This window comes from Hypomesus transpacificus, unplaced genomic scaffold (assembly GCF_021917145.1).
Source record: "Hypomesus transpacificus isolate Combined female unplaced genomic scaffold, fHypTra1 scaffold_105, whole genome shotgun sequence".
Taxonomy (NCBI): Eukaryota; Metazoa; Chordata; class Actinopteri; order Osmeriformes; family Osmeridae; genus Hypomesus; species Hypomesus transpacificus.
Window position 1 is genome coordinate 282,961 of NW_025813697.1, and position 256,846 is coordinate 539,806.

The window sequence follows — 256,846 nt, forward strand, 5'->3', positions numbered from 1 at the left end:
TCACCTCGTGAGGCCATTTACCACTTTCAAAAAGTATACATTTGTATCTTATTCTACATTGAAAGTTTTGGTTTGCAATACAAAATTATGTTTTCTGACCCAAACCATCTGTGGCATGTCTGTCAATGATCAACTATGCCAGTCAGTTTTCCCTCTGCCTCAGGAACGTCACACCAGACTGCCTACCGCTCCTCTGTTGTCCAACCACGCCACAGCCTCGACAGTTCCACGTCTGCCATCTTCGCCTTTCCCTCATCAGCTGTCAGCAGTGCCTCCACAACCTTTAAAGGGGCAATTGACAGTTTTTTGGGGGTATTTCACACTGTTCCTTAAGGTCTCCGGGTACATAGGGTATGTAACATTGGTTGGGTTGAAAATGGCCCGGGTGCTGTTCTATGCCCTCTGACAGATCCTCTGAAATGTTCCCGGGAAAAAACACTAGCTTTTCTCGTTTTATGGTATGCTCATTAATATTTAGATAAGCTGCACGCTGATTGGTTGGTTATCAACGAGTGAAGCTGGGAGCAAAAACGCAACACGGCCAACTGCAGCACTCGCTGATAGACCGAAGTTGGAGACTTGAAATAAAAACGCGCAAATAAATCTATTGTGTCTACACAACATTGTTTTCAACAGATTGACTATATATCGTTTGAAATGATAACATTACTTGTTTCCACTTCTGTTGTTGAAGCCAAACCATAACGTGATTCTACTCGGCTTCAGTTAGCTAGCTAGGCTAGCTCTAGATATCTTGTTGTAAAATAACATGACAAAGATCTGGACAAACATGCATCGTGATATGTAGATTTTCATTACACAGGTTATTTATTTGAATGAAACACAGTCAGGAACATGAATCAACGTTAGCCCCGTTGCCAATAAACTAGGCTAAATTATCACACATTCTACCTATGCTCTTGCGTTAACTAGCAAGCTAAACTTGTTTACATGCCTACAGTCTAGGTGTTACTAGTAACAGTTACTAGCAATGCTAACGTATCTTGTATCTAGAACCTGCCTTTTTCCAGTTCTTTCAAATAGATTATTTAGACAGGGTTAGCACTAAGCCAGACTGCAGTTCGTTTTCTGGCTATTTTTCGGAAGCTTCCCTTCTAATGCCGACTACAGCTAGTCTAGCTAGAGTCATTTGATGTGTGTAGAAACGTATTTAGCATTCTACCTGGTATGCTATATACAGGAAACGTTAGCATTGCTAATAACTGTTAGCACAACATCATACTGTCCTTATAGCTTGCGGTTGCAATGAGCATACGATCGGAACAGCACCTCTTTCCAGGGTCAGCTTCCTAGCAAATCCTGCTTGAAATTGTCCAAGGTTGTCAAAATTGTCTTGGGTGAAATGTTCAGAGCAAATGAATGATTGAGTGTCGAACTTCGCAGGGATCTTCTCATAGACAACAGCAGCCATGCCTGTTGAATGTTTGGCTCCTTGGGAAGACTATGAGTGTTAGCCTTCCCTGTACAGCCTGGAACACAGCATTTACGACCGTGGTCCATTTTCAATATCCTTGTTATAATTCAAAACGTTCTTCTTTGTAATTCCTTATAAGTAGCCTACACAGAGCAGCGGGCAGCTAAACTAGTATCGGAGATAGACGCTACCTCGGGCTGGTCTGGATGTAAATTCTGGGGCGTGACAAAGATACAGACCAGAGCCAATAAGAGGGCGATCACCGGTCCTACGTAGGACCGGTAGCTTTGTTGAAAAGCTAGCGTTTTACAGCCAAATTTTTTCTTTTTGAGATTTGAATAGGAAAAAGGTGTCAATGGACTTTGATATTCACGGTATGTTGAGTTTACCCACCGAACTGTCGTTATTCAACTATGACAAGGTAAAATCGGTTTTGGAGTCAATTGCCCCTTTAATACATTTACTTTTGCCAGTCCACTGATTGTAGCCAGAATACTGATAGTAGCCGAACATAGTGTAGTTGGGTTTTGTATGAACAAAAATACTGCTTCATCATTACTATAATGTTCCTCCAGATTTATTGACACACAAGGACTCAGACATATTGATAATTGAGCTTCCAGCTTTAAGTTACTGTCTGAATATAAATAGAATAATCATACTCAATAAATGTAATTCTCAGAATAATAATACTATAATGCGCCATAGTAAAACAATAAAACTGATGACAGTTTTTAATCTGTGACTTGATAGGTAATATGGTTATGTTCTTACCCTTGATGCCACCAATGTTTTAGATGGTGGGCTATTCCACAGTTATTTAAAGGTAATAATGCAGGCTATTATTCATTTAAGCTATAGTGTGCTTGTATGGTGTGTGCTAGGCCTACTTATTGAAATCATACAACTGTTTTAAACTTTGATCATTTTATTAATCTTCATTCTCCATACAAAATATCTCAGAGGAATTGCAATTCTTATATGTGTGTAATGTTGGTCACAAAGGTTTGGTCATCAAATTACGTCCTAGTTACGTATGGGCAACGTAACTGTATTAGCTATAGTTGCCAGGTGGTGACTTGTGACCAATTATTCGTTGGTCACAAAGTTACCATTGGGAGACGTAACCACAACGTCATGTATTTGTAAGATCTGGTTTAAAACTCCTGGTAATGAAATGACAGTCAAATGACGTAACCACAACGTCTCTAGCTGGTAAATCAGAAACCGACCAAAAAGTACGAACATACAACGTTGCCGTTACGTTGTGTGTTAGCTGGGATGGCGCAGCTGTAATTGCTAACGAGCTGGGCAGAGAATAACACATTTAGCTGGAATCCACACCTCAAACAAGTTAATCTAGACTCAAAACTATACATCCAATCCAACAAATAAGGATATTTTCCGAGACCCAAGACTCTGCCGAAACTAGAGATGTCCTTTTAATATGGAGGACCAAACCTGCCAAAATTAAAAATAAATGAATAAATAAATGTATAAATAAATGTACTTATACATAAAAATAAATGTATGAAAAAATATTAATCACGTATTTATTTATTTACATGGCCATTTATTTCTGTATTTATTTATTTTTGTATTTATTTATTTCTGTGTACATTTATTTCTGTATTTATTTATTTACGTGTACATTTATTTCTGTATTTCCTTGTCCTTAAGCTAATGAGGTAAGCTGTCAATCGATGTATGTCACGGTGTCACCTTAACCCCATTGGTTGATTGGTATCAGAGTGCGAAGATGGACTTTCCATGCCTGGGGTTGCTATGAATACCTTAGTAAACAAAAGACTGCATACACGCAACAGATAGCCAGAGATTTGAGAGTTTTGGCTAGCTAACCTTGCTAAAAAAGTGCTAGTCAAGATGTTTTACTTTTTTGCGTTGAGGCTCTGGATACCAATTTGTACCATTTAGCTGCATGCCGAGTCATAAAAAGAAAGAGTTGCATCAATTGATTGGCTTTACGTTCATGGTACTGCACTGTAGGATAGTTAGAACTAGAGCGAGCTAGCATCAGTTTCAAACACAGCAGCATCGTCGTTGTGGAACAGTTGTACTGCATTGTATGAAGGAGCTGTGCCAAGGTAAGAATGTGTAAGTTCTTGGCTCATTTTCTGGCATCTAGTACATTTAATATTTCAGTATCTTAAAGTGCCGAGATTTTTTGATGCTAGCTAGAAATGTAGAAGCCAGAACGTAGCAAAAACAATGTGCTACGAAGTGAGTGATGACCTGTTTATGTAATGTTAAGTGTAGCTTGCTAATTTAGTGCACTATTTATGTTTATTGAGAAACTAATGCCTACAAACAAGTTTGTGTGAGAGGAAAGCTGTATTTAATAATTAATTCATAAAGGTGGTTGCTTATTTGCACCAAAGTCTGGGAGTTAGTACGGTAAGAAATTGGATGATATTATACAGTATCAAGGAACCATCAAAGAACAGAGTACAACATGGTTAATCTGTTCATAAAGTAAATGTTTACTAAGCAAACTATGAGTTAGAGACCATTGTAACATTCAGTCCATCATGAGTTAGAGACCATTGTAACATTCAGTCCATCATATGATTATCATTACAGCTTACTGTCTGTTTGTGTGTGTGTGTGTTGTGGTTATGGCCCTTGCAGTCTGGCATTGCTACTGAGGTTGATGTGAGCTGAAAAGGAGGCCCAGTGCCTTGGAGGTGGATGTCAGACCACTGGACGAACGAGCGCTGTATGGGAGACCACTAGTTGAAGGAGCGCTGGATGGGAGAACACTGGATGAGAGAGAGCTGGAAGGGGGACCACTGGATGAGGGAAAATGTGATGGAGTGGGCTGTCTTATATTTGAACCACAGTATTTTTGTCATTACTATGCTTTTAATTGTGGTCGTTATTGAGTTATATTGAGTTTGCTCCTGTTGACTTTAGCAAACCACCTCTTTCTCTCACTATCAGCTGGGAAGCTGTAGCCTACATCACGACTCCCTATTTGGAGCATGCAATACATCCAAGATGCTTGGTGCAAGACCAAGACAGCGCAGTGTAGACAAAAGTGTTACCTTTACACTCTTTTCATAGCAGAGACTAAAATAACGTGTACATATTTGAATAGTCATGTTGACTATCATGTAGTTGTACTGTAGCCTTTCACAACCAAGTCCTTGAGGTTTAATCATTGTGCACTACACATGCTTAAAATTTTATTAAACTGTTTCCTATTTCTATCATTACATGGTCATAATCACCTTGTGTGCTGTCAGTTATTGATGATTCAATAAAGGAATAAGTAGAGCAAGATTAAATAAAGATGCAGAACATACTACTTGTTTGTAAGTTACATGTTGACAACACATGAAGGGTATGAAAAGATTCTTAAATTGGAGTACAGCTCTGGTTGCATCTATGTGGCGGTTGATTTGCCTGATGGACTTGCTGTTGATAATGACAAAAATGCAGAACACGCCACTACAAATGCACTCCATAAACTATGACTAAATTGTGTCGGTCAAACTGCAGAGTATTACAGTACAACCATGCTAACCTGCTAGGGAAGTTTACCGGCTACCTGCCTAATGTTACAACATTGGATTAAAATTATTAGAGCTACGTTTTACTCATTTACACGAGTTCCTTAGTTTAACCCGTATGACAGATCGTTGCTAGCTAGAGCCAAATTCATCTGAATTTGTGGTTGCCGTGTACGCGATAAGTAGGCTACACTTCAAAATATTCACATATAATCTGACCAGATATCAATAGTTTGATCAGCTGCCTCTAGTAGCTCCAATATCCACATGTTTACTGTGACTTTACGTCTCTAATCTCTGGTCTTGCTATGGCATGATGCTTGGCTGAACGTCCTGCCCTGATCCCGCCCCGATCCCGCCCCCTAATTAGCTTAAGGATGAAGAAATACAGAAATAAATGTACACAGAAATAAATAAATACAGAAATAAATAGACAGAAATAAATTATGTAGAAAACAAAAGATTATAGTAAAATAATTGTAAATATATTTATTGATAGATTTATTTCTGTCTGTATTTATTTCTGTATTTATTTATTTCTGTGTACATTTATTTATCTATTTCTTCATCCTTAAGCTAATTATAGCTAATTCTAGTTTTGTTCTAGTTTAAGATGACATCAAAATAATAATTCATAGTGCAGGGTTGCCGATATTGTCGTTGTCCCTGGTGAGTTTTTTGTACGTAAATAACAAGATCATGCTACATCTAACCAGAAGATCATTTCTTGCAAGTGTGTCAAAGTGGTGTGTATTAACACCGTAGGCTTGAATAATAACCGAAGGCGTGAAGCTAGAGAGGATGCAATGGAAGATTTCCTACATAAGCTAGATGTACAACTTCAAATTGAAAACGGAGAAGATATTTAAAGTAAAGACAAGTTCTTTTACATCTGTGTTCAATATCGTCAATTAAAAGTAAAAGCTTTCCAGTTACGAAGCATTTGTTCGTAGGATTAACGCCAGCTGCAGCAAACACTTAGCGTTACCCCAGCCCTGGCTGTTCGTAACGGTCAGCTAAGACAGTCCAGCCTCGTTGTTTGCATATTTCTGTTAAACTTGCTAAAATAAATTGCTGATCTAGCTAGATTATGTATACTTTAAGCTCAATGTACATACCTTGTTTGGACAATTTGGTTGATTGTGGAAAAAAAGTCTAACCGTTATTAGTTATGGAGAGCCATCACGCTAGCTCGATTATGAGAAATGTAGCTAGAATCCACACCTCAAGTTAACCTAAAAGCAAAACTATACGTCCAATCCAAAAAATAACGATATTTTCCGAGACCCAAGACTCTGCCGAAACCATTGATATCCTTTATGTGTCTGTGCCGTAGGAAATACAACCCTTTTGGTAGTTTCCAAAACGTCACCCAATTCTGCTTTCATGGTGCGTGTCTGTTTGGTTGCCACGGTGATAGCGCAGCTGTGATTGCTAACGAGCTGGGCAAAGAATAACACATTTAGCTGAAATCCACACCTCAAACAAGTTAATCTAGACGAAAACTATACATCCAATCCAAAAAATTAGGATATTTTCCGAGACCCAAGACTGCCGAAACTAGAGATGTCCTTTATATGTCTGTGTGGTTAGAAACACGACTCTGCCGGCAGTTTATAAATCTGGTTGTTTTTGCCTTTTCTGGCGAATTTGTCCCCAGATTTGCATTGGAGAGTTGGACTTTGTCTCGCTTTCGTGGGGCTCTCAACAAATGTGTAAGTCTTTTGGATTTCACAAACAACTGGTTACGACCAGCACAACATTTGCTATCTATTGATCCAAAAACGAAGCATGAACAGCGAAAATTGTGGCAATGCTGGCAAACTAGAAATATCCTTTCAAAGACATCCGAAGCTCCCCTCCGCTCTAAGCGATTCAGTCTGAACTCTAGGCTTTCTCGTAAACACCCATGTAAATCTCAGAAACGGTTTGAAAAAGTCATGAAACATAATCAGTGATATTGAAAAAAGTTGAATAGATATCAAAAAGCTGAATTATGTAAAAATAGTTTAGGGTTTTGTCATTGTTTTAAAGTTTAAATGGTGGCTCCAGCTGAAAGATCGAGGAAGAAGAAGGATTTGGAAGTTGAAGAAGTTTTAAGAAGTTTGAAAGGATTTGAAAGAAAACTCCATTGGAAAACCATGTTAAAAATATTATGAATATTTATTTATATTAATTCAAGCATAAGAGGTACAAAGCTGAAAAGTCATAGCCCCCATGGCCTGAAACCGCTGAATTTTTTGATAATCAAACGGTTTTAATAGCTGAAGATTTGAAGGCGCCGAAAGGTGCCACGGAAGAAATAGAAGAATAATAAGTTGATTAAAGATTCAAAGAACAATACTTGGAATGCTGAAGCAGCATTCCAACAATAAAGATTCAAAGAACAATACTTGGTTGAACGAATTTGAAGGTAAGAGGACAACACTGGAATGACTTGAACTTGCTGGAAAAACGTAGCAACCGTTGGTCATTGGCAACAGACTGGCAACATTTCTAATGTCCTGTTCAGACACGTAATGACATCAAGATGACATCAAAATAATAATTCATAGTGCAAGGTTGCCGATGTTGTCGTTTTCCTTGGTGAGTTTTTTATACGTAAATAACAAGATCATGCTACATCTAACCAGCGGATCATTTCTTGCAAGTATGTCAAAGTGGTATGTATTAACACCGTAGGCTTGAATAATAACCGAAGGCGTGAAGCTAGAGAGGATGCAATGGAAGATTTCCTACATAAAGTGGCGACTGGTCATTAGGGGCAGGTGGGGCAGTGCCCCACCTGTTATCAACAGAAAGAACTGCAACAAAATTGTTATTTTTAATTTCTCGAAAATTTTTATTTTCATTTACTTCGAATAATTACTATCTATGAATATAGCGTCTTCCTAAATTGTTTCGTTTCATTCGTTTGTGTTAAGATTTTATTTCATGTTTATTGGTCCCTGCCTTGTTGCTTCAGACTGCGTTCTGCCAATTTGAGTTAGCATAGGCTAATCGTGAAGGTGGGGCTCTGGTGGGGCTAGCCCCTCTCTCACAATGCAATGTACATTGGACGTGGGAAAGTATTAATATGCATGCTCAGAATATAATGTAATGTAAAGTAGATCACACAAATTTGATGCTAGTGGGGCTGAGAGCCAGTTGCCCCACCACAGCGTCATTTCTATTTCAGACCTAATTGGCTATCTGTCTTTCTGGTGCCAACATTAGTCGGCAAAAAGGAGAGCGTGGTGGGGCTAGCCCCTCTCTCACAATGCAATGTACATTGGAGGTGGGAAAGTATTAATACGCATGCTCAGAATGTAATGTAATGTGGATCACACTAATTTTATGCCAAGTGGGGCTTAGAGCCGGTTGCCCCAATACAGCTTCATTTTGTATTTCAGCCCTGATTGGCTGCTTGTCGCCAACATTAGTAGGCAAGAAGAGCGAGGAGAAGAGCGAGGAGATGTAGCTAGATTGTCTTAGCCAGCTTGTTAGCTTCACAAACGCCAGATAACTTGAGAAAATGAATAAAGTGGATTTCATACTTGAGCACCGGTTATATACCCTTATATACCCTATAAACCTTTAATTTGGAGGAGAAAGTTGAAGTAAAGCAGCTTAAGTGGTGCCCTTAAAACAATTGCATAATTCGTGTAATATTTGTATTTTATATTGTATTTTATACTGTAAATTGGCAACTTATATTTTATTTTATTATGGCAACTTATATTTTACTTCATTGTATATTTTATTTTAAATTGTATTCCATTTAGTATTGCTAGTTTATGTATCCTTAGTATAGTTTGACCATATATCTAAATTTAAGATTCCTATATGTTTATTGTATGCACCTTCCTGCCAAAGCAAATTTCTTGTCTGTGCAAACTTTCATAGCGAATAAATCCCTTTCTGATTCTGATTCTGATCAGCCACGATATTGTCATCGCTCAAACTGCTGGTAAAAGTAACCGCAGGTTTAACGTGGAGTGGTTTTTGAAGAAAAAGAAAAACGGTTGGTCTAGTCAGCATATGAAGAAGGCACCTTTCCCTTCAAGTGAGCTCTCAGCCTTGGTGAGTGAAAGCATATTTTATCATCCTGCCTTTGTGGTGCTGGTCCGTGCATTGGTCATATTATGGGGCTGGATCGATAGATAAAGATGGTGACATGTCAGTGTGTCCATGCTTATCTGGTTGTTGTCATAGAATGGATTTGTATCCCTAAAAAGTTGTATTTCTGCTTCGTCGTGGCCTTCCTGTTGTGTCGAGCTCATTGCTGTTTGCGCATGGCCCTGTAGGCACATTGGTTCTGAGCTTGGTTGCACAATTTTTTCACATTGTGGAAAAAGTCGAACCGTTATTAGTTATGGAGGGCCATCACGCTAGCTCGATTATGAGAAATGTAACTAGAATCCCACCTCACACACGTTAACCTAGACGCAAAACTATACCTCCAATCCAAAAAATGAGGATATTTTCCGAGACCCAAGACTCTGCCGAAACCAGAGATGTCCTTTATGTGTCTGTGCGGTCAGAAATACGACTCTACCGGTAGTTTAAAAACACGTCTACTTTCGAAATTCTCCGATGAATTTTACCCACCTCTCCATTGAAGTCAGTGAGAGAATTTGAAAGGCTGCTCTCGCTTCAAGGCTCAAAGCTGAAAATCTGTAAATGTGAGCTCTTTAGTAGTTAAATTGGCTGAAAGAGGACAAGTTTTCCTACATTTTAAGGTAAAACTTGTTTATGTAAGTTAAACTATATGAACGTCAGAGGAAATTGTTTGACAATTTAGTTGAATATCAGAAAAGAGCTGCTGGCTGCTCAATCATAAAAATCAAGAAGGAGCTACATTTTTCATGTATTTCAAACTGTCCCCATTCAAAATTGGCTGAATATTTGAAAAAGCTAAATCATTTGGGAATAGCTGAATGTCTTGTGAACATTTTAAAGGTTGAATGGTGTCTCTAGCTGAAAGTATGCTGAAGCAGCTAAGTTTGAAAGAGGAGGAATCTTTTTAATGATTTGAAAGGATTTACCATTACTTTTAATGGGACAATAATTTGCACAAAAACCTTAATTCTTTAAAAAGTATAAAAGTGAGAAATACCAGAAGTCATAGCCATCATCTCCTGAAGGAGCTGAACGTTTTGATACCAAAATTGTAGGAATCGGTGAAAGTATGCAGGACTAGTTAAAGGGTAAAAAAACGGCGGAAGAAATAAGAAGTTGATATAATAATAAGAGAAACAGGAAAACAATAGTGAGAATGCTTAACAGCATTCTCACAATAAAGAAAAACAGGAAAACAATATGCTTAACAGCATCCTCACAATAATAATAAAGAGAAACAGAAAAACAATATGCTTAACAGCATTCTCACAATAATAATAAAGAGAAACAGAAAAACAATACTCACAAATATATATGTGAGATATCAATGGTTTGTGCTCTTGCCGAAGGCAAACACACCCCAAATAATGGAGAACAAATATATAAGCAAATGTCCGGAGAAAAACTCCAGTCAGACTCCGGGGTCTACTCACGTTTGTTGGAATCAATCCTTTGTGTTGGATTCGAATAAACACTTTGCATCATACTTTGCTGCCGTTTCCGTGCTATTTTACATTTTGATATTGGTTAAAAACGTAGACTATAATTTCAACAACAATTGGCGAGCTGGCATCCAGGAGATTGATGAGACCAGCTTGGATCCGTGGGGGACAAGCAGTCGGACTCCGCTTTGGCCACAAAACGTATAAGGTACAGCAGAACCTTTTTCATCTGCTAATTCTATGCGCTTTCCGAGTGCATGTCCATCCACGGGCCAGGTTCCGGTCTGTTAGTCTCTCCTTCAAAAGAACCTATTTATTTTATTAAAATAAATAAACTAGAGCACTGAAACCAAAGTTTGATGCAAACATATTTGTATGTTTGTCATTTTGTATGTCTGTCCATGTATTATGTAGCCTATGTCTCGTCCGTGTGTAGAAAAATAGTTTAGAATATAGCCACTATCATTTTCTTCGCTTCCAAAATAATATGTTAATAAAGACAAGAGGTCTTTAGGGCTTGGGCTCAAAACATTAATTCTCACTTATATATTCGCTTAGGTCCTTAGAGCTTGGGCTCGAGGCATAATAACTCTTGCATATTTTCTTTACTGTCTAAAATAATATGTTGAAGACAAGAGGTCTTTAGGGCTTGGGCTCAAAACATATTAATTCTCGCTTATATATTCGCTTAAGTCCTTAGGGTGCTTTCACACCTGACATTTTTGATCCGTTTTAATCGGATCATGGTCCGTTTTCTCTGAAAGTCCGGTTCGTTTGGATAGGTGAGAACACGCTTTCGAACTCTGGTACGGACTGAACAACCGAACCATGGTCCCCCTAAAAAGACAGGACTCGGTCCGGTTCCAAGTGAACCATGGTTCGGTTCGCTTTAAGTGTGAACGTAATCGGACATATTATTGACCCATTCCAGGAAGCGAACCAAAATGTAGTGCATTGTGGGTTGAAAAAGGATGTTGACACTTGACAGAGACAGCCATGCCACTCATTAGCAGCAAAATTAGTTGAGGGAAAACATGGGGAACTGATTAAGTGAAAGCTCTTCTGCAAATATGATCATATTGCAGAGATACTTGTGGAGATACATAAAAATAGCGAGGTATTTAAATTATTTAGTGATATACTGAAATAAAGGGTTATTATTGCACAGTGGACCAACGTTGTTTGAAAGTTAAAAAAACGTAGGCAGCAATACATAAAAGTGTGTGATATTCTATGGAAAAGTGGTAGCTTGTCGGACGAAAAAAAATGTTTTCCCACGGTTTGATGACCTGGATATAATCCTGAGCTAAAGACCAACGAGCAAGCCAAAAAACGTGGTCATAACAATTAAAGATAGATTGCAATCTCAATTCGCTGCTGTTGCTCCATTGTTGTTCGTGACAAGGAAGTGATTTTCCCTTAATCATTTTCTGTCCAATAGATTAACAACCTTTACGACCGCGTGTCATTGTTTTTTACTAACGTCATTGTATTTTTACAAACGTTGGTTCGCTTAAAACAGGACCGTGTGAACACAAACCGGACCTAATGCAACAAAGTAGCAAATCATCCACTGATTCGGACCAAGCAAACGGACTAATAGGTGTGGGAGAACCAAGCCCCCACCCCTCGCCCCTCGGCTTGAAGCAGTGGATGTAGGTGGTATTGCATGTACGGTTAGGTTTCCGACTCTTCCGGTCGTTTTTATTCTATTAACTCCATTCAACATTTGCAAAACTATCTACCCCAAATTATTTTTGTTTGATTCTCGAACCTGGCTCATACTACTAGCTTTTTCATCCGATTTTTGCTAAGTTTGAAACCAATCCAAAATGGGTAAACTAGCAACCCATTTATTTGCTTAGTCAATGAAAGTTGCCTGCAAACTAACAGGGGACGAGCACAAAAGTTCACATTGGCCGATAGCCGATTTACATGAGCTCTCGGAGCTAGGGAAAAAAAGAGCCACTGTTTAAAGCTAGACAGGAAGACACGGAAGTGGAAAGATGGCCGCGTCCAGTCTCGCGCTCTCGCTTGCCTCACTGTGCCACTAAGCACTTTTCATAGAAATGAATGGAGACGCCATCTTGGAAGACAAAAGTAGCTTACTCTAGTTATATTAACTCTATGGGGAGAACTTCCACAGAGCCTGAAGAGCCACTGCACTCGCCCGTTAGCGCCCTCATATGGATCTAGAGTGGAATTGCAACTAGTTCAGAACCCGGAAGTTTCCCGAAAGTGGCAGTTCTCCCAGAGAATGTCTAATAAAGAGAGAACTCCCACTCTCGGAAAACTTCCGGGTTCTGAACTGGTTGCAGTTCCACTCAAGTTCCATATGAGGGTGCCAACGGTCTAGTGCAGAATGAATGGAGGTCTATGGAGCTATACCCCTCAAAATCCACTTTTCTCAGGATATAATTTTTTTTTGTAATTTTTTGTCTAGTAATTTGAATTCTGAAATCGAAAGGGGAGGCAAAAAAAAGACACCACAGGGTGTTAGATCTTTTTAAAGTTGCCTTTCCGTTCTGAAAAGACTTTGAAAATGTCATTGACGTCATACACATCGTACGACCAGAGCTACTGCTTGACGGCAAGCTCTGGTTACTGGTTTCTCTTGAGGCATTGACAACGTAGCTGAAAGGTTAGGCTCTCCCTGTCAATACACATGCTAGAAAGAGTTTTGGCTTGTTAATGTTGTTGCTATTGTTGCTAATGCTCTGACATTCTGGTTCTGCTTCGGATGCCATCAAGCGGGATCTCTGGTCGTAGTCAGTCCTTCACTAACCAATCAACATTCGTTAGCAGAATGCTAGCGTGTTATGGGCAACAACGACTTACCCTGTAAGAAATAGAAAGGACATAGGTACTCGTTCATTCAACTTTTGACCCGTAATCAAATAATCAATAATCAAATCTGAGATTTATCAACAACAATCAGGCGAAAGAGGCAAATTTAGCCGTTTAGCTCCATAGACTCCCATTCATCATGCACTCGACCGCGATCACTCCCAGTGGAACTCTGGTGGAACTGCAACACAATTCGGTACAACGGGGATTAATAGGGAGTGGGCAGGCTCTCCTTAAACAGGCCCTGGTTCTCCCCTGTTAAACATTCTCTGGGCCGAGTGCTAACATTAGGCCTCCTATCATAGGCACTCTTGCATTAAATCCGTTTGTTATTACGTCGTGCTAGAGTTCCAAGAAGAATATTGGTTGTCAGTGTGGCCCAAAGTTGTTACATTTTGGGATTAGGTCTAGGAAGGTAGTGGGGCGACGGAGTTTGTTGTTTTTTGCTAGTTTAAGAAGTTTGCGTGGAGACATTTGGCTAGTTAACTGATGACGTTTGACTGATCTACAGGAATGAAATTAAGGTTGCTTTATCCAAGTGGCCTTTCACTGACAATGATTGTAATGTCAATCAGCCAAGGTAACGTTACAGATCTTACAGTTTTAGCTGGCTAGTTCTGGACATCTAGTACTGTACGGCTGGAGCTACTACACTGAGCACAAAATGTTGCTAGCTGTGGCTAACGTCCAGTCACAAAGCTACTGATTTAGCCAGGATGGCTAAAGTTATCCTCGCGGTTTTTTACGTATTTTTCTCCGACTTTAGGTAGTAAATTAACAAACTGGTAAATGTTAAAGCTAAACATCTAGTCTGCCATTTGAATCTAGTAGGCTAGTCTATGACGCTGAAGTTGGTTCCATAGTAAGAAGGGTTGTCCACCGTGGCTTTAATTTCAACACTGCCACTGGAACTAGTTCGAACCTGACCCAAGAAGATTAAGCAGATTTTTGTTAAAATACATGTAAGGGTAGCTAGTTTACTCAATCTTGTCTAATTCTGCCGTAGCTAGACTTAATATTCAGCAGAACTGTGTTTTGTTTTGGGAGTTACAGGTGCAGTTTGAAGGGTGGACACCATTGCGATAGCTATGAATTGTGTTGCCTTTTCGGTCATACGACCGAATATAAGTCTTATATTAATTCAAGCGTTAAATTTAGCTGCTAATCTGAAGTCAGAATTTCTCTCGCCAGTTTCTCACATAGCTTGACTTTTGGGGAAGTCCATTTTTACCAAGTTTCACTGTGTTAATGTCACCTTGTAAACGAGACTACTAGATATGAGGCAATGTGGGTACCCGTCAATGTTTTGTTGAATCTGATTTAATGTGTTTCGCAATGAAATGTGTCCTCAACCTCAGACATGCAATAATTCCACTATTTCTTCATATCGCAGAGGTTCAGTTAATTCTTTTTGGAATTACTCATTATAGTTTGAGCTATTCAAATGACACCTGATGTAAGATGCATGGGACATGTACAACTAAGGGTGGGAAACTTTTGGTACCTCACGATTTGATAAAGAATCGATTAACAATTTTTCCAGATTTTTGGTAAAAAATCCACACAAAAATAATATATAAAAAATATACATAAAATCAAAATAACAAATCGATTCTCATAAATGTGTGAATCTATCTGAATCGCTAGCATACAATCCCAATTCAAATGTTAATCGAATTTCCCCCCACGCCTATGTATAACGCAGTCTTTTTGCCCGAAAGGTGGTGTTTCCACCTCACACATGCTATAACATTTACTTAATGCATTTAAAAGTTTAAAAACATTACATGAGACCTAGTACACAAAGGGGGGAGTAGAAATATGAATACCATCAGGCCGTAATTCCACCTATATCCAACACTGACTCTCTTCAACTGTGGCTCACTTGTTTGTTTGTTTTTGCATATTTTTTTACACCCATTGGGCCTGACTAAAACACATTGACATGGCATAGGTCTATCATTTACATTTATTCTTTAGCAGACGCTTTTATCCAAAGCGACTTCCAAGAGAAAGCTTTACAAAGTGCATAGGTCACTGATAATAACAACAAGATAGCCCCAAAACATTGCGGGTAGCCAAAACATGAAGCACATATTGTGAACAACCAAAAATAAGTGCCAAAGGGAAGAAGTTGTGGAATTGCAACTAGTTCAGAACCCGGAAGTTTCCCGAAAGTGGCAGTTCTCCCAGAGAATGTCTAATAAAGAGAGAACTCCCACTCTCTGAAAACTTCTGGGTTCTGAACTGGTTGCAGTTCCACTCAAGTTCCATATGAGGCAGATGGCTGAGCGGTTAGGGAATCGGGCTAGTAATCTGAAGGTCGCCAGTTCGATTCTTGGCAGAACCAAAATGGGCAAGGCACTTCACCCTACTTGCCTCGGGGGGAATGTCCCTGTACTTACTGTAAGTCGCTCTGGATAAGAGTGTCTGCTAAATGACTAAATGTAAATGTAATGTAAATGTAAGAACCATAAGAGCATGTAGTTAAGCAAGTTACAATTAAACAACATGAATAAGTGCAAGTGTACCTGAAGAAAAGCAAGCAACAGTAAAAATAAAACATTCTGATAAAATAAAACATTTTGCAGCGAGTACAACAGTTTAAATTAGTTAGCACTAACCAACAAGAGCAAGAAGTCTCTAAGCAAGAGTGATTGTGATCCTTGAGGAAACTAGCATTGGGTCCATCAAACCATTCCTAAGTACCGTTGTACTTAGGAATGGTCACCCAGTGGTAGAGTATTTGACTTCAGATCAAGAAGTCTGTTGCTTATGCTGGGGACACACCACAGGATAATCGGGCCGATTTCGGCCCTTCTGACAATCCTAGGTAATGTCCCGATTATCTTGATGGTTCCGCAGATTATTTAACCGATTAACTGATATTGCCTACGGCAGTGGTAGGTGGTGGGCCGAAGCCCCGTATCTGTTCAACTTTATAATTTAAATTGGAACTAGCTGGAATTTTCAAGTTGAGATGATTATATTATTTCTAACGAGAAACCAGTTGTTGCCACCAAAATTAGTTGCACATTTTGTCAAAACCATCGTATAAAGTTTGTTAAACTCACCGGCAAACACAGTTGCCTACTAAATCAGTCCAACCAATAACACGATGTAATACTGGCGTAAGAACATTATTAACCAATCAGATGGAGTCACATTGACACCCGTTTCACCCATTACTCAGCTCATAGCTAATATTGACATATTTCACTGCTGCCGCGACAGCTCCATCCCATTGAAACAGAGACTTGAAAGTAATAATTTGATCAGTATAAGTCCGTTTTAAAACATGTTTGTTTTCAACAGTCTTTTTCATATGTGAGTGATGATGTAAATAGTTTTAGTTCGCTACGAGCCGTAGTTTGTACTATATAGTCTTGCCTACTGTTAGCTATGCTATTTGTTAATTACACCTAATTTCTGTCAAGTTTAATCGACGTTATTCACCTTGTATGGAGTCAGTGGTACACTCATAAACCACGCAACACAAAACATTATAGTCTAAGAGATATTTAATCATCAAGGGGGAAAAGGAAAGGAGAATGGAAAATGTGGATAGGGATATATCTCCTGAACACTTGGACCAGAGCCACAAGGCAAAGGTCGGTTAGTACACAAAGAGAATAAATGAGTCCTCCCTAGTCCTCTTCTACGGTCCTATTGTCACAGTTTGTGCACTTGCAAAGGTTTGTACATGGCAGCTCATACACTTGGCATGTACATTTTCCCCTGACACAATTCGTTTTCTTAAAGGAGCAGTGAACAAGCTCAAGGATTGCCTCTGGAGCTGGTGGAAGTGACATCCAGTCGACCTCATAGAGCTCCCCAGTCATCTTCCAGCCATGGTTGATTGGAGGAGGAATGTCTGGTTAACACTCCAGGCTCCTACTGTGCACTGCAGCCTGGTAACTTGCCCGCTGTATATGTTTCTTCTGTGAGTCCTGGTTTGTAGGCAAGTCCTGCTCAGAACATCTGCCCGACCTCAACATTGTAGCCCATACAGAGCACTGACTGTATAACACCCGTAAAATGGATGGAGACCTACAAGGGCATCACACTTCTCCTGTCCAAGATGGCTGTGTAGTTTTGTGAGATCTGTTATTTGGGACTCTAACCAAGAAGATGCCGATCATGCTTCAAAAACCTGGACCAACATTGTTATAAAGAGCCCAGACACATGTCTTTGTTCTGGCACTGTCTTTTTGTAGCCGCATCAATAATGCAAACCTGTGCTTCCTGTGCTTTGCGAAGGGGAAAAAGAAATCAAATAACGGATGTCACAAAGCTGCACAGTCATCTTGGACAGGAGAAGTGTGAGGCCCTTGTAGGTCTCCATCCATTTACAGGGTTTGATACAGTCAGTGCTCTGCAAGGTGTTGGGAAAATTAAGGCATACCGAAAACTAAGTTCCAAAGAAGGATACATCGACCTATTTCGGCAATTAGGAGAGAGTTTCACAATAGGCACTGGAGGCATTCACATGTGACCTGTATGGAGTGACCTCTCAGGACATTAATAAGGCCAGGGCTGCAGTGTTTAAGTCGGGCAGATGCTCTGAGCAGGACTTGCCTCCAAATCAAGACTGTCTGCAAAAACACATACAGCGGGCAAGTTATCAGGCTGCAGTGCACAGGAGGAGCCTGGAGTGTTACCCAGACACTCCTCCTCCAATCAATCATGGCTGGGAGATGACTGGGGAGCTCTATGAGGTCGACTGGATGTCACTTCCACCAGCTCCCGAGGCAATCCTTGAGCTTGCCAAGTGTATGAGCTGCCATGTACAAACCTTTGCAAGTGCACAAACTGACAATAAGACCGTAGAAGAGGACTAGGGAGGACTCAGTTATTCTCTTTGTGTACTAACCGACCTTTGCCTTGTGGCTTTGGTCCAAGTGTTCAGGAGATATATCCCTATCCACATTTTCCATTCTCCTTTCCTTTTCCCCCTTGATGATTAAATATCTCATAGACTATAATGTTTTGTGTTGCGTGGTTTATGAGTGTACCATCGACTCCATACTGTACAAGGTGAATAACGTTGATTAAACTTGACAGAAATTAGGTGTAATTAACAAATAGCATAGCTAACAGTAGGCAAGACTATATAGTACAAACTACGGCTCGTTAGCAAACTAAAACTATTTACATCATCACTCACGTATGAAAAAGACGGTTTAGAAAACGAACATTATTTAAAACTGACTTATACTGATCAAACTATTACTTACAAGTCTCCGTTTCAATGGGTTGGAGCTGTCGCGGCAGCAGTGAAATATGTCAATATTAACTATGAGCTGAGTAATGGGTGAAACGGGTGTCAATGTGACTCCATCTGATTGGTTAATAATGTTCTTACGCCAGTATTACATCGTGTTATTGGTTGGACTGATTTAGTAGGCAACTGTGTTTGCCGGTGAGTTTAACAAACTTTATACGATGGTTTTGACAAAATGTGCAACTAATTTTGGTGGCAACAACTGGTTTCTCGTTAGAAATAATATGATTAACTCAACTTGAAAATTCCAGCTAGTCCCAATTTAAATTATAGAACAGATACGGGGCTTCGGCCCACCACCTATGGTTCTCAACCCTGGTTCTCAAGTACCCCCCGTCCTAGATGTTTTAGATGTTTTTCTACCATTTATTTGAATCAGGTGTGTTGGAGCAGGGAAACATCGAAAACATGCAGGACAGGGGGTACTTGAAGACTGTTCCATAAAGGCAGCTCCAAAAAGTTGGACTTAAAGTCCCAAGCCGGGCTAAAGCGGTTCCATAAAGGCCACTTTCAGCTCACGCAGCCTTACTAATTGAAGTCAGATTTAAGTAGTCAAGCTGATTGCGCGTGAACCCTATTCTTAAGCACCCCGAGAGGTAAAACATGGATCATACAATCCACCACGGCAAAAGCAATGCACACGGCCACGTGACTTCTTCCAGAAAAAACGTTCCCTTTAAATCGTGTACAATGACAGCTCCCTCATCCCCCGCTTCATCAAAATGAAACGACACGCCATGATTGACGTGAACGATAGGCTACGTAGGTCGAGGACCTTTTTAAGACCTTTACTTCGTTGATTAAAAAACAGACATCCTCTAAACACAACTAAATTGACTTTTTTGACATCCTTTAAAATACATTGCCTACTATTAATCAATACATTATCCAGTAGCCTAACTTTTTTACATGGTTTTTGTGTCGAGGAAATGGAGGTTATGGATTTAGGTTCCTTTTGCAATTGTAGGCTACTGTTAACAATTATATTGCTATGATAATTATACTCTGATAATTTAGATTGAGATATAGGCCTATGCCTGATGCCTAAATATTTGAAATCACAAACTACCATAGTCCAGTACATTTAACGGCTATTGTGTGTTGCCTATATCAAGCAATGTTCATCATTGTTTAATGCATTAGGCTAAATGTTGTACCCTATGTCGGCTATTTAAGTTGATTTACTATAATGTAGCCTAGATATTGAACTGATTCGAATAAGAAAATGAGAATGTCTGGGGTAAATCATCGTTTTCCCGTTGGTTCAGTGTTACAGGATCGTCTGGTTAAGCAAGAACACGGTCTAAGCCTGAATTAGCCTGACCCGGACCAGGCTAGTTTCTAAACATAAGTTACCATAGTAACCAAGTAGGGCTGCAACTAACGATTATTTTAGTAATCGATTAATCTGTCGATTATTTTTTCGATTAATCAATGAATCGGATAAAAAAAACAAAAAAACATTTATTTCCAACCCTTTATTCAAAAACAGAACTGACAGTGCAAATTCACAGTGCAAAACATCTTCAGAATGTGCACAAACAGGCACACAATTTTGAAAAAGTTATTAATATTAGGGTGGATTTAATGCTATTTTCAGAGATGAGCAATTTATTTGAGTTTTGTTTAAAACATTTTTGAAAATTGAAAGGTTGTGGAAGTAGGCCAGACATTATAAAAATAATCTGGTGTATATGTATGATTTTTTGACACAGTTAAAAAAAAAGTTAAAGGTCACATGACATGCTGTTTTTGGATGCTTTTATATAGGAATTAGTGGTCCTCTAATACTGTATTTGAAGTCTCTTTCCCGAAATTCAGCCTTGATGCAGAATTATAGCCACCACGAGTAGTCCCACAATGAGCTTTCCTCAGAACGCGCCGTTTCTGTGTCTGTAGCTTTAAATGCAAAATGAGGAGGAGAGCTAATGCGCTAATGTTCACAGTGGATGTATCGCAATGGCTCGTAGACCCGTTGCTGTAAGATACCTCGAATTTGCCCATTCTCATCTGCTAACCCTGGTTTGCAGAGCTGCACACTCAGTCATTTCAATGTGGGGAAAGGCGGATATCGCGCTCGCCATAACACCAACAGCAGAACGTTAGCCACATAACAACGAAGCGTACAACACTGCGTTACAGAATGTGTATTCACACACATACTTGATGCTATCTACCTTTACATTAGTGACAGTACCTCAGCTGATGGCTGCAGAGCTAATATTACAGCCAGATTCTAAGGGTAGCAAGCTAGGTAACCATATCGCAAGCAACAAAATTATATAGCGTTAGTTGACTTACTTGTCCGAGGTTTGTAGCTGGACCAAGGAGTAGGCTACTGATCCAGAATTTAATTTCAGACGGTCAGCAAGCCCAACTTTGTATTGGCTCAAGTTAAGGAAACAGTGGTGGCTGAAATGTTTGGCGCAGACATGCAAAACTTTTAGAGGTTGTGTCGGCGCATTTCCAGCGAAAATATGTGTAGAGGCTCCTTGTGACATTACTACAGATTTTCAAACGGAGCGTTTGAGCCTTCATTTTCTCCAAGGCGGAGAAGAACACCCAGGGCTTAGTTTACACCTATCGAAAATTCTAGCCACTGGGGGACCAAAGGCAGGCTAGGGGAACTCATATTAATGTTAAATTTACATTTACATTTATTCATTTAGCAGACGCTTTTATCCAAAGCGACTTCCAAGAGAGAGCTTTACAAAGTGCATAGGTCACTGATAATAACAACAAGATAGCCCCACAGCATTGCGGGTAGTCAAAAACAAGAAGTACATATTGTGAACAACCAAAAAAATAGTGCTAAAGGGAAGAAACCATAAGAGCATGTAGTTAAACAAGTTAAATTTAAATAAGTTAAATAACCTCCTAAATTGAAGTTCATGTCATGTGACCTTTAAGTTTTGCGAGGATTAAACTATTTTCAAAGATCAGTGATTTTCTATAATTTTATTTGAAACTTAATTGAAAAAGTAAAGGTTGTGGAAGTATACCAGACATTGTTAAGATACTCTGGTGTCTGTCTGAGGTTTTATATTCATAAAAATATTATAAAAGTCTACATTTTTCAAAATGGTATGGGTAGTTTTCACCTGGTCCCTAGCGCGACGCTGCAAAGTAACGTCTTCCAAATGTGAGATGAATGTCGAATATGAAACTAACTTCACCCTGGTCAATTAACACACCTTTTCGACGTATTTAGTGTCAAATGCTCCCACACCTTGGATGACTTAGGTCGTACTGATTTCTCCGCCATGTATTTCAGAACAAGGTTACTCAACAACGTCTCTCCGATGGTCTTTCCTCTACCTCCGCTTTGCGCCGCGCTCTTTTTTTTTTATACCCAAACATCTCTGCGACTTAATGAGTGGTGTAATAATCGCGCAACACAACGAATCGATAATGAAATTCGTTGCCAACGCTTTTAATAATCGATTTTAATCAATTTAATTGATTCGTTGTTGCAGCCCTATAACCAAAGTCAAACTACGTTGAGCTAGCTTAATGGAACCGAAGGAACTAGAAATGAGTTAGACTAACTGACATAAGTCTGGCTTATTCGGTAAACTCGCTTTATAGAACAGGCCTCAGGGTTGAGAACCACTGTCCTAGGTCTGTAGGGCCCACTTACCCAAATGTTACTGCCGTCTTAGATATAGATCAACGCCGCATTATGTAGAGTCAGACTAGGCATGTGTTGAGCTTTTAAAAAAACATTCCAAAGTATACATTTTTTCTTTGTCCTCAGTAATGTCAGATGAACTTGTACCACCACAAGATGTTCATGTGGATTCAGCGCTACGTTGGAGACGAGGCAATGAGCACCTACATCATGTCAAGTACACAGCTATGTACCTTATGTGAGTTGTCTTCTACTATGTAGCTGTCTGCTACAGTATCATACCTGGGCTGATTTGAGTCTGTTGAGTTCAGTGGAATTGCAGTGAAATAATGACCCTCACTGAAAAATTATTTTCGTTTTTAGAAACAAATTTCAAATGTCGAAGGCATAGCCTTAATCTAAGTTTGTGAAACTAAACTCTTGACTAGAATATACTTTTTTTCTGTAATTTTTCAAGATGTAAACTTTTGGGGAAATAACTGACATTTCCTTAAATTATTATATCGTTTTTTTAAAGATACATCTCAGGAATTAATTCTGTCTTTTTTCAAACATAAATATTTATTATAGTTTGATAAAACAGGGCTTTTGCATTTTGAACACCTCCTCAAAGAGCATGCTAAACTGCAACCTGGTATTTCAGGAATTCTGGTATTGTACTGTTGATTTTTTTATTTCTGAAAAGTGCTTGAAGTACTTGAATTTGACTTTTTGAAATTTAAGTCCTGGAAAACCCTTAAAGTCATATTATGGACGAGGTACTTGAAAAGTAATCGAATTATCGCATTATTTCATGTAACTAACAAAACTTAGGTAACTAAACAAAATTATTCAATCTTTTTAATCTGTTAAAATGTTACCCCAATAAATGTTTTTTTTGTGGAAATAACATTAAAAGGGTGTACTTAAAAAACTTCAGATAGGCCTAACTGGATAATAATGTCAATAAAACAAGTTCAGATGGAACACAACTCAAATAGTGAGGGAGTTTTATTCACTCTCAAACTATACTGCTGTATAAAAAACATCAACAAAATTTGACTTGTTCTGGAATATAAAATACTTTTCAGACATGTTGTCTTAAACTCTCTCCGTCTTTTGATGGCGTAAACATGTATTCTTTACTTCTACATTGTGCAGCATTTGTTTGCTGTGCTCTTTGTTTTTCAAATTTTCTTTTCCTTTCCATTTCTTTGCTAAAGAAACAACGATGTTAGCTAAAATAGCTCCAACGAATTGGCTGTACCCGGAAAACGATAGATTTTTGACCAATGGTCATCTGTAAAATGGACGAACAAGTGCACCGTTTAAGTTTACACGGGGGAAGTGCCCTCCCCGACCCTTTAGATTTTGGATCGCTCCAGTTAAACAGTTAAATGGTATTAAGGCCGTCCTCAAGTGAGCGTAAACTATTAGGATTTTTTTTCTTGAATAGTGTCGTGGCCGTAGCGGCCGTTTGTTTGACCGGCCGTTCGGGAAATCTCCCGATTCTCCCGATAGCCAGTCCGACCCTGGCTATGAGTGTGTATTGGATGAAATAAAGAAAATACAGTTTTGCAATTGAAACTTTTCCAGCCATTTGCAACCCTACTGTTGACACATTTATCCCTCCCCCCTCCACATTTGTACTCTACCCCACACATAGCGAGGACTGGCAAGAAGTACCAGGCTGTGTGCAGACAGAGCTCACGTTCTGCAATATCTCCTCAGTTTTGAAGTTGAATGACTGTGTGATGCTGCGTGTCTATGCATTGGATGGATGGAGAAAGTCTGCTGCAGTCCAGGCCTACAGCTATGGTAATGTAACTAAAATATCTTTAGTTAACCCTTTTACGCATAGTGGTCACTACACTGGACTATTAAAAACACATTTTCTTGTATATGCATGGGTTTTGGTGGTGTAGTTGCACATAAGCAGGCCCAAACGGAATACGCAGATTTTTTTCACATTTTCTGCGGTTATTCAGACTGAAAATCTGCGGAAATCTGCGGAGTTCCGCTAGGCTTCCTGTTCTTATGTCGGAGCGACCGAAGATGTTCCACAACAGATTGACGGCAAATATGGTCAATCAATCAATCAGATTTCCAAGCTATCCACTATGGCCAAGACCAAACAGCTGTCCAAGGATGTCAGGGATAAGATTGTAGACCTACACAAGGCTGGAATGGGCTACAAGACCATCGCCAAGCAGCTTGGTGAGGGTGTGACAACAGTCTATCTCTGTCTGGGGCTCCATGCAAGATATCACCTTGTGGAGTTGCAATGATAATGAGAACGGTGAGGAATCAGCCCAGAACTACACGGGAGGATCTTGTCAATGATCTCAAGGCGGCTGGGACCATGGTCACCAAGAAAACAATTGGTAACACACTACGCTGTGAAGGACTGAAATCTTGCAGCGCCCGCAACGTCCCCCTGCTCAAGAAAGCACATGTACAGGCCCGTCTTAAGTTTGCCGATGAACATCTGAATGATTCAGAGGAGAACTGGGTGAAAGTGTTATGGTCAGATAAGACCGAAATCAAGCTCTTTGGCATCAACTCAACTTGCCGTGTTTGGAGGAGGAGGAGGAATGCTGCCTATGACCCCGAGAACACCATCCCCACCGTCAAATACTGATGGTTCGAGTTGCCAAACGTCAGCCTCAAAACCTTAATAACTTGGAGAAGATCTGCAAAGAGGTGTGGGACAAAATCCCCCTTAAGATGTGTGCAAACCTGGTGGTCAACTACAAAAAACGTCTGACCTCTGTGATTGCCAACAAGGGTTTTGCCACAAAGTACCTTAGTACTCATGTTTTGCAGAGGGGTCAAATCATCATTTCAGTCATTAAAATGCAAATCAATTTATAACAATTTGGGGTGGAAGGATTGGTGCTGCTGGTGTTTCTGCTTTTTCTTGTTGGCTGAGAGGTGGCATTTAACTGCACCTCGTTCATTAAGTGTATATAGTAGTGTTGCACGGTATACCGGTACTGGTATACTACCGAGGTTCTGGCTTTTTAGGAACGGTACGATACTGGCATGAAGAAAAAAGTCATTTTATACGCCGAAACAGGCAGTTGAACCACAGTGATACATGTGGCCGATGTTTCAGATAATTCAGTTCCCCTTATCCCCCTTTGGCGCGAGTGCTTGAAACAATTAAGTTTTCTCTTGTTGCTAAGTTGAGCTGTATGTGATTTGTGTATCATTGCGTGTGTAAGCAATCACATACAGGCTTTAAGGTGGAACTGAACTGCGATTAGACACAGTGATATTATAATGCTATATACATTTAATGGCATAAAAAAATATATAACATAAAACTGTATGCCATATTCTATAAAAAATTGAAATCTCTAGTGTGTAATTGATGTACTTAAAAAGAACTGGGCGCCGCCATGTTTAAATAACGTATACATCTGACGTCATTGGGCTCAATTTCAACCCGCCAAACTGCAATAAAAATGGAAGAAAATCGACCCATCATACCTATCCCTGTTCATCCTATGGCGTATGCTTTCAAACCAATACGTAATTATGTACCCACAGGACCGCAGTTGTTCCATATGATGCAGAATATGTGGTTTTGTCGGGAGATTTTAATATAGTTAACACTGACAGGTTGAACAACACCGAGAGGTGTGCTTGTAGCTAGCTACTTGTCGTAACTGCACGACAATGCCAACCCAGCTAACACATTTACGTTGCCCTTACGTTGTCGCAACGTCACGCGATGACCAAACATACGTTGCCGCAACGTCTTTGCGGGACCGTGCATCTGTGGGGCGCCAGTAGGTTGCCGCATCGTCATCTTGTTACTTTGCCAGTCCGTAACCGCGACGTCGTGGCAACGTTATTGTCCGACGTTGCCAGTCCGTAACCGCGACGTCGTGGCAACGTTATTTTCCGACGTTGCCAGTCCGTAACCGCAACCTCCTACCAACGTAATTTTCTGACGTTGCCAGTCCGTAACCGCAACGTCGTCGCAACGTTATTTTCCGACGTTGCCAGTCGGTAACTGCGACCTCCTAGCAACGTTGTTTTGTGACGTTGCCAGTCCGTAACCGCGACATCCTAGCAACTTAATTTTGTGACGTTGCTAGTCCGTAACTGCGACGTTAATAATTTACTTAATTATGAAGTAACCTATATTTCATATGCAGACCTCATTAGCCCAGAAGGCTACTTGTTTTGGTATAATAGATAGCCAACGTTAGGAGGAATATGTTTGTGTGATGTGTAGCCTGACTCAAGCTAAATCATAAACGAGGCAGCATTTCAGAATCAGAAAGTGTTTTAATCGCCATGAAAGTTTGCACAGACAAGGAATTTACTTTGGCATGAAGGTATATACATTCAATATATAGGAATCCTAAATATGTGGTCTACCTATACTAAAGGGGAGTCAGATGGCTGAGCGGTTAGGGAATCAGGCTATTAAATCAGAAGGTTGCCAAATGATGTGTCTTTGGGTAAGGCACTTCACCTTACTTTCCTCCAGGGAATGTTCCTGTACTTACTGTAAGTTGCTCTGGATAAGAGTGTCTACTAAAATGACAATGCACAAAGTATGCATGTAACATTTAAAATAAAAACTAAAATGGCCAAAATATATACATACGTGATCAAAAGTGCCACTGCAAAACAAACATTGCAAAACAAACACTGCAAAGAAAAAACACTGCAAAACAAAGTGCAAAAAATGAATTAAATTTTTTTCCAGTCCCCGCTACGAGTCCTGTCTGTTGGCCCTGACAAGGAAGCACAAAATAAGTTGGTGTTCGATTAACATAATCGCACGTGTGAAAAGGGGCTATACAAGTCTTAAAAAATCAAATCTAAAATAATATACATCATCAATTAAAATATTATGTGATTCTAGATTTGTGTCATAGCCATGTGAAAGATTGGATATGGAAGCTGCAATCATGATTCATTCACCTTGCTTGTTTTGAATGGGCTGCCGGGGTGTGTTTGAGTGTTTCCTCTATGCGGAGCTCCACAGCTTTCTCTCCCAGTCCCGTCTTCCACTTCATCACAGCGTCTGGAATTAGAAGTCATGAACTTATTGTCAGCACCAATGTGAACGTTGAATGCGTGTAAGCCATAGTTTATGGGATCTCCAAACACTTACCACTCTCTTTCGCAACTCCAGCACATTAAGGCGCTCCTCAAGGTCTTGAAGTTCAGCCTGTGTTTGGGCCACCTGTAGGTCCATCACTGGCACCTCTTCAGTGTGTCTGCCCTGTGGTCGCCTGAACAGGAGAGCCTCTCGCTGGTTCTCTTCCAATGTCTCCATCTTCCGGAGCATAACCTGTAATGTGTCTGTAATTAAAGACAAGTAAAACAAGTTTACAAGAGTTTGCATGATTGGCATACACTGTGGTTCTTCTAGATTAGCTGTAACATTGATGTACATAACAAATGTTACCTTGATTGGTCTTTGCCCAAGATGGTACAGCTGAATGGGGTATACAAAGCATTAGTAAGACAACATTTGTTGTTTTGACAAATATGTTTCCCCCCACGATCAGAACAACTTAAGTATACCTTACAATTAGGTATGCCTTACAATGGCAATGGTTTGAGTAATTTTTTGGGTGTCTTATATTTGCACTTGCCTGGCTGCCAGCTGTTTTCCGGGGGCCCCTATGGGTTCTCCTCCACCAGACCAGAGTTGACACCTAGAGGTATGGCATCTGGTGATGCAAACGTTTTAAGTCATACTTTTGCTTCAAAGCATAGCCTTTAGGGTTGCCATGGCTCATACCATTATTGTCACTGTTATAAACGGTCATTCATAACTTTACCATAATTTCCAAGGGACACAGTGCTTGTGATGGTGGTCGGATCACCTGTACAGAAATGAAAGTGGAATGTAGTTTACGTACATAGTATTAGTATATTGATATTGGAGTAGCATCGCACATATGTGATCGTTCGAAAGCAGGGCCCCACAGCGTAGCGTCGCACATGTGTGATTCTGAACATTCCAACCAACTATTTTCCGATGGGCAAAAACTATATGATAAACACTGCAGTATGGCTTCAAAATGTACAATTAGTAGGCTAACAAGTAACACTAGCAAGTAGTAGCATCGGTACGAGTATTATCTTAGGTTGCTAGGTAACAGAAGCTAATTAAGGCTACATAGCTTCCGTTTTGGAAAAATAACTCACGTACTCTGGTGAAAGTGTCTGAAATATTTAGAACTCACGCATCTAAAGGTTAAAACGAATAAACTTAACCAAAAACAGATGTCATGTATAAATTGGAAGAATTAGTGACATGATACTTTTACAGACGCCATAGCTGTGCATGCCATGACCGACTGTGAACGTGTTCAGCCACGCGCTAGCGTCTTTGAAAATTCAGGGCTAGCTAAATAAACTATTTTGGGACAAGGTTTTCTAACAGTTCTGAACGTGTATTTTCACTGATTCTTTTGAGGATGATTTGTGATACGCTAAACTTTGATAATATGCATGCATTTTCAGTATTTCAACATAACTTTCTGGAGGGTTTAACCTAGCTAGCGGAATCCTAACGTAAACAATGTGAATATGATATAACGCTAGCACATAAACAACTCAATTTCAAACCTATATGCCCCATCCAATTTCTGAAAATATGTTTATATATTTAAAACTATTTCTGTAAAGGAACTCACCTTTGAAGTAACTTATTTCCAGGTAAAATCCATTGTGTGAAAGACGGTGGGACCCCTGCAAAATCTGTTTAGGAAGCCCAGTTTCAGCTATGCGTTGAAATGGGCATGCGCAAAGTTGTTGCTCAGGGGCAGACTGAGGGGCAGGTTTGCCAAGGAAGAATTGTAATATTCTGTGATGACTTGTCTTTGAAAATTAAACTCTTAAGAGTCGCTTACCTTTTGGTCACATTTAACAATTTTGTATTACAAAACTATTGGAGCACAAATTTGCATTGTGTGTCATACAGCTTTGGTGTGCTATACAAATAATGTTTGCTTAATCATGTTACTCATCACACATTGATTGCTTTTGTACATGTTTATAGTAAAGAATGAAAGACTAAATTATATTCCACATTCTTTCTTTTTTTTATTAAAGCTATGTGTCTGCATATGAGAAAATTGATGACCAATGACATGCTGGGGCTGAGCAGCACATGAATTACATGCATTGTCTACATTTATATATATAAACCACTATATTGCACTCAAGATCCGTTGTCCTGCGACAAAAATAACGTAACCAGCCGACCAAGGGACGACGTCGCGGCAACATTGTCCACGGGTCTAAAAATAAGGTAACCAGCCGACCAAGGTAGGACGTCGCGACAACGTTGTCCACGGGACCAAAATTAACGTAACCAGCCGACCAAGGTACAACGTTGCGGCAACGTTGTCCATGGGACCAAAAAATAACGTAACCAGCCGACCAAGGTACAACGTCGCAGCAACGTTGCCCACGGATCTAAAAATGACGTAACCAGCCGACCAAGGTACAACGTCGCGGCAACGTTGCCCACGGACCTAAAAGTGACGTTACCAGCCGACCAAGGTACGACGTCGCGGCAACGTTGTCCATGGGACCAAAAGATAACTTAACCAGCCGACCAAGGTACAACGTCACGGCAACGTTGCCCACGGACCTAAAGATGACGTTACCAGCCGACCAAGGTACGACGTCGTAGCAACGTTGTCCACGGGTCTAAAAATAACGTAACCAGCCGACCAAGGTACGACGTCGTGGCAACGTTGCCTATGGGACCAACTGGCAACATTCCCTTTATAACGTTGCTACGACATTGCCAGAAGGTAATGTAGTGGAAATTTTGGTCATATGCATAGATGTATGTGTATGAAATCTATAATCTTCTATGTTCATTGGTAAGAGACAGGAAGGGAAGATAATTAAGTTGAGTTCAAAGGAATGTGAGGTGCTGATGGCTCTGTGGGCAGCTTGCCCTGGGGGATGGGTGAAGCATCTTATATGGCCTTCTGTCCTCTGGTTACTGTAAGGGGTCAATGAGACAGTTGCTCTGAACTTTGGCTAGAAGGACTGTGTCCTGTTTCATTGTTTGTGTTAATTAAAAGTATTGTTTGAAGATGGTCACACAAAGGACAGTTGACCATTTGACTGGTCAACCCCTGTGGCTTTATTATCTACTGCTCTGGAGAGAGCTGTGACATCAAAGAACTTTGGGACACACCCGAGATGTATTGTTTCAAACTGTCACTAAGTTGAGTTAGCCAATCACAGAGTTTGCTACATTGATTGATTGACCTTATAGAATGCCATTTGATCTTAAGTTTATATAAGGCAGTGCATGTGTGACGGTTGGCCATCACTCCTGCGAACGACCTGTGTGGATGGCACCTCCTTCTTTGAGACTGATCAGCAAAGCTTTGTTTATGTAATTGTATAGTCTAATAAATTGTATTAAAACCATATCCCTTGACTATTCAGATCTACACAGTGCCACTCGAATTCTTCCTTAGCAGTAACGTCGCGGGTTACCAACTGAGCACTTACTGGCAACGTTGCCGCAACGTCATGTGTTAGCTGGGAACAGACATAATCGATCTGATCAACGAGGCAGACCTGCATGACCTGGATGTTGGTTGTCCACCAAAATGATCGTTCATCATTGAGCACAGGCTCTTTCCCATGCTGTGTGAGGAGAAATACCTTTTATGTTAGCTTATCATAGGTATAACCTATGAATCATAGTATGATCTGAGTAGGCTACTTATATGTCATGCTATGCCAGGTTGCGTTGTCTTGTCTGTCCTAAGAATATCAGTGCTCGGTCTGACCATGTGTTGTTCTATGCATCTGACAATAACAGGGCTGCCAACTTTTTCCAAAACCTTGGCGTGAGATTTGGTGCGCGAGCTTCACCACAACCCCCCCCCCCCCCCCCCCCCCCCCCCCCCCCCCCCCCCCCGGAGGCGAGCTTTCGCTAGCTTCAGTCCCCCCCCCCTCAATGTAACTCTCACCATGGAGTGGGGAGAGACAATGCGAGTTACCACGGCTGTTTGCGCGTCAATGTTGCTTCACTCCGTTAACCTGCGCGTCGTCCGTTACTACAACGTTAGATTGGCTACTTGTTTGGCGTTGCCTTTTCACCGTGAGATATACAAGGGGTGGCGTGAGAGCGTGAGAAATGGTTAAAATGCATGTGTCACACGGCGAAACCGTGAGAGTTGGCAGCTCTGCAATAAAAGACTTGAACTTGAAAGTTTGGAGCGCCCTAGCTGGTAAGTTTTAGTTACTAGAAGCCCCTTCAAGTTGTGTGAAAAATGCTCACTGCTTGAGTTGTTCGCTGCTAGGTTAAACAAACTACAGTGTAGGAAACGTTAAGTAACGGAGCTAGCTTTGGCTACAATCAGATGTGAATTCAGGAGCTAGAGCTAGCTAGCGTAGCTATGTCAATAAAGCCAGTGTGTGTATGTAACGTTAACGTATTCAAAAGGTTTATAAATATAATCTACTTCTGTAAAATGATCCCTGCAAACTCTGAATCCGGGGGCAACTGGCGGACTTTGGCGCTGTATAGATACAAGCCATTTTCGTAAAACCGGTTGCCGCTTGGGTAGGACATGATAGTGAATGCCTTCTGTCTTGTAAAATGTGTTTGTACAACCAGCCAATAAGATCCTACTTTGTACCTTGTTTTAGCTGGTTCGTTTAAAGCCATTTCTACCTCTTATCTCCCTGACAATCTATCAATGTCAATCTTGATGACTGCTAGCAGGCGGCAGTCACAGTACCTAACCATTCTCGTGACGTCACAGACATGACGATTCAAAGATGGCCGCGACATGTCAAATTACTCCATTTCGATTCAATCATGAGGAACGTTTCAGTATTGAGTACCGCGATACCACACTTGGTATCAGTATCAAAGTCCAAATTTAAGTATTGTGACACAGCGGGACAAGTTATCCCTTACTTCTCAGCGTTGGAAATACAAGGTGTTGTGTGCGTGAGAAATGGTTGAAATGCGTTTGCCTCATGGTGAATGCATGACACTTGAGAGCCCTGTGTTTAGTTAGCCAACTGCTAACATTAGTAACGGTAGGGTAGCTCACTCAGTTGCATACTGTCCAACATCTGATCCAACATCCAACGCAGTGGCATTTTTATATGTAAAAAATTGGTGGGGCAAAAAACATTTCAAAATATAGGTTACCAGTAAGCTACAAAAGTCCCTCTTGCTACTGATGTGTTTATTTAACACGTCAACAAACAGCGTGGCTCCACACAACACTTTTAACGACAGAGCGGCTTGCTTCTACCAGGTATTGTAGTGCACAAACTGGAGAGAGACCTTCTTGTGTAATTGCTCTCCTTGTCTCTCACACACATGTAACATTACCACTGTCATATTTACAAACCTAAATTAGGAATGCAACCAAGCTCAGAACCAATGTGCCTAGGGCCATGCGCAAACAGAAATGAGCTCAACACAACTGGACGGCCACAACGAAGCAGAAATACAACTTTTTAGGGATACAGATCCATTCTATGACAGCAACCAAATAAGCATGGACACACTGACACGTCACCATCTTTATCTATCGATCCAGCCCCATAATATGACCAATGCACAGACCAGCACCACAAAGGCAGGATGATAAAATATGCTTTCACTCACCAAGGCTGAGAGCAAATGTATTTTAGGTAGGACACTGGAAATCTCGCAGTTTGATGTTTTAGTGATTACTTAAACTGCACTTTTGACCCCTATTTTGAAGTTTCGGTAGTATACTATAGTCTATAGTAAGTGGTCATGCCAAGGCAATATACAGTAACTTCCGTTTCTTCGCTCACTTAGTTGCTTATCACGATATAAACTCTGTATATTATAAGCCAATGTAACCTACACGTGGATACCTGCCACAAGACTCACAAGACAAGTGTTTTTGATTTAATTGCCAGGGTAGGATACTTACAAACGACTCATGTTTGGGATGTTTTCTGTTGAATGCCAGCAAGTAGGCTAGACTAATGCTAGATGTGTTGCTAGTTTACGTATTAGTTAAAGTGAAACCGTAACTCCATTTGAACGTTTTTGAGTGCCGCAAAACAAAGGCAAAGAACCGTAACTGATGTAACGGCATTCTGCATTGGCTTTCTAAAGCCAAAGCAGGCTTTTGGAAGTTACGGTGAAGACAACAACCTTTTTTCTCTGAAAAACAGACGAGTTAATTTAAGATAATTGGGCACATGATAAAGCAGACCTTAACTCTTCCGAAAATGAAAAAATATAATTTTCGACAAAATTGAAGTTACGGTCTTTTGCCTTTGCACGGCAGATTAAGTCGATAGCTTTCAATTAAGCCATTGACCCCGGCTACAAATTCAGGTGCTTTGACCTTTGGATGGGGAATTCCTTCTACGGCTCTCCGTACATCATCGGCTGTCCATGGTCTAAAAACATACATAGTTCCATCGCCGTCATCCCCAGGGTTTGGATTTTGGACTTGGATCATAGGGAAGGGGTCTAAATTCTCCCCTGCTTCTTCTCTGTCTAATAGCAACAGTTTTGGCGCTACCCCATACCTATGTTTTGGACCACTTTTATTAGTAATGGTACCTGTCACAAGACATAGTGGCAAGGCTTCTATTAACATATAACCGAAAGGGCTAGTGTGTTGCAAGTCTGGGTGTACCACGTTGGGTGCTGGGGTAGTCGGTAGGGATGGGTATCGAGAACCGGTTCTGTAAGGACCCGGTTCCAAATTTCTCAAAACCCGAATATCAATAAGGTCCAAGCTTATTGATACCGCTATTGAGACTAAGTAATATAATGTAACGTTGACTTATGTCTCGAGAAATATGTTATTTCAATCAAATCACTGGTGCACAAATATACAACGTTTGACTAATAAAACGACTAAATTCAATTTAGTCAGCCTTTAAACTAAACATAGAACAATTGAATTGCCTCACACGCCACTTCGCTTCATTAATCATTTTGTAGCTAGCTATGGCAGAATGCACGAAACGGTCAAAGGCTTGGCTACATTTTATTAAAGCCAAAGATAAAGACGAAGCAAAGTGCAATATATGTTCTAAAGTAATTTATTGTAAAGGGGGGAAAACAACTGAAATGAACAAGCACCTCAACCTTGTGCATCAGATAAAGATAAAATGCAGTAGGACGTCTCTGAGTCGGAACAGTGCCAACTCCAGCTGCCTTTGCAAGATAATCCTCTGGTGAGCGCACCCCAACTTCGTAGCGAGTCTCCATCGTTGACAATAATAAGCCAATTCAGGGCTCAACAGTGCAACTATTTCACTCGCATATGCCCCTTAAATTTGATCTGTGCGCCAACTGCAAAAATTATTTACGAGCACAGTGTATCAGGAAAGACAAGCCTCCCCCCCCTCACTGCTGATCATTCAAAACATAGTCACCGCGAGCATGGCTCTGTGGGATGCTTAAGCATCGTGTTAAACAAAAACAGAGACAGAAGAAAATAGAGATAAGATAAGGATGGTTTGGGTTTGGTTAGCTGGTAATTTAGCTATATCAGGTGCCTTTTGTTGAAACGTGTTCAACTTGTCATAAAGTCGATGAGCTTGCAATGTCACTTTTCGTTCACCAACCAATCACAGTCTAGTTACTCATCCAGGTTGTGGATAGTACATCTGTAGAGGACAGATATTTAGATTTAGCCAGAGTCAGGATCCATTGTGCCTATATATGCTCCTTTTAGCCAGCTTCCTCCTGAGAGCAACACGTTCCCCTTGTTCTATCTGTTTTACTTTAGAAATAGAAACGATAGTGGTATCGATAAAGGCTTGAATCGTTAAGCAGTCTCGAAAATTGTATCGATATCGATAAAAATGTACGATACCCATCCCTTGTAGTCGGGAAGTATTCAACCCCAAGGTTATAAACTGGGGGTTGAAATGGGGGCTGCTGCGGAGGCACAAGTTCTGCTCCGAGATTCCCATCTTGTCTAGATGTTACTGCATTTATATTCTCGGAATCCTCTAAAGCAGGGGTGGCCAACCCTGGTCCTCGAGAGCCTCAGTCCTGCATGTTTTAGATGTTTCCCTGCTCCAGCACACCTGATTCAAATGAATGGTCATTCTCAGGCTTGGATAACGACCAATATGTTAGGATAATTTCTCTATCAACTAATGCACAGAGTCGTCGGATTCAAAGAAAGTACAATCGTTTTTATGCTTGCCAGCAAGGAGACAAAGTCTGATCACAATACAAAGTTTGTCTGGTTCACAAATTGTCATGGAAGACCATTTATTGATGAGAAGTCCCCTCCTCTGCATATCAGCTGTCAATATGATCGGTCCCAGAGGTACTGTAGAAACTTAGAGTTCTCAGACCCTAGTTGACCATATGATTCACTCAACACAGATACGGTTAAACACATTTATTGCACCTCTAGTATGATAATGGTCAGCCTAGGTCAGTTTGTTTACGTAAGCCTAGTGTCATCTATAGGTCATGTGAGGAGGGGGTTCTCTGCTGGCAAGGAATGTTAGCACCAGTATTTTCAGAATATAACGTTACATCCTGAATTTCTCAGACACAATACTGTAAGGCTGGGTGTCAAACCTGCTCCCACCTCTCATATTCTAAAGTCTGGAGTTTCTGGACGGTCTCAAATGGATGGCTCTCACACCCCATTCAAGATGTGGTCTGATTGGTTGTTCTTGTGTATAAAGGGAATTGTAATGCATTGTTCTTTGGATTCTTCATCTCCTGAGACCTTCTCCTCAGTTCTCCCTTGTCCTACTGTCCTACTCCTTGCTCACCTCTTGCTTTCTCTCTGATTTACAATGATCACGTTAGAGTGGGTAAGATTTAAAGCCTTCTTTTTGTAACATGTTTGCCTTGTAATTGATTTCATTAATTTGCAATGTTATTAAATGCGTATTTCATTTAACCGTACTTTGACCATTCTTGCTCTGCTTTAACCCATATTGTCAAATACCTGGAATTATATTGGTATTGGCATTATTTGGTTCATGCTAATACACTGTTCAGTTTCCCATCTTCCTTCAAACCATAGGGGAATTCGTTTTGGTTGTTTGGACAATATTTAACCCCCTACAATACCAATGGAATTACAGTTATTTGACTCTATGGGTTAAATCAGAGCAAGAATGGTCAAAGGTTAAATTAAATAAACATTTAATAACATTGCAAATGAATGAAATCAATTGCAAGGCAAACATGTTACAAAATGAAAGTTAACTCTTACCTACTCAGGGCTCTACAGTGCGAGTATTTCACCTGCATTTGTGCCTAAAAATAGGTATGTGCGAACTTGAAAATAATTTACGAGCACTGTGCGCGAGTGAACAACAGCGAGATGAAGTGAAGCATACCATTGATTTCACATGGAAAGCAAGTGACGGAGTTGCGACTGCATGATGTGAACATGGACGCGCGAGCGACGATTCGCAACCAGAGCCATATAAAAAGAGTTACGACACTCTTTGATCTCTCCGACACGTGATCACTTGGTTCAAGTAGCTCGCAAAAAACCCCACTGCTGGCAACCTGTTTGATGGTTTTCAACGGGACAAACCCCTCAGCATCTCGATTTACTGACATTTTTGGTATATTAACACATAATATCAATTGGTTACTGGTGTGTTGTATCATGTATATGTATACTTTATTAACATTTATGTATTACATTAACTTATAACACTAGGCAGCAGGGCTGGACTGGCCATCTGGCATACCGGGCATTTGCCTGGTGGGCCGACGCACTTTTGGGCCGAATCGCCGATTTATCCACCTTATTCTCAGGGGGTTTACTGTAGAAATGATTATGGGTGCAACTTCTGGTGAGTAGCGGAAGTTGCGGTTTGCTATGCGTTAGTCCCAGCCAGCATTCAACAGTGATTCTTTCTAAAGTAATTTCAACTGTAATTTAACTAAAACTGTTTTGTTTTTAAACATGTGTTGTCATTTATATTGTTATTATAAAAAAAAAAAGCTAGACTCAAAGTCCTAAACCAGACTTGAATAAGTTCAATTAGTCAAGCGGGGCTAAAGCGGTTCCATAAAGGCCAATTTCAGCTCACACCGTCCTACTAATTCAAGTCAGATTTAAGTAGTCAAGCTAATTGCGCGTGCACCCTATTCTTAAGCGGCCCCAGAGGTAAAACATGGATCATACAATCCACCATAGCAAAAGCAATGCACACGGCCACGTGACTTCTTCAAGAAAGAACGTTCCCTTTAAATCGTGTACAATGACAGCTCCCTCATCCACCGCTTCAATCAAAATAAAATGACACGCCATGATTGACGTAGTGAACGATAGGCTACGTAGGTCGAGGACCTTTTTAGACCTTTACTTCGTTGATTAAAAAACACCCTCTAAACTCATCTAAATTGGCTTTTTTGACATTGTTTAAAATACATAGCTTACTATTAATCAATACATTATCCAGTAGCCTAACTTTTTAACATGGTTTTTGTGTCGGGGAAACGGAGGGCGGATTTAGGTTTGTTTTGCAATTGTAGGCTACTGTTAACAATTATATTGCTATGATAATAATACTCGGATAATTTAGATTGAGATATAGGCCTATGCCTGATGCCTAAACATTTGAAATCACAAACCAACATCCATACATTAACGGCTATGGTGTGTAGCCTATCAAAGCATTGTTCATCATTGTTTAATGTATTAGGCTAAATGTTGTAGCCTATGTAAGCTATTTAAGTTGATTCTCTATCAATGTTGAACATATTGAACTGATGAGAATAAGAAAATGAGAATATACGTGGTAAATCATTGTTTTCCCGTTGGGTCAGTGTTACAGGAACGTTTGGTTAAACACCAAGTCATGCTAAGCCTGACAGTTAGTCTGACCCTGACCAGACTAGTTTCGCAACCTAAGTTGACATAATAACCGAGTTCGAACTACGTTGAGCTAGCTTTATGGAACCGAATGAACTAGAAATGAGTCCGACTAACTGACATAAGTCTGGCTTATTCGGTAAACTCGCTTTATGGAACAGGCCTCTGGTAGGCTACCTGTTGCGCTGTTCGCGGCTTTACTAACAACCAGACTTAGCTAGCTAAATCTGTGGCTTCAATGACAGTGTGTTGAACACACACCCACAACAAAAAGGGATTGTTCTTGTGACAAACGGTACAGTTTCCATCGCCTCCCAACAGATGAGGACTACAAAAGAATGTAGCTGAAAAACCTAGCCTTGAAGAGACCACCCAAAATACTATCGTATGTGTAATCATTTCATTTTGTGGACAAAAAGCAGACGGAGGAAATCTGCATCCTACTTTGTGTTTGGGCTACGAAAGACCTCCACAGATTTAGTTGCAGTACTGCCAGTAAAAGTGGGATGCAAATGTTCATATAGGAATTTTTGTGGGTTAGTAGTGCCCAGCAACACATGAGCACCCAGCCGTTTGTATTTCACCTGACGATGAAACAAAACCCAGGACTGGTGAAGTGGGACTTTGAGGCTCTGACTAGTCTTTATGTCTGCTTTAAGGTACACAAGGTTGTGTCCCACTTCCTTTATTAGAACATGACCAACTTTATTGCTGTGGAGGTAGCTACTGATAACACTCAGAGCTTTTCAGGTTATTCATCGCTTCACCGTCCATAGCAACAGAGTTAATAAAGTAGCTAAATATGCGTACTTTATTTGAGGCCACTTTTTTAGGTTGGCCTCCCATCCCTCGATAGTAGAAGGCAGAGGTATGATCAAATGGTCCTGTTTCAGGTGTAACAGGCTGTGTTGCCACATGTTTTATTTTGCATCAAAATTTGCTTACCGCAATGACAATGTTTGAGCGTTACCATGACAATCGCCGGCTCTGGAAGCCGCGCCCATAATTCAGGAAATGGACCATGGAGCTAGGAATATGGCCTTTTTTTTGGTGGGGCCGGCCCATAAAGAACTGACATCGGCCCATTGGTTAATTTTCTTTATTGGCACTGGCCTGACGCAATCAAATCCAGGAACCCCCTTCCCCACTCCCGGACCCAAATTTAGCGTGGCTGTAGTCGGTGAATCGAAAGGCCAGAGACACTTGGTGTTCGTCCCTGGCTTGGGAACCACAATTCACCTTAGGTTAGATTCTCAGGGAGATAATTGACTCGTTAATATCTGACTCCAATTTTAAGACACGTGCACAAGTGCGTTACCTGTAACCTTGAGCGCTAAACAGTTAATGACATGAAACTCTGACGTAGGTAAAAATCGTCTGCTTGATCAGAGCACCGACCCTAAAGTATGCGTGTTCACTAAACAGTCGTTTATCTCTACTATAATATAGATTTAACCATAGTCGACCTAGTAGGATATGTAATCGATCACTCAGAGGCCCCGGTAAATTCCTTCGGAGCGTGGAGATCCACTGTAAGTGACTCAGAGGCCTTAAGTTAAAACCTACTCAAAAGTCTATGTTTATAATCAGTTAGCCGCATCAACCAGACTAGATCTAAGTTTTCACCGCCGTAGCCTGATAGATACAGTGCCCTCCAAAAGTATTGGAACAGTGAGGCGAATTCCTTTATTTTTGCTGTAGACTGAAAACATTTGGGCTTGACATCAAATAATGAACGTGAGACCAGAGATCAACGTTTCAGCTTTTATTTCCAGGTATTTACATCAGGATCTGATGCACAACTAAGAAAATATCACATTTTGTTTGAATCCACCCATTTGTCATGTGATCAAAAGTATTGGAACAGATATACTTAAAACATATTTAAGTGAATAAGACTTAATATTTAGTTGCAAATCCTTTGCTTTCAATAACTGCAGCAAGTCTGTGACCCATTGACGTCACCAAACTTTTGCATTCTTCCTTTTTGATGCTTTCCCAGGCTTTCACTGCAGCCTCTTTCAGTTGTTGTTTGTTTTGTGGGGTTCCTCCCTTCAGTCTCCTCTTAAGCAGGTAAAATGCATGCTCTATAGGGTTTAAGTCTGGAGATTGACTTGGCCAGTCTAATACCTTCCATTTCTTGCCCCTGATGAACTCCTTTGTTGTTTTGGCAGTGTGTTTTGGGTCGTTATCTTGCTGCATGATGAAGGCTCTGCCAATCAGTTTGGTTGCATCTTTCCTTAAATTGGCAGACAAAATGTTTCTGTAGACTTCCGAGTTCATTTTGCTGCTGCCATCATGTGTTACATCCTCAATGAAGATTAATGAGCCCGTCCCAGAAGAAGCCATGCAAGCCCAAGCCATGACATTACCTCCACCGTGTTTCACAGATGAGCTTGTGTGTTTGGGATCATGAGCAGTTCCTTTCTTTCTCCAAACTTTAGCCTTTCCATCACTTTGGTAAAAGTTAATCTTTGTCTCATCAGTCCATAAAACTTTGTCCCAGAATTTTTGAGGTTCATCTCTGTACTTTTTGGCAAATTCCAGCCTGGCCTTCCTATTCTTCTTGCTAATGAGTGGTTTGCATCTTCTGGTGTAGCCCTTGTACTTTTGTTCATGAAGTCTTCTGCGAACAGTAGATAGTGATACCTTCACTCCTGCCATCTGGAGGTTGTTGCTGATCTCACTAACAGTTGTTTTAGGGTCTTTCTTTACAGCTCTCACAATGTTTCTGTCATCAACTGCTGATGTTTTCCTTGGTCTACCTGTTCGACGTCTGTTACTTAGTACACCAGTAGTTTTCTTCTTCTTCAGGACATTCCAAATGGTTGTACTGGCTATGGCCAATGTTTCTGCAATGGCTCTGATTGATTTTCCATCTTCTCTAAGACTCACAATTGCTTGTTTTTCACCCAAAGACAGCGCTCTGGTTTTCATGTTGTTTTCACCTCTGAATACAGTCTGCATAGACAAAACCTATCTTACCCAATCTGAACCTGAGTGTAGACATTCAGTGGTATTTATTGATTGAATAATGTATGTAATAGGACACACCTGGGCAACAAAACACACCTGTCAGTCACATGTTCCAATACTTTTGCTCACGTGAAAAATGGGTGGGTTCGAACAAAAAGGTGATATTTTCTAATTTGTGCATCAGATCCTGATGTAAATACCTGGAAATAAAAGCTGAAACGTTGATCTCTGGTTTCACATTCATCGTTTGATGTCAAGCCCAAATGTTTTCAGTCTACAGCAAAAATAAAGGAATTGGCCTCACTGTTCCAATACTTTTGGAGGGCACTGTACGTTTCAAAGAGAACAAGTAACGTCAAAATGCACAATAATAGTTTATTATCTAAATAGTAAGATAATCAATACAATGATAATGAAATATCATCAAATACAAAACATACCTTCAGAGCAATGGTTAACAAAGGTATGTCACAATGAAGACTAGGCGCCTAACGCACCGGAGCTGTATCGTAAACAAAACTCGAAGTGATTGGTAACACCTCTTCCTATATACACCCAAACCTGACTAAAGTGGGGACACCAGTCACATGACTGAAAAGTAGTCTAAACGCATACAAATTCATATTGGATCATTAATCAAGGCTACAGTAGACCAAGTGGTTCCCTTGCAAGACAGGGGAATATGTTAAACACATGTTGGTCTGCTGTAGGCACAAACTCTGTAAACCCTGTACATGTACATGTTACAGTATTAAGATTATTACAAGCATGTAATGCATAAAATAAGAAACAAAAGCATATCAAACATGACATTAAAAGCTGTTTAGAACCTTATTTTCAAGAACACAACTTTTAATGATAATTTCAGAGTCTTCCTCTGTCCACCTTCCTCTTCAACTGTTGAGACCACCTCTCCAGAGGTGTGTCATTAAGGTGTGATGGTCGTTTTAGCATTCATGCAAATCAACAACTGTCCCAGACGAGTGTCTGGGTGACCAGTGACAAAGGGGCTGCCAAAACAGCCCTACATGGCCATAGTAGGATTCATAATATCGCCTCCCGCCGGCCCTGAGACACGAGCTGTAGTAGGCTAATGTTGGAAGTTTAGCATCGTTAAAATGGAATAACAATCACCAAAGCGCAAGGGATGTGCAGAAAAATTACGGGAGAAAAATATAAAAAATCTACCTGTGTAGAGGAACGAGGAGAGGTGGCTGGCTCAGAGAAACAGAAACAACATACTGATAAGGGAAGAAGCCGAGAAGGAGAAGAGTAAGCATGACAGGGCCATGGGAGCCAGTGAGGAAAAGATGGACGAGATTGACGACGTGGTAAGGAGTAGGCAAATTAACATGGACTCTCAGGAAGGTAGGGAGGCTGTGTGTGCACGCATGTCTGTATGTTATGTGCGCCTCACGTCAACTGCAAACATTTTAAAAGTAGCTAAGCCAATATTTAGCAAAATAGTAATAAATATAGCTGCAAGCAGCGATGCGGGTTCCTCCGCAAAATGGCAAAATATTATAAAAATGTACATTGTAGAAGGTCAAGAGTTGGACAACAAGAGAGCAAAACGACTTCATGTTGGGCCAACTACAATAGGCTGAATGGGGATTTGAACTCATGAGCATAAGGTTACAAGGCAGCCTCTCTATCCTCTCTGCTACACACCAACTGTTGACAATGTATGAGTAAAAAGGGCACAGTATTAGCTTTGGTCAGCTTTGGGACAAAGGTTAAGAAGCGGTTGACATATCAAAGTGAAATTGCATGACATTGCACATGGTATTTCATTATGATGTCATCCTGTTTCACGAAACAGATATTCAAATTTACGACAGGCTTAAAGACTGCTGCTGGATTCAAACCTACAACCTTATACTTTGCCGGTCACTGTCCCAGTCCATTGAGCTATTCTCAGTGTTAAATATTGTCATGTTCAGTTACTGTATAAAAAAGTAAGCTTTTTCTGTGGTAAGAGTTGTTAGATTCAGCCAAAGTTTAAACTACTCAAATTCAATCATATTTTTACATACCAAGGTGAAATTGTTGATGGTACTTCAGAGTGATGTCATCTTGAACCGAATAAGGTTTGAAAACCATCAGTCAAAATGATATTTGATTTATTGACACAAAGATATTGAGGCAATGTGGACATTTACATAAATACACCCCTTTCAGACATTTTGTATTACATTTCTCATTCCATTTCACCCTATATAAAATACACGTGCCCTTGCATAGCTGTTGTAACCAAACTATTTACCACAAGTCTTGGCGTATTTTTTGCCACTGCATGCTGGGTACCTAAGAGCGCTGACGCTGATGATCTAGCTGTGCATGACGAGATGCTAATGATGCGCTAAGGTCTCGGAGTCTCCTGAAATGTAACGCGTCTTTCTGCCTTGAAGCTGCGTGCGCATCATCATCAAAACCCCATGTATATGTCAAGATAACATCCAAGCTAACAATTTCGCCATATCTGACTGCAGCTTTGTATACCATATGTACTGTGTTGTGGTTGTTAAACAACTTGCTTAATGAAGTCAATGGCTGTTAAATGTCAAATCCAACTATAAATGTATAAAAGAGAGAATTCCAATCAAATCTGAATTATTTTTAAACCTAGAGGTTTAAAAGACAACCTTTGCCTAAACTGACATGCACCAACTCAGAGAACTGAGTTTCAACATCTATTTACATCCACATTTAGTCTCTATTTTTTACTCTACTCTTAAGGCATACTGTAACTATGTTTAACTTAATGTCTGCACCTCTCTGTCACCAACTGTCTCTGGAGTGGGGGTGGGGGCTTCACAGGGTGTCTACAGGGTTAAACAAGTTAAATTTAAGACATTTTAAGACCTTTTAATACTCCTTCCAATTGAAATTAAAGACCAAATTTATGATGGAAATACAAATCAAAAGAAATATAAAAAATATATTATTATTCCCATGGAAAAAAAGGCAAATGTGTGAGATGAACTGATGTGGAGCACAAATCATCCAAGAAGCAGTACTTCTCTTGAGTGGTTTTTATTCAGATGACTAATCATTGGATTCAGGTCAAAAGTCTATAACTTGAACTGGTTTCATTACTTAAGACACTAAAAGTCAGCAGCTTGGCATGCAGGGACATGGAAAGGCTTAAACATTTAGACTTTCATCAAAGTAAAAAATGCTGGTTTGTCCTTTTTCATCAATATCCTCAAAAAAGCAGCCCGCAGAGCTACTGTGTCTGTGGGGTGACTTTCTGTCTCTGGAGGGGCAAGCAGGGCCTGCAGGCAGGGGCAAGCAGGCCCTGCAGGCAGGGGCAAGCAGGGCCTGCAGGCAGGGGCAAGTCAGGGCAGGCAGTCAGGGCAGGCCAGCTGGATGAAGCTGTCCTGGGGTCAGGGAAGCTGTCCTGATTCTGATTCTGTCCAGCTAGAGGGGGGTAGTCCAGCAAGGGATCAGTTTTTCTCTTAGCATCCTCTGTTGAGCAGGCCTCTGCATGACCCTCCAGACCTGTAAAAGTGAAGAAAGGATCCATGTCAGTTGTGAAAATTGAAGCTTTTTACATCTACACTTGACATAAACTACAGTTTTTACGGTGGAATGCAGTGGCATTACTTGAACTTGAATCCAAATGTGTTGAACTGATGGAGACCCGGCAATGCAAAGTCACTCAAAACATTTGGCAAGAGTATTTAGCTCTAAACTGGTCAATATACACATCTGACCAAACCCAGCTCGACCTTGCCTCTAAACTGTGATTCTGACTGTCAGACACCTTTAAATAGGCTGACCGAGTGAAACTAGCCTGGCTAACGTAGGTCGCTTTCTCAGGAAAATGACAAATGAAATAGGCTTGTTTTGAAAGATCCTATATACTGGCTATCTTCAGTAGACTCTTGTTTACAAAAAGCAGCCCTCCCTGACGTTTTAGGACTAGAATTGAGTGAATTCCGATATCGTTTACACACTGCCAGTGAGTGAGCGAGCCGAGTCTGTTATTGAGGCTAAGTCAAAACAATGTACCCTCGGCACGCACACTCACTCCACTTGCAAGTTTTCCAAAAATCACAAAAATAATCGGAGCATCTGGCTACAAGCACAATTCCTACATTTCCTAAAGGCTGCCCTCCTCGAGGTTTGGTAACAAACACATTTTTGGTGTCGACCGAACTGTGAAATGGTGAACTTATGAACATGACGCGACCAAAACATGGCTGCCGCCTATGCGGTCTCCCTGGCGCATAGGCTTATTACACAGACTTTCTCGACCCAAATCAAAATTCTAAGCCGACAGGTCTGTGGGGAATTGCTTGTTCTCCTAAAAGCTGCCCTCTTCTACCTTTTTGATGAATTTGCCGAGATGCTACATGATTCAGTAATTACACAGAGGGAAAAAGCTAGCTACTTTTCGAGTTCGGTTTTCCGTCACTTCAAACTCACGATCTAAAGGTCTCAAAGTGCTCAAACCTTCACCATCATTCAAGAGTAGTGTACTTTCACGAACCCAATCATTAATTCTAGCTTAAAATGTGTAAAAATAGGACTTACCGAACGTGGCTGCCTCCAACACGGCTTTCAGGTGATTCCAGTTGAAAACAACAATGGCCGCCTAAAAATAATTTATATTCGTAACGGCGAGCTGAGATTGGAAGCGAAATGAGGGTGAGGGTGGGGCTAGGTCAGCACACCATTTCCATAAAGGATGTGTGTGCGTCTCGCCAAGCTCGCGCATGTGTCAGTAGGTTGACTACCTGTTCCTCTTTGCGCTGTATAGCACAGCATTTTCAATATGCGACGTGCAGAACAAGGGGTGAAAATGCTGTGCGACACAACGCAAAGTGGGACAGGTGGTCACCCTAGTGTCAAGGGGCAGGATGAGTCTGTGAGAATTTGGAGCGCACCCACTGTGGAGCAATTCAATGGAATTCAATCATATATTGACATACCAAGGTGAAATTGTTTCTAGAGGTACTAGAGATTGATGTCGTCTTGAACCCTATTAGGTTTGAAAAACAATCAGTCAAAATTATATTTGATTTATTAACTAAACAATTATTGAGGCAATTTGTACATTTACATAAATACACTTCTTTCAGACATTTTGTATTGCATTTCTTATTCGATGTCACCCTAGGTAAAGACATGTATTCTACACATCTGTAACTAATTTCAAATCGATTGGGTTTATGGTTTATGAGTAGAAGGGTTTTGAAGGTTGTACCAAATTTGGACTGTACAGCAAAATCTATCATGGCGGACCTTATGGGTCCTTGAGGCTTTTTTGTTCCCCATGAGAAATAAGGCATGTATACCAATTTTCAGGCATTTTGGAGTAATGGGGCGCTGGGGAAATCACGTAGACTTTGGGCGTGTTTTATAGCGCCACCTATGGGCGCACATGGCCCACTAGCCGTCTGGAAGTAATGAGTGACCTGTTGAATCATTGGGCCAAATTGGAAAAAATCGGGTCCGGGACTTTTTGAGCTATTGGGCCATTTAGCGGAGAAATATAATAATAAGAATACTAACAAAAACAATAGGTTTCCTCCTACCGGAAGAACCCTAATAATAAGAATAAGAATACTAACAAAACAATAGGTTTCCTCCTACCGGAGGAACCCTAATAACAATAATGACAATACAACATTAAATAGGCCTATCAATAATAAAAAATAAAATACCATAAATATACAAATCATAATTCTAAGAATTAATTAATTATTGAAGTGTAAGATCAACAGATAAGTCTTGAAACCCCTCTTGAAGGATCAAAAACTATCACATGAAGGCGGAACACTAGGAAACATCATATAATGCATGCATATTTAAAGAGGACTCTGACCAATCACAGTGGGTGTGGGCCGCCTGGTCCAAAAATGCCAGGGCCGATTTTTGGACCCAGTCTAGCCCTGCTAGGCAGCAAGATTGTAAAGCAGAGCTAGAAATGGCAATGCTAGCTACCATATACTGTAGCTCACACCAGCTCAATTTAAGACAAGAAAGGAGTTTGGTAAATAGAACAAAATATACAAGGCAACCAATTGCATTCAATAAAACATTTCATTATACAATATGTCCAGACTGAGAGGGTCAAGTTCGTTTTTAGTGAGTGGACCTGAAATTCCTGCCTAGCGTTAACAGCTAGCTGGATGATAGGGGACCCCATCTGCAATTCATTGTTGCTAGCCCTAATCAGATAACTAGAACTAATTTGACAGACAATAAACCAACAAACTTATGATACACACGCTCTAGCTAGCTACAGTAAAAGCGTTGCTTACGTTAGATACTAGACCTACAGTCTAGTTCTAACTGCATTTAGAATCTAACAAGCTATATATTACAATAAACTTTAGGTAAAGCTGGCTATATAAAAATTGTCCGACCAGACGTCCTCTTTTAACCGGACATGTCCTCTATTCGAAACCTAAAAAATGCGTTCGGCAGGGATTCAAAAATTGTCAGGGATTTTGCCTCGTTAGATAGTTGTGTTTCTCTGGGTCTTTGTGGTAGAAGTTTTGGTCATATGCATAGATGTATGTGTATGAAATCTATAAGCTTCTATGTTCATTGGTAAGAGACAGGAAGGATAGATAATTAAGTTGAGTTCAAAGGAATGTGAGGTGCTGATGGATCTGTGGGCAGCTTTCCCTGGGGGATGGGTGAAGCATCTTATATGGACTTCTGTCCCCTAGTCAGTCTATTGACGTAGTTGCTCTGAACTTTGGCTAGAGAAGGACTGTGTCCTGTTTCATTGTTTGTGTTAATTAAAAGCATTGTTTGAAGATGACCACACCAAGGACAGTTGACCATTTGGCTGGCCAACCCCTGTGGCTTTATTATCAACTGCCCTGCAGAGAAATGCCACATCAAAGAACTTTGGGACACTTGGTGTGGAGATGTATTGTTTCAAACTGTCTCTAAGTTGAGTTAGCCAATCACAGAGTTTGCTACATTGATTGATTGACCTTATAGAATGCCATTTGATCTAAAGTTTATATAAGGCAGTGCATGTGTGATAGTTCTCTATCACTCTTACGAACGATCTGTGTGGATGGCACCTCCTTCGTTAATGACGGATCAGCAAAGCTTTGTTTAACCATATGTAATTGTATAGTCTAAATAAATTGTATTGAAACCGCCATCATCGACTATTCAAATCTACACAGTCCAGCTAGAATTTTCTTTGACAGTCTTTCACAAACTATGGTGGCTGAGCGGTTAGGGAATCGGGCTAGTAATCAGAAGGTTGCCGGATCGATTCCTGGCCGTGTCAAATGTCGTTGTGTCTTTGGGCAAGGCACTTCACCCTACTTGCCTCGGGGAATGTCTCTGTACATACTGTAAGTCGCTCTGGATAAGAGCGTCTGCTAAATGACTAAATGTAAATGTATTACGCCCTTACAAGTTTTGAAAATAGTTTTAAAATAATGCAGTAATTTGATCTATTTACCAGCTAACTTGCTTCGGAACATTGAACATGAATGGGGTTGAATGTTTGGGACTATAGGTCGCAAATGACACGCTTTACTTCCGCCTTCTTCGATTACAATGGAAGTCTATGGAAGTGTCCCAACTCTCTTTTTATATGGCTCTGGGTCTACCTAGCTTTGACTACCAAGCATTTTAATCCGTGGCGTGCTTACATAGTCTATAATGTCCCAGTATTTTAGGAAAATATTATGAACTATATATGTTTCTTAAAGTATTTGTTTTAGTTCTATCAGAGTGAAAGTCGATAGTTGTCTAACAGCATTAACTGTTTAGTCAGTAGCGTTGTTAGACATAAAACTGTACTGGGGCACAGGCCCCTATTCATATCCCTTCTTCCAAGCGTGTTGTCCACAATGCACTATTTGGCTATTGAAAATCCCCTTGCTTAACCCACCATATAACAGTTCAGGGACGCAAGTTTGATATCAGCTCTGGCAGGGACATCTATAGTTAATGCAAGCTACAATTTTTTTTGCTATATGTAATATTGTTTTTATGTTTTAGTAGAAATAAGATAATTGGTAGGCCTATCATTTAGAGAATGTTTTCTAAGCCTACCTCAATTCTAACTTCTGTAATTCTGTGTGCGTGCTGCATTGGCTATTTCGCAAGCTCAGAAGAGCGTGCTGACATGCATCGGTTTGTGTTTTCGGTTAAACTTGTTTGATTTGACTGCATTGAATTGGATACTGCGTTTATTTTTGGGGGGATTATCAACCTAAATTAATGCACTGGCTATTAAAGTAAATTGTTAAATAGGGCTCTAGAGTGCGACCAATTTGGTCGCATATGTGACCAAAATTTGTACGGGTGCGACAACATTTTTTCCTAGGTCGCACCGGTGCACCTAACCCCCTCGCATCCGCTGCCTCTCCACGAACAAAGCGTTTGTTCTTCTTTGACGGAACTCACACTCATGGTTGGATCATATTGTAGTCTAAACCAATCAGAGGCCTCTCAGCCTCTGATTGTCTGTGGTCCAGATATTCTTGTAGGCCTACAATGTTCCGTGCTGTGTGATTGAAATTACGACCTGAGCACCAGAGAATCAATAGATCGCGGGCCACAACTGGCCCAGGGCTGTCCCAATCCGGCCCGCATGAGGTAAATCAAAACATTTCAAATAAATAAATGTGTTGAGTGGTAGTAAATATGTAGTCCTGAAAGACTACAGTGATCAGGCGATTTACATATGTACGCTTGCGCAACCTCACCGACAGGATAGTTAACTTTTTGTTAGCCCTCGAAAATGAGAAACGGAAGGTTGATATAGAATGTAGAGGTTTTTTTACAAGACATGGACTTCTAAGTATCTGTTTACCGAGGTGAAAGTCAAAGCTGTGTTCTTAGTTTGTGGAGAAGAGGTCGCTGTGTTGAAGGATTACAATTTGAATCGGCACTAAGGGAGAAAAGAAAAAAAATTACGCGGACATAATAAGAACTTGACTGATTCAGTGGTCGCGGGTTGCTGATGGTTTGCTAGTTAAACTGCAGACCCTGATAATCACATGTCAGCTGTCCTTCGCATATACACCTCAGACATTCAGCCAGATATCGATGCACTTCTTCAAGCCCACTGGATTTCTCTCAGAACAAAATTAACTGAAAAAAAGTATTGCTTTTTGTATAAAGTTGATCAATTGCAATTAATCAATTTTTAACATACTGCAAAACAACTTTTCAGTGTTTGTGAAGATTAACTAGTTACAAAGAAAATGAAACACTGATGTAATGTATTGTTTTAACTGCTCATTACTTCTATAGTATTTTCCTATTTGACCTACACCAACATTTTACATAAATATTTACAAAATATCCTTATTATTCTGATAACCAGTACCAGCTAATCAAAATATATACTATACTGCTTTTTACAATAGGAGAAAATGAATAGTGAGCAGAATTACGTACACCACCTCACTTGGACCAATCATCACCTACCATAGCTTTTCCTACCACTGCTACGCTGACGACACGCAGCTGTACCTGTCGTTCCCCCCGACTGATCCGGGGATCTCAGCAAGGATTGAGGCCTGCCTCGCAGACATCTCTGCCTGGATGACCAAGCACCACCTCCAGCTGAACTTCGCCAAAACAGAACTTCTCATCATCCCGGCTAAACCCTCCATCTCCCATGATCTGTCAATCACCCTGGGATCTGCGACGGTGACCCCTTCATCCTCTGCCAGGAACCTTGGGGTTACCATGGATGACGAGCTTTTCCCCACATTGCCGCAGTCTCCCGGTCTTGTACATTCGATTCACCCTGTACAACATCCGGAAGATCAGGAGATACCTGTCTGAGCACTCCACCCAGCTGCTAGTCCAAGCAATGGTCCTCTCCAAGTTGGACTACTGCAACTCGCTGCTCGCTGGTCTCCCAGCATGTGCAACCCGCCCTCTTCAGAGGATTCAGAACGCAGCGGCCCGCCTGGTCTACAATCTACCCAGACGCTCCCATGTTACCCCGCTCCTCATCTCTCTCCACTGGCTACCCATCAACACCCGTATCAGATTCAAGACCCTGGTACTGACCTTCCGAGCAGTGAACGGGACTGCACCCGACTACATCAAGTCTCTCCTGCAACCTTACACCCCCACCCGTCACCTACGGTCTTCCTCAGAGAACCGCCTGGTGGTCCCACCGCTCAAGACTGCCAGGTCCCAACACAAGCTCTTCTCCTGCCTGGCCCCCCAATGGTGGAACCAGCTCCCCACCTCCATCAGGGACACCGACTGTCTCCCCACCTTCAAGAAAAGGCTCAAGACGCACTTGTTCCGGGAGTACAACGGTACTTAGTAATGCTTGGCTAGACCTGTTGTTAGTTTCCTCCAGGATCACAATGACTCTTATTGAGTGACTTGTTGCTCTTGTAGGTTAGTTATAACGAAGTTAAGTCTTGTACTCGCTGTGAAATATTTTACTACTGATTGTTCTTCCACAGGTACAGTCCTGCACTTTTTTGTGGTTCATGTTGTTTTAATTTGTAAACTTGTATAACTGCATGCTCTTATGGGTCTTCCCTTTTGGCACTTGTTTAGTTTTTTAACAATGTATGCTTCATGTTTTGGCTGCTTGCAATGTTTGGGACTACCTCGTTGTTATGATCAGTGACCTATGCTCTTTTGTAAAGCTTTCTCTTGGAAGTCGCTTTGGATAAAAGCATCTGCTAAATGCATAAATGTAAATGTAAATTAGGTTCAACTTATTGTTGATGCGGCCCTCCAACACATTTCAGGTTTCTCATGTGGCCCCTTGTAAAAATGTATTGCCCACCCCTATGGAGCTTACCCATTGAGCTAGAATTTTGATGCTAGGGAGAGTGTGGCAAGCTGGTTTAGCCAAGGCCAAAGGGCAAGAAGGCCAAATCACAGGTGTTGGCCATCTGAAGGGCATGCGACAGCAAGGGGGGACCCGCTATATGACTTTGAGCCATGAAATGTTAGGTCTCAGTTCAGGGAAGCACTTTTAAACAGTAGCATTTCTAGCTTGAAATGTTTTATTTTGATTAAAATGTTTTAGTTTGGCAGCTCAGTGAATCTCAGTGATATTTGTAAAAACTAATTTACAAATTAGTCGTTCCATCAATAAAATACGCACATTTTCAACAACTACACTGCCCATTTCTCATCACATTTTAATTCAGATTCTGATTTACATGTACCGTTTTGCTGAAATATGAAATATAAAAACTTAACAAGCAATGGCGGTCAAAGGATTCTGTTCGTCCTGCTATCACGGCAACCCCGCCCCTACCCCTGACGCAAGCGGTACAGACCAATCACAGCCAAGGGGGTCTCCGTAGCTCTCCGTAGCTACGACGGAGAGTTACAAAATTAAGGAGGTGCACGTCAAGCTCTCCGAGGCTCTACGAGGGCTGACGGAGAGCTTGTAGAGGGCGTTCCACGGAGACAAGGGCGTTCCCATGTGTCCGTTTTTCGAAAAACGCAGAAGCATATATCGGCCTTTACTTATCAACATTTGATTAGCAATGCTACAGTAAGTTACACAATGAGTTGTGAGAGCCATCAAGTAGAGAGTCCGTCCAGCAATTCCATATTTTAGCATATGAGAGGTGGGGGCCGGTTGACACCCAGTACAGTATGATATTATGTCGGACATATTATCCACTGCGTTGTCATTACAAAAGTTGTCAAAATTTAATAGGCTAAGCATCAACAGAATAACATCAAGTCTATAGCCTAGAATTTCCAAACAATTTGTTCTAATTTTTTCAATACTTGGACTGTGTTAGGTCAATAAATGAAGACCATTACATGTTTTGCCAGTATAACTGGATCTAATTAGACCATTGAATGTTTATGATGTCCCTGTGTGTTTAACCCCAGCCCAGTCAATCTTTCTCTATTCTCTCCAGACAACCCCTGCAGCCCAGTGTTTACACTAGCCCCCCGTCCAGGTTCCCTAACAGTCTACATGTGGAACAACAGCTTGTTCTACAAATATGCTGACAATGCCGGGTATTTGATCAGCTACAGCAGAGATGGCCATGCACCACAGGAGACAGTCACACAGTCATCCTTGATAATAGAGGATCTGGATGTAGAGGAGCGCTATTGTGTGGAGGTCCAGTACACTTTATACCTACAGCCATATGGATACCCAAGCCAGCCACAGTGTGTGGTCATCCCAACATCAGGTGAGAAACGTGCATTCAGACATACATTGGGGGGCAGGTGATGTATTCAACTGATCACAAAGTATAGTCAGGACATTACTGATGTAGTGTAAACAGCACCATCACTATTCAGTGTTTACCATACATTGATTTATTTGTGGCGGCCTGCCACAATAAAAAATAGGCCGCCACAAATTGATCAAAGTTTTTACTTTTTAACATGGCAAAAACGTTTTTTTTTGTAGATTTGCGCGCAGCGCATTGATTCTAAGCACCTTCTTGCCCCGCTAGATGCCCCGCGTTCCATCTCTTATTCACTACAACCAACCTGACTGTGAATAGTCCCCTCTCTCCATGCACACTCTGAATCAATGCACAGGACAAACAGCTTTTTCCCTCAGAAAAGACGGCCGGAGAATCAATCCAGAGTTTATGAACGGTTAGGCCCCAATCCCAATGTCCACCCTCACAGATTTACGGACTTCGAGGCCGTTGTCGCCAAGTCTTTGAGGGTTAAGGGCTGTCCCACTGTCCCCCCATTTCGTCAAGTGCACAAGAGCTATATCGCAGACATTTTGAGCCCTTTAGTTCGCATTTTTGCAGACTTTAGCCAAGGGAATTGCCACATTTCACAGCGGTGTGACGTGAAACACAAGGGTTACCAGGGGAAGCCCGGAAGCAAGAAAAAAATAAGAAAGAACAGCGGTAAACAAACAAGCATGCATAGAATGAGCAACCAACCCTGACGTAAACATAGTTTGAAATAAAAGTGAAGATGTAAGTTTAAACACTAGGCTCACTGATGGTTAATATAGCCAGAACTGTATGTAGGTTTGATGATCAATTCTTAATATGCATTCATCAGATTTGATCCAACAACCTAACTAATTTGCCAATAATGCAGCAAAGTGCTCTACCATTCCAATTTATAGCATTTCGAGCCCTTGCAGCCTCTTGCACTCAATCACAAAGTAAATCTGTGAGGGCAAAGGGATTAGGGGGGACATTGGGATCGTGCCTTAGTATCATAATTCTCTGCACACGTGTCCAAAACTGATACATTCAAGTTAAATGTAATAATATTCATAGTCAAATACATTGATCAAATTTAAAAATGAGTCCAACGTAATGTTTAAATTACATAAAGCTCAAACTATTTCTCAAATGAATGCTCAAAAGGCACTCGCATTGGTTGTTGAGATCTCTATTTACACTCACATTAAAACGATACTAGGTTTGGGCTAAGCCCCTAATGTTGACAAAGTCAGGCTCCGCCCCTGCCTACCACCACGAATGGAATCTTACTCTATGGGAAACACTGCTCTTACAATTTATTTTATTGTAAAGGCCGATATATGCTTCTGCGTTTTTCGAAAAACTGAGACATGGGAACGCCCTCGTCTCCGTGGAACGAGCTCTCCGTCAGCCCTCGGAGAGCCTCGGAGAGCTTGACGTGCACCTCCTCAATTTTCTAACTATCCGTCGTAATTTCGGAGAGCTACGGAGAGCTACGGAGACCCCCTTGGCTGTGATTGGTCAGTATTAAGAACTGCTTGCGTCAGGGGCGGGGGCGGGGTTGCCGTGATAAACAGGACAAACAGAATCCTTTGACCGCCATTGCTGTACGTTTTTACAATTCATATTTCAGCTAAACGGTACATGTAAATCAGCATCTGAATTAAAATGTGACGAGAAAGGGCAGTGTAATTGCTGAAAATTTGGATATTTTATTGATTAAATGGCTAATTTGTAAATTTGCTCTGATTTCTCGGTAACCTAGGTAAATAAACACTCGACAACGTCTTACAAAAAAACGTTGCACCACCTACTCTTCTGGCGGTGAATTGTTTTCAGCACCCACAGCCTACGGAGAACCATGAATGCAGTCTATCCGTCCGTATCCGTGCGCCCGCCTATCCGTAAACGGAGACGCAGAAGCATATTTTCGGCCTTTAGTCATTATCCTGGAGTAGCCATCTAAATTGCTAATTTGGCCCAAGAAAATCACTTCCCAAAATATGTCAAAAATGTGAAAAGCTATTTGTTTTGTTAAATGAAACGTAACATTGTCTTTGGGTTTGTTTTTGAGTTGCCACAGTAGACGTGTCTTTTTATTATAAAGGATAGCCTAACAATTAATTTTGTCCCATGTATCTTTTAACTTTTTATTTAACACAGTAATAGGCTTAGCGTTATTGCACACGGTTTAAGAGCCTGAAGATACAGCAAGTCAATTGTCTTTGCCATTTTTTATACACTTATAGTGACATTTACTTTATTTAGGCCTAACTCGTATTCATTCAACTATTTTATTTGTCCGTCCGTCATCTGCCGCTTGTCCGGGGATCGGGTCGCGGGGGCAGCGACCTAAGTAGGGAGGCCCAGACTTCCCTCCCCCTAGCCACTTCCACCAGCTCTTCCTGGGGGCCCCCGAGGCGTTCCCAGGCGAGCCGAGAGACATAGTCCCTCCAGCGTGTCCTGGGTCTTCCCCGGGGCCTCTTCCCAGTGGGACGTGCCCGGAACACCTCACCAGGGAGGCGTCCAGGAGGCATCCTAATCAGATGCCCGAGCCACCTCAGCTGGCTCCTCTCGACGCGGAGGAGCAGCGGTTCTACTCTGAGCCCCTCCCGGATGACCGAGCTTCTCACCCTATCTCTAAGGGAGAGCCCGGACACCCTGCGGAGAAAGCTCATTTCGGCCGCTTGTATTCGCGATCTTGTTCTTTCGGTCATTACCCATAGTTCGTGACCATAGGTGAGGGTAGGAACGTAGATCGACTGGTAAATAGAGAGCTTCGCCTTTCGACTCAGCTCCTTCTTCACCACAACGGACCGATGCAGAGCCCGCATCACTGCGGACGCCGCACTGATCCGCCTGTCGACCTCGCGCTCCATTCTTCCCTCACTCGTGAACAAGACCCCGAGATACTTGAACTCCTCCGCTTGGTGCAGGATCTCCTCCCCGACCCGGAGATGGCACTCCACCCTTTTCCGGTCGATTACCATGGCCTCAGATTTGGAGGTGCTGATTCGCATCCCGGCCGCTTCACATTCGGTTGCGAACCGCTCCAGTGAGAGCTGAAGGTCACGGCCCGATGAAGCCAACAGGACCACATCATCCGCAAAAAGCAGCGACCCGATCCTGAGGTCACCAAACCGGACCCCCTCAACACCCTGGCTGCGCCTAGAAATTCTGTCCATATAGGTAATGAACAGAATCGGTGACATAGGGCAGCCCTGGCGGAGTCCAACCCTCACCGGAAACAAGTTCGACTTACTACCGGCAATGCGGACCACCGGTCGTACAGGGACCGGACAGCCCCGATCAGGGAATACGGTACCCCGTACTCTCGGAGCACCCCCCACATGAGCCCCCGAGGGACACGGTCGAACGCCTTTTCCAAATCCACAAAACATGTGTAGACTGGTTGGGTGAACTCCCATGTACCCTCCAGGAATCCGCGGAGGGTATAAAGCTGGTCCACTGTTCCACGGCCAGGACGAAAACCACATTACTCCTCCTGAATCCGAGGTTCGACAATCCGACGGACCCTCCTCTCCAGGACCCCTGAATAGACTTTCCCAGGGAGGCTGAGGAGTGTGATCCCCCTAAAGTTGGAGCACACCCTCAGGTCCCCCTTTTTAAAGAGGGGAACCACCACCCCGGTCTGCCACACGATGTTGCAGAGTCGTGTCAACCAAGACAGCCCTACAACATCCAGAGCCTTAAGGAACTCCGGGCGGACCTCATCCACCCCAGGGGCCCTGCCACCGCGGAGCTTTTCAACCACCTCGGCGACCTCAGCCCCAGAGATAGAAGGGCCCCCCCCCGATGTCCCCAGACTCTGCCTCCACGTCGGAAAGCGTGTTGGTGGAATTAAGGAGGTCTTCGAAGTATTCCTTCCACCGATCCAGGACGTCCCCCGTCGAGGTCAGCAGCGCACCATCCCCACCGTATACAGTGTTGACAGAGCACTGCTTCCCCCTCCTGAGCCGCCGGATGGTGGTCCAGAACCTTTTTGAAACCGCTCGGAAGTCATTCTCCATGGCCTCGCCGAACTCCTCCCATGCCCGGGTTTTTGCCTCCGCGACCGCCAAAGCCGCGTTCCGCTTGGCCTGCCGGTACACATCAGCTGCCTCTGGAGTCCTACCAGCCAATGAAGTCCGATAGGCCTCCTTCTTCAGCTTGACGGCATCCCTCACCTCCGGAGTCCACCACCGGGTCCGAGGGTTACCGCCGCGACATGCACCGACCGCCTTGCGGCCGCAGCTCCGGTCAGCCTCTTCAACAATGGAGGCCCGGAACATGGCCCATTCGGACTCAATGTCCCCGGCCCCCCCGGAGACATGATCGAAGCTCTCCCGGAGGTGGGAGTTGAGGCTCCTTCTGACAGAGGGTTCCGCCAGCCGTTCCCAGCAGACCCTCACATTCCGTTTGGGCCTGCCAGGCCTGACCGGCGTCCTCCCCCACCATCGAAGCCAACTCACCACCAGGTGGTGATCAGTTGACAGCTCCGCCCCTCTCCTCACCAGAGTGTCCAAGACATGCGGCCCCAAGTCCGATGACACGACTACAAAGTCGATCATCGAACTGAGACCTCGGGTGTCCTGGTGCCAGGTGCACATATGGACACCCTTATGCTTGAACATGGTGTTCGTTATGGACAAGCCGTGTCTAGCACAGAAGTCCAACAACATAACACCACTCGGGTTCAGATCGGGGGGGCCGTTCCTCCCAATCACGCCCCTCCAGGTCTCACTGTCATTGCCCACATGAGCATTGAAGTCCCCCAGGAGGATGAGGGAATCCCCAGGAGGAGCGCTTTCCAGCGCCCCTCCCAGAGACTCCAAAAAGGGTGGGTACTCTGAGCTGCCGTTTGGTGCATAAGCACAAACGACAGTGAGGACCCGTCCCCCCACCCGAAGGCGGAGGGAGGCTACCCTCTCGTCCACCGGGGTGAATCCCAATGTACAGGCGCCGAACCGAGGGGAAACAAGTATTCCCACCCCAGCTCGACGCCTCTCACCAAGGGCAACTCCAGAGTGGAAGAGAGTCCAGCCCTTCTCAAGGAGACTGGTTCCGGAGCCTATGCTGTGCGTCGAGGCGAGGCCGACTATATCTAGCCTGAAAATCTCTACCTCGCGCACCAGCTCAGGCTCCTTTCCCGCCAGCGAGGTGACGTTCCATGTCCCTAAAGCTAGCTTTTGCAGCCGAGGATCGGACCGCCAAGGCCCCTGCCTTTGGCCGCAGCCCGTCTCACACTGCACCCGACCCCAATGACCCCTCCTGCGGATGGTGAGCCCACTGGAAGAGGGTCCCACGATGTCTCTTTGGGCTGTGCCCGACCGGGCCCCATGGGAAAAGGCCCGGCCACCAGGCGCTCGCCATCAAATTTTGTTTCGCCATTTTATTTGTTTATTTATAAAATGTATACAAAAACACTTGCTGTGATAATCTGCGTACCTTAGAACCCATGCATATTCTTTGAGTTTGTGTGATATGGTGACACCACGTGACTGGAAGGAGAAGAGATCAAGTTCATGCATAACAAATTACAGTTTTCTTGGAGAGAAAGCCTGTCCAATGAACGGGGTACCTGTCTGTCTACTTACATACCTGTGCGCACTCTGCCCCCCCACTCCACTCACTCTCTTCCCATTCCTTAATGATTGGTCGCGTTTATTACAGTATTGCCACGCCCAAAGATGTCAGAATGATTTCATATTACCGTCAAACCTTTAGATATATCGGTTGCTATCAAGGCGTGAAGTTACTTTTGGCAAATATGACAAAGTGCTTCTCAACAATATGGCCTACCCTGCCTTTAAATGGAATCTTTGAAGACAAATTTATCGGTCGCATACAGTGTTCAGTGTTGGAGTTTTCCGGTTCTCTGTATGCTTACTTTTATCAGTTTGATACATTTTGACTGCTGGTCAGCTAGACTGTAAGATGAGTGAGAAGTGTCCAACAAGCCACCCACATAAGTGCACCAGGAAGCAAGGGGGCAAAATGTACCTAAGTACCTGGACAAACTGACAGCTAGAATGCCAAGGATCTGCAAAGCTGTCATTGCTGCATGTGGATTATTTTTGAATAAGAACACCCTGGAAGTTGTTTAAAATGTTCTAAACATGTCTTTCCAATTGTAACAGTACTTTCCAATTGTATAGTACAATAACGTTATTTATGTTCTGACTATACATTGTGATCAGTTGAATGCAACTTTGGTGAATAAAAAGGCACATTTTAGGCCAATAACAAAATCTGTACATTATTCCATCCCTTTTCCATCCATCCAGTCTAATACACTAAGACACAGATATTTAAGGTAAAAAATGATGACAGTAAACTACAACTGTATGTATGTGTATGCTCCTCTTTTTATGAGCAGAAAAAGACGGAAGAAACATGGTTGTTGGTCTCTCCGTACCATTTGTATTCCTATCAGCCGGTGTAATAGTAGGAATTGCATTTGTTGTCGTCAAGAATTATGAGAAGATGAAACGGTGTCTTCAGCCCCCTGTAAGGATGCCACTGCACTTAAAAGAGGTTGGTACCAATATTTTGGTTGCATACACCATTGCCCTATGCAGTTCATTGCCTTGCTAAACGATGTACACCCTTAACACAATTTCACCCTTTTCAAACCTAAGCCTAATTTAACACAAAAAAAATCCCCTGCCCATACACAATATCCCATATTGACAATAACCCCATATGAAAATATTTCTCATAGGCACTGACTTGTCTATGACCCATACGCATCCTCCAACTCCTGATATTACATCAAATTGTATATGTGTTGTCTGACACAATTGCCATCCCTTCTGCACGTTAATACACTGCCGATTTGAATGGGTAGTCTGCAGTCTCCTGGTTATAATCCATCTTGAGCCAATTAAACTAGCCTAACTTTTACCACAGGCTGGGTCACTCTATCATGATTGGACCAAACTAACCACGGTGGTTAGTAGACTAATAAGGTGTAATGTGTAATATTTATGAACTATACAGCTTGCCTTAACTTTAAATATAATTGTGTATATGTGATTTACATGAGTTTTACGATTTACAAGTCTTAATTGTGAAATTCTGAAATGTATTTGGTTACAGTCATAACCGTAACAGCTCAACTGGCTGCACCTGCAGCGGGTTGAGGTAGTTTCGTGGTAGTTTGGCAGGCAGGATCTTCTTGTGTGATTAGTTATATTAACCCCTTTTATACAGAGATCTTGCAATATTGCTGCAAAGATGACCTGTCATTATGCCAATTTTGCTTGTATACACTTAACCAAACAAAGCTGGCATAATGCAATATCGCCTGTGCTTTGAAATAACATGGCAGTGTTTTGGACTCAGAGGTGTGACATCGGCGTCGTGTTTATTGTGTGTGTGTGTGTGTGTGTGTGTGTGTGTGTGTGTGGTCCCGCAATGCCAGCTGTCCCTTTTACACAGACGTTGTTTCAGCTCTGTGACAACCTCCTCTGTCGGCTAATTGCCAGTACAACAATGACCCCCACATTCCGTGTTGGCACCTTTTATACTTAACTGAGGTGGCATAAAGCTGCAACTTTGTGTGAAACCAGAAAACATCTGTAATATACTACATTTGTCTCTTTTCCATCCATTTCCTCATCCAACAATATTTGTTTCTTCTCTAGTTCCTAAAGGGGCCATGTTCCCTTCCGCCCCAGACTGTTAGTCACAGAGAGGACTGCTTTGATCATATCTCTATCATCTCCCCTCAAGATGATGAGTTAGAGGAGTCAAGCCTGCCTTCACATGTCCTGCTCTCAAGTGAAAATCTGGGAAAAGATGCATAAGGAGGCAGAGGACTCCAGACCGATACCAAGTAGTCTCATCGGAAATCCTAACCCTATCCTATGCTACCCATAAAAAACCTTCAAATCATCTTAGAAAATTACTGCCTGAAATAGCTTTCGATTAGATTTGTTTTATGCATTAGGCTAAATGTAGAAAATATACTTTATTGGACCGAAGCCATTATGCTACATTATCCTAAAGAAGTGCTGCACTCTCCACCAGTCTTAGCTTTTTCAGAAATTCTGGTTGAGACATGATGCAATGTTGCTAAGTGACAGAATTTCCTGTCTAACATTGAATACCAGTCAACATATAAGCAATGGAGATTGCACCCATTTCTTGATATTTAGAATCAAATTTAGCATGTTGGTGATATCATTAGTGCAAATACAAAGATCTCTCACCAGTCACACACCAGTGTGTGTACAAAACATAATAATGATAATAAATAACTAGGGCTGTGAAATGATTAAACATTTTAATCAAATTAATCAAAGGTTTCTGTGGATTAATCATGATTAATTACATATTACAGATATTCCGAATTTTTGTCATTAGTGTGCTGCCCTGATTTTGCGGTACCTTGATGCTCGAGTCACCCGTTGCCACTCGCAAAACCTTTGTGAACCCCTCGTCCTCAACAATACCAATCGGTCTACAGCTTTTTGGAATACATTTGGCCACTGTGCTAGTCACCTTGTCACAGGCAGACTTAGTGAGGGCCCTACGCTGTTCAGTGAAGGTGGTTTGGCGCAACTCCCCTCGCCGACCAACCCATGCTTCGCGTTGAGGTGGTATAGGTTACTTTAGGCTGGTATTGCTTCGGTGAAACGATAACATTCAGTCATTTAGCATTCAGTCATTTAGCAGACGCTCTTATCCAGAGCGATAACGTCTTCCCGCAGAGTGTGCATATCACTTTGGTTTTATTGGATGTTGCACCTTAGTTTTTTTGGAACACGAACTTCTCATCCAGAAGTTGCAGATTGGGTGGAATTGTGGGTATATTTCGTTAAATGCGTTAAACAAAAATAACGAATTAATCCTGTAATTTAATCATAACGCGTTAACGCGTTATTTTTCACAGCCCTATAAATAACATAAACTCTAAATCCCTCTCTTGGTAGGGTTATAATCAATCTAGCTTACTTTGAAACACAATGCCAGGAAAGAGGTTAGGTGTTGCACATCTGGAGCGCTAATGAAGTTCTGCAATGCTATTTTTGTGTAAATTCAACTGCAAATGTCACATGAAATCTTATGTGTTGTGGAAATGTAAATTGATGTTGCACCAATGTACTTCTATGGAGTAAGACAGTTTAACATAATTGCATATATAGAACTGTATTGCATGTTGCTGACTTGTGGAATTGAAACTTTCATGGTACAGTTGATGCAAATTTGTTTTCTAACTATCAATATTATTTTTGTCATAGAAATAGCTTTTTAATCTTTAATCCAAATTTCTGTTCACTTTTGTATCTTTATATGCAGTAAATGATTTAATATGTAATGACATGTAATGATAAATTAATGTTAGTGATATCTATTGTAATTATTAGTATGTAGTTCTTACTATTATGCGTATCTCCCTAAAGTGCTCAATAACTCTATCTCCTGAGTAAAGATGTTACATAATGATACTACAGGCCACGAGTAACTGTCACACCCTAAATGGTCAAGTTTTTGTGAGTCATAGCCCTAAATGACTTGAAACTCTTTAAATATGTGTTGGATACATGTCTCCTATTTGTTATTTAGCAATAAGGAATATAATACTAAATGGATGATTTGAGCCTTTTTTATGTAAATGTCCACCTTGTCTCAATATCTGTGCCCATATGTCAAATGCCATTTTAACCAGTGGTTTTCAAATCTAACAGGCTTCAAGATTACATGACTATGCAGTACTGTGCAAAGTGTCACCATGATATGTGAGACGATGACTGAATTAGACCAGTGTAAATTTCACTAAAGCTAATGAACTAGTCTTAGTTTATGTTCATATACCAAAAACTTACGCATAATTCAGCATTTGCTCAGTTGCTAAAGTGGCGTACTTGAAACCAATAAATTGATATTTCAATACCCTATCCTTCCAGATTTTTTTTATTGTTTACTATGCTTGAGTTCTTTATGCGTTAGGTCTAATAATGCACAATGTTCTTGAATTAAATTGTAAAATATTCAGGGGAATATCTATAAAATATTTAGCTTTCCTCTGTTCATGTTCTACATCGATCTCTATTGCACTCCTTATCAATGACACGGAATATCCCATTTAGATATTTTTTGGAACTTAAACAACAACACATCAGTTTGGAATGTAAGGCCCTTAACTACATCCGGCTAGTGCATTCCATAGATAAGTGCGCTAGCTAGCTGCATCAGACTTGAGTCAATACTAGTGCACAGTGTCTGTGATGCTGTCTGATTTAGACGTCGGTGAGACATACAGATTCCTGGAACAATAGTTAGATTGTGCACAGTGCCCATGATGAAGTAGATGACGCACACAGATTCCTGGAATTATAGATTTATTATTGTTTTTGAGCGATCAAAGAAAACAAAGTGTCCATCAGTGCCACAATAAGCACACATTGTAAAGAGAGTTAACCTGTGAAACTACAACCATTCTTATAGTTCAATATAACAAAGTTAAATGGTAAACTGCTATATTAAAGTGGGCATTAAACCACTCAAGTTAATATGGAAATGTCAGTTGGGCTACCGTCAATTATTGGCGTTTCGGTCATGATGACTTAAAGGCAAAATGTAATTTAAAAACCTGAAAATCTGAATTGTATTCATCATTTACCAACAGTAAAGAAATATTGAGATATGTATTCATTTTTCATGTTTTAGTTTTCATTGGTTTGGTGGTCTACCTGCATTACCCACAGGTTGGGAATCACTGATCTAGACATTTAGTTCATTACATACTGTAAGTTATTACATGCACAGATGTAGGCCTAATTCACCATACAGCAAAACAAAAAACACAACAAAACGAATGAAAGCAGGGTTCGTACAAGGTGCTTAAAGTGCTTAAATTTGACTTTTCGAAATGTAAGTCCTGCAAAACCCTTGAAAACAGTCATATTAATGACAAGGTACTTGAAAGGGCTTGAATTTTTTTTAAACAATATATATGAATTTACAAAGTAATTTTGAAGTGTTCATTTAAAAAAAACACATAAATACAGTCTTTTCACTTAAATTAACGCCTCAGCCCATCCCCCTCCTGCTAATTTAATGAAAGCACCATCCGTTTTTTCTGGCATTCTTTGGTGTGTGTTATAGCATATGATCATGTTCTCAATTAATTTAAGTGATTGTCAAGCACGATAAGAGCCAAAGTAAAATAGTAGCCGTCTAATAAACCCACTGCTGTCTGTCTCATTAATGTTAATCAAAGAACAAAAGAAAAAGAGAAAATCACTCGCTGCTCTTGAATGAATAACATATGTAGCTTTATAATTTAAAGTAAATAAAGTATATGTATAATATGATATATTATATATATAAATTAGATCTCTGATTGTAGTCCTTGAAAAAAAAAAAATAGTGCTTGAAAAGTCCTTGAAAGTACTGGAATTTCATTATACAGTATCTGTTCGAACCCTGTGAAAGTGTCCAAATAATAGGCCTACAGACATGTTATTTTGACTCAAACATTAGTGGCTCCTGCTGATGGAAATTCCCAGTACTTGTTGCAGTGCTATCTGTTGTGAAAGTAGGTGTAGTTAACAGCTGCATCAAATCAAAATGAGCTAACTATTCGCAATATCCAATTAACACCCTTGACTCTCTTCTCCCTCTAGTGATGGGCGTTTTGATTCCGTTCACCGATTTGCAAACGTAGGCCTGTGATTCTCTCATTGGCAAACAATTTGTTCTACATTGGATTCATTCAGTGAGTCCTCCCTTCAGTTGAAGTCTGACAACATTTTTTATTTTTAAATCATATTCTGATGAAGAATTGAGTTACAACACTGATACGTGCCTTGGAAAAGCTAGTGTGAAAATGTTTCTTTGAGCAGATAACGCAAGGGTTCCCTTGCACAAATATGTCATTCAGGCAAAGATTATATAGCCTTAATAAGATTCATATGGCTGGCAAAATATGACTAGTTTATAAATTGGCCTATCCTATAATTATGTGCAAAATCAATTATTCCATTTAGCCGTAGATGTAAGGGGAACAAAACTTAGGCCCATTCTAAACTATCGGTCAGGCTAGTTTGTTTCTAGTAATGGATAGGTCGCCTACTTGATTTATCAAGTCCCAATGGTACAGTTTACTGTATGATGAGAAAAAGTGAAACCTAAATTCCACCCAAAATATCCCATGCCCTCCCATAAAAGTCACTCCTTTAAAACAAATAAATGCGCTAACTGAATACTGCCGGGAGGTAGACAGACAGACGGACAAACAAGTAGCCCATCCAATCATTGCATTCAAACCTTTAGATTTATTGGTTGCTATCAGGATGTGAAGTTTATTTTAGAAATTAAGTCAAATAGTGCTTTTCAACTAAATTAACTACAATTTAAGCACAATCCGTCTGTCATAGGCTAGTATGATACATTGCTGAAATTACGCCATAAGCACACTCACCGGCATTTCAACAGGAACTTCTGCCAGGAACACTGCCTCTCTCCCATACATCCTAAGAAACGGTAAGTGTGATGGTGTGGACCTTGGATCTTAAAGAAAACAAGGTAGCATACAGATAGACATCCCAGTCATTCTGTCGGTCATTAGACAATTTCTTGAGGGCTCTAAAATGGAACATGAAGGATTTTTTTTTTACATTTAGTCATTTAGCAGACGCTCTTATCCAGAGCGACTTACAGTAAGTACTGGGACATTCCCCCCGAGGCATGTTGGCACGGCCGGGAATTGAACTGGCAACCTTCAGATTACCAGCCCAATGAATTCAATAGGTTCGACCACATATAATAAATCGTTCAACATACACATTCCACAAAGTCCTCTGAATAATGGTGGTAAACTTGTCCATACATTCTCACCACAGCACCAATTAAAGCCTGGGGTGGGCGGAGTTCCCATTGTTGTAACAAAATATCCCAAACCCGGATATTCAAAGATGCTCTGACACTGAGTGATTTGCAAGAAACCTACGTCCCTTGCACCAAAAGAATCCTTCTCTACTCCTCTAAGGCAAACTCATGAATCATTAGGCAAAGAAACCATATGTTTCTTGTAGAATATTGTGCATCCTACCAATGATGGCAAATCCTTAGGTACAGAGAATATAGTAGCAAGAGAATTCAGTAAATCCGGCTCATTTCCCTGATTTATGGAAATTTTTGAATAGATTATATACTGTGACATCATGTTCAACAATCCTTTTGGCTTTGACTACCATGTTACTAGCTTTGGCTACGCAGATGTTATTCAGCAACAGGTCGTACAGGAGTCTTTGAACTAGGTTGCTCTCCTAACAAGGGATGCTTTTGCAATACATACTGATAAGCGAGAAGGCACATGGATGGTAATCCTTCAGGACCTTGAAGTGGAACTGTCCAATAGAAAAACAATTCTTCTGTTGATTGAGGTAACATGGAACACGCATGGCAAGAATTGGGAGTCAATCTTCAAACCCTACCCTTGAGAGCGCTGTACCATAGATTAGATGCGAGAGGATGATCTTTATTGACTGGCATATCCTCATCTGTATATTTTTCCTCATCATTCTCTTTAAAGGTTCCAGATAGATCATTAGGTGAAATTTCTGGCCATGCAGTGGGAATTGGAACTTTCCCAACTACAGTACTAGGTGGTATCCAATAGGGAGCACATCTACCTCTCCAAATAAAGTGGAAGATAAGTGTAAATATTGTTATCGCAAAGCCAGATCATGAGATCAGTAGCTGGCCATGGAAAAAGTGTTCCCATTAAGATCCTCTTATCTGGAAAACCCTGAGTAAAACCAACACGATGCATGGTTTTAATACCCTCAGTAGAGCTGAGACAAGTTACAGGTGCATTCATTTGTGTAGCCTTAATAACTACTAGTTGAATATTATCATATGCGTCTAAATCTCGCTGAACCAGAAGTTTAGGAGTCAATGTTTTACAGAATTTATTACAGTAATCAACGGTGACTGTGCTGGGCTTGGAAAACATGAGTATTTGAATCATTATCAACACTTCATCTTCGAGTAATTCGTATTATGCTTCAATTGATATTATATTTTCTGTCATAGTAACGAAGTTGACTTGCTGAACATAGAATGGTTTCTTCCCTGTTGCCATCAACGGATAATATAAGCAAATCATGTCTGATTCATTCATAGGAATATGATTCTGTACTTCCACTCCAAGAATGCTTGCAGGTGTTGGAGTGTTACGACGTACACGAACATGCTGATCAGAATTAGAATATTCAATCAGTTCTATCCCGGCTTTGGTATCATTCCCTGAAACATCATTCAAATTAGTAGGGTGTTCGAGCATGACCGCATAATTGACCGTGATCAACGCTAGAAGTGAGATGATGCTCTTCACGACCATGAACTTGATTCGAGTTCTCTGTGGAGTATCCCCCATCTTTTTTTCTGGTCTCATGGTGATCACTGCTCGGTATTATCGCCAATGTCGCCACTTCTATATATCATGAAACAGAAAGAGAAAAACAACACCATATCCAAACTAATTAAATATTTATGCTGAGGCGAGAAATATTACCCATCCTTAGAGGTTCTGTGTGCTTCACTCTACAAGTCCTATACCGCATCTGCTATAGGAGGTGCTTGTCGTAGTCGAGATGCATGGATCCATTGTGGTTGGCCTTTAACCTAAACAGCTGTTCTGGTCACCAAAATAACCTGAGTCGGAGGTCCGAACCTCGGTTGATCCTGCTGAGCCAATGTTTTCAAACTGCGTACTAAAACAATCTCCTGGCTTAAAACTATGAATACTCTGATCACCTGAGGCCTGTTCCATAAAGCGAGTTCACCGAATAAGCCAGACTTATGTCAGTTAGTCGGACTCATTTCTTGTTCATTCGGTTCCATAAAGCTAGCTCAACGTAGTTCGAACTTGGTTACTATGGCAACTTAGGCTACGAAACTAGTCTGGTCAGGGTCAGACTAAATGTCAGGCTTAAATGCTTCCTTCCCACCATGGATTAATCATTCTTTTTTGAATATTCAAATTTCTGATCCTCCGTTTACTCCGTTTTCCGGAGGTGGGGAGTTGATTCCACCACTGGGGGCCCAGACAGGAGAAGAGCTTGTGTTGGGACCGGGCGGTCTTGAGCGGTGGGACCACCAGGCGGTTACCTGAAGAAGACCGTAGGTGGCGGGCGGGTGGGGGTGTAAGGCTGCAGGAGAGACTTGATGTAGTCGGGTGCAGTCCCGTTCACTGCTCGGAAGGTCAGTACCAGGGTCTTGAATCTGATGCGGGCCGTTATGGGTAGCCAGTGGAGGGAGATGAGGAGCGGGGTAACGTGGGAGCGTCTGTGTAGATTGTAGACCAGGCGGGCCGCTGCGTTCTGAATCCTCTGAAGAGGGCGGGTTGTGCATGCTGGGAGACCGGCGAGCAGCGAGTTGCAGTAGTCCAACTTGGAGAGGACAAGTGCTTTGACAAGCAGCTGGGTGGAGTGCTCAGACAGGTATCTCCTGATCTTCCGGATGTTGTAGAGGGTGAATCTACACGACCGGGAGACCGCAGCAATGTGGGCCGTGAGGGAGAGCTCGTCATCCATGGTAACCCCAAGGTTCCTGGCAAAGGATGAGGGGGTCACCGTCGCAGAACCCAGGGTGACTGAGAGGTCGTGGGAGATGGAGGGTTTGGCCGGGATGATGAGAAGTTCTGTTTTGGCGAGGTTCAGCTGGAGGTGGTGCTCGGTCATCCAGGCGGAGATGTCTGCGAGGCAGGCCTCAATCCTAGCTGAGATCCCCGGATCGGTCGGGGGGAACGACAGGTACAGCTGTGTGTCGTCAGCGTATAAGTGGTAGAAGAAGCCATGGAAGGTGATGATTGGTCCAAGTGAGGTGGTGTACAGAGAGAAGAGGAGGGGTCCAAGGACGGAGCCCTGTGGGACACCCGTGGAGAGCTGGCGAGGGTCTGACAGTTTGCCTCCCCAGGAGACCTGGTAGGATCTTCCCGACAGGTAGGATGAGATCCACTGGAGTGCAGTGCCAGTGATGCCCATCTCAGAAAGTCTGGAGAGCAGGATCTGGTGGTTAACCGTATCAAACTCTGCAGAAAGGTCCAGCAGAATGATGACGGATGACCTCGAAACCGCTCTGGCAGACTGGAGGGCAGTGGTGACTGAAAGGAGGGCAGTCTCTGTGGAGTGGCCGGTCTTGAAACCCGATTGGTTGGGGTCAAGCAGGTTTTTCTGAGAGAGAAAGTTAGACAGTTGGTTAGATACAGCACGTTCAATTGTTTTAGAGAAGAAGGGTAACAGTGATACCGGTCTGTAGTTCTGGAGGACGGCAGGGTTAAGGGAGGTTTTTTTGAGTAGAGGGGTAACTCTGGCCTGTTTGAAGGCAGAGGGGAAGGTGCCAGAGGTAAGAGAGGAGTTTAGGACATGGAGCAGAAAAGTTATGATAGGGGGGGAGATGGTTTGAAAGAGATGGGAGGGGACAGGATCAAGGGGACAGGAGGTGGGGCGATGAGAGAGAATGAGGTCAGAGAGCTCTGCCTCGGACAGGGGAGAGAAAGAGTTTAGACATTTAGTTGGGTCAGTCATGGAGGGTGAGGGGGTAGGAAAGGTGGGTTTAGGGAACCGACTGCTAATGTCGGCGACTTTTTTCTCAAAGAAGGAGGAGAAGTCGTCTGCTGTGGGGGGGGGGGGGGAGGTGGGTTAAGAAGGGTGGAAAAGGTAGAGAAAAGTTTGTGGGGGTTTGAAGCAGAGTTAATTTTGTTCAGAAAGTAGAGGGTTTTAGCACCAGTTATGTGAGAAGAGAAGGATTTAAGGAGGGAGTGATACTTATCAAGGTCCAGACCGTCTTTGGACTTGCGCCATCTCCTCTCAGCTGCTCGAAGGGTGGACCGTTCTTCACGATTAACATCCGTAAGCCATGGGCAGGAGGGAGAAGATCGTGCAGGCCTGGTTGACAGGGGACAGAGAGAGTCAAGTGATGCAGTTAAAGTGGTTAACAAGGTGTCGGTGGCAGTGTTACTGGGGTGGGACGAGAACTCGTCAATGAAAGGAAGGGAGGATGTTACAATAGAGGAGAAATGGGAGGGGGATAATGAGCGGAGGTTGCGCCGGAAAGTTACGAGGGGAGGGGAGGTAGGAGGGGTTAGGGGGAGAGAGACAGATAGTTGGATAAAGTAGTGATCAGAAATGTGCAGTGGGGTTACAGAGTTTAAGTCAGTGATACAGTTACGTGTCAGGACGAGGTCTAGCTGTTTGCCTGCCTTGTGGGTCGCCGGTGTGCTCAGTAGCGTCAGGTCGAAGGAGGTCAGGAGAGACAAGAAGTCGACAGCCTCCGTTCCTTGGAGGTGGATGTTGAAGTCCCCAAGGACTATCAGGGGGGTTCCATCATCCGGGAGGACGCTGAGGAGCATGTCCAGCTCCTCCACAAAGTCGGCTAGCGGTCCTGGTGGGCGATAAAGAACAATTAAGCATGCTTTGATAGGATCAGTTAGCATCACATAATGGTGTTCAAATGATTTGGCCGTAACAGAGAGTGGTGTGGATGTGTATTTAATAGGGGTGGAACGGTACATGTATTCGTACCGAACCGTACGGTACGGGCGTCACGGTTCGGCTCGTGAAATTGAACGGAGAATACACGGTATAAAAATTAATAAAACTCGCTTGCAAATTAATTAATGTAATGCGGAACTACTGTAAGATATTCGTGTTCTTTAGGGACAATCTGTAGCCCCGCCTTAGCTCTGAAACTGATTGGCGCCGCCACCTGTGTAGCCTAGCTGTGCCTGAGTGAGTCAGAGATAGCTAGCAGCAGCAGCAGCACTAAAGACGTAGCCTATGCAACGCTAGTGCTAAATATTAATGTTCGTAGTGTATGTATAGCGAAAAATAGGCTAAACTTTCCTAGACTTTTAGCTGCGGTACTAATGCTGAGGGCTCGCTGATATTAATGTCTTACTAGAACGTGCATTTAGTCTAGCAGACGCTTTTATCCAGAGCGTAGTATGAGTTGTTGCTATTGTGTACACACCCAATAAATTCCAAATTTCCAGGCCTCTCTAGTTTCTACTCTGCCACGACCTTCTGTAGCTTCTCAGCTAGGTGAGTGCTTGTGTGCTGCTCATACAGGGGCCGTGTCTGTAGAACTGACGCTTTCATTTCCCACTCAGTCAATAAAATGAGCAGTCACCGTGAGGTAGCTTTCGGTAGCACGAGAAGTCCAACCATCAGTCGTTAGTGAAACGGAGGGTGCAACTGACACCTCAGCGCTGCATGAAGCAGTCTATGGCGAGCGGAAAGGGACATGGATAACCTGCCTAAGGAGACTGTCGTTTGACATCTACTTCTGGATAAATTGCTACGTCGTCGCACCTACTTGTGTATAACGTACTTGTGGATAACGTCGTCGCCATACTTTCCTACATTTTAGAGTACATTTATAGTTATAAGGTTTTTGCCAGTTCATCATTTTGGAGCTTTTAACACGAAGCAAAGGCATTGTCAGAAGATGACTAGTCGTAGCCCTACATTAAAAACATTTTATAGTCGGTTGACTAATGGCGTTGTACCCAGTCAAAGGAATAAACACACAGGAACATCATGAACATTCAATGGTCTAGCCCAGTTATCCTGGCAAAACATGTAACATAATGTTCTATATGTATTGCTAGGACACGGAGTAGCCTAGGCATACGTAAAATTGAAAGCTAATTCGTTTGGAATGTCTAGGCTATACTTGATGTTACATGTTGATGTTTAGCCTATTCAATTTAACAACTTCAGAAGGACAAGACAGGCAGTGGATAAAATACTGGTTGAGAATGTCTATTGTGGTGCTATTACTAGAAACATTGGGACTCCAGTTCCAAGAGTGGATGGCGGGAGAAGCCCATATGAAAGTAACAGCCTATTCTATCTATTGCTAGATAGGCCTACTAACTAGCCTGCCAGATCATTTAGAGTTGGCCTTAAGTTTTCTTCACTTTACATCTATGGACTAAGTAGAATAACTGATTTATAGCCTAGGCCTTATAATAAGATAGACCTGTATAAACGATTAGGCTAATATTTTGCTAAACATGTAAATCTAACTAGAAAGAGAGATCATATTTCTTCCATTAATAGCTTTTCTCAACTGCCTCCCTGTAAATACAGAATTTAATAATAAATCCTTCATCTCACCTACAAAGCACATTGATGGTTGGACACCATCATAATTTATAGAGCTTGTAAGGCTGGGTGTCACCCTGTCCCCACCTCTCATTCTAAAATCTGGAGACAGTCTCTGCTTAATGGGACTCACTCGCAAGGCCCTACGTAGTGTGGTCCGGCCTGCTAAGTTCATCATTGGCAGGATGCTCCCTGCCCTACAGGACACCTACCACACTCGATGCCTCAGGAAAGCTGGCAGGATCCTAAGAGACTGTTACCACCCATCCTTCAGTCTTTTCCCCTGTTGCCTTCTGAATGCACATTGATATGTATATTGATACATTGTCGACACACTCACTAGTCATTTTACACATTACATTGTTTTTCTTCTTCGAGTAGTCATCATGAACTGTGGAAGGGACATTGCAGCCTTTTTTGCCCCAGTAAATAAAAAAGTTACAAAAACATATCTAGGTTTTGAGAGAGCTGAGGAGCTGGAAGACACCAGTACTAAAGGTGCAGACACCTGCACTTTATAGATCTATAATAAATACGTTGAATTTATCTTGAACTTGTACTTGGTGATTCACTTCATTGACTTGGTACTTTCACAGCAATTGGGTACTATCTAATACATCTTCAGTATTAACCCTGAAAGTTGTGAATTTAATGGTATAGAATCATGTTTAAAGCAATATCAATAGGCTAGTGACAAATAAACTTTGGTATCCTGTTATAACAGTGTGCTAAGTTCTGTTAGTGTAGCGTCCACGCAAAAAATGAAAACCTTCACTGATGGTCTGAATATGTTTAATTTGCTGTCTTGCACTTCTACACCAGAGCTAAGCTGAAAAGTCTAGTCAGAAGGCTAAATTATTAATTAAAACTCCATTAGCAATAGGCTACATTCATTAGTAATTTATTAGAACCACCAAGTTAGCAAACACATCAAACAAACTCAATACAACTAGACTATACTGTTGCCACATGTTGGGAAATAACCAAATACAAGCAATATAACAATTGTAATGAATGCAAACTTTACAAGCACCAAATACACTGTATTGTAGTCACCTAGACTATTCTAGGTTGTGGTTCAGTGAAAGCACAGCTTCTTCAGTTGGCTAAATACTACTTGAGAAAGCATATGTTCAAAGATGTCAATAGGACATTACAATTACCTGAATGACTTGTAGTGATCGGGAGGTTATGCCTGTTCTGATGATGGCAAAAACCATGTTAGATTGTTGGCTCTGAGCATTGTTTGGTTCTCTTCTCCCTGTCTGTTTCTGTGTCTTTGTTTCTGTTGCAGGATGGCAGGCAGGTAGAGGAGCTGTGATTGCTGCAAGGGTACACCTGGGATCTGTGCCTCGTTTCTTAAAAAGCTGTGCCCTAATATGCTTGGTCTCTCTATTACTAGCAGGAACATCATCACTGTTTGCTTTTTAGTTTGTAATGATTCTCTACACACTCTACACTTGCACTGATCCCACATCCACTCCCTACACTACTAATTTACATGACCCTCACATCCAACTGTTTCTTTGTAAGCCCTTTTTATTGAATAAATACACTGTTATCCTTATTTTCTGTGCCTTGTCACTGCCTGAAGTGCCTACGTATCTATCTATTCTTCCTTCATATATGAACCCGGTTATGACAGCTTTAAACAAGCACTGGTTGGCTACACACCTCATGCCGGGCTTCTACAGATGTGTGTATTGGCACTTTGAAAGGTTTAAATGATTATATCCACATATCAATGTTTAATTATTATATGTCAAAATGTTCAAAATGTGAATAGCCTACAAACAATTAGCATAGGCCTACTACAGGCTAGAGGCGATTCTAGGTTTTAAAACATGCTCAAAATGAATACTGGATCTTAATGTATAATTAATCATTAGAGTAGCCTACAACAAACCATGATGGAACATACAACTCTGACATCACTTTAACATGTTCTAAAAACCTTTAATCGTTTGTGTACATTAGTTTGAAAATGTATTTTTTTCATCCCAACAGTAGAGGGTGCAAAAGCACCCCCTGCACCTGTTGTAAAATCCTCTATACAGACTGTGCACAGTTGGCTACTCTTACACTATAGCTCTCAATAAAGAAATGTTAACATATTAAACATGTAGCCTTGCGACTTTATTTCACTCAATAAGGTTTGAAAAAACAAGTCAGTGACGGCGGCGATGTAGCTACTTAGTAGGTGTGTTGTTTGGCGACGACGGCTTAGTGACGACGTACTTATCTCAGACGTACTTAGTAGGCGTAAGTATTTTGTATACTTTCGAACATGCGTCGCCGCGACGTCGCCGCCGGTAGACGTTCCTTACATGCCGTCGCCGCCAGTCTCTCGTTTGCAGTCCCATTCACTTCCACAAAAAATCCACACGGTCTGGCGGCGACGTATGGTTAGGCTGCTCCTTCTCCTTCTCCTGGTAAGCCTAGGAATGTCCCTTTCCGCTCGCCATAATCACCATCTGTATATCAACCCCGGTTTCCCATCCACTCTTCGCCAGTTCAACGTTGTCATTATCGTCCTCGTCAGTCGGCCGTTAGTCAGTCTTACATCGTATTCTGTTAATAACCAGTTTTTTCCTGCCTTTTTCTAGACCCGGTTCATACCCCTGCTTGCTCCAGGCTCATCTCTTTGTTCCAGCATTCCCCCCGGATTCTTCGCTACCGCAATCCTGCCTTTTGTTTTCTCCGACTGGATTTTTTTATTGTAAAATAAATCTTTAATTTACCTCCTGGGTCCGAGTCCTGCATTTGGGTCTACCTACTAGCCAGCCATCGTGACATAAACGGAGTGACTAAGTTCAGTTGAGTTCTGGATTTTAATAAGCATTTATCAATCTGCAGATTGGGAGAGAAAACCAGGGGCCTGTACTACGAATCAAGATTTGGCGTTAGCGAGGTAACTTCAGGTTTAACCCAGGGTTTTCTGTACTACGACGGTGGATCACTTGTTACCGGGGTAGATCGCCATGGTAACACATGCCGAACGGCTAACCAGGGGTGCGTTTCCCGAAAGCATCGTAAGCCTAAGTTGATCGTAGAGTCCATCGTACGATGGATCTTAGTTGTACGGGCCGTTTCCCGAAACCATCGTAGCTAAAGAGGCACTTGAAAATCGTCGTAGATCAACGAGAGCTCCAGACCAGTCGTAGATCGCTAAGTGCATCGTAGCACAGAGACTCAGTGGAGACACGCGTAGGCCGACCATGAAAACTACATTAAACTCATGCTGAAAGTTAATTCGGATGGAAAATAAGATTTTTTTGGTCCTCTTTTTACACCAGTTACGCTGGAACTGGGATATTTCTTAGTGAACCATACAAGTTTAACTGCCGAAAAAATATCAGAATCCGGTTTATCCTCAAGTAAATTTAGGTTACACAAAATAATTTGATTTAGTGGGTTTGGCGCATGCAATGAAGGTATTTAAAAAAAAAGATGTCAGTCTTATTCAAAATACTATAACATTGAAATATGGCTGTTGTAATGTGCAATAGAAACTAGAAATGCATTAACGTAACGCTTTTACGAGTACAATAACACAACAACAATTGAACATTGACGATGTTTATTAGAATTATAGGGCTGGTAGCACGCCAAGCCCGGTGGATGAAGAGGCTGGTGGCAGAGCCGAGCCTGATCTTAGGAGATGGTGGCGCCCAGGAAATGGAAAGACTCCACAGGGTTGACTAGGAAGTCACACAGGGTGAAGGGGCTGGGAGGGAGTGAAAACTCGTACGAAAATCATAAAAGCCATTGAAGATAGCCTAAGTCCTGCACTGCAGACTTGTCCCCTCTGATATGGGGAATTGGATGTGGTCTGGGATGTGGCAAAGTAATGCAGTTGTGACAGCCTGCACAGATCTTGACACTGAGGCCTTGGCGAGCCCATGTCCATCTCCAATAACCTCCAGAAAACGGCATAGAACCTTAACACTGCCAGTAGTTGGGTTACAGGGGTCAGTGCAAAGGACCTCCTTGTTAGCCTCTGCAGGTCTGCTTCTATGTGGTTCAGGAGCATCATGATATCATGATGTCATCTGACATATCTTACACTCATAATGAGTATAATTGATCAACCATCAATTAAAGTAGAGTTGATTATTCATGTCAGAAACAATGATTCCATGTTGAAGATATGGGGTATTCATTACTTATGTGTTTGTCATTTGTCACAATGTCATTTGTGGCCAATATGTGATAATTATGAGATTGCAAACATGGTCTTGGGAAGCTGTTGGCCTATGCAAGATTGTAGATATAGTCAGCACTAGAAAATAAGACAGTAAATATGTTGGATTGAGATGCTTGTATTTGTACATTGAATTGTTTAGGATGCTAGCTGGGACATGCCATGTGTGATACCATTCATATGCATGGTTTTTAACCTTGTAGTTCAATCAAGTAGTAAATATAGGACTCATATATATATATGCCTATGGAAAGTGGAGTACCAAGAAGAGTTAAAAACCAAGGCACAAGTAGTTTGAGAAATAGTTGTTTTATGGGAGTATGTTCTCCCTGCTCCTGCTCCTCACATGGATCTATAAGGTAAACATGTAAGGATTGGACAGGCAACACTGAATATATGATACAATACACAATTCAGCCTTTACTTAATTTAAATAAACATGGTATGCTTTAGGATATAAGGTAACCTGAATGTGACACTACCTTGTTGATTGGGCTGAAGAATAGGCACAGAAATGGAGGGCCTTGTGAACTTCATCTCTTCAAACAAAAGCTTCCTCACCTCAATTTGGAGACGAGCCCACTTAATTTCCAAGACCTCCTATTGGTATTTAGCATCCTGTGTCGCTGATTGCAAGGTCCTAACACCGGTGTAAAACTCAGATGCAGCATAGTTTGCACGTTCACCTTATTGTCTTTACCTTCATGTAGCATCACATTGAAAAGTACTCAAATAAGTAGCCTATAATAAATGTAAAGTTTTCTGTAGCTACAGAAAATATTTTTTTGTTAACCGTAATTCGTCAAATATTTTGGTTAACGTTTTCATTTTAAAGTTTTCAAGTTGCGTCAGAAGAATCACATTTCAGTACAATGGACAGCGTCTTGTTAAGTGCAACTTAAGAGATACATACGTACGATGGTTCTCCTTACGAGCATGTTCGGGAAACGCACGTAAGAAATAACGATGGATCGTTATTTTCATCGTAGAGAACCCTCGTAACAGCTACGATCCATCGTTATCGGGAAACGCACCCCTGGTCCGGAGCAGGATAAGTTGGAGATCAGAGATCAACCGGTATAAAAACTCCGCCCATTAACTCATTCTTGACGATAATGTCGTCACTGTTCATAGTAGATCCTTTGCAGCTTGGTGCGTGGATAGTGAGAGGTGCGCTCAGAAGAGCCAGAACATTTAGAGACCAACAAAACCCTTTCGCATTCCCTCATGAGTATCTTTCTTTTAGTTATAGATGCCTAACAGAGGGAATTACGTATATTTCCAGCTTCTTGAGCCGTATGTTGCCAATGCAACGCATTGAAGCTGTGCACTCAGTCCCACAGACTAGCGTTTCGCTATTTCGTTATAGGTAGTTTTATAGTGTGGGTGATGCGGAGTGATGAAAAATAGATAAGCTATCCAAAGTGCCCTTTGTAAAAGCTTTGGACTCTAATATGTTGACAAAATGAAACAAGGTTTTTCACTCAATGTTCTGATTTCCGTTCTGGAAATGTATGCAAAGAATATCATATTTTACAACTTAATCATTTGCTCATTTAAACATAGGCCTACATTTACAGGAAACTAGTAATGAAAACATTATTTGACCTACTATTGGTTTCATGTTGATATGTTATCCCTATTCACTGGGGTGTCTCCCCTTAACCCCTTTGTCCTTGGGTTGCTTTGACCCATTTTCTAATCATTTCCATATCAGAAAATTTGGGTTTCTTTCAACCAAAACCTTTCAAACCAAAAAGAACAATGGGTATCTGTACAAAGCTCTTCACAAGTGATACATAAATGATAATTTCACTACTTTCATTGAATTTAGATGTTTCATTCACTTTTATAGCATTTTTCAAAAATAATAAATAGGACATTGAAAGAGAGAAGTGGTGAAAACCCCCACAAAAGATTCAAAAGGCACAACAAAAAAGCCACAAAAAGATCAAAACGTAGACAAAACTTTAACAAATACATCCTCATGTGTTCTCCCTCCCCTAGGAACAGGAAAAATATGTCAGTGTACTTAAATTTATTGTCATTCATTCAGTCATGTACTATCTCTTCTCATATTCCAGTTTCTCTGTCTCCAGCCTTGTTTTTTTTTAAATTAAAAGCCTCTTATAATCGAGCTCCAGGGTTCTTTTATACAGGGCCCTCACATTGTCTGCTCCAACCTGAAACAAATGAAGAACATTGTCCCTTTGCAAGGCACACTTGGAGAAAGTTGAAGATGTCCATTTGACTACTGTGGTTCATTGCTTATACCTTGTGTCTTTGGCCTTAAAGTGGAGGCCCTAGGCTCAGGGGGAGGAAGAAGTTCCTCTTCCTGCTGAGTTTAACACCATAGAAATGTAATCAATTCAGTCATATTTGAAATGAGCACTTTAAGGACTTGTGTCTTATGTTGAAACCACCACCATTAGTAAGTCATTACAGACACTTCAATCACAGCCACACGTTCACACACTCTCACCATCTGTGTTGCAAGTGGTAAATACAATTTAAAAGTGTACCCCCAAAATGAGCAGGCAGACACAGTTTCCTGATCATCTAGGACCTCCACTTGAGAAAGTAAATGGTATATTTTATCAATATTCAACAACCACAAATGGCATACATACTGGCGTATGACTATTAGTTTCACTGTTACCTCTGTATGGCACAGTGGGACGACAGTGGGTGGTGGCAGCAACACCACTGTATTTTCTGTCACTGCAGAGAACAGTAATACATTTCACTCCTACAATATTCATAAATAATTGTTGAATGAACATGGTCACATAGATTACTTGAAACATACATATGCCTGGGCTTCCAACCTGCTGCCACCAGTTGCCTAATTTTTCTTCATGTTGGCTGAAGGCAATTTCATTGTTCTTATAGGTCTTTTGTAGCTCTACAATGTCCTACAAACCAAGTACAGGCCCCAGACCTCTGACAATAAAATGACAACACAACACCAGGGGCCTGTACTACGAATCAAGATCAACATGCTCTGGATTACTTTCAGTAACCCGGCTACGCGAAGCCTAACAATCGCAGTCACGATAAGCGGTACTACGACGGCAGTTATCAACTCTCTAACTCAACCCAGATCTTTCCAATCTAGAGACGTGCGCGTTCACGTAAAAGGGCGGTGTTTGCATCTTATGTCCAATTGCAAACATGGACAAAACAAGAGCCGCATATTTCACGCAGGAGGAGCAGACAATAATCTTAAAATCTTTGTCTTCTCCTCCTGCGTGAAATATTGTAATACAAGCATATCAGGAATACAGACATATATAATACAGGCAAAATTAAACTAAGTGCTGCTGCCAAGCTGGCATTAAATAGCAGACGCTGTAAATGCGTAAGCTACATGACTTATTGAAGATGTGACCATAATTACACGTGTGCATTCAATCCACAACGTTAAACTTTTGTTGCTGTATTATTTTAGTTGCAACCCTGCAGTGGCAAACGATCGTGGGAGCCAATTAAACATAAAACCATAATTCAAAACGGTAAGTAGCAGTAGCCAATACTTGCACATATTTTAAGGCCAACAAGTACAATGCTGAATTGCCTGAATTAGTCTTAGCCCCTTTTGTAGGATATTGTATAGCTACAAAAGCCCGTAGAACAATGACATTGGTTGCAGACAACAGGAAGAAAAATTAGGCAACTGGGGGGGGGGGGGGGGGGGGGGGGGGGGGGGGGGGGGGGGGGGGGGGGGGGCTGCCTGCCAAGGAGCTGGCCCTCCCCTGCAATAAGGGTCACCCCATGATGGAAGGAGTGGAAGGGGGCATTTCTTCAGACTCTGGTGGCAGCAGGTTGGAAGCCCAGGCATATGTATGTTTCAAGTAATCAAGTAATGTGACCATGTTCATTCAACAATTATTTTTGAATATTGTAGTAGTGAAATGTATTACTGTTCTCTGCAGTGACAGGAAATACAGAGGTGTTGCTGCCACCACCCACTGTCTTCCCACTGTGCCATACAGAGGTAACAGTGAAACTAATAGTCATACGCCAGTATGTATGCCATATGTGGTTGCTGAATATTGATCAAATATACTAATTACTTTCTGTGGAGGTCCTAGATGATCAGGAAACTGTGTCTGCCTGCTCATTTTGGGGGTACACTTTTGAGTTTTATTTACCACTTTCAACACAGATGGTGAGAGTGTGTGAACGTATGGTTGTGATTGAAGTGTCTGTAATGACTTACTTGTGGTGGTGGTCTCAACATAAGACACAAGTCCTCAAAGTGCTCATTTCAAATATGACTCAATTGATTAAATTGCTATGGTGTTAAACTCAGCAGGAAGAGTAACTTCTTCCTCCCCCTGAGTCTAGGGCCTCCACTTCAACGCCAAGACAAAGACACAAGGTATAGCAATGAACCTTGAAACACCGTAGTCAAATGGACACCTTCAACTTTGTCCAAGTGTGCCTTGGAAAGGGATGTTCTTTATTTGTTTCAGGTTGGAGCAGACACTGTGAGGGCCCTGTATAAAAAAAACTGGAGCTCGATTAAAAAGAGGATTTTAATGATTAAAAAAAGCAAGGCTGGAGACAGAAAAACTGGAATATGAGAAGATAGTACATGACTGAATGAATGACACTAAACTTAGTTACACTGACATATTTTTCTGTGTTCCTAGAAAGTAAGGGAGAACACATGAGGATGTATTTGTTAAACTTTTTTTTATGATTTGGTCTTTTTATAGGCCTACCTTTTTATGGCTTTCTTGTTGTGCCTTTTGAATCTTTTCTGGGGGGTTTCATAACTTATCTCTTTCAATGTCCTATTTATTATTTTTGAAAAATGCTATAAAAGTGAATGAAACATCAAAATTCAATGAAAGAAGTGAAATGATCATTTATGTATCACTTGTGAAGAGCTTTGTACAGATACCCATTGTTCCTTTTGGTTTGAAAGGTTTTGGTTGAAAAAAAAACTAAATTTCTGATATGGACATGATTAGAAAATGGCTCAAAGCAACCCAAGGACAACAGAATGGGTTAAGGGGAGACACCCCATAGGGATAATATATCAACATAAAACCTCCCCAGTTGATAACTAATACGTCAAATATTGTTTTCATTACTAGTTTCCTGTTGCAGAATGTATGTTTAAATTAGCAAATGATTATGTTGTAAAATATGATATCATTTGCATACATTTCCAGAACGGAAATCAGAACATTGAGTGAAAAACCTTGTTTCATTTTGTCAACATATTAGAGTCCAAGGTTTTAACAAAGGGCACTTTGGATATCTCTTTTTCATCATTACATTAATCAGAATATTGTGGTAACAGCCATTAAAGAAAATCCGTTGCAACTTGCGCGGCAGACCGTGTTCTTGCTCAGGTTCTCTGCATCACCCACACTATAAAAGTCCCCATAGCGAAATAACGAAACGCTATACAGTCTGTGGGACTGTGAGTGCACAGCTTCAATGTGTCTCATTGGCAACATACGGCTCAAGAAGCTGGCATTATACGTAATTCCTTCTGCTAAAAACCTATATCTTTCAGAAAGATACTCATGAGGGAATGCGAAAGGGTTTTGTCAGTCTCTCAATGTTCTGGTTCTTCTGAGCGCACCGCTCTCACTATACGCGCACCAAGCTCCACATAATCTTCTATGAACGGTGACGACATTATCGTCAAGAATGAGTTAATGGGCGGGGTTTTTATACCGGTTGATCTCTGATCTCCAACTTAACCAGCTCCCGACTAGGTTAGCCGTTCAGCATGTGTTACCATGGCGATCTACCCCGGTAACAAGTGATCCACCGTCGTAGTACAGAAAACCCTGGGTTAAACCTGAAGTTACCTCGCTAACGCCAAATCTTGATTCGTAGTACAGGCCCCAGGCTTAGGTCTCAATCATGTCTCTCTCGGCTCTGAAGGCCGAAGGACCATCTTTTATAGGGCACAAGAATGTAAACATAGATAGTGACAGTCAGGCAGTAATGACGTTACAACAGTCTCAGATAAATAGATTCACAGCTCCCAACACATGACCACTCAGACTAGAGAGTTCATAGTTGGAGCTCTCCTTGAAATGACAAGGAACGTTTAGCCATTACTTTTTCCTGATCCCAAACATCTATTAACCCTGACACATAGACACAATCTACTCTTATTACTAGCAAGCTTATATGAGAACATACTAACTAGTATCCAATGACTAGTTCTATTGATTAGTGAATAATGTAAGCACACATGAAATCGCAATTTCTTCCACCGTCCCCCCTTTAGACGTTTAACGTCAACACAACACCCATTCATCAACTGTTTATCTGGGGCCCGCTGTAGTGCCTTACATTTCACAAGTTTCCAAATATTTCAAAACCTTAACAATCAAACAATACAGTATCTGTTACTACTCAGCACAGCATAGATGATTATAGGATTTGAAGAAGTATTAGTTAGTACCCAATCAGGTGAAAAGGTAAAAAGTCAATGAAGTGAATAGCTTTTGTTTAGTTCTCTAGATAGGGCTCCCAGAAATGACCTTAACCCACCTTCTATTTTCCTTGTTCAAAGTTGCATGGCATTATAAACTTTGGTGATATTGTGACCTCTGATTCATCCTAGTAACACAGGCATTCCCTAGGACCTTACAAAAGAACTAGCTTACAGCTATTCACTGCTTAAGCAAACAGCATAATGACAGTTTATCAATGATTCTAGAAACATAGGCATATTTCTCTCTGGACATAACCAAGGGTCATGCTCTCGTGAGGTAAATACAGCAGGGTATAGACCAAACACTGTTCATTACATATAAATTCAGAGCATTTCAAACAGTATACAAGCAATAAAGTAACCATTATCTTTAATTATTATTAGCTGATCTGTGGTTAAGAGCAGATCTATTCAGATTGCATACAGCATTGTATATCAATTGGAAAATAAAAGGAGGCAAATGGCCATCTTTATTACATTGGTAAAGTAGTCACTTGGTACTTGAGATTACATATCGGACATGTCCATCATTCTCAGGGCAATACCGTAATTATAAGTTTTTGTCTGCGGCTTGATTTGGGCTACTGGCATGCTTCCGAGAGCCCACTGCACAGCACTGTACACAGCAGAAAGTACACATCTCCCAAGCACAAACCACAATCAGCACAACAACGATTAACATGCCCAATCCAGTGATTCCCATTTGAATAATGGTCGAAAAAGAACCCCCCCCCCAGGGGAAGTCAGTCAGCACAATTCCAAGCTTCAGGTTTTCCCAAAAGCTGAAATGATCTCTTTAATGTGAGCAGCTATATTTGTGATATTAGAAGATTCATCTGGTTCTACAAGTTCAACAGTCATGACCAATCACAGAGCTGACAACAGATAATCCAGTGCCATACGGTTCTGTTGCACTACCTGCCTCATGGCCTTCATCTCAGAAGCAACCGCAGTTAAGGCGTCGGCTGTCTCATTACCAATAGACTCCAACTAGTGATGGGAAGTTCGGTTCTTTTTACTGATTCGGTTCTTTGAATCTCGTTCAGTAAAATGAACGAATCTTTTTTCGAGTCATTTGTTCATTTCAGGGGGGGGGGGGGGGGGGGGGGGGGGGGGGTTGGGGGCTATACGTCCACTGCAAAGGACGTATAGCCCCTATACGTCCACTGTAGGTTAGTGCATGACATGTGCACCAGCAAATACTATTTCAAAATAAATTCCTGCATTAAAATAATGTATCATGAGTTTGTATGATTTGGTCATGTATTATCACACTAGCATTTAATTATCACGTCAAACAATTACACTGCACTAAACTGTAAGTGTAAATGTAAAGTGAAAATAACAAAACCAGTCAGTATGATGACTTGAGCGAATATCATTCATTCACGTCTTACTAAAACAGCGGCCACGCGAAAGGGAATAAGGAAACTGTTTCCTCTACTAAAAAATACAATGCAGGTCACGTGAAAAAAGGATCCAAAGACTCGTAGAAAGACCGAGTCGGGGAAGGAACTAATCATTCGTTTCCTCTAGCTACAGAGCCTATGCAGGTCACGTGAAAAATGATCCAAAGACTCGTAGAAAGACCGAGTCGGGAAAGGAACGAATCGTTCGTTTCCTCTTGCTACAGCCTATACAGGTCACGTGAAAAATGATCCAAAGACTCGTAGAAAGACCGAGTCGGGAAAGGAACGAATCGTTCGTTTCCTCTAGCTACAGAGCCTATGCAGGTCACGTGAAAAATGATCCAAAGACTCGTAGAAAGACCGAGTCGGGAAATGAACGAATCACTCGTTGAGAGGACTCGTTACTCCCGAGTCCTTATAAGGATTCGTTCAAAATGAACGAATCGTTCACGAACGACACATCACTAACTCCAACCCTAGTGCTAAGCTCCTAATATCTGTAAAGGCAGTGATGACACCATACACAGGGAGAATGGCAGCTGAAAACGTGAAAAGTGACAGTGTACTATTGAATCCATGTGATGTGATCCTAGATTCTTAGCATCTGCTTTAATAATACTTATTTTGTGGCGGTGCCACCAATGTTTGGGCAAGGGGTGCAGGGGCAACCCATCTATAGGTCTGAAGGCTCTTACAATAAACCCAAGGTAACACGTTCCTGACCAGTCGGCTGGCAGGAAATAATAAGCACTCTTACCATATCCCCACATGGTGCCCTTGTTAGCTGCATGAGGAACCCAAAATGGTGATGCCCTTATACAGTACTTACCGGTCCATCTGCAACTGGCAAATCATGCAACAGGCCGTTAGCATACATAAACACAGCAGTGTTTCCCACACATAGACTACTTTGTGGTGGTGCGCCACAGAATCAACACCGGCCGCCACATATTGCGTTTTGTAAAAACATTTTTTAACACCATTTAGGTAAAAACACGCAGCGTATTCGTTCAGCTGCATTTCCTTTCCATGCTCTCCCTCCGTCTCTTTCACGCACGCGTCTTTCTCACATACACACACAGTCACTACGTCAGCACACGTTAGCAACGATGCATACGCCGTTCTAGTGAGACTGACAGCTACATCAGCGAGCCTTCAGCATTAGTGCCGTAGCTAAAGGTCTAGGAAAGTTGAGGCTACTTTTCGCTAGGTACCGACGGACATGTCTTAATCGAAGGTTCCCCTTCGTTCTTTTGGTGAGAAGTTTCAAGAGCTAGCTACTTACCCGGCGTCATGGAGCCAACCAGTTAAATAGTTATTTAGCACCCTGTATGCAGCGTCGCTACCTGCATATGCAGAAATTATTTGTTTGTTGTTGTTGATTTTGTGAATTATTTCGACCCCCCCCCCCCCCCCCCCGGTCTGACATGAAACAACCCCCTCCCCCCCCCCCGCCACATATAGCTTTCTAATCTGTGGGAAACACTGCACAGTGTGGTTAAATTCATTTTTCCAAATACCTTTCCTTAATTATTTGAACATTTAATCAACCATATACCACATCTTATGTAGTATGCTAAAGGTGTATGAATAGCACAGTCAGCAACATCCGGAATTAATGTCACCCGTCCAAATGGTATACAGGACAAGTAACATTGAACTCAGATACAATTGAACTTTCAAATCATCCAGTAGAGTGTGAGCATACATAGAAACCGTATCTTTACATGTATTATTCCACAACACTCTCACTGTACCACTGTGCCATACCCATAACCATGCAGGTGGGGCATATTCAAGAAATGACTTATTCGTTCCACAGAGCAGTCACATTTGTTACATCCAACCCTACACAAAACCACTTCTTAACCTTACACATATCATCCATTGACAGAGGGACAGATATCCATGGATAACCTCCAGGGTGCTTGCAAACTCTGCAAGGTCTGTCCACTCTAATGCTGGTCCAGTCATTTTTTTCGTCCACTGTAAGGTGTTGTTGTATAGATTGTTCCTCATGTGTGCTTTATGATGAATCTCAATGTTCACAGCAGTATAATTGGGAGCGTGCAATAGTGACTCTCGGTGTGGGTCTGTGTCACTTGTGGCACATATTATTCACTCATTTTAAGCAATCAATCTACCTGAATAAAATTAGACGAAACGGAACATTCTTTTTTTTTTTTACGGAAAATCATTGACCCTATTCTTAACAGTTCTACAGGGAAGTAGTGCTTTATTCATTGCAAGAACACCAGTGCAAACTTACGTTGTTATGATTACTCAAATGTTTTTTTCATGACACATCGAAAATGATGCAAATTGCGGTACAGCTGAACTTGAACTGATGTTTCGACTGAATGGCGATAATAAGGAACGTCAGTGGCTAGCTAGCGTTAGCTAACTAGCTAGCAAGATGACATACAATCCATTTGCTAAAGTTGACAATACAACACTTGGATTTTTACCAGTATTTATCACTTGTTGACATATTGCCGTGTTTGTCTTCCTTAATCGGTGTGCTATGCAACGAGTAAGATATTTGTAGTGTTGTTGCACTGGCTTAAATTTATATGTGCGCCCCTATTTTAATCATGTCTTTTTTGTATAATGTAGAATAAATGGATATATCATTTTTGTTATACCTGCCTCTGTAAAATCCTTAAAGAACTATGTGACAGGGAGTAGGAAAACTTTCAATGATAAGTGTAATGGAAATTTTGGTCATCTGGTTTGGTTCGCTGAGACTGATCAGCAAAGCTTTGTTTGTAATTGTATAGTCTAATAAATTGTATTAAAACCATATCCCTTGACTATTCAGATCTACACAGTGCCACTCGAATTCTTCCTTAACAATAGCTGGTGCTAGCTGGCTAATTGTTTTCGTCAAAGAATTCACTTATTTAGCATCAATTTTAACAGACCGGGAAGGCAACACGTATAGTATTCTACCTGCGCGCGTTGCTGTCTCAGGAATCTTCCCTTCCTGTCTCTTACCAATGAACATAGAAGATTATAGATTTCATACACATACATCTATGCATATGACCAAAATTTCCACTACATTTCCATTCTTTTTTTTTTTTAAACAACACCATAACTCAAACAGTGCATTGAGAAAAATAAAAATCAACATCAAAATAAGTATCCAATGCAACTCAGTAAAAAACATCCATACCGAATACAAACATACACAAAGCAAATGTATTCCCATCAATCTAAACATACCCTTATACTTAGAACATAAGAAGCAAACACATTAATATCTTCTTCTGTAAATCTGATTTCACATTGACCTCTTCTTCCATCTTCAGTTGGCTATAGGCAATCTTCTTTCAGGCAGTGTAGTCTAGTCGAACCAATTGCAAACGACGATCAAATTGGTCACAGCAACTTTCAGAGACCTGCACTATACGCACAGACTTTTCCTTGGTACTACGCAGAACGCGCATCGATCCTCTCTTTCCGTCTCCAGGCAAGGCGCACGCTCACAATGGTTAGCGTATATCCACGTTGCTCCCCCCTCGATCCTAACCGCCGAATTAGTCGTCAGGAGAATCTGGTATGGCACCAGGACTTGCGTTTCAGGTCCTTCACCACGATCCAGTCCCCTGGTATCAAATTATGCAGCGGTCCAGTCACCGGAAGAAGAATAACCCCCACCTGCCTGTGAATCTCACACAAAGTACACTACAAAGGGTTGCACAGTGATAAACAAGCACATTCTCACAAAGGTCAGTTAAAAAGTTAACTGACTTCTTGTCGTCCGACTTTATCTTCAAGATCCCATTTTCTCATTCAACTGAAGTAATTGACACAATGTTGACTCCTATCAACACCAAAATAACTTCCTTAACCAAGTGTGACCCATTATCATTATATATCCTAAAAGAAAAATCTCATTGAGGAATAATCTAAATTACCAAAAGCCTGACCACTGAGCCCAAATCTGCCTGAAATGTCTAAAACGTCTTCCAACAACTTCTTCTATCAATCATCAACAATCATTAAACAGTATCACTTCTCCAAAATGTAACTCTAAAAAATCCTTCTATCAATACTCAAATAGTTTCTCTAACCTTAAACGTGAAGCTTAACGTGTTAAATTCCTTTTTCCCATATTACTTGTTCCACATATGAGTCTAACAAAATGAATATGCATTCATTACAAATCCCCTTGTATGTTAAAATTAATATATCACACAAACTGTAGAGGCATGATCTTTCCATGTGTTAACTGAGCAAAATCTCAAGATAAGTGTTATGCAGACCATACAACCTCCATTTCATTCTCATATCCTTCCTTTTTCCAAAACGCATTTTCTTGTGGATTAGTACAAATCTCCATTCCAACATTCCTTTCTCCATCTGTCTGCTGCATTCTGTAATTCTTGTAAAATATACTCAAACAAAAACACAATTCTCACTCTGGGTTAAATACAGTCAAACATTTTCAACTTAGCAGTATTTCATCAAACCCCCACAATCTTACCACAGAGCCAAACTTCTGACGCTAAAGTCATAAAACCATAAAACCCCCATAGTCACTTTCTGTTTGGATCAGTCAGTCATCAGTCAGTCATAAATTACTAAACGTCATCTCTTCCTCTCTAAGAAGCCCGCGCTTCCCTTAAAGAATCTGTGACAAATATTGCAACAAAGTCACACAACAATTGTCCTCGAAAGACTCCTGTAAACCCAAATTTGTTAAGTTAAGCTTATCAGAACATGGCAACACCATCTCAGCACTTCCTGTAAACATATGTCAACATCAAAAACATATTCTAGTTAGTTCATCATTGTTTGCAGGCAATCTAGAAACCTTCTCCAGCTAGTTTCAGCACTAGCATTTCTCTGTGAAATAATCATCATTGTTAGAGTGAACCCCACATTTGCATACAGCAAGTTGTTCTACAGGTGAAAATGAGAAACTCCCTGTTTCCATACCTTTCCCAAATTCATATGTAACACCAATGATGTATTTAACCATCAGCTAATGTGTTTAACTCTTTTCCCTTTTATGAATTGACAAGCTTACACTGAAGCAACCAACTTTTGAACCAATCTTTAGAGAATCAAACTATTTTAGAAAACAACCAAATTAAGAATAACCTCAACTTTTAATCTCTTATTATCTTTTCTTAAAAACACTTTAGGAACCGTTCAAATTACTACCTTTATATTTGAGATTCTCTTCTATTTTTCTGTATTTAAATTCACCAAATCAAATCTCTCTTTGTCCAAGACATTAGGAAAACCATCCACTACCCCAAATCAGAATTTAATCTGCATGATTCCAAAATGAAACATAAACCATCAAATGTTCTTAATGTAGCCATTTAACCAAACTTGTACCCCCTCTATATTTCTATATAGGTTAGATAGGTAGAACTTCATAACTTGCTTTGGCTGCAGTCCAAAACAGGCTAATTAGCACAAACCATCATAACCACATTTTATCAGACATAATGAGTCTCCCCAAATCATTTCAAACCCAAAAGTTATAATAACCCTCTTCATTCACCAATACCACAATAAAACATCCTCATCACAGCCTAACTGTTCATCCCAAACATTGTGACAGGCTCTGATAAAACACCCAAATAAAACTTAAAACCATATTACAATCAAACTCAAATAAAAGTACATTGTAATAATTTTCTCTTTTTCATTTCAAAACCAAATTACATCCAAAACTCTATCAAACTCTTAAAAACCTTAGATTTTACTTTTTTTGACTTAAAATGTTTGCCCATATACTTCTTCAAAGCATATGCATAGTTCCTTTTTCTTTTTAAACCTTTAAATTCACAATTTAACAAAAGTAACATAACCCCATAAAACAAAACCTTGTTCTTTAACTTTTCAAATGTCTTATCAAAGCATGTAATACAGAATACTCCTTTGAATATTCTTATATGTACCAGCCAAAACACCCTTAGCATGCGTAATGCACGGATCTCAAATCCCAAATTGGCGGATCAAAACCCCCAAAATGAAAACATTTAACTTGACTATTTTGTAGTTTGTATACGGTTTAATGTAACACTTCTCACTTTTACTCTTAGTTTTACTCAATGAATCAACTCAAATAAACATAGCTTATCTATCAGCACGCATTTTAAACTCAAATCAAACAAGCGCTCTGGGACAGAGCAAAACTCTGGTTAAATTCCTTTTTTCTTTTGACAACACAGATGGTTGGCGCTTACCTTCTCTTCACTTATCACCTCTGTAAGATCTCAACGTAACGGGACTCTATTTTAGCCCCCACCTTTCTCCATTTCTCCTCGGAATTTCTAACACATAAAATGTACTCAAACAAACAAAAACCTTGTAAACAAATGTATCAAAATACTCATCACGTAACATTTCAAAAGTAACCAAATCAGTATGTAAAACTCGCTCCAAAATCATCTATTACTCTAAATTTGCGTTTTTGTCAATTTCTCAAATTTACATCTGCGCATGCGTCATACGCTTCCCATCCTGGATCTCAAATGTCAAGCTGTAATTCCTTTACTAGCCTGTACCCGCCGCCATCGCTGTTGAGTCTGTCTGTAAATTTGTTAGCTACAAATGTCGTTACCACAATTGCAAATTCCACTTCCTAGACTCTCCTCGGTCTCCGGACAGCAAAATGCACTTTCTCCACGTTTTCGTTGTTAGCCATTAGCTAGCTAACAAAGTCACAGCTTTAATCTTTTCCTCTCAGATTCCAAAGCTATCCTAACAATTTGTAACAGACTTCGTTCAACAGACTGGCCTAAAACGGAACTAAAATCATATCAACCTTTCTAATCACGTCTTCATAACCCTTTACATATTTCTTTAAACAACCATCACATCTGTAAACTTCCCACACAAATGAAAATAAAAACCATCGATTGCTTCCATGTCAATGGATATCGAGTACGCACATGTTAAAATCAAATGTAGATATTACAGTAACCTCATTCACATAACACAAAACCAAAGCAACATTTCCAGATAAATTCAATACGTAGGCCTAAACAAAAAATATTCCTTTAACAACATAAACTGAAATTTCCGTTTGAATACATAAAAACTCTATAAACGTTTCAATAACCTTGGATTGTAATTCTTCGAATGAATATCGCTTTCGTTGCCAAAACTGGCCTTTACCATTTATCTGACCCAAGAACCGAAATTTAGCAGCGCAATAGCCTACTAATCCAATATCGAATCAAGCTCATAAGATAAACTCGGTCTGTACATGATTTCCAAATCAAAAGTATGCCAACTCACAATATTTTCTTAACTTTGACAAAGAAACAGGAACACACATGTGTTTAAAACCAATACATTTCTATTTTCAACGTCAAATTCTCTTTCAGATGAGTGTATTTTATTTTATTTTTCTCTTTTTTTATCACTCATGATGCTGTGGGCCACTGCACGCAGAATGAGCCGTTAGACTCAAGCGCATGCGCCTCTTTTCAAGTGGAGAATTCAGCCAAAGAATTAACATTAGCATTTTCAAAAACAGACTGTCTCATCCTCAAAACAAATCTGACAGATGTAAAATCTAACATCAAATATCGGTTAACACACAGTTGTAAAACAATATAACAAGTCAATGGTTACTCCTCTACCAACGATGTCATAACCGATAAACATCCATAAGAATCTGAAGAGAATATAACAAAGTCTCTCCCAAGTGTTTCATCTGTGTACGTGTGTCAACATAGTAGCCTTCGTCACCAGTTCGGACCTCAACTTCCGGTCACGAATTTGCGAGTTTGCCCCCAATTTCCAGAAAACTTTCAACAGTGATGACACATCTCCGTACATTCACGTCCATAATGCTCAAATACCCCCAGTCAAACCACACATTTTGTGCTCAACATAGATTGACCATTCCTATCCAATCGTGTTGGCCTAACTTTGTGTCTTCGACTTTCCTACATGTTTTCCAAACCACATTTAAACATGTTCTGCATTAACTTTGATCAATCGTAACTCAGTGCTGTCCCTCGAGACAGAAGCAATGCCACCCAAGCCTATAACATTCTTAAACTCGTTTAGGGACTCAAACCCTTTTGTACCGGAGGGGACTTAAACTTCTCCTTCTTTTGAATAATAGGCAATAGTGCAAGTCAAAGCACAAGCCGCAATCTTTGCGGGAATCCAAAGCAAATCTATAAACAAATTCCAGGATCCTGCTTTTTTGACTTATCTTAGACAACCGTCTGTCAGAAAACACTTCAGTCGTAAGACAAACGTCTGACCTCACGTTCGTAGTTTGTTCTCGCTTAGCCAGCAAAACCTCCTGCGCATCCACCCGCTAACCACTACGGGCTACGGATGAATATCCTACCCACCGCAAAGTTTGTGTGCGGAACAGCCATACAATTTGAATCGTGAATCTGTGTGGAAATAGATGAACATTTCCCCACACTATCTGTTCTAATATCTATTTCTCTTTGATTCTACCTGCCTCCATCCAATTCTGAAAAGCCATCCAACCAAGCTTACATCTATTATTTTCCAAATCGTGTCACAATTTCTCTCTGCACAAGCTTTTCAATTTCACAACAAAATGACCCCACACTCTGAAATCCACATATATCAATCCATATTTGCATTTGCAATAAACTATCGTTACCATACTTTTGCTTCATGTAATCGATGTTCGGACAGGTTAATTCTGCCTCCAGACCATCTTTAGCCCTATTCATTTTCGAATTACAATCCATATTTGAACACATTGAACCAACAATAACCAACGAAGGAACATAAAGACACAATTACCCCCTTCCTTTCTTTTTTTTACTCTCAAATTCCGATTTCACAACTTGTCAATGAACATATACCCTTACCGAATAGCCTACAATCGTAAATTACAAACGTTCAAACCAAAAATAAAAAATAATTTTAAATTTTGATTTTTGTAATTTGTAGATATAGCTTTTACGTTGACACCATTAATTACTACCCATACTTCTTTTAACCTCGAAAAAACATAACTTGCAAGTAAAACAAAAATGAACACGCGCGTTTACAAACTCACTTTGAAATTTCATAGGACACTTCCTAACCTTTTTCTTTTTTTTAAAAAACACTCAGCTGGTTACTCTTTCTTCAGGGACTCTAACCCAGGGACTCTAACCCAATACCGGAAAAGGACTTAAACCTCTTCTAGGGACTCAGAACTCAATACAATTCCTGACCTAGGGACTTTAAGACACATAACAGATATCACATGTGACTTATGACCCTTTGTGCGTTCGTCAACGCAACCCTGCATGCTTTCGTACGACTTTAACGTAACAGGACAAACGTTCCAAACGTTTCCTAATTTGTACGGACTTCAACAGTACAGGACAAAGTTTTCCTCCGGCCTCTGCCCTCCCAATTAACCTAACCGAATTATTGGCAATAGCCTAAACCATATTTAGACAATTCAATATCACACAGTGACCAAAAAGAATATCTCACCTGTTCCTTTAAGATCCCGCGTCAGCAACAGCGCAACCAGTAAAACTCCCCTAGAGTTGGCCCCGCTGTCTCCGTCAAATTTTGGAGGTTAAGGCAGCTGTTCCAGCCGGACTGATCAAATCGCCATCAGAGAGAGAAGTCTGTTAAACGCTGAGCAGACGAGGATTCCGAGTTCCTGCACCAAATGTTAAGGAAGAATTCGAGTGGCACTGTGTAGATCTGAATAGTCAAGGGATACGGTTTTAATACAATTTATTTAGACTATACAATTACATAAACAAAGCTTTGCTGATCAGTCACAGCGAAGGAGGTGCCATCCACACAGGTCGTTCGCAGGAGTGATGGCCAACCATCACACATGCACTGCCTTATATAAACTTAAGATCAAATGGCATTCTATAAGGTCAATCAATCAATGTAGCAAACTCTGTGATTGGCTAACTCAACTTAGTGACAGTTTGAAACAATACATCTCCGGTGTGTCCCAAAGTTCTTTGATGTCACAGCTCTCTCCAGAGCAGTAGATAATAAAGCCACAGGGGTTGACCAGTCAAATGGCCAACTGTCCTTTGTGTGACCATCTTCAAACAATACTTTTAATTAACACAAACAATGAAACAGGACACAGTCCTTCTAGCCAAAGTTCAGAGCAACTGTCTCATTGACCCCTTACAGTAACCAGAGGACAGAAGGCCATATAAGATGCTTCACCCATCCCCCAGGGCACGCTGCCCACAGAGCCATCAGCACCTCACATTCCTTTGAACTCAACTTAATTATCTTCCCTTCCTGTCTCTTACCAATGAACATAGAAGATTATAGATTTCATACACATACATCTATGCATATGACCACTACACTATCAAACGAGTGAAAACTTTAAATAGTAGAGTAGAATAAACTGGTTTAAATAAGCCTAAATACAAAACTTCCTACCTAGTAACCAGTATAGCAACCATGACAGTTTCTTGCTAGCACTCGTAGATATATCTCAGGAATTTAAGGTTGGCATAGCGACGGACGCGTCCTTGCTTCGGAACGGCATTGTGACGTCAGGTAGGACACTATTTGGCCCTAGGACACTATTTGGCCTGACAGCGCCCATTCTAACCCATTCTATATTTCGGAGCAGGTTAATGTGATACTCTAATAGCCCATGAAATATTGCACATATTTTCATCCTATTTCCCCAAAAGCAATAAGGTTAGGCTTCTTAAAGAGGCTTTCCACACATAAAGTATGTTCTAAATGGCATAAATGCTGCCAATTAATAATTGACGTAACACCGTATTGTAAATGGTCAGTAGCCTATCGATTAAGGTACTCGAAAGCATGTACACTGTCTGCTTCATTTGATCTTGATAGGCTAAGCATTCTGTAGCAAATAATAACAATAAACTGTTGGATAAATTGAAGATGTAACACATTTATCCTGTATAAGAATGATTCTGTGTTTAGCATTCCTTGTGTGTAGAGAGAAGCCTACCCCCCAAATCTGAACTTTGGATAACATGGGGCATTTGTAAACAAGGTGACCCGGGCTGACCACTCTCTCTTAGTGGAGAGGCCATAAAAGATGTCTGGCCTTATCTGTGTTGGGTGAATCATGTGGTCAAGCTTACAGGGGTCAAAAGACACACACACGCACACACTCAAACACACGCGCGCGCCAGGTCTATGCAAGGAGTCAATGAAGAAGACCCATGGAACATTTGCATGCCTTTGTTTTAACCAATGACTGTAAAGAGTGGGGCTGCTTAAATAGTTAGCTAGCACAATATGCTAGCAGACAAACTTTGTATTGCGATCAGACTTTGTCTCCTTGCTGGCAAGAATTAAACTATTGTACTTTCTTTGAATCTGACGACTCTGTGCATTACTTAAGAAATTATCCTAACATAAACCCACTATTTATTAATTTTTGGATGCTTTTATATAGGCCTTATTAGTCCCGTAATACTGTATCTGAAGTCTCTTTCCCGAAGTTCAGCCTTGGTGCAGAATTATAGCCACTACGAGTCCCACAATGAGCTTTCCTCAGAATGCGCTGTTTCTGTGTCTGTAGCTTTAAATGCTAAATGAGGAGGAGAGAGGCGGCACCATGCGCTAATGTTTACAGTGGATGTATCACAATGGCTGGTACACCCATTGCTGTAAGATGCCTCGAATTTGCCCATTCTCATCTGATAACCCTGGTTTGCAGAGCTGCACACTTCACACACATACTTGATGTTATCTACCTTTACATTAGCGACAGTACCTCAGCTGATAGCTGCAGAGCTAATGTTACAGCCAGATTCTAAGGGTAGCAAGAACCATATAGTAAGCAACAAAATGATATAGCGTTAGTTGACTTACTTGTCCGAGGTTTGTAGCTGGACCAAGGAGTACTGATCCAGAATTTAATTTAAGACGGTCAGCAAGGCCAACTTTGTATTGGCTCAAGTTAAGGAAACAGTGGTGGCTGAAATGTTTGGCGCAGACAGGCTAAACTTTGAGAAGTTGTGTCGGCGCATTTCCAGCGAAAATAAAATTAGGATAGGCTACTGGTTGTGCAGAGGCTCCTTGAGACTTCACAAGGAGCAGATTTTCAAACAGAGCGTTTGAGCCTTCATTTTCTCAAAGGCGGAGAAGAACACTCAGGGCTTGGTTTACACCTATCGAAAATTCTAGCCACTGGGGGACCAACGGCTGGCTAGGGGAACTCATATTAATGTTAAATAACCTCCTAAAGTGACATTTTCATGTCATGTGACCTTTATAATACAAACGTGAGCAAAGGCAGCAATCGCTATCGAATCAACAGACGTGCAATTTAGCTAGCCCGGGGAAGAATACAAACAACGAAAATCACCAGTTAACTTAATTTAAATTAGCAAGAACTATAGACTAATACAATGACAGGCTTAAATGAACTGACAACATAAGTTATACGACTTACAGTTCTCAAGGACGCACACACGCAATCTCAACTGCGGTGTGAAGCGCGTGTCCGCTCTAACAATCACTGCTGATAGACAGACAAACATTTTGTACAGCCCTATTTCTGATACCGTGGAGGAAGAAATTTAGCCATGACAAAATCAACAGAGGAAACACTGAAATGTGGAAAGTAGCACCCCATTTCTATTATGAATCCAGGAGCATGGCGAGAGCAACCATACCAGAGAATGTCTAATAAAGGGAGAACTCCCAGGGAGGGAGTCAGATGGCTGAGCGGTGAGGGAGTCGGGTTAGTAATCAGAAGGTTGCCGGATCGATTCCTCGCTGTGCCAAATGACGTTGTGTCCTTGGGCAAGGCACTTCGCCTTACTTGCCTCGGGGGAATGTCCCTGTACTTACTGTAAGTCGCTCTGGATAAGAGCGTCTGCTAAATGACTAAATGTAAATGTAACTCCCACTCTCGGGAAACTTCCGGGTTCTGAACTGGTTGCAGTTCCACTCAAGTTCCATATGAGGGCGCTAACGGTCGAGTGCAGAATGAATGGAGGTCTATGGAGCTATAATCCTCAAAATCCACAGGTGTCACGCATTGAGAGTGACAGTCACTTTCATTGACTGTCACTTCATTTCGGTTTTTTGTCACGCCCTCCCGCCACACATTGTATTTCTCAGGCAGAAAACAAATATTTATAATATATTAAATATGCCTCAGCACCCAACCAAAATTCCTCTGGCTGCGCCAAGGCCGTAGCCATGGAGTCAACATTGGGGGGGACGATTTTTTTTTTTTAATGATAATTCTGGATAGCGTGCGTGGTTGCCTGTCCTAGCGTAGCACATTTATATTTCTATATCAAAATATTGGGGGGGACATTTTGACCAGATTTGAATATAGGGGGGGATGTGTCCCCCCCAATATGTATTATGATTACGGCCTTGGGCTGCGCCACTCTCACTATGAAACCGGCAGTCAAGCGCGTCTCCCCTGGAGTTCTTAGTCGAGCCTGCCACTTATCAGCCAATCAGAATAAAGAAAGGGTCTATACAATAGCCAATCAGAAAATAGCACCATTGTATCTGGGTAAGATTTAATGCAACAACCAATGGAAAAAAGCATATCCTGTAATTTTTCGTGATTCTGCTACGTCTTCCGAAAGTTTTGTTCACCTAAAGCAAACCGCTGGAGTTCGAACATCACTTTGAGCACAGTCATGATCTACTGTTTTAATGTTGCAACAAATTCACAACTTGTTTGACACAAACAATGACAACTTGACTGCTGTTAAAAAAAAAATCCCAGATAATTAGCATCAGTTTTTCACGAGTCTCTCAACCAACAGTTTTACAGCCTGTTCACTGACAACACCTGCTCAGAACAAGTAGTTCAAAGATGTAGCCGGTGTGTATCGGTGAAACTCACTCCTCAGGTAAATAACAGGCCACCCGCATGGACGGAGATCTAGGTTTTCGTTGGCGTAGTTGAAGTGCTTCGAGCGGCTAGTCAAATCATTCATCTGCTCCTCGCTGCCCCCCACACTGGACCCTATGCAGTTTGCATACCGGTCCAACAGGTCTACAGACGATGCCATCGCTCTGACTATGCACACCTCTCTCTCCCACCTGGACAAGGGGAATACATATGTGAGGATGCTGTTCATTGACTACAGCTCTGCATTCAACACCATCATCCCCTCCAGACTGGTCTCCAAGCTTGTGGACCTGGGACTAAGCACCTCCCTCTGCAAGTGGATCTTCCACTTCTTGACGGGGAGGCCACAGGTGGTGAGAATCGGTGACCGCACCTCATCCATACTGATCACCAACACAGGCACCCCCCAGGGCTGTGTGCTCAGCCCTCTCCTGTTCTCCTTGTTCACCCATGACTGTGCGGCAACGCACAGCTCCAACCTCCTTGTTAAGTTTGCTGACGACACAACCATCGTGGGCCTCATCTCTGACAGTGACGAGTCAGCCTACAGAGAGGAGGTTGAAACCCTGACATCATGGTGTCAGGACAATAACCTCTCTCTTAACATCAGCAAGACCAAGAAGGTGATTGTGGACTATAGGAGGCGGCAGGAGGAGTAGCATGCACCCCTACTCATCAATGGATCGGAAGTGGAGGTCAGCTGCTTCAAGTTCCTCGGGGTGTGGAACATTGCTGATTAATACATCAGCAATGACCTCACCTGGTCTGTTCACACGGACAAGGTGGTCAAAGCGGCCCGTAAGCGTCTCTTCTTCCTGAGGAGACTGAAGAAGTTTGGTATGGACTCAGTCATCCTCACTAACTTTTACAGATGCACTGTAGAGAGCATTCTGACTGGTTGTATTACAGTGTGGTATGGGAGCTGCACAGACCAGAACCGCCAGGCCCTACGAAGTGTGGTCCGTTCTGCTGAGTTCATCATCGGCAGGAAGCTCCCAGCCCTACAGGACATCTACCACACACGTTGCCTAAGGAAAGCCGTCAGGATTCTAAGAGACTGTTCCCACCCATCCTTCAGTCTCTTTTCCCCGTTGCCTTCTGGCAGGCGTTACCGCAGCATCCGGTCGCGCACACGCACACTGGACAACAGTTTCTACCCAAGGGCCATCAGGCTTCTGAATGGACACTGATATGGACATTGATTACTGCACACTAGTCACTTATACACTGTCACTTTCAGCTACTGGTTGCTCTATCAGTAACTTTGCACTACTGTACCTCACTGTACCTCGCCAACAGGCTCCTCTATGGTCATGGACATAGTCACTGATCTGCAAATTTGCACTATTGTACTGTACTCCACTTAGGTTAGAATAGGTTATAGGGTTGAAACAGGTTTTTGTGCATTTAGGGTTAGTATAGTGTACTATTTATTGTTATCTGTAATTTAGGAAGTTTTAGTATTAGGGTTAGTATAGTCGATATTTATTGCTATCTGTATATTTAGGAAGTTTCACTTATTTAAGCTCAGCGTTGATGTAAATTGTGTTCTGTGTACTTATATGTTATCTAATGCCAGGTGCTTGCGTTGTCTTGTCTTAAGAATTTCAGTGCCCAGTCTAACCTTTTGTTGTTCTGTGTACCTGACAAATAAAAGACTTGAACTTGAACTAATGGCGGTGCTTGGAATGTCAGAAGTGGCAGGATCGAACCCAGTGCGGGACGTACATAGGCCAGACACCATTGACTTTTAAAATAATGTCACATTTTATTATTATATCCTGGCCATGGATGCATTAATCATTGCTGCCTTTCAAAGATGTCAGGTAAAACACCACTGGGTGTTAGATCTTTTTAAAGTCGCCTTTCCGTTCTGGAAAGACTTTGAAAATGTCATTGACGTCATACACATCGTACGACCAGAGCTACTGCTTGACGGCAAGCTCTGGTTACTGGTTTCTCTTGAGGCATCGACAACATAGCTGAAAGGTTAGGCTCTCCCTGTCAATACACATGCTAGAAAGAGTTTTGGCTTGCTAATGTTGTTGCTATTGTTGCTAATGCTCTGACATTCTGGTTCTGCTTCGGATGCCATCAAGTGGGATATCTGGTCGTAGTCAGTCCTTCACTGACCAATCAGCATTCGTTAGCAGAATGCCAACGTGTTATGGGCAACAACGACTTACCCTGTAAGAAATCGAAAGGACATAAGTACTTTTGACCTGTAATCCATATTGAACATGCAAAAACTACAATCAAATCTGAGATTTATCAACGACAATCAGGCGAAAGAGAAACATTTAGCCGTTTAGCTCCATAGACTCCCATTCCTTTTTCACTCAACCGCGATCATTGCCAGTGGAACTCTGGTGGAACTGCAACAAAATTCGGTACAATGGGGCTTAATAGGGAGTGGGCAGGCTCTCCTTAAACAGGCTCTGACCATACTTTATCCACCTTATTCCTGGAATTTACCCATGATTCATAGCGGGTTTCAACCGGAAGCCGGTTATCGTTTTCCGGTTCGAAGCTTGTGTACGTTTGATACAAGCCCCCACCCCTCGCCGCTCGGCTTGAAGCAACGGCCCTGGTGGATGTAGGTGGTATTGCATTTACGGTTAGGTTTCCGACTCTTCCGGTAGTTTTTATTCTATTAACTTCAGTCAACATTTACAAAACTATCTCCCCCAATAATTTTTGTTAGATTCTCGAACCTGGCTCATACTACTAGCTTTTTTATTGAATAATTTTTCCCAGTTTTTGCTAAGTTTAAAACCAATCCAAAATGGGTAAACTAGCACCCCGTTTATTTGCTTACGTCAATAAAAGTTGCCTGCAAATGTGCTTGCGGATACTAACAGGGCACAAGCACAAAAGTTCACATTGGCCGATAGCCGATTTAAATGGAGCTGAATGAGCCATAGACTTATATTAAATGAGCACAGGGAGAACTGGCTTGAGTTGCCTGCCCTGTTGTAGCAAATTTAGCAAATGGTTGTCACACATACATGAAATGTTGTTGATATAGTTTATTACCGTTATTTTAAAACAGATTTGATTTTTCGTAAAAACTTTCATGACATGATGGCAAATATATTATGTAAAGCGCGAGCATAGATTGTTGACGTCTATCTGGAGCAAAGACGAAGATTAATACTTTAACCGGTAACCACAATAGGAAATGATATTGGCCTATATTTAAATAATATTAGTCTTGCCTTGAGAAGCTTTTGTTAAACACACCCATTATTCTTTTTTTGATCGTGTCATCAAGCCAGACTGCTTTTGTGGGACAATGAAGGTCCTCAGTGACTCTATGTTTCACCCCCACTTACATCTGATGGAAACGTCTTGTAGCCTATATGGTTCTGCGAATACTCCCCTTTCAAAGGCAAATGTTCAATAAAGTATATTTTAGACACAGTTCTCAAGCTTTTATTTATTACATTATTACCAAGGCTGTGTTCGAAAACTTAGACAGCTGTCTTAATCCTTGATGTCTTACTAGACAGGTGTCTAACGAGGCTCTCTTCGGGGTAAGGTATCTTAAAAGCCGTCGTTTTCGAACAGCCTATTAAGACAGGATGTACGTCATCGCGCTGCGTGTACTTATGTGCTTGCACTAGCGCGCTTTGTCAGACGGCAGTCAATTGCATTGAGTTTATTGTCACACTAAGTCAAGTTAAGCTGTATTTAAACTTGTGTTAGATATAGGCTCAATAGCTCATAACATTTGTGTTTGTATTTCACTCATTTGATAGGATTATGATAAAACGCAGCAACTAGCTAGTGTTTGCACTGCACTGCGATGCTAGCTACTGTACGTTATCGAAAAGTCGGAGCAAATTTACAAATAGGAGTGTTATCAATAAAATAAATAAATTTTCAGCAACTACACTGCCCATTTCTCGATACATTTTTATTCAGATGCTGATTTACAAGTACCGTTTAGCTGAAATATGAATTGTAAAAATTCTGTTTAACTTGTTGCTCACGGTAACCCCGCGCACAGAGTTATGGGTAATACCGCCATTAAGACAGCAAGGCAGCTCAGATGCTCTCTTAAAAAATGACCGTTATGTGACGTATTTCAAGGTATCTTATTAGACAGGAAGTGAAGATTTAAGACATTTCGAACAGACCTCGCTGTCTTAAAAGGAAGGACGCATTTTAAGACATTTCGAACACAGCCCAAGTCTTGTTAGATCACGTTATATCCATTAATAGGCGTTTGGTTTTGTAGGATGAACATATAAAACACAGGCCATATTTCTACACTGATGTTAAATTGAAGGCAGTGTGAATTTTGTGGCATTTAGTTTGAATATAAAGTTGAAAGTAAGCTATGGTAAGTCTGCATAATGGAAGATTTCGGTTACCAAAATAACTATTAAGCTTTCTTTGCCTGGCGAGAACAACAACGGAGCTGTTCATGTTAACAGTTTATTTCATCCGATACAATGCGTTGGAAATTTTACTCATAACGAAGAAAAAAAGCAACATATATGATGAGTTCCATATAGAATAGCCCTATATTTAGCCCTATAGCCTATTTCTAAAAAACAAGTGAAAGGAATACTATACAGTGACAAAATACATTTCCGTTAAGTTTGCATCATGTGTCTGATTCTTATCGGACTTGTACTCCATTCTACTCATAGATTCTGCAACTACAATGCCTTAGCTCACACGCTCGTAACCATATAAATCTATGTTCGCGACTGGTTGTCGCAAAGTATGACGTGTACAGCTAGTTGCAAGCGTGTGCGAGGTCTCGGAGCTAGGGAAAAAAAGAGCCACTGTTTAAAGCTAGACCGGAAGACACGGAAGTGGAAAGATGGCCGCGTCCAGTTTCGCGTTATCGCTTGCCTCACTGCGCCACGGAGCACTTTTTATAGAAATGAATGGGGACGCCATCTTGGAAGACAAAAGTAGGTTACTCTAGTTATATTAACTCTATGGTTTGATAGCTTGTAGATTGCTATCTTGTTTGCTGTAAAAGCTGGTGTTTCTCCATGGATGAAGCACAAATGGACAAAAAACTGAGGTGGATTCACACCATGGATGTTTTAACAAGTCATGACGACAGTACCGTAATAGTCCCTCATCCATCCAGTCTGACGGAGTGGCTAGATGACATGAAGCAATGGCCCAATGTTAGTTACCTTTTATTTTCTGAAGGTGTTGTTGGCGAAGAGTTGCGTAATTAACGGTACACAAGCACAGAAGCATATACTTACTTGCATAGTAACAAAATAGGTACAGTATTGTTGAAGAAACACAGCAGCTTTATATTTTTGAAGGCAGCAGTAGAGCCCAGTCAAGAGTGTCAGTAAAGCTAAACGTACAGTATAGACAAGGAGTCAGGTGGCTGAGCGGTTAGGGAATTGGGCCAGTAATCCGAAGGTTGTTAGTTCGATTCCCGGCTGAGCCAAATGACGTTGTGTCCTTGGGCAAGGCACTTCACCCTACTTGCCTCGGGGGGAATGTCCCTGTTCTTACTGGAAGTCGCTCTGGATAAGAGCGTCTGCTAAATGACTGCTAAAATGTAAATGTAAGTATGGGTAATGCTGAGGGAAAGTGGTGTCATTGACATTTACTCATTTAGCAGATGCTTTTATCCAAAGCGACTTCCAAGAGAGCTTTACAAAGTGGATAGGTCACTGATAATAACAACAATATAGCGCCAAAACATTGCGGGTAGTCAAAACATGAAGCACATATTGTGAACAACCAAAATAAGTGCCAAAGGGAAGAACCATAAGAGCATGTAGTTAAGCAAGTTACAATATATTACAATACATTGAGACAGTCGGCTGCTCTTGCATTGCCGGGTTAGGGAAGTCATGTAGCCGAGTTCAAGTAATGTGGGACATCAGGTAAAGTGGGACAGTTATGCATTTTGATGATTTAATATGAGCAGAACCGACATCCAATCACCAGAGCTGATCTTGCCTTGTAAATACAACACTTCTAGTCACTATGCAGTGGTTTTTATTTGTCTGACATCATCAGAGTAGGCGTGATCTGGCTTGATAAGAGGTCTATACAGAAAAATGATTTAATATGAGCAGAACCGACATCCAATCACCAGAGCTGATCTTGCCTTGTAAATACAACACTTCTAGTCACTATGCAGTGGTTTTTATTTGTCTGACATCATCAGAGTAGGCGTGATCTGGCTTGATAAGAGGTCTATACAGAAAAAACGGCATATGACGGCAAAGGAATTTAAATTAAGTTACAATGAGTATGATTGCAGCATATTGAAGGGGTTTAACCACTGATTGAAACACAAAAAAATGTGTAAAAGCAATGCTTTGTTAGAAAGAAAAACAACTTTTTATGTGACTGTCCCACATTACCTGATCATGTCAGGTAATGTGGGACAGCATTTTTCAGGTCAAGTGGGGAATCTAGTAATGCTGTGTTTATGCTATAAAAATAATTTAATTTGACAGTTCTCGAATGTTTAATACCAATGCATCATGCTGCACTTAAGTTCCCAACTTACACTGTCATCGAACCAGTGCTTTCAGACTTGTAAGCGTGACCGCTAACGCTAGTCCAACGAAATGCTAACGCAGTGGGACTAGCTAGCTAGCACATACACTGCAGATCACTAAGGTTTACATCAGTTACACTTTATGCCTAGCCTGGCTGCCAGCCCAACTTATCCCCGCCCACAAAAGAAATTGGTCGGGAAGTTGGGTCTGGAGGGGCTCGATTGAGGAAAAACTATTCCGAACAGGAGCTGTTCGGACCAATTAAATTGTCAGGGCGGGCTTTATACGATGATGGACAGATGATCAAGAGTAATGTAATCAACAACGTCACCAAAGAGCGCTTGGGTTGAATTCGTTTTCAACAAACAACATATTACGTTGCTCTGATTGGTTGTAGATCTATCCAATTGAGCGAAGAGGCATTTGTTTTACGAGCTTGGTTGACACACGCCCCATAGTCACAGCCCAACGGAGAGTTTTCAGACTCATATTCTGACTAGAATTATGAGTATGACAACGTCAGGCTACTTTATGCCTATTGTATAAGTCAAACCCCACAACTAAATGAATCTTGCCACACCCTTGCACCTAGCATTGTTGTATATAAACTAATAATTATTATATTAGCAGACTAGGCTGACAGACGATGACTGTCCCACTTTACCAGACAAGCTGTCCCACATTACCTGAAAATGCTGCCTATGTTTATTATGTTTGAAATCAAATGTATTTAACTATGAATATTATTATGTTGAACTTCTTCATTTTGGACACATTTGTGCAGAGAATTATGATACTAACCGTTCGTAAACTGGATTTATTCTCCTGCCGAATCTCTGAAAAAAACTTTAATCCCGCGCATTGATTCAGAGCGTGCACGGAGAGAGTGGGCTATTCACAGACTGGTCCGTCGTAGTGAGAGAGAGCACGTGAGCGGGTCAAGAAGAGGCTGAGCAAATCAATGCAGCTCTCCAATTATATATATTTTTTGTCATGTCACATGTGGCGGCTCGCCACAAATAAATCAATGTATGGGAAACACTGCCATTTCTCGGTTTTACGATCCTCAATGCACCACTGAGCATGTGACATAGAAACGAATGGGATGCCATAGTTAAACAGTTTTGATGCCTACTCTATGCGATGGATTAGGCCAGGAGCATGGCAAGCCACTCTACTGAGCATTACCGGACGAGTCAGAAGTTCAACATGGTGCTGACCATATCTCAAGTTTTGAAGACTTTAAAGTGCTACTGAGCATTTGACATAAAAACAGGACCCTATTTTTGATGCTTGGTCTACTTAATAATAGGTATACACTCGTTTACCACAAAAACAAAGAAAAACATCAAGACGAGTAATCTCACCACTTAATGTATTAAGTTGTCACTCACTTCACTATAAAAAACTATCAATGAGTATAATAGTGTTATTTATTGGTAACATATAAATAAATTATATGCAATTATGTAATTATTTGCATCCAACAAGAGCTGAATGTCACAAGGGTTCAGGTGAGTTTGTCTGTAGTGAGAAACTTGGCTCCCTCTTTGTCTTCTGATACCAGTCCCCCTTCCTCCGTCTTCCACAGACCTGCAGGTGGGGTTCAGTTGTAAACCAATCTCTATGAAACCTTGGTAGCATCTGACACATTGGCTGAAGTCCCTACTCACCTGAAGGTGAGTATTCCTTGGCTGGTGCCCATAGCGATAGGGCAGTGACAGCTTTGGGTTTCCACTTCAGAACCAGGGTGCTGACTATCTCATCCTCCTCTCCATCTCCTCTGTCCTGTTGATAATGGATATGGTTAAGAATTAGTGGTGGGCATAGATTAATTTTTTATCTAGATTAATCTCACTGTGATCTTGGAATTAATCTAGATTAATCTAGATTAAAATGGCTCATTTGAAGAAAAGAAAAAGCTTTTCTTGAAGCTTCAAGAAAAGGCTCAAGACGCACTTGTTCCGGGAGTACAACGGCACTTAGGAATGCTTGGCTGGACCTGTTGTTAGTTTCCTCCAGGATCACAATGACTCTTATTGAGTGACTTGTTGCTCTTGTAGGTTAGTTATAACAAAGTTAAATCTTGTACTCGCTGTGAAATATTTTACTATTGCTTGTTCTTCTACAGGTACAGTCCTGCACTTTTTTGTGGTTCATGTTGTTTCAATTTGTAACTTGTATAACTGCATGCTCTTATGGGTATTCCCTTTTGGCACTTGTTTAGTTTTTTCACAATGTATGCTTCATTTTTTGGCTGCTTGCAATGTTTGGGACTACCTCGTTGTTATGATCAGTGACCTATGCTCTTTTGTAAAGCTCTCTCTTGGAAGTCGCTTTGAATAAAAGCGTCTGCTAAATGCATAAATGTAAATGTAAATTTGAATTCCGCCGAAGGCATTCAGGATATGTGTGCTACCCAAATAATGACATCTTCCGCATTAGCTAAGGGATGCTTTGCGTTAAGGTGGTATTTGAGAATGGAAGAACTCTTACTGTAAACTAATTCCGCATTGCACAAGGTGCAAACAACCTTAGTCTTGTCGAGGTTTCCATTGGGAAGTTAAGGAGTAGAGTCGTACATAGTGATCGTTTGAATCCGGGTCTCACAGAGTAACGTCGCACATGTGCGATTCAGAAAATTCCAACCGACTATTTTCCGAAAGACAAAAACTATATCACAAACGCTATAGTATGGTTTAAAAAATGTACAATTAGGAGGCTAACAAACAACACTAGCAGGTAGTAGCATTGCTACGAGTATTATGTTAGATTGCTAGGTAACGGAAGCTAACTAAAGTTAGCTAGTAGGGCTGCACGGTTAATCACATTTTAATCACGATCACGATTTCGGCTTTCCTCGATCAAATTCACGTGATCGAGCGATATTTAAAATGCGTCATTCTGTTAATAGAACGCTCCGTACATGGGCGTCAGCAGCAATTTGAAAGTTTAAGAATTTTTCTTAAATGATTTTTGCTCAATTTGAAACCCATCCCAAATGAGTAAACTAGCACCCCAATTATTTGCTTAAGTCAAGAAAAGTTTCCTGGAAACGTGCTCGCGGATACGAACAGGGTAAGAGCACAAAAGGGAACATGAGCAAATCGCTGATTTAGCCTACCTGAGCTGATCGAGAACTTTTCCACTGAGCACTTTTGATAGAAATGAATGGGGACACCATCTTGGAAGATAAAAGTAGCTGTTTCTACTAATATATAAGATTAGGTTGTAGCGTGACAAAAGTGACAAACGACAATATAAGACGACTTGATAAAAAGTGTTTCTGTTCAGGAGGGTTTTTTGTATTTTTTTTATTTCTATTTTACCTGAGGTTGGGGGGGCCAGCAGGGTGGCCATTCTCTGGCCAGGGGCCCCCTGGCCCTCACGTGGCCACGCCCCTGGACAAGGCAGAGAACGTGGTTTGAACCAAACATAGAGCGCCGATTCTGGGTGAGACCTGGCTAAACAGCTAGCTGGTGGGACCATTTTAAAACACCAAATAGTATTGCCAGAGGAGTATGTAAACAAGGCACCGTGGCGGGAGGGAGGGGCAGGAGTGTCGTAACCATGAAAACGATTGTCATGTACCCATGTTAGTGTGGACGGCAAACATTTGGAAAACGATATGAAGACGCTAGTGTGGACGGAGATCGTTTTCAATTCGAATACGCGTATTTGTATTTACCCGGGCTAGTGTGGACGGGTCCAGCGTATTGTGTGGACAATTCCACAACAGATAGCAGTCGGTCATAAGGCTACTATCTTAACAAAGAAAACAAAAAAACGTACCTGTGACCTGCCTTTGCTCATCCCTCAAGCCAGAAAGTGTTGACAGGCTACTCTTTCTTTCCAAAAACCTGTAAACTAGTTTTTTCTGCATAGTTCTGAAATGTTCTCATTTGGTTACATTCTGTTATGGAATATTTGTTTTTTATTGATTGTATATTTTGAGTTTTATTCACATCCATTCGGCAGGTACAATGCATTGTGACAATAAAATTTGATTGGGTTCAAATCAACAAATAATCGTGATAATTTATCATGATCTCAATATTGATCAAAATAATTGTGATGATCATTTTGGCCATAATCGTGCAGCCCTACTAGCTAGCTTCCATTTGGGAAAAATAACTCACTCTGGTAGAAGCGTAGCAAATATTTAGAACTCACGCATCTACATTTTCCCTGAAGCAAACCCGGTGGCTTCATAGCTGCATCCATTTTAGCACGTCACGTTTGATGTGGTAATTTCACACACAAGGCATACACACAGGTTCGAAGACTCGTTCTCGCCCCCTACAGTGCAATTCGGCTAGGTATACATCCGTGCTAAAATATCAAGGTGAAAGTCATCATAGATTGCGTATTATAGACCCAGCTCCCAACCCAACTTTGAGAATAGATTAACGGCGATACACTCTTATCGCCCGATGAGTCTCACGTTAAAGCAGCACGTTAACGCCGATAACGGCCCACCACTATTAAGAATGTAATTCAGTATTCCCTTTTTTTCCTCATTTCATACACACACTACGGTGTATAAAACAAAAAGTACCTGGCAAAATTGTACAAAGGCTACACTTAAAATGTAACCAAGGCTACAGTAGGTTCTTTCAGGCTAAGAAGGTACATTACTCTAGGTAATGGGTACAAAGTGTAATGTTACCTGATCAACATGTAGGTATTCTCCATGCTGCTCACATCCGATGTCAAATACATACTTTCCTGGTCCATAAGGCTGAAACAAGATAGATCACATACACACCCCATGTCCATTTGATAACACATACAATATATTTACTAATATTTGTACAAATATTTGTTTAACTAAACTAAGTAAACAAGTTCAGAGCTTTTTTTTTGTTTTGCAATGAAGGCCTGTCCGAAAAAGAGGGCACCCCTTTGAAAGCAGAGATTCAATGTTAGGCCAGCAGTCTGCACTAACCTGGCCATATTGGTTTAAAAAGTGAATTTGGGTCAAAATAACTAAACTAAATTTCCCTATTTTTCTTTCTGCGCTGCTGAAGCCTATGGTGCGAGGGATGACCAGAGGACCAATCAGAGTGAGGGGGTTGGGATGAGTTCCAATGATGCAGTGGAGGTAGATGAAAGATGGGGATTGGTTTTGGAAATGTTGAAATGCTGATCCGTACAACGTCAATTCGTTGGATTATATAAAGGCCATGTGCGAAATTATGTACTGCCTGGCTCTCCAGATAATCGTGGAAAACTAACACTGGACACACACACAAATAAACAGAGATTCCTGGCATTATTAGAGAGATGTGTGTTTTATCACCCAGTATTTGACAATTTTCTAAATCACATCAGGCAAAGCTAATTTAAGGCTATTTTGTTCATGTTGATTTAATTGTACATTCTGCAATTTTTTCCTATACCTTTCAAGGCTGCAATTCGCTTTTCTATCAGCAGATGTTGCAAGGGGTTCCTTTGCACAAGTCTATCATTCAGACAAAGGATATAAAGCCTAAATATGATATGTCTAGCAACATATTTATAGTTTATATATAGTCTATAATTTTGTGCAAAATTATGACAAACATTTTAGTTCTATGAAGTGAATTAGCTTCACATGGACGTTTGTGTGTTGACTGGTAAGTGTAATTCTTATGTCATGTATGACATAGCGGGAACAATAATTGTATTCATAAAATGCTAATATATTTTGTAAAGCAGATAAAAGTAACTAATGAATGCAGTTTGCATATTGTAATGGCATTTTTGGACATAGTTACAATATCTATGTTTCTTTAAGCGGTAAAAAGTAAGTTCCTTTGTTATAAACAGTCGAATGTAAGAAACTGAGGCTCTGTGGTATGGTTTACACTGTTAGGGACATTCAGATTGTCTTAAGGTATCTATGACTGATCTAATCAACAGCTAGCCAAGGCACTAAGTTGGGGGAGTGGTTAGTCAAGTTGACCCCTCTGCCCTGAACCTTTGCTGCCCTGAACCTTTAGGTTCAGGGAGATTGGGCTGGTGTCCTGTTTGTAGAAACTAGAAACTACATCAACATGGGACACTGGCCTGGGGGGTTTTATTATCCTAAACTGGCACTGACCAGTGCTGACCAATCATTGTGACCGCTGTATTGATTGATTATTAACATCTGTTCTCTGTTCATATAAGAGAGACTTTTCCTTATTGTCCTTTATCACTTTTATGAACGATCTGTGTGGATGGCACCTCCTTCGTGAAAAAGACTTATCAGCAAAGCTTTGTTTAATCTAAATAAATTGTATTGAAACCACATCCCTTGACTATTCAGATATACACAGTGCCACTCGAATTCTTCCATTACAATATTCACAAATGAGTGAAACTAATAATATTATATGACTTTGATAGTTTGCAACTATTTTGTAAATGGTAGGCTAAACCATTATTAACGAGAGAGGGGACAAATTCTGGGGAAATTGTAGTGTGTGCTTGCTTGCATCGGTTGCAGATGGGTCCGTTTATTAACTGTAATTTTTACAACTGATATTTCTGTATATTTTATATAAAAATGGCTCCTTATTATGAAGTTTGAATATATTTAAAAGCATACATTTGTTTCTGCTCATTTATAAGCTATAGCAGCCTCAGTCGAATAGTTGCCCAACTTTTTGACAGAAAAATAATATAATAGGCTACACTGCCTGTCTTGTCATTACAAAAGTTGTTGAATTAGGCTAAACATCATTACAAACAAATTACACATGGCTCTCATTTTTGCAATATTTGGATTGTGTCCTGACAATAAATGAAGAACATTAGGCTACTGGATTTAATTAGACAATTGAATGTTTATGATGTCCCTGTGTGTTTATACTTTTGACTGGGGACAACCCTAACCCAACATAATCTTGTCAGCCGATTATAAAATGTTGATAATGTTGGGAAACTATCGACCAACCGCAGTATAACCTGCAACATGTTTGACATCCTTTTGCCAATAAATGTAATTTTGTTGAATGATTGAAGGTCTAACAACAAACGCTCTAATGACATAATCAACGAGTAACAACACGGAAATAAATGACAGATTGACAAAGGCATGTTCATTTTCCGACCTTGTTCCGTGCAAGAAGCGCCATCTAGCGACCATTATCTGTCAGTAACAATGTCCCTAGCTGATGTCATGTAGTAAGGAAAACTGGCTTGGCGCTTCTAGTATTAATAAGAACAGCAAATAATTGTTTAGGATCAGTTAACATTGAAACCTGCAAGGCTGACTTACATTGTTGTTAAGGAAGTTTCCCTGGTATCTGTGGTTCAGATGAATGAACTCTCCCGCCAACTCCATCTTACCATTCACCCACGTCCCTATGTACCTGGAGCCGGTGACATGGTAGCTGTACATACCCTGCCCATGCCTACCATAAAGAGAGAAAAGAGAGAGGGATGTGTAACAGCGGGTCCCCTTACAATTTTCCCCAGTGGTTAATGTTGTTTAGAGGTCCCTTAAAGTGGAACTGAACCAATTCATGAAGTACGGCTCATAGTATTAAAATAAGACCACAAAACTTTATCTGACAACTAAAAGAGCTAAATGTTCCATTTGTAAATAAAAACGTTTGAAACTTTACTACATAACTACAGGGCGTGGCCATCTTTGAATCGTCATGTCTGTGACGTCACGAGAATGGTTAGGTACTGTGACTGACAGCTAGCAGTCATCAAGATTGACATTGACAGATTGACAACATAGAGGTAGAAATGGCTTCAAACTAACCAGCTAAAAAAATGTGCAAAGGGGGGTGTTATTATATAGCCCCAGGTTGTACAAACAAATTTTACAGGAGAGAAGGCATTCACTATCATTTCCTACCCCTCAAGCAGCAACCGGTTTTACGAAAATGGCTTGTAGCTATGACGCACCAAATAATCACTTAACAGAAGTGGATTATATTTATAAACCTGTTAAATACGCTAACGTTACAAAGGCTACACACTCTGGCGTTTTTGACATACCTAGCTCTAGCTACTAAATTCACAGATATGATTGCCTAATAATATTAGTAATAATTTAACGCAAAAGCTAGCTCCGTAAGGTTAGCTAGCTACCTACACTGTAGTTTGTTTAACCTAGCGAACAAGTTATCAACTCGACCAGTGAGCATGTTCCACACAACTTGAAGGTAACAGTACTAGTAGCTGAAACTTACCAGCTATTTATAAGGCTCCAAACTTTCAAGTTCAAGCATTTTATTGTCAGATGCACAAAACAACACAGGGTCCGACCAAGCACTGAAATTCTTAGGACAAGACAACGCAAGGCAACCTGGCATAACATGACATATAGTACTCAGATCATAGGTTACACCTATAATAAGCGAACATATAATATACTAAACCTCCTAAATATACAAAATAATAAACAAAACAGTATACTAAACCTTCAATACACATTATCCTATGCTAACCTTGTAACCTATACTGACCTAACCGAACATCTTTCAGGGAAAGCGTGGCCACCTAAAAAAGGTATTTCTCTTCACACATTTACATTGACATTTAGTCATTTAGCAGACGCTCTATTCCAGAGCAACTTACAGTAAGTACAGGGACATCCCCCCCGAGGCAAGTAGGGTGAAGTGCCTTGCCCAAGGACACAACATAATTTGGCCCGGCCGGGAATCGAACTGGCAACCTTCTAATTACTAGCCCGATTCCCTAACCACTCAGCCATCTGACTCCCCGAACTCACACAGCATGGGGAAGAGCCTGTGCTCAAATATGCACGATAATTTTGGTGGACCACCAACACCCAGGTCATGCAGGTCTGCCTCTTTGATCAGGTCGATTCTGTCTCTGATTGCATTGTCGGTCAGATACGACAAGTACTACTTGTCAAGTAGCCTACACCACTCGGTGTTGTTCAACCTGTCAGTGTCAACTATATTTATATCTTACGACAAAACCACATCTTTTGCATCATATGGAACAACTGCGGGAACATAATTATGTATTGGTTCGAAAGCATACGCCATGGAATGGTCAGCATAGGTATGATGGTTTGATCTTCTTCAATTTTTAATGCAGTTTGGCGGGTTGAAATGCAGCGCAACCATTCTCGTGACGTCAGCTGCATACGTCATTTAAACATGGTGGCGCCCGGTTCTTTTTAAGTACATCATTTACACACTTAATTATTCATATAATATGGCATACAGTTGTATTTCGTACATTTTTTATGTTACTAAATGTATATACTATTATCAGGGCTCTCAAGAAAAAGAATACACCTTCTTTTCACATTTGCATAAATCGCACTCAAGGATTGACTATTTTCTAGTTTCAAGAAAGTTGATGGGAAGTGGGAAGAGGCCCCGGGGAAGACCCAGGACACGCTGGAGGGATTATGTCTCTCGGCTGGCCTGGGAACGCCTCGGGGTCCCCCAAGAAGAGCTGGTGGAAGTGGCCGGAGAGAGGGAAGCCTGGGCCTCCTTGTTTAGGTCGCTGCCCCCGCGACCCGACCCCCGGACAAGCGGCAGATGACGACGACGAGAAAGTCGATTGAGATGGTAGCTGATTGTAAGATTGGAGCTATAGCTCGGTCTGACCATGCTCCAGTAGAGTTGATTGTAAAGCTGAAGTCAAGTAGGTCTACTGGAAACAGATGGAGACTAAATCCCTCTCTTCTCCAGGACCCCACTCTTAAGACTTCTTTGGACATCTACCTTAGGGACTTTTTTGATCTAAATGTGGGGTCAACAAAAAATATTGCAAGTGTGTGGGAAGCCTCAAAGGCATATATCAGGGGATATCTCATCTCGCAGTCCAGTTATAGGAAGAAAATGGCCAATTTAAAGATTAAAGATCTAGAATCTCAGATTAAGAATAAGGAAACTGAATTGGCACAATGCTATAGTGAACATAGATTTAAAGAAGTCTGTAATTTGAAATATCATCTTAATGAGATTTTTTATAAGAAAGCAGAGTATGCCCTTTTCAGGTTAAAGACCAACTTTTATGAAAGTGGAGAGAAAGCTGGCAAGCTGTTAACCACACAATTGAAGCAAAAGGATGTTAGCCTCTTAATTCCAGCCATCAATAATGATAAAGGGGAGGTGTTAACGGACAATGTGGAAATTAATAGGATATTTAAGGATTTCTATGAGAACTTATACAGATCAGAAGGGTCTGTAGATCAAGCTAAATATGCACATTTCCTTTCTAAAATAGATATTCCTGAGGTGTCCCAAACACAAGTAAACATGTTAGATGCACCTATAGATGAATCTGAGGTTAGAGCAGTTATCTTGACAATGAAATCTCGACGGTCGCCTGGTTTGGACGGCTTTTCAGCGGAGTACTATAAGGTCAACATTGACCTGCTGGCACCTATTGACAATGTGGGCATAGCCTTAGCGCCACTTATGGGTAATGGTGGGCCATTTGTGGTGTGGTCATTACTCTTGGTCTATACTATACATTTTTCAGGATTTTTAGAACTTTTTACCATTATATACAAAATGGGAAATGCAATACTAGCAAGATCCACATGGGCTTTTGTTTAAGTGTGGTTGTAACTCTTGGCCTTTACTATCAACGTTTCAGGATTTGGAGAACTTTTTACCATTGCATACAAAATCGGAAATGCAATATCATCAAGATCCACAAGGCCTTTGCTAGAGACTAAGGAAGGAGTGGGGGCTTGGTCAGCCCACACTCTCCTGAAATGTTGCGTGTGCGTCTTGCCAAGCCCGCGCGTGTGTAAGGGAAGGCTGAGTGTGTGAGGATTTGGAACACGTGCGGGCAGGAGGAGGGGAGAGAGGATCTAGCCGAAAAGCTCTGAAATTAGCCAAGCATGTATATTTAAAATATTCATTAAAAATCTACTTTTCATCTTACATTCAACTTTTTTTCAGATTGAGTACTAAACATTCTCAAGAGTCTTCATATAAACTTGTGATTGAATCAATGTATCACTTTTTGACCGGCGGATGTGTACAGCATAATTTTAGCATTAGCGATACATTTGATTTGCTGTATATCAATCATTATTGGAGATATGAAGTTGTCTTTGCACATTGTAACATGATGTAATGTCTTCCACCGATATACCAACTTTGGTGTTGATATCTCAAAAATTTGATAAGATTTGATCCAATTTCCTGTTTGGTTGCTTTTTTGCCAATTTTGATAATCGGTCATACGGTTCAAAAGTTGCGTGTGTAAACACAAGTCCAACTTTGACCCATTGGTGGCGCTAGAGTGGTCTAATGGGAGACATGAAACTTGGTTGAAGTATAAAAGGGACTGTCCTTGACAGTCCCTTTACATGAGTGTGCCAAATTTCACAAAAAGTTGTCGATGGGGTCTAGGGGCTGCCATAGACTCCCATGGTACAAGAATTACAAATAATAAAACCACCAATAACAATAGGTTTCCTCCTGATGGAGGAATCCTAATGATGGTCTCTTCTAGGGATTGGCGTGGTTAATCGAATATCCTGATATCCTAAAGTAAGTTAGTATTCGAATACTTTTTTTGAATACTTATGAGCGTAGTTTAATTAAAAAAAATGTTTTAATGAAAAACCGTCTAGTCATGTTGTGAATTCTAATAGTTGTGACGTTAGAAATGATGAAAACCATCAAAAAAGGTAGGCTACGCCTGCATCCGCTGCGAGTCTCCTTTCATTTCATTTGGCGCTACAAGAAGCATAGTGTCCTGGTTAAGCAGTACCTCGCAGCAACCTCAGTTCATGCAGTCTTTCTACGCCGGCCTGCTCGTAAATCGACTCCGTACTCGCCTCTCCCCTGAGCATGTTTACATGCTCATTTTCCTGAATAAAAATGCGTATGGCTCATGCAGTTGTGGCTTATTTATTTTCGTACCAGTAGCCATGTAGCGCTAGCATAATCGGTTGTTAATGTTTGCATTGTGTGGTGGCGCACCGTATCCTATAGGATTCTGGTTCCAAGTTAATGTCCCAAGTTAATATTCAATATTTTTCCATGCGTGTCTTTCGTTTTTATCGAGGATAGCCTACCCAATGTGTTTAATTTAGTCTAATGTAGCCTACTTTTTATTTCACATAATAATAGGCTAATCGCTTTTCCGCCAAACTAAGAGCCTACGTCTGAAGACACAGCGTTTTTTCAAGTTCATTGACTTTTTGTCATGTTAATAAATTGATCTTTCATTTGTTTTCTTTATTCAACCCTTATTTAATCTAATAGTTTAACGGCCCCAATTATTGCCAGAATGTGTGGAGGTTCATGTGTTTACTGTATGCTTTGCGTCACGTCAGGCTAATTACATAACGGAACCACATTAACAAAAATAGATTATCCGGATATTCGAAAATAATTTCGGATACTATTCAAATACTGAAATCTGTTCAAATCTCCATCCCTAGTCTCTTCAAGGATTAACTATATATCTATGATGATTCCTTTGACTGTTCCTGAATTGTTGATCAAACAATACAATGATATAGTTAGGGATTACCTATGGGATGGGAAGAAGCCCAGGATCAGCTTGAATAAGTTGTTTACTACAAGGGACAGAGGTGGACTGGCTCTGCCAAATATAGAGCTGCATAATATCTCCTTTGAACTGGTCAGATTGTGTGAACACTGGTCGAAGAGGGAATCGACATTGGGGTGGCTGGAAATTGAGAAGTCGCTGACCTTCCCATTTAGTTATATAGATGCTTTGTCTCATAAACTAGCAAATGCCCACCTAGTTAATCCTATTCTTTAGCATTCAAGGGATGTCTGGAACAAAATCCACAAATTGCTTCGTTTGTCTCAATACAAACAGAGTTATTCATCCATTTGGGAAAACCCTGCAGTTAAGATAGGGAAGAAGACGGTCTTCTGGAGAACATGGTATACTAAGGGAATTGCCACCATCAGAGATGTATTTGAGGGGGGAATATTGTTTTCATTTCAAGGGCTTAAAGAAAAATATAATCTAAATGATAAAGGGGACTTTTGAAAGTATCTTCAGTTACGCAGTTGTGTATTATCTACAGGTTGTAATACAGCACAAGTTGAAAGTGTCCTGCAGAATTTCTTGAACCTTCCCAAGATGGTGCAGTCATCTTCTGTTTTCTATAAAATGGCTGCTAATGCTCTGTATGGTGAAAGTGAAAATCTGAGGACTATATGGCAAAAGGATTTAGGCATTGAAATGGAACAAGAGGTTTGGGAGAATATTGTGCATGACATGGGTTGGCCAGTGAGAGATATAAAGACCAAATTTATACACTATAAGATCATTCATAAATATTACTGGACTCCAGTTAGACTTAAGAGGCTTGGTTTAATTCAAAGTAACGAGTGCTGGAAATGTAAAAAACCTCAAGTTCCACGGGTACTTTTCTTCATCTCATGTGGGACTGTCCACTGGTCTCCCCTTTTTGGGCTCGAGTGATTGGGACTATGGAAAACTGGATGGAGCAGCCGTTGACAAGTTCACCTCGTTTATTCCTACTTGGCGTTAAAACGGTGCTAACAGCTGGACTTTCAAAGGCACAGTTGGGGCTAGTTCTCGCGGGCTCCCTTAACGCAGCCAAAGTTATTCTAAGGAAATGGATAATTACAAGTGCGCCATGTTATAAGGACTGGATTGAGCTCATGACGAGTACAGCTTCTTATGAAATAATGCTGGCCAAGGTGGGAGACTCTTTGTCAACGTTCTCTGCCATGTAGTGGGATAGTTTCCTGACATATGTTAAGGATGGGGGATAAGTAGGAATGATGTTAAGATAGACCTAATGTACTGTATTTCATGGTATGTGTCATGGGAGGAGGATGTAATGTGATCTGTATCGCTGTGCTGCTGTGATGTGTCTGTGTGATTGTCCTTGCTTTGTAACAATGTCCTTGTGTGATATGGTAGTTGGAGAAAACATGGATACTTATGTCATTGTTATGTTGCATTGTGTGTAGGGAGTCAGGTGGCTGAGCGGTTAGGGAATCGGGCTAGTAATCTGAAGGTCGCCAGTTCGATTCTCGGCCGAGCCAAAATGATGTTGTGTCCTTGGGCAAGGCACTTCACCCTACTTGCCTCTGGGGATTGTCCCTGTACTTACTGTAAGTCGCTCTGGATAAGAGCGTCTGCTAAATGACTAAATGTAATGTGTGTAAAAAAAAAAAAAAAAAAAAAAAAAAGTTAATGGTGTCTGACCTATGTACGTCCCGCACTGGGTTCGATCCTGCCACTTCTGACATCCCAAGCGCCGCCACTACCAACTACGCCAACGAAAAGCTAGATCTCCGTCCATAAGGGTGGCCTGTTATTTACCTGAGGAGTGAGTTTCACCGATACACACCGGCTACATCTATGAACTACTTGTTCTGAGCAGGTGTTGTCAGTGAACAGGCTGTAAAACTGTTGGTTAAGAGACTCGTGAAAAACTGATGCTAATTATTAGGGAAACATTTTTTAACAGCAGTCAAGTTGTCATAGTTTGTGTCAAACAAGTTATGAATTTGTTGCAACATTAAAACAGGGAGATCATGACTGTGCTCAAAGTGATGTTCGAACTCCAGCGGTTTGCTTTAGTTGAACAAAACTTTCGGAAGACGTAGCAGAATCACGAAAAATTACAGGATATGCTTTTTTCCATTGGTTGTTGCATTAAATCTTACCCAGATACAATGGTGCGATTTTCTGATTGGCTATTGTATAGACCCTTTCTTTTTTCTGATTGGCTGATAAGTGGCAGGCTCGACTAAGAACTCCAGGGGAGCCGCGCTTGACTGCCGGTTCCATAGTGAGAGTGGCACGGCCAGAGGAATTTTGGTTGGGTGCTGCGGCATATTTAACATATTATAAAAACAAAATTCTGCCTGAGAAATACAATGTGTGGCGGGAGGGCGTGACAAAAGACCGAAATGAGTGACTGTCACTCTCAATGCGTGACACTTGAGAGCCCTGTATTATAATATCCCTAACCTATCCCTAACCCTAACCCTAATGAGTGACTGTCACTCTCAATGCGTGACACTTGAGAGCCCTGTATTATAATATCACTGTGTCTAATCGCGATTCAGTTCCACTTTAAAGAGTGTCCTACACCTGGAGGCAGCAGCAGTGGCAGCAGTAACTTTAAGAGTCAGGCTTACAGATTAAAATCATAGTAAGGCAGTAGTATCAACTAAATTACCTTTGATGGCACAACCACTCTCCATCGTATGTGTCCTCATTGGGGTAGGTGTATATTCCGTGACCCTGGCGCTGATCTTCAACCCAGGTTCCTAAAAAAATTTTGAAAAAAAGGAGGAGGTGTCAGACACACATAGGCTGATACACTGTATGAATGTTTGTTTATCCAAGTCTAAGCTTTCAGCCTTATAGCAACCTTCGTATTTTGATCCATCTGGGTAGAAGAAGATACCCTGGCCATGTTTCAGATTAATGTAATATTCTCCAATGTATCTGGCCCCATTCTTGAACCGGTATGTCCCCTGGCACACAAAAGAAAATATGTCAAAATTGGAGCTAAAACGTGAACATGCGCTAATGAAAGCACACCTTTGTGCTATGCAATGCTGTAAATAGTCTTGTATTTTCTGTATCGCATTCGCATAAATAAGACATGACAATTGACCAAGGAGACTACATTTGTACAAACATTATTCCTGTTGTATGCCTGTTTGTGGATCGCTATATTCACGCATCCTACATTTAAGTCATTTAGCTAAGACTCGCATGTATAGTACGTAATGTTACATTAAATAATGTATTTAAACTCAAGCTTATGTGGTGCGTCGCTGTATATCAGTTGTAAAAGTGTCGGTTAAAAAACTGATCGATGCAAGCACACCCTACAATTTCCCAAGAAATTGTACCAGGGCCGATTCTAGGATCAGACCTTTAGGGGTGCTCAGCCCCCAATGAGAAGTTGGGGGCTGAGATAAATGTAGATAAAATGAGAAGTTTATCTAATCACACCGACAAAGTAGACTATGGCAGAGTTTGTAGTTCGGCAGACAATTGTGCTCGTGCCGTGTGCAAAAAACTAACAAAACAAAGCACAGATTAGTGAAAGGGAAAACAATAACACCTTTCCTTTTAAATATATATTTTTTAGTTTGCTTTATTTGTTTTAAATAATATAATCTACAATTTCTGTAGAACATTTCTTTAATTCAGCAATGGTGACAAGAGCGGGAATCAGATCTCACACTGCCATACGGCAGCTCGACTAAAAAAATCTTAGTTGACCAAGAGCATATCGACCAGAAAATCGACTAGTCGACAGTGTGGGGACAGCCCTAGAATACAGTGCCTTGCAAATGTGCTAAACCCCCTTGCCAATATAAATCCCTAATTTCACTGGATAACAATTAATACATTTATGTATTATTATGCAAAATATTGAATGACTGAAAAAACTAAGGATGTCCCTTCATGAACTACCAGCATCAAATGATAATAAACAATATGTTAAAAAAAAAAATCTTATTTTAGGGGTGCTGAGATGAAATTTAGGGGTGCTTGAGCAACCCTAAAAAGGGTCTAAAATCACCACTGAATTGTACCCTCTCTAGTTACATTAATAATTACATTGCAGGTTAATATAAGGTGTGCCCCTAAATGTTCTGCTTGCGCTCCTAACATTTTCAGTCAGGGGCTACTGTGCTCCTAGTAAAAAAAAGTTAGTCTGGAGCCCTAATTCACAATACAGTGCTTGCATGCAGAGTTCTGCCGACCAAGGAGGTTGAAGTTGTAGGAATAGTGCCCATGTTCGTGATGCAGCTGGTGATAACGTTTTGTAGTTGATTTGTTTGTGCACATTTGCAAAGTGCAGGCAGGACTGACATCAGTAAACACGTACATTTATTTAACAAAAGTCACTCATATCATCATTCTGTTAGCTAGCCAGTGTAACAGATATTAATAATTATTTGTTTTTCACATAAAATCCCTCTCCATTGTATTGTCATTACTGTACTGATGTCTGTTTTATTTAATTATACGTTTTTTGTATAATTTTAAGAGTTTGTGGAATGTATTTTGACGTTCTGTCGATGACATTATTGGTGTAAGTGGTGCGATCTTGCCTCAGTCTGTGCGGAGACTTTCTGAGGTGAGGCGCAACAGTGGGAAGAATTATAATTGTATTGTTTGAAAAGGTCACAAATCTGTTTGGTTGACAGTTAAAAAAAAGAGTGCTATTGAAATGTTATTTTTGTTGAAGGGACTGTAGACGGGAATATAATGTAATGTGGACGAGTACTTTTTGGTGGGCTAGCTGGACCTTGAACTAGCTTAACTGCACGGAGCTTCTGTGTGTCTGTGTGTAACGTTACTCCTCTCTTCGTTCTCCCCTCTCCCTCTTGCATTTAGCTAGCTGCGTTGGAAAAGCCTGCTCATTGTGCCACATTTTGTATTTTGTATTTCTGTCCAGGTAATGTCACTTTTGTATTGTAATGCTGTTTATCTTGTTACATTTTGCTAATCTGTTATTGGTTATGGAGCCTTAGTCTTTGCAGACACTTTCTGAGCTGGCTGCGTTGGAAAAGCCTGCTCATTGTGCCACATTTTGTGTTTCTGTCCAGACTTTCTGAGGGTACAAATAAACTCCCACACTGCCAGAGAAGTTGTCTGTACAATCATTCACAACGCAAGTGTCAGACAGTTAAGGCAGGCTACACCAGCATTTCATCCATAAAGAAAACCCTTTAAAGTAGCTGATGAAGTTATTCCAGAAGTCAGCACTGCTAACCTGGCCATATCGGTTGTAAAAGGAAATTTGCTTCTCAATAACAGTAGGCTATAGACCAATTATTTGTTTGTAAACATTCGGGATGCGCACGCAACATGGTTGCAGAAAACTGGGAAAGGATGGCATTTAAAATGGCAAAAGGACCACACGGATAATACAAACAGTTGATTTAAAAAGACCAAAAAGGTCGGAGGGGACAGCCTATAAGAGGAAAGCAATTAGCCATTGATTTCTCGCATCAGAATTTTGATTTGGGTCACGAAAGTCTTAAAATTTAAGTGAGAATGTCGCCCGTTACAGACCGCATATCGAGCGGCAACCATGTCTTCACGTCATGTCACAAAGTTCATAATTTTACAGTTTTACAGTCAATTGTACATCTAAAACGCTGAGCAGGGCAGCTTTCAAGAGATATGGGAATTCTGCTTTTAGGCAGCTGGTCCGATTATTTTTCTGATTTGTTTAAACTGGCAACCTGAGTGAGACTGCGTCCCCGTTACACTGTTTTGACGTTAGCCTCAGTCAGACTCGCTCACTGGCAGTGTGCACAATGTTGAATTTCACTCCATTCTACATCAGAAACGTCAGGGAGGACTGCCTAATGTAGATACAAGCCTAATGAAGATAGCCAGCATCTCAGATTTCTTTAACCGAGCCTGTTTCATTTGTCATTTGCCTGAGAAAGCGACCTCCGTTAGCCAGGCTAGTTTTGCCTGATCACTTGGTCAGCCTATTTAAGGGTATCCGGGGTCAAGTGACTTTTGTAAATATACAAGTGAAACGTAAATGTATTTCTCCAAAGGCCAAGAGCCTCAAAAAGTTAATATCAAGCCCTGCAATCCAGTGGCCAGAGATATATGATGACCTGATCGACACTCCAAGTGTAATAGACCAAGGAGAAGTTCGTCTTTTGCAACCAACATGCGCAGTTGACCCTGCTTGACAGTTGTGTGACGTAGGGTGATAATTGGTCTATAGGGTACCCAAAAGCGTGAAATTTGTGAATCGTGATTTGAAAGGTTGTCCAGCAAGTGATTAAGTGATGATGCCTAAAGCAATGACCAGGGCTCCAGACTGCGATCAAATGGTTGCATTTTGCGACCAGTTTTTTGAGACCACTCGCGCATGTGCAACTTGGAATTTATTGGACGTCAGCACACTTTACCTATAAACCTAGCTAAAAGTCGTGGAAGGTTTAGGCTATTTTTTGCTAGGTTCCTACGAATATGTCTTAATCTGCCAGACACGTGGATTCCCCTTCGTTCTTTTGGTTAGCAGTTTCACAAGCCCTTCTTACCCAGCGTCATAGAGCCGAGCAGCAAAATACTTATTTAGCACTAGCGTTATGGAGTTAGATTAGTTTCATAATTCAAACAAAAACGTAACACGATTCAAAAAAACGTAACACGATTCACAAATGTATTTCATGATTCACAAATAAATGCAACGCGATTCACAAATGTATTTCGTGATTCACAAATGTAACGCGATTCACAAATAAATGCCCCCTTTAGATTTGTTTGCAACCTGACTTACACACGTTACAAATCGGAGAACACGAGTTACAAATCGGAAAACACGAGTTACAAATCCCTGCATTCGTAGGTGTTTCAACAACCTGCCATAATAACGGACATTGTCTCCTTCAGATCACGAGCAATGTTGTCTGGTAGCATGTAGGTGAAATATTGCTTGTTAGGCCGAATCCCAATACTCCCCCTTACCCCTTCCCCCTTCCCCTTAGTTTTGCGCGTTCCCGTGAGAGCTAGTGGTGTCCCAATACTCTTTTGGAGCTAGGGGAAGGGCTAAGACTAAGGGCTATACACCCCTTAAAACCAAGTAAGCATACTTGAAACCTAGGGCTATGTAAAAACTGCGCGACCGGCAACAAAGGCGACCAAATCATCCAGAGAGTCCGATAAATGTTATATTATCGGCTTAATTAATTGATAAAAAAATTATGACAGTCTTGTTTTGTGTTATATACAGTCATGAACATATATATTTGCAACCATTTTCCTAATTGAAACGTTTCTAAAAATCGCTAGTTTGGTACGCTAATGTTACAGTTCTGAATTGCACAACAGTCCCGCATTTCTTTGACTAGCATGTCTACAGTTCTAAGTAAACTCCATTAGCAGCGAATTTCGTTTAATATCAGTGCATAACACTACTTGCTTTGGAGATATCGATACGTGCTAGATGACGTACCTGTAACCAAGTGGCGTCCCATTTCCTAGGGCTATGTAGCCCTTACCCCTTACTTTCAAGGGCCAAAGGCTAGGGGTAAATTAAGGGGAAGGGGTAATGGGAAGTGGTAAGGGAGAGTATTGGGATTCGGCCTTAATCTTATTAAACCGGTGATCGTACGTGATTGAATTTTCTTAAGAATGGCAGGATCCCTGTTTAGTCATTTTCAGTATTTCCTAGGCTAACGCAGAGCCTGTCTACCCACATTAGACATTATCTGGTGATTGGCTAACATTGGAGACATCCGATAGGCTGCAGAGGATATATTTTAGAATAAAATGCATTTGTGAATCTAAGCGCGTCAGGAAAGTTAAAAAAATCCACACCAACGAATGCAGGGATTTGTAACTCATGTTCTCCGGTTTGTAACTCGTGTTCTCCGATTTGTAACTTGTGTTTGTCAGGTTGCAAACAAATGTAATGGGTTAGTCATCTATTTGTGAATCGCGTTACATTTGTGAATCACAAAATACATCTGTGAATCGCGTTACATTTATTTGTGAATCATGAAATACATTTGTGAATCGTGTTACGTTTGTTTGAATCGTGTTAAGTTTGTTTGTTTGAATTATTAACTAACTAATCTAACTCCATATAGCGTTGCTACTGTATCCCTGTCTGTTTGCGCTGTTGCGTTGTTATACTCAGCAAGTATTGTGTCGTGATGTCGGGGGAGGACTGATCAAAAAGTGCATCATACATTTAAGTCATTTAGCTAAGACTTACATGTACAGTGCGACGCAAGCACACCCTACAAATTAACGATTCTAGAATCAGACCTTTAGGGGTGCTCAGCCCCCAATGAAAATGTGACGTGAATACAGTCCCTTGCAAATGTGCTAAACCCCCTTGCTAATATAAATCCCTAATTTCACTGGATAACAAATAATTAATGTATGTATTATTATGCAAAATATTGAAAGAATGAAAAAACGAAGGATGTCCCTTCATTAACTTGAGTGTCAGTAATGACGCTGTGTCCTTGGGCAAGGCACTTCACCCTACTTGCCTCAGAGGAATGTGCCTGTACTTACTGTAAGTCGCTTTGGATAAGAGCTTTTGCTAAATGACTAAATTTAAATTGCCCTTGGGTCTTGTTGTATTCCCTTGCAATGCCATTGGATACTAAATGTGTATATAGATCTGGCCATAAGGCCATGAACTCATTCCACCACCAAACTTTCCTGGAAGTGAATCTCCTTGTTTCATTTGACTGGATATATCAACATTGAAGTAAGTAAATTCCATGAAATAATTGTTTTGGTGATTGTTAGAAAATGTAGTTCATGTAAATACCAAGTTATTGTGGAATTCATGCATCACATTTGAATTTCAGCTTGTTTTGTCTTTGTTGTAATTTTACAATGTTGTGTGAAAATGGTAGCTAAAATAGCATGTGCACCTTGCACACTACATGGAGACATTACACGTCTTGAATGTTCATATACAGATTATATACTTACAGAAATATAATGTATTTGGTGATTCACACTTTAGAAATGGGTTATTTGTTATATTTTTTAGTTTAGACCAGATTTAAATAATTCTAAATCAATGTTATTTCTATGTTAGCAGTGAAATATAGTAAACTTTTCTTTTTTTTTATCTGGACCTTGTTTGCCCAAATCTCTGCTTGTCGCACAAGGCAGATACTGTTTGTGGAATGCTTTGGAGGGTGCATTGTTCAGGGACAGGTGTGAATGTTCTGCAATATGGGGATGTAAGAGGTCTGAGGGGTTGTATTTTCCTTTTAGAATGTTAAGTAGAGAGCATATTAGGCTAGCCAGACAGCATGGTGTGCCTTCAGTGGAATGTATTGTATGAATAGGATTCATTTACATTGAAATTAGTTATACTTGAACATACTCTACTATACACCAGCAAGGAGAGTTTATTTCAGTGTGCATGATGTAATTGATGATATCCAAAATGGTGATGAAAGTGATGTTGACATGGAATCAGACACAAGTGATTCGAGTGATGAGGAGGTGGTTGAAAATATTGAGGAAGTGGAAAAAGAGAATCAGAGACCCACTGATTTTCCAACTGATGATGATAAGTACATCGAGCAAACCAACACAAGTCAACCAAACAACATATGCGCTGTCAAGTGGTAAGACAACATTTCAGTCACACTTGTGTCATCCTTTGCTGGCATTGATCCTGTGCAAAATAAGTTTTCATTTTGTTTTGTATCATATTTATCCCGTTTTAATTTGTTTAATAAATTCTGATTAATCAAAGAATTACTGTTTGGTGATTATTATTAATGAAATACACTGCTATAGTGCTACGTAAGTCAGTCCAAATTAACCATTAGTTGTTTTGTGTATTTGTTCTGACAGTTTGAGAGCAAATGCTGAAATTCCTCTCCCAACTAGGCTTAACGTTGCAATATTACGTTTCCCTAAAAACGTTTATTTTTATTTTTATTAATCCTTAATTATCTGCATCAGAGGACTCCTACAACATCATCTGACTTACAAAAACAAAATTAGACATTGTTTTTATATTTGGGTCTTACAGCTCCCTCTTAGTCTGTTCTTGTTAAAGCAGTGCAGTAAAATAGTCTTGGATTTTCTGTATCACACTGACATAAATAATATTGTTCTGTCTTATGCCGGTATTAGGCCCGCTATATCCATATAATTTTGGCTTACAGGAGCTATTTTAGTGCAGCTCAGTCAATTTGACTGAGTTGAAAGTGAAGAAAGCAAAACTGGCAGCAAATTATCATTTAGGGATTGTGAAGGGTTTATCCAAACGCCAAACACGTGTCTGGGGATGAAGTTTACTTTATTTTTATTATTGGGTGTGCCTGCGCACACGGCCCACCCAAGCATTTGGATTGGCCCTCTGAACAATGCCTGAGACATGAAAAAAAATAAATATATATATATATATAAATAAAAAAATTAAGTTCACACTGATTAATATGTAAATGTTTAGTAAATGTTTTGATTTCAATAGCAATGAATATGAAAAAAGGTAATTACGATAGTAATAATGCTCTTTTGATAGGCTGTATATCCCTTGATATGTACAGATGTACATTAAAGAAAGGAAAAATAATCTGGCCCTCCCAGAAAAAACTTTGGGGACCCCTGCTCTAGAGGCTCAAATTTATACGGCTGTGTAAAGCCAATCCTGCTAGGATTATTCATTTTAGTCTAACCCTTTTGTCGTAGCGGTATTTGACTGTTGAGAGAAGAGCAGCTTTCCTGAGAGTGGGTGTGGTTTCAGCGACCTCAGTGGACACGCCCCCAGCATTTGAGATCTGAGAAAACGGCAACTCTTGTCCGGGACTTTTTTTGTAGGTGGAAGAGAAATGTACTTGCCCCACTGGACAAGTTAAAACTCAAACAAAATAAAATGCCATGTTACTTTACTTTATGTTCCACTCATTACAGTGTTTCCCACACAGACTAATTTGTGGCGGTGCGCCACAGAATCAACACCGGCCGCCACATATTGCGTTTTGTAAAAACATTTTTTAACACCATTTAGGTAAAAACACGCAGCGTATTCGTTCGGCTGCATTTCCTTTCCATGCTCTCCCTCCGTCTCTTTCACGCACGCGTCTTTCTCACATACACACACAGTCACTACGTCAGCACACGTTAGCAACGATGCATACGCCGTTCTAGTGAGACCGACAGCTACATCAGCGAGCCTTCAGCATTAGTGCCGTAGCTAAAGGTCTAGGAAAGTTGAGGCTACTTTTCGCTAGGTACCGACGGACATGTCTTAATCGAAGGTTCCCCTTCGTTCTTTTGGTGAGAAGTTTCAAGAGCTAGCTACTTACCCGGCGTCATGGAGCCAACCAGTTAAATAGTTATTTAGCACCCTGTATGCAGCGTCGCTACCTGCATATGCAGAAATTATTTGTTTGTTGTTGTTGATTTTGTGAATTATTTCGACCCCCCCCCCGGTCTGACATGAAACAACCCCCTCCCCCCCCCCGCCACATATAGCTTTCTAAACTGTGGGAAACACTGCATTACGTCTATTTTACCGATTTTATTTGACCGAATTCTGCATTAGCAAAACACAAAGTGTCTTCTTCCCAGGATCTCTACAGACCTTGCAGCTAATTTATTGCTCAACACTTGAACGGTGGCTTATTTGAAAGAGGAATTATTTACTGTGTCGTCTCAGTTACACTATCAGGGCTTTGAAATACTGTGACTTGCTCAAGTAGGCAAATGGCTAGTAGAACATAACATTTCATAACAACTTCAGTAAATCAAGCAGTGCTGCAAGACCCAGTGAAATATTATACAGCTAGCAAACTATGGGGGTCAGATGGCTGAGCGGTTAGGGAGTCGGGCTACCAATCAGAAGGTTGCTGGTTCGATTTCTGGTCGTGACAAATCACGTTGTGTCCCTGCGCAAGGCACTTCACCCTGCTTGCCTCTGGGGAATGTCCCTGTACTTACTGTAAGTTGCTCTGGATAAGAGCGTCTGCAAAATGACTAAATGTAATGTAAATGTAAACTAACGTTAGATAGCATTGCTAACAACATTGGCTAACTCTACTTCGGTAGGCTATCGTCAGTATTTGCATGCTAGCTAAACTTATACTGTATCTAAAATAAGATTAATAGCCCCGAGACGAGCTTTCATGGGTGGTCGCACGTTGCTTCACTCTGTGTGCCTGCGCCTTGTCAATTAATGTTTACAACGTTAGCAGGACTAGAGCCACTTGGTTGGCGTTTCCTGGGAAATACAAGGTTTGGCGTGAGAACATGTGAACTGGTTTGACCAATGCATGAGAGTTGGCAGCCCTGTTAAAAGGTGTATAGCCTACTTTTTGAGTTGAATATTAGCTGATATTTAACTACGTGCATTTAACCTATACAAATGCTGCTTATGCTTGCTCGGTACACAGCTGCCGACGCTAGCTAGCTAGAAACGTCAACACACAAAAAACAAAAAAAGATACATCTTTACCTGGACTTTGACTTTTGTGCATGGACAAGTGAAATGTTACTTGTTCAAAGGACAAGTGCCTCAAAAAGTTAATGTTGAGCCCTGGAATGAATAGGCTAATCTCAGCATTTGCATTGTGCACAGTGCATTTTTCTTTGTTTGACCTGGTAAACCGTGAATTAAATCTTTCAGGCTGTTTGGAAGGTGCAATTTCCCATCCCCCTTCTTTCTTTTTTTTTTTTTTACAATTTTCTTTTCATTCAACAATAAGAACACCAATTACATTTTTACATTTAGTGATTTATTTTAGCAGACGCTCTTATCCAGAGCGACTTACAGTAAGTACAGGGACATTCCCCCGAGGCAAGAAGGGTGCCTTGCCCAAGGACACAACGTAATTTGGCTTGGCCGGGAATCGAACTGGCGACCTTTAGATCACTAGCCCCATTCCCTAACCGCTCAGCCACCTGGCCAATACAACAAGTCATCAACAATATCGACCATAAATAAAAAATGAAAAACCATGTCAAGTCTTGTTGCTCTTGTTGGTTAGTGGTAACTGATTTAAATTGTTGTGCTCGCTGTGAAATATTTTTTACTGTTGCTTGCTTTTCTACACTGGCACTTATAGCGATTCATAGTGTTTAATTGTAACTTGTTTAACTTTATGCTCTTATGGTTCTTCCCTTTGGCACTTATTTTGGTTGTTCACAATGTGTGCTTCATGTTTTGGCTAGCCGCAATGTTTTTGGAGCTATCTTGTTGTTATTATCAGTGACCTATGCACTTTGTAAAGCTTTCTCTTGGAAGGAAATACACAAACACATCAACTCGTGGTTCGTACCCCAGAATCTCGTGTTATCCTATGGATCATTCCCCAAAGCCTGATTATTTGTGACAATTCCAGAATATATGTGCATGGTTAGCCTCAGATGACCCACAATTCCTCCAACTTGACTTTCTTGTTTCAGAATAGTTATTTGATATTTTAGGAGTGACAAAGAATCATACCAGATTTTTTTTTGTTTTATGTTTTTCCCACATCTTATCCCATTCATCTTTAGGTATTACCATGCCAAATTTTCTTTCCCATTTTTCTGTTATATACCCTGTTGTGCTTTTGCCATCCATCAATGCCTTATATTTACATTTAGTCATTTAGCAGACGCTCTTATCCAGAGCGACTTACAGTAAGTACAGGGACATTCCCCCCGAGGCAAGTAGGGTGAAGTGCCTTGCCCAAGGACACAACGTCATTTGGCACGGCTGGGAATCGATCCAGCAACCCTCTGATTACTAGCCCGACTTCCTCACCGCTCAGCCATCTGACTCCCATTATATCATGCAGTTATAGTCCTGACCTGGTTCCCTTTATATGTATCAATCATTACTTGTACCACCTTGTTCATTTCTACAGAGAGCTCCTGTCCAATCAGTTTCCCATAATAATCCTGTATCTGTAAATATTTGTAAAATTCCAGCCAATCCAGACCATATGTCATTTTCAAGTCTTGAAAACTCAATGGGCCTCATTCTCGAACGCAGTTAAGAATTTAAGAAGGAATTTCTTCTGAATTGGATTTAGGAAAATATTTGGCATTCATGAAAGTTCTCATCTGGGATTTGTTCTGAACTTCAGAAGACTTTCCGAACTCGGAATAGCAGTCGTAAATCGTCCAGAGGTGTCTCAAATGCGATTCCTTAAAAAAACCACAAGGATCAAAGGAATCGCTTTTAAGAAAACTCTGCGTTTGAAGTGTTAATGAAGTTATGAGAAATCGTTGGTGATTGCGTCCACCTCACTTGGACCAATCATCACCTCCCATGGCTTCTCCTACCACTGCTACGCTGACGACACGCAGCTGTACCTATCGTTCCCCCCGACTGATCCAGGGATCTCAGCTAGGATTGAGGCCTGCCTCGCAGACATCTCTGCCTGGATGACCGAGCACCACCTCCAGCTGAACCTCGCCAAAACAGAACTTCTCATCATCCCGGCTAAACCCTCCATCTCCCATGATCTGTCAATCACCCTGGGATCGGCGACGGTGACCCCTTCATCCTCTGCCAGGAACCTCGGGGTTACCATGGATGACGAGCTCTCCCTCACGGCCCACATTGCCGCAGTCTCCCGGTCTTGTAGATTCACCCTCTACAACATCCGGAAGATCAGGAGATACCTGTCTGAGCACTCCACCCAGCTGCTAGTCCAAGCAATGGTCCTCTCCAAGTTGGACTACTGCAACTCGCTGGTCTCCCAGCATGTGCAACCCGCCCTCTTCAGAGGATTCAGAACGCAGCGGCCCGCCTGGTCTACAATCTACCCAGACGCTCCCATGTTACCCCGCTCCTCATCTCTCTCCACTGGCTACCCATCAACGCCCGTATCAGATTCAAGACCCTGGTACTAACCTTCCGAGCAGTGAACGGGACTGCACCCGACTACATCAAGTCTCTCCTGCAACCATACACCCCCACCCGTCACCTACGGTCTTCCTCAGACAACCGCCTGGTGGTCCCACCGCTCAAGACTGCCAGGTCCCAACACAAGCTCTTCTCCTGCCTGGCCCCCCAATGGTGGAACCAGCTCCCCACCTCCATCAGGGACACCGACTGTCTCCCCACCTTCAAGAAAAGGCTCAAGACACACTTGTTCCGGGAGTACAACGGCACTTAGGAATGCTTGGCTAGACCTGTTGTTAGTTTCCTCCAGGATCACAATGTCTCTTATTGAGTGACTCTTATTGAGTGACTTGTTGTTCTTGTAGGTTAGTTATAACGAAGTTAAGTCTTGTACTCGCTGTGAAATATTTTTACTATTGATTGTTCTTCCACAGGTACAGTCCTGCACTTTTTGTGGTTCATGTTGTTTTAATTTGTAAACTTGTATAACTGCATGCTCTTATGGGTCTTCCCTTTTGGCACTTGTTTAGTTTTTTCACAATGTATGCTTCATGTTTTGGCTGCTTGCAATGTTTGGGACTACCTCGTTGTTATGATCAGTGAACTATGCTCTTTTGTAAAGCTCTCTCTTGGAAGTCGCTTTGGATAAAAGCGTCTGCTAAATGCATAAATGTAAATGTAACTATACAGACTATGGCAAGCCGTTTTATCATTTAACCAATTCTTGATATCCAGAATTGCATTTTGGATGTCAAGAATTCGAATTTTGGATATCAAGAATACAATTCTGGATATCAAATATTCAAATTCTTAATATCAAGAATTCATTGGTTAAATTATAAAACGGCTTGTCATACTTAGTAATAAAGCTTAGAATTGTATTTTTTACATCAAGAATTCGAATTTTGGATATCAAGAATTCATTGGTTAAATGATAAAACAGCTTGCATTAACAGACATCCTCGGATTTAAACAATTATAATAATTAACCTTGCTTACATTTACATTTAGTCATTTAGCAGACGCTCTTATCCAGAGCGACTTACAGTAAGTACAGGGACATTTCCCCCGGAGGCAAGTAGGGTGAAGTGCCTTGCCCAAGGACACAACGTCATCTGACTCCCGACTTAAATGATAAAACAGCTTGCCATAACAGACATCCTCGGATTTAAACAATTATAATAATTAACCTTGCTTATTGTTCACACTGTTAGATTCAGTGGAGAACAATTCCACTGCTCATCTTACTGGTAAGATGTTGCACCTGTGCACCAGTTGCTTTTCGCTTGGACATAACTAGGGAGTCAGATGGCTGAGCGGTGAGGGAGTCGGTCTAGAAATCCTAAGGTTGCTGGATCAATTCCCCGCCATGCCAAATGACGTTGTGTCCTTGGGCAAGGCACTTCACCCTACTTGCCTCGGGGGGGAATGTCCCTGTATTTACTGTAAGTCGCTCTGGATAAGAGCGTCTGCAAAAAATGACTACATTTAAAAAAAATTAAAAAAAACTTGCTTTCCTAATTGTGTCGATTCTGACTGCACACGTCACTGCTGTTGCGTGGCCTTCTAAGGAGCTTTCGGGTATGCAAATAAATTCAGGAGCACGAGGAAGCGCTTTCAACTTAAGAAAAATTCCCGGGGGGCACAGCTCAGAAAACTTCTGCTGCGTAGGAACACATTTTCAAGCGTTCATGAATTTGGCGTATGTCTTTTTCTTACGTTGTTTTTCCGAAGCCCGTAAGAAGATTTCAGAAGAAAATGTTCTAGAATGAAGCCCATTATCTTCCCCTTTTCCACCAGCGTGCACCATTCGGGACCACTGTCCGAATCCCCCCTCCCGCGCGCCCAGCTGGTTTAAAACTGCTATCAAAAGCCACCCATTTCAATACATTTGTGTCCTTCTTCGCCTTATTATATCTAAGTAATTTGAACCATAATTCAAAAGTAAATATTGTGATCAAATCCATTTGATGTCTAACCTTCTTAAATGTTACCCTATCTCCTATAATACTCTGTATCGGGCATATTCCAAATGATTTTTCCATGTCTTTCCATTTTGTTTCATAGTCCAGTTTACACCAACAATGAACATATCTCAGCTGGGCCGCGTGTATTCGTAAGTATTCTTTCAGGTTCGGCAGACTCAGTCCCCCCTTTTCTCTCTTTAGCTGGAGAGTTCTGAATCTCACTCTTGGCCTCTTCCCCACCCATTTGAATCAGGATACCATCCTGTTCCATTATATGAATTGTGTTTCAGGTATCTCTATTGGTAATGCTTGGAACAAATACAAAAGTCTGGGTAATACATTCATTCTTATTAATTCAATCCTTGAGCTAAAATCCAATGTTAGGGTGGTCCATCTATGTATATCTTTTAATAATTCTCGGTTAATCCTATAATAATTTGCCCCATATCATCCTGATAAGTTTCTAGTCACTTCCACCCCTATATAATTAATTTTCTTTAGATTTAAATTTAAATTTTCCCTGATCTCCTGTGGTGGTGTAGCCTGGCTGCCAGCCCAACTTCTCCCCGCCCCCCCAAAATTTGGTCGGGAAGTTGGGTCTGGAGGGTCTCGTATTGGGGACCAACTACAGAAAACCAGAATCTGGGCGAACCAATTAAATTGCCAGGGCGGGCTTTATACGATGATGGACAGATGATCAACAGTAACGTAATCACCCACGTCACAAAAGAGCGCTTAAGTTGAATTTGTTTTGAACAAACATGGCTACCGCTCGGGATCTGGGATGTTATGATTCATCGAGTCTGTTTTAGAAGACATCGACAGCGCATTAATTTTGAAAGAGGAACAGAGAGACGCAATCAAGGCATTTGTCATGGAAAATGTTTTTGCCGTCCTTCCTACGGGATTCGGTAAAAGTTTAATTTATCAGCTGGCCCCGATGGAGTTGTAATCCTAAACGGAGAACTTGTTCGTATATGCATTGCCCTTTATTGTTTCGCTCAAAAAGGTTGACCGTGTGAACAAGTACTCTCCCTACCCTTAAATTAATTTTACAACACCGGCAAAAATCGTTTGTATTCATTCTTCAAGCATACTTCAAGTCTGCTTGTAGTTTAGTTCTGTTGACAACAACTATGCGGTGCTTAACATACGTCACATACTCTGTTGCTCTGATTGGTTGTAGATCTATCCAATTGAGCGAAGAGGCATTTGTTTTCCAGGCTCGTTTGAAACACGCCCTGTAGTCAAAGCCCAACGGAGAGTTCTCAGACTCATATTCTGACTAGAATTATGAGTATGACAACGTCAGGCTAATATGAGAGAGCTCTACAAACCTTTTCACTTACGAGTTATGCTACTGCATACTCTATTCTATTTTTTTTTTATTACATAATTATTCATATGTATTCATATGTTGATGACAAACCAAACCGTTTAAAAATCGGTTGAAAATTGAGCAAGTTATGGTCATTTTAAAAGTATATGTAGTACCAACACAATAGGTGCGTTCGACATGGACTGACTTTATGCAGCGCCGCAGCCGGCTGCAGGCGGCTGACTTGAAACAGTGAATTCTGGTTAGACTTTATCGAGGCTAGGTCACTGTGACGTAGCCATCTAAGTACCGTGAGATCGATTCGAGAACTGCCCGCTGTGCAGCCGACCGCATTTTCTCAAGAGCAACTCCACGGGTTCTAATGACGATACAGCTATTTGATGATTGGCCAGACTCACACACGACAACTTTGACGCATGTTTTGTATTTATTCTGACACTTTCAGTTTCGCCAATGCTCAAATTCGGACCAAACAGTTTAATTGAATTACATGTTTGTTGAAGAAAGGATTTTAGTCCGCCTCTTCACTAACGGAAAGACTAAGTTCAATTGAGTTCTCGTTGTATTATCAATCTGCAGATTGGAGAAAGAATTTAACATAGTCCAAAACAAAAAATGACAAATGTTATGTTGTTCAGCAACGCGGACGAGACATCTAGCCTTTATATATATATATATATATATATATATATATATATCTATGGTTAACTGTAGTTAGCTAGTGTACTGTAGCGCTATGGCTGGATACTCCTCTGCATGACTAAAAAACGTTCGACTTTGTTCCACAATCGACCAAATTGGCCGAACAAGGCATGTACATTTAGCTTAACGTGTACTTAATCTTGCTAGTTCATGTTGTTTTTCCAGAATTCTGCTAAACAGTGCTACTACTGTCATAGCTGCCTGTCAGGAACGGCCAAACCGGACACGTAGCTAGCTAATTCTTTCCTGAAATAACAAGTCACTCCCACAAACAAATTCTTCGTAAGTAAAAAGTTTAGACTTTTAATTGACAATATTGACAACACATATTAAGAAACATCTCCAATTTAAATTTGAAGTGGTAAATCTAACACTATAGGCAATCTCCCATGGTATCCGCTCTGGCTGTGCATTGAAGTAATCCAAAAGTAACGGAAAGTAATCAGGTTACATTACTTTAATATTGTGATATTTGGATTAGGTTACTGATTACAATTTAACAGGTAATCTGTAATTGTATCGGATTACATTTTTTAAGTAATCCTCCCAACCCTGGAAACCAGTCAACCAACACTCATATGCAAATTAGCAAAGTAATTTATTTGAATCTCAAAATAGCAACGGTTTATGGATACACCTACATTTAACATTTTAGTCATGTTTTTTCGCCACACACCAATCCCATAAAAAGTCTGTATTATAAATGTAAGGACACTTCACGTTTTATTGTTGTTTTGAGGGTTTTCACCAATGTCACGTTCTGGGCGGTAACCCGGATGCGCGGCCATTGTGGAGGCACTCGTGTAAAAAACTGAACGGAGTACAATAGAGTATTGTGCGCTTTAGATACCTTAAGTGAATGTAGCCATGTCTAAACAACCGAAAAGCTCATCAAAACTAGTGATGGGGGAAACAAAGCTTTCCGAAACAACGAGCTATTTGACACAATTGTGTAGAAAAAGTCTGCTGGTCAGTTTATGGTATGGTGACTGTATTGAGCGATGAAAGGAATCAAGTGACATCAAGTCCTCGAGACGTCAGTCTCACAATCGTCATTGACAACTTGATAAATAAAGGCTATGTGACAAATGTTTTGATTGGCAAGTGTCAAAAATATGTTATCATATATCTTGTAGTATTATAAACAATGTCATGTCTTTACTACTTTACGTTCATAACATTTATTTTGGGGTTCTTATAATATTAATTACACGGAATGTCCAACTGAGTATGGTCTGGTGGTAAGAGCGCTGCCCCTCATTCAGACATTTTGAGATCGCATCCAGGCATCGCGTTTTAGTGGAAGAATGCTAAATGAATACATTATTATATGATAATGTAGGCTAGCGGTTAAGGTTTTGGAACATGCTTTTGCATCCGGGAAAGGGATGGCCACATTTGAAGTCTGGTAAAACTAGAGAAAGATGTAGGCCATGTGCTTGTCTACACCTGCTATATCACATCTGTATCTATCTCTGTCTATCTAGCTCTGGCAATCTATCTGTATCTCTGGCTCTGTCAATTAATGTATTCCATAGCGTCCGTAAATAGGCCTATGTCCTCTATAACCTACGAATATTAGTGATTTCTGATGTCTTTTAAGCGTTTGAATAAAACGCTGTTTGTCTCAGCTGCTCATGTGACGTCCGAAGACTCGGACGTCACTATGACACTTCGACAGGTGATCACATGGTTATTGCCCATTTGAAGCCACGCTCGACACTTTTGTGTCGGTACGAATTGTTTCGAAAGGTCGATACCGCTTTGTGAGCATGGTATCGAGCGTAACATCACTAATCGAAATGCGTCCAAGAAGCAAAGGCATATTGGGAAGGACTTGGACCACAAGAAAAGGCACGATATTTCGAGAAATTACGATTTATTGGCGGTGCAGATCCCTACGAGTTAGCTCCCTCTTCTTGGATCCGTGAAGACCCGGTGATTCTTCCTTCAGTTGCATATCCCGATATAGTCAACTAACTGGTTTTCTCGCCGAGCCCATACACAGCGGAAGACCTTAAATCCTACAAAGGTTTGGAGGCCTATAACCAGATGGTGTGTGGATGGGTGAGGGAGACGCAGTACCAAGTTGTCAACGACCGTTGTGTTGTGAAGGCCAAAGTAAGTAATGCAATAAGTCTTTAACCAACCTAACCTTAACTGTATGATATAATTGCGATACTCAAGGTGTAGCCAAGTGACTCTCAATCGTATTTTTTCCCTCGTAGATCTTGGTTGAGCTTTGCCAACCACAATAGCCTCCTTTCCTTTGATAATCTCTGGCATTCCTGTCCCTGGTTTTTAAGAACTTTTGGAAGTCGATAATATTCCAAATGTTTTTCTCGATCTGTCCTATTGGTACACTTGAAACACGGTAATAATAACCTATTTTCCTTGACGACGTTCGGTATATACTATATACTACAGTGCCTGTGGTTTGTTGTGATGCGGAGTGCATCCAATATGGCGACTTCCGTTCTAATGACGCGTAGTGTCCGGAAGATCAGGAGATACCTGTCTGAGCACTCCACCCAGCTGCTAGTCCAAGCAATGGTCCTCTCCAAGTTGGACTACTGCAACTCGCTGCTCGCTGGTCTCCCAGCATGTGCAACCCGCCCTCTTCAGAGGATTTAGAACGCAGCGGCTCGCCTGGTCTACAATCTACCCAGACGCTCCCATGTTACCCCGCTCCTCATCTCTCTCCACTGGCTACCCATCAACGCCCGTATCAGATTCAAGACCCTGGTACTGACCTTCCGAGCAGTGAACGGGACTGCACCCGACTACATCAAGTCTCTCCTGCAACCTTACACCCCCACCCGTCACCTACGGTCTTCCTCAGACAACCGCCTGGTGGTCCCACCACTCAAGACTGCCAGGTCCCAACACAAGCTCTTCTCCTGCCTGGCGCCCCAATGGTGGAACCAGCTCCCCACCTCCATCAGGGACACCGACTGTCTCCCCACCTTCAAGAAAAGGCTCAAGACACACTTGTTCCGGGAGTACACCGGCACTTAGGAATGCTTGGCTAGACCTGTTGCTAGTTTCCTCCAGGATCACAATGACTCTTATTGAGTGACTTGTTGCTCTTGTAGGTTAGTTATAACGAAGTTAAGTCTTGACTCGCTGTGAAATGTTTTACTATTGATTGTTCCTCCACAGGTACAGTCCTGCACTTTTTGTGGTTCATGTTGTTTTAATTTACACTTTTTGTGGTTCATGTTATTTTAATTTGTAAACTTGTATAACTGCATGCTCTTATGGGTCTTCCCTTTTGGCAATTGTTTAGTTTTCCACAATGTATGCTTCATGTTTTGGCTGCTTGCAATGTTTGGGACTACCTCGTTGTTATGATCAGTGACCTATGCTCTTTTGTAAAGCTCTCTCTTGGAAGTCGCTTTGGATAAAAGCGTCTGCTAAATGCATAAATGGAAATGTAGTGAAAACCCTCTATAAGCTAAGATGTAAACATTGTTTTTGTTTCAATAACATCCAGTGTAAGGCATTTCCGCTTATTAGGCTAACAGTGCGTTCACACTGCAGCGACGTGATGCGAGCGACATGTTTTCCATTCATTTTCTATGGAGCCAGGCAAATCGCTTGCGTGGTGCATTGTGGGTAGCGACGCGACAGAGTTGAGATTTTCTCAACTTTATGCAAATGAGGAGCAATTTTCTTTAGCTATGGCCAATTGGAGTGTTTTCTTGTTTCTCGTAACGTAGCAACCATGGCAAACATTTCTAGCTTTGTAGGTTTCAAGGTGGAGGAGAAACTAATCGTTTTATTTGTGTGGCTGCTTACCCAGTCCTGTAAGATACATAGCTGTATTTGTACAGAGATGTTCATTTTAAAATAAACAATGCATGGCGCAAGGTTTGCCGAAGTTGTGGGTGCTTGTACTTTCAAATAGGGATGGGCGAACGATGCCTTGTGAAGCTTTGGTGGTTTCTTCCGGATTGTGCCGGCCCAAAGAGCCGAACTATCGGCGCTTTGAAAATGAACAGCGTCATCTAGCAGCCGTTTAAACTGGCTGAATGAGGCGTAGTGGTTGTCTCCGACGGTAGACTACCCTACGTTATTCAATATATAATTAAGGCTACATGTGTTCATTTTGATCTGATATTAGTGCTCACACATTAAAATGTTGTGATACATCCGTAGGCCTTTAGAATTATGTCATTTTCTCACAGTAAAAGTTAAAGAATATCGTACGAGATTCACTGGACTGGGGCGCGAACTTGGGATCCCAGATTCGCATTAACAATATGTAGTCGTACAACGCTTTAACCAACTACACCACCGAAGAGATCATTATTTGTTAGAGCGGTTGGACGGACTTTATACGATATGGTCTTTATATCAATTAAACTAGTTAACACAGATTTTTTCTTAACATTTGTTATATGTAGGTCTATTGTGAACTGGGGGAACTTTATTTTTACGAATTATTATTACTGTTGACAATGTTGACGAATCATCAACATTTGTTTTCTGGGCACTGTATAGACCTACCTAGTCCTATCATGTTACGTTTCATTTCAATAAAATAACACAACACAAATGCACGGATTTATAATTATTACTATACGGATTTGGCTAAATAATAATGACTGATGGAAGAAACTCTAGCGATGCCTGGTGCTGCTTCTCTGACAATGTGAGATTTGTCTTTAACAAGAAACGGTGGCCTCGTTCCTTCCATGGCTCTGGTTCAGAAGAGCGGCAAAACTTCGAACCAGTTCGTGACGTTTGAAGCATTGAACGTCATCTGTCACGTGGTTTCGTAATTTGATACAAGCTCCAAAACACTTTTTCGAAACTGTGCTTATTGGTTTTGCGACACAAGCATCGATGCGTCAGTGCCATACGTCCCATCCCTACTTTCAAATTCAGTTTAGTCACATTACGTAACTTCGTTCTGTGGTAACTAGCTAGCTAACCCGGCTGGAACTCCCTATCGTATCGACAGATTAGCAGAGACTGAGGAATATAGTAAAACGTTTTTTACACTACGTGTATGTCTATTAAACAGTTTTGTATGTTGTATACAAGTTGTATTTTGATCGATGTTGCAACTACGTAAACCCAAGTCTGCACACTTTGCCATGACAACTACAAAAGTGACTTTAGGGAACTACATTCTACATTTATCTGTTTGAAACGCCCCCGAGCGTGGTGAACTGTAACGTGTCCGACGTCTCACTGTAAATTAGAGAGGGTGGAACGCTGCTTTCTTGAGAGGAACAGCCAGGTGAGAATGGCATCCTACCTGTCCACATCTTTTTCCATTTTCATACATTCCCTGGTAAGTGTCCCCGTTTGGCAACACTGCTTTCCCGACCCCATGCCTCTCTCCAGCTTCATTCCGGTCACCTTCATACTCCTGTGTCAATAAATGAAATACGTTCTTACAACAGTACAGCCATCAGGTTTGTTGGCTAGTTAGTCTAGTTATTTATTAGCAATACTTATTTTAGTACTACTAGTGTAAAGGGGTCATCATCGTCTTGACTTAAATGCAGCTAGCGAGTCTGTTGTTGCGTAGCTATTGTACTGTACAATTAGCCTAGTCTACCATCAGCAACGGAACTGAACTGTAGCTCAAGTACTAGAGCTAGCTATGCAGTAACTGTTTTGCTATCCTAGCCAAGAAATGATGACTATATCATATTTTCACTCACTCCAAGGTAACCTTGATCATCCTCAAAATCCTCAGAACCAACATCTGACATGGTAGTTTATATGGATAGATTAGCCTCTAAATGAAATGTTTACTCTGAAGCTGAGCCAGTCTAGGATCAGTCACGCCTGAAATTCGTTTACGGTTGTCATGACAATAGAGTAGTTACTACTCTTCACCCAATCGCCAGCGAAAGATTTATTTTACAAGGTTTAGAAATTAGTAGTCGCATTGCCTACAAAATATATATATATTTTAAACTACCAACTACGAAGATCTAATAAAACATGTGGCTCACATGTCTCGTTAAATGCTACATTGTCAGCACTGTCTCCATTTACAACATGTCTCGTCTGCAGTTTATTGACGACAGGCAGCATAAATATGTTTTCCTTGTTCGTGAGGTAGCAGGTTAGTTCTCCAGAGTGTAATTTAGAGCATCTTTCAAAATACATTTTGACCTAGGATCATTAAGATGTCGATTTTGTGTGTCCTGCTCTGACGTCACGAAAGCAACGAGAGGAATGAACGTTGCGTGACTGTGTGACTGATGACAGATCAGAGGAGCGTTCTCAGAACAAGGAAGTGTTAGCTGCTCGAGTTTTAGAAATATTCGGGAAACCTGTTTTCAAGATTCTACAGTTTTAAAAACAAAAGTAAGTGTGGCAGAGTATGTATCTATATAACTATGAGGGAATGGACGTGGTAATTTCCAATTGAAAAGATCGGATAGTTTCGTTTGAATAAGGATGATCGAGCTAATGAGGCTAACGATGTACTGTAACTTGAGTACGCAGCCAGTTAAGATATTGAAGACAATGGTTCCGCCTAACGAAATAGTAACCTAGCGTTATATCTCCATTAATGCTAGGATCATATTACGCGCTTGTAAATATACTACAAATGTCAGTAAATTATGTATTTTCGTAAAAATTCATAATTATAGATCACCGGTAAGCGATCTATATATATTTTTTTAAGGCAGTTAATAACATTGTGATAGGAACCTAATTGCTTTATACTTGCAGTGGTATAAGTGTTAACTTCTTGGGTGAGTCCATCTCTTGTCACTCTCCCTGTGTTCAACCATTCCACGTAGGCGGTGTTATTTTGCTGCTGGGGTTGTGTTAAGTATGTTTATTTATGTTGGAAAAGACATGGAGTGAGCAGGATGATCGTGATTTCGAATGACAAACGCATTCATTCGGTTTACATGTTAAAGTAAAATATCTGTAAACTCTGTAAAAAAAGTTTACCTCAATAAAGTTCAATTAACATCTCTTAAACTTCATTAATGTGCCAGAGTCCAGTTAGAGACAAGGTTTTAAATTAAATATAAAATGGTTGATAACGTAACTACATTTTCAGTAGCTTCCTTAACCATGCTCTTTATTCCTGCATAATACAGCTACAGTTTTCATCTATGGCTCTGACTTGTCACAAGCTAGACTTGTGATCTCCTTAAGATAGGATTTCTGTATGTACATTGGACAAATTAAAATGTTTCTCAAAGATGCTTATGTGGGATTAGGGAACTGATGTACTCTGCCTTGAACACAGTAACACAAATTTCCACGCATGTACATTACAGAATATGGAGGCAACATGATTTGGTTCATACACATGCATTTGTGTGGCCATGTCTACAAGGACTGGACTCCAACCACCTCCTGAGAGGAGCCTGATGTTTTGGCCTCAGTCCCTCTCCTCCTACTGGACACTCCTTCTGTGAAGTCCACCTGCCCTCAACCCAGTCTTCATCAGCCACAACCCCTCCCCCCTCCAAACATGGCACCTGTACCCCCTGGCATCCGCTTCCTGGTTTCATTTAACAAGGTCCAGTGGTGAGTCTGGCTGTCTGGCAGTTTTTCTCTCTGTGTACCTTGGTTGTTCTCTGTCTCTATCCCGATGTTTGTTTAAATTGTCATTCTTGAGTACCATGTAGAGTAAAGGCCTCATCACACCATAACATTCTGGTCAACGTTCAACATGCACAAAAGTTCTCATGGAGACCAGCTTTCTTCAACATTAAATTTTAAACGCTGGATAACGCTGTGGAATGTTTGACTAACGTTGCACGCGTTTGGCTATCGTTAGTCGTTACCCTAGCGTTACTTGGTTGTTATTCATCCAGGGTTTTATACCTGTTTGACCATAAAACCCACACACCAGCAAAACGCTACTCTGTCGTTATTCACACGTTAGTCACACGCTCAACACACTCGTCTAACGTTGACTAATTGTTCGTCGCGCGCCAGGCACACGTCGTCACACGGTAATAGTTTTCAGGGGTGTCTTACTTGGTCGCTGTTACAAGTTCCTCATGCGTCAGTCCCACTAACTGACGCATCATCCCACTAATTCTCAGTGTGTAATAATGTGCGTTTATATGTATTTTGACAATCCTGCCTCCCTCTGTTCTGTTGAAGGTCAACAGTATTTGAGGGACAAGAGAGAGGAGTCTTTCTGTGTAAACTACTCATAATAGGGGTTTGTCTATGCGTAACCCTGTAAGGCAGGGGTGGCCAATCCTGGTCCTCGAGGGCCACTGTCCTGCATGTTTTAGATGTTTCCCTGCTCCAGCACACCTGATTGAAATGAATGGTCATTACACGCAGTGTTTCCCACACATAAACTAATTTGTGGCAGTGCGCCACAGAATCAACACCGGCCGCCACACATTGCGTTTCGTAAAACATTTTTTTTTATCGGTATTTAGGTTAAAACACGCAGCGTATTCGTTCAGCTGCATTTCCTTTCCACTGCTCTCCCTCCGTCTCTCTGTCACTCATGCGTCTTTCCCACATATGCACACAGTCACAACGTCAGCACACGTTAGCAACAATGCATACATATGCCGTTCTAGTAAGACCGACAGCTATATCAGCGAGCCTTCAGCATTAGTGCAGTAGCTAAAAGTCGAGGAAAGTTGAGGCTACTTTTCGCTAGGTACCTTACTCACATTTACATTTAGTCATTTAGCAGACGCTCTTATCCAGAGCGACTTACAGTACTCAAAGTTTCCCCTTCGTTCTTTTGGTGAGAAGTCTCAAGAGCTAACGCTAGCTACTTACTCGGCGTCATGGAGCCGACCAGTTAAATAGTTGTTTAGCACTAGCGTTGCTACATGCATAATGCATAAATGATATGTTAGTTGTTGTTAATTTGTGAAGGTGTGAATAATTTTGGATTAATATTTAATGTACCAAATTATTAACAAATTGACTGTGTAACGAATTATTAACGAAGGAATTATTACGCCCCCCCCCCCCCCCCCCCCCCGTCTGACAACCCCCACCCCTCCCCGCCACAATTAGCGTTCTAATCTGTGGGAAACACTGACCCGGCTTCCACAGAGCTTGATAACAAACCATTCATTTGAAACAGGTGTGCTGAAGCAGGGAAACATCTAAAACATGCAGGACAGTAGCCCTCGAGGACCAGGATTGGCCACCCCTGCTGTAAGGGATTGGTTCCTGTAGCCATTTTCTACAAAGTTAAATCTAGTTGTGTATTCTTCTGTGAGAGAGTTAATTGACTAGACAGCAAAATACACTGCTTACAGTAGAAAACAAAGCAGTGGCTCACCAGGTGAAGAGCATATTTCATACGGGCTGAGGCCTTATCGCAGGGGCCCGAGTTTGATTCCTGCCTGGGCCATTTCTACATGACATCCTCCCTCCCTTTCCTGTCTGCTTCTAACTGTCCCTATTTAATAAAGCAGGAAAAAGCCAAACATATATTTAAGAAAGAAAAAAAGAAAAGGTAGTCCTCTGGGGAAAAAACTGTGAAAGTCATTTGCATATAGCCATAGCCTACATCTTTGTGCCAAATTGAAATATTACATTTTTAGGACTCTCTTTTGTCCTTCGGCTTCAAACCTGGCAGGTGTTTTATTGTCTTGTTATTGCAGTCGAGTTACAGACCTCCTGTCTGAGATCAAAGTCATTAACGTGACAGGTCTACGTCAATCCTCCTAGTGGTAGGAGAGGGGGAGGATATGTCAGTCTGATGTTACAATGAGAACCTGCTTTACTGCAGCCTGAAGTTACACTTAGACAACGTCCCCTTTCTGTCAGGCCCTAAAGCACGTGTCAAACTCAAGGCCCGTTCGCATGCTGTGCACGCTCGCATTAACTGTGGAAGCCCCTATCTAGCATCACATCAAACCCAGAATACGTCCTAGGTTTGGGCTAATCCCCAAATGTTTACAACATCTAGCTCCGCGCCTGATTAACACTCGGATCGAAAAGCAATCTAAAAAAACTGTATCGAAACGAAAAATTATACGACCCCTTTCCGTTATCATGATACCCCCTAGAAATGTTCACTGCACCCCAAGTCAAAGCAGGCTGCATCCGGCCCTGGATGGAAGGCAGTTTCAAGAAAGATGGGAAAGCGAATACATGTTTGTGCTTCAAAGAGAAAAAATTGTTTGTATTTTATGTTATGAGGCGATGTCGGTCGTTAAAGAGTACCGGGCGTTGACGCTCCCACAATAGACCTACGCAAGCATCAACGCCCGGTTTCATTGAAGATTGATTGGAAGCCGACACCGACACGCCGCCTGCTCCGCTGTAGTGGACACGCACGGTAATGCCTGGGACATACTGGCTGCGAAGCGCCCGGAAGCGCCGCGCCACGATCGGCTGCGACTGGCTCAAAGCTGTTCACACCAGACGCGCATTCCTCCGCGCCGGTCACCAAGCCTTTCAGCTACTCTGAGCTTTCCTTTACGCTGACATGGTACATAAACATTGGCTATATCCCAGCATTGATCCGTATCTATGTTGTCCTTGTCAAATTAGTGCAACTCAATTCATACAACTCCCTGTGCTTTTCAACTTCGAGAAATAATTTGATGTCGTCCATCTCCTTGAATTTCTCGCTGATTTTCAAAATCGACTTGGGGGTTCTCTCTTGGTAGGCTATGTCTGCACTCGTGTGTGTTGTGTGCGACGCGTGACAACTCGTTTCTCTCAAACAAACAAAACATCTACGGGCATGCTGGCTCAACAGATGAATCTGTTTATTTTCATTTGTTTTTATCAGGGTAACCACAAGGAACGGAAGTTCATTAGCAACAGTAGTTGTATCTATTAGTTATATACACTGTAAAAAAAAAACATCACTGTAAAAAAAAAACGCAAAAAAAATACTGTAAAAAATCGGGAAATAACCGACTCGTACAATTACACAAATTTTCCTAATAAAATACAGTTTGTAGCAGTAATTTTACATGAATTTTGTGGTAGATATTTTTTACGTTTAATGAAGAATGTTTTCACTTTTAAAAACAATAACATATCCAATATGGTAAAATACTAATACAATACAAATATTCAGGCTTAAAACATAGAATAGATTTAATTACTACCCAAAAACATTGGATTTACCTAAAAAAAAAACCGAAATACTGTTATTTAACATGCAATCAGCTTTATAATTGCCACAATTCATGTAAGATATCGTGTGTAATAGGAGTTTTGAGAATTTACTTAACATAGAAATCTTGGATATTTAATAGATATTTAATGTTTAAAAAGTATGTCCACCTATTAAAACAATGGATTTACATTTAAAGAAATGTCTAAAGCCTAAAATAACCGAAACATAATGGTAATAATTAGAAAATATAACTGCAAGCAGTAATGGCGGATTCCTCCAAACACTGCGAACCATTGAAAAATGTATATTCTTGACAAATTGTAACTGTATAGAAAAATCTATGCTGCAAATTTACCAATGGGATACCAAATCTGAAATGCAATACCATCAAGATCGCAAGGGCCTTTATTTCAAGCCAAGAAGTGAAAGGAGGGGGCTTGGTGAGCCTATCCATTCCAGAAAGCCTTGTATCTTTGTGCTTTAGGTTGTGGCCTGTAGCGCCACCTAAGGGTAATGGTGGACCATTTGTGGTGTGGTAATTACTCTTGGCCTATACTATCAATGTTTCAGAATTTTTAAAACTTTTTACCATAGCATACAAAATCGGAAATGCAATACCAACAAGATCCACATGGCCTTTTGTTAAAGTGTGGTAGTTACTCTTGGTCTATCCAATCAATGTTTCAGGATTTGGAGAACTTTTTACTATTGAATACAAAATCGGAAAAGCAATACCATCATGATCCACAAGGGCCTTTATTTCAAGCCAAGAAGTGAAGGGAGCAGGCTTGTTTAGCCTATCCATTCCAGAAAGCCTTGTATCTTTGTGCTTTAGGGCTTGGCCTGTAGCGCCACCTATGGGTAATGGTGGGCCGTTTGTGGTGTGGTAATTACTCTTGGCCTATACTATCAATGTTTCAGAATTTTTAAAACGTTTTACCATTGCATACAAAATCGGAAATGCAATACCAACAAGATCCACATGGGCTTTAGTTAAAGTGTGGTTGTTACTCTTGGCCTTTACTATCAATGTTTCAGGATTTGGAGACCTTTTTACCATTGCATACAAAATCGCAAATGCAATGACACCAAGGTCCTCAAGGGCCCATGCAGACATTCAAGGAATGAGTGGGGGCTTGGTCAGCCCACACTCTCCTGAAATGTTGAGTGTGCGTCTTGCCAAGCCCGCGCGTGTGTCAAGGGAAGAATGAGTGTGTGAGAATTTGGAGCACGCACGGGGAGAAGCAGGGGACACATTTCATTGGAAATTTGCCTAGAAATTAGCCAAGCATGCATGTTTCAAATATTCACCAAAAATCGACCTTTCATCTTACTGTCAACTTTTTCTCAGATTTGTGTACTAAACATTCTCAAGAGTCTTCATATGAACTTGTTTGACTGGCTGATGTGTAAAGCATTGCGAACCATTGAAAAATGTATATTCTTGACAAATTGTAACTGTTTAGAAAAATCAATGCTGCGGAATTACCAATAGGATACCAAATCTGAAATGCAATACCATTAAGATCCACAAGGCTCTTTATTTCAAGCCAAGAAGTGAAGGGAGCAAGCTTGGTGGGCCTATCCATTCCCGAAAGCCTTGTATCTTTGTGCTTTAGGGCATGGCCTGTAGCGCCACCTATGGGTAATGGTGGGCCATTTGTGGTGTGGTCATTACTCTCGGCCCATACTATCAATGTTTCAGGATTTTTAGAACTTTTTACCATAACATACAAAATCGGAAATGCAATACCAACAAGATCCACATGGGCTTTTGTTTAAGTGTGGTTGTAACTCTTGGCCTTTACTATCAATGTTTCAGGATTTTGAGAACTTTTTACCATTGCGTAAAAAATCGAAAATGCACTACCATCAAGATCCACAAGGCCTTTGCTAGAGACTAAGGAATGAGTGGGGGCTTGGTCAGCCCACACTCTCCTGAAATGTTGCGTGTGCATCTTGCCAAGCCCGCGCGTGTGTGAAGGGAAGGGTGAGTGTGTGACAATGTGGAGCGTGCGCGCTGAGGAGGAGTGGGAGAGAGGATTTGGCAAAAAAGCTCTAGAAATTAGCCAAGCATGTATATTTAAACTATTCACTAAAAATCTACTTTTCATCTTACATTCAACTTTTTTTCAGATTTGAGTACTAAACTAAAAATTGACAATGTGGGCATAGCCTTAGCGCCACCTATGGGTAATGGTGGGCCATTTGTGGTGTGGTCATTACTCTTGGCCTATACCATCAATTTTTCAGGATTATTAGAACTTTTTACCATTATATACAAAATCGGAAATGCAATACCAACAAGATCCACATGGGCTTTTGTTTAAGTGTGGTTGTAACTCTTGGCCTTTATTATCAACGTTTCAGGATTTTGAGAACTTTTTACCATTGCATACAAAATCGGAAATGCAATACCATCAAGATCCACATGGGCCTATGCAGACATTCAAGGAATGAGTGGGGGCTTGGTCAGCCCACACTCTCCTGAAATGTTGCGTGTGCGTCTTGCCAAGCCCGCGCGTGTGTAAGGGAAGGCTGAGTGTGTGAGGATTTGGAGCACGCGCGGGCAGGAGGAGGGGAGAGAGGATTTAGCCGAAAAGCTCTGAAATTAGCCAAGCATGTATATTTAAAATATTCATTAAAAATCGACTTTTCATCTTACATTCAACTTTTTTCAGATTGAGTACTAAACATTCTCAAGATTCTTCATATGAACTTGTGATTGAATCAATGTATCACTTTTTGACCGGCGGATGTGTACAGCATAATTTTAGCATTAGCGATACATTTGATTTGCTGTATATCAATCATTATTAGAGATATGTAGTTGTCTTTGCACAATGTAACATGATGCAATGTCTTCCACCGATATACCAACTTTGGTGTTGATATCTCAAAAATTTGATGAGATTTGATCCAATTTCCTGTTTGGTTGCTTTTTTGCCAATTCTGATTGGCTGTACCGGACAAACGGTTGTGACGATCAAAATTATTTTTGATAACTTTTGTTAGGCTTGGTCTGAAGATCATCTCTGGTCATTTTGAAGAAGATTTGACAAAATTTGTAGGAGGAGTAGGCTTTCAGAGGTTTTTGATAAAACCGGAAATGGCAGAAAATCTATATAACCGGAAATTGACGCCATAGGGTGTGTTAAACTCGTCTTGATCCAGATCCAAATCCTTGATTTTAATTTTTGAAAATCGGTCATACGGTTCAAAAGTTGCGTGTGTAAACACAAGTCCAACTTTGACCCATTGGTGGCGCTAGAGTGGTCTAATGGGAGACATGAAACTTGGTGTAGTTATAGAAGTAACTGTTCTTAATGAGTGTGCCAAATTTCACAAAAAGTTGTCGATGGGGTCTAGGGGCTGCCATAGACTCCCATGGTACAAGAATTACAAATAATAAAACCACCAATAACAATAGGTTTCCTCCTGACGGAGGAATCCTAATAACAACTGGACACACTTACTTCCTGTGCTCAATATTAATTTAGTCAGTTGACCAGAACAGAAAACAGTTGTCCCTCTTGCAACATTCTTGATTAAAAAACGTTAAATTGTGTGTAATTTCTAATCTACTCAAATACTTCAAAGATTGATAATAAGTCATAAGAAGAAAATAACTTGACATTGTGAACAATTTTGAACAATCTCTTTCCAAATGGCTTTTAAAGGAGTAATACAAACAAAACCAAGTGGCACTTAACACACATTCAAACTCACTGAATTAATATGCAAGTGAAAGAAGGAGGGTTTCTTCTGGATTTTTTTCTTTTTACTCTCACCATTTGTCGTCCGAAATTTTGGTTATTAAGGAAAGCACCTTTGGACTGACCGCCAGCTGCTTTCTGGAAGCACTCTTCTCCACTTTCGATCCCTTGTCTGTGTTGATCCTGAAAAGGCATCTGTCAAATGAAATACAACAAACAACTTCAGAAATAAAATGTGGACTGTAATATACTCATTCATATATTAGAAATAAAGTGACCAGACAAGTGGGAATTTGCACAAAGCAACAGGGACAGGGAGAACATGCAAACTCCCACCACAGTGTATGCTGCATGTCCACAGATTTTATTAAGTGGATCTGTGTAGGACTTCAACCCAAGCACCTGGAGGATGCCTTTGCAAACACAACAAGAACATGTCCCCTCCATGTAAAGTGCCAGTTGTATGAAAATGTAGGTGGACAACATTTGAATAATGCAATTCAATCAAACACCAGCACAAACAGCAGCCTTAAAAAGGGCCACCAAATTGAATCAACATATCTCTGACAGTCTGATAAGGAGGGTTTATTAAAAGGCTGTTGTATTAGATTGCATTTGATTATAGATGTGTAAAACATTGGGGTCATTTTCTATCTGTTTTGATACAATTGACTTCTGTTTACTTACCTCTGCAAGAACTCTAATGTTGCTCCTTGGTCTGCTGGGCAAGAGATGTTCAGGCAGTAGTAGGAGGCAAACATCAAGGCAAGAGCATCACTGAAGACAGTGATGTGGCCATTAGGGATGCACCGATCTGACTTTTTCAGTCCCGATACCGATGCCTGGGCTTTGTGTATCTGTCGATACCCGATACCGATCCGATACCGTTGTTGAATTAATAATAAACTGTATACCTCCCACTTTATACCTTCCTTCCACCATGTGGAAAAGACTAAAGGCACCAGACTTTCCTAACTTTCATTCTTATTTATTTGTTATTTAAAAAACAATTGTGCATTCAAAATGCAAAAATAGAATGTAATCAAACGTAGGGGCTATTAAAATAAATAAAATGTAGCAGTAGAAACAAAATAGTGTATTGGTCAAACATACAATAGTAATCAAACAGCAACCAAACATTGTAAACAACGTTTGTAAAAATATTTGAATTCTTATTTATTTGTAGTCGCTGGTGTGTAAACCATAGACGTTTTTAGCTTAAAGCATTGCACCGTGCAGTGTACAGCTCATGTCCAACCAGTGGACAGAAACTTAAAAGCAACATGGAGTGAGCCAAAGAGTTGGCTATATGGAGATATTTCACGCTTGCAACGCCAACTAGTTCGTCAGCTGTTTGCAATGTCTGCAAAGTAAATGTTTTGAGGGGTGGTGGTAGTAGTACAAGTACAATAATACCAATTTAATCAAGCACATCCAAAAGCACAATGCTTGGAGCACGCCAATTTCCTACAGCTCAACGACTCTACTATTGTAGAATCTACAGTGTAGAACGAGTAGCGTTGCACATATGTGATTGTTCGAATGCGGGTCTCACAGCATAACGTTGCATATGCGATTTCGAAAATTCCAACGGAATATTTTCAGATAGACAAAAACTATGCGACAAACGCTGTATGGCTTCAACATGTACTAATGAGAAGGCGAACAGGTAACACTAGAATGCTAGTAGCATTGCTTCAAGTATTATGCTTGCTGTGGGCTCCGTCGGAAATATTTAGAACTCACGCATCTAAAGGTTGCGGCTACATTTTCCGATCCCAGCTATTTTGCTATTCCAGCTATTTTGTCAATATCGGGGCCGATATCCGATCTTAGTATCGGATCGGTGCACCCCTAGTGGCCATGGTCAATGGTCTGGTCCACAGCCGACATAAAGTGGTCTGCTGCCAAACGAGAACTTCCTGTTGTTCATATACACAAGAGAAGGGATCAGTAACTTTTTGTGACAAACTGAGCTAGGGTTGGGCGATATGGCCAAAATCTCCTATCACGGTATGAGTAATTTTAGATCACGGTTACGGTATATATCACGGTATAGTAATTGTTCTGTAAATTCAAAATAATACAAATATACTAAAAAATAAATTCAAAAATACAAAATAACCATACCGTATTTCATTATCACACTTGATTATTTATTACAAACAAAAACAACTGCCTCACATGAGACAACACTTGAGTTATAAACAAAAGACTCAAAAAAGTTAAGAGTACGAGTGTTCCGATTGGCTGATGCGCAGTCATGCCATCCGGATGGTGACCTACTCACTAATTAAATGCTAGTGTGATAATAAATGACAGTTTGTTGTCATCATTTTGACAAGAGCCTCATTAGAGCCACTAGGTTTTAAATTGCCACCCTTATTTGGCACCAACATAAAGTGCAATAGGCCCTACATGTGTAACCTGATCTTTTTTAATTGGTGTGAACTGTGAACTTGCTGCATGCCCCCCTCCTATGGACAATGTCACTCAAAGTTCACAGACTTAGTCAAGTGTTTCTTACACAGAATTTTCCATATAATATAAGACCATTTTACTTGAATTGCACATTTGTGTGGTAGATGATATTTTTTTCAGAAAACCTCCTCAATTAAATACAGTACAACATGACAGTTTGTATGGTTTTAAATTGTCATATATTATCACACTAGCATTTAATTATCACGGCAAACAATTATACTGCACTAAACTGTCAGTGTAAATGTAAAGTGAAAATAACAAAACCAGTTAGTATGATGACTTGAGCGAATATCATTCACGTCTTACTAAATGAATCGTTCAAAATGAATGAATCGTTCACGAACGACACATCACTGCTACTCACAGCTCAATACGGATCCGTAAGGCCTTTCGACGAACGGGGGGGGGGGTTCAAAATAATTCCTTTGTTAATAATTCGTTACACAGAACTTTATTATATTAAATATTAATCAAAAATCATTCACACCGTCATAAAATCAACCACAAACAAATAATTTCTGCATATGCAGGTAGCAACGCTAGTGCTAAATAACTAACTGGTCGGCTCCATGACGCCGGGTAAGTAGCTCCTGAGACTTCTCACCAAAAGAACGAAGGGGAACCTTCGATTAAGACATGTTTGTAGGTACCTCGCGAAAAGTATGCTGAATGCTCGCTGATATAGCTGTCTGTCTTACTAGAACGGCGTATGTATGCATTGTTGCTAACGTGTGCTGACGTTGTGACTGTACACATGTTTTTTACGAAACGCAATATGTGGCAGCCGGTGTTGATTCTGTGGCGCACCGCCACAAATTAGTCTATGTGTGGGAAACATTGAAAAGTATACCACGGTTGAAACGGTATAGCCAAATCTGTAAATATACACTACCGTTCAAAAGTTTGGGGTCACTTAGAAATGTCCTTATTTTTCAAAGAAAAGCACAATTTTTTTCAATGAAGATAACATTAAATTAATCAGAAATAGACTATACATTGTTAATGTGGTAAATGACTATTCTAGGTGGAAATGTCTGTTTTTTAATGAAATATCTACATAGGCAGGGCTCGAAATTAACTTTTTGGCTTTAGATTTTTTTTTACCAGCCAATAATATTTTTTACCGGCCTAAATTAAACCTGGCATTTCAGACGTACTCTGAAATAGTTTGACATAAACAACCTTTACCGATGATTTTAATGTAATTGTAAATCACTCTCAGAATGCAGGGTTTTTCCTGGGCCAAAATATATATATATATATTTTAGAATCAATGTATTTATTCCCAGGTGTTTTGCAATTTCCTTTTATTTTCTTTGTACCTACACTATCATTCCAGGTTAAGAATACCAATGGAGGCTGCGTTGGAAATCATTAACCAAACTTTTGTCAGCATTTTGAGTGCAAATTTCATTTACAGGTGTATTTGTGCACGTTGGGCTGGCACTCGCAGCGGAACGACAGTTTACTGGTCGCTGTCCATTCGCGCACCTCACAGTTGCATATTTATCGGACAAGAAGACACGCTTATCAGCTCAATTACTATTGATTCAAACAGAACGAGGGTTTGGCTGTAGCCTACTTGAAACATACTATTGAGAACATATTCGCTGACATTTTTCATAGGCGCCATTTTCATTCGCTCAGGATTTTTCATAGGCGCTCTGCAAAATGGCTTAGGCGCTCACCCAAATATTCTCTATGCAGGAAAAACCCTGTTTTCATGACCCAAATCAAAATTCTGATGTGACAGATCAATGGGGAATTGCTTTCTCTCTTAAATGCTGTCATCCTCAACCTTTTTTGTATTTTTAAATCTAACTATTTGTATTATCCGTGTCGTTCTCTAGCTGTTATAAAAGCAATTTTCCTGGTTTTCTGCCACCTAGATGCGCGCACAACTGTTCATGTTATCGACATTGCAAGCTTTTTTTTAACCATAACGGGCGTGGTAGTCGGGAGCTGTACTCCGCAATTTCACTTACCAGATGGTGGACAGGGTTCGTACGGTCATGGAAAACCTGGAAAATTCATGGAATTTTAAAATGGTTATTTACAGGCCTGGAAAAGTGCTTGAAAAAAATTTAATCCCAAAAGTTTTGGAAAAGTCATGGAAAGTTGTTATAATCATATTTTCATGTTGTTCATTTACGCTGAGTTTTAAATAATTCACATGCGTTTAAAAGAAATACGTTCAAAATATAAGCAGGCATACGCTCTCATACTAACTGAAAAGTTAGATGGCCATAGCAACAGTAACTCAGAGAAGCGCAAGGGATAATTCAAAATGCCAGGAAAGTGTAGCTTTAACGATGCTTGGCTACAAATGGAAAGATACATTAAACAGACAAAGACCCGGGACGAGCAAAATGTCGGTTGTGTGGTGGAAAATCATTTGACATTTCAAACATGGGAGAGGCGGCATTAACTAGCCATTCCAAAGGTAGCAAACATCAGAGCGCTGCTGCTAGCAAAGCTACAGCAGCCCGGTGATGGGTGCTGCTAGCAAAGCTACAGCAGCACCCATCACCAGCTTTCTCACCACAGCGAGGTCCACTGCTACGCCTAGCAGCAGGGGTCGATAACGATGCTGTGACAAAAAATGAAGTCCTAACTGCGGAGGTAATGTGGGCTGAAGGGGCTTATTTTCCCGACTATGACCGGCGTTCTATACATTATGCCGCTTATTACACGGCTACTTGCCAAAAAAAGTCTTTTTACAATTTATTTGTTACCGTTCGTAGTGTTGATCAGCAGAAAAATAGTTCGACGTTGAACATTCTTTAGGCTTCAAATCAGCTGACGTCGCTAAGCAACGGCGTACGCTGGGGTTAAAAAGTTACCGGACTGGTTGCGGAGTGCTACGAAAGATGTGAATCCGAGGCAAAAAGGCCACTTCCCTTGACAGCGGTCAAATATGCATAGCAAAGTTCAAATGTAAAAAAATTGTTCACCGCAGAACGTTGGGAAGCCCCATTTAAGTGAATGGAGCATTTTACAGTATTACAAACAGCCGTGTAATACAACCTTTTAACGTATACACCAAGATTTCACAAAAAGTTTGGTCATGGAAATTTGGTTTAAAGTCATTGAAAAGGCATGGAAAAGTCATGGAAATCCGTTGGTCAAAATGTGTATGAACCCTGGGTGGAGCATAGGACACAATTTAGTCGCCATTCCAAAAATCTACACGCCATTGGCGCTTGGCGGGTGCCAATTTCGAGCCCTGTACATAGGTGTATAGAGGCCCATTTCCAGCTACTGATACTCCAGTGTTCGCAGGGCTCCAGACTGCGACCGAATGGTCGCATTTTGTGACCAGTTTTTGAGACAGTGCAAGCATTTTTTTACAAGCACTTGCGCATGTGCGACCTACAAATTTGGAATTTATTGGGTGTGCACAATGTCAGCACACGTTAGCAACGACGCATAGATACGACGTTCTAGTAAGACAGCGATATCAGCGAGCCCTCAGCATTATTACCATAGCTAAAAGTCTAGGAAAGTTGAGGCTATTTTCGCTAGATACCTATAAACCTAGCTAAAAGTCTTGGAAAGTTTAGGCTATTTTTCGCTAGGTTCCTACGAACATGTCTTAATTTGCCAGACAAGTGGGTTCCCCTTCGTTCTTTTTGTGAGCAGTTTCACGAGCCCTTCTTACCCCACGTCATGGAGCCTAGCAGCTAAATATTAATTTAGCACTAACGTTGCTACTGTATCCTTGCCCGTGTTTGAGCTGTTGCGCTGTTTTACTCAGCAAGTATCGTGTTGTGGTGTCGGCAGGGGCGGATCTAGAGATTTTCATTTGGGGTGGCAATGGGGGGGCAGAAGGAAGTTGTTGGGTGGCCTCGAGGCGAATCGAACCCAAAGTATATGGGTACAGTACTCCCTATGGTAAATGATTAGACCAGATATTTGTTGTTTAAATTAAACAGTAACATGAATATTATTTATTGAAATGTTAAATGATGTACAAATAATATTTTTCCATGGGAAGATTAAGGTTCATGTTGTTTAATTGTAACTTGTTTCACTACATGCTCTTATGGTTCTTCCCTTTGGGACTGTTTTTTCACAATGTATGCTTCATGTTTAGGCTATCCGCAATGTTTGGGGCTATCTCGTTGTTATGATCAGAGATCTATGCACTTTTGTAAAGCTCTCTCTTGGAAGTCGCTTTGGATAAAAGCTTCTGCTAAATGCATAAAAAAAAATTGACTTTTATTATATTTTTATAAATATAAAACCTCAAACAGACACCAGAGTATCTTAACAATGTCTGGTATACTTCCACAGTATTTTGGAAGTATACCAATCTTTGAAAATAGCTTAATCCTTGCCAATCTCAACTTTTTTCAAAATTGTGTCAAAAAATCTTACATATAAACCAGATTATTCAAATAAAGTCTGGCCTACTTCCACAACCTTTCAATTTTCAAAAAGGCGGTGTGAGGCCTCCATGTCACACCAGAATTTTTTTATTGTGTGCATGGTCGTGTGCTGCTGACAAATTTGGTGAGTCCAAAAATATAGATAAAACACTAGCCTAGCCCTGACACAACGACAAAACTGCATTCTAGTCCTGACAAAACGGCATTCTTAATTCCAAAAACTAAAGATCTAACAAAAGTCTGAGTATCCTACGTAGAAATGTATGTGAGAACAACACCATTCCCTTTTCTAGTTTCCGCCATTTCAGCTCAGCGTGAGAGAAAAAAGAATTTCTTCTTTACTGTCTAATAATCATCACTATCGGGAAAAAACGGTTTAATTGGTCATCAATTCACTGTGAGTGAATCAGTGAATTAGTGTGTATCATAGCAACAAGCACGAGACTGGCGAATCCGGTATTCTAAATAGATTTTGTTTATCATTTATTTAGTGTGTCTGTATGTGATATAATTATTTATTGAAACAAATAATTTCCGCTGGCTCAGCCAAAAAACATCCGATACCGGCTCAATTTGGCTTACAAAATTATTAGCTGGCTTTGGTTGAAACTCTAATGGCGCCGCTTGGCGGCGCTTTGGGGTCTACTTGAATGCTTCTGGTCCATAAAGTCATCTCCCGCTAAAAGTTGATCATGTATCTTCAACCAATCAGACTAACATCTCTGAGGAATTCTACCCTTCACACTCTTATGGGGCTGTGTTGACTGCAACAGTCCTTGGGTCATTGACAGTTTTTGGGGGTATTTCACACTGTTCCTTAAGGTCTCCGAATAGGGTATGTAACATTGGTTGGGCTGAAAATGGCCCGGGTGCTGTTTCTGCCCCCTGGTGCTTCCTGTGAAATTGTCCCGGTGTAACAGGCCATAGTATTCCCCCCAGTCCGGATTATACCTGGGGTTAAAGTGGCCTAGGCTAGATTATACCCCGGGTATATTGTGGCCTAGGCTAGATTATACCCTGGGTATATTATGGCATTGGACAATTTATACCCCCCCAGGCCAGATTATACCCCCATGATGTCAGTAGTGTTGAGTGATATACACAATAAATACATCATTTATCAAACAAGGGGGAGGAGCAAACATTATAAAGGTGTGAACAGAAGCTCTTCTAAACCATTTCTCTTGTTTGCTCTCTCTCTTTATGTTCTCTATCTCTCTCATTTGAAAATGACATCTAAGCAAAGATTTTCTGTCAATTAGATTTTGTCACAGTTATTTGACAGTGAAAGTGACATAGAGGAGAATGTGTCTGAGAAAGGTTGACAATATTGGGAGGACACTGATTATGATGCATTCCTCCTCACATGAGAATTTGTTTTCTTGTGTTGCCCCTCCTGTTGTCTCTCAACAACCAGCAGACCCATTACCTTCCAAAAATGGAAAGTTATCATGGTCCTGCTCCCCACTTGAACGACAGGGTAGACTCAATGCTGCTAATGTCATCAAAATGTTTCCGGGGCCCATTAAATAAAGATATAAAATCAGCATTTGAGCTTTTCATTACACCATCAATTGAAAAGGATATACTTGAAATGATACATTTAGAGGGTAGGCGTGTGTATGGGGACTGTTGAAAATACTTCAATGTGCCTGACTTGCAGGCCTCCATTGGGTTGCAGTGTTTCCCACAGATTAGAAAGCTATATGTGCAGTGTTTCCCACAGATTAGAAATCTAGTTGTGGCGGGGAGGGGGGTGGGTGGTCCGGGGAGGGGGGGGGGGGGGGGGGGGGTCGTAATAATTCCTTCGTTAATAATTCGTTACACAGTTAATTTGTTAATAATTTGTTAATTGAAATATTAATCCAAAATGATTCACACCTTCACAAAATTAACAACAACTAACATATCATTTCTGCATTATGCATGTAGCAACGCTAGTGCTAAACAGCTATTTAACTGGTCGGCTCCATGACGCCGGGTAAGTAGCTAGCTCCTGAGACTTCTCACCAAAAGAACGAAGGGGAACCTTCGAGTAAGGCACCTAGCGAAAAGTAGCCTCAACTTTCCTCGACTTTTAGCTACGGCACTAATGCTGAAGGCTCGCTGATATAGCTCTCGGTCTTACTAGAACGGCGTATGTATGCATTGTTGCTAACGTGTGTTGACTTTGTGACTGTGTGCATATGTGAGAAAGACGCATGAGTGAGAGAGACGGAGGGAGAGCAGGGGAAAGGAGATGCATCTGAACGAATACGCTGCGTGTTTTAACCTAAATAGCGATAAAAAAATGTTTTACGAAGCGCAATATGTGGCGGCCGGTGTTGATTGTGTGGCGCACCGCCACAAATTAGTCTATGTGTGGGAAACACTGATGTGGCGGGGGGGGGGGTGTTGTTTCTTGTCAGACCGGGGGGGGGGGGGGGGGGGGTCGAAATAATTCACAAAATCAACAACAACAAACAAATAATTTCTGCATATGCAGGTAGCGACGCTGCATACAGGGTGATTGACATTCAACGCTGAAATGCTGGCTGGCAGCCACTCACTATCCATACAGTGAATGTGTAGTGGCAAGTCATAATCTAGCAATTGATTTGCAGACATTTCGAGTAATATAATAAAAGGTTAGCCCCATTGCCAATAAACTAGGCTAAATCATCACACATTCTACCTATGCTCTTGCGTTAGCAAGCTAAACTAGTTTACATGCCTACAGTCTAGGTGTTTTCGCTATCTAGCTGTTCTTGCATTCCTTGCAAATCAGCGTTAATAAAAAGCAGATAGTGCAATGTTAGCTAGAATCTAGCTAACATTGACTCAACGAGCATGGCTGATATTTGTCTATACCGTAGCGTAGAAGATCCCTGTGCAGTTCGACCCTCAATTACACATTTGCTCGAACCAATTCACCAAGGACGGTTTTGAAAACCTGGGACAATGTAAAGCAGGATTTGCTATGAAGCTTTTGCTGAGAAGAGGTGCGTTTAGACTAGGGCTGCAACTAACGATTATTTTAGTAATCGATTAATCTCTCTATTCTTTTTTCGATTAATCGATGAATCGGATAAAAAAACAAAGAAGCATTAATTTCCAACCCTTTATTCAAAAACGGAACTGACAGTGTAAATTCACAGTGCAAAAAATCTTCAGAATGTGCACAAACAGGCACCCAATTTAGAAAAAGTTATTAATATTAGCGTGGATTTAATGCTATTTTCAGAGATGAAACATTGGTGAAAATTGAAAGGTTGTGGAAGTAGGCCAGTTTTTATTAGAATAATCTGGTGTATATGTAAGATTTTTTATTTGCAAGGATTAAGCTATTTTCAGAATCAGAATCAGAATTGGTGTTTATTTGCCATGAAAGTTTGCACAGACAAGGAATTTACTTTGGCAGGAGAGCCTACCTAGGCAGAAATTTTCGTCGCCAACTAGAAAAGTTTCAGCATAACATGAGGAGTGAGGAGGAGAGAAAAAGTCATCCCCGACAATGCTCCAAGAGGAGTACAGTGTGGGAACAGGCAAAAACCTCAGCACATAAGCCCAACAACATTTATAAAAACACGTGACTTGCAACGGGGAGTGGGGGGGGGGGGGTAGACAATCAGCATCTGGACCTGCATCCATGGTAGGCGCTGGACAAAGAGCAGTGTTTCCCACACATAGACTAATTTGTGGCGGTGCGCCACAGAATCAACACCGGCCGCCACACATTGCGTTTCGTGAAAAAGATTTTTTATTGCTATTTAGGTTAAAACACGCAGCGTATTCGTTCAGCTGCATTTCCTTTCCCCTGCCCTCCCTCCGTCTCTCTGTCACTCATGCGTCTTTCTCACATATGCACAGTCACAACGTCAACAGCACACATTAGCAACAATGCATACATACGCCGTTTTAGTAAGACCGAAAGCTATATCAGCGAGCTTTCAGCATTAGTGCCGTAGCTAAAAGTCGAGGAAAGTTGAGGCTACTTTTCGCTAGGTACCTCACTCGAAGGTTCCCCTTCGTTCTTTTGGTGAGAAGTCTCTGGAGCTAGCTACTTACCCGGCGTCCTGGAGCCGACCAGTTAAATAGTTGTTTAGATGTAGCGTGGCTACATGCATAATGCAGAAATGATATATTAGTTGTTGTTAATTTTGTGAAGGTGTGAATCGAAGGTGTAACGAAGGAATTATTACGACTCCCCCCCCCCCCCCCCGTCTGACAACCCCCACCCCCCTCCCTGCCACAACTAGTTTTCTAATCTGTGGGAAACACTGAAGAGGTAAAAAGCAGGCGAAGGCATTGGATGGGGGTTGCGGGGTGGTGATATCTTTAGTAGGTGAAAGTTAATGTGTGAGTAGGTCTGGGTTGGCGCCCTCGACCTAGGCCACAATCAGTCCAATTCTCCCTATGCAGATTGTGTTGGCAAAGACACATCCTTGGTCATGACCCGGGCACAGACCAAACCACAGATGTAGGTGGGGGGGGAAGAGACTAATCAAAGATTAGTGATTTTGTATTGTGTGTGCTTTGCGTTCGGCAAGGGCACAACCATTGTTATCTCACAAATATATTATTATTTCTTTTTGCCCCCCTAAACCTTTGTCAATATTTGAACTACATAGACAACCTAGGTGTCAAACGTTTCGTCTTGGTAGGGATTGAGTTGCTTGTATTGGGATTTACATTCCGTTGCACGGTTTAGTAGAAATTACGTTTTTGTGGCGAAAAGTGAAGCTAACGGTGGCTTACGGTGCGTTCACACTGCAGCGGGGCGGGCAGAGCGGGGCGTCAGCTTCCAATTCATTTTCAATGTAACCAGGCGTTGACGCCCGCGTAGGGTATTGTGGGAAGGCGAGCGGGGCGTCGACGCTCGCGTAGGGTATTGTGGGAAGGCGAGCGGGGCGGCGAAAGTTGGATTTTATGAACTTTATGTAAATGACGAGCGTGAAAACGCCAGCGATGGCCAATCGGGTTGGTTTCTTGTTTCTTGTAACGTAGCAACTGTTGGTCATGGTAAACATTTCTAGGTTTGACAATTTCAAGATGGAAGAGCAACCCATCGTATGTGTGTCTTCATACCCAGTATTGTATGATACGTCTATGTTCGATTACAGAGACATAAACAAAGAAAATGATGCCTGGCGCAGGGTTGCTGAGGTTGTCGGCGTCCCTGGTGTGTTGTATTTTGTACTTTAATTCAGTTTCTTCACATTACATAACTTTCTTCTGTGCTAGCTGCATAGTCTAGCTAGCTCACCCGGCACACGATTGACATTCAACGCTGAAATGCTGGCTGGCAGCCACTCGCTATCCATACAGTGAATGTGTAGTGGCAAGTCATAATCTAGCAATTGATTTGCAGACATTTCGAGTAATATAATAAAAGGTTACACATGTCAACGTTTATGTCTGATGCATGAACAAGACCCGTTCCATTGAGTACAGGTGGCATTTAATCTTTCACTCGGCCTAAAAAAAGTGTGGAAAAAGATAACCTATTGCGTGCTGTAGATAAGATCATGTCAGATCTAGAATGCGTGTCGGATTTTTGCTATATGTGTGTAAAAGTTGTATTTTGTCCGCACATTTGCCATGACATTATACGAACTACAACAGTGATTTAAGAGAACTACAGCTCTGAATTAATCTGTCTGACACGCCCCCAAGCGTGGTGCACTTTGGGAAGGCCGGCGGTGCTGAGTGGTAAAAAAGTCTGCAGTGTGAACGCACCGTAACTTGCTAGCCACAGTCACTGACGCCACTAACATCACTAATGTCACGAAAACTCGCGTGACTATCTCTAGCAGAACATTAGTTTAGCAGCTCGTTAACTTCTGGGAGATGGCTAGGCTAACTGCTTTACTGCAAGGCAGATGCAGAAACGCCACAAGCAAAGAGGCCTGGGTGATAACTATTTGCTCATTTTACTTCGTGATATGACACACAATTGTGATGTGTAATGTACAATATAAAGTAATATTATTAAGGAAGTACATCTACTTTCGAAACAGTAGTTACTATTTCACTGAAGCATTAGCATCATGACATTAGCCTCTGTTGCCCGGGCAACACATACTACAGCGGTCTATGATTAGACCCCGAAGCCATTTGTTTTGAGAATAATGGCTGGCTGATGAAGTTATTGGCTGGCTAGCCAGCTCAGCCAAAACCTAAATAGCTGCTGCAGCCGCCAAAATGTTAATAGCTACAAATGGCTGAAGCTGCCACTTCATGTCTACAGATGTGTATGTTATACTGATTTACTAGATCTCAATATTTCCAAGTTCTAAACAGTGTTTCCTCTTAGGATTTTTTTTGCAGTGGGGGCAGGTCTGTCCGCCCTATCAACAGACGTGTAATAGGGGTTATGCGGAGCGCTCAGCGTTCGAACCGGAAAACAGATGTAATCGTTTCCACTTCTCATTTCTGTACACATTTGCAGCGCTAAGTGATCCAAATAACTTATATTGACAGGGAAGTTCAAGGATTTTATAAGTTGTATTACTCTCTACATTAGGTTAAGTGTGACAGGAACAAAGTGATGAGTTCATATAACGTTTTCTAAAACTGGTTGTTCCCATCCTTGATTGTGATTGGCTATATCGCATTCCATGCCGTTGTAAAATCCAGCATAACCTCACAGGTTGTCCTCATAACATTCTTAAACATTCCAGATTACTGCGCATCGAATATTTCAAATTGAAAAAGACGGCAAAGGTGTCCATCTGGCTGTTGCGTGGCAACGATTTATGTAGGAACTATACTTTGCAGTAGCGGAAGAATGACTGTTTATTATTAAACTATTTTGTTTCTAATAGTTTTTATTGATGAAACTATATCAAATATTTGTAGTAACAGTTTTAGAAAAGCAATAAGCCCCTCGAGTCCGTGGTTTATGCTGATTTTAGAACAGGTCCGCTTCGCGTCGTGCCTAACAACTCCCCTTACCTGTTCTAAAATCATCTGCTTGGCTGGACTTGTTAGTTAGTTTCCTCCAGGATCACAATGACTCTTATTGAGTGACTTGTTGCTCTTGTAGGTTAGTTATAACGAAGTTAAGTCTTGTACTCGCTGTGAAATATTTTACTGTTAATTGTTCTTCTACAGGTACAGTCCTGCACTTTTTGTGATTAATGTTGTTTTAATTTGTAACTTGTATAACTGCATGCTCTTAAGGGTCTTCCCTTTGGCACTTGTTTAGTTTTTTCACAATGTATGCTTCATGTTTTGGCTGCTTGCAATGTTTGGGACTACCTCGTTGTTATGATCAGTGACCTATGCTCTTTTGTAAAGCTCTCTCTTGGAAGTCGCTTTGCATAACAGCGTCTGCTAAACGCATAAATGTAAATGTACATTTAGTGACAGTATTGCTCCATTGTACATTTGCATATGTCGCAATGATCTGCAAATACCTGTTAAGCTTGGTCTAGCCTGTAGTATAATTTCTTGGGCCTTTTATGTAGCTGTATCGTAAAGATAGTTTCTGTTTCAAGACAGTAAAAGGAGTCAGTTGTTTTTGGTCCATAGTCCAGTGTTTACTTCTATTTTTCTAGCTCTCACAACCTCTCTCTTACTTCTTTTGTCTGTCTTTCCCCCAATCTACATCTACTACGACATGACTGCTGCCCCCTGTGTTATCTTTTTGTCCTGCAGGTACAGAGCCTTCACCTTCATCCTCACCTTCCTCCTTTACACTAGCTTCCACCTCTCTAGGAAGCCCATCAGCATTGTCAAGGTATATAAATATCTTTATTCAATTATAAATATATATGTAGGTTATAAACACACAGACACACTGGCCTGTCCATTTTTGCTTTTCCTACAAGGGACACAATACTTGGCACATTCCACAGGCGACTCATTATAGAAATATTATTGTTAGGCACAACCTATATTCTCTCTCGTAGATATTTATTGGGTGACCCTTACGGAAGGAAAATATATTGCAGTATATTGGAAAATATGATGTGATATATTAGGCAATATATGTCCATATATGGGATTTAATAATTATATTGTACGGAAATACATGGGATAATATATTGATGATAAATATATTACTTATATATTATAAACTATAATATATATTCATGTAATATATTGCAGAATACAGCAATGATTGCCGTTTTCCATATATTGCAACATATTAAACATGAATATATAATATATGTGTTTATATATCCCAAAATATATGCAATTTTAAATCTATAAATACCACCATAATGTATTCCGATTTATATGGGAAAATGTATTGGTAATATATGTAAAGATATAGTGTCACATGTTTGTTTAATATATGGTAGAATATATTTGAATTATATGTAAAAAAATATAGCTGTAAGCAGCAATGGCGAATTCCTCCTTCAAAATGGCAAAATAGTGTAAAAATGACATAATAGATAGTTACACCGGGATTACCCAGAAAACTAGAAACTGTTTTGTAAAAAAAAAAAAAAAAGAAAACGCCTATGTCTGCAGTTGAACCTGGGACCCTTTGGATACCAGCACAACCTCTCATCCAATTGAGCCATTCCAAGATCTAGACTTTGCAGTGTTCAGTTACTGAATAATAAAATAAGACGTTTCTCCTATGGCAATCATAGTCACATTTGGTCCAAGCTCGAACAGCTCTAATTCAGTCATATTTTCACATATTAAGGTGAAACTTTGCAGGGTCCTTCAGGGGGAAGTCACCTTAAAGCCTATTCCTGACGGGGGAATCCTAATTATATGGAAAGATATACATGAAATAAATGTACAGATATGTGTTCAATATATTGTGGAATAAATTTTAAATAAAGGTAAAATTATATGGAACAAATATTTGAAATATATGACAATGATCGCTTCCAAGCAAACCTCTTTTGAATTAGCCACTTCCCCCTAAATAAATGTCAATCTTACGGTATTTACGTGTTTGGGGGGAAATTTTCAGTTGTGGTACTGTTTGAATCGGGATTCCATTTGAAATACTGCCGTTGACAACCTTATTCGAATACGTTCTAGATGGCTGAGCGGTAAGGGAATCAGGCTATTAATCAGAAGGTTGCCGGTTCGATTCCCGGAAGCGCTAAATGAAGCTGTGTCCTTGGGCAAGGCAATTCACCCTACTTGCCTTGGGGTATGTCCCTGTACTTAGTGTAACTTACTGTAAGTCACTAGATAAGATCGTCTGCTAAATGACTAAATGTAAATATCACCATATATGTCTGTACATTGTATGGGCATGTTCTCATATATGTACACATGCATTGTACAATATATCTTTCCATATAATTTTACATATATTGAAAATATATTCTACCATATATGAAGCATACATGTGACACTATATCTTTACATTTATTACCCATACATTTTCCCATATAAAGCCGCATAGATTATGGTGGTTATTTATGAATACATAATTGCATATATTTTGGGATATATAACCACATATATTGTATATTCATGTTCCATATATTGCAATATATGGAAAACGGCAATTATTGCTGTATTCTGCATTATATTGCAATATATTACATCAAATCAAATTTATTTGTATAGCCCTTTTTACACGCAAGCATGTCACAGAGGGCTACATGAATATATATTATAGTTTATAATATATTAGTAATATATTTATCATCAATATATTATCCCATGTATTTCCATATATAATATATTGGTCAATGTAATGGAAAATAATATATTACAATATATTAAAATGTATTTCAAATCATATATTGGTAAATATATTTTCTTTCCGTAAGGGGAGCTTGCCGAACGACAGGGCACAACCTATATTCTCTCTCATATATATTTATTCATTTATTAGAATGTATTTTCCCACCCTGATTCGTCCTTGAGTTTTTGCACTAAAAGGTCTCCTCTACAGGCTACATGGCTATGAAAACAGCTAACATTTTCTAGTTGGGACTTATGTCCGATGAGTGCCCCTACTTCAGAGCTACATTTTGAGCATTGACAAACTGCCCTGCTTCGGTATATCTAGCTAGTTAGCTTGCCATAATACATTTTTATTTTTTTATTTGATAATTGATCATTTAAAAAAAAAGAGACTATGGACAGATAAGGGAAAATTGTGCCTTGTTTTCGCTTAGTTAATTACATCAACCTCATAATTCGTTTCCATATAGTGGAAACTAAGCATGGGCCGATATAAGATTTAGACGGTATGATAACCTTGAGAAAAAATACCACCGTATTGCGATTAAAGCTCTAAGATATTTTAATTGAACACAATATATTTTATTTTATATACATTTATTTTATATTATATAAAATGTTTGTACAGCAGCAAACATATCGAGTTAAATAGTACAATTCTTAGTTGTATTTTTTACTAAAAAGAACAATACATAATTATTTTAATTAGTTGTATTTAATTTATGCACACACACAGATGGTGGAAGACTTAAATAAAAGTATATACGTGAAACTAGCTAAATGTAGGCCATAATTATTGTACTAAATCCCAGGAATTTCGTATCAGGGCTCGCAAGTTGTATCTAAAGTTGTGTGTGAGATTACCATACCATGTTTTTTGTTGTCTGGTTTTGAACTCTGTATAACTTGACAACTATCAACTCTTCTATCAAGTCTCCCGTTAACTTTCTCAGCGTGTGAAATGGATGAAATGTCTCACAATAAATGCGTGAGATTTGAGAGACCTGTAGTAGGCTAATCTTCTCTTCTTCTTTTTTTCTATGGCTCTGGTGTAACACGAAATTAGCTGATGCTAGCTAGTTAATTAGCCGTCTTATCTGCCTCAGTCAGTAGCATGCCAATAGTACTGTTCAAAGTTAATTTCACCAGTGCTAAACACGCTAACTCTCTTAACTTGTTGCAAATCGTTCAATTTTGCGGATAGTGATGGGTGGTACTCCCGTATATGGGATATAATGCGTATTGCCTCCTCTAGCAACCACTCTTAAACACGTCTTACAAGTTGTATTTTCTTCATCCGTGGCCGTCTGAATGTTTTTGGTACCCGAGTCCCAGGGGTGCACTTCCTTTGGCTATTCTATACATCTGGTGATGACTGACTGCTTGCTCGCACCAACCAGAGGGTTACTTTCTCCGCTGCGTAAAACCTGAGGGATTCCTGCACTTTCCATCTTTGATGAGACATTTAAAAACAACCTGGTGCATTAAAAAAAAATTGACAACCAAGTCAGATAAACATAAAAAAATATGCAGGGCTACAGTAGGCCCAGTGACCAGGATCAATGACCAGGATTGAGAGAGGCTGATATAGAGGGAGTATAAGAGAAGCTGGCAAAGTTTAATGCGCTTTTCCCAACTTACAACGCGCATACTACGGATAACCTGTCATTTGAGCCCCTAGTCTTCAGAAAGGGACTTTGTTACAGACAATGACCATTTTTACACAGGATTGCCCTATTTCTTCGTTTTGATGTAACGGATTCAACTATGTGAGGCTGCCAGAAAGCCTATCACCATTACCTCTTGCACTAAGGGAAATTAGAAGAGAACCCTGTTTCATTCTACATTTCATACACATTCTACTTCATACACATTTAAAGTGTAAATGAGCAGCAACAAATGTATGCTTTTTAATCTATGCAATCTTCATAAATAGGCTAATAATAATAATAATAATTATGCCTATGCATAATTATTTAAAACCTATAGAAATATTATATATATATGTCAGTGATTTTCAACCACTGTGCCGCGGCACACTAGTGTGCCTTGAGAGATCGTCATGTGTGCCGTGAGAAATTATCCAATTTCACTAAATTATAAAAATTAAAAAATAAACATTTATTAATTATTATCTGCAAATAATATGCCATTGTCGAGTGTCTGTAATACATTAACTGGCAGAGTAATGTAATATTCGTCCGGGTGGCAGCAGGTAGCCAATTGCCTCGTTCCTTCTTAGAGACAAGAGAATAAGTGACGCATGTGACAGGTCGTGGTTACAGTGATGGAGAAGTTTAAAAAAAGAAAGAATGCAAACTGGGCCATGGACAAAATTCTGACCTAGATGAAGGCCCTATTAAAAAGAGCACACAGCAGAAGTGTAGTAGCTTGCTAGCTCTACAATTTACCGGGGCTAGGTCTGAATCTAGGAGCAAAACACAGCTGCCATCTATGTAGGTATATGCAGGTAGCAACGTTCGCGCCAATACAAGCAACTCAATCGGGACCATGTTTTTTAGGGGTGGGAAAATAATAAATAATAATAATAAATATATATGAGAGAGCAGAATTGGTTGTGCTCGCCGAAGGCTTGTGCACACCCAATTACATATACTGTATTAGGCTACAGAGTGTCATTTTGTAAACATTATGGTTGGTGGTGTTAGGCAAGATTTTTCCAATGTAAAAAATGTGCCGTGGCTCAAAAAGGTTTGAAAAACACTGATATAAGTAATAAAACAGACCCATCTGCAAGCACACCTCACAATTTCCCCAGAAATTGTACCCTCTCTAGTTAATCAACATTATAACAAGTTATTGGATATTGCAGGTGCTTTGCCCATCATGTTGCAAATGTTTTTTTATTTAAATATAAATACATTTATATTTTAGAGTGAGCTACATAGGAACTGCTCGTCTCTCAGTGAGGTCCAAGCCCCTAGTGGCCAGCCAACGCTACACTCTGATGCAGACTGCAGCTGGAAGCCCTTTGGTGAGGCCCATTTCAGCCATCTTAACTCTCTCTCTATCTGAACTCAAATCTGGTTGTATATTGTTCTTTTTCTCTCTTACTTTCTGCTTATCTCTCTGACGCTCTTTCCCCCGTCTCTCTTCCTCTCTGGTTTTCTATCTTTCTTTACGGTCTTTCTCTTTTGTCCCTTTTAATCTAACTCCCTATTTAAGCCACAGTCACCCTTTTTTATATTGTTTGTTCTCTCTTGTATATTAATTTATGTCTCTTCCATTCACCAATAGATACATAAATATCTAATAAGTAAATAAAACAAGTATCCTTCAGATAACTGGTACTGGTTTCAACAGATTCGAGTCAAAGCAATATTGTCTCCATATTTAGATAAAGGCAACTACAAGCAGCTGTTGGGAGCCATGGACTACTCATTCCTGTGTGCCTATGCTATTGGCATGTACCTCAGGTAAGGTTCATGCAACTGCTAGCCAATCATGGATGAAAACGATGATGAAAACTGTAGCAGCCATACAGTAAAGTGCAGCACTATTTTATCCCCGATAGACAAACAGCTACAACTTCTACCAAACAAACCCACAAAGCATAGGGAAATACACTCAGGTTTTATCCAGCACATTTCAGCACTTAGTGACAGTTGTATCTCACACTTGTCAATTGGTGTTAAACAACACCTTGAGGTTTTTTTCATCTAGGGAAGGTTGAAGTGATAAATGTTTGGTCACGCACCAGATTACTGCATTTAATCTACTCTTCGACAGACATAAGCCATTCTGCCCTCCGTTCCCTCTCTTAGTTTTTCTACACACACTTAATCCAAGACAAGTGTCCATGGTGTACACTTCATGCTGTGTTGAGATGTAGTGTTGCCGTTTTTACTGTACAAAAAGATATGACAGGCAGAATTGTAGTGTTTGTCCTTTTTAAAATGAACACCTTTTTATTGTTGAATTATTGGTTAATTAATTCGATTTCTGTGCATTAATACGGTTTGTTGTGTGACACCGTGTCCTAACTGGATGCGACTGTCGTGTAGCATTGGACGCTCTGTCCACACTGAATCCGTCAAATTGACTTCTGTTACGTCATGTACACTAACCACGTTACTATGACTTCATGTGCAACAGAGCTTTCAACGCAAGCAACGAAAAAAAAAAATTGAAACGGGGTGTCCGACAAAAATTTGCGCCGCTCCCGTCCAGTTAGGAATCAAACTGCTTTTAGTCGCGTTGCTCGCATCCCGTCTCTCGCGTCGCATCAAGTTAGGACACGGTGTAATAAGCCTCTTCGAAAGATTCTAGAAGTTAACTGATGAAGTTAAGATGTTAAGTTCCAGTCTGTTAAAGTGATGTCAGCACATAGATTTTTTTCAATGAATTATTTAAAATTCAGGGAATACTGATGTTCTAAAGTACCGTATTTCTTCGAATAAACACCGCGGCATTTGTTGGTGCAGCGTTTATTCGAGGGCGGCGTTTATTCGAGGGCGGCGTTTAATTAGTAAGAGAGATTTCGTGAGTTGTAGCTGCAGTGCAGCCATAGACAATTTTGTTGCTGACATTGGACAAATGAATTATACAGCTAAAAACGCAGGTTTCATTTACTACCGCTGACCTCCTTGTCTATTCTTCGTTTGTCTATGAATGCGGCAACTCCCTTTCCCATTGGCTATTAATTAGGTGTGCGTTGGTAGGACAAGTGTCTCAAGTGTTTTTACAGTAAGCACCATGCCTAAACGTTCATACACATTAGCTTTCAAATAGAAAGCTGTGCAGAAAGTTATGTACATGTGTAATAAATACTGGGGTTGAATTTAACCAATTAAATAACCGTTATATATACGCTATTTCTTCTGTGCTTCTTCATTGAAAAACATTATTGTGCTGTCATTTTTACCCTAACCCTTACAGTGGTATCATTGGTGAACGCCTGCCCATCCGTTGGTACCTGACAGTGGGCATGTTAACTAGCGGCCTCTTCACTTGTCTGTTTGGCCTGGGCTACATCTATAACATACACAGTGTCGGCTTCTATATATTTGTCCAGGTGAGCAACAGCAGAAGGCCTAGTTCTGCACCTGGAGGGAAAACACATACACAAATACACTGTTAATAAGGCTAATCCTTTAGTTTTATTCCTCTGTGTCTTAGATTGCCAATGGCTTGGTTCAGACCACTGGATGGCCAAGTGTGGTTACCTGTATTGGAAACTGGTTTGGCAAGGGAAGGTGAGGATGGCATCCTGAATCAATCTTAACCCTGTAAGACCCCTTGTTGTAAAATTACGTCACCTTTAGCTCTTTAATTGCTAATTTCTTTTTTTTGAAAGACCAAATGTATGCAATAGCATTGCAAGGCAAGACAATAGGACCCATTGGTTATGGAAATGTGGTTGTTAAAAAAAATCTTATTTGCAAATGTCTTTTTTGGAGAGCTAAAGGTGAATTTTAAATCGGGTCTTACAGGGTTAATTGTATTTTTAATATTTAATGTATGCATGTTTTGTAGAGTATTGAGTTTAAATACACTGCTCAGAAAAATAAAGTGAACTCCTAATTACACATTGGGTCTCAATAAACAAAATATATTCAAGATCAAAACCTTACTGTACATTGTGTAATTTGTTGACAAAATTAAGTAACCGATCAATGGAAACTGAAATCACCAATCGATTGAGAGCTGGAGTCAAACTCACACCAAAAACCAAAGTCAACTATTAAATCACAGGCTATTCCAACTTAAATGAATTTCATCACAGCAACTCATAATGTGACTCAGTAGTGTATATGGCCCCCACATGCCTGTATGCACTCATGACGTCTGGGCATGCTCCTGATGGGACGGTGTATGGTGTCCTGGGGAATCTCCTCCCAGACCTGGATCAGGGTATCAGTGAGCTCCTGGACAGTCTGTGACAATACTTCCAGGCGTTGGATACACCGATACGTAACATTCCAGAGGTTTTCAATTGGATTCATGTCTGGGGAAAGTAAGGGCCAGACAATTGCATCAATGCCTTTTTCATCCAGGAACTGCCTACACAGTCTGGCCACATTCGGCCAGGCAGTCTCCTACATAGGGAGGAAATCCATGGTAACCAAACAGTAGTGAGGGTACCGATGGTTAACTCGTGGAGGTCTGTGTGACCATCCAAGGATATGCCTCCCTAGACTCCACCTCCAAACTGGTCATGCTGGATGATGTTGCAGGCAGCATAACATTCATTGTGTTTCCAGACTCTTTAACGTCTGTCACATGCTCAGTGTGAACCTGCTCTCATCTTTGACAAGAACAGGGCGCTAATAGCAGATCTACCAAATCTGGTGTTCTCTGGCAAATTCCAAATTAAGCTGTACAGTGCAAGGCTGTGAGCACAGGTCCCACTAGGATTTAGGGCCCTCATGACACCCTCATGGAGTCTGTTTCTGACAGTTTGGTCAGAAACATGCACACCAGTAGCCTGCTGGAGGTCATTTGGTAGGGCCCTGGCGGTGCTCCTTTTTGCTTCCTCCTTACACAAATGAGCAGACACCAGCCAAGCTACTGGGTTGAAGCCCTTATATGGTCCTGTCCAGCTTTCCTTATGTAACGGCCCGTCTCCTGGTATCTCTTCCATGCTCTCACAAGTGCATGCTGTACAAGACTCACACAGCAAACCTTCTTGCAACGGCATGTATGGGTGTGCCATCCTGGACTACCTGTGCAGCCTGAATGTGCTGCAAGTACTGCCTCATGCTACCAGTAGTGACAAGGACAATAGCAGGATGAGAAACGAGAAGAGAATCAGTTAGAAAGGGTAAGGAGAGAGCAATTGTCTATGGCAACTATCTGCAAAACCATTCCCTTTTTGGGAATAGTCTTGCTGTTGCCTCTCCAGTGTTCCTGTTTCATTTGCACCAAAACATGTCACATTGATTTACAATAATTTATGCTTCCTATCCTAACCTGGATAGACCGATACCTCTGAAGTTTAATTGACTTGGTGTTATACTGTCATGATTAAGTGTTTCCTTAAATGTTTTGAGCAGTGTATATATAAAGTAACTAATATGCTAATTTGACATTAACTTATTTTGTCTGTGTGAGTAGTGCATGTCATAAGACTTCCATAACCTATTATGACACAACTAACTCTGGTCTGGTTTATGTCAGACGAGGCCTGATCATGGGCCTATGGAACTCCCACACCTCCGTAGGGAACATCCTAGGCTCCCTGATAGCTGGATACTGGGTCTCTTCTAACTGGGGATTGTCTTTTATCGTTCCTGGTCTCATAATAGCCCTCATGGGCCTGGTCTGCTTCCTCTTCCTCATCGAACGTGAGTAGTGCCCTGTCATTGGCTAGGTAGAGACAGGCAAGGAAGAGCTTACATTGATTGGAGATAGGGTAGACAGGGTGATCCTATCCTATAGGGTACCCAGGGTGTCCTAAATATAAGTTTATAATGTCTGAAATGTCTGTTATTTACTTGCTACATTGTATTTTTAGTATGTTGTGTTTACTTTGTGTTGTGTGAGGTGAGCAAAGACTGATGGAAGGCGACATCGAATGTACCTCAAATATAATGTATGAGGCACCAAAATATGCTTCCAATTGTTCTCTGAGCAACTTTACATATTTCAGCACCTCATACATCACATTGGATTCTGCTTTCCCATCAACATTGCCGTTCAGTTTATTCACAAGCTAGCTACTTATTGTTTAAAGTAATTGTATGGTGTTTGAAGTAATTATATAGTTTTAACATGAGAAGTGTCAATTTATCGAGACGTTTAACAGTAACTCATGTCCTTTTACTTTTTAAATTGTCCATTGATAGCTTGAGGTATTAATAAAGAGTTTATATTGGTTGACATTTTTCAGGTAAGGTTTTGTTGCAAACTTGTTCTAAATTGCATTCCAAGTGGCAATAAAAAATCTTATGACTTAACTAAATTCATGTAGCCAGATTTTTCTTCTCTTGGATAGAATGTTTGTTCTCACCTAGTTGTTTTTCTTCACCCAGATCCAAATGATTTGATGACCATCCATGCCCAGAACCCGGTACTTTGCAGTAATGTGAGTCTGCCTGCCTGCCTCTTTGCCTGTCTCTCGAAAAGGATATGCAGTGTAGGCCACAGACTTTGGCAAGATACAACCTATATTTACATTTAGTCATTTAGCAGACGCTCTTATCCAGAGCAACTTACAGTAAGTACAGGGACATTCCCCCCGAGGCAAGTAGGGTGAAGTGCCTTGCCCAAGGACACAACGTCATTTGGCACGGCGGGGAATCGATCCAGCAACCTTCTGATTACTAGCCCGACTCCCTAACCGCTCAGCCATCTGACTCCCATATTCATATATATTTATTATTATTTTCGCACCCTAACTAGTTCCTCAATTTTTGCATTACATAGACAGTCTCTGTGTCAAAATGTGTGTTTTGTTCCTGAAAGAATTGCCTGTATCGGCTGGTAGGTTCATTTGCGCGGTTTAGGCATAACTCAAATGTTTGTGGCGAAAAGTGAAGCTACCGGTGGATAATTAGCTAGTCACAGTCACAACGTCACAAATCTGCACACGATTACCTATAGTAGAACATCAGTTCGGTAGCTCTTTGGCTTCCAGGAGATAACTAGCTAGCGTCACTATGTCCAATCCTGACCGGTTTTTGACTAACATTCTGATAAAATGCCACTTCAAATATTGATAAAAATGATTGTATCACGTTTTCAGCTGATTTCACGTTAAGCTTTAACTTCTTACCTTTCGAGCTAAATATTGTTAAAATATTTAGAGTTAGCTAGCCTTTACTAGAGCCGGTAAAAAGACGCTGGCGCCGGTAAATTAGCCGTGCGCTACCCTTGTCCAAACCCGACCGCACTTCTATCCTTGTAGTAAACACTTACCGCTGCTGTTTTCCAGGGATATTAACTTTATCCACGGTCACCAAACTGACCATCAATGCTTTCAACATATCCGGGGACATAGTTATGTCCTTCACAATAAGATATCACGCATGTCAGTCCCTTGCAAAACCTACAAACATTTTTATCCAAAGAACACCGATGTGTACCGCATGTGTACAGAACATTGAAAACATATGTTAATTTAACGTTTATTCAGTTGTCCCCATTAAATTAGAAAGTCATGAAATATGAAGCAATAGTCAATCATATATTTAGAGACCTCAAACATTGATTGGGGTCAAAGGTAACAGGACGGTTAGCTAAAGACAAATGACTTGTGCAAATCTTTGAAAATATGAACATTTATTTAAAAAAACGGACAAAAAGAAAATACTAAATTACTCAGGACACAAATAACATTTAAAATACTCCTCATCACCCAGCTCCTCGTCCCAACCCACACACATGATAAAATACTTGATGTAGCCTAGATTATGAGAAAAAAACAAACATTTGATTATGTCTGCCTTTACGTTTCAGACAGAACAAACCTGCTGTTGCAACTTGACATCAAACGTGTTTCCCTGCCCCCCTCCCTTCACCCCCTCGACTACAGATCACCTCACACATGATGGTGTATTTTCATTGGCTATACAAAGTAATGTTAAACTAGCGTTAAAAAAAATACACTCACATGCAAACCCATAGTAGCAGTACGATGACAATACAGAAACACTTTTTTCCAGAGTAAATATTGTCGCCCGAGCGTTGCCCGAGTGGTCTTTCGGCTTTCTCTCATCAATGTAACTTTCCTATATTATTTAGACATGTAAACGTCCATATATGTTCATGAAATTTGACACATAGATTGTTTGGTATGCCTAAAATAATACTACTTACACTTTGCTGGCGATCGCAAAAGAAAATGCTGGCAAAAAGACCGGAAACTGCATGACATCGGAAAATTCGGGTTTGGACAATAGGAGTTTACAGCGGTCGGGATTGGACACAGTGACGTTAGCTAAAACTGCAAAAAGATGGCTGCAGAAATGCCACAGGCATAGGCCAGGATGATAACATCTTATGTAGCTAGCTATGTTACCAGGCTGTGATAAACGTCCTGTATTTTTACCTTTTGTACTGGTTAGCTCTAGCAATACCACACAGCAGTACTAGTTATATGAGCTGTACAAGTTACTTACCGGTCAGTGCGTCAGTTCTGAACCTAAGAGCAAAACGGAGCACAGCCTGCTAGGTTGTGCTCTTCTGTAGCTGATATGCAATTCTCCTGTAGCTGATATGCAAAGCACCGAATGTACTACCAGCTGGTAGCCAGCTACAGTACTAGCTACCAACCAGTTAGCTAATACTTCATCATCTTTGTTTTCCCTGTATTTGTGCTGTTGAGCTAGTATTGTTGTGGGACTGATAGATTATTAAAGCAGTAACCCATGAGCCTGTTCCATAAAGGCCACTCAAGAAATCTGGGATTACAGTCCCAAACCTGACTTGAACTAACCTAACAAGTCAGTCAGGGCTAAAGCGGTTCCATAAAGGCCAATTCTAGTTCACGCAATCGGACTAATTCATGTCAGATTCCAAAAGTCAAGATAATTACAGTTGCCCCCTTTTCTTAAGCAGCCCGAGAGGCAGGACATGGATCATATCGATCCACTACGGCAAAACGTAATGTTCACAACCACGTGACTTCTTCCCAAAATAATGTTTTCTTTAAACCGCATACTATGACAGCTCATCTACCACTTAATCAAAAATAAAAAACACACCATGATTGACATGATTGAATAATAGGCAATGTAGGTCAAGGTCCTTTTTTATAGACCTTTCATTGATTAAAAGAACATACACCCTCTAAACACATCTAAATTTACTTTTTTGACATTGTTTTAAATAAATACTATTAACCAATACATTATCCAGTAGCCTAACTTTTCAACATGGATTTGTGTCGGGAAAATGGCCATAAGTGTAAAGTAGGCTATGTAGATATGTATCATTCTGAAATCATTTTTAATCATTGTTTAATGCATTGATTATTTATTTAAGTTGATTTTCTATAAATGTAAATGTGTTAACATTATTTATAGATGTCAACCATAAAATTCAAAACACAACAAAACAAAAACAAAGTCACCTTAAGGTTACATTTACATTAATTTATTTAGCAGACGCTTTTATCCAAAGCGACTTCCAAGAGAGAGGTTTACAAAAGTGCATAGGTCAATGATCATAAACAACGAGATAGCCCCAAAAGCATTGTGGGTAGCCAAAACATGAAGCATACATTGTGAAAAGCAAATAAGTGCCAATGGGAAGAAACATAAGAGCATGTAGTTAAACAAGTAACAATTAAACAACATGAACCTCCAAAAACAGTCTACCTGTAGGAAAGCAAGAAACAATAACATAATTCACAGCAAGTACACAAAGTTAAATCAGTTACAACTAACCGCTCTCGAGAGGTGGGACCACCAGACGGTTGTCAGAAGAAGACCGTAGACGGCGGGTGGGGGTGTAAGGCTGGAGGAGAGACTTGATGTAGTTGGATGCAGTCCCGTTCACCGCTCGGTGAAGGTTGGGCTTCAGTCATCATACGTTGTCTACATTCAGGAAGGGTAATGATACAGAGATACATCACACGCTAGTCAGATTGATATTCTTAAATTATGAACAGAATGACAGGTGTCTTCTTCGTACGAATATAGGTACTTTTATCTGAAGGGTTGCTGTCATATTTGGGTGTGCTTTGCCTTCGGCAAGGGCTCAACCATTGTTATCTCACATATATATTATTATTATTTATTTATTTTCCCACCCCTAAAACTTTGTCAATATTTGGACTACATAGACAACCTAGGTGTCAAAAGTTTCGTCTTGGTAGCGATTGAGTTGCTTGTATTGGGATTTACGTTCCGTTGCACAGTTTAGGAGGTTACATTTACATTTATGCATTTAGCAGACGCTTTTATCCAAAGCGACTTCCAAGAGAGAGCTTTACAAAAGAGCATAGGTCACTGATCATAACAACGAGGTAGTCCCAAACATTGCAAGCAGCCAAAACATGAAGCATACATTGTGGAAAACTAAACAAGTGCCAAAAGGGAAGACCCATAAGAGCATGCAGTTATACAAGTTTACAAATTAAAACAACATGAACCACAAAAAGTGCAAATTAAAACAACATGAACCACAAAAAGTGCAGGACTGTACCTGTGGAGGAACAATCAATAGTAAAAATATTTCACAGCGAGTACAAGACTTAACTTCGTTATAACTAACCTACAAGAGCAACAAGTCACTCAATAAGAGTCATTGTGATCCTGGAGGAAACTAGCAACAGGTCTAGCCAAGCATTCCTAAGTGCCGTTGTACTCCCGGAACAAGTGTGTCTTGAGCCTTTTCTTGAAGGTGGGGAGACAGTCGGTGTCCCTGATGGAGGTGGGGAGCTGGTTCCACCATTGGGGGGCCAGGCAGGAGAAGAGCTTGTGTTGGGACCTGGCTGTCTTGAGCGGTGGGACCACCTGGCGGTTGTCTGAGGAAGACCGTAGGTGATGGGTGGGGGTGTAAGGTTACAGGAGAGACTTGATGTAGTCGGATGCAGTCCCGTTCACTGCTCGGAAGGTCAGTACCAGGGTCTTGAATCGGATACGGGCGTTGATGGGTAGCCAGTGGAGAGAGATGAGGAACGAGGTAACATGGGAGCGTCTGGGTAGATTGTAGACCAGGTGGGCCGCGGCGTTTTGAATCCTCTGAAGAGGGCGGGTTGCACATGCTGGGAGACCAGCGAGCAGCGAGTTGTAGTAGTCCAACTTGGAGAGGACCATTGCTTGGACTAGTAGCTGGGTGGAGTGCTCAGACAGGTATCTCCTGATCTTCCGGATGTTGTAGAGGGTGAATCTACAAGACCGGGAGACTGCGGCAATGTGGGCCGTGAGGGAGAGCTCGTCACCCATTGTAACCCCAAGGTTCCTGGCAGAGGATGAAGGGGTCACCGTCGCAGATCCCAGGGTGATTGACAGGTTACAACGTTTTTGTGGCGACAAAGTGCCTTTAGTCGACGAAGGGTAATCTGTGCTAGCTACGTCACCACGTCAACACACGTTAGCAACGACGCATGGATACAACGTGATAGAGACGTTCTAGCATGCAAATTGGAGCTTGGATTACGATTGAAAAATACCACCCCAAAAAAATCTCAACCATTTAGCTTTGTTGAGAAAGCGATTTCGAGTGGAACTGCCTTCTCGGATTTTTGATTTAGGTCGCTAAAGTCTTTGTAAATTGAGCGAGTGCGGGTCGCCCGTGAGACCGCCTAGTCTTTTAGGCGGCAGCCTTGCTAGAAAGTGTCATAGTAGGATTTTCTTTGCTAATTTTGTAGTTCAACTTTACACGAAAAAACAGATACTGTAGAGGGAAATGTTATGACGATATGACTATTGTGAAGACATCCAGGTGGTGAGATTTTAATGTAGGTTGCTGTAAAAACTTTGATTTGTTTGCTTCGTGAGAGCCCCATCAGCCTCCGCTGACGATTGCGGCAGCAACAACAGTGTTGTCGATCTGCTCTGATGAGTCTTTTCTTAATTTCGCACCAGTGTCAATTCTACATCCAAATGGAGAGCAGTGTTTTAAAGATATGGCGATTGTGAAGACAGCCAGCGGGTCAGCATATTTTTGTTATTTGTATAAAACTCGGAACTTGAGTGAGACTGCGTCTTGTTTTGACGTTACAGACTCGGCTCGCCCTCTGGCAGTGTGTAGTAGTAGGCTACAGTCCGTTTGGACCCCTCCACATTTGCGATCAAAATATTAGTGCATGACTGGTCTACTAGTCCAGCGATCTTTCCATTGCTTCACAATCAAATCCGTTCCACTTTATCAGTAGGGAGAATACCCAGGATAAATAGAATTCCACTCCACGTTTTGTAGAAAAACAGCATCACGCACGCAGATTCAACTCCCATACTCTTTGATCGACGCATCGCGCTTGTAGCTAGCACTTCAGACATGACTGTTCCACAGACGAGATGGACATAAGAAGGGTTTTTTTGAGGAAGAGGAAAGTAAGTCAAAGTTGTCCAGTTTTCCCTTCACTGGCCTAAGCACCCTATGAGACATTCTCTGACTATAATTGCATTAGTTAAGTCACAAAGATCCTTCTGCAAACATTATGATTATTGCTAGCTAGATGCAAGCTTTTTACCTACATCTAGCACTAGGCAATACCATACTTTATTTACCCATTACAAGTGGAACAGCGTTTGTTTATTTCTTAATCTGGGTCTGAAATATGTTGTGCTTTTGGCCGTGTTCAGACCTAGGCTTCTGTTTCAGGCAGAAAGAGATGACAAGATGTTTTTTCCATGTAGCTACAAAAGAAATTGCTGGTGTTTTTTTTTGCCATAACAACTGTGAGCTAATCTGGAGTTAACCTTAGCTAACATGCTAGTTTTTCTAAAGACTGAAAAAAGAAGAAAAAAAACATTATTTCAGAATTGTCTTCCAATTTAAATAAGGTTGCTCAACTTGTAATTTTGTCTATTCGCAGAATTGTATCGCTACATGTTAGTCTGTAACATGAAGGCAAAACTGATTCAACCATTAAAACCATATATCCTCTGAAAGCTTATACCCTCAGGATGTTATCTAATGAGACAAGAGACACGTCCATCTCTCCATATTAGTATGCTGCCCATGCATAATAAATTCGGTATTGGTAAATGGAGTAGGCTATATGGCTGATACTTTTTTGGGCTGTGCCATTCAGGGAAACTGATTCAACCATCTAAACCATGTATTTTCTGAAAGCTTACATCCTAAGGATGTGATCTGTGGAAAAGACTACAGGTTTGAACACAAATGTGATCATTTCTGAACTTTCCAGTCATGCTTTAGGGAGATGCGATTTTTTTCATGTAGCCTACATAATTATTAGGCTACTAAACCTATACCAATTGTGAATTTTATATGCTGATAACATGATTTACATCTCAGAAATCTTCATATGAAAAATCTACATTAAGCTTATTATTATCAATATGAAAGAATGCTCAATGCATCTCCATGTCTCCTGATATAGGTGGTAGACATTGAGAGTGAGTCAGAGGCAGGGGCAGCATGCAGCATGCAGGGGCAGTGGAGACAGCTCTGTTGCTGAGGTGAGTGCTGAAAGGTGACAGGTAGTTGAAGATGTCCCCTTGCTTATTGTGAAGTTTAGTTTTCAAAATATTTTTGTGTCCAGCCCCTCAGTATATGTATAACAACTATGGTAAATAGTTGTGGTAAATGCACCAGAATGCGGGAAATTGCATCTACATCTTAAAAAAGATTCTAGGGGAGAAAACCCCAGACCCCACTCTCAAAATGCTGCTGACGCCCATGGCTACAGTACTGTCTTCAATGCCACAGCTATGGCTAAACTTTATTATGTCTTATTACACGGCTGTTCTTTAATGCTGTAGAATGCTCCATTCACTTGAATGGGGCTTCCCAACGTTTTGCGGTGAACAATTTTCTCATATTTGACCGTTGCTATGCATATTTGACCACTGTCAAGGGAAGTGGCCTTTTTGCCTCGGATTCATGTCTTTCGTAGTACTCCGCAAGTAGTCCGGTAACTTTTCAACCCCAGCGTACTCTGTTGCTTAGCGACGTCAGCTGATTTGAAGCCTAAATAATGCTCAAAGTTTATGAAGTTCAACTCTTTGGCGAACTATTTCTCTGCTGATCAACAATACGAATGGTAACAAATACATTGTAAAAAGAAACACTGTGTTAAGTTATTTTTGTTGGCGAGTAGCCGTGTAATAAGCGGGATAATGTATAGAACGCCGGTCATTATCGGGGAAATAAGCCCCTTCATGGCGAAACAAAACTGGCAAAAACTCCGCTTCTCGTCGCGCTTAACAACTCCCCTTACCTGTTCTAAAATCAGCGCAAACCACGGCCTCTTGGGGCTTATTGCTTAATTATCCCTTACAAAAGAAACATTCAAATTTCCTGCGCTTTCAAATAATCAGTGGAGTGTGGATAGCAACGGCAGCTAGCTTGCCTCTAGCAAACTGCTTTTGAATTAGCCATGTCCCCCTAAATTAATATTAAACTTATTTACTTTTTGCGGGACTTATTTTTCCAGATAGCAGACGGTACTTTTTGAATCGCAATTCCATCTAAAATACTGCCAGTGACAACGTTGTAACGGTGCGTTCACACTGCAGCGGGGCGGGCAGAGCGGCGTGTCGTCCTCCAATTCATTTTCAATGTAGGCGTTGACGCCCGCGTAGGGCATTATGGGAAGGCGAGCGGGGCGTCGACGCTCGCGTAGGGCATTGTGGGAAGGCGAGCGGGGCGGCGAAAGTTGGATTCTTCTCAACTTAGTGTAAATGAGGAGCGTGAAAACGCCAGCGATGGCCAATCGGGTTGGTTTCTTGTTTCTTGTAACATAGCAACTGTTGGTCATGGTAAACATTTCTAGGTTTGACAATTTCAAGATGGAAGAGCAACTCATCGTATGTGTGTCTTCATACCCAGTATTGTATGATACGTCTATGTTCGATTACAGAGACATAAACAACAAAAATGATGCCTGGCGCTGGGTTGCTGAGGTTGTCGGCGTCCCTTGTGTGTTGTGTTTTGTACTTTAATTCAGTTTCTTCACATTACGTAACTTTCTTCTGTGCTAGCTGCATAGTCTAGCTAGCTCACCCGGCACACGATTGACATTCAACGCTGAATTGCTGGCTGGCAGCCACTCGCTATCCATACAGTGAATGTAGTGGCAAGTCATAATCTAGCGATTGATTTGCAGAGATTTCGAGTAATATAATAAAAGGTTACACATGTCAATGTTTATGTCTGATGCAACTGAAGCAAGCAAGTACACCCTACAATTTACCCAGAAATTGTACCCTCTCTAGTTTCCATTGTACTGACCTGTCTGACTTTTTGTATCCACTGAACTATTGTAGAGGGTTTAGACTTCATCCAGTCTTTTTTTGCAAACATCAGCATTTGTTAACATATAGCACTGGTCCCTAGTAAACAAATCCTATTGTGTTTTGTCCAGTAAGAACAATTAAATAAAGGGTCCAGGGGAATATCTGTCCAAAAGATTTTTTCCAACTATTCCTTGATGTCTTTCCAGAATGTCTGTGTTATGGGGCAGTCCCTGAATATGTGGGTATGGTCCCCAACCATACCACAACTTCTCCAACATTTATTAGTCGCATTATTCTTAAACATTTATACTTTCAGAGGAGTCCTAAAGAATCTCGTCTTCACCTTCCAGTCAAATTCTTTCCACATCTGACTACAAACCCCCTTGAGACACACATTACAGATATCTTCCCAGGTGTCATCATCTATAATCGTGTTGAGTTCCATTTCCCATTGTCCTTTAATATGTAAAATGTTATCTGATGTGTCTAGCATCAACCTTTTATACATCTGAGACACTGGGTGTTTTGTTGACACAGTTTGTTGAAAACTATGTATGAAATGAATCCCAGTATTAGTAGGATCTCTTAATACTATACCATTCTGTATGCTTTGTAATGTAGGGCCATATCTGTAGATATCTATGTAGGTCACTTGAGGGCAAGTCAAATTTGTCTTGGAGTTGTGAAAATGTTTTCAAAGTATTTCCATCAAATAATTGATTTAGAATAATTTTTAGCCCATTCTCAGCCCATCTTCTGTAGGCATTATCAACCAAAGTTGGGAGAAACTATGTTTCCTAGTATAGGCATTGCCCCTGACAAGGCTCCTTATCCCTTTAGTTGCTTTTGGTCATTGCTCCAGACCTTTAGTGTGTGTTTGATCCATGTTATATATTTTGATGTTTATCTGAGACTGCTGTCTAAGAAATGTAAGAGCAGTCATTGATATCCCTAGTAACAAGTTCTGTTTGATAGTTACCCACCCTGTCTCTTCATCCTTGATCGTCCATGCCACTATTACTCTAAGCTGGGCTGCCCAGTAGTACATTTTTAGATTAACAGGGTTGCCACGGGTCTGGAAAGTAGGATAAAAATATAAATAGAATAAATAGAAATAAATAGAATCTTGGATAAAAATAAAGACCTTGAAAGTGCTTGGATTTACCGAGCAATAAAAAGGTCCTTAAAAGTTCTTGGATTTAGCCTTTTTTCCACTAAATTACTTTGAGTACTGTCAAACATGCCTGGCAAATGCCGGTTCAATGACTTATGGTTGCAAAACCCTAATTACAAATGGCTGCTAAAAGTGCCAAATTATATTTACTTGGCAAAATGCAGTTTCTGCAAGTAAAAAATATATCAAATTGTGCTAATGTAGCTGCTAACTTGCTTATTTTCTAATCAGGTCCCCATCCAAAACTATTTGTATTTATACAGCCCAAAATATCAAATCACAATTTGCCTCGGGGCTTTACAGTCTGTACAGCGTACGACACCCTCTGTTCATGAAACCCTCGATTTGGATAAGGGAAGTCGGGCTGCTAATGGCTGAGATGACCCGTGTTTCGGTTTAACGAGTGACCGTGTTAACTGGTGACTTTTAGCCGAATGCGTTTGTGGTTGCACATGCTTCTTGCTGAACACAATTTAACTTACATAAACAGTTAGAATAGAAATTAAACACAAATGATAAAATGAAATGACTTGAAAATCCACCACCGCGGCACAGCCCCGCAGTAGCGGACTGGCCATCGGGAGCACCTGGAGAAGAATAACGATGGAAAACCAGGCTAAGAAACGTAAGGCTGGGGCTAAAAGATTAAGAAACAAAAAGACATCACGTTCACTAGACAAGGTTTTACCAATTGAAAAAATGCCTTATTTATTTTACATAAAGCTCAAAAAACTATTTTGCGCTCAAATAAAGGCCAAAAACTTTGGCTCACGCACTATGCGCACTTGCATTAACTAACGAACTCCCGAACTAGCATCACATCAAACCCAAAATGTGCATGCATTAGCAGGGCAGCATTAGCAGGGCAGCCCCATGAACATGATCCAATGAACTGATCTGAGCCGGCTCTAATGTCTCCGCAGCATTTTGATATAAACTCCTTAAAAAAGGTTTGGAAACTTTATTTCGGTCGATTATTCCTCCCCTTCAATAATACCAATTGGTATTGTATTTTATTTAGTTGGAAAGCCTGATTTACGGTGGCCCTGAACCACACCCCCTAATATGAGTACATCCCCCAAATGAAAACACTCCGCCCTAATACGAGTCAACTCCTCCCAAATAGGATGACTTGCTCACCTCCCCCCAATACAAAGACACGCTCCCCCAAATGGGAAACAACATTACATTACCTCAAAAACACATTACATTAACTCAAAACGGAAAGGGTTGGTACTACACTTCGTCGCTGAATGGATGCAGTAACTAACAAGAAATAAGAAATTGATCGACAGAAGTACAAAATGCAATAGCCTGACACGTGCACCGGGACATTTGTTTGGCTATTAAAGCATGTAGCAAATAGTAGGCGACTTATGCAAAAGTATAAATTGCGAGTTAAACGTAAAAATCGATAGCCATCCTGGTCTACGCAACTCTTTATCATGAAGTTGATCGTTTTGGTTGGAAGAAAAGAAGAAACATGTTAACAATTCAGAGTCATGACTTGCACTACTCTTTATTTTAATCAGGGACATTCCTATTAAATAAACTTAAATATGCTGTTAACGTTTCACAACATTAAAATAAGTAGCCAATGCGCACGCTAAAAACGCAGTTGAAGGAAGCAGGACTTTTTAGAAGAAAAAACTAATAGTCCACGACAGAAGTACGAAATTCCATAATGGTTGTTTGGCTATCGATTTTTTACGTTTAACACTGTTAGATGATTTTCTGTCGGAGGATGGGCCAAGGATCGCATCAAAATAGTTGTAAAACAATCCGACCTTAGTGAGCATCCATTCTCTTGGGGACATTTCGGTTAAACCCTTATTTGGAACTCGCTTTAAATGTGGATTGGTCTTCAAAAGTTTAGACATAACTTTACGTTCTTTACGGGGCAAATCTTTCTCAGTCTTAAATTGAACTACTAATGGCAAATTGGACTTACTGGTTTGACACCCCATGTTTACATGCACTTTTATAAGATAATATTGTTAATATATTAATATCCAAAGTCAAACCTTTTATTATTTTTTTACGTTCATTATTGTATTTAGTTTTAATCTTTAATCATCTTTTAAGAAAATATTCTCATACTCAGAAATTTAGCACTTGAATGACTGTAATTCATTATAATATGTTTTCAGTCCTTGGGGCGTATCTTCAACCATTAACCAAAGTTTTTATATCGTTCGAACCAGCAACGAGACTTGTTAAATGGACTTTACAGTACCGGGAATCCTGCCCTTAAATTACAGACCTTTCTAACCAAGTATTGGAAAAAGGATTTTACGGTCCATACGTCACCATGACAACAAACAACGGCCTTTCACCGCATCTACGCAGATACCAAACTTAACCGATTTTTAAAGCCAAGGGAATTAACCCTTGCTGACGGTCTCGGTCCTGGATCTGTACCGTAGGCTTTCACTCCCCAAGCAACTATTTAGGCCTTGTCATATTACAAATAATTAGCAGTCATCGAGTGAAATAAGATAGTGTCCAATTTTCTATGAATTCACTAGACTAGATCTCAAAGTCGTGCTTCCCGCCTTTCTCCCATACAGAAATCACCATGTCCCCTTTAAAAATTGCCCAGGTTCGTTACTACAGTCAGCCAGTCCTCACAGGTAAGCAGAAATTAACGCAACCCTATAATAATGATAATCATAATCTGCTCACCTGTGTTCTTAGCTGATGAAAATGATGTTCGCGACGCCAATTTGTTAGATGTTTTTCTGTCGGAGGATGGGCCAAGGAACGCACCACAATGAAAAAGAGTTGACTTTGTTTATTAATCGAGCTGCTCGGATCAGGTCACCACGACAGGCAAAGTGGTTGGCATGACTGAGAAACATGTCTCTCAGATGGACATTATATGGATGAGCTGAACCATACAAATATAGTAACCACCAAAACATGTCCTTAAACGGTATACATTCCACAACTTAAGGCATAGAAAGAACAACACACAGGTGGTTCAGTCATCACTCATCGTTTATACTATTTTCTGCAGGTTGCTCTTTCCAAAGGTGAAAGTGCACATTCTCCTATCTATATGTGTATTGTCCGAGACCTGCTGCGTGACCTCTTGACCACAGCAAGAGACAACCTCACACATGTATAGAAAACCCGCGTATCAAACACGCAACTTATACTTTTGCATAAGTAGCCTACTATTTGCTACATTTTTCGATAGCCAAACAAATGTCCTGGTGCGTGTAACTCTGTCAGGCTATGATCAATTTCTTATTTCTTGTCTATTTTCTTGTTAGTTAGCCTACTGCATCCAGTCAGCTAGTATAGTATAGTACCAACCCTTTCCGTTTTGAATTAATTTAATGTGTTTTTGAGTTAATTAGGGTTTCTCCGGTAGGAGGAAACCTATTGTTTTTGTTTGTATTCTTATTCTTATTCTTATTAGGGTTCCTCCGGTAGGAGGAAATCTATTGTTTTTGTTAGTATTCTTCTTCTTCTTATTATTATTATATTTCTTCGCTAAATGGCCCAATAGCTCAAAAAGTCCTGGACATGATTTTTTCCAATTTGGCCCAATGATACAACAGGTCACTCATTACTCTCAGACAGCTAGTGGCCCATGTGCGCCCATAGGTGGCGCTATAAAACACGCCCAAAGTCTATGTGATTTCCCCAGCGTCCCATTACTCCAAAATGCCTGAACATTGGTATACTTGCCTTATTTCTCATGGGAAAAAAAAGCCTCAAGGACCCATATTGTCAGACTTGACAGAATACATGTTTTTATAAAGGGTCAAATTGAATAAGAAATGTAATACAAAATGTCTGAAAGGGGTGTATTTATGGAAATGTACACATTCCCTCAATATCTTTGTGTCAATAAATCAAATATCATTTTGACTCATGGTTTATCAAACCTAATAGGGTTCAAGATGACATCACTTTGAAGTACCATAAACGATTTCACCTTGGTATGTCAATACATGATTGAAATCAAGTGAATTGCTCCACAGCACGCGCGCTCTAAATTCTCACAGACTCATCCTGCTCCTTGACACTCGGGTGACCACCTGTCCCGCTTTGCGTTGTGTCGCACAGCATTTTTACCCCTTGTCCCGCACGTCGCATATTGAAAATGCTGTGTGATACAGCGCAAAGACGGGACAGGTGGTCAACCTACTTGACACACACGCGAGCTTGGCGAGACGCACACACATCCTTTCTGGAAATGGTGTGCTGACCAAGCCCCCACCCTTGGTCTTTAGCTCCTGTTTCATTTTGCTTCCAATCGCAGCTTGCCGTTACGAATATAAATTATTTTTCGGAGGCCGTTGTTGTTTTCAACTGGAATCGCCTGATAGCCTTGTTGGAGGCAGCTACGTTCGGTAAGTCCTATTTTTACACATTTTAAGCTAGACTCAATGATTGGGTTCGTGAAAGTACACTACTCTTGGATTATGGTGAAGGTTTGAGCACTTTGAGACCTTTAGATCGTGAGTTTGAAGTGACGGAAAACCAAACTCGAAAAGTAGCTAGCTTTTTCCCTCTGTGTAATTACTGAATCATGTAGCATCTCGGCGAATTCATCAAAAAAGTAGAGGAGGGCTGCTATTAGGAGAACACACGATTCCCCAAAGACCTGTCGGCTCAGAATTTAGATTTGGGTCGTGAAAGTCTTTGTAATAAGCCTATGCGCCAGGGAGACCGCATAGGCTTAAGCGGCAGCCATGTTTTGGTTGCGTCATGTTCATAAATTCAACAGACATTTTTCACAGGTCTCAAATTGTGTTCAATCATCCCCAGATTTTGCACACATGATCTTCAGACCAAGCCCTCACAACATTTATTGAAAATAATTTCGATCATCACAACCGTTTGTCCGTGACAGCCAATCAAATTAAGCAGAAAAGCTGCCAAACAGGAAGTGAAGTCATATCTCAGCAGTTCTTTGAGACAGTGACACCAAATTTGGTACACATTTGGAACCTTATTCTGAGGATGTCCTCCAAAGATTGTGTCATGTGACTAAAAGGGGGCGGGAAGCATAAACGTGTTTTGGCTAATAACTGTTGGTGTTTACCTTAATAAAGTAATTTCTTTGTCTGTTGATGTCTTGTGAGATATCAAGCCTGACTATTGATACATTTTCATGAATTTCGAATGGCCTTCATTTTGGATTTCAGGGAAAAGTGTAAAAAACAAGACGTGAGAGCATATCTCAGCAACCACTTGTCCGATTGTCACCAAACTTGGGTTCCATCGTTCCCATGAGGAGCAGAGGAGGCCTGCAGTGTTATACCAGAAAAATTACTTTGAACTCTCAGTACTCTTGAGCGCAAACAGATATTTCAACCAAACTTGTTGTGTTGCATGAATGCAACAAGTTGTTGTGACTTAATTGTTGCACAAGCGCTATGGAGGCCATGTACTGCTCTGGACTGCTTGGCCCCTGCATTACTGCTTGCAGCTATATTTATTATTATTGGTGGCCAAGCGGCAAAGCCACTCCAAGTGTTTCTACCTATTATTATTATTATTATTATTATTGGGTGTGCTCACGCCTTTGGCGAGCACAACCATTGTTCTCTCACATATATATATTTATTATACATGTCTCATAGCCTACTACGATATCCTGCTCCATAATATTCAAATGTCACGCAAACATACTTCAGATACTTAAGCAACCACAGATTGACCTAGATATTAAACAAGACAGTTGGTATTTTGTTGAACCCAGTCAGCTGCTCGCTGCTTTTGCGAGTGTTGTCCGCCATTTGTTACAGGAGCGAACGCTGCTGCTGCTACTGCTACAGTGTTAACAATACTGCTGCTAGCTTTGTGCTTTGCTTGCATCCGATAGTTTAGGCTGGAAGTTCTCCGTTGAAACTAAACTAAACTCAGCCTGACAATCAGTACACACAGCCTTAGTTTCGTCAACCGAGCCGTCTCGCAACTTTTTGAAATAGAACTTCCCATCTAAAAGCTCTCTCTCCATCATTCAGCTACCGTCGGCAGCCAAAGTCATGTGACAACAGGTGATCCCCAGGGTCAAAAAGAAACTTGCGTTAACGGCACAATTTTTTTTTGTCGCATTAAAGTGAGATTGCGTTAACCCGTTAATAACAAAGGGTGCCGAACAGTGGTGCCAACGTCACAGCATCAGCACATGTTAGCAACGACGCATGGATACAACGTGCATAGATGCGCTGTTGCACAGCGAGTATCGTGCCGTGGTGTGGTGTACTTAGCAGCATCATACATGTACATTTAAGCAAATCAAGTCCAGTAAGTAATGTCACATTAAAGAATGTATTTAAACTCAAGCTTGTGCGTCGCTGTCTTTAATGCCACAGCCTAAACTTTAGGTCAAAAGACACGTTTCTCATTTCCGGCACATTCAAACAATCCACTCAGTGAAGTTTGGTTAGCAACAGCAGCTAGCTTGCTTGTAGCAAACTTCTTTTGAATTAGCCATTCTCACCTAAATAAATATCAAGCTTTCACGTTTTTGGGGGCATATTTTCAGTTGGCAGATGGTACTGTTTGAATCGCGATTCCATCTGAAATACTGCCGGTGACAAAGTTGTTACAGTAGCTTGTTTCGAAGGGGGTTCTTAATGAATCATGCAATATGAGTTGTCTAAATTCTTGCAAAATTTCACTAGAACAGAAAAACTTAAGGGGACGGACCCATCTTCAACCAACGCCAGTGAGCACACCCTACAATTTCCTCAGAAATTGTACCCTCTCTAGTTGGGTGTGCATTGCCTCCGGCAAGGGCACAACTTTTGTTATCTCACATATATATTATTATTATTTATTTTTGGTAAGTATCCGTCAATATTTGGACTACATAGACAACTGAGGTGTCAAAAGTTTGTTAACGATTGAGTTGCTTGTATTTTTATTTACGTTTCGTTGCACAGTTTAGGAGGTTACACTGTTTTGTGGCAAAAAGTGCCTTATGTCAACGAAGGGTGCTCAGTGCTAGCCTACGTCACAACGTCGGCACACATTAGCAACAACGCATTATATACGACGTGCATGTGCTAGAGCTAGACTGTTGCACAGCAAGTGTCGTGGTGTACTAGCAGCATTATACATTTATACTCAGTGTAATTTGGTTAGCAACAGCAGCTAGGCTACAGTCAGTAGCTTGCTCATAGCACAATTCAGCTTCTCCAGGCAGGGCTCTAAACTTAGACCAAAATGTCGCTTTTGGCTTTGTTACTAACAATTATCGCTTCCAGCAAACATTTTTTTAATTTAGCCTTTTCCCCCTAAATACATATCAAGCTTATTTACGTGTTTGGGGGCATATTTTCAGTCAGCAGATGGTACTGTTTGAATCGGGATTCCATCTGAAATATACTGCCAGTGACAACGTTGTTAGAATAGTTTGTTTCAAAGGGGGTTCAGTTTGTTTATTAAATGGACCCATCTGCAACCAACGCAAGCAAACGCACCCTACAATTTACCCAGAAATGGTATCCTCTCTAGTGAGGGGCCAAGCACCTATTGTTTTTGTTAGTTTTTTAATTATTATTATTATACTTAGGAATAATTAATTAGGCAGCCCATAGAACCGATTGGTGCGAAGTTTTTTTAAATTTGGCACACTGATTGGGAACAGTGTCATTATTGTCAACAAGTTTCTTGTTGACAATAACTGAAGCGTCACCAAGGGGTCAAAGTTGAAGGTGTGTTTCTGCCCACAACCTTTGAACCGTAAGACCGTTTTTCTTAAATGAGGTATCATTGGATTCCTTAGATGCAGACAATTCGACTGAACCCTGTGGCTTCATTGTCGTCCTGAAGGTTTTTCCGTCATTTGTATTTTAAGAAATACCAACTTTTTCGAACTCCTCCTAGGCCGTTGCTCTGATTTTCATGAAAATCGTAACAGATCATCTTCAGACCATGCCGACAAAAAGTTTTTAGAATTTTATCGATAAGTTAAACCGTTCACGAATAATGCGCAAACGATTATTGCAAAGAGCACGCCAAAGCGAATGTGAGGCCTTGACTCTGCGACGGTTTACCAAATGGAGACGAAACTTTGGAAATGTCATCACGAGCATGTCATCTAAACATCTTCCTACCACAATCACCTTGATATGTCAAAATACGCTCACCACGGGAGAAACGGCTTTCTTTTTTTTAATAAAGTAACCGAGCATAGCATTTTTCAGCAGTGAGAATAGCTCACTGGGATAAGAGGCTCCTTTGAAACGCGAGGTCGTAGGATCAAAATCCAACCACAGTCATCAAGCAAGTCTTGATACCGATATCTGTTTAGCGAAGCCAGGTACACCATAGTAGCGGTCTAGCAGTATAATCATAATGGTAATGATAAAGTTTCTTTGTCAGGGGATTTATGGTCAAAAATAAGCAGATTTTTTGTGCTTTGTAGATATAAAGCTGCTACATCTAGCCAGCGCATCAGATGTCTTGCATCATAAGTTCTTCCCTCGTCGGCCATTTCGGACGTAGGCCATTTCGAATTTTGTCTCTAAATGACATATTTACCGAAATGCATCGGCTTATCGTTACAAAACTCGGTATACGTCTCTTGTGCAACGCCGTGAAGGTAATCAAAAGTTTTGGGGTAGCGCTACCGCGTTGCCGAAAAGTATAATGCCATTTTTAAAAAGCTTTTTTTTTATATACGTTTTGCTTTGCTGCTTTAGCTACTGAATTTCCATATCGAATGCTGCTTGGCCCCTTCATTGCTGCTTGCGGCTATATTTATTGGGTGTGTTTTCCACCACTAAGCCATCGTCAATATTTGGACTACATAGACAACGTCGATGTCAAAAGTTTCGTCTTGGTCCCGATTGAGTTGCTTTTATTTTTATTTACGTTTCGTTACACAGTTAAGGAGGTTACAACGTTTTAGTGAAAAAAAGTGTCTTCTGTCAACGAAGGGTACTCAGTGCCTAGCCTACGTCACTACGTCACCACACGTTAGCAAAGACGCATGGATACAACGTGATAGAGACGTTTTAGCATGCAAGTTGGAGCTTGGATTATGAATGAAAAATACCACCCCCAAAAATTCCCAACGATTGGACTTTGTTGAGAAAGCAATTTTGAGTGGAACTGCAATGTTGGATTTTTGATTTGGGTCGTGAAAGTCTGCCCGTGAGACCGCCTAGTCTTTTAGGCGGCAGCCATGCAAGAAAGCGGCATAGTAGTGTTTTTGTAATTTTATAGTTCAATTTTACACGAAAAAACAGAAAGAGGGAAATGACGATATGACTATTGTGAAGACAGCCAGGTGGTGAGATTTTAATGGAGGTTATTGTGAAAACTTTTATTTGTTTGCTACGTGAGAGCCTCGTCAGCCTCCATTATTGACGATTGCGGCAGCTGTTGTCGAGCTGCTTCTGATGCGTATTTTCTTAATTTCGTACCGGGGTCAATTGTACATCAAAAGGGAGGGCAGTCTTTTAAAGATATGGCGATTGCAAAGACAGCCAGCGGGTTAGCATATTTTAGTGATTTGTGTAAAACTTGGAATTTGAGTGTGACCACGTCTCGTTTTGACGTTAGCCTCAGAGTCAGACTCGGCTCGCCCACTGGAAGTGTGTAGTACGGCTACTGTCTTCAATGCCACAGCTATGGCTAAACTTTATGATGTCAAAAGAAACGTTCTCATTTCCGGCGCTTTCAAACAATCAGTGAAATGTGGCTAGCAACAGCAGCTAGCTTGCCTCTAGCAAACTTCTTTTGAATTAGCCATGTCCCCTAAATTAAATGTCAAACTTATTTACGTTTTGGGGGGTATATTATCAGTTAGCAGGCAGTACTGTTTGAATCGCAATTCCATCTGAAATATTGCCAGTGACAACGTTGTTACAGTAGCTTGTTTCAAAAGGGGTTCACTTGTTTCAAAGGTGGTTCGCTTGTTTCAAGGGGGGGGGTTCTTAATGAATTATGCAATATGAGTAGGCTAAATGCTTGAAAATATCACTAAAAGGGAAAACGGACCCACCTGCAACCGACGCAAGCAAGCACACCCTACAATTTCCCCAGAAATATCCCCGGAAATTGTACCCTCTCTAGATTTTATTATTACACGTCTTCTTCCATGGGAATCTATGGCAGCCCCTGGAACGATATGGTCAGAAATTGTGAAATTTGGTACACTCTTTGGGGCTAGTCCCCTCATCAATTTCACCAAGTTTCATGTCTCCCATTCCAACCATCTAGCGCCACCAATGGGTCAAAGTTGAAGGTGTGTTTACACATGTCACTTTTGAACCACATGCCTCATTTTCGAAAAGGAGGTATCGTTGTATTCCCTGGATCAGGACGTGTCCAATGCACTCTATAACGTCCTACCCAGTTATTTAGATTTTCAGCCATTTTGAATTGGAGGGAAAAACTTTTTTCGCTACTCTTCCTCCATTTCTTTGTAAAATCTTCTTCAGAATTGCTACAGATAATCTTCAGACCGAGCCTCACAAAAGTTATCCCCTGGAGCTTTGATTTTTGCAATTGTTGTTAGTTACAGCCAATAAAATTCAGCAACTGATCCGGAAAAAGGGAAGTGAGGTCATATCTTAGCGAATCTTTGATGCATTGACTCCAAACTCGGTGTATGGATTCATGACCCTGTTATTAAGAGGTCTAAAAAGGTAGTGTCATTTGAGCTCTAGGGGCCGCTACAATAGGCAAAATTGCGTTTTGACCAGTAACTGTTGATATGTTTGTCGTATTTAAGTGATTCCTATGTCTCGTGATATCTTAGGAGATCCCGTGTCTGACGCATGTTAACTAGGGATACTAGACGAATTGATGCGGCTGCCATTTTGAATTTGGGTGGCTGTGGCTCAGGGGGTAGGGAGGGTTGTCTGTTAATCGCAAGGTTGGCGGTTCGATCCCCGACTCCTCCCAGGCCATATGCCGAAGTATCCTTGAGCAAGACTCTGAACCCCAAGTTGCTCCCGATTGGCAGAGCGGCGCCTTGCATGGCAGCTCGCCGCTGTCGGTATGTGTGAGTATGAATGGGTGAATGAGAGGCAAAATTGTAAAGCATTTTGGGTGCCGCCAAGGTATAGAAACGCGCTATATAAATGCAGTCCATTTACCATTTGAATGAATGAATACAACTTTTTTCCCTACTCCCTACACAATGTATCCAATATTCACCAGATTTGGCACAGATTATCTTCAGACCACAATCACCTTGACATGTCAAAATAGGACTGAATTACAGACGTTTTAACTTGGGCCAAATCTGAGAACGTTTCCCACAGGAGAAACTGCGTACTTTTTGTATACAGTAACTGTACACAGCAATTCCCAGCACTGAAAATGGCTCACTGGGATAAGACGGGCCCCCTTGAAGTACAAGGTCGTAGGTTTGAATCCAGCCACAGTCATAATGTTTCATTCTCAGAGGATTTATACTCAAGAGTCAGATTTATTGTGCTTTGTAAATATGTGTCCTTTAACCTGTAGGGGGGCGATCATGACACATGTTAACTTGTGATACCAGCCAAAGTGATGCCACCATTTTGAATGAATTAATCAAACGTTTTTGACCTACTCCTCCTACAAAATGTATCAAATATTCACCAAATTTGGGACAGATTATCTTCAGACCACAATCACCTTGACATGTCAAAATAGGACTGAATTACAATTTGGGCCAAATCTGACAACCGCTTGCCACAGGAAAAACTACTTATATTTTTACCCAGTAACTGAACTCTGTGATTTACAGCACAGAGAATAGCTCACTAGGATACATTGGTGTCCTGGCAAAGTCAACGTCAGAGGTTCGAATCCAGCCAAAGCCGACAAACTTGTAATGTCTCTGATTCTCTGTTTAGCGAGACTGTAAGCCACTGCAAAGGAAGCCAGGTACCTCTAGCTACCTCTTGTCAAGCTGTATATAGTCAATGCAATCCTCACACAAACTGTCAAAATTATTTTAGATTTTCAAAACCGTTTGTCCAGTACAGCCAATTGAAATCAGCAGCAGAGCCGCCAAACAGAAAGCTGCGTGGTATCTCAGCAAATCTTTGATGGATTCACGCCAAACTTGCTGCGTGTATTCGGAACCCTCTTCTGTGTATATCTAAAGTTTCTTCTGGGTCATCTGACGTGCTTGGCCACCCATTGCTGCTTGCAGCTATATTTTATTTTGTATTTATTTAATTTAAGGGGGTTTATTATATTATATGTTAGCTTATCATAGGTGTAACCACCAACTGAGTTTGCGCATTGCCTGTAACATAAAGAAATTATGGCAGTGAAACCAAATTGCGCACAATACTGAGGCAATGCAATCGCAGCGCAAGGGAAGTTGACAAAGCTCCAAGCCAGCCAACCAGCCAGCCTGATATTACTGCATTTATTTGTCTCTGAACCCCTTTTAAGTATTGCAATTGTGAACACCAACTTTATACGAATAGCTAACTAGCTAACCAACATTGTATTTGAAAGTAGCTTGCACGAACATCCTTAGACCTGCTTTACTTACGTATTAGTTGTTACAATTGTTGTCATCATTTCCCATCAGAGATTCAAGCAAGCAGACTTTAATTTTGGAAAACCAGACGCTGATTGAGCCAAACCAGGCGGTAATTTTGTGTGGTTTGCTAGACATAGGGATGAGTATTGATACAATTTTAACAATTCTGATTCCTTATCAATTCCTGCTTATCGATTTGATTCCTTATCGATTCTTTTATTGATTCTCCCCTCCACAGCCAACTAGGTCTATGCGTCATGCACCCCGCCACACACACACTTGTTCTAAACGAATTTCTCAAACTGGCTTTGACTGGCTCTGAAATGAGCTAATATACCTACCACTTCTTGGCCCCTTCAGGCCTCTGTTTTCAAAACTAAATCTAGTTGGAGATAGAAACTTTCAGTTTCCTTGTGTTCAAGCTTGTGTTGTGTTCAAGCTTCTATTACTCAACACCAGTAGGACTTACGGGGGTCCTAACAACAGGGGAAATAACTTCAGTGTCACCTTTCAAAAGAGACCATTTACATGCATGTACTCCAAATGGTTCAACAACAGCTTTCAATTTACTTTGGGTATAGTGTTTAGGCGTTTTCAGGCACATTTAACAGGACTATTAAAAGGTTAAACAATTAAAATGCTAATTTTAAAACCCGAACGTTTGCTGATAACACACGCCCCCCGATAACGTGAAGTGAACAATAAGATCAATACTAATGGAAGACGAATGCCGGAGCTAAAATGTATGCTTCAAACGACGGGACAGAAGATAACTTGATTTACTACACTGAAAGGCAAATTGCTTCACACAGTAACAAGTGGTTGTGATTTTGAGCAGTTTAGCTCTACCTCAGATAGTTAGAGATGAAGCGCAAACGTTAGCTGCGCTGCTGCATGCATCGAACACATGACGTTCCAGTAACTTCATTCAATGCTGTGTGTTCAAATTCATATTTGTAGTATTTCCTCCCTTCAACGAAATATACTTTTTACACGCGTTACAAGTGGCGTTGTTGTCATTTTGTCGTGTGCAATACAACCAAACTTTAGAACGCTTCTTTCTAGTTGCCATGTTTGCCATGTTTCCTGCAAAAGACAGGTTAAGGAAAAATGGACAGTTAATTACGCGTCTTATTACTTGCCCACTAGGTGTTCCATACAGAAGGGATCTCAGTGCTAGCCTAACGTCACAACATCAGCACACATTAGCAACAATGCATAGATACGACGTGCTACGCCTGGGACACACTGGCTGCGAAGGCCTGGAACCGCAGCGCCACGATCGGCTACGACTGGCTCAAAGCTGTTCACACCAAATGCGCATTTCTACGCGCCGGTCACCAAGCCTTTCAGCTACTCTGAGCTTTCCTTTACACTGACATAGTACATAAACATGGCATTGGCTATATCCCAGCATTGATCCTTAACTATGTTGTCCTTGTCAAATTGGTGCTGGGGGTCATACAACTTCCTCTGTTTTTCAACTTCGAGAATTAATTTGATGTCGTTCATCTCCTTGAATTTCTCGCTGATTTTAGAAATCGACTTGGGGGTTCTCTCTCAGTAGGCTATATCTGCACGCGTGTGTGTTGCTTGCAACGCGTTCTGACGTTTCTCTCAAGCAAACAAAACAACTACGGGCATGCTAGCTCAACAAATCAATCCGTACATTTTCATTTGTTTTCATCAGTGTAACCACATGGAAAGGCCGTTTGTTACCAACATTGTGTAGTTAAGTTTAATATAGGGTGAATATTGGTAAATTAGGCTATGTAGGCCTCCAAAGTATGGCCGCAACTAACGATTATTTTAGTGATCGATTAATCTGTCGATTCTTTTTTCGATTAATCGATGAATCGGATAAAAAAACAAAAAAGCATTAATTTCCAACCCTTTATTTAAAAACAGAACTGACAGTGCAAATTCACAGTGCAAAACATCTTCAGAATGTGCACAAACAGGCACACAATTTTGAAAAAGTTATTAATATTAGCGTGGATAAAATTTTCAGAGATGAGCAATTTATTTGAGTTTTGTACAAAAAAAATAAATAATTGAAAATTATTTTTGAAATTGAAAATTGAAAGGTTGTGGAAGTAGGCCAGACTTTATTAAAATAATCTGGTGTATATGTATGATTTTTTGACACAATTTTGAAAAAAGTTAAAGGTCACATGGATGCTTTTATATAGGAATTAGTGGTCCCCTAATGTTACAGCCAGATTCTAAGGGTAGCAAGCTAGGTAACCATATCGCAAGCAACAAAATTATATAGCATTTGTTGACTTACTTGTCCAAGGTTTGTAGCTGGACCAAGGAGTCGGCTACTGATCCAGAATATAATTTCAGACGGTCAGCAAGGCCAACTTTGTATTGGCTCAAGTTAAGGAAACAGTGGTGGCTGAATTGTTTGGCGCAGACATGCAACAAAACTTTGAGAGGTTGTGTCGGCGCATTTCCATCGAAAATATGTGCAGAGTCTCCTTGTGACGTCAAAAGGAGCAGATTTTCAAACGGAGCGTTTGAGCCTTCATTTTCTCCAAGGCGGAGAAGGATACCCAGGGCTTAGTTTACACCTATCGAAAATTCTAGCCACTGGGGGACCAAAGGCAGGCTAGGGGAACTCATTAATGTTAAATAACCTCCTAAATTGAAGTTTTCACTTCATGTGACCTTAAAGATTTGTGAGGATTAAGCTATTTTCAAAGATCAGTGATTTTCCATCATTTTATTTGAAACTTAATTGAAAAAGTAAAGGCTGTGGAAGTATACCAGACATTGTTAAGATACTCTGGTGTCTCTCTGAGGTATTCATAAAAATATTATAAAAGTAAATTTTTCAAAATGGTATGGGTAGTTTTCACCCGGTCCCTAGCGCGACGCTGCAAAGTAACGTCTTCCGAATGTGAGATGAATGTCGAATATAAAACTAACTTAACCCTGCTCAATTAACACACCTTTTCGACGTATTTAGTGTGAAATGCTCCCACACCTTGGATGACTTAGGTCGTACTGATTTCTCTGCCATGTGTTTCAGAACAACGTTACTCAACAACGTCTCTCCGATGGTCTTTCCTCTACCTCCGCTTTGCTCCGCGCTCAACTAAACTTTTTTTTTAATACTCAAACATATCCGCGACTTATTGAGTGGTGTAATAATCGCACGACACAACAAATCGATAATGACATTCGTGCCAACGCTTTTAATAATCGATTTAATCGATTCGTCGTTGCAGCCCTACTACAAAGTAATATAAAAAAATATATATAAAGTCTACAACCTAAACATTTTTCACCATAGTCTACGATTGATGTAGTAAAATCTTACTAACATGGTTTTTATTCCAAAATATCATCTAATATGGTGTATTTTAACATCCTGCAGCCGATTTCGCAAGCGTCTCGTGAACAAATTTGACCAGCTGCTTAAACGATCGCTGCAGATCGCAGGCAATCGTGGCGCTTCGCAGCCAGTGTGGCCGGTCCCATTTGATAACATGGGCGCCGAAAGAAAAAAGGCGGCGCTTCCAGGCAGATCGCAGCAGATCACAGTAGATCGCAGCTAATCGCAGCCAGTGTGTCCCAGCTAGTGATGGGCAAATCAAGGCTTTTCGAAACACCAAGACAATTGAAACATTAGAGTCGGGGCCTTTGAAACGCTTGAAACCTTTACTCAACAGTGACATCTGCTGGCAGCTACGAGTATGGCATAATCAACAGTCTTATAGCTAACTCCACATTGTGTTCTTAAGGATCCTTGTGGTTGAACGGAATTATTGGTGTCCTGCAATGCAGATGGTGTGGTCTCGAATACGGGAGCGATGGCTTTAATCAAAAAATACAATTAAGTTTAAATATGATTTTTGAACTGATCAACTCAGTGTAAAGTTGCTAATTATTCATAGATATATATTTTTTTATTTATACACACAACAGCACACAAACAGACGAATGAACCAATTCGTTAGATTTCGCTAACTAGTAACTAACTTTCTGTAACATTCTCTAACTTTCTCTAACTTTCTCTAACTGTCTCAAATGCTCTCAAACTGTCTTAAACTGTCTCAAACTGTCTCAAACTCTCACAAATCTCTCAGCCAAGGACTCACGCATTCAAAACCTTTGGCTTTGCTGCCTCATTTTATACACTGACACATCAGAGTCTTTTGGCAAGTACGAGGCAGGTTTTGTTCAAGATCACGTCACAAAACATTTCGAAACACTTTGACTCGTGACCGGAAGTGTTTTTAAAACCCATCTCGAAACGTTGTTCCGATGCAGTGAGTGTTGAATGTGTCGGGACAGTATCGACACCGTAGTACCGAGCAGACCATGACTAGTCCCAGGCCCTAGTAAGACTGTTGCTCAGCAAGTATTGTGCAGTGGTGTACTAGCAGCATTATACATTTAAGAAATTCAAGACTTGCATGTACAGTAAGTAATGTCACATTAAATAATGGACTTAAACTCAAGCTTGTGTGGTGCGTCGCTGTCTTCAATGCCACAGCCTAAACTTTATGTCAATCTGTTTGTAAAAACGGCCAACAAGCCCAGTCTGCACTCTATCTGGCTAGCACTAGTTAGCTTGCCATAGGCATTTCTCATATGGACAGATAAGGGGAAATTAAGTCTGTTTTCGCTCATTTTTATCAGTTCGACCTCATAATCCATTTCCATATAGTTGAAACGTAGGGCTATATCTACGAATGTGTGAACTCAAATATACACAAAGAACATTTTTTCATTTCTGGTGCATTCAAACACAATCCCTGAGTGAAGTTTTGCAAGCAACAGCAGCAGTGACTGATCTTATAGTGACAGGTTATCAACTTATGTTTTGACAACCCAGTCATTTGGAACAGATAAACATCTGAACACATGCAGGGCTATCAGTAGACTGTTTCATTATACACTCTTATAATTTTTGAAGTGTAAATGAGCTGCAACAAATGCAAACTATTTAACATATGTAATCTTCATACATAATAAGTATGTATGCTTATTTTAATTACCCAAATATGACTTGTACAATTTAAGTACAAAAAAACACACCCATCTGCAACCTACGCAAGCACACCCCATAATTTCCCCAGAAATTGTACCCTCTCTAGTTTGTTACCCGGATGAAACTTAATTTTGCAGATACCAGGTGATTTAGTATGTATACGGAGGGCTGTGTCACCTTTATCCCTGTTTCCTCTGGCCTATTCTGGCGTTATTGAAGATTCTTCAGGTGGATCTTGTGAAGATGCAATCCCCGATTGCTGTGGTTGTACCTTGTTCCCTTCCTCCAGGAAACATTTTTTTTTTTGCATTAATGCTATTTTGACTTCTCCAACTGCACCTGTGGCAAATGTGCTGGTTGTGCATGTACATATCCATAGGCTGTAATGTGATGGTAACTTTAAAATATTGATTCCCTTTCAGAATAAGCCAAAAAAGACCTGGAAAGGGATGAATGGACACAAGGAACTGTACAACTACAAGGGAGGCAAAGATCAGGTGTGTGTGTTTGCATTGGTGCATGTGCGTAGGATATTTAGGGATGTTATGTAGTGTATCTCTCATAAGGTGTACGGGGTGTGTTCGGGGTGTGTGTAGTGTTGTCACAATACCAACATTTGTGACTTTGATACCAATACCAAGTTTAGTATCATAATACTGAAACCATACATGAAACTGAAACTACACTGATTCAATGCTTGATACTAATATATCACAAACAAACAGTCCACAAGGGTTGATCACATTTTCAGATGACAGCCAAAACGACAATGATTCTACCAACAAGCTATTTCCACTTAAACGTTTCTCCAGCAACCCAAACTTTTTTTTGCCAGGGGCATTATCTCAACCCTGTCCTCAGGGACCCCCTGTCCTGCATGTTTTAGATGTTTCCCTCTTCCAACACACCTGATTCAAATAAAAGGGTCGTTATATAGCTCTGTAGAAGCCTGGTAACGAACATGCATTTTTATCAGGTGTGTTGGAGCAGGGAAACATCTAAAACAAGCAGGACAGGGGGTCCCTGAGGACAGGGTTGAGAACCACTGATCTAAACTATAGGCAATGCTATGTTCGCTACATTTACAGTGGGAGTGTGTCTTTTGTAATTGTCCGTTCTGTTTGGGCCACCTAGCTAGCTCGTAGCTCTACTATGCTATTTAGCTAGTGGCTGTTTTAAAAAGCACCAAAATGAGACCCCCAATAACTGTAGCTTAATATATTTGTCCTCTTGGAACATTTTCTTATATGCTTGCTTGTCATGCTATTTACAAAGTAGGGTGGGCCTGACATTGTATTTCACCATCCTACCAGCTGGCTATCCAGCCATTTTATTTGCTTACCTGTCAGTTTTTGTACTCGGCGTGTAGGCCTTGGTGTCTTGGTGTGACGCAGTTGTTCCGGGAGTACAACAATACTTAGGAATGATTGGGTGGACCTGATGTTTCCTCCAGGATGACTCTTATTGAGAGACTTGTTGCTTTTGTTGGTTAGTTGTAACTGACTTAAAACGACTGTACTTGCTGTGTAATATATTTTTGCTGTTTGATTTTTTCCTTGCACTTTTTTGAGGTTCATGTTGTTTAATTGTAACTTGTTCAACTACATGCTCCTAGGGTTCTTCACATTGGGACTCATTTCGTTTTCACAGTGTATGCTACATGTTTTGGCTACCCGCAATGTTTGGGGCTATCTCGCTGTTATGATCAGTGACCTATGCACTTTTGTAAAGCTCTCTTTTGGAAGTCGCTTTGGATAAAAGCGTCTGCTAAAGGCATAAATGTAATCTGTAATGTGTCTGTCACTGAGGTGCTTGGCGAGGTTAGAAGTATTTCCTCACTTGTACTACACTGTTTTATATCACCTTTTACAAATACAATCAGAATTGGCTTTATTTCCCATGTAAGTTCACACAAACAAGGAATTGTGGCAAGAAGGTGCATACAAAAAACATGTAAGAATCTTAAATGTAAAAAGTAGAAAAAGTCTTAATAATTCAAATTCTTCGCAATGTTCGTGGGTTTGTCAGCATCGGCTCTGTAGGCAAAGTAGTCCCACAGTAGACATTGGAAGCCCGTTTGACCTGAGTACCGAATATTGGGAAATTCTAATACCAAACCGTTTTTAACAAAAAAGTATCAAAAAGTACCGACATTTCGGTATACCGTGCAACACTAGGTGTGTGTAACCATTCTCTGCTTCTTTGGTTCAGAGCTGGGACGCAGAACTGCTTCTCCCCCCAGACAATGGGAGTGTTTACGTTCCTGTTCAACAAGTGGTGGTGGTGAAGAGTGAGTCAGAGCCCTCTGCTATCAGTTTCATGGGAGCCCTACGCATACCGGTTAGTCACGTGCCCACACGCCTCCTACAAAACAATTGCTATAAATGTGTTAATTGCTCTTACTACTTAATGCTTCAATAGCCATTGGGTCATGTGGTGCAATTACTATATGAAAATAGTAAAATAGTCTCTTTTGTCTCACCAGGGAGTGATTGAGTTCTCCCTCTGTTTGCTGTTTGCCAAACTAGTCAGCTACACCTTCCTTTTTTGGCTGCCTCTTTATATCACCAAAACAGGTATGGACAGTTTACACTAAGTAACTAACTGAGGCAAATTATCTACCATCAACCAAATATTTAATGTGACACAGTTAGATGCCTTCCATGTGCTTGCATTTGTTGACGGTATTGGAATGTCCTTATTGTGGTATGTGGTCACACTTGCTAAACCAGAGATCAGTCACTAAGTGTTCACAGAGTAAAACAAGTTAATCTGTCTATCAGCTCACTTGGATGCCAAGAAGGCCGGGGATCTGTCCACACTGTTTGACGTGGGAGGAATTGTTGGTATATTTCCCTTCTTCATTTTCCTTAAGCATTTACTGTACTTAATACTAAAAGTTCCAAGAGGCGTCATTTGGGCCCAGTGAAGATAAAACATTTTTTTATCTGCACTCCAGAACCCTGTTTTTTCACCTTTCCTAGATATGTGTATTTTATCATCATGTATTGAATTTTTTATCTCACCGGAAAAGCACATTTAAGGCCATTTAACTCCTGTTTACTGTTAAATTGTTGCCAGGTGCGCGTTCTGCTATTTTCTTTCCTGCATTCATTTGGTTGCGATTCTCTTTTCTGTCAGCAAATGTCACAAGGATCCCGTATGCAAGTCTTCTGTTATTCAAACAAAGTTAATTACATAAAAATAATAGGGCTGTCAAGCTATTAAAATATTTAATCGCGATTATTCGCATTATTTCATATGATTAATTGCGATTAATCGCATTTAATCGCAAAATTATTAAATCTATTTAATCTGTAACAATTTTACCCCAATATTTTTTTTTTGTGTGGAAATAACATCAAAAGGGTGTACTTAACTTCAGATAGGCCTAACTGGATGATAATGTCCATTACGGGTGGAACGGTACACTGAAGTCAAGGTTCGGTTCGTACCGCGGTTCAGACATCAGGTTCGGTACGAGTTCGGTACAATGGGGGGAAAAGCAAAACAAAAATGCAGAAGCAGGGCTCCAGACTAACTACTGTACATGCAAGTCTTAGCTAAATGTATGATACGCTTGTCGATCAGTCCTCCTACACCACGACAGGCTACTAGCTGAGCAACAGCGCAAACACAGGCAGGGATACAGTAGCAGCAACGCCGGCCCTGGTCCCTTACATATACAACAAAACACAGACGTTGATGGAGCGCGAGTTGTCAGCTGCACCCTCCGTTTCACTAACGACTGATGGTTGGACTTCTCGTGCTACCGAAAGCTACCTCACGGTGACTGCTCATTTTATTGACTGAATGGGAAATGAAAGCGTCAGTTCTACAGACACGGCCCCTGTATGAGCAGCACACAAGCACTCACCTAGCTGAGAAGCTACAGAAGGTCGTGGCAGAGTAGAAACTAGAGAGGCCTGGAAATTTTGAATTTATTGGGTGTGTACAACATCAGCACACGTTAGCAACAACTCATAGATATTATGCTCTGGATAAAAGCGTCTGCTAGACTAAATGCACGTTCTAGTAAGACAGCAATATCAGCGAGCCCTCAGCATTAGTACCGCAGCTAAAAGTCTAGGAAAGTTTAGGCTATTTTTCGCTATGCTTACACTACGAACATTCATATTTAGCACTAGCGTTGCATAGGCTACGTCTTTAGTGCTGCTGCTGCTGCTGCTACAGCTCGGCTACACAGTTGGCGGCGCCAATCAGTTTCAGAGCTAAGGCGAGGCTACAGATTGTCCCTAAAGAACACGAATATCTTACAGTAGTTCCGCATTACATTAATTAATTTGCACGCAAGTTTTATTCATTTTTATACCGTGTATTCTCCGTGCAATTTCACGAGCCAAACCGCGACGCCCGTACCGTACGGTTCGGTACGAATACATGTACCGTTCCACCCCTAATGTCCATATAACAATTTCAGATGGAACACAACTTAAATTGTGAGGGAGTTTTATTCACTCACAAACTACACTGCTGTATAATAAACATCCACAAAATTAGACTTGTTCTGGAACATAAAATACATTTAAGACATGTTGTCTCATAGCCAGGCCCAAACGGAATACGTGGGCGCGGAATTCCGACGAAAACCCGCAGATTTTCAAGTAGAACAAATTGGTCTGAGGCAAAATGTAAATACACTTTTCAACTCATATTACGTCTCTATTATTAAAACGTTAGCCAAAAATACTAAGAATTGAAAAGGAAACATTTATCGCCCAAAATTACAGCAAGAGACATGGCCAGGGAGTTTTCAGCCGATCTTTATGAGGATGGATCAATACTTTTTTGCAAAAAAAGAAAATGTGAAAAACCTGCGTATTACGTTTGGCCCTGCTCATAGCCTACAATATCCTGCTCCATAATATTCAAATCTCACTCAAACATACTTCATATACTTAAGCAACCACAGATTGACCTTAATATTGAACAATACAGTTTCTATCTTGTTGAACCCAGTCAGATGCTCGCTTCTTTTGCAAGTGTTGTCTGCCATATATTGCCGGAGCGAACGTGTTATTAACGCGTTAACTTTGACAGCCCTAATAAATATACCTAATGTGTGTGTGTGTGGATGTATATATATATTAGTGCTGTCAAACGATTAAAATATTTAATCGCAATTAATCGCATTAATGTCATCGTTAACTCGCAATTAATGGCAATTAATCTCACATTTTTATCTATTCTTGATTTCCCTTGATTTCTTTTTGTCCCATAATTTTTCTCATTTTAATGCTCTTATCAACATGGAAAGTGGATCGGCTTGCTTAGTGCAAATGTGTATATATATATATATTTTTTACAACATTGCAATCGCCTGGCTTTGACGTGGGGGCGTAGAATTTGCATCAGCTGTGTGCTTGGCCATCAAGTGGTATTTCAGACTGGACGTGCTGCGATGATAGCTCAGTTCACAACGACAAAACACAATTAACACAAGACACCCTGGGGAAAATGTAGCCTCACAGGACAGTTGCAAATTCCGGTGGTAAATAAAATAGTCTATCTAAGGGAACCAACACTTTGTTTGGTTCTATGTAGGGCTGCAACAACGAATCAATAAAAATCGATTATAAAAAGAGTTGGCGACGAATTTCATTATTGATTTGTTGTGTCGCGCGATTATTACGCTACTTAATAAGTCGCGGAGATGTTTGAGTATTAACAAAAAAAGTTTATTTGAGCGCAGAGCAGAGCAGAGGTAGGCTATAGGAAAGACCATCGGAGAGAAGTTGTTGAGTAACGTTGTTCTAAAACACATGGCGGAAGCAGAGAAATCAGTACGACCTAAGTCATCCAAGGTGTGGAAGCATTTCACATTAAATAAATTGTGTGTTAATTGACCAAGGTGAAGGTAGTTTCATATTCGATATTCATCTCACATTCGGAAGACGCTACTTTGCAGCATCGCGTTATGACCTGGTGAAAAAAAACATACCATTTAGAACATTTTGGACTTTTATAATATTTTTGGGAATATAAAACCTCAAACAGACACCAGAGTATCTTAACAATGTCTGGTATGCTTCCACAGCCTTTCCTTTTCAATTAAGTTTCAAATAAAATGATAGAATCACTAATCTTTGAAAATAGCTTAATCCTCGCAAATCATAACTTTTTTCAAAATTGTGTAAAAAAATCGTCAATGTACACCAGATTATTCAAATAAAGTCTGGCCTACTTCCACAACCTTTCAATTTTCAATAAAGTTTTTAACAAAACTCAAATAAATTGCTCATCTTGGAAAATAGCATTAGATCCACGCTAATCTTAATAACTTTTTCAAAATTGTGTGCTTGTTTGTGCACTGTCAGTTCTGTTTTTGGATAAAAGTTTGGAAATTAATGATTTTTTGTTTTTTATCTGATTCATCGGTTAATCGAAAAAAGAATCAACACATTAATCGATTATTAAAATAATCGATAGTTGCAGCCCTAGTTCTATGAAAGCGAACTTTGATGCGATTGCTCTGTTAGTGAACCAGGACTAGATGTAGGCTATAGCATTTTTACTTATTTTTTTGGTCCGGACAAAGAAATCCAAGACTAGTGGTGGGCATTAGGGCTGCACAATTATGGCCAAAATGATAATCACGATTATTTTGATCAATATCGAGATCATGATTAATTATCACGATTATTTTTTTATTTTAACCTAATCAAATTTGATTGTCACAATACATTGTACCTGCAGAATGGATGTGAATAAAACTCAGAATATACAATCAATAAAAAACAAACGATCTCCGTCCACACTATTGTTTTCATATCGTTTTCCAAATGTTTGCTGTCCACACTAACACGGGTACATGACAATCGTTGTCATGGTTACGCCACTCCTGCCCCCCCCTCCCGCCACGGTGCCCTGTTTACATACTCCTCTGGCAATACTATTTGGTGTTTTAAAATCTTCCACCAGCTAGCTGTTCAGCCAGGTCTCACCCAGAATCGCCGCTCTATGTTTGGTTTAAACCATCTTCTCTGCCTTGTCCCCCTATCGTTCAGGCACACCGAGCACAACAGTCGCCTTCTGCGTAGGAGTAACGCGTATCTATTAAGTGATAATACTTGCACCTGAAGTACACTAACTACGAAAGCTACCCCCAATGCCATAGCAACTGAATGTCCATGTCTCCGGCTAGGGGAGCGTATTCGAAAAGCTCAGTTTTCAGTGTCCGAACACGCCGTATTAGTGTGGATGGGAGGTGCAAACGCAGACATATGTTTGCGTTTTTAAATTTACTTGGGCTAGTGTGGACGGAGCCTCTGTCCTCTGTAACCGTCTACATCTAGAAACCAAGCTGAGTGGTGCAGGGAACATCTCGTGATCAGACATTAGGTGTATTCGACTCCATGCAGCGCCGCAGCCGGCTGCAGCCTACAGATTGGAGAAAGAGTTTATCATAGACTTTACAGAGCCGTTTATAACTTCTCCCCGACTGCAAGCGGCAACTCTCACTGGTTGTTTCATGCAGCCGATATCGAACGCACCTATTGGTTTACGGAGCGCTAGATTGGCTTTGCAAAGAATAACTTTGATACGGAGCGTTCTATTAACGAATGCATTTTAAATATCGCTCGATTACGTGAATTTGATCGTGGGAGGCCGAAATCGTGATTAAAATTCGATTAATTAAGTGTGCATAGATTCATTTTTTAAATCTAGATGAATCCCACTGTAATTTTGGCATTAATCTAGATTAAAATGGCTCATTTGAATTCCGCCGAAGGCATTCAGAATATGACTTAAAGTTAGTCTTTGAGAATGGGTTTCTCAAGCCAGGTGGCGCATTAGACCAGGGGCTCATCTCCTTTTTCCAAAATGCATCACAAACTGCTTGAGAAAGCTGTTCTACTATGATAATTGGTGATTAAAATTGTGTTCAATAAATGTACTTGTGTTTATTAGATTAGTTAGCTTGGCTGATAGAGCTGTGCTGACGGATTTGCCTCGGTTGCACTCAAACATAGTAGTTTGACAATGACTCTTACCCTGCGCTGCAACAGTGCTTGGCCCGGCATCTTCCGCATTAGCTACGGGATGCGTTTAGGTGGTATTTGAGACTGGAAGAACTCCTACAGTAGACAATAGCACAAGGTGCAAACAACCTTAGTCTTCCATTGGTTCCATTGGGAAGCTTCTTAAAAATACATTTTCCCTGAAGCAAACCAAGCGGCTTCATAGCTGCATCCATGTTAGCACGTCAAGTTTGATGTGATTATTTCATACACAAGGCATACACACGGGTTCGAAGACTTGTTCTCGCCCCCTACAGTGCAATTCGGCTAGGTATACATCCACGCTAAAATATCAAGGTGAAAGTCATCATAGCTTGCGTAGTATAGACCCAGCTCCCAACCCAACTTTGAGAATAGATTAACGGTGATATTTTTTTATCGCCCGATAAGAGTCTCACGTTAACGCAGCACGTTAACGCCGATGACGGCCAACCACTATCCAAGACTCAAGAGAACCAAACTACAAGGGTGAACACGACAGTCATAAGCTCCACCAGCAATGACCAGTAGCCTAATTAGAAACTAGCTTATAGTTTTTGCATTTTGTGTTGATGTAAACACACAAGCCACAGTACAATTTATTGTTGAATGAGCAAAAACTTTAGGGCAGGATAAACGGGAGAGCAAGCACGTGTCAGTAACAATGTCCCTGTCTGTAGACTCACGGGCCAATTTGACCCATAAAGGCGCTATAAGTATGGGAAAATAGCTTGGCGCTTCTAGTGTTGAATACCATATTTGATTTGTGTAGTTATATACTATAATCACAATACATAACACTTTTTTAACTCCGCTAAAGTAGTGTCTTTCTTTTTTGTTTTCTCTTTTGGGGTACCACGGGTGTGTGTTCACAGGTGGAATCTTGGCTGGGCTTATCTCTGATAAGATGGGTAAGAGAGCCACCACCTGTGCAGTAATGTTATTCCTGGCTGCTCCCACAGTAAGTGACTCTATTCTCTTTCCATCTTGCACATCTCCCATTCCTCCTGAATGGTATACCCTATGGACTAAAAGAATACTGCCACTTTGTGTTTACTTCAGCTTTACGGCTTCTCAATGATCAGTGAGTTCGGCCTGGGACCCACTATTGGTAATTCAATGTTTTTTTCTTTCCTTCAGTTAATATAGTCATTCATGGTATATGGATACCCCACATTTTCAATTACTTAATTGAAAAGCTCCCTCAGTAAGTAAATCATGTCAACCTAATAACATTTTCTTCTTCAAGGTATGCTAGTAGTGTGTGGAGGACTCGTGAATGGACCATATGCCCTTATCACAACTGCAGTTTCTGCTGACCTGGTATGTGAGTGTTTGTGCATACAAACGTCATTTTTTGTGAATTTGCTTGTTATGTTACTTTCACAGTGTAATTCATACTAATTATTGAGTTTTACTGAATTATATGATGTTACTTGAACACAATAATGCAGTCTATGAGAAATTAGCTCTTGCCTCCCTTTGTGTTTTCGGTCGTTTGGACGGTGTGTCCCAAGTCACGTTATTTTAAATTTTTCTTACAACTAAAACTAAGAAAACGGAGGAGAAAGTAAATAATATACCTCATTCAAAATGTTGCTAACCCCAGCCATGTCAAGAATCACATTCCCCACTTTATTACACACAGTAGCCACAAGCACCTCATTGTACTGTCATACTTCTGCTGTCATTGGTCTACAGCCTTTGTGAATTTTGACAAAATGGGCGACAAATCAAGAGGGCGTGCCGGACACCTATCACTCACAAGTTCCCACTCTGATACAGTAGCATCCCCGGCTGTCATTGGTCAAACGTCGGTGCTTAATTAATTAATTCAGCCCAAACTCGCAGCAAATCAAGGGGGCGTGCGTTAACCTGACACACACACTATGAAGATAAATGGTAGCTGATATCCTTAGTTTTTTGTGTGACTATTTGGTGTTGCTGTTCTAGGTGCAACCAACATTTTTTACAATCTGTAGTAAGGTTTTTCTACAATAATTTTCTCAACTTTATTGTAAAAGATAAGGAGGGCTTAGCCCTGTTAGCCCATTTATACCAGCCCCTGTGGCGGTATGAAATTGGGGAGGACAGGAGGAACAGACCCACTGCGTCATGTTTTATAACTGAACATAAGTAGAGATATGTTTTTATAAGGGCTCTACAAGACGCCCATCTTACTCGCATATGCAAGTTTTATAGTCCGCTCAGCTCATAGAACCAACACTGGCTTTCCTTTGGCTGAGCTATTAGCCTGAAACCTAACGTTATGCTAGCCAGATTCAAAGGCAATAACATTGTGTACGGTTGACAAACAGTAAATATAATTTTACAGTTATGTTTGACAAGAAGATTAACTAGCTAACCAGCCATGTCACTGTCCCAAAATCAATATCAAGATTTTCACGAACAATATCGGCCATATACTAGTAGCCTACTAAGCTACAGTATGGCCGCAGCCTGTGGAGCGAGTTGAAGAGCAAATGGATGTGAGATGAACGCATCAAAGTTGACATATTCTCCAAACAGTGATTGTAATTTGACAGTATGTTTAACAACAAGACTAGCCAGCTATAGAGCCATGTCATTGTCCTCAAATAAAATCAAGATTTTTAAGAAGAAAATAATCTGCCATGTGTAGAGTTGCGGCTACTGTCGTGTTGGCCGCAGCCTGTCTGAAGTAGATTGACTAGTCTAGCGAGTTGAATAGCGAATGGGATGTGAGATCAGCGGTTACGTGACACTGACACTGACACAATACATCCAGAAAAGTAACATTTTTCAAATAGGTTCAAATAAATATTGAAGGTAAAGTTTAAACACGCATCTTTAACTTAAAGTTACATTTGTAATGAATGTAATGTATGCTAAAGACGATTCCGCATCAGCAAAAACAGCGAGTCAGCCAAAAGTCAAATCGCCACCTCGTGATTTGTAAGAGCACTCTGCCCTTTGATTAGTTTTGATTTTAGTAAAGCACAAAAACAGCTTAATATAAAATATTGTTAGTATCCATTAAAGTTTACTGATGTTCGCTGTTTAATCGACATTACGCTACAAAACACAATACAGTGCCAGTTGGAAGATAAATAATTTTTAGATGATTAGCTAAGCAGTAGGCCTATATGTAATTCATATATAAGGTATCCCACGTACCATTTACGCATGCCATCCTGCCAAGACCTCTTGCCACCCCTCACCCCATGTAAAATGTTCTCGATCCTTCACTGCATCACAGTAAAGCAGATTCAACTTCAAACTCTAAGATTTGTGGAATTACAAATGACAAAAAGTTCAGAGGTATAATCAGGAGCCAGATTGTGTAGGCTTTACGGATTTTCTTTCTGCAGTCATCTTTACCCTTTAAAGTCTTGATGATGACATTTGTAAGAATATCTTTGTCTAAAAAACAGTTACAGGGATCAAATCCATCTGATGTTACAATAGAGGCCCTAGGTATCAGTGTCACATTGTTAGCATTCTTTTACTAACAACTATCAAAAAAAAAATTGTACACCCACCTCACAACATCTTGCATTATCTCTAGGGCTGTGAAATGATTAAAAATTGTAATCAAATGAATCACAGGTTTCTGTGGATTAATCATGATTAATTACATATTACCGGTTTTCAGAATTGTTGTCATTTGTGTGTGTCTTTGATTTTGCGGTACCTTGATGCTCGAGTCACCTGTTGCCACTCGCAAAACTTTTGTGAACCCCTCGTCCTCAACAATATCAATCGGTCTACAGCTTTTTGCAATACATTTGGCAACTGTGCTAGTCACCTTGTCACAGGCAGACTTAGTGAGGGCCCTACGCTGTTCAGTGAGGGTGGTTTGGCGCATTCTACTTGAACTCCCCTCGCCGACCAACGCATGCTTCGCGTCAGATTGTAGGAATTCAGATTCTTGAAATTCAGATTGCGGAAATTCAGATTGCGGAAATTCAGATTGCGGAAATTCAGATTTTGTCTGAACTAGGCCAAAGGTGAAACAGCTTGCCTTCACAGGGAAAAGTAGACGATTTCAGAACGACCGAATCTAGACATTCTCTGACCGAATTTTACCTCAGAACAAAAGCTAAGAGTTGCTCGTTGGAGGAAGAGTATGGAGCAAGTGCTTATGAAACTTGTAAAAACTTGTGTCTTCTCCTCTGCCAAAATTTACAGTTACTGTTACAAAGTGAGTCGAGACAGAGTCGGAGGGCGGCGGAGACCGATGGAAGACGCGGAACAACTGGCAAAGCTATAGCCTATATATTTATGTTCCGTTGTTCTCTTTTTCTGTGTTGGAGTTCTTTTAAGAGATGGATGGCATCAACATCGAGCCTGATATAAAATCATGAACTTCAATTTTGTCTCTTAATTATAATACCCACACAGAAAATCCAGGTTGAATCAAGTCACGCTAGCTAGCTACTGTATTGCTAATAGCCAATTTTTGATGGTCAAGCATATTTTTCATTGTCTCCTTATTCTTATCAAAGTCAGTGTTCAGCCTACAGGCTATGTTCATTTCCTAAGTAACATTTCAGATCGGTTATGGATAGTGAAATATTTGCTGTCTGAGAGATCGGACGTAGTATTTAACAGCATAGATATAAGGAGTTATCTATGGTTAACAGGATATATCTGTAGTGCAGCCGGGTGTGATTTTTGATTCATTTTATAAGCACAGTCTGGAAGTCAGTTTCAATCAAATGCCAACAATCTCAATATTAGATCTTGCCGACGTATCTTCTACACATCGGGACGTATGTGTGCTATCCCAGATACGTATGTGTCATCTGGGTCTTCCTCCAACTAGCAACTCAGTTTGTTCAGAGGTAAAGTTCGGTCGTTCTGAAATTGTCTACTTTTCCCTGTGAAGGCAAGCTGTTTCACCTTTGGCCTAGTTCAGACAAAATCTGAATCTGAATTTCCGCAATCTGAATTTCCGCAATCTGAATTTCAGCAATCTGAATTTCAAGAATCTGAATTTCAGCAATCTGAATTTCAAGAATCTGAGTTCACGCAATCTGAATTTCAAGAATCTGAATTCCTGCAATCTTAATTTTAGAAATGTGTATTTCTGGATCAAAATAATTCCGTTTTGTTAAATTCGGCATAAAAATAATTCAGATATTATGTATTCGACATACAAATAATTCAGATCTTTCACATTCAAATTCAGATACTTTTGTCAGCTTTCTAGCTCCATACCTAACAAAGTTCCCAGGGCCTTTGGAAGAGAAACAGGCCCACAGCATCACAGATCCTCCACCATACTTCACGGTGGGCATGAGGTGGTTTTCGGCATACTCATCTTTTGTTTTACGCCAGACCCACTTAGTGTTTGTTGCCAAAAAGCTAAATCTTAGTCTCATTTGACCAAAGCACACGATCCCAGTTGAAGTCCCAGTGCCGCTTAGCAAACTCCAGACGTTTACGTTTGTGAGTGTTAGTTAGAAAAGGCTTTTTCCTTGAATGCCTCCCAAACAGCTTGTTGGCATGTAGAGAGCGTCTGATGGTTGTTTTGGAGACTTTGTGATCCCAAGATGCCACTCTTTGATGCAATTCTGTGACAATGAGCTTAGGACTTTTTTACTTCTCTTACCATCCTCCTCACTGTGCGTTGTGGCAAGATAAACTTGGGACCTCTTCCAGCCTCGTTTGTCACTGTTCCAGTTGTTTTTAATGATTCCTCTGACTGTAGATACGGGCAAGTTAAGGCAAGTGGCTATTTTCTTGTAGCCATTGCCTGATTTATGACGGTCGACACACATCTGCCTTACTTGAATGGTGTGTTCTTTTGTCTTTGCCATGTTGACAAATGGGTAAGAGAATTAGGCCTCTGTGTCTGTCACTTCATATTTATACCCCAGGGAAACAGGAAGTCATTAATTACTAATTAAAGGTTGGTAGATACCCTGACCAACTTTAGCAACAACAGAATTCTTTTTTTTTAATCAATTACAATATTCAGAGTAATTGTTAGGGGTGCCAATAATTGTGGGACACATAATTTCAATTTTAGTTTTTTTTCTAAATGTGTGATTGTATTTACCACCAAAGTAATGTACTTAAATGAAAGGTTGGATTTTTCTCTTTTTTTGCATTTGGGTTTTATGTTATATAAAAAAAAAAGATAATTTTTTAGTCCACGACCACATCTTAAACAGGTGTGCCAATAATTGTGGAGGGCACTGTATATATTATTGTGAGAATGCTGTTAAGCATTCTCACTATTGCTTTTCAACTTCTCAGTTCTTCCGCCGTTTTTTGGCCTTTAACTAGTCCTGCATACTTTCACCGATTCCTACAATTTTGGTATCAAAACGTTCAGCTACTTCAGGAGATGATGACTATGACTTCTGGTATTTCTCACTTTTATACTTTTTAAAGAATTAAGGTTTTTGTGCAAATTATTCTCCCATTGAAAGTAATGGTAAATCCTTTCAAATCATAAAAAAGCTTCCTCCTCTTTCAAACTTAACTAGTTCAGCATACTTTGAGCTAGAGACACCATTCAGCCTTTAAAATGTTCACAAGACATTCAGCTATTCCCAAATGATTCAGCTCTTTCAAATATATTCAGCCAATTTTGAATTGTGACAGTTTGAAATACAAGAAAAATTTTGCTCCTTCTTTATTTTTATGATTGAGCAGCCAGGGCTGCTCTTTTTCTGATATTCAACTAAATTGTCAAACAAATTCCTCTGACGTTCATATAGTTTAACTTACAGAAACAAGTTATACTTTAAAATGTAGGAAAACGTGTCCTCTTTCAGCCAATGTAACTACTAAAGAGCTCACATTTACAGAATTTCAGCTTTGAGCCTTGAAGCGAGCAGCCTTTCAAATTCTCTCACTAACTTCAATGGAGAGGTGGGTAAAATTCGTCAGAGAATTTCGAAAGTAGACGTGTTTTTAAACTGCCGGTAGAGTCGTATTTCTGACCGCACAGACATATAAAGGACATGTCTGGTTTCGGGAGAGTCTTGGGTCTCGGAAAATATCTTTATTTTTTGGATTGGACGTATAGTTTTGCGTCTAGGTTAACTTGTTTGAGGTGTGGATTCTAGCAAAATGTCTGGTATTCTCTGCCCTCAGAACGTTAGCAATCATAGCTGCACCATCACCGTGGCAACCACACAAACACGCGCCAGTCTCTTACACAGGTGATTGGTATTGGCTGATTAGTGGAGACACAAGACAAGCTATTCAGTCAACTCGTCTCATTCAAAGAATAAGAGCACCACAACACAACTAATACCACTATTGATACTGCTATATCTTATGCCACTACTACAACTACTAATTCTGCAGATGCTGCTAATATCTCTTTTACTAACTACTATGCTAATGGTAGGCTACTGTTTTGTTCTACTCATTGAAATTGGAGAGCACAGTGACATCTAGTGGTCAGCTAAAATTATAGCAGCCGTTTAAACCAACTGTATGCGATGTACCAGTAGTTTCTAGCGGTACTTAGCCTCGTTAATTATTCAATGTCGTTCATTTTTGTAAGGCTACGTGATGGTCTAATTTTCGTGTTCATTCATTAGAACCATACATGTGTATTTGAGAACTGTGTAGTTTTCATTTTTTGGATTGGACGTATAGTTTTGCGTCTAGGTTAACTTGTTTGAGGTGTGGATGCTAGCTAAATGTGTCATTCTCTCTGCCCAGCTCGTTAGCGAGTAGAGCTGCTTCATTGCCGTGGCAACCAAACAGACACGAACCATGAAAGCAGAATTGGGTAACGTTTTGGAAACTGCAAAAAGAGTTGTATTTATGACCGCACAGACACATAAAGGATATCAATGGTTTTGGCAGAGTCTTGGGTCTCGGAATATATCCTATCCTATATCCTATATTTTTTCTTTCTATTATGACTTTTTCTTCAACTACAGTATCGACCAAATTGGCCAAACAAGGTATGTACATTGTACTTAAAGTGTACATAATCTGGCTAGGTCGTTTTCATTTTAGCAAGTTTTACAGAAATCTGCAAAAATCGAGGCTCGACTGTCATAGCTGACCGTCACAAACAGCCGAACCAGGGCTGGGGTAGTTATAACGTGTTTGCTGCAGCTGGCGTTGATCCTACGAACAAACGCTTTGTAACTGGAAAGATTTTACTTGTAATTGACGATATTGAACAGATATGTAAAGTAACTTGTCTTTACTCTAAATATCTTCTCCGTTTTCAATTTGAAGTAGTAGATCTAGATCTAGGAAATCTTCCATTGCATACTCTCTAGCTTCACGCTTTCGGTTATGATTCAGCCTACGGTGTTAATACATAAGCTACCACTTTGACACACTTTTAAGAAATGATCGCTGGTTAGATGTAGCATGATCTTGTTATTTACATATAAAAAACTCACCAGGGACAACGACAACCCTGCACTATGAATTATTATTTTTATGTCATCTTAAATTAAGTATCTGAACAGGACTGGGTGTGCAGGCACGCATGATTAGTTTCCCCTCCGTCTTGAACCTGATACCTAGATTCTAGGTTAGAAATGTTGCCAGTCAGTTACCAATGACCAACGGTTGCTACGTTTTTCCAGCAAATTCAAGTCATTCCAGTGTTGTCCTTTTACCTTCAAATTCGTTCAACCCAGACTTAAGCAACTGGTTTTCGGCTCAATTTTCACATTTTCCTGCAGCTCATCTTTCTGAAATGTTCCCCTTTTTGTTTAGCATTTTTCTTCTTCTTGTCTTCTGTTTTCTGCCTTCATCTTGCTCCAGGTCCTTTCAAAAATACCTTTCACAGCAGTACCTTCCAACTGCCAGTACTTTTGATTTTTTCTTCTCTTTTCTGTACTTTTCTGCCTTTATCTTGCTGCAGGTCCTTTATAACATACATTTCAGGCCTTTTGAAACTCCAGCAAATAATCTTCTGCTAAATTTTCAAATTATTATGCATTGTTCCTCTTCTTTCTGATTTTTTTCACTTTTTGTTTTGCATTTTTCTTCTCTTTTCTGTAGATTTAAGCCTTCGTCCAGCTCCAGCCCCTATTTAAAATACCTTTCGGGCGCTTTGAAGCTTCAGCTTATAACTTTCTACAAAATGTTCAGCTTTTTTAGCATGGTCAGCTATTCCCATTCAGGTTTTCAGCATTCTCACTGCTGTTTCGCAGGAACAGCCTTTTCTAGTTATTATTATTTTTCGCCCCCCAAGGATCCGTCAATATTTGGACTACATAGACAACGTCGGTGTCAAAAGTTTTGTCCTGTTAGTGATTGAGTTGCTTGTATTTTTATTTACGTTCCGTTGTACGGTTTAGGCTGAAAGTAAGTTTCTGTGGCAAAAAGTGCTTTGTGTCAAAAAAGGGAACTCAGTGTTAGCCTACGTCACAACGTCAGCACACTTTAGCAATGACGCGTGGATACAACATGCATGCATAGATATGCTGTTGCACAGCGAGAATTGTGCCATGGTGTACTAGCAGCACATGTACATTTAAGCAAATCAAGACTTGCATGTACAGTAAGTAACGTCACATACAATTTTCAGTTAGCAGATGGTACTGAGCAGTGAGGGAGTCGGGCTAGTAATCAGAAGGTTGCCGGATGTACTGTTTGAATCGCGATTCCATCTGAAATACTGCCGGTGACAACGTTGTTACAATAGCTTGTTTCAAAGGGGGTTCAGCTTGTTTCAAAAGGGGGTTCTTAATGAATTATGCAATATGAGTAGGTTAAATACTTGAAAATATCACTAGAAGCCAAAAACTTAAAGGGGTGATTGACCGGGTTTTTGGGGGTATTTCACACCGTTTCTTAAGGTCTCCGAATAGGGTATGTAACATTGGTTGGGCTGAAAATGGCCCGGGTGATGTTCTATGAGCCCTAATGCATCCTGTGAAATAGCGCCAGAATGAAACGCTAGGTTTTCTCCTTTTATGGTATGCTCATGAATATATAGATGAGCTGCGTGCTGATTGGTTGGTTTACAACGAGTGAAGCTGCGGAGCAAAGACGCAGCACGGCCAACAGCACTCAGTGAAACATCGAAGGTGGAGACTTGAAATAAAAACGTACAAATAAATCTATTGTGCCTACACAACACTGTTTTCAACAGATTGACTAGATATAATTTGAAATGATTATGTTAGTTGTTTCCACTTCTGTTGTCGAAGCAAACAGGATCAACTTAGGTGGGTAACGTTAGCATTACAGCTTAGCAAACAAACTATCGTGATTCAGTTCAGCTTCAGTTAGCTCTAGCTATCTTGCTGGAAAATAGATCTGGACAAACAAGCATCTTTAATTGTAGATTTACATGACAACACGGGTTACTTATTTGAATGAAACAATCAGGAACATGAAATAACGTTAGCCCCATTGCCAGTAAACTAAATCATCACACATTCTACCAATACAGGCAGAATACGTTAGCATTGCTAATAACTGTTAGCGACAACATCATACTATAGCTTGCGGTTTTGATGAACAGAACCTCTTTTCAGCAACAGCTTCATAGTAAATCCTGCTTTACATTGTCCCAGGTTTTCAAAACTGTCCTCGGTGAAATGGTTCGAGCAAATGTGTAATTGAGGGTCGAACTGCACAGGGATCTTCTCAGACAAACATCCCAGCCCGTCGAGTGTTTGGTTCCTTGGGAAGACTGTGAAAAGTGTCAGCATTCCCTGTAAAGGCTGGAACACTGCATTTACGACCGTAGTCCATTTTCAATATCCTTGAAAAATGTTCTTCTTTGTAATTCCGTGGAAGCACACAGAGAAAACAAAAAATATAGCTGCAAGCAGAGACGCGGGTTCCTCCGCAAAATGGCAAAATAATATAAAAATGTACATTGTAGAAGATGTAGAGTTGGACAACAAGGGAGAAAAACTACTTCATGTTTGGCCAACAACAATAGGCTGATGAGGATTTGAACTCATGAGCATAAGGTTACAAGGCAGCCTCTATCCTCTCTGCTACACACTAACTGTTGAGAATGTATGAGTAGAAAGGGCAGAGTATTAGCTTTGGTAAGCTTTGGAACAAAGGTTAAGAAACGGTTGACATTTTGCGCATGCACAAATTGCGCATGGTATTTCATAATGATGTCATCCTGTTTAACTAAACAGATATTCAAATTTAAGACAGGCTAAAAGACTGCGGCTGGATTCAAACCTACAAGATCATACTTTGTCGGTCGCTGTCCCAGTCCATTGAGCTATTCTCAGTGTAGAATATTGTCATGTTCAGTTACTGTATAAAAAAGTAAGATGTATCTTCTGTGGTAAGAGTTGTTAGATTCAGCCAAAGTTTAAACTACTCAAATTCAATCATATTTTGACATACCAAGGTGAAATTGTTGATGGTACTTCAGAGTTATGTCATCTTGAACCCAATAAGGTTTGAAAAACATCAGTCAAAATGATATTTGATTTATTGACACAAAGATATTGAGGCAATGTGGACATTTATATAAATACACCCCTTTCAGACATTTTGTATTACATTTCTCATTCCATTTCACCCTATATAAAAACACACACTATCCCAGTCCATGCCGTTTACATCCCTCCCAGCGCAAGTCACGCAAAAGCAGAAATGCTGTAGCGGACGCATGATCTTTAGATGTAGTCCAAAAGTGCCTCCCATAATCAAAACACATTGATCGCAACATTGTTTCCAGAATTTCTCAAAGATGGCTTGAAAACCGCTTTCCAGAACCACAGTCAATTTACAATCAAGAATAGCCTCATAGGCAATAGGTCTATGGCACAGTCCATGATCAACTCCTTGCAAGTATTAATGTACAATGGCCGACTCTCACTTCCCATTAAACCAAACAACATGCACTCCCAGGGTGACCAACAAGATTATGTTAACTCACAAACAACAATATTACAAACATCTAACTGAACGAACGCAACAACTGAAATCCCTTGCATAGCTGTTGTAACCAAACTATTTTCCACAAGTCTGTTTTTTTTTGACATGCCGCACTGCATGCTGGGTGGCCAATAGCGCTGACGCTGATGATCTAGCTGTGCTCCGACTGTGTGATATGACGAGATGCTAGTGACGCGCTAAGGTCTCGGAGTCTCCTGAAATGGAATGCGCCTTTCTGCCTTGAAGCTGCGTGCGCATCATCATCAATGTATATGTCAAGATAACATCCAAGCTAACAATTTCTCCAAATCTGACTGCAGCTTTGTATACCATATGTACTGTGTTATGGTTGTTTTAGTTAAACAACTTGCTTAATGAATTAAATGGCTGTTAAATGTCAAATCCAACTATAAATGTATAAAAGAGAGAGTTCCAATCAAATCTGATTTATTTTTAAACCAAGAGGTTTAAAAGACAACCTTTGCCTAAACTGACATGCACCAACTCAGAGAACTCAGTTTCAACATCCATTTACATATTTAGTCTCTATTTTTTACTCTACTCTTAAGGCATAACTATGTTTAAAGGGGCAATTGACTGCAAAACCGATTTTACCTTGTCATTGTTGAAAAACGACAGTTCGGTGGGTAAACTGAACATACCGTGAATATCAAAATCCATTGACACCTCTTTCCTATTCAAATCTCAAAAAGAAAAAATTTGGCTGTAAAACGCTAGCTTTTCAACAAAGCCCCTCTTATTGGCTCTGGTCTGTATCTTTGTCACGCCCCAGAAATTACATCCAGACCAGCCCGAGGTAGCGTCTATCTCCGATACTAGTTTAGCTGCGCGCTGCTCTGTGTAGGCTACTTATAAGGAATTACAAAGAAGAACGTTTTGAATTATAACAAGGATATTGAAAATGGACCACGGTCGTAAATGCTGTGTTCCAGGCTGTACAGGGAAGGCTAACACTCACAGTCTTCCCAAGGAGCCAAACATTCAACAGGCATGGCTGCTGTTGTTTATGATAAGATCCCGGCGAAGTTCGACACTCAATCATTCATTTGCTCTGAACATTTCACCCAAGACAGTTTTGACAACCTTAGACAATTTCAAGCAGGATATGCTAGGAAGCTGAACCTGGAAAGAGGTGCTGTTCCAACCGTATGCTCATTGCAACCGCAAGCTATAAGGACAGTATGATGTTGTGCTAACAGTTATTAGCAATGCTAACGGTTCCTGTATATAGCATACCAGGTAGAATGCTAAATACGTTTCTACACACATCAAATGACTCTAGCTAGACTAGCTGTAGTCGGCATTAGAAGGGAAGCTTCCGAAAAATAGCCAGAAAACGAACTGCAGTCTGGCTTATTGCTAACGCCTGTCTAGATAATCTATTTCAAGAACTGGAGAAAGGCAGGTTCTAGATACAGGATACGTTAGCATTGCTAGTAACTGTTACTATTAACACCTAGACTGTAGGCATGTAAACAAGTTTAGCTTGCTAGTTAACGCAAGAGCATAGGTAGAATGTGTGATAATTTAGCCTAGTTTATTGGCAATGGGGCTAACGTTGATTCATGTTCCTGACTGTGTTTCATTCAAATAAATAACCTGTGTAATGAAAATCTACAATTCACGATGCATGTTTGTCCAGATCTTTGTCATGTTATTTTACAGCAAGATATCTAGAGCTAGCCTAGCTAGCTAACTGAAGCCAAGTAGAATCACGATATGGTTTGGTTGCTAAGCTGTAGCCTAATGTTCTACCCACCTAAGTCAATCCAGTTTGCTTCAACAACAGAAGTGGAAACAAGTAATGTTATAATTTCAAATGATATATAGTCAATCTGTTGAAAACAGTGTTGTGTAGACACAATAGATTTATTTGCGCGTTTTTATTTCAAGTCTCCATCTTCGGTGTTTCAGCGAGTGCTGCTGTTGGCCGTGTTGCATTTTTGCTCCCAGCTTCACTCGTTGATAACCAACCAATCAGCGCGCAGCTTATCTAAATATTAATGAGCATACCTTAAAAGGAGAAAAGCTAGTGTTTTTTCCCGGGAACATTTCAGAGGATCTGCCAGAGGGCATAGAACAGCACCCGGGCCATTTTCAACCCAACCAATGTTACATACCCTACTCGGAGAACAGTGTGAAATACCCAAAAAACCCAGTCAATTGCCCCTTTAACTTAATGTCTGCACCTCTCTGTCACCAACTGTCTCTGGAGTGGGGGGTGGGGCTTCACAGGGTGTCTACAGGTGTAAACAAGTTACATTTAAGACTTTTTAAGACCTTTTAATACCACTTCCAATTGAAATTAAAGAACAAATTTATGATGGAAATACAAATCAAAAGTGGAAATATACAGTAATCTTCCCAAACATTGATGTCTGTTCAATATGAGCAGTATGGTAAAATGGCAACAAGTGGTTTAGTTTAAGAACATTTAATAAATGTGTGTAATGCAAAAGGATAACACAACATTTTTATTGCTGTCCTAAATTATATTTTTTATTACTCAATGGTGGAGCAGAAACTAGCAATTCCATGAATCCCATGGAAACAAAGGCAAATGTGTGAGATGAACTGATGTGGAGCACAAATCATCCAAGAAGCAGTACTTCTCTTGAGTGGTTTTTATTCAGATGACTAATCATTGGATTCAGGTCAAAAGTATATAACTTATACAGCTAGAGGGGGGTATTCCAGCAAGGGAACTGTTTTTCTCTCAGCATCCTCTGTTGAACTCTGTTGAGTAGGCCTCTGCATGACCCTCCAGACCTGTAAAAGTGAAGGATCCATGTCAGTTGTGAAAAATGAAGCCTTTTACATCTACACTTGACATAAACTACAGTTTTTACTGTGAAATGCAGTGGCATTACTTGAACTTGAATCCAAATGTGTTGACCAGATGGAGACCCGGCCATGCAAAGTCACTCAAAACATTTGGCTCGATTCCAGCCTCTGGCAAGAGTATTTAGCTCTAAACTGCTCAATGTACACATCTGAACAAAGACCAGCTCGACCTTTGCCTGTAAACAGTGATTCTGACTTTCAGAGACCTTTGAATAGGCTGACCGAGTGAAACTAGTCTGGCTAACGTAGGTCACTTTCTCAGGAAAATGACAAATGAAATAGGCTTGTTTTGAAAGATCCTATATACTGGCTATCTTCAGCAGACTCTTGTCTACAAAAAGCAGCCATCCCTGACGTTTTAGGAGTAGAATTTAGTGAATTACGATATTGTTTACATACTACCAGTGAGCGGATCTATAGAGAGTGCAGGGAGTGCAGCTGCACTAGGGCCTGTGGCGAAAGGGGGCCCGTCCTCGATCTCAAGTGAGAACTCTACCTGAAAAACTGACCGGGCCCCTCGCTCCGCTTAAATCACAGAAAGGTTAACATATGATCCAGTCCGATCAATTCGCAAACATTTCTCAATTATGGTGTCAGTTATTCTCACCTGCCCAATAAACATTTAAACGAGAATCAGTCTTAACAACAGCAAATAATTCACTTTGCCTCATTTGCCTTTTGCTGAATGAAACTAATTTCGTTTTTATTAAGTAATATTGTCTGGGTAATATGTTGTCAAAGATTCTATAGCCCACCCACACGTTGTGATCGTTTTCCATCCTGTTGTGTTGCATTGCGTTGGGTGTTGAGTAATTGCGGTAAGTAGGCTACCCCATGCCCTCATTCAAAAACACAGAAGGGGCTGCAGGAAGCGGCACGAACGCAAAGAGCCGGATGAAAGGGTGGCAAAGCTGGCAAAATTATCTTCATTTGGATTTGTGGCAAGGTGTTCAAGAGGGCGCTAGGTCTGACCCCCGGACTAACAGCAATGAGTGAAACTCAGCCACCAGGGTAGGCTAACGTTTACTGTCTGGTAAAGCCTATTGAATGCATTTAGACATGGCTATTAAACGTCATTAAATGTACGTATAGGCTTAAGGCAGCAGCCAGGTTAGATATTGAAAACAATGTGCAGGATGTTGTTGGAAAATAGCTAAAGCTAGATAGGCTAAACGTTAAGCTAGCATATCTAGCTAACAAAAATACAATCAAACATTCACCAATCAATTCACAATGTGTATTGTAATAAGCAGTGTTGGGAAAGTTCCCTTTCTACATGAACTAGTTCAGTTCATAGTTCATAATTAAAAATGTTGAACTAAGTTCAAAGCTCCAAATAATGAACTAGGTTAGTTGAGTTCTTTTTTTCAATATGTGGCTGCCGTCTGCAATACCGCTCTCTGCCTCTACGCAATTCGGCGTTCTCACACTTGCCAGGCATAGGCAGTAGAAGAAAGACGGAAAGAAAGCACACGCAGCGATTGACAGGTTGGGCAACCCTGGACACAAGACTGTTAACGGTGTGTTTTTAGCCTGGAAGTCTCTAGAAATCTGGCATCTTATTAAACAAAATTAAAAAGAGTGAACGTGCCATTCACAGACAACAGAATGAACGCGTCCACTGCACAGTATTGTTCATTAGGCAGTAATACAGTAAGCTACGTTCAGTTCACGTTCACCAAAATTATGAACGAGTTCATGAACGTGTTCAGACGCAACACTGATAATAAGTACATTTCCATGCGCTTCGCTAAGCTCAACACTCAATATTTTCGCCTGACGATAGGTCATTTAAGGGGCCCGTTGGTGAGATCTGCACTCGGGCCCGCCATGTCATTGTTACGCCGCTGGCTAAGTCAAAACAATGTACCCCCGGGACGCAGTCTCACTCTGCTTGCAAGTTTTCCACAAATCACAAAAATAATCGGAGCATCTGGCTAAAAGCACAATTCCCACGTCTCCTAAAGGCTGCCCTCCTCGAGGTTTGGTAACCAAACACATTTTTGTGTCAACCGAACTGTAAAATGGTGAACTTATGAACATGACGCAACCAAAACATGGCTGCCGCCTAAGCCTATGCGGTCTCCCTGGCGCATATGCTTATTACAAAGACTTTCTCGACCCAAATCTAAATTCTGAGCTGACAGGTCTTTGGGGAATCGCTTGTTCTCCTAAAAGCTGCTCTCCTCTACCTTTTTGATGAATTTACCGAGATGCTACATGATTCAGTAATTACACAGAGGGAAAAAGCTAGCTACTTTTCGAGTTCGGTTTTCCTTCACTTTAAACTCACGATCTAAAGGTCTCAAAGTGCTCAAACCTTCACCATAATTCAAAAGTAGTGTACTTTCACGAACCCAATCATTGATTCTAGCTTAAAATATGTAAAAATAGGACTTACAGAACGTGGCTGCCTCCAACACGGCTATCAGCTAAGGACCAAGGGTGGGGGCTTGGTCACTACACCATTTCCAGAAAGGATGTGTGTGCGTCTTGCCAAACTCGCGCGTGTGTCAAGTAGGTTGACCACCTGTCCCTCTTTGCGTTGTATCGCACAGCATTTTCCATATGCAACGTGCGGGACAAGGGGTGAAAATGCCGTGCGACACAACGCAATGTGGTCACCCGAGTGTCAAGGAGCAGGATGAGTCTGTGACAATTTGGAGTGCGCGCTGTGGAGCAATTCAATTGATTTCAATCATATATAGGCATACCAAGGTGAAATTGTTTATGGTACTTCAGAGTGATGTCGTCTTGAACCCTATTAGGTTTGATAAACCATGAGTCAAAATTATATTCGATTTATTGACACAAAGATATTGAGGCAATGTGGACATTTACATAAATACACCCCTTTCAGCCATTTTGTATTGCATTTCTTATTCCATGTCACCCTATGTTAAGACATGTATACTACACATTTGGAACAAATTTCGAGTCGATTGGATCTATGGTTCATGAGTAGAAGGGTTTTGAAGGTTGTACCAAATTTTGACTGTACAGCAAAATATATCATGGCGGACCTTATAGGTTCATGAGGCTTTTTTGTTCCCCATGAGAAATAAGGCATGTATACCAATTTTCAGGCATTTTGAAGTGATGGGGCGCTGGGGAAATCACGTAGACTTTGGGCGTGTTTTATAGCGCCACCTATGGGCGTACATGGGCCACTAGCCGTGGAATTGGAAAAAATCGGGTCCAGGACTTTTTGAGCTATTGAGCCATTTAGCGGAGAAGAAGAAAAATAATAATAATAGGAATACTAACAAAAACAATAGGTTCCCTCCTACCGGAGGAACCCTAATAAGAAGAATACTAACAAAAACAATAGGTTTCTTCCTGCCGGAGGAACCCTAATAATAATAAATTATATTTATAATGCACTCAATATTTAGACAATATCTAAGTGCTACAAAGCATATAGTAATTAAAAAATAAAAAATACAAGTGTATTGTGGTTTGCACGGTTAAGATTAGCAATACTTAGTTTAGAATAAAGTATCTAGTTCTTGGGGGCACCACCTCTGATTTGTGAAAGGGACAGAGGAAACCTTATTTAATAATATTGAATAATAGCACTCGTAATAATCAGTCTAATCTTAAGTAGGGACTTCTATGAAAGTAGAGCAGATCATATAACGTGAGAGATAAGCGAGTATTATACACAATGATTTATTTAAGAGAATGTAATTATAGTGAACACATACCAGATAAGTTATGGGTTAGTTGGGCTAAGGCAGTGCAGTAGGCCTCAATTCTAATTAGAGCGCACTACACAATGGCTGCGTAGAGCGTGTGTGGAGGGGGAGGGGAGAAAGAGAGTGAGGAAGAGGTACAGAGGAAAAGGCGTCTATAGTAACAATGGACGATCAATAGCAACTGACCTAACGATGGTCAAGTTAAAATCATTTGTAAAATACAATCAAACATCAACAATTCAATCACAACATGCCAATATGTCACAAGTAAGAAATATTGCAAATCGCAGTTACTTTTGTCGGTTTGAAGAAGGGTAGAGTCAATGGTTTTGTTATCGTCCAATGAAAATAGAACAACGGAGTCTCTCGTCAAAGTTCTGGGCGATTCAGTGAAGTTTGCAAGCTGAGAAGAATAGGTTAGAAATGAAGGTTCACTTCAGTTTAACTCCTAGGAACAAACGGGGGTGATTGTACGTTGGGTGGTTTTATACTCTTAAGGAAAGAGGGGGTATGCTTGTGATGGTGAATTCCTGATTGGTCAGTTATTTCCACTGGGAGTCATCGTATAGGTGTGAGATGTTTGGTACCTTTTGGGTTCCGTTATTTCAAATGTCCATGGATTGCTTATATTATAACAATGTTGTATTGTTATATAGAATATAACAATACAACATTCTTAAATGGTTTTGTTAGTATGATACAATTATTGTTATTTTGGATCTAAAATTGACGAACGTAACTATACCTGAAGGGAAGTTATAATCAAATGGAGGAATCCTTATAATACTAACAATAACAATATTATATATCCTGGCGGAGGAATCCTAATAATAATACTAACGAATATAGCTGCAGCAGCGATGCGGGTTCCTCCGCAAAATGGACAAATATTATAAACATGTACACTGTAGAAGATCGAGAGTTGGACAACAAAAGAGCAAAATTACTTCATGTTTGGCCAACAACAAAAGGCTGAATGGGGATTTGAACTCAAGAGCATAAGGTTACAAGTCAGTCTCTCTATTGTCTCTGCTACACACCAACTGTTGAGATTGTATGTATAGAAAGGGCAGAGTATTAGCTTTGGTCAGCTTTGGGACCAAGGTTAAGAAACGGTTGACATTTCAAGGTGAAATTGCATGAAATTGCGCATGGTATTTCAGAAGGATGTTATCCTGTTTAACCAAACAGATTTTCAAAATTATGACAGGCCTAAAATCTGTGATCTGGTTTGATCCTGTGACCTTGCTCATTACAGTGCATTGTCTTAGCCAGTTGAGCTATACTCAGTGTTGGGAATTCCTGTAGGTCAGTAACTGTATAAAAAAGTAACCTGTTTCTCCTGTAGAAAGCATTGTTACATATACATTTAGTCATTTAGCAGACGCTCTTATCCAGAGCGACTTACAGTGAGTACAAGGACATTTGCCCGAAGCAAGTAGGGTGAAGTGCCTTGCCCAAGTACACAACGTTGTTTTTTTCACAGCCAAGAATTGAACCGGCAACCTTCTGATTACTAGCCCGACTCCATAACCGCTCAGCCATCTGACCCCCCGTTGTTAGATTCAGCCAAAGTTGAAACTGCTCTAATTCAATCATATTTTGACATACCAAGGTGAAATTGTTTATGGTACTTCAGAATGATGTCACCTTGAAGCCAATAAGGTTTGAAAAACGATCAGTCAAAATTATATTTGATTTACTAACACAAAGATGTTGAGGCAGTGTGTACATTTACATAAATACACCCCTTTCAGCCATTTTGTATTGCATTTCTCATTCCATTTCACCCTATAAAAAAGACATCTGCCCGCACACTATCCCCATCCATGCTGTTTCCCTCTCTCCAAGCGCAAGTCACGCCAAAGCAGAAATGCTGCAGCGGCCTTTATGAGGTTTAGATGTAGTCCAAAAGTGCCTCCCACAATCAAACATATTAACCGCAACACTGTTTTTCAAACTTTCTCTAAGATGGCTTGAAATCCGTGGATATTGACTATTCTTGAGTAGATCTCTCTCCAGCATCTCAGTCAATCCACAATCAAGAATAGCCTCGTAGGCAACTGGGCCAGGGCACAGCCCACATTCTGCTCCTTACAAGTATAGCCTGTGATAGTAAAGTAGCCGACTCTCTGTTCCCATTAAACTACACAACATGCACATTCAGGGTGACCAACAAGATTATATTAACAATTATAAAACAATTGGGTTCTATCAAATTATTTTGCTGTTTCTGATTGGACGAGAGACGTTCCATGAGTTGGAATATCCCAGGACATCCCAACTTGGACTTTTTACAGCTAATAATAAATCACTCTGCGATTAAACATTCTATAGCTAAGTTCTTATAATTCCAAAAAGTGAGTAGTATGCCCAGTGGCGGAACCAGACTTTTATACAGTGGGGCAAAAAAGTATTTAGTCAGCCACCAATTGTGCAAGTTCTCCCACTTAAATGGATGAGAGAGGCCTGTCATTTTCATCATAGGTATACCTCAACTATGAGAGACAAAATGAGAAAAACAAATCCAGAAAATCACATTGTAGGATTTTTTATGAATTAATTGGTAAATTCCTCGGTAAAATAAGTATTTGGTCACCTACAAACAAGCAAGATTTCTGGCTCTCACAGACCTGTAATTTCTTCTTTAGAAAGCTCTTCTGTCCTCCACTCGTTACCTGTATTAATGGCACCTGTTTAACTTGTTATCAGTATAAAAGACACCTGTCCACAACCTCAAACAGTCACACTCCAAAATCTACTATGGCCAAGACCAAAGAGCTGTCAAAGGATACCAGGAACAAAATTGTAGACCTGCACCAGGCTGGGAAGACTAAATCTGCAATAGGTAAGCAGCTTGGTGTGAAGAAATCTGTGGGAGCAATTATTAGAAAATGGAAGACATACAAGACCACTGATAGTCTCCTTGATCTGGTGCTCCCCGCAAGTTCTCACCCCGTGGGGTCAAAATGATCACAAGAACGGTAAACAAAAATCCCAGAACCACACGGGGGGACCTAGTGAATGACCTGCAGAGAGTTGGGACCAACGTAACAAAGGCTACCATCAGTAACACACTACGCCGCCAGGGACTCAAATCCTGCAGTGCCAGACGTGTCCCCCTGCTTAAGCCAGTACATGTCTGGGCCCATCTGAAGTCTGCTAGAGAGCATTTGGATGATCCAGAAGAGGATTGGGAAAATGTCATATGGTCAGATGAAACCAAAATATAACTTTTTGGTAAAAACTCAACTCGTCGTGTTTGGAGGAGAAGAATGCCGAGTTGCATCCAATGAACACATACCTACTGTGAAGCATGGTTGTGGAAACATCATGCTTTGGGGCTGTTCCATGTAAAGGAAAGAATGAATGGGGCCATGTATCGTGAGGTTTTGAGTGAAAACATCCTTCCATCAGCAAGGGCGTTGAAAATGAAACGTGGCTGGGTCTTTCAGCATGACAATGATCCCAAACACACCGCCTGGGCAACGAAGGAGTGGCTACGTAAGAAGCATCTCAAGGTCCTGGAGTGGCCTAGCCAGTCTCCAGATCTCAACCCCATAGAAAATCTGTGGAGGGAGTTGAAAGTCCGTGTTGCCCAGCGACAGCCCCAAAACATAACTGCTCTAGAGGAGATCTGCATGGAGGAATGGGCCAAAATACCAGCAACAGTGTATGAAAAGCTTGTTAAGACTTACAGAAAACGTTTGACCTCTGCCATTGCCAACAAAGGGTATATAACAAAGTATTGAGATGAACTTTTGTTATTGACCAAATACTTATTTTCCATCATCATTTGCAAATAAATTCTTTAAAAATACTACAATGTGATTTTCTGGATTTTTTTTTTCTCATTTTGTCTCTCATAGTTGAGGTATACCTCTGAAGAAAATTACAGGCCTCTCTCATCTTTTTAAGTGGGAGAACTTGCACAATTGGTGGCTGACTAAATTCTTTTTTGCCCCACTGTATATGGGGTGTCCAAGGGGTGGCCAGGGCTACTTCAGGGGGTCCACAGGCTAGGGCTGCAACTAATGATTATTTTAGTAATCGATTAATCTGTCGATTCTTTTTTCGATTAATCGATGAATCGGATAAAAAAACAAAAAAGCATTAATTTCCAACCCTTTATTCAAAACCAGAATTGACAGTGCAAATTCACAGTGCAAAACATCTTCAGAATGTGCACAAACAGGCACACAATTTAGCTATTTTCAGAGATAAGCAATTTATTTGAGTTTTGTTTGAAACATTTTTGAAAATTGAAAGGTTGTGGAAGTAGGCCAGACTTTATACAAATAATCTGGTGTATATGTATGATTTTTTGACACAATTTTGAAAAAAGTTTAAGGTCACATGACATGCTGTTTTTGGATGCTTTTATATAGGAATTAGTGGTCACCTAATACTGTATCTGAAGTCTCTTTCCCGAAATTCAGCCTTGCTGCAGAATTATACCCACCACGGGTAGTCCCACAATGAGCTTTCCTCAGAACGCGTTGTGTCTGTAGCTTTAAATGCTAAATGAGGAGGAGAGGCGGCACCATGCGGTAATGTTTACAGTGGATGTATCGCAATGGCTTGTAGACCCGTTGCTGTAAGATGCCTCGAATTTGCCCATTCTCATCTGATAACCCTGGTTTGCAGAGCTGCACACTCAGTCATTTCAATGTAGGGAAAGGCGGATATCGCGCGCGCCATAACACCAACAGCAGAACGTTATCCACATAACAACGAAGCGTACAACATTGCGTTATAGAATGTGTATTCACACACATAATTGATGCTATCTACCTTTACATTAGCGACAGTACCTCAGCTGATGGCTGCAGAGCTATACAGCCAGATTCTAAGGGTAGCAAGCTAGGTAACCATATCGCAAGCAACAAAATTATATAGCGTTTGTTGACTTACTTGTCCAAGGTTTGTAGCTGGACCAAGGAGTCGGCTACTGATCCAAAATTTAATTTCAGACGGTCAGCAAGGCCAACTTTGTATTGGCTCAAGTTAAGGAAACAGTGGTGGCTGAAATGTTTGGCGCAGACATGCAAAACTTTGAGAGGTTGTGTCGGCGCATTTCCAGCGAAAATATGTGCAGAGGCTCCTTGTGACGTCAAAAGGAGCAGATTTTCAAACGGAGCGTTTGAGCCTTCATTTTCTCCAAGGCGGAGAAGAACACCCAGGGCTTAGTTTACTATCGAAACTATCAAAAATTCGAGCCACTGGGGGACCGAAGGCAGGCTAGGGGAACTCATATTAATGTTAAATAACCTCCTAAATTGAAGTTTTTATGTCAAAACCTGAGATTTGCAAGGATTAAGCTATTTTCAAAGATCAGTGATTTTTTATCATTTTATTTGAAACTTAATTGAAAAAGTAAAGGCTGTGGAAGTATACCAGACATTGTTAAGATACTCTGGTGTCTCTCTGAGGTTTTAAATTCATAAAAATATTATAAAAGTCTACATTTTTCAAAATGGTATGGGTAGTTTTCACCCGGTCCCTAGCGCGACGCTGCAAAGTAACGTCTTCCGAATGTGAGATGAATGTCGAATATGAAACTAATCATTTTTAGCTCTGCTTCACAATATTGCGTTATGTATTATAAGTTAATGTTATACATACATGTTAATAAAATAGCAGACATACATGATACAACACACCAGTAACCAATTGACATTGTGTTAATATACTGAAAATATCCGTGAATCGAGATGGTGCTGCTGTCTGTCCCGCCGAAAACCATTCAAACAGGTTGACAGCAGGGGTTTTTTGCATTGATTTTACAGCGAGCTACCGGAACCACGTGACAAAAAAAGCTCTAGCTTTTTTCCTGCGTTTCACTGGCAGTGAGTGTTCACAATGTTGTAGTTCACTCCATTTTACACCAAAAACGTCAGGGAGGACTGCCTTATGCAGATACGAGTCAGCTGAAGATAGCCAGAGTATCGGATTTCTTCAACCGTGCCTGTTTCATTTGTCATTTGCCTGAGAAAGCGACTTCCGTTGGCCAGCTCCATTGAAACCATTCAAAAAAGTTGACAGCAGTGGGGGGTTTTGGAACTACAGCGAGCTACATGAACCACGTGATCACGTGTGGGCGAGATCAAAGGGTGTCGCAACTCTTTTTCTATGGCTCTGGTGTGCACCAAGGGACCTCAGTGCTAGCCTAACATCAGCTCACGTCAGCAACAACGCATAGATACGCCATTCTAGTAACACAGACAGCGACATCAGCGAGCCCTCAGCATTAGTACCGTAGATAAAAGTTTAGGAAAGTTGAGGCTACTTTTCGCTAGGTACCTACGAACATGTCTACGAATGTAACAGACGTGGTAATGCAAGTTCCGTCAGAGGTATACGGGCCACTGTCCGCTCCCACGGGGAGTCGAACTCACCACCTTTGACTTCCCAAGCGCCACCACTACCAACTACGCCAACGAAAAGCTAGCAATTCGTTGATGCGGGTGGCCCGTTACATACTTGAGGAGTGAGTTTCACCACACACCGGCTACATTCACCCCTCAAATTCACTCCGGCCGGCTAGCTGATGCTAACCTAGCGATCCGGGTCACGGCACCAGTGTAACAGACGTGGTATTGCAAGTTCCGTCAGAGATATACGGGCCACTGTCCGCTCCCACGGGGAGTCGAACTCACAACCTCTGATTTCCCAAGCGCCACCACTACCAACTACACCAAAGAAAAGCTAGCAATTCTTTGACGCGGGTGGCCTGTTACATACTTGAGGAGTGAGTTTCACCACACACCGGCTACTCGAACAATCTACTAGACAAGTGGGTTCCCCTTCGTTCTTTTGGTGAGAAGTCTCACAAGCCCTAATTACCCGGCGTCATGGAGCCGACCAGCTAAATTGTTATTTAGCACTAGCGTTGCTACTGTATCCCTGCCTGTGTTTGCGCTGTTGCTCAGCAATTTAAGACTTGAATGTACAGTACGTAATGTCACATTAAATAATGTATTTGAACTCTAACTTATATTACAGTAAGTAAAATAGTCTGGTTTAGTACATAAGTGAAGTGAACACCATTATACTACCTGCATAAACCTATAGCTTGCAGCTGTGCTTTGTTTTGCTCCTAGATTCAGACCTAGCCGTTGCTCAGCAATTTAAGACTTGAATGTACAGTACGTAATGTCACATTAAATAATGTATTTGAACTCTAACTTATATTACAGTAAGTAAAATAGTCTGGTTTAGTACATAAGTGAAGTGAACACCATTATACTACCTGCATAAACCTATAGCTTGCAGCTGTGCTTTGTTTTGCTCCTAGATTCAGACCTAGCCCCGGTAAATTGTACAGCTAGCTAACTACTAGACTTCTGCTGTGTGGGAATCGCAAGAGCTAACCAGTCGAAGGGCATACAAAAACACAGGGTGTTGAACCTGTTGCAACCAACGCAAGCACATCCCACAATTTTTCCAGAAATTGTACCCTCTCTAGTTTATGATCTTTAACAAGTGTGCTCTACTTAACAAAAATCCTACAATGGTTTCTGAAATGGTCCATAAGAAGTGCTACTGTAATTATTGTATGTATTAAGCTCATGTCCTACCCTGCTGTACTCCCACCCTAGGGAACACACAAGAGCCTGAAGGGCAATGCCAGGGCCCTGTCCACGGTTACAGCCATAATCGATGGAACAGGATCCGTAGGTCAGCAACCGGTGCCTATCCACCAATTGTTTTGCTAATAGATATATTTTATACCACAGGGCAAGGTTGTATATGTATGGGGGGTACTGTGCTCTGACCAGATTGTATTTGTAAACTTTATGTTCCAAGCATACAGAAAAGAAATGTACATTATATGAATTTTAAGTTTGCATTGTCTATCCCCTTATTTACAATGCTAATGTTTGGTCTCTGTACCGCCATTTAGCGAATATTTGGATTTGGCTGACTGTAGTGACCTTAACTGTGTGTGTGTGTTTGTTTTACATCCAGGTGCAGCACTGGGGCCACTGTTGGCAGGACTGCTGTCTGAGGGAGGCTGGAACCAAGTCTTCTACATGCTTATGACAGCAGACTTCTTAGCTCTGCTGGTAGGTGCTGTGAAGCTCAGAATCAAATTTAAGCATAATTGTTGAAAGTCAAGATTTTGTTGCAACATGTGGCTTCATTACCTTTTTAAATGTGTGTGTGTGTGTGTGTATTTTGTGAAGCTATTGCTGCGGCTGGTGATGAAGGAGATGACCCATAGCAAACCTCTCCCTAGCACTGCTGTCGAGTGAGTTTTGTCCAATCATCTCCGCTTTTTCATCATACATTGCTGTACTGAAATTACTAATACAACGGCGACCAGGGTTTGTGTCCTGGCCCGACCCATGTTCTGTAGGTTTAAATAGGTGTGTGTCAATATTACTGATAAAACTCAAACAGAACAGGTCTGGTTCTTAAATATATTTTAATGTATGTGCTTGCAGGCAGCTACTACAATTTATTGGCCAATAGGTTCACAACTGCAAAAAACAAATGGTTATAACTTTTATCATAATAAACAAAGTAAAGGAAGTGCTCTACTTGGAGTCTGCAATTTTCTCTTGCCTTTCTCTTGCCATTCTCCTTCTCACTCCCTTCTACAAATTTGGGCCTATCTCAACTGTTTGATCTCCCTCCGCCACAGGTTCAGGGGCAGTGTGACCCTTGTCATAGAATTCTTAGCGGCACTGTGTAGATTTGAACATAGTCCAAATGGCGGTTTCAATATAATTTATTTAGTTTGCACAAACTTAAGATTAAACAAAGTACTTTGTGATCAGTCATTATGAAGGGTGTGCTAGTCACAAACCGTTCGCAAGAGTGATGGAGAACTATCACACATGCACTGCCTTATATGAACTGAGAACAAAAGATCTCTAGATGTTCAATTCATCAATATAGCAGTCTCTGTGATTGGCCAGCACTATTCAGTGACAGTTTGACTCATACCAAGTGTCCCTCAGTTCTTGATGTCACAGCTCTCTCCAGAGCAGTAGATAATAAAGCCACAGGGGTTGGCCAGCCAAAATGGTCAACTGTCCTTTGTGTGGTCATCTTCAAACAATACTTTAATTGACACAAACAAAGCCATATTGACACAGAAATCCATATAATATGCTTCACACATCCCCCCCAGGGCAAGCTGCCCGCAGAGCAATCAGCACCTCACATTCCTTTGAACTCAACTTAATTATCTTCCCTTCTTGTCTCTTACCAATGAACATAGAAGCTTATAGATTTCATACACATACATCTATGCATATGATCAAAATTTCTACCACACCCTTTACCTTCTGGAAGAAGGCTGCACATTGACTAGATTTCAAACACAACTACAACACAAACAAACTAACCCTAACCCTAGGGAGTCAGGTGGCAGAGCGGTGAGGGAGTTGGGCTAGTCTGAAGGTTGCCAGTTCGATTCCCCGGTCGGTGCACATGACGTTGTGTCCTTGGGCAAGGCACTTCACCCTACTTGCCTCGGGGAGAATGTCCCAGGACTTACTGTAAGTCGCTCTGGATAAGAGCGTCTGCTCAATGACTAAATGTAAAATGTAAATGTAACCCATCTACTTACTTATGGGAACACAACTTCCAATGGCTGCTGTTTGCATTACGATGATGTTGACACATCATGTCAACAAGGCCAAAAAAATGATTATTGGCCACGATTGAGCACCTTGAGCTGCAATTCTTGTATGAAATGTGCTATATAAATTAAGTCTTACTTATGATTCATTCCTTTATAGAATGAATTGGTGCTAGCGTATTCGCAACCAATGGGCCAGAGCCATATAAAAAGAGAGTTACGACACTGTTTGATCTCGCCGAAACATGATCACTTGGTTCAAGTAGCTCGCAAAAAAAAACACTGCTGACAACCTGTTTGGTTTTCAACGGGACAGACAGTAGCACCATCGCGATTTACTGACATTTCCGGTATATTAACACTTCACACATTCAGCTAACTTGATTCGTAACACTGAACATGAATGGGGTTGAATGTTTGGGACTATAGGTCGCAAATGACACGCTTTACTTCTGCCTTCTTCGATTAGACTACAATGGAAGTCTATGGAAGTGTCCCAACTCTCTTTTTATATGGCTCTGGGTCTACCTAGCTTTGACTACCAAGCCTTTAAATCCATGGTGTGCTTACATAGTCTATAATTTCCCAGTATTTTAAGAAAATATTAATTATAACTATTGTTGAAACAAAAGTTCTGTACGTCTTCAGTCACTTCTCAAGATCTAAAAACAGCACTGGAACTCAGCAGGGTTGATGCAAAGTGTTTTATTGGTTCTCAGGTAACAAAGATTGCCAATAGAACGTGAGCGTGATCCCAGGATCAGACTGAAGTTTTCTCCGGACAATTTAACTTATATAGTCTTCTCCCCATTGTATGTTAATATGGTATGATATTTGTTGGTTTCGTAGACATTAGGTAATCTTACCAAGCGGGTCCCTTGTCTCAGGGGATTCAAAACAGGTACTTTTCCTACATAGACACTGCTTGAAATTAGGCTCTTTCTGACCTTGAACAGCCAGCTGCATTAGGTTTCTGGGCGTAAGGCCACAAATATGTCTCATAAGTTACAGCTATGCATCCTGGTCCACATGCTCCTCTCCCCCATTCATCCTTTAATTATTGAAACCTTATATTTTGGGTGATATCTTATATATATAAGATAATGGTGATATATATCTTATATCACCATTGTTTAGGGATAACAATAATCAGCCAACAGCTTTGCATCTGGTTTCCAATAATATAGCATGTACTACAAAGGTGATCACAAGTTTCATTGAATCCATAATCATTAACCATCTTCATAATTACAACAGTATGGTGTTTTTTCCACAACACTATATACATGTTTCTTAAACTATTTGTTCTAGTTCTATCAGGGTGAAAGTTGCTAGTTGTCTAGCATTAACTGTTAAGTCAGTGGTGTTGTTAGACATAAAACTGTACTGGGGCACAGGCCCTTATTCATATCCTTTCTTCCGAGCTTGTTGCGCACGATGCACTATTAGGCTATAGAAACTTCCCTCGCTCACCCACTATGTAACAGTTCAGGGACACAAGTTTGATATCAGCTTTGGCAGGGACATCTATAGTTAATGCAAGCTTTGTGTTTTCGGTTTGTTAAAACTCAAACTTTATATTTTACTGGGGCACAGCAGATTTATACTGGGCACGTGCCCCTGTAAAAAGGGTCTAACAACGCCCCTATGTTAAGTTATGTTTATTAAACGAATACAATTAAAAAAACACTGTGCTCCTAAATTTCTTTGTGTGCTCCTACATTTTTTCATTTAGGAGCACATGTACTCCTTGGTGAAAACATTAGCGTAGAGCCCTGAGTACAGTGTCTCATTTCTTGTTCAGAAGCCAAGCAATGTCTGGCATTGATTTAAGTCAACCCTTTTAGACCAATGACTCAGCAGTGTTTTGTCAGTGGAATAGGGTTTTGTAAATTGTGTATTAAATGTGTATTAATTCATGCATTATTTTATGTATATGTCAATCAGATAATTTCTTGATTACTTCACATAGTACTCATTGTATTTTGCATTACTGCTGTTTGATAATTATGCTTTCCCTCTACAGGTTGAAGGAACACTGAGCATTTTGCATGAACTCCAAGTAAAGGAGTTGTGTGCTTGTGAAACCACTTTTGCAAACCTGGCCTGAACCTTTAAAAATAGGCCTTGGACCTCATCGTACACAGACAGCAACTCTACTGGACCAGTCTGCAAGCTACCATCCAGAATGGTCCCACCCGTCCTCAATGAAGGGAATAAAATGAATTGGCGTGTGCAGTGCTTAGATGCTTAGTTGAATGATGGCGCTTGGGAGGAGCAATACAATCCTCACTGTACACCACAACCTTTCTGACATGATCTGCAACATCTCAAAACTTTTTTAAAGAATATTCACTCTCTCCTTTGCCTTATCCCACCAAAGATTTAGGGAAATTAAATGTAATAATTGTCACTAATACTAAATCAAAAAATGTACATGGTCTGTTGCGTGGTGGTATTTTTTCCTGTTATGATATATGAGGCAACTGATACCACACCAAAAATGGGGAATGTTTTTGACCTGTCACTGTTGGGAACTTGAAGGCTATGAATGTAATGCTTAACTTTAAATTACTTGACCAACCTTAAATGATAAGGGGGACATTAAGCTAACCAAGAATGTGCAATTTTGAAAAATTGTGCAATTTTGAAAAATAGCAAGTTGTTCCCAATTCTTAAAAACTCATGGGATTTGTGAGTTTGTTTATACTCACTGTTGTGTGTGAGTACAATGGACAAAATACACATATTTTCTAATGGTGGTAGCCTTTACTTTGTATTCTGTATTTTATTGTTGTAAGAATGTCCCCAGTGGTTGTACTTGAAATACCGTGTGCCTTTCTGGTGTATGTATTTTTTTTGGGGGGGGGGGGGGTATCAATCAATATAAAATATATATTTTTCCCTCAGTGTCAGTCTCCTAAGTGTCGGTCTCCTACGCGTAGTTTCAGTAGCTATTTGGTAACGTTGCCAATTAACATACATTTTACCATGAAGTATAGTGGCCTTGAGTTTCTCATTTTTAGTAACTCCATGGTTGCATACATATAACCATGGCATTTTGTGTAAATACAGTATACAGAAGAAGTACACCACTGTGCAATATCACTTTATGTCAAATGATTCAAAATGGCATCACCTCTTAACAATTACTTTATTTCTAAATTTGCAAATACATAATTTCCTCTTATGAACAATCAAAAACAAATACTTTTGAAAAAATAGTATACCTTTCATTGACAACATTCAAATAAATCATAGATCACCTGTTAGGTCTGACAATATATTTGTACTGTACTGTTATTACCACTCTGTTATTACCCAAATACAACTATTTCAGGTAGTTTTACCACTATTGCAGTAATTTTTCTAAAATAACTACTCTCTGTAACTCTAGCTACTGGGCAGATACAGACGGTCTCAAGCCTCCCAAGCCCTCCAGGTACTTCCTTAGGTCACATAAAATTTGGAGCACTTTAAATTCACTGAGCATACACTGTAAGTCAAAAAATGGAAGAGTGGCGTCCATCGCACGTTGAATTACCAGGTTATAAAATACTAGACTGGTGGCAGACCAAATACACAGTCAACTCAGATACAGGGTTTAAAGAAGGCAGTGGTAAAAAAGACCCCATAACCACCAGAAGAGTGGCATTAACTGAGGAAGAATACATTTACATTTAGTCAATTAGCAGACGCTCTTATCCAGAGCGACTTACAGTAAGTACAGGGACATTCCCCCCGAGGCAAGTAGGGTGAAGTGCCTTGCCCAAGGACACAACGTCATTTGGCTTGGCGGGGAATCGATCCGGCAACCTTCTGATTACTAGTCCGACTCCCTCACCGCTCAGCCATCTGACTCCCTGAATACAAACTTGTGTTTACAGGATCGCTACAGTGCATAAACAAGGAGGAAACAAAAGAACAATATCCAGCACAAGCAGAGTACATTGAAGAGTTGGCATCACAAATTCTAGTCGAGCCTTCCCACTTGCAGCCAATCTTGGAGAAGCTCCACATGGCTCCACAATTCAAAATACGTAGATACGATCTTTGAACCACCAACGTTAAAAAAATATCTGCAACAAAAGATAGCCAAAGAGAGAATCCAAGTGAAATCCAGGCACACCCAGAAAAGTGGATAACTAAAATCCGTGTGACATACAAACCTGTCTAGCATATAAAACACTGGCCAAGCAGAAAACAATCAGCTGAAGAAAAATCAAGCCCGCGGAAACGTGTAAAGCACAAGGAGATAAGAGAAACCTGGGAAGAACTACCGGAGAAGTGTACCGACGATCAGAAAGCGTTGCTGGAGAGGCTGAGACCGATTGAACGTAGCAGGAAGACAATCAACTGGGTCACGGCAGAGTTCATCATTGACCAAAAAGACATAATTGACCTGACTGTATCAAGAGACCTCAGCAAACCTGATCCGACTGCATCCAGAGACCTCAGCAAACCTGACCTGACTGTATCCAGAGACCTCAGCAAACCTGACCTGACTGTATCCAGAGACACTAGCAACCCTGACCTGACTGTATCCAGAGACACTAGCAACCCTGAAAACATCGTTGACTTCACTGAATCCAGTGACACAATTGACCCCGAAGACATCACTACATCTAGAAACACCGGGAGAAAAGGAAAACCTCCAAGGATGACCAAGCCAGCTCGACATTCACCAAAGAACTGGTTATGAACCTGACCTAAACAGCCTGTTCCAGTCCAGCATTCCCAAAAGAACTGGCTATGCGTCTGACCAGAGTTGCCTGGTTGAAGGGGAGTGTGAAGGAATCCCTGAAGAAGAACGGAGAGCGCTGGAAGAAAGACTGGAAAGACTTGAAGAAGAGCAAAGACACAAGCAGAGTCAGAGGAAAAGTCACCAGGTAAAGACAGATTCTATAATAATAACAGGAAAAGAAGCCCGGACCAGGTCACAGGCCTAGCAGAGGGCGGACCGACAATAGCCAGTTCCAGGGCCCACTGCCGATAGATGCAGGCGGGGCAGCCCGGTACAAACCATGGAGCCATAGAGACATGAACGAGCTAGTCACTGTACTTCCCCCACTATTGGCCGGAGGAGCCCGTTGGATAAGGGCTTTCGAGAATCTGGATGGACGACTGGATGGACAAGTAAAGGTTCAAGCTATCAACCACAAGGCTAGATGTGAGGGGAGTGACGATAGAGAACTATTCAACAATGTCAGAGGAACATACTGGGATGCCGTAAGAGATGTCTACCCGCAAGAACAGCCTAGCAGCCCTGGAAAGCTTGGAAATAGAGCCAGGAGAAAAGATGCATGCATTCCTCAGAAGAGATGAGGATGTGTGGCTGGAAGGAACTGGAGAACGCCACGATATCACCAAGGGTGAACTGTTTTTTTGGAAATATGCAGTGGTAAGAGCACTCCTGAAGGCCGTCCCGGACGGACTCGAGGACGTGGTGAGTCTGACATACAAACCTATGGCTGACTGGACATACGATCTTATACATTATCAGAAGAAGCATGAGAAGGCAGAAAAAGAGTTATGTAAGAAAGACAGTGAAATGAACAGACAGCTCGTGAAGGGTCAGGGCGCAGACAGACACGACCTGGCCATGAGAAGAGGAAAGCTGCTAAGACACAGATGATAGTGGAAGAACCTCCGATTGAACAAATTGCAATGGAAGTACGACCCCAACAACGCCAACAACCCCAACAACCTCAACCCCTACTACGTCAACCCCAACAACCCCAACAACCTCAGCCCCAATACCTCCAACTCCAATATTCTCAATCCCAACAACTTCAACCCCAACAACCCCCACCCCAATATCCTCAACCCCAACAACCCCAATCCCAATATCCTCAACCCCAACAACCCCAATATCCTCAGCCCCAATACCCTCAACCCCAATACCCTCAACCACAATATCCTCAACCCCAATATCAGTATCCACCTGCGTTTCCTCAACAAAATGTTCCTCAGTATACCCACCCAACAGGCAGTGGACGAGGATGCCCAACAAGAGGATGTTTCACATGTGGAGATATGGGACATTATGCCAGGGACTGTCCCCAAGGCCAAAACAACAACAAACGAGGAAGAGGTGGCTACAACAAGAAAGGAGAAGAAAGAGGCCAAATAATCATTCTGCAGCCTCAACAGGCTATACTGTCACCACAGCCGCAACAACAAACTCAGCAACCACCAAGCAATCTGCCTCTGCCACCACATGCGACACAGATGCCAGTCACGTAATGGAGCGTGGACCAGTGGGAGGGTTCACAATGAGGAGACCCAGAGGATCCGACTGCAGGTGACGTCCAAGCCAGTAAACTACCAATGGTCACCTGCATGATTGATGGGGAAAAAGTGGAACTAATGGTACACAGGTGCAGCTGTGTCATGCCTGAACAATCTAAAAAAGACAACCCCACTCTCTTCTAAAACAACAAGACAGTTGGATACTCAGGACAAAGCGAAGAACAACGGTACACCCAGCCACTAATCACCACAGTCGGCTCACAAACACTGGCACATTCATTTCTGCATGCCCCCAAATGCCCCATGAACCTCATGGGAAGAAACTTGATACTACAAATAGGAGTGACCATCACCTGCTCTGCACAAGGATTAACACCGTATATTCCAGGACAGAAAACATCAAAGACAATCGTTGATGGTGTTGTGGTCTTTTTGGAGCCTATATTTGGAGATATGGTACATGCTGGGGGTAGCCCAGGACAAAGGTCAACTAAGGCTGTAAGCAGCCCCAAGGTAGGATAGGAGCAGGCTGGAAAAACCCCAGGCTGTGCTCGAGGAAGCTAGTTGAGTCACTGTCTGTTTTCCCCTGTCCCATAATCATTTCATGGGATAAGTAACACTTCTCTGTTCCTCCTCAACTTCCTCTAAAAGAATGTTCTGTTCCCATGAGCGTACTTGAGAAGTTGTGTACACCATAGACAGCGGGTCGGGCTGACCTAGGAAACCTGACTGCCCAGATAAAATGACCCTTGGGACATAGAAACCGCCAAACAAACAGTTGAGCATCTGTGTATCATTGACCAACACTGATTGTCTAGATGCTGCCAAAATTATCTGTATGACGTGTTATACTCTGTATAAATATCTGTTGAAGACCTCGCCTGAGACAGACCTTGCCAGGAACTGATCTCGGCGGAGATGGTCTAGCGTATGTTTCCCCAGCCTTGTTTGATACAATAAAGAGCCTTTGCATTTTGAACTGAACCCAACCTCTCCTGAGCCTTATTCTTACGAAGCAACCTGGGAAGTCCTAAAACCAGCCTTCCACAATGGCCAGAGGATATTATTCATGGAAACCAACGCAGAAATACCAGCAGGTATGACCAAAATGACGCAAATATACTGGACAAGACTGACTCCACCAGAAGAAGCGAAAGGAGTGCTCAAAACCTACATGGACTGGAAGGCAAGGATCAATGAACTTCTTCCATAAGGACCACCACCGGACCCTCCACATTGCACGTACAACTACCTGCGGGCACCAGACAAAGTATGTCAGGAGGCGTGGCAGACACACAAAGAGGGGAAAACAGAGAAAATATAATCAAGAAACATATATGTGGGAAAAGAAGGAGTCTCAGCATATTGTGAACTAACACCTGACCAAATGGCATGGTTCACACTGACCAGTGAATCAGTAACCCACATCACTCTATCAGTTGCAGCAGGAGGAGAAGCAAGGTGTCTCAGTCCAATGGTGAAAAAGGCATTGGCGATGACATGGATGCCCACAGCAGCACCAAAATTACATGTGAACGCCGCAGGAGACGTGAAGAATATCTGACACACAAGACAACGAAGGAAGCATGGAAGAAGTGGAGCTGGAAAGGGACCATGGACGGGAACACACAAACCACCCAAACACGGACTACTATCTAAAGGATGTCCCAGAAAAGTTGTGGACGACGGGACCATATGACGTAGGCAAGGTGAACAGCGAGGTTGAGATGACACTGAAGAATCCACACGACACACCAGTCTGGCGTCCTCAATACAAACTCAAACAAGAACAGATCGAAGGGATCGGCGAGACCATTGCCAGATTGTTAACGGCTGGAGTGATACGGCTGTCGAACTCTCAATGGAACACACCAATACTGCCGGTATCAAAAGCAGGAGGAAAAGGATGGGGGGATGGTACATGATCTCCGCCCAATCAACGATGCAACGGAAACACGACTGTTGGTCGTACCAGATCCATATGTCTAACTCATGAATTTGTCCCCAGAACAAACCCACTTCTCAGTTATAGATCTGACAAACGCCTTCTTCTGCATCCCGCTCCGTCAAGACGTCCAGGACTGGTTAGCAGACACATACAATGGACAGCAATACACTTACAATTGCCTGCCACAAGGATACAAGGACTCCTCTTTAACCTAGTGTTGCGAGGTGATCTGACAGACATTACCCTGCCCGAAGGAGCAGAGATGATCCAATATGTGGATGACTTATTACTCGCTGCAACCTCGGCTGAGCAGTGTCTCGAAGTTACCCGAAGATTGCTGATAGTGTTGGCGGGAAAAGGATATAAGGTTAAAAAGGAAGAAACACAGATTGCCAGAAGAACAGTCACGTATCTAGGCAGATTGATCTCAGTCAACAGCATGACACTAACAAACTCACAAACAGTCCATTCTGAACCACGGGAAACCAATTACTGTCAAACGCATGCTGGCATTTCTGGGATTGACCGGGTACAGCTGAAACCACATCCCTGACTATGTGTCCTTAACCCAACCACCGCCGGAATCAGGGAACACCAACAAATACTCGTATGGACTGTAATGGAAATGTTGGTCATATGCATAGATGTATGTGTATGAAATCTATAATCTTCTATGTTCATTGGTAAGAGACAGGAAGGGAAAATAATTAAGTTGAGTTCAAAGGAATGTGAGGTGCTGATGGCTCTGTGGGCAGCTTGCCCTGGGGGATGGGTGAAGCATTTTATATGGCCTTCTGTCCTCTGGTTACTGTAAGGGGTCAATGAGACAGTTGCTCTGAACTTTGGCTAGAAGTACTGTGTCCTGTTTCATTGTTTGTGTTAATTAAAAGTATTGTTTGAAGATGGTCACACAAAGGACAGTTGACCATTTGACTGGTCAACCCCTGTGGCTTTATTATCTACTGCTCTGGAGAGAGCTGTGACATCAAAGAACTTTGGGACACACCGGAGATGTATTGTTTCAAACTGTCACTAAGTTGAGTTAGCCAATCACAGAGTTTGCTACATTGATTGATTGACCTTATAGAATGCCATTTGATCTTAAGTTTATATAAGGCAGTGCATGTGTGATGGTTGGTATCACTCCTGCGAACGACTTGTGTGGATGGCACCTCCTTCGCTGATCAACAAAGCTTTGTTTATGTAATTGTATAGTCTAATAAATTGTATTAAAACCATATCCCTTGACTATTCAGATCTACACAGTGCCACTCGAATTCTTCCTTAGCATGGACACCAGAGGCCGAGCAAGCATTTATCTGCACCAAACAAGCACTGGGACAAGCTGAACATCTTTGTCCTCCGGACTACATGAAACCATTTCACCTGGATGTTTCTGAAACAAGTGGTACTGTTACGGCGGTTCTGTTTCAGAAAAAGGAGGGAGAAAGAAGAGTACTCATGTATCACAGCTCAAAACTCTGTAATGTGGAAATGGGACAAACAGGGTGCGGCAGACACTTGGCGGCCTTAGCCAATGCCATCGAAAAAACAGCACACATTGTCATGTGCCACCCTCTAAAAGTCAACACAACACACGGAGTGGTGTCATTTCTCACCTCAAGGGCTTTCATCATCTCTGCCGTCAGAAAGCAAAAATATGTGGAACATTGACAAAACCACACATTGCCTACGAGACTGGAAACATCAACATGGCCCCTGAGTTGGATACCCCACAACTGTGAATGTGTGTCCCAGAAGGATCTGAAGATAAGACCGGACCTTACCGCCACACCACTTAAAGACCCGGACTGGACACTGTTTAGTGACGGATGTTGCTACAAGGGAAACACTGGAAATGTGGCCTCATATGCAGTTGTTCAACAGGAAGGAACTGGCAAATGGAACACTCACAACACCTGGGAAGCAGAAATCATTCCCCAACCGGCATCGGCACAGTTAGCAGTGATCCACGGGCTCACTAGGGCTTTGGAATTAAGCCAAGGGAAAGCCGCAAACATCTACACTGACTCAGCCTATGCACATGGAGCTGTGCATATAGATTGGCCGTAGTGGAAAAGGAGAGGATTTCTTACGACCAATGGAACCGCCGTCAGACACTCCACGGCTCTTAAGAGACTGCTTGAGGCAGTACTGCTGCCCACAAGGGTGTCCATAATGAAATGTCCAGGACACCAAAAAAGTGATAATCATGTTGCCCAAGGAAATGATCCGGCTGACAGAGCAGCCAAAGTGGCGGGAGGATACACTAAGCAATTGATGTGTCTGGCCAAACCAATCAGACCAGCCCTGACCACACAATACCTAGTGGAGATACAGAATGAAGCAGGAGTGTACGAACAGAACCAGTGGATACACAGAGGAGCAAAAGATGGACTGTGGAGAGCACACGACGGACGACTTGTAGCACCGGCAAAATTAGTGACAATACTGATAGCGCGAAGCGCATGGACCAGCCCATGAAAGCAGAAGACGAACCATAAAAACCATAGAGACAAACTGGTGGATACATCCATACATGTCAAGTCAAGAACTATGTACGAGAATGCAACACATGCCAGGCATTTAATGACAAGAAATCATCACCTGCCCGATGGGGAGATTCCCGGTTCCAGATGCCCCATTTAAAGCAATATGCATCGACTACACGGACATGGGGGCAGAGAATGTAGTAAAAGGTTTTAGATACATGCTGATGATGGTGGACAGATTCACAAAGTGGGTGGAGGCAATACCGACAAAACGAGAAGACGCGAAATCCGTGATGAAATGGCTACAGAACAAACTCAGACCCAGATATTGGGTCCCAGCAAGAATCCGATCAGACAATGGCAGCCATTTTACAAGCCAACACCTGGCAAAAGTGGAACAACAGTTGGGAATAACACACAGCTTTGGGGCAGTATACCATCCGGCATCACAAGAAATAGTTGAAAGGGTGAACGGAACATTTAAACGGAAGACTGCTAAGATCTGCTATGGTACCAAAATGTCATGGGTGGATGCCCTGCCACTTGCCCTAATGTCAATGAGAAGTTCCCAATCCAAAAATACTCCCTTATCCTCACACGAGTTGCTGACAGGGAGACCTATGCCAGGACCACCTAGAGATGGGGGCAGGGGGCCCAATGCTAGACTTGTGGAAGATAGAGGCTTCTGAGTATATGAAAGCACTGACGGACCTTACCAACGTTTTGTCCACACAGGTGCGGCGGGCCGAGCAAGAAGCAGCCGAGCACCAGGACAAGGCAGTAGGGCCTGGAGACTGGGTGAGAGTTAAAGTACACAAACAAAAGTGGACTGAACCTGGATGGGCAGGTCCTTGGCAGGTAACATAACGTGCCTCCCACGCCTTGAAAGTCAGAGGAAAAAACGGAGATCACTGGCATCACCTCACACACTGTGCACCTGCGGAGGCCTGCGGAGGACCCCCACTGGAAAGACTGTCAGTAATCAGAGGGAAGGCTGCCAAGGACTGCAAACCTAAATCTGTAACCCACTGCTTGTCACCTTAAACGATCCCTACGAAGGCGATGCGGGAAGCTACTGTCTAGGAATGGCGGAAAGGGGCAGAGACACAATTGGAACTTTTGGGATCATAATATTGAAATAAGACACATTTCCAGACAGCACCAACGCCCCAGCACTCAGGACGGACCACGCTCAAAGACACCATTGTAACAGGAACAGGATACAGAAACTTGTAGACTGGATGACGTACACTGCGGAACAGCACAGGGTTAAATACTGTCTGGCCTGCGGGACCGCAAGGCGACTGCTAGGAACTGTACCTTTTCCTGTCTCCCCAAAAGATGGTAAAAAAACGTTCTATTGCCTTCTGAAACTTTTTAGTCAACCGCACCCAGAAGGTTGCTCCACTGTCAAATTTCCTCCAGTACCCATGACAAGGCCATTCCATTTCACCCCATATGATGGAAGTTACACCTGCATTCGAAAATTGTCAGGGCACATTGACGTGGGTAACCTAACCCAGTGTAACCAAACCCACACACCAAGTGGATGCGCACTCGACGTTCTGAATAAAATGCACTACCCATAAGCGGATGTTTGGTGGTATTGTGGAAAAACGCTGTATCCAATATTGCCTCATGACTGGAGGGGAGTATGTGCACCAGTTCAGCTTGTAATGCCATTCTATGCCATTCCGCGAACAGCCAATGAGATCGGAGAGATGGCAGACAGAGGTATTGGCCACACTGTGAAAGACATTTTGGGCCTATGTACAATGAATGTGTTTTAGGAGAAGTTTACAGTTGGTTAAGAAGCTTGATACAATGTATGTTGATTCAACTAATTTGGTAGAGATGCCACCTGTAGTTTTATAACACCTAACTAGGAGACATGAAGTCTAGGAGACGTGAAGCCTGGGTGACCTGGGAGAGTTATTGTCACCTGGGGGGAAGAGACAGTTGGTCTGAAGAAAATGTGGATTCAACTGTATTGTTCTAAGGATTTAACCAATGACATAAGAGATTTGGTATAGCTTCATGTCTGTAGGATGGACCAATGACTTTTGAGAACTGTTGTATCTATAAAATGGTCTGTTGAAGAATGTTCTGTGGGGTTCAGGGCCATCAGCTGAGTAGTGCTGGTGGGCTGGATTCTCCCGGTTCCATTCTAGAATGCTAGATGGAGCTGTATGGAATTGTCTTTGTGTTATTGTCTTATGTTTGTGTATTATGGGTACACCTACGTCAAATAAACATTAACTCTATACTTCACCCGACTTCAGCTTAAACGATTGATTCTCTCAAAAACTTCCACGACAGTTTTGGAGGGGGCACTAGAATGTTCATTGAGGTGCGACCTGGACTCGTGAGTGGCAAGAATGAGATTCTTCCTCAGTGTCAGGTGGTTCAATGCGGCATTTTGAACAGGGGAAAGTGGTGAGTTACTGAGATCGATTACTTTGAGTGAAGTTGTGGTGAGGTTGAAGTTGTTGTTGTTTAATATGATGGGGTTTTGCTTGAATGGTACAATTTTAGTCTGATAAATAGATGTGCAATTCTATCTCTTACATTTACTTAATTCAGGTCCAAATTGTGATATTGCTACATTCCTACTGTAAATCCTCTGTGTTTAGTCTTTGAGTAGTTCAAAGATGCAGTTGTGGCCAGTTTATTTGTTGCTGCGCCAGCTGTCATATGCATAGTGCATATGGTTGTCCATCCATGGGTGTGTGGATGAGTGTATGGGTAATGTGGAATGTTCTCGAAATTCACAATGGATCCTGATCTGTGAATGGATTGGTTGAAATGGTCATATCTAGTTAAAAAAATGTTGTACTTTCTCACAAATACATGGTATTGCGATATTTTGGGAAATTGTATGAGCTATCTAGGTCTATTGAAGTCATGTAATTACAAAAGTATATTATTACAAGTTAAAGGGTTCGCGGCCCGTTGCGTTGAAGTCTTACAAAGGATCTTGAGTCCCATTAGGAGTTACGAGTTCTGCATGAGTTTATTGCTACTGAGATGTGTGTGTTATGATTAATTCTTAGTTTGGTGGTGGGAGTCAGATAATTGAGCGGAGAGGGAGTCGGGCTAGTTATCAGAAGGTTGCCGGATTGATTCCCCGCCGTGCCAAATGACGTTGTGTCCTTGGGCAAGCCACTTCACCCTACTTGCCTCGGGGAGAATGTCCCTGTACTTACTGTAAGTCGCTCTGGATAAGAGCGTCTGCTAAATGACTAAATGTGGTGGACCAATGCGTGGTAAACATTGGTTAATAAATCGTAACCAAATTGACAAGTTGCAGATTGTCGACCAGAACTGAGATGGATGTGTAAACGGCTAATCTGATGTGGTGTTTTCCATGTTGAATTTGAATCCCGACTTCTCTTTTATGTGAGGAAATTGTATAAGTTTGTCTTTTGTGTTAAATGTTTGTTTGAAACAACGAGGAGTATAAAATAAGAAAATAACTAATCCATAAAAATACACATAATTTTTTCTTCCGAATGTGCTGGTCCGCCGTCTGTTGAACAATGTCTGCAAAAATTGCCAGAAAGACAGCGCTTGGATCGGAAAAGATCAAGGCTGTGGTTTCGTGAGTGTCCAGAGAGACAGGGAAAATGGCAACGGCTTTGTCACAGTTTACAGACAGAATCAACAGCGATGGTGGCAAAGGAAGGAATTGCAGTTTCAAAATTTATACTACAGAAGCATAGAGTTAATATAATATGATGATAACGTACAGTAGCTAGCATCGCAGTGCAATGCAGACACTAGCTAGTTGCTGCGTTTTATCATAATCCTATCAAATGAGTGAAATACAAACACAAATGTTATGAGCTATTGAGCCTATATCTAACACAAGTTTAAATACAGCTTAACTTTACTTAGTGTGACAATAAACTCAATGCAATTGACTGCCGTCTGACAAAGCGCGCTAGTGCGAGCACATAAGTACCATAGAGTTAATATAATTAGAGTAAGCTACTTTTGTCTTCCAAGATGGCGTCCCCATTCATTTTTATGAAAAGTGCTCAGTGGCGCAGAGAGGCAAGCGAGAGCGCGAGACTGGACGCGGCCATTTTTCCACTTCCGTGTCTTCCTGTCTAGCTTTAAACAGTGGCTCTTTTTTTTCCCTAGCTCCGAGAGCTCATCGGCCAATGTGAACTTTTGTGCTCGTGCCCTGTTAGTTTTCGCGTGCACATTTGCAGGCATCATTCATTGACTAAGCAAATAAATAGGTTGCTAGTTACCCATTTCGGATTGGTTTCAAACTTAGCAAAAATCGGGAAAAATTATTCTATGAAAAGCTAGTAGTATGAGCCAGGTTCGAGAATCAAACAAAAATTGTTGGCGGAGATAGTTTTGTAAATGTTGAATGGAGTTAATAGAATAAAAACGACCGGAAGTGTCGGAAACCTAACCGTACATGCAATACCACCTACATCCACCGGGGTCGTTGCTTCAAGCCAAGGTGCGAGGGGTGGGCATGCTTGCAACTAGCTGTATATGTCATACTTTGCGACAACCAGTCGCGAGCTTGTGAGCTGGAGCTAAGGCATTGCAGAAAACTGTCAGAATGTGGTACAAGTCCGATCAAGAAGCAGATAGCCTACATGTGAACTTTACGAAAATCAATACTATTAGTACTGTAGTATTATACGTGCAGGGCCTATACGTTGTTCTTTTTGCTTCGTGTTTATAGTTTAACTGCTTACGTATTGTGTCGGATAAATAAACTGTAAACCTGAATATCTGGCTCCGTCGTTGTTCTAGCTCTGCAAAGCAAGCTAAATTAAGCCTATACCTTTGTCACTATTATAATGATGATGAGTGTTGTTTACTATTACTAGCTTATTGTTAATGCCATCGTTGTGGTGTAAACTGACTTAAAGTTCTAACAATATAACGACCATAACAATATTGACGTTATCAGACATGATTTATTCATCTTTGTCTTTGCCTCAGAATAACATGTCAACAATATATAATGACGCCGTAACATGCCACGATATTATAACTCATTTTATTAGGCTATACGTTTGTCATTCCATGAGCATAATAGCGTTCTAACGCTATTATTAATGTAACACCAAAGCAACATTATATGGTCCATTTCTCTTCACAAATTGCGGCTCTGGGCCCCCTAACATGAGTATGACATTCAAGTCTAAACACAGGTTTTTGACAAAATGGGCTTCAAAATTAAACTACAAGAATATTTGTAAATCTCTTGCAGACCACAGTAAAGTTATAGAAATTACTCGGGTTACTCAGATGCAGGTTTATGTGCACAGGAGAAAGGCAATCCACAGAGTTTGCAAGGCTCTCATTCTCTGTTTGCCCTTAATTCTTACATGTTATCTTAGTTTAGTTGGCCTCCATTCTTAAATCAAGTTTTAGTGAGTCTAGAAACAAGTAAAATGTGCTTAAGGTATAGCTGTTGATATGACTACAGAATCATCAGAATCTTCAAGAAGATTTTTCTTGAAACAAGTCAAATATCTCCATCCTTAATGAGTAAATAAACCCCAAAATGAGTGTGACAAGGTAAATATACTGAATATAAGGCAATTTAACTAAAACAGATTTTCATTTTTTGAAGTGATCATCCCTGTGCCCAAAAAGCCCAGGCCAACTGGACATAATGACTACAGACCCGTCGCCCTGACCTCTGTGGTAATGAAGTCTTTTGAACGCCTGGTGCTGGCACACCTTAAATCCATCACAGACCCTCTACTGGACCCCCTGCAGTTTGCCTACAGAGCCAACAGGTCTGTGGACGATGCAGTTAACATGGCCCTCCACTTCACTCTACAGCACCTGGACTCCCCAGCATCCTACGCCAGGATCCTGTTTGTGGACTTCAGCTCTGCCTTCAATACCATCATCCCAGCCCTGCTTCAGGACAAGCTCTCCCAGTTGAACGTGCCCGATTCCACCTGCAGGTGGATCACAGACTTTCTGTCTGACAGGAAGCAGTGCGTTAAGCTGGGAACACAAGTCTCTGACTCCCGGTCCATCAGCACCAGATCACCTCAGGGCTGCGTCCTTTCTTCTCTGCTCTTCTCCCTGTACACCAACAGCTGCACCTCCAGTTTGCGGACAACACCACCCTTATTGGGCTCATCTCTGGTGGGGGAAGTTCTTGAAAAGTTCAGTTGGAGACATACAGTAAGGTTTTAATGAAGCAGCTGTTTTTTTTTTTATGAAGCAGACCTTTTGCTGTTGAGAGTAGTTTTGTAGTTTACAATCCATTGTGTAGGAGGGTGTGACTGACGTTTATATTGATTAATTATGACCAGATATACTGTGGCATCCTTATCACTCGCCTGGGCAACACTAGCAATACATGTCCTGCAGTGGATCGATCACAGAGCGCTCTGTTAGGTAATGTACTGTACAGAATAAATAATTTATATTAAACCTGCAGCCTGACTATTCAAATACACAGTGTCTTCAGAATTTCCTTCACACAAGCATTTGATGAGCCAAGTCAACCATGCCATCAGAGGTGCCAGGAGAGAGAAGCAAACAGATCCCAGAGGAAAACAAAAATATAAAATAAAGTTAACGTGTGTGGACAAGGACCATCATCAGTTTTGTGGAAATTGAATACATGCTTTGAGTAGATAGTAACTTTCTAGTGACACCTAAACAGCAACGGTACATATAGTTGAATGGGAATATTGAGACTATTTTGACCATGCCACTTAAGGAGAACGCTCCTGTCCCAAGTGATATTCATCCTCAAGCATTACATCAAGGTCTGCATCAGTTCATGGTTTTACATTTGTTTCAGGGTATGTCATCTTGTTTTTCCACTTCCCTACTTGCCAGCATTTGTCACACCCATGATAACCAATGTGAGCCTTAGTATTATTCACAAAGGCACCAACAGGTGCTGTAATGTTTTGATTCAATAATCAGACTTTTTACAATTAGGTGGTGGGCCGAAGCTCAAAATCATGCTTTTGAACGATCCCTGGCGATGGAGGAGCTGGATTTTTCTGTATCGCTTTAAAACTTTTCTGCAACCCTTACATTTTTGGGGGGCATGTCCAGTTCTTGCATTTTTCAAGGAACAAACATTTTGTTTCTTTTTCGACACAGACATGTTTTCAGGAAAATCAAATCAAATCAAATTTATTTGTATAGCCCTTTTTACACGCAAGCATGTCACAGAGGGCTTCACATGCGCCCATAGAACTGCCCCTCAACCAACCTAAACCCTCAAGGAAGACAA

At 41.0% G+C, this 256,846-nt stretch overlaps 3 protein-coding genes across 10 annotated transcripts; 2 read left to right on the forward strand and 1 right to left on the reverse strand.

Moving 5' to 3' along the window:
* Nucleotides 1-13,592: 13,592 nt before the first annotated feature.
* On the forward strand, nucleotides 13,593-62,663 carry ifngr2 (interferon gamma receptor 2). Of its 2 annotated transcripts, XM_047050228.1 has the most exons (6): nucleotides 13,593-13,938; nucleotides 22,400-22,511; nucleotides 23,919-24,070; nucleotides 52,950-53,231; nucleotides 59,605-59,762; nucleotides 60,875-62,663. In XM_047050228.1, the coding sequence occupies exons 1-6, from the start codon at nucleotides 13,872-13,874 to the stop codon at nucleotides 61,034-61,036; spliced, it is 933 nt and encodes a 310-aa protein (XP_046906184.1). In that variant the 5' UTR covers nucleotides 13,593-13,871; the 3' UTR covers nucleotides 61,037-62,663. The 2 variants fall into 2 exon arrangements, with proteins under 2 accessions (XP_046906184.1, XP_046906185.1); XM_047050229.1 differs by lacking the exon at nucleotides 23,919-24,070.
* A 43,478-nt stretch (nucleotides 62,664-106,141) lies between these two features.
* Nucleotides 106,142-142,263, reverse strand: rsph1 (radial spoke head component 1). Its single transcript, XM_047050250.1, has 8 exons — nucleotides 141,756-142,263; nucleotides 141,344-141,457; nucleotides 120,112-120,217; nucleotides 119,917-120,007; nucleotides 112,027-112,162; nucleotides 109,450-109,521; nucleotides 106,454-106,568; nucleotides 106,142-106,373 (listed from the first exon to the last, which is right to left on the reverse strand). The coding sequence occupies exons 1-8, from the start codon at nucleotides 141,804-141,806 to the stop codon at nucleotides 106,291-106,293; spliced, it is 768 nt and encodes a 255-aa protein (XP_046906206.1). The 5' UTR covers nucleotides 141,807-142,263; the 3' UTR covers nucleotides 106,142-106,290.
* On the forward strand, nucleotides 141,285-241,775 carry slc37a1 (solute carrier family 37 member 1). 7 transcript variants are annotated; one of them, XM_047050245.1, is made up of 20 exons: nucleotides 141,285-141,379; nucleotides 143,346-143,598; nucleotides 165,375-165,456; nucleotides 170,286-170,385; nucleotides 170,749-170,827; nucleotides 172,290-172,425; nucleotides 172,530-172,606; nucleotides 174,531-174,697; nucleotides 175,385-175,437; nucleotides 203,302-203,376; nucleotides 205,091-205,219; nucleotides 205,365-205,455; nucleotides 205,663-205,725; nucleotides 211,776-211,861; nucleotides 211,963-212,011; nucleotides 212,150-212,223; nucleotides 236,909-236,987; nucleotides 237,279-237,376; nucleotides 237,497-237,561; nucleotides 240,929-241,773. In XM_047050245.1, exons 2-20 carry the CDS (start codon nucleotides 143,543-143,545, stop codon nucleotides 240,942-240,944), a joined length of 1,575 nt encoding a protein of 524 aa, XP_046906201.1. In that variant the 5' UTR covers nucleotides 141,285-141,379; nucleotides 143,346-143,542; the 3' UTR covers nucleotides 240,945-241,773. The 7 variants fall into 7 exon arrangements, with proteins under 7 accessions (XP_046906201.1, XP_046906200.1, XP_046906199.1 ...); XM_047050244.1 differs by lacking the exon at nucleotides 141,285-141,379 and adding an exon at nucleotides 142,290-142,424; XM_047050243.1 differs by lacking the exon at nucleotides 141,285-141,379 and adding an exon at nucleotides 142,290-142,410.
* The last annotated feature ends 15,071 nt before the right edge of the window (nucleotides 241,776-256,846 follow it).

What these genes read in the sequence shown, in the direction of transcription:
- rsph1 (XM_047050250.1), bottom strand. Translation starts at nt 141,806, where the DNA reads ATGTCAGATGTTGGTTCTGAGGATTTTGAGGATGATCAAGGTTACCTT. An exon ending in AGATGGATCAAAATACGAAG is followed by an intron (nt 120,008 to 120,111) that starts GTTGCTATAAGG and finishes AAATTTTTTTAG; the next exon opens with GAACCTGGGTTGAAGATCAG. An exon ending in GAAACTTCCTTAACAACAAT is followed by an intron (nt 109,522 to 112,026) that starts GTAAGTCAGCCT and finishes ATCTTGTTTCAG; the next exon opens with CCTTATGGACCAGGAAAGTA.
- slc37a1 (XM_047050245.1), top strand. Translation starts at nt 143,543, where the DNA reads ATGGCACCTGTACCCCCTGGCATCCGCTTCCTGGTTTCATTTAACAAG. An exon ending in AGCCCATCAGCATTGTCAAG is followed by an intron (nt 165,457 to 170,285) that starts GTATATAAATAT and finishes TTTATATTTTAG; the next exon opens with AGTGAGCTACATAGGAACTG. An exon ending in TCTTTATATCACCAAAACAG is followed by an intron (nt 205,456 to 205,662) that starts GTATGGACAGTT and finishes TCTGTCTATCAG; the next exon opens with CTCACTTGGATGCCAAGAAG.
- ifngr2 (XM_047050228.1), top strand. Translation starts at nt 13,872, where the DNA reads ATGAAATTAAGGTTGCTTTATCCAAGTGGCCTTTCACTGACAATGATT. An exon ending in TGTAATGTCAATCAGCCAAG is followed by an intron (nt 13,939 to 22,399) that starts GTAACGTTACAG and finishes CTTTGTCCTCAG; the next exon opens with TAATGTCAGATGAACTTGTA. An exon ending in TGTGGTCATCCCAACATCAG is followed by an intron (nt 53,232 to 59,604) that starts GTGAGAAACGTG and finishes TTTTATGAGCAG; the next exon opens with AAAAAGACGGAAGAAACATG.